The sequence below is a fragment of the Cheilinus undulatus genome, linkage group 20, assembly GCF_018320785.1.
Source record: "Cheilinus undulatus linkage group 20, ASM1832078v1, whole genome shotgun sequence".
Classification (NCBI taxonomy): domain Eukaryota; kingdom Metazoa; phylum Chordata; class Actinopteri; order Labriformes; family Labridae; genus Cheilinus; species Cheilinus undulatus.
Genome location: NC_054884.1, coordinates 2453747 through 2666212, shown reverse-complemented (window position 1 = coordinate 2666212; position 212466 = coordinate 2453747). Strand labels below are relative to the sequence as shown.

General features: G+C 41.5%; 4 protein-coding genes and 1 pseudogene across 9 annotated transcripts; 3 read left to right on the top strand and 2 right to left on the bottom strand.

Moving 5' to 3' along the window:
- Nucleotides 1–15893: 15893 nt before the first annotated feature.
- On the bottom strand, nt 15894–29918 carry si:dkey-94l16.4. Of its 2 annotated transcripts, none has more exons than XM_041815700.1 (6): nt 29738–29918; nt 22923–25522; nt 20549–20642; nt 19991–20040; nt 19754–19825; nt 15894–16288 (listed from the first exon to the last, which is right to left on the bottom strand). In XM_041815700.1, exons 2-5 carry the CDS (start codon nt 25515–25517, stop codon nt 19778–19780), a joined length of 2787 nt encoding a protein of 928 aa, XP_041671634.1. In that variant the 5' UTR covers nt 25518–25522; nt 29738–29918; the 3' UTR covers nt 15894–16288; nt 19754–19777. The 2 variants fall into 2 exon arrangements, with proteins under 2 accessions (XP_041671634.1, XP_041671635.1); XM_041815701.1 differs by lacking the exon at nt 29738–29918 and adding an exon at nt 27375–27616.
- A 4339-nt stretch (nt 29919–34257) lies between these two features.
- LOC121528066 (myosin phosphatase Rho interacting protein) lies at nt 34258–120159 on the bottom strand. Of its 4 annotated transcripts, XM_041815195.1 has the most exons (25): nt 119276–120159; nt 99038–99115; nt 95753–95818; nt 79271–79422; nt 79096–79180; nt 78841–79012; nt 78177–78621; nt 73657–73783; nt 71332–71436; nt 65428–65484; nt 64953–65021; nt 64028–64117; nt 63584–63693; nt 62862–63402; nt 62364–62501; nt 53346–55850; nt 44813–44960; nt 42862–42979; nt 41561–41720; nt 41240–41353; nt 39073–39159; nt 38828–38990; nt 38059–38144; nt 37775–37834; nt 34258–35030 (listed from the first exon to the last, which is right to left on the bottom strand). In XM_041815195.1, the coding sequence occupies exons 1-24, from the start codon at nt 119396–119398 to the stop codon at nt 37799–37801; spliced, it is 5775 nt and encodes a 1924-aa protein (XP_041671129.1). In that variant the 5' UTR covers nt 119399–120159; the 3' UTR covers nt 34258–35030; nt 37775–37798. The 4 variants fall into 4 exon arrangements, with proteins under 4 accessions (XP_041671129.1, XP_041671128.1, XP_041671130.1 ...); XM_041815194.1 differs by lacking the exon at nt 37775–37834 and having other exon boundaries at nt 119276–120158; XM_041815196.1 differs by lacking the exon at nt 37775–37834 and having other exon boundaries at nt 55791–55850; nt 119276–120139.
- Nucleotides 117891–135720, top strand: dhrs7cb (dehydrogenase/reductase (SDR family) member 7Cb). Of its 2 annotated transcripts, XM_041815199.1 has the most exons (9): nt 117891–118002; nt 123107–123376; nt 126781–126810; nt 127016–127172; nt 128617–128729; nt 132359–132569; nt 132941–133033; nt 134949–135110; nt 135215–135720. In XM_041815199.1, exons 4-9 carry the CDS (start codon nt 127019–127021, stop codon nt 135421–135423), a joined length of 942 nt encoding a protein of 313 aa, XP_041671133.1. In that variant the 5' UTR covers nt 117891–118002; nt 123107–123376; nt 126781–126810; nt 127016–127018; the 3' UTR covers nt 135424–135720. The 2 variants fall into 2 exon arrangements, with proteins under 2 accessions (XP_041671133.1, XP_041671132.1); XM_041815198.1 differs by lacking the exon at nt 126781–126810 and having other exon boundaries at nt 117893–118002.
- Nucleotides 135721–163452: 27732 nt separating this feature from the next.
- Nucleotides 163453–167637, top strand: LOC121528530 (annotated as a pseudogene).
- A 13829-nt stretch (nt 167638–181466) lies between these two features.
- hs3st3l (heparan sulfate (glucosamine) 3-O-sulfotransferase 3-like) lies at nt 181467–210916 on the top strand. Its single transcript, XM_041816191.1, has 3 exons — nt 181467–181942; nt 208460–208689; nt 210528–210916. The coding sequence occupies exons 1-3, from the start codon at nt 181494–181496 to the stop codon at nt 210914–210916; spliced, it is 1068 nt and encodes a 355-aa protein (XP_041672125.1). The 5' UTR covers nt 181467–181493.
- The last annotated feature ends 1550 nt before the right edge of the window (nt 210917–212466 follow it).

Here is a 212466-nt window from a genome sequence, read left to right as displayed (position 1 = left end):
ATTATTTTTATTATATTTATTTTATTATTAAAAATTATTTTATTATTATTTTTATTATTATTGTTGTTGTTGTTGTTTTTGTTAGCATTATTTTATCTTTATTTTAATCCTTTTTTAAATTATGATTTTATTATTATCATTACTTTTATTATTATCATTATTATTAATAATATTTTTATTGTTTTATCATTATTTTTATTACTTTTCTAATTATTATTATTATTATTATTATTATTACATCATTTTATTTTATTATTATTATTATATCATTTTATTTCATTATTATATTATTATTATTGTCATCATCATTATTTATTAATATGATTGCTCTTGTTGTCAATATTTTTATTATTTTTAAATTATTTTTTTATTAACATTACTTTTATTATTATCATTATTAGTATTGCTTTTGTTATCAATACTTTTATTATTATTATTATTATTATTATTATTATTATTATTATATTATAAAACACTGGTCGTAGGATCGGTTCCCTCTCCTGGTTCCGTTTGGTACTTATTCTCTCTCTCCCTGTATTTCCTGTCTCTCTTCAGCTATCCTTTCAAAATAAAGGCAAAAATCTCAAAACAAAAAACACAAAAATTATTTCACTGGCTAGTTTGAAAGGAGCATTTTGCTGTTTGTAGCTGTTGAGACTGCAGTTATTAAAATGTAAATACTTTAATCTACTTTAAAACTAACAATTCACTGTAATGACCAACGTTATTTAAATTAAAAGAACTTTAAACTAAATGGGTTTGGGTGCAGCACAGTACCTCTCAGAGAGTTTATACGGGTAATCTAACCCTGACCCCTCTGACCCTCTGCTGACCTTTGAAGCATTTTCATTTCCTTTTTGCCCAGCTGTAGTTAAAACCAGATATTTGTCCAAATAATCCTAGAGAGAGCGATGTAATTCATATTATTGAGGAACACAAATGAGGATCTAAACTAAAGCTTGCTGATGAAGCCGTCTGAGGAAAACCTCTCCAGTGTGAACATGTGAATGAGTTTCTATTAGTGTATTGTATTTGTATTGCTATTAACGTTGTGTACATTTTACCACATGGAGGAGCAGAAAAAAGCCAAGCATGAGGACACTGAATGAGCCGTAGGGATTCAGTTCTGTACTTGTAGAGGAGATTTTTGCTTCAAACTGCCACTCTTAGTGAAGTATTGTGGCCTAGGTGTTTCTTTGAGTTCAGCTAAAGTGATCCGTTCCTTTTTTTAATCTCATCCTGAATCATTTGAAGATAAAAAAGCTTTGGATCATGCACAGGAATGAGCGTTTAGTGACATAAATCTGCATGAACTGTGTGTGCTGAAGCTCTGTTGTGTAAATGTTTCTCCCGTCACCAGCTGTAGTTCTCTGTAGACGGCACCGTCAAGCTGCACACAACACGCCACGTTATCCTCGCACACGCCTGAGCGAGGGCCGTGCCGACACGGCCAACGCTTACATAAAGTGTTGGGATCGTCAGCCGCTCCTGGATCGGGGTGATAATGACCACATCTTGTGACAATCTCTGAGCTCATCAGCAGCTCCTGACTGCAAACAAAGGCCTCAGTCACGGCGGGTCAATGTGGCGCTCTGTCAGACGCCGGGCATGTTTGTGAGCGTGCACAGATGGGGCTTTCACATGATGTTTGTGGAGGAGAATACACGGGCTGTTCTTTACCTTCCACATGTTTCTACACTTTGTCATAATGCCTTATATTTATGAGTAAATGTAGCAGAGATGGAGAAAAAAAACCCTTTTATTTATTATTTTATAGAGATATCCTCACCAGAAATGGTTAAACTCCTCACAGCTGACAGGAAGCCAAAGTAAAGCAAAGAAGGGCTGAGGTGGGTTTGACCTTTGACCTCTTAAATGCATTCTATGTATCCTAGAGTCATAGCAGACATCTGTGAAGAGTTTGAGGACAATCCCTCAGAGCAATCCTGAGATACTGAGTTCAAAGCAATGGATAAACACCACCTTGACCTTTGACCTCCAAAATCTAAGGCTGGTTTTACATCAGGGACCCGAGCCTAAATCTGAGTACACTTGACCCAGAAGTGTAGCCCATCTGATTGGTGTTTGCATGTCTGCTTAATGGACAGGAGCCAAAGTCACCCATCCCTGAACCACAGTGCCGTCTGGTCCCAGACCAGGATAGAAAGTGGTGTCAGGGGCTTCATCAAGTCATCAGAAAAGTACAGGCAGTATCTGGATACAGTGTTCAGGTATTCTCTACTGTTAAACTACTGAACAGGAGAAATAACCTGATTTTAAAGACCTAGGGCAACTGTCTGGCCGTTCATGTGTGCAGGAATCATCATATTCTTCAGTCATAATAACCTTACCGGAGCTGTGGCTCATTTAACCGTCCAAGCTTTTAAAGTAATGGCATGTATGAGAACCAAAGTGGTGTGATATTTTCAGAGTTACTATTTCTAAAGTTTAACAGCCCCGTCCTGTCCCAGCTCTACCGTGGCATGTTGTTGTGCAGCTTCGGCGTCCGCTCGCTCACACGTCTCACAGCCTCATCATGACTTTGGTGGAGTTTTAGTGGGTAGATGATCACAGCACTAGAACTCGTATCCGGTTCTGTCTTTGCAATACGACTGTCTTCCTGTAAACCCAGATTAAATCAATAAAATAACATAAAAATATCATGTTGTCATGTTTTTTTCTCTGCAAAAGTGAGAGCTCGTCGCATCAGCACAGCAACAGAGAGACAAGAAGTAAAGCGGAGACTTTTATATCAGAGAACAGTAGAACTACACCCTGCTGTTTAAAGCCTCCTGAACTACAGGATTATATAAACAATAAAGGAGAAGGCGGAGCTAGTTTCTGTTTCAGATTGAAATATTATTTTGTTTATGGTTTATATGTGTAACAAAATCTAGATTACTGAGCTAATTACGCTAATTAATATAACATGCTTTAACTAATTATTAACTAAAGATATCGCTCCATAGAACCTGCAATATGGTACAAGGTCGCTGCAACCTCACAATATGGAAGACATCATTGACCTTTGACCTCTTAAATGACATCCACTCAACCTTATTACTTCCGCCAAGGAGGTTATGTGATCAGGTGGGTTTGTTTGTTCATTTGTTTGTTTGTTAGCAACGTAATTCAAAAAGTCAAGGACAGATTGTGATGAATTTTTCAGGAAATGTCAGAAATGGCGTAAGGAAGAACTGATTAGATTTTGGGACTGATCCGGATCACCGTCTGGATCCAGGAATTTTTTAAAGGACTCTTTACTATTAGGAGATAGGGCTAATGGTGGAGGTCTGCGCTGTTCCCACTTTACACCAGGAGATGGCGGACATGAGTAACTTCAATCCCAGCAGCATGTTTTTGGTGTGTTTCTATTCAAAGTTTTGGAGTTTATAGAGTTTGAAAGACGCATGCCCGGTTGTGGAGACGAGGAGGCGATGGTTGTAGTCAGAGCGTAACAAGCGTAATACTCACAATGCTGGGAGGAATAGGGGAATATTCACCCTCTGACATGACTTTCAGTCGTCCGGTGAGACCATGGGTGCTTCCGCCATTACAGTCCACCTGTAGTGAAGCCAATGCTTTGCCTCACTATGTATCCACCCCACCAGGGAGGGAGTAATCGGTGAATGCCGTGCTGGGGGGCACATGGAGATGGATCCAGGAATTTTTTAAAAGGATTCTTTATTATTGGGAGATAGGGCTAATGGCGGAGGTCTGCGCTCTCTGAGTGCTTTTCTAGTTTTAAGTATAAGTTTGTGCCAAATGTGGCAAAAATCTCTCGACAGATTCTCTAAATATTGAGCAAAATTTGAAGGAATCTTAGTGTTCTAAAGATACAAAAGCAAGGCATAACCATGAGGCCCAGTGACCTTCACCTTTAACCTTTGACCTTCAAAATCTAAACGTACCAAGTGGGAAGAAAATCCCTCAAAGGGTTCAGAACAGCTCTGACAGACGGCGAGGAAACAAGAAGCCTCTGACCTCAGCTACAGCGGCTAACAGACAATAAAATGTGGATTTAAGGCCTAAAATGCCTCATCTTTTTAATCCTGGGATTATATGCTGCTGTGTTTATGAGATTATTTAAAGGTGAGTCTGCAGCGTAGAACTAACTGGAGTAAAACCATGAGAAGCACTTCAGTCAAAGACGGAGCGAGGATATGAAACAACAACCATCCTGTGGGAGAATGACAGAAGGTTCCGGAGTCACTGTGGGCAAAAAGAAGGCGTGGCTCAGAGGAGATGCAGCAATGTGTGCAGAAATGAAAGGAAGATTACCAGAGCTGCAAACATGTGATCCAACATCTGAACAGTAGAACAGAAAGCATTAGCATCCAGGGCAGGGGAGAGGGTTTAAAAGACCAGAAAGACCCCCCACAGAGCCACAGGTCCAACATTCAATGTTTTTTTTTTTTTTTTTTTTTCCCCAGAAAATAATAAAAGAAATGTTTAAACCATCTAACCTTCATATGAGGCCAAAACCTTTTTATAATGATCCATCAAAATGAAATTAACTCTACAGGATGCATTATCCCTCATTTTCTCTTTTGTTTTGGCTAGCAGACAAAAATGCAGGGTTCTACAATCAACGCTCCAAAAATGTTGGGACGCTCTGCAAAATGTAAATAAAAACAAAAGACAATGATTGTCAAATCTCACAAACCCAGATTTGATCCTCAAAAAAACATATCAGAGACATTTTACCATTTCAGGAAAAATATTAGCTCATTTTGATTTGATGAGCTGCCACCTTAACGTGGTGGAGGGGTTTGCATGTCTCAATGACCCTAGGAGCTATGCTGTCAGGGGCTTTGTGCCCCTGATAGGGTCTCCCAAGGCAAACAGGTCCTAGGTGAGGGACCAGACAAAGTGCAGCTCAAAGACCTCATATGGCGGAGCGGCAAGACAGGAATTGATCTCCCTCGCCCGGAAGTGGGTCACCGGGGCCCCCTCCTGGAGCCAGGACTGGGAGTGGGGCTCGATGGCAAGCGCCTGGTGGCTGGGCCTGTACCCATGGGGCTTGGCCAGGCAAAGCCTGAAGAAGTAACATTGGCCCCCCCTCCAATGGACTCACCACCCATAGGAGGGGCCATAGAAGTCGGTGTGCTGTGTGCCGAGCGGCGGACGAAGGCGCGGACCCTGGCGGTCTGATCCTCGGCTGCAGAAGCTGGCTCTGGGGACGTGGAACGTCACCTCTCTGGTGGGGAAGGAGCCTGAGCTTGTGCGTGAGGCTGAGCGGTACCAGCTAGATATAGTTGGTCTCACCTTGACGCACAGCTTGGGCTCCGGAACCAGTCCTCTTGAGAGGGGTTGGACTCTTTTCCACTCTGGAGTTGCCCTTGGTGAGAGGCGTTAAGCAGGTGTATTGATTGCCCCCGGGCTGGCAGCCTGTACATTGGGGTTTACCCCGGTGGACGAGAGGGTAGCCTCCCTCCGCCTTCAGATGGGGGGACGGGTCCTGACTGTTGTTTGTGCGTATGCACCGAACAGCAGTTCAGAGTACCCACCCTTTTTGGAGTTGCTGGAGGGGGTGCTGGAGAGCGCCTGCTGTGGGGATTCCTTCGTTCTGCTGGGGGACTTCAATGCTCACGTGGGCAATGACAGTGAGACTTGGAAGGGGGTGATTGGGAGGAACGGCCCCCCTGATCTGAACCCGAGTGGTGTTCTGTTGCTGGACTTTTGTGCTCGTCATGGAATGTCTATAACGAACACCATGTTCAGGTATAAGGGTGTCCACATGTGCACTTGGCACCAGGACACCCTAGGTCGCAGTTCGATGATCGATTTTGTAGTCGTATCATCAGACCGCATGTCCTGGACACTCGGGTAAAGAGAGGGGCGGAGCTGTCAACTGATCACCACCTGGATGTGAGTTGGCTCCGCTGGTGGGGGAGGATGCCAGTCAGACCTGGCAGGCCCAAACGTATTGTGAGGGTCTGCTGGGAACGTCTGGCAGAGTCCCCTGTCAGAAGGCTCTTCAACTCTCACCTCCGACAGAGCTTCAACCAAGTTTCGGGGAAGGCGGGGGACATTGAGTCCGAGTGGGCCGTGTTCCGTACCTCTATTGTCGAGGTGGCTGATAGGAGCTGCGGCCGTGAGGTGGTCGGTGCCTGTCGGTGCCTGCCCGAGCCCGCTGGTGGACACCAGCAGTGAGGGATGCCGTCAAGCTGAAGAAGGAGTCTTATCGGGCCTTTTTGGGTTGCAGGACTCCTGAGGCAGCTGACAGGTACCGGCAGGCCAAGCGGTTTGCGGCTTCAGAGGTTGCCAAGGCAAAACCCAGACGTGGGAGGAGTTCGGGGAGGCCATGGAGAACAACTTCCGTACGGCTTCAAGAAGATTCTGGACCACCATCCGGCGTCTCAGGAAGGGGAAGCAGTACGCTGTCAACACCTTGTACGGTGGAGATGGCGCGCTGTTGACCTTAACTCGGGACGTTGTGGGTTGGTGGAAGGACTACTTCGAAGACCTCCTCAATCCCATCGACACGCCTTCCGATGGGGAAGCAGAGCCTGGGGACTCAGGTGTGGGCTCTTCTATCTCTGGGACTGAGGTTGCCGAGGTGGTCAAAAAGCTCCTTGGTGGCAGGGCCCTGGGGGTGGATGAGATCCGCCCTGAGTTCCTCAAGGCTCTGGATGTTGTAGGGCTGTCTTGGTTGACACGCCTTTGCAACATTGCGTGGACATCAGGGACAGTGCCCCCGGACGGGCAGACTGGGTTGGTGGTCCCCCTCTTTAAGAAGGGGGACCGGAGGGTGTGTTCCAATTATAGGGGGATCACACTTCTCAGGTGGTTTTTGTCCTGGTCATGGAACAGTGGACCAGCTCTACACTCTCGGCAGGGTCCTAGAGGGTGCATAGGAGTTTGCCCAACCAGTCTACATGTGTTTTGTGGACCTGGAGAAGGCATTCGACCGTGTCCCTCAGGGAATCCTGTGGAGGGTGCTCCGGGAATATGGGGTACCGGACCCCCTGATAAGGGCAGTTTGGTCCCTGTACGACCGGTGTCAGAGCTTGGTCCGCATTGCCGGAAGTAAGTCAGACTCGATTCCAGTGCAGGTTGGACTCCGCCAGGGCTGCCCTTTATCACCGGTTCTGTTCATAACTTTCATGGACAGAATTTCTAGATTCAGCCAGGGTTGAGGGCATCCGGTTTGGTGGCCTCAGGATTGGGTCTCTGCTTTTTGTGGATGATGTGGTTCTGTTGGCTTCATCAGCCCGTGACCTTCAAGAGGATGGATGGATGGATGGCAGCGATGCATCCTAAAAAAGTTGGGATGGGGCAACAAAAGGCTGGAAAAGTAAGAGGTACTAATGACAAACAGCTGGAGGAGCATTTTGACAATAATTAGGTTGGCAACCAGCCATAAAAGAAGCATTTTAGAGAGTCTCAGAAGTAAAGATGGGCAGAGGTTCAACAATCCGTAAAAAAATTGAGTCTAAAACATTGTGGAGCAATTTCAGAAAAATGTTCCTCAATGTAAAATAGTGAAGACTTTGAATCTCCCTGGAATCTCCCTCCATCTACTGTCTATAATATCATCAAAAGATTCAGAGAATCTAGAGAAATCTCTGTGAGCATGGGACAAGGCTGAAGGGGCCCTCAGGGGCCACTGCATTAAAAACAGGCATGATTCTGTACTGAAATCACTGCATGGGCTCAGGAACGTTCCAGAAATCATCGTCTGTCAACACAGTTAGCCATGCCATCCATAAATGACAGTTAAAGCTGGATCATGGAGAGAAGAAGCCATATGTGAACAGGACCCAGAAAAACCGCCATCTTCTCTGGACCAGAGCTCATTTAACATGAACTGAGGAAACATGGAAAACTGTTCTGTGGTCAGGTGAATCAGATGCTGTTTCCTGTGGACTAAAGAGGATTTAGACCATCCAGCTTGTTCTCCTGGCTCAGTTCTAAAGCCTGCATCTCTGATGCTATGGGGTTGCATTAGTGCCTATGGCTGGGGCAGCTCTAGCATCTGGAAAGGAACTATCAATGCTGGAAAGTAGAGAGAGGTCTAAGAGCAACATATGCTCCCATCCAGACAACATCTCTGTCAGGGAAGACCTTGACTATTTCAGCAAGACGATGCTAAACCACATACCACATCCATCACAACAGCATGGCTTCACAGGAGAAGAGTCCAGGTCCTGAACTGGTCTGCCTGCAGCCCAGACCTTTCACCAACAGAAAACATTTAGAGCATCAGAAAAGGAAGACCTGGGAATGTTGAGCAGCTAGAATCCTACATCAGACAAGAATGGGACAACATTCCTCTGCCATCAACTGGTCCCCTCACTTAGATGTTCACAAACTATTGTTAAAAGAAGAGGGGATGCTATGGCCCTGTCCCAACTTTTTTGAGATGTGTCGCTGCCATCAAATTCAAAATGAGCAATTATTTTTAATGAAATATTATTTTACTATACATCTGATACAGGTGTCACAGATGTTACTAAACATCTGATATGTTTTTATTTACATTTTTCAGTGTCCCAAATTTTTTTTGGAACAGGGATTGCAGAATGACTAATCAAAACCACATTTATTTAAATCACATTAAAAAAAAAAAAAAAAAAAAAAAAAGTATCATTGATGCCTTACTTCAGCTGGAGGCTTATTCAGACCTGTTATTATTATTATTTCTCTGTTATTAATATTCAGATAAAGGATGAGAGTTATTAACATCATGAAAACATGTCCGTGCATCTGACCTCCACCAAAGGTGTTATTTTGGCCATAAATCACCAGATTTCATGAATTTATTCACCCTTTAACCAAAAACACAACTGTTAAACAGAAACCAGGTTGTTGAACAAAATATTTATTTCTGACAGTTACACGACCTCTGCAGCTCAGAGAGGCCACCGAGACGGTACAAAAAGTTTCCTTGAAATAAAAACAGCGTGAAAATGTGACACGTTGGCAGTCCGAGTTAAAGTAAAAACCATCAGAGCACTGACAGAGAGGAAGAGGAGGAATGTGATGAGGAGAAAGCACCAGGATGAGTGAAAAACATCCTGATAACAGCGTCATCCAGTCGACAAAAACAAGAAAAACACAGACAAAATAAAGTTAAATCATCTGAGATTGAGCCCTGAGATACGCACAGACAACAGATCATTAAAAATCAGAACATTTCATAAAAACAGAACCACAAAGATGCTTTTGGTACCATGACAGAAAAACCAGGCACAAACAAACCTGCTGTGTAAATCACTGCAAAACAAATATTAAACTCAGAAAAGATGGCACAGATATCACTGAGGTTTATTCCAGGATAAACTCAAGAGTCAGTGCTGCCTCTGAGGAGTCACACAGCAGCACAGCGCCACCCTCTGGTGGCTGTGAGCAGAACTACACCCTGGTGTTAAAGGGAACCCTGCATCAGACAGTTTTATCTATCAAGACAAGAAATAACACCCAAGATTTCCACATTAAAAATAGACTAACATGTCCGCTGACATGGTGTGCAATGCATTCTGGGTAGGGATGTTAATTTTGGCCTACTGGTATGAGACCAAGCTTTACTGATAGAGCAGAATGTTACTAGTTGGACTAGTACGGCCAAAAATGGCTTCTAGTCCTGCTGGTTAAGCTCTGAATCATCGCTAGTAAAGCAGAGGCGTAGCACAGGGAGGGGAACTGCAATGTAAAACCTGCAATGAAAAGTGTTTTATTTTAAAAAAATTTTAATAATTAGTGTCTCTGTTGAATCAAAAGAAACTAAATGAACTAGTCAACAGACTGAAATTTGTATCAGAGTGAAATAAAATGCTGGGGGTCCCTGCTCCTCCCTCAAAAATGTCCAAAATAATGCAAATAGATTTAATTTAACCACTGTATAAATATTGCTCATAAATCCAGAAAGTATGTAGTTAAAAATTATGCAACATTTGTTGCTTGGCTAGCCGGTTAAGGGGGCCCTGTGTAAAAATCCCTAGCTACGCCCCTGCTGTCAAGTCTAATGGTAGCATGTAGTTTTCTAGTAGATAATTTTTCTTTACAAGTAACATCTGGCTGTTGACTGGTGCAACAAAATCCTTCACTAGACAACATTTCTGCCTTTTAGTGCGTCAAGTAGAGCTGAAGTTGAAGCTAATACAGAACTGGTTACCTCAGGGGGCAGGGCTTGGCAAAGACTCACCTGACAAGGCTTTAAGGAAAAGAGGGAAAAAAAACAATGCAACCGTTTGACTTCACTACCCAGAGTGCACTGCACAGCACTGGCAGCTGACGTGTGAATTTAGGATTTAAATTTTGTAGAAATCTCAAGTTTCTTTGTAAAACATTAACATTAAAGACATGAATGTTAATGGAAAAAAGTAAGCAGGGGTTCTTTAAAACTGATCATATCAAACATGGAGCATCAACCCATTAGAGACACTGACAAAATAAAAGTAAAGATGATCTGTTTACAAGAAAATAAATCTAAATCTTTCAGTTTAAAAGGCCAGTGATGTAAGAGACAAAAGTTTTTTTAAAAATATTTAAAAACTTGTGAATATATGAGAATGTAAACTGATGATTTCGAGGAGGAAAACCTGATGAAGCAGTTTTCCTTGCCATTACTGCAGATGACAGTCAGATCAAATGATCCTTTATACTGGGACCGAAGAAAATCCTCGTTTATGTCAGAAAAATCAGATTTTCAAGTCATGAATTATGACCATTTCACCTCCAAAAGTTATGCTTTTTTCTCTTGTAAATAAACCTAAAAACTCAGAGTTTGGTTTCTTGTAAATTAAAGATATGATCCTCTCAAATATCTTGATTTTTTTTTCTCAAAAATGAACAGATTCTGTTTAATTTTATTCTGAAGAGTGACCCTAACAGCTGCCGTAGGAGTGATGGGTTTTAAAAAGAACAAAAGCTGCAGCAGACATAGTTCACCCGAGCTGTCTTCATCACCAGAAAGGAGACGGTACAACTTTAGAGTGTTTGCATCACAGAGGGAAGAGGAGGAGACACGGTAAGGCTTTTGTTTATTCTGTTTAGGCCCAAAGTCAAGAGATAACTCCTTTAACACTAACACGGCCTGATTTTTGATAAACTAAAGATCTGTAAACATCCTGCTCAAACGTTTAGTGACACTGGTGGTGAAGCTGTAACAGACGTAAACTTTAATTTAATACTTGAACAGAGAGAAAGCAAAAAGCAAGGTTCCCTTCACTTCTATGAGAAGACTGTAATGCTTTATTCTGGTTGGCTGAGCACCAGATGATTTTAGCCACGATTCTGGGCCGATACGCCCAAACTATTATCCATTAATGAAACTCATGTCGACTAAAGACTCTCTGCAGAAACACGGCTGTTTAAAGGCAGGGATGGAATGTTTTATAAGCTTAGAGGATGAAATCATCATCCAAGGCAGATGACACATTGTTGGTGAAGCTGGGGATGTTGGGGGTTTTTCCCTCCATTTTTGCCAAACAGAAGGTCATAGTTGGAAACCAACATGAGGGGAAGATTGTCAGTTTGATCTGTGAATAGTTTGGGACATTTTTTTTCAGTCTGATGATCTCCACAGACGCCACTCAGGCTTTTTTTTAGCTGTCTATGGTCACACCTGTTAATAATCCTCCAGTGTCGGGGAATACCACAGCCAATCAGAGAGCAGAATGAGGGTGCTGCATGATTTAAAACATGGCAGCGAACATAAACACAGTAATGCCCAGAGCCAAATGGAATACTGAAAAAGAAGAGAAGCTTGCAGTTATAAAGCAGCGACATGAGTGCTGAGCCAGCCGAGGATGTCAGTTGTCCGCCATGTTTGTTGTTCCTGTCAATAACAGGAAACCCACGGCTGTCTCGGTCTGTGGCTTAACCATTTTGACTTAATTGGTCCTCAGGATGAATCAATCAGTTAACTGAGGTCTAGTGTGGATTATCGTGTTAAAATCTGAGTATTTTTTAAAAAGATGTCAACACTGTCAGGTTTGTATCACAGAGGAACTCAGACTGAGTAAAGTCTGTCCACGGTTTAAAGTTTTAGTGTTACAGAACCAGAACTGTAGAGGGAGGAGGGTTGATGAGCATTAATACTGCAGCTGGAGCCTCTATAAAGTGCTTCCTTCTAAAACCAGCCTACATGGGACCATGGGGGTCTACATTCAAACCCACCATTCAGTCTGGAGGCGAAGCTTGGCAAATGTTTGATAGTCTAATACCACAGGGTTTAAAATAATATAGTTACTGTTGTTTTAAGGATCAACATAACTCAGGCGTATGTAATAATTCTATAAACCAGTGTTTCTGTACAGTTCAGACCTTGTGGAGGAATTTACCTGCAGCTTTAAAGTTAACGAAGAGGAATATGAGCCGTGTGGAGGCTGGATGGAAATTAGGACTGTCAAAAGGTTACAATTTATGGCAATTAATCTCAGGATTTCTTTAGTTAATCATGATTAATCACACCCCTCCTATTCCATTCTAAAATTCCTCTATTGCACGGGTGTCAAACTCAAGGCCCAGGGGCCAAATCCGGAAAATGAAAATGTAAATTTAACCTCAATGATTCAAAATATCCTTGCTAAGTCATAAAAAAATGGAAAAACGGAAGAGTACAAATTTATCGGAAAAAAAAGTCAGGAATGTGGGGAAAAATTAATTTGTGTTTTTATTTCATACTTTCAATACTGCATCTCATAATCATGACTTGAACCCTAACCCTTTAAATTTATTATTTTAACTTTAATCAACAAGTTTTGACCTTTTGAATTCACAATTTTAAATTTTAAGTCATATTTTGACATTTTTAACTAAATATTTCAAATTTTACCACATTTTTGACCTTCCAATTCCTAACTTTCACTTTAAATCTTAGATTTTTACCAGTTAGACTCAAAATGTATGATTTGGACTCATATTTTGACCTTTTAAACTCATTATTTTTACTTTTATCTCATGTATATATTTATAAAAACATTATTTTGACTTTAAATAATGTGTTTTTACCTTTTAACCCTTTTATTTATTATTTTAATCTCAGAGTTTTAGCTCTTAAACTCACCACTTTAACTTTTTTTTTAAATTTAAAGTTTTTTCCCATAATTTATCACTGGTGAAAATGAGGTTGACAGTTTATGGTTAAATCTTGACCCTGTTAGGCCATCAGGTTAGACCTAAATTCAGAATCCGGCCCCTGCTCTGACTGAGTTGGACACCCCTGTATTGGTGTTGTGTCATTCTAGATTTTGCTACTAAACTAAGAGTTTCCTGATTTTATAGGTGAAGTAAGGATTTAAACCTGAACTTACCCACAGAAGAAGGAACTAAGGAAATACATGAACTTTGAAACAAAAATGTGTGATAACACTGAGGATCAGCGGACTGATTTTACATCACGCTGGCTGCAGAGAGACACTGGCATGGCAGAAGTTTGCCTGTGATTAATCATGATTAAAACATATTAGCGCACTAATTGTGTAATGTGGTTAATTATGATCAATGCAATCAATCTTGACAGCCCTAATAGAAATATTATGTCCAAGTAAACTGGATGTTTGCTAGAACGATGTTGGTAAATGAGACAACATATGCAGGGCTGTGATAATACGAAAATCTTACATTTTGATACAACTCTAGCTAAAATTAAAAAAATATTCAGCAGTAACCGTCTAGAAAGAAGTTCTATACACCCACATTTCTGAGTTTTATTTGCCGATTTATCATGTCACTTTTTCAATGTTTATTTTCATTAAAGGTCACATATTTTACCCCTTCAAGACAAGTTTAATCGGTCTCAGAGGTCTGCAGAACATGCTTGTGAAGTCTGTTGCTGAAAAAAACACTCCAGTATTTGATTTTTGCATGTCTAAAAACCCCTCTGTTTCAGCCCTGTCAGAACGAGCCGTTTCTGTGTCTGTGGCTTTAAATGTGAATGAGCTGTCTGACTCCGCCCCTGACCACGCCCCTCTCAGGAAATGGATGTGGCTCTCCTGACGCTGCCAACTGAGCAGATCAGGAGAGGAGCGAGGGACTTTCATCCAAGCGAGACCAGACCAGAGGCACATACTTTTGTTAAAAAAGCCTGAAAAAGTGCATTTTGTATATGTCACCTTTAATGCATATTATTATTGCTTTCCCTTTTATTATTCTAATAATCAATCTTTCAAATTCATATTTGCATGCAGTCTTTCCTTCACATCTGAACTTTTGCCATCACCTTTTCTGTTCTTTGAAAATAAACTGAAGGTTCCTGAAAGCTGCTGCAGAAATATTGTTTGATAATTTCTGTTAACAAATACGATAAGGAAAACTCCTGCATGAAGGCTTCACTGCACAGAAACACTGGCAGCATGTCTATGGTGGATTTTTTTTTTTTTTCTGCCTGTCTTATAAAATAAATGTAGTTATTCTGTAGCTTTGATAATATTACTGATCACTAAAATAACAGAGACTATGCTGTTCTTAAAAATGTTAAGTAAAAGTATTGACAACTTTATATATTCTACCTGATGTTTGTCCACATGTTCATTCTCTGTCGGCGGTTCAGGAGCATAAAACAACAGACAGATTCTCTATGTGATTCATGAATGTAGAATAAAGCAGCAGATCTTCATCGTTTCATTTAACCTTTCCATCATGAGTAACTTCAGGTGGAGGTGTGAATGTTTAGAGTGCCATAAATGGGCCCAACAATCAGTGCACACATGCCCTACTCTGGTGTTTAGATTTTCCGTTATTGTGATTGGCTGGAGATATTCCTGCTGTTAACTTCCAGTGCACATGATGGCTGCCATGTCTCCAGGGTCAGCTTAGCTCTAGGCTGTGCAAATCCTCAAAAATTAACGCAGAGATGGAGCAAACCCATGGTTCTCCTCATATGTGTATGAAGTCATCGTCACCATAAAGAAACAAATGTCCTTAAAGTCGACGTAGAAAAACCTCTACGGAAACAAGACGGGTACTATGGTTTAACTGGTGACCGTGTAAACTGGTGACATTCAGCCCATAGCTGAGGAGAGGAGCTGGGGTGGAGGATAAATGATGCTGTCCACTTTGAGAATAAAGTCAAAATGTAAACAATACAGTTAAAATACAATTTTGAGAATAAAGTTAAAGTTTTGATAATGAACTTTTCTATGAAAATAATCCAATTACATTTTTTTCCAATATTGCGATTTAAGATATAATTATTCTTAAGCTCCTCATCTCAACAAATCATTCAGTTTTTATACATTATTAGATAAACTAGGGCTGAACAATTCTGTCACCCATTTTTAATAGGAGAACATTTTAATAAGTAAAAGAAGGATTTCTGTAAAATAAATATCACTCCTTTTTCAAAAATATTCATGCGAGTTAATATAAATTTTGATTAATTTCCCAGCCTTACCCCAACATCCCCAGCTTCACCAACACTCCATCCTCTGCCTTTAAAGATGATGTGGTCCTTTAATCCTCTAAAACATTCCATCCTTGCTTTTGCCTGCTGACCAGTCTAGTCCCCGTACTTTCCTTCCCAGTGTTGGTGTGTCGCCGTCACTCTGCCATACTTTATCCAAACGGGATTTTTACGCCAGTTCCTGCTCCGCCTCATTTCCTGCTCCGCCTCATTTCCTGCTTGTTTGTGTACAGGAAACCATAGTGAAGGAGCGTGTTCAGTAGAAGCTGATAAATATTGATTATCGGATGATTATAGTGCAGTTACTGATGAGAAGAAAAGAGAGGAGACGGTGAGTACGGGGGATTTTACAGACGTGGATCCCAGGCGTCAGCGAGTCGATCTGACTAGTCGTATCATGTCAAACAGGAAGTTAAACAGCAGGTTTATCTCCAGCCTTCCGCGTGTTGTTTTGGTTCCTAGTTCTGCAAGTGTCTCTGGGCCTTCCAGAACTTTCTCTGTCCCATCGTTAAATAAAAAGCAGAATCTCATGGACTTCTAATTTCAACATTTTTACCAATAACTTAAAAACACAATCAAACCTCTTTGACATCTGCCGATAAGAGAAAAATCCTTTCAGGAATAAATAAACCAAATAGAATCAAATACTTACAATTTAAAAAATTAAATATCTTTGATTGTAATTCATATCTAATCCTGAAAAAAAAGCTCTGTATAAATAAAACACAAAGTCATCATGTTCCTGTGTTGGCCTGCAGTCTGATCGTCTCCTCACACACTCTCACACACCATCATTAGCGCACACACATTCACGCTGTGTTTGAAGGAACAGTGCAGAGCAGAGAGCGGCGTTAAGGTTTACGGTGTTAGCTGTCTGTCAGGAGAACCCGGTCCACGGCCGGCAGCAAGGAGATCCTGCAGGAGGATGAAGAGCGTCTGAAGAGAGGAACAGGAAGAGAAGGTGTTTTAGAATCATTCATCTTTATGTCAGGATGAAGACGCGCGCTGATAAACATTTTACTGACTCTGCTTTCAAACATCATCAACTATCAGCGATTGGTCCTGGGAGCATACAAACATTTCTCTGTTATTAACCCTTTGTTTACTCTCTGACTGATCAGCTGACCCTTCAACCACCCCAACCATTCCAATTAGACAACCTTTCACCCAGGCCAAGTCTTCAAACTGTGACTCCAGATCTCCTGATCATGATCCAGGAGGATTTTTAATCCTGTTTCCTAAACTAAAGGTTCATGTTGACAAACGTCTTCTTTGGATTTTGACTCTGTGGACGACAAAACGAGCTGGAAGGGAAGATAACACATTTTCCTCCTGACAATATGGGAAGTTCTGATCATGAGGAGCAGTCTTTATTTGTTAGAACCAAGGTTATAATAGTTTGGGGTTTTTCAGTAGTTTTATAGGATGACAGCGCCATCTGTAGTCCGGCTTCTTCAGGACTGTATCCCAGGTGTGAGGGAGTTGGTACGCCCCCTCATCCCAATTTACAGTCTGGTGGGCGCGTTTCCGGATCTCGATGGCCTCCCTGATCCAACAATGGTGTGGTAAGAAGCCGGACTGCAGATGGCGCTGTCATCCTACTGCTCCAAGTAGGAAGACAGCGCCAAAGAAATCTGTATAAATCAGCTGACCAGACATGTCACTTCAACATAATGTGACACTTCTGAGGAAGACAGCAGAGCGCAACCGAAACTGTCAAGGTATGAAGACTACAGAGGTCTGTTTATTAGAAACTTCAGTGTAATCAAATCGGAAGACCTGATGAACCTAATCGGATTAAAACTAAGAATATTTTGTCTCTATTTTTGTTTTATTTTAATTAGTTTACTGAGTGCACAAGTTAGTTTTAGTTAGTTTTCGTTTTTTTGGTAACTCTTAGTTTTTATTTAGTTTCGGTTGACTAAAAAGATTTTTGAATTTTAGTTTTAGTTATTTAGTTTTAGGTTGTTTTCGCACCTGATAGTCCGGTGGACTCTCATCTGTTTCAGAACAGAAATTGCAACATTGTTGCACTTTCCTTTGGTATAATTCGCATTCACACTGCTCTTGGTCAAATGGACCAAATCGTCTGAACACCTACGACCTCTGCCCGTTAGGGGTGCTCTTGTCACAAACGGTGACCAAGAAGAAAAAAAGGCGTAGAAGAAGACCAAACTGGAAATCCATCTCTTTCCACTGGTCGTTTTTTTCCCCAGAAACAATGAGAAAACACTGAATTTATGCTGTCTTGGGGTTTCTGCTTTTGTATTGGGGCATTACGAGCAGCCAGCAAGGCGGTGAGCTGTCCAGCATGTTGTTCTTTATGAGACGAATAAACCAGCACTGACTACGACGTGTCGCTATGGCTACACAGATGCCAAGAGAGGTACTAACATGCATTTGAGTGTATTAAATCACATATAAATCCATATGTCATTACGCTTTATGCCACTTCCTGCCTTTGGTTCACAAGTTGGCCCACTTTGCTTTCACACCTCGAACGAACCGCACCAGGGTTCATTTGGAAGTGGACCGAGACCCCCTGTTTTTAAGCGGACAAGAGTCCGCCTTTTTGGTCCGCACCAGAGTTCTTGTGAGCTTTCACACCGCTCCAAACGAGCCGGACTATCAGGGAAAAACGGACCAGAGCTGGTTTAAAGCGGACCAAACAGCTCTGGTGTGAATGCGCCCTAAAACAACCTTGGTTAGACCTAATGCTCGTCTATCAAGGTAGACCAGGACAGATCTCATACATCACTCTGTCGGTGTGCTGCTGGAGTCATATTTATATGACTTTGACATTGCTATTACTAAACTAGAGCCAAGAGTAAGTCAGTCTGAGATCACAGCTGCTCTTCTATCCATGCATGGCACCTTAACATGTGACGAAGATGTGAGTGTTGTCGTGTTTTTCCTTCATTCAGCGAGAAAACTTTATCAAGGTGGTGCTTAAAGTGAACACATATTACCATGTCTTTATTGAATGCACTGTCTCTTATTCTGTTTATCATGGATTATCAGAATCTGTGCTGGATGTGGACAGGAGTGGACGGCACGCGCTGCGGGGTTGGGCGGTAATGGTCAGAAATCCAGTGGGAGCAGGAAGGTGCGGGGTTAAGAAGAGAGTCCCGTGCAGGGCTCTGCCTCAAACTGAGGCCAGTCTAAGGTTCCCAAACAGCTGAAAAAGTTTGATCCAAATCTACACAGCAGCAGAGACAACAATGCAGGGAAGTTTTACAGACAAACTGATAAATTGAGTCCACAATCCTCCACATCTTTAGGATGTTATTGTCACAGAGACGACATTTCTGCTGGGACACATTGAGTCTGGTTTGGAAGTCGATGTTTATGTCTAGAGAAATAGTGAAAAATCGTTGGGTGTGTTGGTCCAGAAAAAGACCGTGTAAACTGATGAGAGCATCCATGTCTTTGTGTTGGTTTAGTTTTTATTTAACACATATCTGATGAGGAAGGATGCACCATATTGGATTTTTGCCGTTATCTGATATGCCGATAGCTCAGACTCATTCTAGCTGGGACTGAAATAAACACACCAGGTGTTTCCTGTCAAAGAGAGGCTGAGCCAATCAGAGCTGAGAGAGGAGCGGGGGAGTAGACAGGATGATGCTGTGGTCTTCATCAGACATACTAGAGCACGGATGTCAAACTCAATCACAGCAAGGGCTGGATTCTGAATTTAGGTCTAACCTGAGGGCCAAACAGTGTCAAAGTTCAAAGTTCAGTTTAACCACTGAATGTAACCTAAATGATTTTGAGATTAAAGGGTCAACATGATAAGTAAAAACTCAAAATCTGAGATAAAAAGTCAAACTTAGAAGTTTAAAAGGTAAAAACATGACATTTAAAGACAAAATATGTTTTAAAAGGTAAAATATGAGATAGAATACTGAAACCAAGATTTTTAACAGTCAAAATATGATTTAAACGTCAAAATCATGACTTTTAAAAGTCAAAATGATTTTTAAAGGTCAAAATATGAGATAACAGTGGAAGTTAGGAGTTAAAATAATCAGCAAAACTGAGATAAAAGTCAAAATCATAACTTTTAGTCATTATTGTGAGATGCAAAATTGAAAATATAGAGAAAACAAATTTCTTCTACGCTCCTGACTTTTTATCAAACTATTTTTACGGTTTACTTTTTCTAATTTTAATGGCACAACAAGGATTTTAGAAATCATCAAGGTTAAGTTTACATTTTTAAACTGGAGGAAATCTGCAGACCTCATACTGGTGGGCCAGTTCTTATAAAAATATCATATGATCTGGTGGGCCGGGTATAACTGCACCACGGGCCAGATTTGGCCCCGGGCCTTGAGTTTGACACCCGTGTACTAGAGTAAGTTTAAAGGTTAGTATATAACAGGTAAACATCCGTACCTCATCAGGCGTCCTTTATCACTGTCACCTGTCATCACAGCGGGTTCCTGCTGGAGCTTTGAATGTCTTGTTCTGAAGAAGGAACGGGAGTCAAGTTCAAATTCAAAGTCAGAAAAGTTCCCATAATGCCTTTCTAACATCCCCAGCTTGGTCTTGTACCACAGCAGAGCCTCTTGATTAATTTTTCATGTTTACATCTCTGAAACGGGTTTCTAAAGAGCTGCAGTCAGTGCTCACCTTGTGCTTTTTACACTTCATGGAGAAGTTTTCTTCAATGAGGACGCAGTCTGCAGAAAAAGACGAGAACATGAGGTGATTCATCCAGAAGGTTCTACGTCCTACACCAGTTCAGGCTCAGCGGAAGAGAGAAACGCCAGCCACACTTCACAAAAGAGTTATTTAAAGACCAGGAGCACCATCCGGGGGTGTTAGTAGCATAGCAGAGACATCAGGATCCAAAAGCAGACAAATGAGACTAAAACAGGCAGCAAGGAGAGAAGAAGGACTAAAATAAATGAAAAAAAAAAAACTGTTTAAGATTCAAGATGAGCATTTTAGTCCTTCACCCACGCTGCAGCTATAAAAAGAATCCAGAGTCAAACTCACACTGAAACAGCACAGAGCAGGCAGAACCAGAACCAGGATCAATACAAGAGAGTATGGATTATTAGGAATGTAATCAGCAGGCTATATGATTGGTCGGCTCCTTCAGGAGTCAGTCAGGAAGGTGCTTAAGGAAAAAAGGTTGTTAACCAGTGCTCTAGTGTTTATCTGAGTGTATATAGCAGCACTTACCTGACTGCAGAGCACACCTGTAGTGGTATTTATTAGGACAGCCTTTAAAGAAACAGCCCATTGTGGCTCCAGACTCCTGACACGCCGAACACGTCTGAAACAGAGACCAATTATCACTCACGATGGACGATTTCATTTATTTGACCAGCACGTTAGTATCAGAGGATTAAACAGCAGATATGGCAGAGGGAGAGAAGACCACTCCACACAGATCTAAAACCCACCCGGTCACCTCTCAGTCCTCTACAGGAGCTGAAGAACCATCATCAGAGGGTGAACAGTGAGCACATCTAAAATATTAACTCAACTAAATATCAGAATATCACAACCACCAGTCAAAAAAGACTCTTAATACAGAAATGTTAACCTTCTGCTCATTTATCTCTCAGTACTTGGTTTGAGCTTCTTTTTCATTAATTCCTGCATCTCTGCTCGTGTCATGGAGGCAATCAGTCCGTGGTCCTGCTGGGGTGTTATGGGGCCCAGGTTGCTCTGATAGCAGCCTTCAGCTGGTCTGGATTGTTGAGTCTGGTGTCTCTAATCTTCCATAGATTCTCTACAGGGTTCAGGGCAGACCAGTTGGCAGGCCAATTAAACACAGTAAAAGCATGGCCAGGAAACCAGTTTCTGGTGGTTCTGGTTTCACTGTGGGCAGGTGGAAAGGGAACCAGTATGTCCATAAAGCTTCTCAGCAGACGGAAGCCTGAAGGGCTTTAAAATCTCCTGGTAGATGGCTGAGCGTGGACTCTGTACTCGATAGAGACCAGGGGACCAAACATCACAGCAGTCTTCCTCATGATTGTGGTTTTGTGTACTAAACCAGAGAGAGAGATGTAACTAACAAGATACTGATCATCACACAAAATTATAATATTTTGAGTAGGGCTGAACGATTTGCAAAAATAATCTAATTGCGATTTTTTGCCCCAAATATTGCGATTTAATTTGCGATTATTCTTGGGTTACTCTTGTATATTTGAAGACAAATTCACGCAATAAATAATTCCATAAATAAGACTATGTGTACTGAAAACAGTGAGACTTTTTCCAAGCCAATTACTCCAAAGTAGCATGAATCTGAATATGGGGGTGCAACAACCTTTAAGCTATAAAGGAGGTGGATGGGGTGGAGGAGTTAAGGCTGACGAACAGCTGATCACAGCTGGGCTATTACTTTCATGAAGTAACGCTAAGCTTCATCAGTTTTAGATTGAACGAGCTAACTATTTTTGCTTGTATTGCAAATGTGATGTCATTTGCTTTGTTTAAGGTGATTATCATTTTTATGTCCCTTATTTTGATGAAGGAAAACAAACATAAAACACTAAAAGGAGGATTTTGTAAACCATTATAAAAAACTGACACTTGAATATTTGCATAATGTGCATAAAATCTCTGCCACTGGGAAAAAAAAAGATTTATTAAACTGGTATTTTGACACATTTCAAGGTAATGTAATATTCCAACTTCTGTGATTTTAAAATTGCAGCAGGCCATATTGCGATTTGATCTAGTTTGCGATTAATTGCCCAGTCCTAATTTTGAGATGGTGGATTTTTTAAATCTGTAATGATCAGGATTAAAACAAAAAAAGGTCTTCACTGTGCATGAGCTAAATCTAGAATAGATGGACGTTTAACTTTTTGCATTAAACCCCAACTGAATTTTTTGTTTCATGATATTCATATTTTCGGAGATGCCCCTGTAAATGCTTAATAACATCCTTACAGTTCTTAACATGGACTGTAACTCAAACAGAGCTGAGTCCAGCTGATGCACAAGGTAGAACTTTAAGTCAGTCATGAATTCTAACTCTACATCAGCCATGATGCTCTGACCAGGCGGACAACCAGCTGGTGCACTCAGCTCCCAACGTGCAAAGATTCTCTCTCATGTTAGAGAGAGAGAGATTGTGTTTAACTACGAAGCAATTCAGTAAAACTGCTGATTCAGCAGTTAAGTTTGACAGATAGAAGCATGACTTGATTGGACATAACAGATGAACATGCGTTACTTCTAATAAACAGGGTTTGCCAACAGTGCCATTATCAGCTGACATCAGTGTTAAACTGATGCATCTGTGCCTCTCTTTCTAAAACAGAGCTATGACTGGTCTGATTGTGCTATAACAGGCAGAGCTCAGGGAGCAGCTTTAAACAAACACACCAAACCCTCCAGCTTTATAAAATCCATCGTACTGATCCTAAAGTCTCAGAGCTGCTGCACAAACAATTATTGATAACAAACAGACATGAATTAATGACTGCTACTCTGATTGAATAACACGTTTAGACTCTCCTGGATGCCTGAGGATAGCAAACACATTCAATATTTCATCATCATAAATGATCAGCGTCACATCCTCATTATTTACCGTCTCGTGTGACACCTTCACTGCCTCCTCCAGCCCGTACACTCTGCCCTTCACCAGGAACACGCCTGCAGACCAGATCCCACAGTCCTCATGGAGCCAGTACTCGCAGGGCTCTAGGGGCAGCACAGGGGGGCTGTACCAGTCCTCCACGTCTGCTGAACCAACACCAGTCCGAGCACGCTTAGCTGAGGGGCTGCTGGTACCGTCCCCAGACCAACGAGGGCTCTTCAGGTGGGCTCTAAGGGGCCTCGGCATGGTTGAACACTTCCTCCTCTGACGTCTGACACTGCAGGATGAAGAGTCAGAGTCACTAAACTCGTCCTCGCCCTCTTTGACGCTGGCGGGGGTTTTGGCGCTTAGCTGGTATCCTTCAGGGTAGTATGGTCCATGGAGGTCGCCTAAGTCCATGGCGTTGGCGGGGAGTCCACACAGGCAGCAGACAAGCGAGCGGCGGTGCTGTCCATGTGTGGACGCCCGACCAAGCACCAAACAGGACGTGCTGGGGACGGCCGCGGGGACGAAGGAGGTGGCGGGGTGAGCCTGCTGCTTCCTGTGCTGCGGTCTGACCTCTTCGGGGTAGTTGATTACTGAACAGAGAGACGGCGAGGATGGCTGACGCTGCACACGCACAAACGGAGAGAAGGTGTCAGTCCTGAGGTCCCTCCTCTCCTCCCGGTAGTTCACGTACTTCAGCTTGATCTCAGGCTCTTTGGGGGCGAACACGGATGACGACGAGTGGCTCTGCTTCAGTTTCTTCCTCCGTTTCCTGCGAGGAGTCTTTGCTGTCGGAGACGTCTTCTGACCTGCAGGTTTTCGTCGGCTCTTCTTTGGAGACGGGGATGAGGATGATGACGGCGGTGGAGGCTTTGTTGGTGAAGATCTTACTACGTGATTTTCCCCTGAGGGTTCAGCAGGTAAAAGAGGCTCCGCCTCTTTCTTTGAGTGTCTGTGTACGGCTGACCGAGGGCTCTGAGCCTTTTTAGAGTTCTTGATTTCAGAGTCAGAGGTAGAGTTTGTATTTCTACACCTTTTTCTTGGACTAACTGCTTCTGTTTTTGTTTTGACAGACGAAGACGCACTTGCTCTCCGTTTCCTGCCCCCTGGCACGCCGTCTGTCTGCTCAGTCAACTTTGACTCGCTCACAGTTGACTGAGATTTAGTTTTAGTGCGAACACATGCTGACACTTTTGACCGGCTTGAGTTGATGTTCATCACGATGGACTCTAACCTCATCCCCCGGCCAGAGCGTGTGGGCAGTCTCTTCTCGTTTAACACCCTCTTTAGCGTCTTCGTGTTCCCATTAACGTGAACGACAGGTTGCGTTTTATGATCTGAATCGTCCTCCGTTAGGTCAATGAGCGGCTGGAGCTCTGCTCTCGGTGTCTCTCTGTTTTCGTCTCCTGTGGTGTCATTAATGTCAGACGCCCCTGTCCTCTGGCCATCCCACTCGGCGTCCTCTGTCGTCTCCAGGTAAGCATCATCTCCGCTGGGGGAGCAGGAAGCCTGAGGCAAGGTGAACACGTCATCAACACCATCCTGAGATGGAGACACCGGGTCTTCCAGGGGACTCATGTAGTCCCTGCTCATGTCTCTGGTGGCCCTGTTGCCTGGGGCCACAATCTGCTCCCGGTCCTTTGACAGGAGGAAGATGACCTCCGACTCAGAGTCAGAGACAGCACAGACTTCCTGTCCATTCTCTAAACTCGAACCTGTCCTCTGTTCGTCACCGCCACATTCATCTGCGTTCACTTGACACAACTCGTCTCTAACATCGTCACCTCCGCCACATGGCTCGTCTCTGTCATGTTCATCTACATGCACGCCACTCGATTCGTCTCCGACATGTTCATCCACGCCACACGACTCGTCTCCAACATGTTCATCCACGCTACCCGACTCCTCTCCGACATGTCCAACCACGCTACACGACTCGTCCTCGACATGTGCATCCACGCTACACAACTCGTCCTCGACATGTCCATCCACGCTACACAACTCGTCCTCGACATGTCCATCCACGCTACACGACTCGTCCTCGACATGTCCATCCCCGCTACACGACTCGTCTCCGATATCTTCATCTTCATCCACACTACATGACTCGTCTCCTCCGTTAAACTCACGAGACAGAGACTGGAGCAGACTCTGAGCAGAGAGCTCCACCGGCCCCTCCTCCTGCTCCACATAGTGCTGGTTGAGAGCAAAGCCCCGAGTCTCCCCGAGTCCTTTCTCGGAGTCCATGGGGGCATGGAGGGACAGCCTGCTGAGCGGCGGCACGCTGAAGGAGAGCGAGTCATGGGTGGAGAAGACATGAGACCGGCTCACGTAGGACAGGGTGACAGTGGTGTGGGAGAAGGCGTTGTCTGGTTGGATTTGATCCCCGGGTTGGAGCGTGATGCTGGAGGAGGAGGCGGGGCTGCTGGTCGCCGAGTTCTGGTACCAGGCGGGGCTGGTGACCCTTCGCAAGGCATCTAGGGAGGTGGGGCTTAGGACACATTCGTCTGCTCTTCTGGTCAGGTCGATAACGGTGGGGAGGCTGGTGGTGGAGAGGTCCTGAGGCTGTAGATCATCCAAACTCCCCGGTGGCTCCTCCATTACAGCTGAGAGAGAAATGAAGAAAATAACTATTATTAGTTATAATTAATAATCACAATATCAATATTTATATCTGAAAACGTTCTGTGGTTAAAGCAAGTATTTTTAACCCTTTACTACCCACAGTGCACCAGAGCTCCGGTTTAATAATACAGTAGAACTACCTGGAGATCCAGTAAACGACTGTCTTTTTTCCTCTATATTGCAATTTAATATGCATCTTTTAAAAATGTTTTCTTCTTCAATGTTTTTTTCACAAACACAAGTAATAAACCACTCTATATTAAATTAACAAACATGAGACTTTTTAAAACCTGCTGGTGGCCATTAACACATAGTCTATGGCAGTGGTTCTCAAATGGTGAACCAAGGCACACTAGTGTGCCTTAAGGCAAGTCCAGGTGTGCCGTTGGAATTTGTACAATATGTTGTTACTACAACTTTATGGCAAGAACTGTAACCAGACCTGCCAACAGATCTGGCTGGACCCCTGAAAAACCCCAGAGAATGGGACCTCCCCGGTTGATGATATCAGTGCATGTGTGTTGGATCAGTAGCATTGGTGCTAGCATCCTGGCTAACAGTTACCTCACTGAGAGCTGAAAAGCATGGCAAGCTATTATTGGGTTGAAATAGGTGTTGAAATTATAAATTCATGCTACTTTTAACCAAGCTAACCAATTTCTCTACCCATTTTTGCCACTTCTTTTGACAAACAATTCTGCTGCTTTTTTTAAAGCATTTTTGCCACTTCTTATTACTACATTTGACCCATTTTTGGCACTTTTTGCCACATTCAACCCGTTGCTGCCACTTGTGATTTAATTTGCCACCTTTCTGACACTTCAACCCATTTAGGCCACCTTTTTACCAATTTTTGCCCACTTTTGCCTTTACTTGCCCACTCTTTTGCCCTTTTTAATATCACTTTTAACCCATTTTTACCACCTTTTTACAACATATAACCCTTCTTTTGGGCCATTTGAAACCCATTTTTGCCACTATTTTGACACTTTCAACAAGTTTTTCCCAAATTTGACCCATTGTTTGGCCACTTTTTTTTTTTTTTTTACCAAATTTCACCCATTTCTGAGTTTGTTTTGCAACTTTTTGCCATGTTTGTTCATCACTTTTAACCCATTTTTTGCCACCTTTTGCCCACTTTTGCCATCTCCATGATCCCCCAGCTGGCTGGGCCCCAGGAGGCTCTCACCTTCATAGGCCACCTTGACTATAACATTATTTAAAAAGTCTATTTGTATTGATTTAAATATGGTGCGCTTTGAGATTTTGGCTTATCCTTAGGTGTGCCTTGGGCGAAACAAGTTTGAAAACCACTGATCTATAGTTAAAACATGTTCAGTATCATCTGTAAAGTAAAAAAACAGCATGTTAGTTTACATTTTCTTTCTGTTTCACATCAGTCCAAACAGTTTGTATGGATTAAATTAAAAAATACAGATACAAAGGAGGGATAAAGGGCTGCTTAGAGTGGTGAAAGTGGAAGAATTAGAGAACACAGTAGGTAGCTCATGGAAACGGGGCAATTATGACTAATAAGAACCAGGCACTCCAAGAATAAAAAATTTAAAATAGTATGTACCAAGCCTTTAATATAATGACTGGATCATTCAAAAACCAACACATTTAGACCGTGTTGGTCTTCATCTTTTGATCTGGAGGGTTAAATTTGATTGTTCTTAGTTATTTAATCACCAACCGATCAGAGAAAAAACGACGAGCTGCTTAACAGACACGGGAGACCAGGGTGGAACAAGTTTCCCTGAAGTATTCACTAATTTACCTTATTTTTTCTTACATGGGTTCAGTTTATTTAAACTTGAATTAGATACTCACAGCAGAGGGTAAAAGCGCAGCTCTCTATTGTTCAGTTAAAGTCTCAGCGTTGTCATTAGCTTAGAAACTGACGGTTGAATTTAATAAACGGTGGGGAGCATGGCAGCGCTTAATGACAATTAACGCTTCAGCTAATCCCACAGTTATATCAAATAAATCAGTGATAATGGTATAATGTTACTGGGTTCCGTTGATAAAATTAGCGTGGCTCTCTGCTCGGAGGACTTCTCCCCTCTCTCAGTGACAGGTCAGGGTTACTACGGGGAGCTAACTCTAGCTCCGGACAACTTAGCTTAGCCACAGCTAGCATAGCTTAGCCACAGCTAGCAGTAGCCAGCTAGGCCCGGCTAGCTCCCGTCTCCTTCCTGTTCGCAGAACTCCGTTAAAATTCCGACTGGTTCGCATGATTTTCATTAAAGCTTGAACATTTACCGAAACAAGTCGCAACTCTTTACAATTAAACCACTCGATACGGATTCCTCCTTAATTCGGCCACATATTCTGCCACATAAAGCCTTTGTTTTTTAATAAAGTCGTACTTTAAAGAGCCCAGTGGTCCACAATGATCACTAACTTAGCTGTGATAAAAACTAGTCTGAAAATGTAGGGCTGGGAAATAGGACGAGTTTTTAAATATTAACCAAATATTTTAAAAGGAGACATAGACATCTATTGTTACTTAACATACTTCTGTGGACTTTAAAAATCTTAAATTCTCAGGAAAAAGTTTGTTTAAAGTTACAACCACTAAGTTTTGCTTAATGACAACATGCTTGTCCATTTCAAATGTAAAGGCAAAATAGGGGGGGGAAATTATATTTTCTTTTTATATTAATGATATTGTTTTATTTCAATAAACAGTGATATTATTATTATTATTAAAATCAATAGATACGGATACCTGCTTGATAACACACCAACAAAAATAGAAGGCCTGGACATCCAAGATTGGGCAACTAGTTGTTTTTAATTTCCAGGAAAACAACTACACAAATGCAATGACAACTTATGGAAAAGTAGATGAAAATGGTAAGTCTAAGAATTCCCTCCCTCCTCACCAGTTACAACTACATTTTCCAAATGTTGATTTGTGCAGATTTGTGCAACTTATTCTCTCTTTTGGTTAAAAAAAAATGAAATATCATCAACACTCAATCAATCATTGATCAAACAGGAAATTCAGTTGATTTGAAACAGCGTATGTAGCATTTACAGAAATTTGTAGAATTTAGAAAGTTTTCTTTCTTTTCTTTTCACCCAGTCATTTTTCATCATCAATGAACTGGAGATTGGTCAATTTGATTCACATTGTGTATTTTGCAGTAAAAGGATATTTTGACAACCTAAGTAGGCTGGAATGTTGGCAATGTTTTTGTACAATTTCGACAACTTTCTCGTTGTCGTTTTTCTTTTTCATTTATTCATTTCAATCATTTGTAAACCAGAGATTTAGTCCATTTAAAACACATAGTATGTTGAAGTAACAGAAAAAATGACAACTTCAGTATAATGGAATGTTGCCAATGTTTTTGTACAATTTAGATGGTTATTTCTCTCTCCCTCTCTTTCTTTGACAATCTTCATCAATCTGCAATTTTCATTAATTAGTAAACTGGAAAGTGTAGTCACTTGGAGACACATGCTGTACTGCTATAAAGAATATTAGGACAACTTATGTATACTGGAATGTTGCCAATGTTTTTGTACAATTTAGACAAATCTCTCTCTTTAGGACATTTTCTTTTTCAATCAGTCATTTTTGATCAGTAGTAAACTGGACATTTATTCAATTTTAGACACATGGGATGTCACAGAAACTAACATTTTGACAACTAGGTGAATGGGTATGTTGCCAGTGTTTTTGTACAATTTCAGACTGAATGTAGGAGTTTGTTTGCCATTTCTGAAAGCTGAAAAGTGCTTCATATTTGGTATTTACAGGATTTCTGTTGCCCTGATATCTAACAGGTTTCAGTTGTTCATTGTAAGAATCATATAAAAGTCACCGTGGCAGCCATTTGTTCTTTCTTTACAGAATAACTAACCAGGTATTTATCGTGTATTGTCATACCGTTAGAATAATGTGATAATTTTGGTCCATTTTGCCCAGCCCTAATGTAAAAGGTGTTCTTTGATTGATAAAACATTAAACCGAATTTAAGAATGGGTTTAAAATATCAATTCAACTGTGTTTTAATACACTCAGAGCCCGAAAATAATCGATTATCGCGGCTTTTTATTAAATTACGGATAACTTTGATGGAGTTTGGTTCCACGTTTCTTCCATTGAGATGAACGGCAGGCATCAAGGCAAGGCCCGGCTGGATGAACAAAGACAGCGGAGGTAATGCGCCCAAACTTACCGGGAGACCGCGGCGTGTTTACCCGTGCAATGATGACTGTGTCCCGGCCTGCATCTCCTCCAACAGCCCGCTGACTTTAGTAAAGATTACCGACACTACGGGGAGACACCGCGAGCCCCAACATTTAATAAAGATCTATACACTTTCCCGGAACACACTACTCTGATAGCAACAGCGTCACGTTTACTACTGTATAATCTCTGACTTCCGGTGGAGCCCTTCACAATAAAATAAAGCTTGCCGCGTTTATTCTCTCTCCTAAATCTAGAAGTGAACATGTCAAAATAAATATATAGAAAATAGAGATGAAACTTATGATTTTAGATACAAGAACAACATTTCTAAATCTAAGAAATAAATTTACTACATGAAAGCTGTACATTTATAAATTCAATTTAAACATTCCTTTAAGGTAAAGGCCTTTAATAGACCATTAATATGTAGAAGATGAATAAATCGAGATAAAAATGTGAATTTTACAAGTTTAAGTAGCAAATTTTCCTACATAAAAGTGGAAAATATGAAGATTAATTAAAAGACAATAAATAATAGCTGTGAAACCAAACTTTCACAAGGTAAACGTTGTGAATTTTACATGATTAAATCAGCAAATTTTTCTTCATAAAAGTTGTACATTTCCAGCTTAAATTACAGTTTTTAAAGTGAAAGTTGTAAAATTTACTAGATTAAAGTTATAATTGTATGAGTTGAAGTTGTACATTTTGAGATTAGAATCTTTTTTTGGATCGAGCTGTTTATTGTACGAGATTAAAGCCACATCATAAAATCAATGGCTCCCCGCCACTTCCACCCACTGTTTCAAAAATCGCCAACTATGGCCTATATTTGGCAAAAATGGAGGGAAAAGCTCCCAACAGCCCCAGCTTCACCAACATTCCATCCTCTGCCTTTGAAATGATGCCATCTGTTAAAGGTGATGTCATCCCTTGCCTTCTGTATGCGATCCAGTCTAGGCCCCACCCTCTTTCACTGTGAAGCCATGTTATTGTAACTCATGTAGAATGTGGTCTGGTAAAACCATGAAGGTCACTGCTGGCCGCTAACTTCCTGTTCAGTGTAATCTAAGCGTTTGTACCTTGACGGGTCTCACCCAGCAGCAGTGGAGCAGCTGTCACTCAGCTGTGGAGCAGAAAGGCATCATGGGAGATGAGAGGTCGACCCTGCTCTGGTCCAGTTTAGTGACAATCTGAAAACATTTGGGACATTTTCCTCTTTTTTAACCCAAACAATGTGGAATGAATTCTGACCATTTAACATGGTTTCAATCTAATTTTACTTGATTTTAACACATAAGCATAAAGATGAGGATTCATGATGAAATAATTAGAACATCATTAAAATCAGATTTCAAGGTGAGGTCAAAGGTCTTTCTCAACAGTTTAGTTTTCCTCATCCTTTTAAGCTTTATCTATTCCAGACTTTCCTAAACTTAAACACACTGTAGCTCAACTATTTTAATGCCCAACAAACCCGGAGACTCAGGGGATTTAACTCCATATAGAATCCAGGGTGAACCAAGGTTATAATGGTGTGGGTTTTTCCATTAGTTTAAATTTTTATTTAGTTTTCATTCTCACTCTCTCGGTTTACTTTTGTTTTTACTGCTGGTTTCTTTGGTTAGTTTAGACCTCCACAGGAAGGCCCGAACCACCTCAACTGGCCCTTTTTCAACTTGAAGGAGCAGCGGCTCTACTTCGAGATCCTTCTAGATGTCCGAGCTCCTCACCCTATCTCTAAGGCTGAGCCCAGACACCCTCCTGAGGAAACTCATTTCAACTGCTTAAACCCGCAATCTCATTCTTTTGGTCATCACCCAGAGTTCATGACCACAGGTGAGTGCTGGGAGGTAGATCGATCGGCTCAGCTCTCTCTTCACCACGACGGTACGGTACAGCGCCTGCAAAACTGCTGATGCTGCATCAATCCGCCGGACGATATCACGGTCCATTTTACCCTCACTTGTGAGCAAGACTGCGAGATACTTGAACTCCTTCACTTGGGGCAGACTGGTTTATTTAGTTTCAGTTGACTAAAATGATTTTCACATTTTATTTCTAGTTCTTTAGTTAACTATAACAACCTTGGTGTGAACGCTTTAGTATCAGAGACATTAACAGTTCCAGGAAAGAGTTTGTAGAAGAATAATTAAAGAATGTCTCATGTTTAGTTTGTTTCAGTCAGGCATCTGCACAGTCACGTTCTTCTCTAACACTCAACTCTGTTAAAGCAGGTTATGACTTAGAAAAACTCTGTTCAACTAACATTTACGTCTCTGAAGAATACTGATGACCAGGAGGGTCAACAAATAATCCAACACCAGCTGAACCACAACACCAGCACACAAAAAAGATGAAAAAGATGAAAAAGATGAAAAAGTCATGAGAGTTAAATCTCTAGGTTTGTTTTTTTTTTTTTAGTTTTGGGACTTTCAAGACATAAACATATAATCAAAGATAATTCCTTAAACCTCGGGTCTAGACTGGTTGGTTGGGACCCCAAAGAGGGCAAAGCTGTCCTCAGTGGGTCCCAGATGAGTGCCTGAAAAAAAGTGGCAAATGTGTATTGTGTGCTTTTATTTTGAAGTGTCTCCATTTATTAGTTACATCACATCTTTTGTCCCTACTCAAGTCCAGCTGCTGTAGTTTTCTATCAAATATCAGGTTATGTTTCAAAGATGTCAGAAATGTAGTTTGAGGATAAGAAGGTGGTGGCTGAGATAGAGGGTTGGTCCAAGAGGCTTTTTTGTAGATCTCCTTACGCCACATCTACCCACAAAATTTCATGGATCTCCGACAAATTCAAAGAAGCGTCTTAAGTTCTTGAACAGCGTGACATCTGCTATCCTTACCATTTACGCTCAACCACATCCTGGTCAAAATTTAACCTGGAATGTGGAGCATGCTCAGACCACTTAGGCTACGTTCACACTGCAGTCAAAAGTGACCTGAATCTGATTTTTCTGCTCACGTGACTCGTGTCTGATTTTTTTCTGACTGTGTGAACAGCGCAAGTCACATTGAATCTGACCTTTTCGCATCAGATTCAGGCCACTTTCATACGTGGTTCTCAATCAGATATGCATCTGATCTTTTGGAAGTTGACTGCAGTGTGAACAGGCGAACAAAAAATCAGATCTGAGAAAAGATCAGAATTGAGCGTTAAGGCCTGCAGTGTGAACGTAGCCTATGTCCATTTTGGATCTGACTGAAGTGCAAACAGCTCATTTGGGAAGTCCTCGAGACTCCCTTCACTTTTATCAATTTTGTTATGTTACTACAGTTGAAAAAAAGAACATTTTTATTCTAGTTAATCTACACTCAGTACCCCTTAATGACAAACTGAAAACAGAATCTAAGAAACTTTTGCAAATTCATTAACTTAAATATCACAGTGACCCCAGAGCCTTTCCAACAACACTGTAAATGTAGCTAAGGCTCCTCCATGTCTCTGGATCTTTGCTGATATGTTTCCACACCTCGTTCGGAGTCCACCTGTGCTAAATCAAACTGATTGGACATGATTTTAAAGGCCTCACAGCTGATAATGATATCAGAGCAGGAACCAAGCCATGAGGTCAAAGGAGCTGCAGGTAGGATCTGGGGAAGGCTCCAAAAACATTTCTGCTGCTCTGAGGGTTTCCAAGAGCACAGTGGCCTACAGAAATCTCACTTGGAAGAAGTGCTGGACACCATCGGGATAGAAGGGCCTTAATAAGAGAGGAGACCAGGAACCTGATGAACTCCGACTGAGCTCCAGAGATCCTGTGTAGAGATGGGACAAAGTTCCAGAAGGACAACCATCACTGCAGCCCTCCAATGATCTGGGTTTTATGGCAGAGCGGATAGATGAAGACTCTCCTCAGTGGGAAACACGTGAAAGCCTGACTGGAGTTTGTGAAAAAGCCCCTGAAGGACTGTGAGACTGAACTATTTGGCCTCAGTTCTAAACGTTTTGTCAGGAGGAAACCAGGCACCACTCATCACATGCCCAATACAATCCCAACAGTGAAGCATGGTGGCAGCATCATGCTGTGGGGGGGTTTCTCAGCAGCAGGGACCGGGACTAGTAAGGGTTGAGGGAAAGCTGACTGGAGCATAATACAGAGATATCCTCAATGAAAACCTGTTCCACAGCGCTCTGGACCGAAGGTTCACCTGATCTAAACCCTATCAAAATCTCCAAATGTCTGTTTACCGTTTTTTATAAACTTACAAAAATGTCTTCAGTTTTCTCTTTGTCATGGTAGAGCCCTGAGAGAAAATACATCTAAAAAATAACTGTAAAATTAGGTTGAAACTTAAGAAAATGAATACTTCCTGAATATACTGTAAATTTTGAAGATCAAGGGTCAAGGTCATTAGGCAGACAACAACCCACCGCTGCATTTTTTGCTTTTATTTGAAGCTTTGTGGAGGCATATAACCATCAGGTGGTGGTTCTCATAAATGTCACTTAAAAAAACTTATCATTAGAATTTAAAAAGACCGTGACGAGACAAAAAGGGTGCAAAAATATTTATTGCTAATAAACTTGTAGTCAGTTGGTGTATATTTGCTTTATATTTACAATAATAGAGTACAGAGGAATGGGAATGTGAAAGAAAAAAATCCCAACCATTTCAATAAATACAAAGGGACTGCCACTGAACAAACTACGAACAAAACCCGCTCCAACGCTCCTCTACGGCTTCACCCACGACTGCAGCGAGAAAAAAACACACTCTATATAAACTTTCATATATATAAAATTAAATTATAATCAGTGAACGCGTCCATGCCGCTCTCTGATGGGAGAACGTTCTGGATGTTAGTGTTGGAGAGAAGTGATGGACAGACACGGCGGTTTGTTTCTGACGGGCTCATAGCTCTCCCGTCCCGTCCTGTGAAGGCCGCCGCCATCGCTCCCGTGGTGTCAGTATGAAGTTTAATCGTCACATTCCTGCCTTTGGCTAGCAACAGTCTAGAGTTAAAACAGTAGCTTACACAGTTTAGTGTTTAAAATCAGAGTATTTACAGTAAGACATGGCAGCAAAAACAGACAAATGTCACAGTTAACTGAAGTGCATGGAATGCAAACATCTAGACATGAAATTCAAACTTCATACCGAGTTTTTCATAACATACGCGGCGTGTTTGTGACCAGTGTGTAGTGTTTCTAATGAGCTAAAATGCGGCATGCAGGCAGACGTGAAGCGTCGCTGTCAGAACTCCTTAGTGTCTTTGTTGTCAAACAGATGGAGTCTCTGCTCGGCTGTCAGACCCTCCTTCAGGCTCTGTGGACAGAGAGAAAACACGTTAATAATCATGATAATCACAGGTTCCTTCCTGTGCAGATGTTCCTGATGTTTCTGTGTCTGTAAATCTGTTCTCACTGTGAAAACACGGCGCCCTCACCACCACAGACGGCTGATTAAACCCTCCAACACCGTGAGCAGTGGAGCCCCAAACAGACTAGAGGCAGACAGAAGGACCCAGTGAGGCAGAAACATCACTAAATACTAGTACCATATCCTGATGTGTAAAACGCTGTAGTATATATGCCAAGCCTGTTAGTGGCGCTGTAACGCTGGCACAGAAGTGCACCAAAAAGACAACATGGCTGGACCTACGCATGCAGCTTAAGTGGGCTATGCTACGTATGATGTAATCGTTTCAGGAAAGATGTGGTTGGCTGTCAGTAAGAGTTTACAGATTTGTTCACTCTGGGACCCTGTTCCAAAAAAGTCACGTTTATGGCCTCCCAAAACGCCTTTTCCGTGTGGATGAAACGCCGATACAACAAAAAACTTTTGTGTATATTCCTGAATTAATCTCCGTGACGGGGCCTGAGTTTGGATGTCACAGAGGAAGTCTGCAGGTCAGGATGGAAAGAAAACCCTTATGGACCAGGAGACAAGGATGTCTCCTACATCCACAGCTTCACCAACATTCCATCCTCTGTCTCTGGGAAGCTGTCGTCCTTTAAAGATGATAAATCATCCAATCCTCTGCCTTTAAAGATAGTGTCATCCTTTGAAATTATCAAATCATTCCATCCTCTGTCGTTGGGAAGCTGTCATCCTTTAAAGACGATAAATCATCCAATCCTCTGCCTTTAAAGATGGTGTCATCCTTTAAAGTTAACAAATCATTCCATCCTCTGTCGTTGGGAAGGTGTCATCCTTTAAAGAAGATAAATCATTCCAACCTCTGCCTTTAAGATGATGCCATCCTTTAAAAACTATAAACCATTCCATCCTCTGTCGTTGAAGATGGTGTCATCCTTTAAAAACTATAAACCATTCCATCCTCTGTCGTTGAAGATGGTGTCATCCTTTAAAAACTATAAACCATTCCATCCTCTGTCGTTGAAGATGCTGTCATCCTTTAAAAACTATAAACCATTCCATCCTCTGTCATTGAAGATGGTGTCATCCTTTAAAAACTATAAACCATTCCATCCTCTGTCGTTGAAGATGCTGTCATCCTTTAAAAACTATAAACCATTCCATCCTCTGTCATTGAAGATGGTGTCATCCTTTAAAAACTATAAACCATTCCATCCTCTGTCATTGAAGATGGTGTCATCCTTTAAAAACTATAAACCATTCCATCCTCTGTCGTTGAAGATGGTGTCATCCTTTAAAAACTATAAACCATTCCATCCTCTGTCGTTGAAGATGGTGTCATCCTTTAAAAACTATAAACCATTCCATCCTCTGTCGTTGAAGATGCTGTCATCCTTTAAAAACTATAAACCATTCCATCCTCTGTCATTGAAGATGGTGTCATCCTTTAAAAACTATAAACCATTCCATCCTCTGTCGTTGAAGATGGTGTCATCCTTTAAAAACTATAAACCATTCCATCCTCTGTCGTTGAAGATGGTGTCATCCTTTAAAAACTATAAACCATTCCATCCTCTGTCGTTGAAGATGGTGTCATCCTTTAAAAACTATAAACCATTCCATCCTCTGTCATTGAAGATGGTGTCATCCTTTAAAAACTATAAACCATTCCATCCTCTGTCGTTGAAGATGGTGTCATCCTTTAAAAACTATAAACCATTCCATCCTCTGTCATTGAAGATGGTGTCATCCTTTAAAAACTATAAACCATTCCATCCTCTGTCGTTGAAGATGGTGTCATCCTTTAAAAACTATAAACCATTCCATCCTCTGTCGTTGAAGATGCTTTCATCCTTTAAAAACTATAAACCATTCCATCCTCTGTCGTTGAAGATGCTGTCATCCTTTAAAAACTATAAACCATTCCATCCTCTGTCGTTGAAGATGGTGTCATCCTTTAAAAACTATAAACCATTCCATCCCCTGTCGTTGAAGATGGTGTCATCCTTTAAAAACTATAAACCATTCCATCCTCTGTCGTTGAAGATGGTGTCATCCTTTAAAAACTATAAACCATTCCATCCCCTGTCGTTGAAGATGGTGTCATCCTTTAAAAACTATAAACCATTCCATCCTCTGTCGTTGAAGATGGTGTCATCCTTTAAAAACTATAAACCATTCCATCCTCTGTTGTTGAAGATGGTGTCATCCTTAAAAGATCATAAACCATTCCATCCTTCCCTTTTGCATACTGGCCAGTCTAGACCCCAGTAGTCTTCCCAGTCTAACCAGTACCCCTCAAGGTTTATTAACTTAATAATATACCAGTGTGTACTTTGAAAGCAGGTTCATGATAATTCAGCCTCTTAGCTTGTGTCTAATTGGCCCCCATTCATTCTCATCAGCAGCAGCTTCACTGTAAATTTAATATACTAGCAAATTAAAGCGTTTCTAGTCCTTATTGTCTCATCAGATCTCTTCTACTGCCTCCCATTTCTTTTCAGGGCTCCACTGTAAAAATAAAGATGTTTAATGTGAAATGACCAACTGAGGATTAACTCTTTAAACTCCAGGATGTCTCAGTCACCCGTCATTCATCCTCATTCATCATCACCCTGCAGATCGTTGGACGATAATGAGTGACTTAAAAAGATGGACGACGGCGGGAGGAGGAACTCTGGTCAGTTTACCTAAAGGAGGAGGGGGGTTGGGGTCTACAGGTCGTCCCAGGGCATGTCCCGAGTAACAGACTGAGGACAGAAAGACACCAACAACACGCGTGTCTGTTAAACATCATCACATGTGACAGTCGGCGGTGATGGATGTAAAAACACACCGACGCTGACAGTGATGATGCAACAACCAGCATGCTGCATGTAAGTCTGCAGGAGACCAGCAGGGGGCAGCAGAGCCCACTTGCTCTGTCTGTGGTGATGGGAGATATGTGTAGCTTGGCAGCAACGGTCAGACTCACCTTTGACCTCAGGGTTCTCTCTGAGCGTTTGGCTGCAGCGGCCGCCATCTTTAGGATGTCGGGGTTACTCTTAGACTTCATGATGTCTGTGAGGAGGAGAAGGGCAGAGTTAGACACCACCAGAGACGAGAATCAGAGCGTCTGACTGTAGAGTCTCTCTAACATCACTGATCAAACTCAGCAGGTTTCACTCTGAAACTACAGAAAGGCTCCACATCTCTATGAAGGCACTAAGAAAAGGCTTGTTTCTACCAAAGTCTGCTTATTCCAGCTGGTCATCTTTAAGCGTTTAGGCAGGATTTTTCCAGCTGAGATAATTTTACTGCATCCAGCTGACACAAACACAATCTACTGGGATTAATAAACACCAAAACAAAATTGAAAAGATTTTCCTTTAGATAATGAACCCATCGAGGACTAAGCTGCAGACCTGTGGGACAGTGAAGGAGTAGATATTACATGTGAAGGATAATGGTCCTGTGAGACTGGATTTATGTCAGCTACAGCTCCCTGCTGTCACAGTCCTGTCTTTCTTCATCTCTTAAACCTCCCTACAAGCGACTGGATTTATTTGAGAATCCAGAATAAAAGCATTCAAGGCTTTTACTTTGAAAAGCACTGACCAGAAGTGTGACCGTTCTGTGTTTATCGTCCCTCTCATGCGAATATCCACATCTACAAAACAAGGTAAATGTGTCTTCCTCCTGATCGTCCTCCTGTCTGTTTAGCCTGAGAACAGCGCCCTCTAGTGCTCTCTTGTGTTTCGTACCGTATCCTCCTCGTTCCACCTCCTCCAGCGTTGGCTCTCCAAGCGCCTCGTGGGCGAGCTGCAGCTGGTCTTTGAGCCGGCCCAGGTCTCGCTCTGCTTTGGCCTTGACGATGCTCAGCTCGGTGTAGATGTCCTTGTATTTATCTGTGGCGTACTTCTTATCCTGGAAACATGAAGTTTATCACGTCAGACACAGAGGACAGGAGATTTTACTCTGCCAGGAGGATAAATGATCAGAGACATACTCTTTGGGCAGCCTGGAGCTCGTCTTTTAGGGAGTTTATTTCCTGTTTCAGGTACTGAACCTCAGACTCCTTCACACGCAGCATCACCTGGAGGACAGGAGGAAAACATGACATTAAAAAACAGGGGAAAGAAGATTTACACCTACTTTAACTGAATCTGCTGATAGTTTCCCCATCATATTTTCAGCTCACTGATGAATTCAACAGGTAGGTGAATTATATGAATTAACATATGAATGAACAGATTTACACCTGACTCATAAAAAAACAGAACAAAAGAGACTGTCAGCACTGCTGGTGTTACCATGTAACTTGTTACCATGTTATCTGATGTCCAGTAGGATTCTTTCTTTCTTTGGTTAGTGTTGTGTATCTTAGAGTCACTATTTCACACATTTACTGGTCACGTTGTAATGTTAAGTGCAATTAAAGACAAAATCTTTACACCAGTGTTACTCAACCCTGCTCAACCAAAGAGCCAATGTTGAAAAATACTATTGCAAGAGCCACAATCTAAGTGGTGAAAAGTGGGTGAAAAGGGCAATAAAAATAAGTTGAAGCTGGCAAATTAGGTGAAAAACCTGCAAAAAAAGTGGCCAAAGTGGGTGAACAGGGGTAAAAAAGGCAGAAAATGGCAGAGACTGGGTGAAAAGTGAAAAAAAGTGGAGAAAAAAGTGGCAGAAATGGGTGAAATGTGACAAAAACAGAAATGGCTTACAGGTGGCAATAATGGTTAAAAAAAAAAAAAAAAAAAAAAAAGCTGAAAAAATGTGCAAAAAAAAAAAGAGTGGAAAGTGACTAGAATTGGCAAAAAGCAGCAAAAAGGTGGGGGGAATTGGGAAAAGTGACTAAAATTGGCAAAAAGTTGGGGGGACATGAGTGAAAAATCACCAAAATTGGCAAAAAGCAGCAAAAAGGTGGGGGGAAATGAGTGAAAAGTAACTAGGTCAAAGTTCCTTCAAATTTAGACATAAAAGAGCCACACGCTGAGTATCACTGCTTTATACTGATCTTAAATCTACAGATCATAGCTGGATCATGGCAGAGGTCCTAACAGCACACTAGAGTCAGATACGGTTTTATATGGAGCAGTTTCAGACATTTATTTATTGATTTACTTCTCTTCCTGTTCATTTCTGTTTGTCTCTTTAAATAGTTTGACATCTGGGGCTTTTATTTTGAAGGCCAGAAGAACTGCAGTGCCTTGTACTGAAGATACAGATCAGTGGATCCCAACCTTTTTCCTGGGGCAAAGTGATTATAGTTAGCTAAAACTAACTGAATAACTAAAACTAAAATACGATAATCTTCTTAGTTGACTGAAACTAAATAAAAACTAAGCATTGCCAAAAAAACAAAAACTAACTAAAACTGCACAGTGCACTTATAAAACAAACTAAAATAAAATACAAATAGAGACAAAACATCCTTAGTTTTAGTTTTTGACTCAACCATCAAGACTGGCAGCTACACCCAAGTCGGGGACCTGAAAAATGGCCTGATTTGATTGGATAAGACTTAACACGGTAGTTTTACTTCTGGAGTTGTATTCAAACATCATCTGTAAATAAATAAAATGTGAACAAGTGAAGAGTAGCATGTTGGAATATGTTTTCAAATGTATGATGTTCACTCAGCCCTACCCAGTATCCAAAAAAACTTCCCTAACATCAAAACGAATAAAAACTAAACTATAACGAAGCATTTTTGCAAAATAAAAACTAAACTAATAAACCAGCAGTCAAAACTAATAAAAACTAAACTAAAATTAAACACAGAAAGTGAAAACGAAATAAAAATAAAAACTATAAAAAACTATAAACTATAAAAGGTAAGAAGATGGATCCCCAAAGGGGAAATGCTGGACCCCCAACGACCCACGGGAATTAAAAAGTAGTCGATTACTGTCAAAAATCAACATAAATTGGAATTGTTTCATAGACAAAACCCAAAGAAAATATGTCTACATTTTTATTAATTAACATATACCAATCTAATCTTGACAACCTCAGAGCAGACAAAGCCTCACAGCCCCCCTGAGTTCTCTGGTGACCCCAATAGGGGGTCCCAGACCCCAGGTTGGGAACCAGTTATCTAGATAAAATAAAAGCAGCATTATCTCCTTCATCTAAAACAAGTAAATCTCTTGTTCTCTCCTGAAGCTGACCTCTAACTCGTAGAGCTCTTTCCCCTGTATCATGGTGTTTGTGTCTCCCGCTCCGTCCTCAGACGTCATCGATCTCATCTTTGTGATTTCTGCCGCCAGACGGTTGTTCAGCTCCTAAAACATGAAGATCAGAACACTTTAACACCTGAGTTTTAATGAACGTGGTTGTGTGTTGTAACAGGAGTGTATTAATAAGCATACCTGGTTGTGTAGTGTAACAGGTGTGTATTTATGAGCATACCTGGTTGTATATTTTAACAGGTGTGTATTTATGAATGTACCTGGTTGTGTATTGTAACAGGTGTGTATTCATGAGCATACCTGGTTGTGTGCGTTGAGCTCCTGGTTCTCTCTCTGACACTGCCTGAGGGCCTGACGCTCTGCCTCCAGGGCCTGAGCCAGGTGAGCATTTTCCAGACATTTCTGTGAGTACTGCTCTGATAAAACCTCGATCTCCCGCTGGAACGAACACAACTCCTCCCTGAGACGCACAGAAATAACAGTCGGAGAAAATACACAAGAACACAATGAATTTGTTTGAATCAGGGAAGCATGATACTGGATTTTTGCTGTCTATCTCTCAGGGTGATTGATTACCCCCCCCCCCCCAGCCAGTCTGCTCTAACGTCCCATCTCTGTAACGTCTCTGGTTCTTCCTCTACAGCTGAGAGAGTAGAGATCACTTTATCTCTCTTCTGTGATGTTCTTAGTCAAGATAAAGCGTCACCATTATCACACCGTGAAAGCGAGATGAGTGAGCTGAAAGAGAGAGTAAACACAACACCTTTATCCTCCTCTGGAACCAAATACAAACCAGAGCATCAGGCATGGAGAAAAACCAGAGAGATCTTACTGGCTCTCATAAAGCAACTCCTCGTCCCTCGTTCTCTCTGACAGTTTATTAAGAGTCTGTCTGATTTACTGTCTCCACCTGTTCAGGTGTCACAGAGTTCAACATACATTGACTCTGCTGCAGATGGAGAAAAGAGAATGACTCGACACGTCTCATCATGTTCTCAGAGACAGCTGCAGAATCTGAACCTTTAACTCTTTAAATAACACGTTTGATTGGAGAACATTAAAAGTTCTCATTAAGTTCTGCAGCATGACGGCAGTCCTGAGAGCTGATATTTAAACACCGATATGATTCTATCAAAATCAAACCACATAAAATACAGAAATAAATGATCAAGTCCTGGACATTAAATCCTGGGCAGTATGAAGGTCATTCTGGTATCAGCTGATAACGCCTCACTGACAGACACTAGTCCATCTGTGTAGATATTCCTGCTGTTTAAACTTGCCAGCTGCACTGGCAGTCTTATACCTGCAGCATGAAATTGCATTTTTCTACCACTAGGGGGGCTCAGTGAGCTCATGTGCTCATGTAGGTAACAGAAAACTCCTCTCCAGCCAGATGTGGGATGGACTGATGAGAATAGTTCAATGATTATCTGTTTTATTTATAGAAAGCTTTTCTAGTTCTTTTCTATCATACCTCACCAATATCATCATCCCTTCTAAACATGAGAACGCCGGCTCTGACACAGCAGCCTTGTGTTTCTTAAGCCCAAATATAAAAGTCCTCCCTGTTCTTATAGAACCTGAAGAATCAAACTCACTCGTGCTGCCTGCGGATCTCCTCTATATCTGCGTTTTCAGCGTTGCTGTTGGCCTTTCGGGCTTTGTCCAGCTCCTTCTCCAGCTCGCTGCGATGGGCGTTTTTCATTGCTTCAATCGCTAGAGACACAAACAGAACAGTTTTAATATTCAGAGCAGGAGATATTCTTCTTCATAAACCACATTATTATTACTATTAATAAAACACCAGCAGGATTATACATTCTTGGGGAAAATGATCGAGCAGCGGAGACTGGACTTGAGATCTGATCAGAACAAACTTCAGTAAAAGCTGCTCGCTGCACTGACAGATTTATTTGCACAGGACGTGTCGCCCTGTTTTTTATTTCTACATATTAACAGTTATCTAATGAAGGAATTTCTGGACGTAAGTAATTATTTAGCACTGGTATTTATTAAGTAAAGACCGTTTAGCCATCTGTATGTCACATGTAAAAGGTCTAAACACGCCTCAGCCAATAATCCTCAACATACAGTATCTATCCAATCATTAAACTGTCTACAGCAGGGGTGTCAAACTCAAGGCCCGGGGGCCAAATCCGGCCCGTGGTGCAGTTATACCCGGCCCACTAGATCATATTATATTTTTATTAGAACTGTCCCACCAGTATGAGGTCTGCAGATTTCCTCCAGAGTAAAAATGTAAACTTAACCTTGATGATTTATAACATCCTTGCTGAGACATAAAAATTAGAAAAAGTAAACAGTAAAAATAATTTGATTAAAAAGTCAGGAACGTGGGAAAGAAATGAGTGTTTTCTTAATATTTTCAATTTTGCATCTCTCAGTTAAGACCTAAAGTTACGGTTTTGACCATTTACTTTATATTTTAACCTTTACATCTCATTACTTTGAAATTTATCTAATATTTTTACCTTTTAGAGTCATAATTTTACATTTTAAATCCTATTTTGACCTTTAAAAATCATGATTTTGACTTTTCAAACTCATAGATTTGAAATTTAATCTCCTATTTTGACATTTTAAACTCACGATTTCGATGTTTATCTCATATTACAACTGATAAATATCATGATTTTCAAATTTTCCACAGTTTTGATGACAATTTTAACGCTTAACTTTCACTTTATCTCATTTTTCACCTTTGAAACTCATGATTTTGAATTTTATTTAATATTTTGACCTTAAAAACTCATTATTTTGACTTTTAGCTCATATTTTGACTGTTAAAAATCATGGTTTCAGTATTCTACCTCTTATTTACCTTTAAAAAACATTATTTTGACTTTAAATGTCATGTTTTTACCTTTAAAATGTATCAGTTTGACTTTTTTTCTCAGCTTTTGAGTTTTTAACTCATCATGTTGATGTTTTAATCTCCAAATCATTTAGGTTGACAGTCAATGGTTAAATATTGATCCTATTAGGCCCTCAGGTTACACCCAAATTCAGAATGCTGCCCCTGCTGTGATTGAGTTTGACACCCCTGGTCTACAGAATGCAGCAGATACTTTATTAATCAGAACCAGACATCTATCCCTCCCTCATCCCCATACAGATCAGGATTATGTATAAGACCCTTTTAATTATATAGAGAGCATCACATGGCCTCTACAGAACTCTTCACCCCCTCGCTCCACGCCTCGCCTCTCCCATCGTGTGATCTTTTCTATCACTGCTCAAACCAAAAATCTAAAGGTGATAAGATGTCAAATCTGCTGAATCTTTGAGATATTAAAGAAGCTTCTGGAAACTCCCTTTAACCCCATATCCCTGTCTTGAATGTAGAGCTGATATTTGTTTTGCTTACATGCCTCTTTGGTAGAATCTTTTGTGTATTTCTTATATGTGTGCAGGCGTCTTTGTTCATTAGCAGTATTGTAAATAAAGTTTTTCTTCACTACAAACATATTATTCCCTGGATTTTTAAGTGCACAAAACCAGAAAAAAGTAATATTTTCACTGCAGTACCCGCGATGGTAGCAGCAGTCTCCTCTGCCAGCAGCCTCTCCTTCTCCTCCTGCAGGTTCTCCAGCTCTCTCTGGTGCTTCCTCTGCAGCTCGTCGATCACTTTCTGGTGGGACTCCTCCATCGCCGCGAAGCCTCGCTCACACGTGGCCTATCGGAGAGAAACAAGGAGCACCTGTGAGTTCACGGCTCATCTGGACACGCACCAGAAGGCTCTCCTGAGCTGGGAGAACCTCCTGGACTCGGTGCGGTGAAAGTCAGAGCAATCATAATCAGCAAGCTGCAGCCGGTTAGCCACGAGTGGGTCGAGTCTGTGTGAGTAGGAGAAGGTTAGAGGAGAGAAGGAGACACTGAAGGAAACACTGAAGGAAAGGAAATGATGAGAAGAGATGGGAGTCGTTCACGGAGGATGTTTAGAAAAATGATAGTCCAAACCTTTGAGAGCTGAGAAACAAAGCCAACGTTAATGTGGACACGCCTGCAATTCATTGAGTGTCCACTAGAGGCAGTCTCATGCAGTGAGTCAATCCCAATACAGCCCTGTGGTAAAAAATACAACTACAGCAGAAATGCTTATTTATGGCCTAGTTAAAATCATGTTTCTCTAACTCAGCTGGAGTCTGTGGAGGGAATCCTCCCTCTGTACGAATAAAAAACTTTTTCTGAGTGAATAAAAATTCAAAAATCTTAAACATTCAGCTGATTAAACACTCATCTAAAATTTACCTATAAATGTTTGATTTAAAAAAAGTTTGTTCTGCGATATGTTGTTGAGTGAGATATTACACACTGCTCCTTTGAAGCTGATACTAATACTGGGCTGAAGTTTAACTTCCTATGTATGTGTCATTTGTGTACGCGTTGTAGCTATCATGTATGATATCTATTTATCAATAATCAATAGTGACATCAGATCGGCTCAGACTAACGACTAGAGAACTGAACATGCCCCCCAGCACTGTTAGGACATTTACTTTTAATTCACTGAGACTCATTTATGCTCTATTTTTTAAAAACCCATACGGTGTGAACGACCCTTCCTTTTGTCTGTTTTCTAAATGCTTTAAGACCAAACTTTGTGATACCAACAGTAATAGTCCAGGCAATGTTGAGCAGAATAATTCTGAGAAGAGCAGAACTTTAGTAGAACTGTTCTGAGGGAACAGCTGGGTGGATGGAGTTATGGAGGTCCCTCTCTTTCTCCACCTTTCAGAAAATGTGTGCTGAAACAAGATTTTCCCCTCATGATGTCATGTGGGGAGTTAGCGCCGCCCCCAGTTTTAGTTGGCCCTGGAATAAAGCTCTGCCCTCCTCTCCTGACTCTCCTCTCAGCTGCTAACAGAGAGAAGGATCGTGAGACAACATCCATTTCCTGAGAGGGACGTGGTCAGGGGCGGAGTCACACAGCTCATTAACATTTAAAGCCACAGACACAGAAACAGTTCGTTCTGAGCAGGGCTGAAACAGAGGGGTTTTTAGACATGCAAAAATCCAATGCTGGAGTGTTTATTCAGCGACAAACTTCACAGGCATGTCTTGGGGACCTCTGAGACCAATACAAACTTAAATAGAAGGGGTAAAATATGGGACCTTTAAAACACACCGATCTATTTTGATTTTTAGGATTTTAATGATCACATTCACAAAAAAACTGTCACACAGCCGCCATTCTTTGCTGCTGCAGTGGGTCCTTTGGTTCTTCTTCGCTGCTCTAAAAACGATAGCCCATGCATGACATGTTTTCCAGCAGTGGAGAAGAATAGATTTCTGGTTTATAGCACTAACAGTTAGCATGGCTAAGTGAAGCAAAAAAAAAGCTAAACCAAACGGTATTTGATCTGTGCATAAACTTGTGAACTCGCCGATACCAATACCTGCATTTTAAGCAGTATCGGATGTATTTCTGGTACTGCTATTGGAATCAGAACAACCCTAGCTTTGATGTTAGAGGAGGCGAGGATGCACATGACTGCTGTGTATGCCAGCGCTGGTTACCAGCAAGTACATCCATGATCCCGAACCTCTATTTTTGTTGGTGTGCTATCAAACAGGTTCTGATTTATATTGATTTTTATTATATCTAAGTTTAAAGCTGGGTAATGTTGGTTTATTGTACAGGTTTTACACTGATAATAACAGCTGGAGTGTCAAAGCTGCAGACTGCAAACCAACAGGTGATGTTGCTGGGCCTACTTTCATTCCTTAAAACAGAGCACACGTTGTTTAACAGGGGCCTCAGTCTAATCCTAATCTGCCAAATCAGAGCAGGAATGTGGGGTTAAGCTAATAGGCTAATTCAATCATGAAGAAGTGGAAGTCTGAGTACCTGGGGTTAAATATATCCCAGGTGAGGTCCCGTCAGCACCTCAGTGTGGTACAGAGAGGAGATTAATCCTCTCCAGAACACTTTTAGAGATGTTAATGCTCTGCTTTACAGATAAAGAGAATTGTATCATACAGAGGGGTTGTAATGGAGTAATCGAACGCTCCTTCCTGCTGCCCTTGCTCATTCACTTCCACTGATCTGACACCTCAGTGACGGCCGGTTCTCTCCTTGCTCCGACTCCAGCCAGCGATTTTCACAGGGATCAAACCCCCCGAGAACTCAGACCAAGGACCCCTCCCCCAGAGCAAATGTAAACTTCCTGCTGTGACATCAGAGTGGCAAGGCTTTATTTAGAAACATGCCAGACGTGGGTAAATATAACCCGGGTCATGGCTGGGGCATGGGTGCTGATAGTTTTTAGGCAGCTCAGGTCATGTTTACAGAATTTCAGCTGAAAACAGAAACCTCCTGCTGAGTTTTGACTCTCTGTTTCTACGACTGGTGTCTGAAAGGTCTAAAGAGGACTCAAAGGTGCAAACTTATACAACATCTTTGCCTTATTGCAGACTGGAAATATGCAGTTACTCCAAGAGCGGGGACTTCTCACACATGCTAGCTACAGTTCCATGTGGGATAAGGTGGACTACAACAAAGATGGCGGCCTCCTGAGTTCTGTTTGTGCTGCTCATGACTTCTGCACTCTCTAAACAAGCCCGTGATGTGATACTACCTCGTGACTGTGCATGAGATCACTGAACGATGATCCAAGTCAAGTTAAATTGCTACTGAAAACATTTCCTGATATGGCTGTTTCAAAATAAAGGCACTTGAACAACTTAGTAGCTAGGGACTTCTGTTAATCATTGAATTAGCTTAGTGTTAATGGAGCTTCATAAGCAATGAGTACATGGTGATATTTACAGTATTTACAGCTGCTTTGACCATGCTCAGAGCCTCAGAGTGCTTTTTAAAATGACAGTTTTTAACTTTACCTGGTATTAAAAACGTGGGAGACAACAGACAGAAGAAAAGCTTCAACTGATGTTAAAATTAACGTAAATATCTGGTACCCAGTCTGCTCTCTCTCAATGGCTGTTGTGGATGTTCCATAAGAGGCAGCCTCATCTTGTATCACAAATAAAATCGGGTCTCTGACAGGATCAAATGTATTGAAAGAAAATATTTTGCACCACAATACACCACATTATATCATTCTAACTGTTTGTTTTTAGTCTCAGTTTTACTTAGATCTTACTGCTGGTTTGTTAGTTTTTACCTTGTGAAAATGCTCTGTTTTGGCAGCCTTTATTAGTCCCAGTGCTAGTTTTAGTTTTCTTAGTAATATGGGATACTTGTCAGAGATAAGACCAGCAAAAGCCACTAAAAGTAAACATCGTACTATTTAAATAATAAATTTCAATTTACTTTAAAATCACCATTCGTGTTAAATGTTCTTTAATCTAACCAGACCATTCTACCCCCATCAGGCTTTACTGTTCATATCAGTCAATCTACTGCTGTCAAAGATTGAAACTAAAGAGATTTAGGCTCTAATCTTATTCTAGCTGGCTTTGTCAGCATGTAATTAAGTTTTATTACCCACGCCGATGAAATCTGCAGGGGGTTATGTAAAGGGTTCCCTATCTTTGTTTGTATGTGTACAAGATAACTCGAGAACAGAAAGTCAGACCTTCACCAAACTTTCAGGGGATACTGGGATAGTGACAGGGAAGAATTGATTAGATTTTGGTGATGATCCGCGCACCCATTCGGTTTTTCTCGCACATCAAATTTTGAACACCATAGTAATCAATGGGAGCGTGAGTTCCTCGATGGCGCTGCTTAGGTGTGGGTCTGCCGCCTCTGATGGCCATTCTAGTTTATTTCAAGTTTTTGATATCTATGATGAATTTCAATTTAGATCTGAGGGATACCTGGACAAAGGGCACATCTGTGCTTAAACAAGGTTGAACCTAGTCCGGTCTAGTGCTCCTCTAGTCTACAGCTTGTCCTGTCTAGTACTCCTCTAGTCTGGAGCTTGTCTTGTCTAGTACTCCTCTAGTCTACAGCTTGTCCTGTCTAGTACTCCTCTAGTCTAGAGCTTGTCTTTCCTAGCACTCCTCTAGTCTACAGCTTGTCTTGTCTAGTACTCCTCTAGTCTACAGCTTGTCCTGTCTAGTACTCCTCTAGTCTAGAGCTTGTCTTTCCTAGCACTCCTCTAGTCTACAGCTTGTCTTGTCTAGTACTCCTCTAGTCTAGAGTTTGTCTTTTCTAGTACTCCTCTAGTCTAGAGCTTGTCCTGTCTAGTACTCCTCTAGTCTAGAGCTTGTCTTTCCTAGTACTCCTCTAGTCTACAGCTTGTCTTGTCTAGTACTCCTCTAGTCTAGAGTTTGTCTTTTCTAGTACTCCTCTAGTCTAGAGCTTGTCTTGTCTAGTACTCCTCTAGTCTACAGTTTGTCTTTTCTAGTACTCCTCTAGTCTAGAGTTTGTCTTGTCTAGTACTACTCTAGTCTACAGCTTGTCTTTTCTAGTACTCCTCTAGTCTACAGCTTGTCCTGTCTAGTACTCCTCTAGTCTAGAGCTTGTCTTTTCTAGTACTCCTCTAGTCTACAGCTTGTCTTGTCTAGTACTCCTCTAGTCTAGAGTGTGTCTTGTCTAGTACTCCTCTAGTCTACAGCTTGTCCTGTCTAGTACTCCTCTAGTCTACAGCTTGTCCTGTCTAGTACTCCTCTAGTCTAGAGCTTGTCTTTTCTAGTACTCCTCTAGTCTACAGCTTGTCTTGTCTAGTACTCCTCTAGTCTAGAGTTTGTCCTATCTAGTACTCCTCTAGTCTAGAGCTTGTCTTGTCTAGTACTCCTCTAGTCTACAGCTTGTCCTGTCTAGTAGTCCTCTAGTCTAGAGTTTGTCTTGTCTAGTACTCCTCTAGTCTAGAGTGTGTCTTGTCTAGTGCTCCTCTAGTCTACAGCTTGTCTTTTCTAGTACTCCTCTAGTCTAGAGCTTGTCTTGTCTAGTACTCCTCTAGTCTACAGCTTGTCCTGTCTAGTACTCCTCTAGTTTAGAGCTTGTCTTTTCTAGTACTCCTCTAGTGTAGAGCTTGTCTTGTCTAGTACTCCTCTAGTCTAGAGTGTGTCTTGTCTAGTACTCCTCTAGTCTACAGCTTGTCTTGTCTAGTACTCCTCTAGTCTAGAGCTTGTCTTTTCTAGTACTCCTCTAGTCTACAGCTAGTCTTGTCTAGTACTCCTCTAGTCTAGAGTTTGTCCTGTCTAGTACTCCTCTAGTCTAGAGTTTGTCTTGTCTAGTACTCCTCTAGTCCACAGCTTGTCTTTTCTAGTACTCCTCTAGTCTAGAGCTTGTCTTGTCTAATACTCCTCTAGTCTAGAGCTTGTCCTGTCTAGGACTCCTCCAGTCTACAGCTTGTCCTGTCTAGTACTCCTCTAGTCTAGAGTGTGTCTTGTCTAGTACTCCTCTAGTCTAGAGCTTGTCTTTTCTAGTACTCCTCTAGTCTAGCGTTTGTCCTGTCTAGTACTCCTCTAGTCTACAGCTTGTCCTGTCTAGTACTCCTCTAGTCTAGAGCTTGTCTTTTCTAGTACTCCTCTAGTCTACAGCTTGTCTTGTCTAGTACTCCTCTAGTCTAGAGTTTGTCCTGTCTAGTACTCCTCTAGTCTAGAGCTTGTCTTTTCTAGTACTCCTCTAGTCTACAGCTTGTCTTTTCTAGTACTCCTCTAGTCCACAGCTTGTCTTTTCTAGTACTCCTCTAGTCTAGAGCTTGTCTTGTCTAGTACTCCTCTAGTCCACAGCTTGTCTTTTCTAGTACTCCTCTAGTCTACAGCTTGTCTTTTCTAGTACTCCTCTAGTCTAGAGCTTGTCCTGTCTAGTACTCCTCTAGTCTAGAGTTTGTCTTGTCTAGTACTCCTCTAGTCCACAGCTTGTCTTTTCTAGTACTCCTCTAGTCTAGAGCTTGTCTTGTCTAATACTCCTCTAGTCTAGAGCTTTTCCTGTCTAGGACTCCTCTGGTCTAGAGCTTGTCCTGTCTAGTACTCCTCTAGTCTAGAGCGTGTCTTGTCTAGTACTCCTCTAGTCCACAGCTTGTCTTTTCTAGTACTCCTCTAGTCTAGAGTTTGTCTTTTCTAGTACTCCTCTAGTCTAGAGTTTGTCCTGTCTAGTACTCCTCTAGTCTAGAGTTTGTCTTGTCTAGTACTCCTCTAGTCCACAGCTTGTCTTTTCTAGTACTCCTCTAGTCTAGAGCTTGTCTTGTCTAATACTCCTCTAGTCTAGAGCTTGTCCTGTCTAGGACTCCTCTGGTCTAGAGCTTATCCTGTCTAGTACTCCTCTAGTCTAGAGCGTGTCTTGTCTAGTACTACTCTAGTCTACAGCTTGTCCTGTCTAGTACTCCTCTAGTCTAGAGCTTATCTTTTCTAGTACTCCTCTAGTCTAGAGCTTGTCTTGTCTAGTACTCCTTTTGTCTAGAGCGTGTCCTGTCTAGTACTCCTCTAGTCTACAGCTTGTCTTGTCTAGCACTCCTCTAGTCTACAGCTTGTCCTGTCTAGTACTCCTCTAGTCTACAGCTTGTCTTGTCTAGTACTCCTCTAGTCTAGAGCGTGTCTTGTCTAGTACACCTCTAGTCTAGAGCTTGTCTTGTCTAGTACTCCTCTAGTCTACAGCTTGTCTTTTCTAGTACTCCTCTAGTCTGGAGCTTGTCTTGTCTTGCACTCCTCTAGTCTAGAGCGTGTCTTGTCTAGTACTCCCCTAGTCTACAGCTTATCTTTTCTAGTACCCCTCTAGTCTACAGCTTGTCTTTTCTATTACTCCTCTAGTCTACAGCTTGTCTTGTCTAGTACTCCTCTAGTCTAGAGCGTGTCTTGTCTAGTACACCTCTAGTCTAGAGCGTGTCTTGTCTAGTACTCCTCTAGTCTACAGCTTATCTTTTCTAGTACCCCTCTAGTCTACAGCTTGTCTTTTCTATTACTCCTCTAGTCTACAGCTTGTCTTTTCTAGTACACCTCTAGTCTACAGCTTGTCTTGTCTAGTACTCCTCTAGTCTACAGCTTGTCTTGTCTAGTACTCTTCTAGTCTAGAGCTTGTCCTGTCTAGTACTCCTCTAGTCTAGAGCTTGTCTTGTCTAGTGCTCCTCTAGTCTACAGCTTGTCTTTTCTAGTACTCCTCTAGTCTAGAGCTTGTCTTGTCTAGTGCTCCTCTAGTCTACAGCTTGTCTTTTCTAGTACTCCTCTAGTCTAGAGCTTGTCTTGTCTAGTACTCCTCTAGTCTGGAGCTTTTCTTTTCTTGTACTCCTCTAGTCTAGAGCTTGTCTTGTCTAGTACTCCTCTAGTCTAGAGCCTGTCCTGTCTAGTACTTGTCCAGTCAAGATTTTGAAGGAAAATTCCCACTGAATTCAGACCTTTAAGTATAAATGTTGTTGATGCAGTTCTTACAGTCCGCCATGAAAATTAGTCCCCTTTTCCTCCTTCAATGACTGACTGACAACCCCTAACAACACTCAGCCTAACATCTGCTCTAAAACAAATCCAAGTTTGGATTTTCTGCAGAAACAGGACCTCCAGTAGATTTGTGGACATCATTTTTGGTAAAAACGACTCCTTGTTCAAAGACAGGGCTTAGTGTTTGAACTGATCAGGTCTGACTCATCCTAAATACTGAAGAAATTAAAAATGCATTCAAACTAAAGCTCAGGTCTAAGGAAGTAAAACATTATGCTCTGTTTTTAACTGTTATAAGAATATGAAAGGATAAAATTAAACTTTTAGTACAGTCAGAGAGAAGCAGTTAAATCTGGTCAGATTAAGCTTAGACCTTAAATATGATCTGTTTCTAAATAAGCCGAATCAGAGGGTTAGCTTAACAGGCACATACAGCTACAGACAGAGGAACTCATTTCATAGGATGATCACTGATCTGTGAACTGAAGGATCTGATGGTTCTGGTTGGATGTCTTCACTGATTAATGTTTCTTTAATTTCTAGAGATGATGGTGATGAAAATTAAAACAAAATGGGTTCCTCGGTACAAACTACAGCAGCGTCACTACTCACATGAACCTACAGGAGGTTAGTTTTCATGCAACATAGAAGGAAAAAGGTTTAAAGAAGAGCAAAGGTTTGGTGGGCAGAGTTAGGGGTAGAGGAGAGTCGAGGGAGGGGAGGGAGGTCTGGGACATCACAGATGGACGACGGTAAGGACAAGGAGCGCTTCCACCTTCAGGTTGTCCAGGTCTTTCTCGTATTTCTGCCGCAGGGTGGTAATGTCTCCCTGCTCTTCTCGCCGTCTCATCTCCTGGGTCATCACCGACACCTGCGTCACCAGCTCCTGGATCCGCTCCTTCAAAGTGGACGTTTCAGCCGCAGCGTGATGGAGCAGTTGGTCTTCTGTGGAGCTCTTCTCCTGGTTGGTCAGGGTCATCATGCTCCTCAGCTCCTCCATCTCTCGGTCGAACCTCTCTGTGAGGTCCATCCTCTCCATCTGGTGTTTCTTCTTCAGGTTCTCCATGCAGATCATCAGAGAGTCGATCTCTTTCTCATTCTCTTCTGATCTGAGTCGCAGCGTCTCTTTAGTCTCGGTGACCTCATGCTTCAGCTTTTCAACTTCCTGCCCGTAGCAGTCCTTGACTTCTTGAAGTTCCTTCTTGTGTCTGGCAATTAAATCCTGGACTTCACTGCATTTATCCAACGAGTCCATGGGTTTTCCTTGGTTCTGGACTGAAACCTGTGCTTCTGTTGTGGATTTTAAAGACATCTCAGAGAGCTGGCTCTCAAGATCTGACACCTTAGACTTGAGATTTCTTGCAGCTTCTTTCAGTTTGGGACAATTTGGACAATCCAAGCTAGCAGTCTGACCTTCTGTCTGCTTTAGCTCTTTCTCATGTTGGACCTTCATCCTGATGTTCACACAGGAAGTGCAGGCCTCTTTTAGGGCTTCAAGCACGTACTCAGATGGAGGTTTCTGCTCTTGACCAAAGCTTGCTCTGGCTAAAGACAGAAGCTCACCATCCCCTTTTAACTTAATATTAGATGCAATCTGCTGCAGAGCTCTTGACTTTACCTCCAACGTCTCAGTTAGCTCTTTGACAATCAGAGCGGTGGTTTCATTATCGAGCCATCCAGTAAAACCAGCCTCGCTCTCTGCTTGAGGACACATCCTCCTAAAGAAGAGCATCAGTCTGTTCTGTGCCATCATCTGTTCTGCTAAACGTCTAACTGAGTTATGTTTGTCTTCTTCTGGGTTTATTCTCGACATCTGACTCCAGAATTCTCCCTCCATCACTAACATCACGTCTTCAGGATCCAAAATTAGCGTCTCTCTGGTCGTTGAAGTTGATAAAGTGCTTCTTAAATCACTGAACATTTTCTCTACGTTAACATCTACCTTTTCTAACATCTCTAAAACCTGATTGATCGCCTCACACCTCCTCTCAATCTCTTCTACTACTTGCTTTTCTGGTTCTTTACTGTCAACCTGCGTCTCATTCACCTCTACACGCTCACTAACCGTCTCTTCAGCTCTACCTAACTTCTCTCTCAGCATCCTTATTTCATTTTCTGCTTCTCTAAGCTTCTCTTCACTAACCCTCTTTGTTTCTTGGTTCAGTTCCATCAGTTCTCTGTTTCGTGATTCCAGTTCCAGGCATTGCTTCTCCTTAGACTGAAGGTTCGCCTCCATGTCAGATAGCTTTTCCTTTGAGGCGTCTTCTTCATTCTCTGGCTGGATCTCCTCGTCTCCGTAATCTGCCTGGAAGCCCAGACCTTTCAGCGTGGCTTCTCTCAGCTGTAGCTTCTTCTCAGTATCTTTTAAAGTGTTTCCGAGCTCCTCCAGCGTAACCAGAGCTTCATGGAGTCTCAGAGATTTCTCATTCAGCTCCCTCTCGTAGTATTCCCGATCAATAGCGCTGGCTTGGTTCTCGGCAAGTTCAGCCTTCAGGATTTTCAGCTCCTCAAGGACCAGGTGATGCTGTTTGCCTCCCTGCTGGCCGATCAGCTCAGCCTTCAGTCTGTCGATCTCTCTGTCGGCCTCGGTCAGCTGGTTCATGATCTCCTGGCAGCGCTGCTTCAAGGCTCCGTTCTCGCTTGTTAAAAGCTCGATTCTTTGAGAAAGAATCCCAACGTTCATGTCGTTTATCTCGGAGTGGTTTTCGATCCCAGAGAGCGGGCCGTAGGGGCTTCTCAGACTCGCTCTCTGAACTTTCCCCACTAAGTCCTCCATGGTCAGGAGGCGGGCTTCGTATTCGCGGATACTCTCTCCTGCCCGGGCTAAGCTCTTTTTTAATGTCTCATTTTCTACCTCTTGTTGATACCTCCACGTCTCCAGAAGCTTCTGAAGCTGATGCTTCTCTGCCATGTCTTTATTACAGCTGTGGGACTTCAACATTTTCAGCAGCTCCTTAATGCTCACAGGTTTATCAGCTATCAAGTCCTCCAGTTCCTGTATGGACTCGGTGCTGTCCATCAGCAGGAAGCTAAGAGTCTGCTGGACTGGTTCAGGGGGAGGGCCTTCCAGGGGTTCAGAAAAGTAGGGGTCCTTGATGGGGAGGTGAGAAAGCGAGAGGCCAAGCTGTGCCTGCATATTGCGTTTTTTCAGCTCTTGCAGCTTCAGGAGCTCTTTGGTCTCCTGGTACTTCTTTGTTAAACTCTGAGCTTGAGGACTAACCAGTTCAGGCCTCTTCATCTGGGGCGTCACGTCCGCCTCCAGACCCAGAGGGGGCTCCAGCTTGGAAAAGGGGGACCAAACATTTGGTTAACACACAGCAGGGGACACACAAAGCTTCTAATCATTTTACAGCGTTAACTACCAATCACACCCTTTTCATTAACACTAAACATTGAAATTAGCTTCCCCACACGATAATCCCAAATTAAACAAACACATAAATTAACAGTGATTCAAAGCAAACTCAAAGGACCCTGCAGATTTAATAGTGTCAATTCAAAGCAAAGGAAAGAGATGAAATGGCTGGGGTTAGTTAATCACAACAGAGCATGCTCATTAATGGTTAAAAGTTCCTTCATGTGGTCAGTAATGCAATATTAGTGTCAGCTAGTTTCATATTAGTGTCAGGATGGAGGCACAGCCGCTCCTACAAACATTTCACAGTTTCTTTGGTCCAAGCTTGTACACCAAAGTAGGGCTGGGACATAAATCCAGTTTTTAACATGTGGAATCATGATAAAGGATCAGAAAACACCGCTTATATTGATAAAGTGTGAACATTCAATAAATGCCTAATGCTCAGTACGGCTGGGTGGTATGGACCTAAAATCATACTTCCTAACTTAATGGTGATACACAATAGATATATCTGGATATTTTTCTCTGCACAGGAATAAAAATGGACGTCACAATACCAGAATAAAGACCTCTGATATGATTCTGGTAAAAATCGAACCATAGTGAACCCAACACAATGCCTGAATTATTCAAAAATGACAACATTTGGAAAAATGGCTGCTCTGTATCCATTTGAAGGGCATTCAGAGATCAGTTAATTAGGTACTCCTGTTTAACTGCTCATCAACACAAATATCTAATCAGCCAATCACATGGCAGCAACCATGCAGTTTGGTAGGGATGCCGATAACCATACTAAAACTGATATTCAAATGTATTTCTGCCCTGCAACCTGAAATGCATCGTGTACAAAATAGTAACACATTTACCCTTAAAGCCAAAAAGGACACCATTTACTGCCATTATAATTCTTCTATCCTTAAAGCCATTAGAGCATGAAAACATGCACTCCAACATTTTACAATTTTTCTTTTTAATACTTTTGTCAACATTGTAATTTTTTACAATTTTCTTCTAAATGGAGCTATTTTCCCTTGCATCTTTTATTTCATTTAACACAGCGCAAAATCCAATCCTGCATAAAATCAATGTTGCCAAAAATCTGACATATACTACGCTCTGATGACCAGAAAGAGAAAACATCTACTTTGTATGTATTAGGGATGCAACGATTTGGCGCCGTTGTCAACAATAATCAATGACTTCTATCAATGACAAATGTTACTATCAATGATTCGTTTGTTGCGTCATTACTTTTTTTCATGCTGCATGTTGCTAATGTGTGTGAAAAATGTTTTCTCAAGCTGAGATGCTTGGTAGTGAGCCATCTGTCATTCATACTATCTCTGTCTAGAGTTCTGCATGCTCAACAGCGATTGCACAAAAAAGAAAAACAGAGAGAATTGGTGGCACCTGATGCAACATCTGCACATCTAAAAACTTAGAAAGTCTGTGAATATTTCACTCTCGACAGTTCAAAAACAAAGATTGCTAATAAGATGTAAAGCAGATCCTACATAACACAAGAGCACGTCGACAGTGCATTTTTACTTTCTATGCTAGCGAACGTCGGTCATCCCTTGGCGATGTCGTCCTGGCTTTTAACATTAATGTAACACTACAGTCCTGCAGACAGAACCTGACAACTTTCCCTTTTCACTTCTAACTCAAAAGTATAGCATTATGGCAGCATTTCTTTTCCTCATCACATTTTCTACCTCTGATGATAACACGTTACAGAGGGAGTGATGCACGTCATCTCTTTCAACGTTCAAACAGTGGAGCGAACTCTAACAGACGTACAATAATACAGCTTTAAAAGAAAATCATTCAACCTTGCTTCAACACTAATTATATTAAAAGCCAAGACAAAAATACTGTGTTACTGAATACATTTTTGAATGAAAAACCTTGACTTATTGTCTTTATTTTTATTTCATACATATATATAAGTACGTCAAGGTTCTCTGTTTAAGCTGTTAGTAAAAAAAATAAAAATAAAAAGGAAAGACGTCAAAGCCATCAGGGGATCCCACAGCTACACCACCACCCGACCAGTCGACAAATCTTTTCAGTGTTCGGTGACTAGTCGACTATAGGAATAGTCGTTAGTTGCATCCCTAACATGTATTTTACTGAAAATATATATATATATATATTTTCCCCAATCTAAAACACAGGGGGCGTGGTGAACCTGGCATTTAAAGGGTTAATTTCTTTAAATTTTTTTTTTTTTTTTTTTTTTTTTTTTTTTTTTTGAGAAGGGAGGGAATTTGCTAAAAAAAATAATGAAAAAAAACTTTTCAAAAATATAAAATGTATACATATTTTAAAGCCTAATGCATGAAGTGAGCCATTTTGGTCCTTAAGAGCTCTTAAGGGTGCTGAACTTTAAGGGCCTTTAAAGGTTAAATATCATCAGATATATAAATCTGCCATTACCAAAACTATGAAGACACCAACTTGCATCCCTAATTGAGCTAACATTATCCACCAATATTGTCCCTATTAACAAACACTAGCCAAATAGTCTAATCCCACCAGTCATTAAAATAATGGGAGATTTGATCACTTTGAAATGCATGAGATTTAAAGGGGAGGACATTTTGACAGTTTAACTGTCACCAATGTTTTTGTACAAGTCAGCACATCTGGAGTAAACTGTCTGTCAGAAGTTCTATCTTTGTTGTTGTGGTATCAAACAGATTTCACTGTTTGTCATAAACATCCATCCATTCAGGGCCACAGAGGAGCCAACCCCGCTCTCACAGGGCGAGGATTAGGGTCTTACCCTGGACACAGGACTAACAAATCCTTACAGCACGTGAGCGCTGCATCCCACTGCATGCTAACTGTCCTCACTACATCAGTTAATCCAAGCCTCTGGCCTGTGAATTCAAATTCACCTTGTTTAAAATACACAAAGTTGCCCTTTTATTCTGAATTGGTGACTTTATTGATGAGTATCTGTGAACTAATCTAGGTAATGCACAGCTGGATTAGTAATCCACAGCTGTCTCCACTTGGTTAAACAAACTAATACGCTCTGCTGAGTGAGGAACAGTGAAAGTAAATTAGTCCTGGTTCCTTGTCATCTCCCCCTTTCCTTGTTCCAAGAGGAAAACAGGAGCAGAAATAATGGCTCACATGCTGTCAGGATATTATCATAGGAATCAGTATAATCAAGCTAGAGAGAACCCATCCATGCACGGGGAGAACATGCACACAGTCCAAACCAGGAACCTTCTTACTGTGAGGCAAATTCAACCGCTGTACAGCTGTGCCATCATGGCTCCATAACAGCGTCTATTATTCTAGTATGGTGACAATCTCCTGTTTACATATCCAGATATAAAACACCACTCAGCATAAAGATATTTGGTCCATACCACCCAGCTCTTCACCACAGTATCTACCTGACTGTACCTATTATTATGATAATATGTTTAGATGTATCCCATCCTTCATTGCTTCAGAACAACACAGGTAAATCATCACAGCAGTTTGAACAGAAACCATCATCCTCATTCATTCATCAACATAGAAGCAGAGAATTCATCCAGCCTTTCCTCACCTATGTGGGGATCTGTTATAATAAATGGACTAATACATAATAAATGGATGGTTTGAACAGCAGTTATTAGAAGATGAGATTCTGATGTCCATGCAGATCATTAGAAACAAGCTGAGAGGTTATTGTTCAAACATGTTGAGCCAAAAGTTTCAGCAGGAAGAGATCACGTGCTGCTGACCTGGAGGATTATTTCACTCTAAATCAGGTTTATATCAGGGCTGATTGATTTTAAAATCTCCATTAATTAATAAAAACTCAATGGGTGATCAATAGGTGGAAGCTCCAGGAAGATCAATATAATGTAAAAACACTCATATAAATGCATTATCAATACATTCACTGATTTAAAACAAACTGATGTAAATACTGCCATTCCTTCTGTGGTTTTTTTCATCAAAGATCTTTTTTTAGCTTGTCTTAAGTTTGCCTAACTCCTCACGACTTTTCCTTCGATTTTAAATCGCAGACAAAATTCCAAAGTCAAGAGTAAAATCCTGGGAGTCTTGCTAAAGCTGCAGCTCGCTCCCATTGTCTCAGTCGTTAGGTGTAAAGTAGTCATAAGACTAAATTTTAACTGTTTTAAGGTGATCTTTCTTCAGTCTTGGCGTTACGATGATATCAAACGTGTTGATACTATCACAAGTCCTTAGTCTGGTTGTATGCCAACAGTGTTTCTCAGTGACACGACCGTCGTCCATGACCAATGGGAGCCAGTGTTGTTTGTAAGCACATTAAATTACTTCATTCTTCTAAATATGAACGTGAGCGTAGATCATTGTAGAGCCGCTGAATGTCCGCTCAGAACTCAAGAGATTGAAAAACTTTTCTGCTCAGAGCTGCAGTCAGATCTCATTCCAGGCTGACTTGACAGGAACGGCAAACCTCCGCTGGGATTTTCAAAGTTAAAGCCTGATCAGTTTGTTTCTGTGGTGAGACTACTTTCATATGCTACTTTTATTCTGACGTGTTTCCAGGATAGTTCCTCGGTTGTTGCAGTAACATGCAAAGCTGCTTCGGTGTTTAACTTTCCTTTCATTTCTACTCGATGTAAAGGATGTAAAAACTTCAGATTATTAGAGATAATAACTCAAATGTGATCTCCATCTCCTTCTACATCTTGTTCTCTGCTAAAATGTTGTTGTGAATTTCCACCAAATAATCTCAAAAAGGAATTGTAGTGAACCACAGTCTTTGCAAAATCTCAGTCTGACTAAAAACTCAACGGCTTGCCGACAGATTGTCTTTAGATGTAAGAGGGTCTCAGGTGTCAGTCTGTTTAGAGTCTTTTAAGACTTTTAGCAAAGTCCTCTGGTGTAAGGCCGGCATTAGTCTGAAGATTAAGTGTCTTTTAGTTTTTGTCACATTTCAGTCATTTCTACACTTTATAGTTAGGGGTGCACCGATCGATCAGCCAAAATTGGTATCGGCGCCGATTTCCTTAGTTTTAGGAGATTGGCAGTCGGCCGATCCTTGTAAATAAGATCAGTGGATAAGATCGGTTTCATATGCCTCTACCTACTAATATGTGAAAAATGAAAGACTAAAGGAACTGATATAATTTAGTAGTTTGGACAGCAGTGCTTTAACCTTTTCATTTATATTTGAGAGAACTACCTCATGTGCAGTTAAAACAACAAGTTTGTATTGTCTCACGGGTATTGTTATTCACTAAAATACGATTGGAACATTGAAGATGTATGCTGTCAGTTATAAAAAAATCAGTATCAGCCAAACTTGGAATCGACAGGTAAGGCTTTTTAAAGATCGGTGATCGGCCGGAAAATTGCAATCGGTGCACCCCTATTTATAGTTTTAGTTGATGAAAACTAAAAACATTTGAGTCTAGTTTTAGTCCATAAAAAGTCCTCACATTTAAGATTTAACTTTTAGTCCAAGCATTTATTCTCTGTCCCGAGTCTGGTACCAGATCATGGTCATGTTTTCTAGGCACCCTACCAAACCTGGAGTCCCTGCTTTCTACAGCTGAGAGGCAGATACAGATGTTTTTGACAGATTTAACCACAGTGGAAAAATATATCAGGGGTTTCAATGTCCGACAAAAACTATATTAGATTTTCTTAGGGCCTGATATCAGTATGGGCAGATATCAACATTTCTGCTGATATTTACATTGGACATTTTGGCTGTGAATATCAGTATCTATCAACAGTAAAATAAATTAGATAAATAGATAAATTAGCAGAGTTGTAGGCCGGACCAACAGACCTACACTCCCTCCAAAAGTACTTGAAAGTACTGACTCTGTGCTGCTGTCACAGTCAGCAGCAGATGCTGAGAAACCACTGAGCTCAGGATTGCAGCCCTCACAAATCAGTGAAAGTTTATATCTACATGCCTTTCAAACTTTAAAGAAACTCAGGAAGACATATAAACCAAACATAAACGGCAATATAAGAAAATTATGAGATTGTTTTTTAATTAAACAGTAACAAACATTTTTCTATGCACCTTATTTTAATTCTTCTTTAATTTAGAGTGAAATAATCCTTTAAAAGACATCCCGTCAGCAAACACAAACATCTTTAGTCAATAATCAATAATCCTGAGTCACTGCTAGCATGAGTTCAGCTACAGGCCTGTAACAGAGAACAACTAGTGAAGCTGATGTAGTCATTAGAGGTTTTTAAGATTGTTTATTTATCATGCAATGAACTCATGCAGAGGATCAGATCTGCAGCTGGCTGTTTGCTTTCATGTCAGTTTGGTTTGTCTTCAGTTGGAGTAAAAAACATGCAGAGAAGGTTACGACATGGAGGAGAAAACACTGCTCACTTAAAACATCACCGGATCAAACACAGGATCTCCTGGACCCAGACCCGGGTCAGAGCGCGGACACTCACCGGAGAGATGTAGCCCGTCCTGATGTCCTGCTCTCGCTCCAACGCCGTCCTCAGCTGCAGCTCCAGCTCCTGCTTGTGTTTGTTAGAGTCCAGGAGCTGCTGGTGACAGCTCTCCAGCTGGGCCTTTAGCTCCTCCATCTGCACGCCAAAATACAGGAAGAGTTCATCAAGCTTTGGTCTGATACTAACATATTTTTGAAAACAGGTTCTTCTCTGTTTTCAGAGGGATTTAAATGTTTTTGAGAAAGTAGACTATGTGGACAGGATAACTGTTTTAATGCAGAGAAGGAAAACCTCCCTTTCACCCCCCTACATGTGGACGAGGCCTTAAAGCTGCAGCACCAGTGATTGGACTCACTTTCAGCCTGCTTGGCTTGATGCTGTTCCAATCTCAGATGTAAACACCTGGACTGTTTTCACTTTAAACCACAGGTCATTGAAATGAACTGCTACTACAAAGACCTGTTTCTTATTCTCTAAGCTCTAACGTGACCGTACCCCTTGTTTGTAGCTCTCCAGCAGCTGCTCCAGGTCGGCTGCCTCTCTGTTTTGCCCTGTCCCGCGCAGAGGGACCCTCCTCTCCTCCCGTATGGGCGTCTTCTCCACCTGCTGCCAGTGTTGTTCGATGACCTCCTCCACCCTCTGCTGCCTCTCTAAAGGATCCACGGCCGTCTCTCCGCCCTCTGTCCTCCCTCCTTCTCTGCCGGTTGAGTTCTCCACCATGGAGCCGGTCACCGACTCGTACCTCTTCCTCCTCTCCTCCCTCCTCCGGCTCCTCTCCAGCTCTCCCAGCTCCGCCTGCAGGCTCTCTGCCTCCTGAGCTCTCTGCTGGGCCAGAGCCTGAGCGATGGGCCTGAACTCGGCCCAGTCGAACGTCTTAGAGCGGCCTTCTCTCCTGCGCTCCCTCGCCCGGCTCTTTGGGACGCCGGGGGCGGGCTCTCGCTCCACAGACGAGGCCTCGGAGGATGGCGAGTCCTGGGTGACGTCAGGCCGAATGAGACCCTCCAGAGGAGAGAAGGACCCATGGTCCTCGGTGGAGCTGAAGAAAGGTCAGAGTTAGAATGCTGTTTTTGAGTGAAATGAGTGATTTTTAAAGAGTTTCATCCTGTTCTGATCAAAGATCGGCCCTGCATCCAGGCCCTTGTAGACCGTTTAACCTGGTTTAATCTGGTTTATTCTGGGTATAGACCATGTGTAGTACTTAGGCGTGTCAAACAGACCTGGCCACATCAGGAGCAGTGGAGGGTCGAACATTCTTCATCACCGCCTGGATCCAGTTCCTGCGTATTCCTGCCGTCATGGCTGACAGAGTGTGCACACCCTCCTGAGTCTGAGCATCAAAAGGCACAAATAAAGAGGAAATAAAAATATTAGCCTGCAGTAAATACAGCACAATATAAAATAATAATCATAATAATCATAATAATTATAATACATTTTATTATAGAGCACTTTTCAAAAACTCAAAATAAAGCTACAGTTGTTGTATGAACAAGGTCAAGGTTAAATAAATGTTTACTATTGGTTAAAATAATCTGCTGTGAATCCAGGATTCATTCTGATTTTAACTTTTCTGAACCACTAACAGATTTATGAAAAATAATAAATATTGACCCCTAAAAAACACCCAAATACATGAGAAATAGCATCAAGTGCCCTCTTACATGAATCTGGAAGCCGTAATTACGCTGAGCCTGATATTCAGTCACGCTGTAACACGTGGAGAGATCGATCTCGCCGTCTAGATCAGACGCCTGAGGACAAGGGAGGACATGAGCAGAAGAGAGGAGACAAGGACAGGAGATGAAGAGAGGAGACAAGGAGAGGATATACAGAGAGGAAATGAAGAGAGGAGACAAAGAATGAGACAAGGAGAGGAGATACACAGAGGAGACAAGGAGAGAGACAAGGAGAGGAGATATAGTGAGGAGACAAGGAGGGGAGATGACAAGGAGACAAGAAGAGGAGATATAGTTAGGAGACATGGGAGAGTGACAAGGGGAGGAGACCAGAAGAAGAGGCAAGGAGAAGAGAGAAGAAGTGAAGACAAGGAGATATAGTGAGGAGACAAGGAAAGGAGACAAGGAGAGGAGACCAGAAGTAGAGACAAGGAGAGGAGACAAGGAGAGGAGATATAGTGGGGAGACAAAGATGGGAGATAAAGAGATGAGACAAGGAGAGGAGATATAGTTAGGAGACATGGAGAGGAGATATAGTGAGTAGACGAGGAGAGGAGACAAGGAGAGGAGATATAGTGAGTATGCAAGGAGGGGAGATGAAGAGATGAGACAAGGACAGGAGATATAGTTAGGAGAAAGGAGAGGAGACAAGGAGATATAGTGAGTAGACGAGGAGAGGAAACAAGGAGAGGAGACCAGAAGAGGAGACAAGAAGAGAGACAAAGAGAGGAGACAAGGAGAGGAGATATAGAGAGAAGACAAGTTGAGGAGAAAAGCAGAGGAGACAAGGACAGGTCATACATAAAGGGGAAAAGGAAAGCAGTGAAGGAGAGGAGACAGAATGAGTTAACAAGGAGACGAAGATGATAAATAATGTAAAATAATAATAATTGAAATAAATCAAACCGACCTCCTCTGCGATGGAGTCCTTGTAGTATCTCAGGCTGTGATCGGTCAGAACGAACCAGAACTTCTTCCACTAAAATAAACAAACAAACATAAATCCCAGAGAGCATACTCAGGTGATCTGACAGAACATCGGTGTTTAGAGAGTAGATCAATAAAGCTGCTCTGCCAACGCCTTCACTCTGACTTTATTACATGTAACAAAGATTTTAAAGCTTTTAGGCTCCGCCTCCTCGCCCTTTCAGTCCATTGAAGACAGACATCAAAGTCTGACCACAGCTGAAAGGACGGAGAGCTGCAGACGCTCAGGTGAGCTTCAGGTGGACCAATCAGAAGTCGTTTGAACTTTACCACTCACAAAGAAAAGAACCTGCACTAAGATTATTCTCAAGTTTTTAATGTAAATCCCTGCTTCGAGAGAGTCAAACATCAGAAAAATAAGCATTGTTTGTTATTCACTGAGGTGGATCATAAAGTACCTGTCCTTGCTCGTCCAGCTTCACCATCCAGCCTTTCTTAAAGTTTAATAGATCCGGCTAAAAAAAGAAGAAAACAGAGCAGATGATGAGAAACCAGGGTAGAGAAATCCTGTTTAACATGCAAAAAGACCTCAGAGGAAACACACTCTAGAGGGGAGATTACTAAGGATAAAGTTTATTTTGTGACTAAAGTATTAAATTTTCAGTTTATCATGTTCAATATTTTTCCCTCAATCCCCCCAAACCTTCAGTACTTAGGAACAGCTGAGAACCCTTCCTCACAGAAGTCCCCTATTGTTGCAAAAACCTGATATTTATGTAGTTTACTGATCAAACCTGACAGAACAGAGCCAAATGTATTTGTTCTAACCTAATGACCTTTGACCTATTTATTAAGCTGTTACCATTATTGGGGATATAACCAGCCATCTTCGTTTACCTCTTTCTGGCCTGAGGAGACAATTCTAAAGACAGTTTGGAACGATTTTCTATCTTACAATCCTCTGAACCCTCACACTAGACGACTGTGTTATATCTGCAGCAAAGACAAACAGAGGAAATAAGCAGGCTGAAATCCTGGCTGAGATGACGGTGTAGTTGTGAAGTTTGACCAAACTAACTGTTCTTCTCCTCATTGGCTGACATCGGTACTCTGTCATGGCTGCTTGGATATTGGACTTCATAAATTTGATTTTAATAATCTAAGGTCCAGGACTCAATAATCATGCAGGCACTGGAGGATCATTTAGATAAATACTATAATCGTACAGGTATGGATTCAGTGGTGTGGAGCTGCGTTACCAGTATTGGCACCCCTGGAATTTTTCCAGAAAACACACCATTTCTCCCAGAAATTGTTGCAATTACAAATGTTTTGGTATACACATGTTTATTTCCTTTATGTGCATTAGAACAACACAAAAAAATCAGATGAAAAAAGCAAAAAATTGACATAATTTTACACAAAACTCAAAAAAATGGGCTGAACAAAATGATTGTCACCCTTTTAAAACTGTGGGTAAATCATTTTATTTCCAGCATGTGATGCTCATTTAAACTCACCTGTGGCAGTAACAGGTGCTGGCAATCTAGAAATCACACCTGAAGCCAGTTAGAATGTCTAAAAGTTGACTCAGCCTTTGTGTTGTGTGTCTGTGTGTGTCACACCAAGCATAGAGAATAGAAAGAATAGCCCAGAATTGTGGAAAAATATGAACAATCTCAAAACAATCTCCAGAGATCTTGAAATTCCTTTGTCCACTGTGTGCAATATAATCAAGAAGTTTATAACCCATGGAGCTGTGGCTAATCTCCCTGGACGTGGACAGAAGAGAAAAACCAACAAAAGAGTGCAACACAGGATAGTTGGAATGGTGGATAAACATCCTCAGTCAACTTCCACACAAATTCAGGCTGTCCTGCAGACTCAGGGTGCAAAAGTGTCAGCTGGGACCATACGTGGTCATCTGAATGAGATGAAGCGCTATGGCAGGAGACCGAGGAGAACCCCACTGCTGACAAAGAGACATAAAAAAGCCAGACTGGAGTTTGCAGAAATGTATCTGAGTAAGCCTCAATCCTTCTGGGAGAACATTTTGTGGACAGATGAGACTAAGGTAGAGCTTTATGGAAAAGCACGTCATTCTACTGTTTACAGAAAACAGAATGAGGCCTACAAAGAAAAGAACACAGTACCTACAGTCAAACATGGTGGAGCTTCAAGGATGTTTTGGGGTTATTTTGCTGCCTCTGGCACTGGGTGCCTTGACTGTGTGCAAGGAATCGTGAAATCTGGAGACTATCAAAAAATTTTGGGCCGCAATGTAGGGCCCAGTGTCAGTGTCATAGGAAGTGATTGGTTTCAGTTTTATTTTCCCAAGGGTGTGAAACCAAATATCAAATTGAGAGGGACAATACTTTTGTCCGGCCCAATTTTGAGTTTTGTGTAAAATTATGTCAAGTTTGGCTTTTTTCTTCTGTTTTTTTGTGTTGTTCCAATGCACATACAGGAAATAAACGTGTATACCAAACACATTTGTAATTGCAACAATTTCTTGGAGAAAGTGTGTATTTTCTGGAAAAATTCCAGGGGTGCAAATACTTTTGTCCATGACTGTAGTAGATCAATATTCTCATGTTGCCAAGGAAGGATCAGATTTTAGTGTACAACTCCTTTAAAGTCGCTCCATACTTTAAGCAAAACTTAAACTCTGTACTTTTAACTGAGTATATTTATAAAGCAGTAATTTAATTTAAGTATATTTAAATCAAAGTAACTGAGAACAATAGTCTTGTTCTTTTTTAGCTCTTCTAAAACTAAACTCACCTAGCAGGTTAACAGCAGCCAGGTCAAACACGGAGTAATAATCCCACTGAAATCCAACATTATTCATGTTAACTTCCTTTCCTGCTCTACTAAAGTGTAAAAATGTAGTTAGTCTTCCTGAACTCTGTTTGCCCTCAGCGTAGTCCTTCTTCATATCAGAAAATCCTCTGGATCTCAGAGTAAACTTCACACTTTAGAGGATTTAAACACTTTAGTCAGAAAATAAACACCATCTCTCATGTTTGAGCTCTCTGCTGCATTCATTTTTCTTTTTAAGCTTTGGAGCAGATTACATCCACTTACCTTCAGATACTAAACAACAGAAAACACATTACAGACATCTAAGGAGCCGATGATCATCATAGTATAATAAAGACGAGCACAGACGCACATGCTCAGTCAGCCGAGGGGAGAAGTTGACCCGACCGGTGGATCAGAAATATTTAATCTGTTTGAATATGAAACACAGGAAAGGATCAACTTCTGCTGGCGCTCTGTGGATCCAGCTGAACCCAGTGATCAGTACCAAGGTGGAGGAAAACCACACACATGTGCACCGTGACCTCAGGAAGCAGTGGGAAAGAGTGAAACACTCCGACAGAAACGCTGACATTAAACATGGCACAGACGTGGAGCACAGCGGGGAAATCTGCACACAGACGGAGCAGAAGAAGGAGAATAACCTGGAGAGGAGAGGGAGAGGAGGGGGCTGTGCTGCCCCCTGCAGCTCGGAGGTTTATCCTACAACATCCACACCCTCACAACAACACCACAACGTCAAAGAAACATTAGGGAGAGGCATTTTTAGATGGAGAAAAGGCAGGGAGAAAAGCTGTTAAAGGGGCACTGCTAGACTCTTAGCTCAGCATATCTCTCTGTCATTATTATAACATATAAATATCAACAATCTTTCCCTTATTTTAATGTTTAAATATAAAACACACTGAGAAAAGTCTCCCTGTATGTAGGTGAGTAGATTTACAAAATGTCTGGAGAGGTTTCTTGATTTATTGTTTTTCCTGTAGCATGCATTAACGTCATCGGCCTCCACAGGGACGTCTGACGTTTAATTCTGCTGAATCTGTTACCTAACTGAACCGAGGCCGACAACACTCGCTGACCTCTCTAACAGCTGACGGCCCGACCCTGAACCCTGCAGCTCAGCACCACAGAAAAGGCTTTGTCTGCTAAACCCAACCAAACCAGTCTTTTTTTCTGTTTCATAACAATTAGAGCTCATTTTAACCCCGTCCATCTCTTAAGCTGAATCAGCTGCTAAATAATGCCGGTCTCCTCGCCCATCGATCTGTTTGCAGCTCTCATGAAGCTTCAGAAGCTCTGTGGGACAAACCAAACAGTCCGCTGTGACGGTTTAACCCTGGTCTCATGTTATCAGCACATTGATCACATTCTCTAGATTAAAGGGAACGGTTCTAAGATAAATAAAACCCTTCATCAGGTTAAGGATCCATACGTGTTCAGACTAAATGACAAGATTTCTTCATTACCAAATATTACTGCAAAGCTGCAAAATGTAGAACAAATCTATTACAGGCGACCCTTTGCGGTTAATTTCTCTAACTTCATCCTCTTTAATCTAACACAGTATGTTTGCTGCTTTTATAAAAACTGATAAAAAATAGGGGAACACATAATTGTAAAAATGTCAGTCACACTCCTGGGATATCAGCCTGTCCAGTTAGCAGTGCAACTGGGACAGACAACAGGTGGAGAGGAGAGGCAACTAGCAAGACAATCCTATAAACTAGGGGTGTCAAACTCAAGGCCCGGGGGCCAAATCCGGCCCGTGGTACAGTTATACCCGGCCCGCCAGCTTATGTCATATTTTTATTAAAACTGGTCCACTGGTTTGAGGTCTACAGATTTCCTCTGGTTTAAAAATTTAACTCTGACCCCTGTGTGATGAAGGCACTGATGCTATGGACTCGAGCACCTCTGGGACGTCATGTCTCGTGGAAGTCTTACACATTAATGAGCCTCATTCTGATTTGGAGGAACTTGACAGAAGTTGGATCAGCCTGTAATCTGATTTTTCCACTTTCATGTTTAGTATGATTCTGAATCCAGTCCTCCATGGGTTAAGGACTTTGTTTTCCATCGATTGTTCTTATGTTATTTTGTTCTGAGCGCATTCCACTATGTAATAAATCAAGATTTTCAACTGGAATATTTCATTCATCCAGATCTGGGATGTGGTATTTCAGTGTTCCCTTTTTACTTAAGCAGTGTATTTAATCTGGTTCTTGTTTTGTACAAACATTTGTTTTAAGTTTTAATTTACATATTTGACTCATTTCCTACATATTTTTGGTTATTGCCTTCTCCTTGTTATGTTTATCAATCTGTGATGTGTGTAAATGGAACAGCTGGCTCTGAAATCTCCTTCATGATTAAGAAACTCTAATTCATCTACTAATCAATTCATCAGTCTACCCACACATGTACAAATCCATCCATTCATCCAGCTATCATCCATCCATCATCATCCACTGTCCATCCATCCTCCATCATCCATCCATCCTTTATTCATCGATCATCCATCCATCCATCATCCATCCTTCCATCCATCCATGAATATACATCCATCCATCCATCATTCATCCACCCATCCACCATCCATCTATCCATCCTTCCATCCATCCATGAATATCCATTCATCAATCATCCATCCATCATTCATCCACCCACCCATCCATCCATCATCCATCTGTCCATCCATCCATCATCCATCTGTCCATCCATCTATCCATCCATCCATCCATCCATCCATCCATGAATATACATCCATCCTTCCATCATCCATCTGTCCATCCATCCACCCATCCATCCATCATCCATCTGTCCATCCATCTATCCATCCATCCATTCATCCATCCATCCATGAATATACATCCATCCTTCCATCATCCATCTGTCCATCCATCCATTATTCATCCACCCATCCATCATCCATCTATCCATCAATCCATCGATCCATCATCCGTCCATCCATCCATCTATCCATCCATCAATCCATCCATCTATCCATCATTCATTCATCTATCCATCCATCCATCCATCCATCCATCCATCCATCCGTCCATCCATCCATCTATCCATCCATCCATCTATCCATCATTCATTCATCTATCCATCCATCATCCATCCATCCATCCGTCCATCCGTCCATCCATCTATCCATCCATCTATCCATCATTCATTCATCTATCCATCCATCATCCATCCATCCATCCATCCATCCGTCCATCCGTCCATCCATCTATCCATCCATCTATCCATCATTCATTCATCTATCCATCCATCATCCATCCATCATCCATCCATCCATCCATCCATCCGTCCATCCGTCCATCCATCTATCCATCCATCTATCCATCATTCATTCATCTATCCATCCATCATCCATCCATCCATCATCCATCCATCCATCCATCCATCCATCCATCCCTCTGCCTGTTTAAACCTAAAGCTGATTTGACCATTTCTTATAAAAACATGTGGATGACTTGTGTTTAGCAGACAGGTGATGTTGTTGAGGTAAATTTTTTTCTACTCACCGTCATGACAGACTCTGTGGTCCTCCGGTCCAGGGACTTGGCTCTCCTCAGAGGAGGCAGTGTGGAGGGAAAATCCAGACCCTGACCCACATCATGCCGCTGGTCCTGATCAACAGAAAGACAAATGAAATTATATTAAAAGCCAAAATAAAATAAAAACATTAACTCTTTGTGCCTGTGAGAAAGTTCACCGGGGAAACTCACAGATACCAAACCTGACCACACATGGTTTATTATTTCATGAGTTTTGTTTATGGGATTAACATTAGGGCCTTTGTTTATTCCCACTGTGGCAGTGCACATTATCAATCAAACAGATAAAACAGCATTTAGAAATGCCTTTACTTGGGGTCAAGTGTACCAGGATCCAGGCTCAGGTCTCTTATGTGAAACCGCCCTTATTCTACTGATTTAGCAAAGGGATTTCACTTCAGTAGTTTTAACAAACAGGACATGTAACAGAGTTTGGGAGTGTTTTCTACGACAGAGTTCAGTAGATGAGGAGGAGAACTGTCCTGCAGCAGTTAAATTCAGAGTTAGGAGAGCATGCTACCTCCAGTAGATTCTGCTGAAGGCTTCCCCTTTAGGAAACTGTACTTTCACCAGGGATAATATAAAATGATGTTATGTGACAGAAACCGTGAGCAGTATCTAATAGTGTCTTCATTTTCCACAACCCAGACCCTGTTACATGTGGAGTTTTGTTCACCTGCAAGAGAAAGTCTAGTTGCTTTGAGACAATATCTATAAAATCCCTACCCAGCAGTTAATGTGCAAAAAAACGCGGTGTATTAACAAAGTTCTGAGAATAAATATTAGTAGAGACGGGGCTCAGTCTGGCAGACCAATCAGGTTATGTACAACCAGAAAGGGATTTAAGCAGATTATTGTCTGCTAAAAAAATCAGTATGAGGAAAAGAAGGACAAACAGGCATGAAAAATAAATATTTTCTTTAACATGGAATACAGGATAAGCACAGATGTTATTGATAGTAGAACCAGGGTTTGACGACCATCGTTACAGAACCTCAGCTGAAAATAAAACAACTTTTAGAACTCTGTTCATTAGTGTCACTTCTCTCTTATCAACCAATCAAAATCAAGAAGGGGCGGGACTTCTGATATCAGCTGGCTTGTTCTTTAAGGGAATCATTTTTTAAGTCTAATGGTGCCACTTGTTTCAGGCCATGATTCCTTGACATTAAAGCAATGATAAAAAAAGGTTCCTATGTGTTTACAGTATGAAGCACAATGCCAGTCCTCCCCTTTCTATCTGAATATAAACTAAATCTGCAGAGATGACCGAGATCTAAAACCCTGAATGAAGAGCAGCATGTAACTCAGAGTGTCAACATGTCCCTGAAATTGAGCTCAGAGCGTCGGCTGGGAAAGGGAAGTGTATCCATCAGGGGAATCCCACCGCAGAGAGGAAACTGGAAATGAACACAGCACACAGTGCTGACCCCTGACCCCCAACCAAAACAAAGACAGGACAGAAATGAGGGACAAGGGGGGCGAGGAGGGGACAAAGAAAAGAAAAGGCCTGCACTCGCACAGTTCAAATCTGACAGTATAACAATATTCATACGTTTGACACCACGGTAACAAAATAAAAGTCCTCAGCATTTAACACAGGGAATGTTTTTGCCTCCAACGTCCACCAAAACAAAGACAGGAGAAACAGATGACAAGGATGAGGGACGAGAAAGAGAAAAACCTGCACTTTCAGAGCCACATCTGCTAAAATTTAACAGTACTCATATATTTGATAGAGGAGGGACCAAAGTCCTGAGGGTCAAATGTTGGGCAGTTTCTTATTTACAATACACAACCAAAACAAAGACAGGACATAGAAACAAGGAGGGGGAGAAAGAGGAGAACAAAGTCCACATCTGCTAAAATTTAGAAATACTGAAAGGTTTGGAACCACAGCGACAGAAACAGAAGTCCATGGTGCCCAATCTGGGACAGTGTTTTGTCTCAGACCCTGAACCAGAACAAAGACAGAGAAACAAGGAGGGACAGGAGGGGGACAAGAAAGAGAACAATCCCACATCTCTAAAGCTCACTCCTGCCAAAACTTTATCAGGGTATGTTGGAAGCCAAGCAAAAAACAGAAGTCTTTGGTCCTCAAACCCAGGCAGTTTCTTGTTTTAATTTCCAGCATAGCAGGCCAAATCCTGCAGATTAAATAGCACACAAATGGAAACGCTGATGTTTTTGTGCAGTGTTGACAGTTTTCAGGAACTTCTGGTTAAAAAAAACTACCTCAGATCTGCAGCGTTTTTAAACTTTGGTAGTCGTCGGCAGTAAAGGTGGCGTTACCTCTCTGTGGAAGCGTCGGTGCTCGCTGCGGCCCTGTCTGGCCCCGCCCCTTTCTGACTCCTCCACCTCCATCTTCTCCTGATTCTCCAGCTCCAATGCCTCCAACTTCTCAATCACACCGGAGCGACTGAAAACAGAGAGAGAGAGATGTTAGTGAGATCTGTAGCTGCTTACCTATCATCTCTGGTCACTAAAACCTTCTTAAAGCTGAGCTGAGAGTTTGATCTACTAACATGGACTGTACATAAACATGGACGCGGTCTCAGTGAGGTTAAATATGGGTTTGTGGAGAGGATCATCAGTATTAAGAGTTGTCACTGATAAATTCCCACCATGGCAGATCTTCACTCTTTATCTTTACTAAAAGACCTTTGTTTAATCCATCCCATCAGTGCTTTATTATGATTTTATTTAAATGCTAATCTAATTATGACAACCTGACAAAGCTGACCCCCCTGGGATCTTTGGTGCCCCCTACACCAGCAGATCTGTTCAACAGGAAGTCGCCCAGGGTCCAGGATCCCTAGAGATGCTTCTGTATGGACAGCATCTATGGAACGACACAACAGCTAACTAAGAGGCTACGATTTATGGTTCCAGAGTTATCTAACCCTAGAAATGTTGGCCATGAGGCCCAGTTGTCTTGACCTTTGACCTCTAAAATGTAATCAGATCAAAAGCAAGGGATGCACATGAGCCCATGGCCTTCGCCCTTCACTTCTGAGCATCAAAATCTAATCCTGAGGTTTCATGTGTGCAAAGTTTGATGAAAATCCTTCAAAGTATCCTGAGCAGTGATTCTCAACGCGTGGCTCTAGAGCCACATGCGGCTCTTTCGTGATTATTAGTGGCTCTTTTATGTCTTGACTTTAAATATTATTCAGCCAGAAAACCTTAAAAAAGGGAAACTTTTTGCCCTTTTTTTCTGCAACTTTTCACTCATTAAAGCTACCTTATGCATTAAATACCCATTTTTTGCCCATTTTTTCCACTTTTATCCCATTTTTGCACTTTCTCACCATTTATTGCCGATTTCCCCCATCTAAGCTACCTTTTGACATTAAATACCCTTTTTTAAATATTTTTCTACCCATTTTTGCCACTTATAACCCATTTACCCTTTTCACCATTTTTTGCCCATGAAATACCCTTTTTTCTTACTTTTTTGCCCATTTTTGCCACTTTTTCTTGCCACTTTTCTCCATTTTTTGCCACTTTTTGTCCATTTCAGCTACCTCCAGCCATTAAATACCTATTTTTCCTTTTTTTTGGCCAATTTAGTCACATTTTTCCACTTTTATCCTATTTTTGCCCCTTCTCACAATTTCGTTGCCAATTTCCCCTATTTAAGCTGCCTTTAACCATTAAATACCCTTTTTCCCCTATTTTTCTACCCATTTGTGCCACTTTGATCCCATTTTTGCCCTTTTCACCATTTTTTGCCCATTCAAGCTATATTTTGCCATGAAATACCCTGTTCTTCTTACTTTTTTGCCCATTTATTTTATTACATTATTTTATTTACTTATTAATTTATTAAGCTCCCTTTGTCATTAAATACCCATTGTTTCATATTTTTTGGCCAATTTTTGCCACGTTTATCCAATTCTTACAATTTTTTGCCCATTTAAGCTACATTTTGCCACTAAATACCACTTGTTTCCTTTTTTCCCCCATTTTTTGCCACTCTATAATTTTTTTTTGTTCATTTTAGTCATTTTCACTCATTTTGCCACGTTTTTTCCCATTTTGAACCATTTTTTGACACCTGCAACTTATTTCTGTGACTTCTCACCCGTTTTTACTACTTTCAGACCTTTTCCACTTTTCTCCTGATTTTCACCCCTTTTCACCAATTTTTTGTTGCTTTTTGACCATTTTTGTCACCTTTGACTTATTTTTATCGCTTCTTTAACCTGTTTTTGCCACTTTTCTCCACTTAGATTGTGGCTCTTGCAAATGTTTTTTTCAACAGTTTGGTTGAGCAGGTTGAGTAACACTGATCTTGAGGTATGTTGGTGATAAGAACCTGGTCCTTACATACAGATGTATGGATGGACGACCCAGAAGCATGCAGCTGCTGACTCCTGCCGTCCTCAGCTTGAGGGCATAAAAACATTTTCCATATTGAATGAACATGAATGAGACTTCTCACAACCTAAGCAATCAGCCGTTTGACTTCATAGCTGAGGTTTAAAAAAAAAACAGGCAAAGAGCCAGACGGTACAACTGGAGGTATTTTTAAAGACATGTTTTCATGAGAAAGATTCAGCCAGCTCTACTGTCTACATGTAATTAAATTAAATGTCAACTGTATTTAAAGACATTTAATTTATGTGGGACAGCCTGAGGGAAATGAAGCACACTGAACCAGTTCATACGTGCAGGGATGCTCCTGACTTCATCTGTTAAACCAAATAAAAGTCTGGAGACTAAATCTGAAAGAAACAGAATCATCAGAATCATCAGAATAGCTTTAGCTGAACTATATCAAAGATGAATCTGAGCCTCGTCTCTCTGGTCCATTCACAGTGCCAGCTCTGAAACGTTCCCACACAGGAGGAAGACTCTTCATCACAGAGAGGAAGAGGGAATATTAGATTACCCTCTGTATACAGGCTGCCCTTATTTGGGGGCCACTCAGTCCCAGCTGTGGTCCTTAAAAGGGAATAAAAGAGAGAAGAGGAAGGCCGGTGTGAGGCCAAACGCCCACCGTAGGATGTAAAATACTGGACTGATGTCCCAGACAGGCTCCAGTTAAATTATATAGATCTACCAGGGACTCATTACAGACCGGACATTTAATGTCTTCTCCAAACTGACCCCCAGCTACACAAGTCTTTTCAGGAATGAGGAGCAGGGAAAAGTTGGAGCGCTGTACCTTTGTATTTGTATATTTGCTGCTTTTTTGAATTTGTGTTGAATAAAATCAAATTAAATGCATTAACAATAATAACGGCTACAATATTAAGAGGGTCCTCACACCGGTCGGTGCTCGGGCCCTAATTAGAGAGGACTGATATCAGAGGTCCCTGTACCTTCTCTGGTTCCAACAAAAGCTCACACATCATCTCTGTGGCTCCCTAACCATGGCTTGGTATTCTGACATGCCAATAAGAATGAATGGGGAATAATTAGCCGTGTGCTAAGAGGCCAGCAGTACTGCTTTAACAGCTTTTCTCCCTTATTCTGTCCTCTCCCTCATTCTAAACCTGCTTTTAAAGGGCAGATTGATACACTATTTAGACAAGACATCTAGTAGGAATTAAGAAGAATGGAACAAACACTGCAGGGCAAGGATGGCCTAGCCAAAAGCAGAGGATGGAATGTTTTAGAAGCTTTAAAGGATGTTACTTAACAGGCAAGGATGGAATCAAAGGCACAGCCTCTGTATTAGTCTGAGCTGTCAGATATCAAACTGGTTTTCAGGTGCGCCCACTGAAAGCATCAAGGAGTACCGCCTGTACGGATCAGAATGACCAAACTGGAAATAAATTCATGTCAATGCATTGTCTCAACAGTGTGTAAATACTACGGGGTCTACAGGGAGGCCAAACGTGACAAAAAGCCTTCTACTGAAATAAAAGGAAGCATTAAAGTGCTCCAGTATACAGAGGGAGGGTCTCTACAATGTTCATAAGGTCATTCATGGACACTCCTCTTCCTCTCACGCCCGTCATAGAGGGAGGCCTTGAACCAGCAGGAAACTGGCTGTGGGAGGAAAACGATGACCCCCCACACCCTCCACCTTACCAATTCTGTGTGTATGACCTTTGACCTTTTCCCTTACAGCAGCAGATCACATAATGGAAAATTTAAAGGCCGTGTGTTTATCCAGTGTGAGCTTACAGAGAGAGGGAGAGAGCTGATAAAGAAGAGATGTGACGGGAGGAGAGGAGGGGATTCTCAGAAAATCACGTCAGATGGATAAATTTATCTCGATCCACCAAACACAGACGTTCCTCCTCCCTTCTTTTGAAACCACAGAGTAACAAGAGCGTAAATGTGGACATCAAAGATCTGAAAATGTGTGCGTCACTGCACTCTGTGGGTGTAGATGTCTTTAAAAGGAGAGGCTAGAAGCTCAACACATTCACAATATTCAGGAAAAACACTGGCACAGATCAGATCAGAAAGGGCGTTCTCCCATCAGGGACCCAGGCGTGACCAGGGTATAGCTGACACTGAAGTCCAGATTGTTTAAAGACCATAGAGTACCATACTGAGGCTCTATGTCTGGGCAGAGAGCAGAAGGGAGAGACTGATGTCTCCTTGTCCCTAAAATTTTTCTCTTTATGTCTCATGTGGTCTTATTTTCCTCTTTTGTGCCCACTGACCTGCCATGACTGTAAAGCGGTTTATATAACTAACCATAGAGGAAATTCACAGCAGTTGTCATAAAACCCGGGATGGTTTAACCACAAAACTCCTTGGAGAGATCATATATCTCACCTGGTCTGAGGCTGAACACCTGAGGACCACCAGTAGGGGCAATATGAAAAAACAGGACTCAGACTGACCTCCTCTCGGGGCTGAGCACCGCCTCCCTCTCCGTCCTGTCGGGGCTCCTGTATCGGCTCCTCTTCTCTGCCTTTCTGGCCTCGGCCTCCAGCCTCCTGGACCGCGGCGTGTCGTGGTGGCTGTGAGAGTGCCCTGCCCTCTGGTGGGTGGGGTGGCTGTCCGTGCTGGTCACCGTGCTGCCGCTGGCATCCGAGTCCAGAGAGCTGACCGAACCGCTGATGTGGGAGCCGTTGGAGAGCAGGGAGCTGCCTGAGGGGAAGGGGTCGCTGGGAGCCGGGGAGAGGCAGCGGGGTACACCCCCCAGGCTGGAGCAGGAGCCCGTTGGGGAGAGAGGGTCGTTGGGGGGCTGAGGGGCGGAGCCATGCAGCACCAGGCTGCCTCGGTCCACCTCATCACCATTGACTGAGCCAGCATCAGAACCTGGAGCTGCAGACGCTCCGTCACCTATAACGACAGGAGGATGTTGACACCTTTACATCGTTGAACAGATAAATTAATAAATAAACATTTCTGGAAAGCCCCTTTTTTTAACAATAACTTAAAAATTAACCTTAAAAATCTGAATGAAAAAAAAAACATGGTGATAAAATCAGGCTTAAAGTGCACACTTTAGAAGCCCCCACAACCGGATAACCCCCTGGTTCCTGTGGCAGTCCTCCTCACCTGCAGGGGGCAGCGGTGATCCAGGGGGAAGGTCTGCAGCAACCCACACGGCGGCCCCCTCGGCCTCCCTCTGGTTCAGCTCCTCCTGCCAGATGATGGAGCTGGAGTCTGGAACCTTCTCAGCCTCTGGGATACCTGAACCTGTCACCGCCACCTTTGCTGGACCGGGCTCCTGAAAGAGGTCACATGATCCGTCAGAGCGAATGAGAAGACGAACATTAAACCTGAAGGTGTGGTATGTGACACAGGGGTTACCTGGGAGGTGGTGGGCTCCACCTTACGTTTCTTCTTCTGGTTCTGTTTGTTGGTGCGGGGGTACACCACCAGCTGGTCGCTCCACCTGCAGACACAGGCGGTTTCATTTGAACGTCTTTAACCCGTGGTTTACGTTAACCTCCATCATGATGAACCAATGAGAGGACAGACTCACCCATTGATGATCTCCTTGTTCTCTCCTCTGATGAAGTACTCCTGATCAGGCGTGATGATGCACAGAGAGTTCTTCTGACCCGTCTTCGGCTCTGCGTCGATGACATCCGTGCAGAGGTTCATGTTCACCGTGCCCTGAGGGAGCGTACTAGGCTAAAGGAGACACAAGACATGAGTCAGCATCTGAGACATGAACCCGCATCTGAATCACGAGTCAGCATCTGAATCACGAGTCAGCATCTGAATGACGAGTCAGCATCTGAGACATGAAACCACATCTGAATCACGAGTCAGCATCTGAGACATGAACCCGCATCTGAATCATGAGTCAGCTTCTGAGACATGAACCCGCTTCTGAATCACGAGTCAGCATCTGAGACATGAACCCGCATCTGAATCCCAAGTCAGCATCTGAATAACGAGTCAGCATATGAACCACGAGTCAGCATCTGAATCATCAGTCAGCATCTGCATGATGAGTCAGCATCTGAATCGCGAGTCAGCATCTGAATCGCGAGTCAGCATCTGAATCGCGAGTCAGCATCTGAATCACGAGTCAGCATCTGATCGTGAGTCAGCATCTGAATCTTGAGTCAGCATCTGAATCGTGAGTCAGCATCTGATCGTGAGTCAGCATCTGATCGTGAGTCAGCATCTGAATCGTGAGTCAGCATCTGATCGTGAGTCAGCATATGAATCGTGAGTCAGCATATGAATCGTGAGTCAGCATATGAATCGTGAGTCAGCATCTGAATCGTGAGTCAGCATCTGATCGTGAGTCAGCCTCTGAATCGTGAGCCAGCATCTGAATCACGGGTCACTTTAGTGATTTATATTCTGTCTACTTTTGTACACCTTTACTGATAAAACAGAGCAAACCTTGTTCAGCATGGGTTGTTTATCAGCTGAGTTTGTTTATGTAGCAGGAAAAATTAAACTCATTAACTGTGTGAAAAAACCTATTGTTTTGTTTGAGGCCTGGTTGCCCAGCCATACTAACACCTGTAAATCAACAGAAACCTGCTCATGTGTCTGATGTGAGATAGTTAACAGTCAGACAGAAACCCCCTAAACTTCCTCCTCTGGATCCCTCTGCTATCAGACTCGGCTGGACTCCAGTGCCTGGCTCTGGATCCTTTTCTCCGTTATCAGGTCTGACTCAGCTGAACTCAGTTCGGCTTGGCTCGGCTGGACTCGGCGATGCAGGCCTCAGATGTGAAGCAGGTGCTGGCTCTGCGTCCAGCTCCTTTTAAGGCCAATGAGCACAGATCCAGCTTTATTAAGATCGGCCTGTAAACCCCCGCAGGCTGCCAAATAAGGCAATTACAGCACGCCGCACTTCAGGACTCAGACGCTGTGCAAGAATTTCCTCCAGTACAAAGAAAGAAACAATCAGGGCTGAGAGAAAGGAGCTAGGAGGCTGCTTCAACGGGACAAAAGGAAAATACCGGATCAAATCTACACTTCTAAAGACTCAAATTCACTGATTTCTCTGATGTGTTTAAAAACATGTCTTTTAAATTCATTTAGTAATATTTCCCATTGTTGTTAGTCAGTACGGTTCGCCATGATACCAGGATAGAAAACTTCAGTTTGATAGAAGAAAGACTCAATGTCAATGTCTGACGCCATAGCTGGCAAAAAGAAGTCAATACTGGGTAATTTATTTATTTTAAAACATTGTATTTGGGGCTTTCTGCTTTTATTCTGAAAGGACAGCTGAAGAGAGACAGGAAACATGGCGACTCTAAGCCTGAATCAGTCAGTCCGTGTACTTTCAGACAGTTCCTGGTTGGAATGAGCCTCAAAAATCTAAAGACGCTCTTTTCACGCTCAATTATTATCTGTTCTTCCTTTACAATCACAAAAAAACTGAAAAATGGGTGTAAGTTTTTTGTTTTCTTGTCTGGATGAAGACTTGAAGAACAGGAAAACATGTGACCCAATGGGAAAGGGAAACATTTCAAATTAAAAGTCTCCATGTCAAAATAAAAGCCAACACATTTTCCTCTATACAATGTATCACAAATGTAAATGCACTGGTGAATTAATACTCTGTATTATTATTAGTTTATTTGTTTGTTTGTTGGTACATGTAATTACAAATAAACCTTTCCACCAAACAACAAAATCATGAATTGACTCGTGCTGCATATAAGAAAATAAACCTGCAGTAGTTTGGGCGTATTTTGTGATATAAATTTATTTCTTCTGTTAACACGATTTTCCATTTATTCATGTTCCACTGAGATCATTTAAAATGCATTTTTTTATGTTTTACTGCATTATCAAATAGGCTGAATTTTAATACTATGTAGGCTTTTATTATGACATGGCTTTTATTTTGAAATTTCCCACATTGCACATTTTTCTGTTCCCCCCCAGAAACCCCAAGTCTGGAAAATGGCTGTTTTTCCTTTCGTTTGAATAAACAGAACAATAAGAGTTTCTCCAGATTACTGAGGCTCGTTTAGACCAGAAAATGGACCACAATCTGCTGAGGACTGAGGTCTCTGTGTGTGGGTGTCTGCTCTACCAACTGAGCTATACCGGCATCCAATTTATTATTTTACTCAACAAAAACTGCACGAAAGCATTGGCAATGTTTTTCCCCAACTGACTCAGTGAGTAGGAGCTGTTGGGTTTAAAAATAAGACTGTAGATGTGCAGTTCTTTAAAGCGTCAGTTCTTTTTGGTTCCATCAACCACAGAAATGAAAGAGATTGGTTCCTTGGCAGCTGTGTTCATCAAATCATGATGTCCAAACTGGAGAAGTCTAGGCTGAATACAAACTATTACAAAAATCATCACTGATAAATTTATTTAGTTTTGTTTCAACTGAATAATTTTCCTGAAACATATCAACAGTAAAGGACTAATCATTTTCCTCTTAAACATTAACTGTCCAGAAGTGCTTTATGATTTCAGCTAGCTTGAAGGACTTCAGCCTCCACACATCAGCTGTGATCTCACCTCTGGGTCACCTGCTTCAACCCACAGCGCTCTGTAAAGCCTATTTCAGACTTGAAGCATGTTGACAACGACGCGGCTTATTTTCAGTTTTCAGTGTTAACAAGTAAGGCCTTTCAGACCGCCTGCATGTACGCCACGTCTCATCTGCCTGATAGGCTCAGGCGCTAGAGAGTCCAGGTCTCTTAATTTCCCTGGCAGTTATGGACCAGACAGGAAGATGGTAAATGGAAAGTTATATTTACCCTTGTGTAGCACACGCACATCCATGTAGGTGTAATATGTTTATAATGAGCTTCTTCATGACCCTGATGAAGACTACAGGCTTAGATGTGCCTGTTTAATGAACCTTTACTTTGGTGAAGCTTCTGTCTCAGCATCAGTAGAAGAGAAGAATTTTAAACCGATCGGTGTGTTCAAACCTGAAAAATATTGGTTCTGAACCTGAAAAGTTGGTTCTCAGCTGGAACCAAAAATAGCTGGTTCTTTCTTGGGAACCATGACATCATCAGTGGGCGTGTCTCATTCTAGGTTGTGAAGATGAGCAGAAAACGGAGTAAAAGTGGTCTGCTGGGGAGATAAAAGTGTTTGGTTGTAATCTGACAGAATTCCAGGTGAAGCTGGAGAGTAGAACAAGGAAGAGCAAGTTAAATGGCGAACTTGTGGAAGAGATGGCGAAGGCTGGGTTCACCTGGACACCACACTAAATAACTAATAACTTAAGAAACTGAAGAGGGAGTCCCGGGACAGCTTGGGCGAAAGTGGAGCTGGACGTGGAGATACACGTCCGTCATTTCCGCCACTTTAGTTCCTCTTAGACTGGTGTGAACGCGGGCTGGTTTACTAGAAAGCACCAAGGTTCTGAGACTCAAGAACCAGAACCGGAACCAGAACCATGTCTGCCTGAACTGTCAAACCATGGTTCTGTTTTCATTCATGAGTTTAAACCTTAACTATACAGTTCTCTGTTCACCATTTCACTGTGAAACATGGTGGTGATGTGATATATTAAGTTCAGGGTAGAGCTGCGCTTAATTAACCAGACTAATTAAGACGTGGAGAGCGGCTGTGCTTCAGTAATGAGGCCTTCAGGGCTGAGCTGTTCTCTGGACACACAAACGTCTCAGAGAGGACAGCGCTCAGCTGGAGTCATGCTTCTTTTACTGCCCAGGACAAACATTTCATCGTAGCAGCTTCCTGCTCCAGAATAGAGAAACAGAGAGTTTACTGATGTGAAAATGATTAACATTTTCATGGTAGGAAAATCAGAGCCAAGTATGCCATGAGAACACATGTGTAGTTTTATTTCCCTTTAAATGAGCGCTTTCTAAAGGAGGTCCTGAAGTGATGACAGGGGGCTCAGAGAGGCCCACATCCTCCCTGTGTGAGAGCGGTTTTCTGTGTGTGTTCATGTGTTGATTAGGGCTCAACAGCCTGGAAATCATTGAGGCTGATTCTAAGCATTTGGCTAATTGCCTGCAGCTCATTTTACTAATAATGTATTAATCAAAACGAGCCATGTGCCATTTCTTGTGTCAGAAGAGCCCCAGATGAACTGGTTTAGTCCACATCTCCTGAGAGACGCCCAAATCCACATGACTCCCACTTCAGATGCACCCCTTTCTCGACACCAATCAAACCAACCAGACTCTGGGCTCAGGTTCAATCTGATCCAACCTCCGGTCCCTGATGTCAAAATAAAAAAAGAAGAGCCAAAGACGCCAACATCATCATGATTTACTCTCTCTAGTAAGAGCTAAAGCCTTGAGAGGTGCAAACTTCCTCAAAACCTTTCCCCGTCACAGCGATCACCCTCTCGCAGTGAGTTTAGCGTCTGTTTGTTGCTAGGTGGAGTCCAGCTGATCCTGTACCCGTCCTCAGAGAATAAAAGCCTCTTGTTGCTGAGAAACGTTCCTGCTGCTGGCACCAACACAAAGGAGAACGTTCTGCCAAGGCTGCCATTCAAACGACCAGGATTGTTGTGGGTTTGATTTCTACACCACTGGGCCAGTTCCATATCCTCCTATTGTCCGTGCCCTCTGAGGGTCGCTTATTTTTAGCTCTGCAGAGAGATATTATTAAAACCAAGCCCTTTCTCATACACTGTCACTGCAGCAAAAACACAGCCAAACAACAACTAGACATCCTCCAGGAGGGGCAGAACGTTTAGACCCCAACACAGGGATGTGTCTCGGAGGTCATTAAAGTCTGGATGTTCTCCTCGGAGCCTGTGCCCCGTGGTTAAACCAGTAAAGACAGCGTGAAGGACTAACAGAGTGAAGCAGAGCCACTCCATAAAGAATCATAAATCCTGCAGGAGTCTTTAACAGGCCGAGCCAACGAGAGCCCGCCCTGCAGCTCTGCAGAGGAGAGACCGCTGTTTTATACGCTGCACGTTCCTCCTCACGGCTCGGCCCCACTACTCTGACTCCAAGCAGCACAGAGACTCGGCTCTGCCCACGTCTGAGGAGTCCTTCCACTAACAAACTCCAGAAGGTCTATTCACAAAAACAAAAAGTCACCGTTGTCTTAAATGCAGGATCATGATACAATGAAGGAGAGGTGCTGAGCTATCCCAGAATCCTTCACAAGTAGCAGAGAAAACTAGGGACTCAGAGGGGTCATTATATTTCATTTAAGTCTGTTTTATCCAAAACAGTGGATCGAACTTTACCCTCCTCAAATTTACTACCCTCAGGACCCTTTAACAATCTCAGACCTGCTCAACTCTACCAAACATTCAATCATTTTCAGAATGTAACCCTTTAAATGCCAGTTTGATTATTTGAAATATTTTATTTTTTACTAAAACACAGAAAAAGTGAATTATTTTCCATACAATAAATAGTAGAAAGATGGGGCTTTGGTGCTGATGAGAGTCAAAGATCAGCAACAAGACTGATTTCATTGCATTTGTATTTTTCATGTTGTGCCAGCTGTAACATTAGGGCACCCTCTGGACACCTTGGAGGAAAAAATGTACATGTACAAAAAAAAACTGCTATTAAATCAGCATACAGCAGTATTTTTTTCTACTTTTTTTTTCATAAATCTCTTAAACAACTCCAGACTTTTCAAGATTTTAACCCTTTTAATGCCATTTTGATTATTTGAAATACTTCATTTTTTACAGCAAAAAAGTGCAAAAAGTGAATTATTTTCCATATAATAAATAACAGGAAGATGGGGCTTTGGGGGTGATAAGAGTCTTGGATGGGTCAAAGATTAGCGACAAGATTGATTTCACTGCATCAATATTTTTACATTAATGCCAGAAATACCCTCCTGACATCTTTGAAGCAAAAATGCCCCCATTTAAATCAGGTTTTTTAATCTCACTGTCATTGCAGGATAAAATCATACATTCTCTAATGTCAGCATTTCAATGTGAAGAAGTCTAGTGAAATTTGACATTTTTACCGTATTCCACCAGATTCAACCGTTTACTCATTGTAGGACCATTCCTGAAATTCTTGCATTTTTGCCCGTTATATTATGGAGAGTTTTGTGTAAGTTTAAAAGGGTTAAAATTCTGAGAATTATTGAATATTTGGTCGTTTTGAGCAACTCTGGAGTTGTTAAAGAGATTTATGAAAAAAAGTAGAAACAATATTGATGTATGCTGATTTAAAAGCAGTTTTTTATACATGAACATTTTTGGCCTCAAAGGTGTCCAGCGGGTACAAAATACATTGAAAGAGTATGAATGACATTTAAGAGTAAAACATGTTGGGTTTCAAAAATTTAACTGGAAAGAAAAGTTCCTGTAAAAATTCATGCCACAAGCTGTAAAATTGACAAAATGATCACAAATTTAAAAAAGAAAACTTGAGAAAAATGGCCAAAAATGCCCAAGGAGGGCACAAGGGTTAAACTTGACACACTCATGGTCAGAAAGTAGGCAAGAAAGCGAGACAACACACAAAAATGACATTAAAATTGTAGAAGAACCATGAGATATATACAAGTTTGTGCTTTACATCAATGCCATGTGAAATTTGACTTATTCACATGAACAACTAAAGGAACCAGTGTTCCCATCACTAAGAGTGAGACTGGAGAGAAATAAATGTGAAAAACAGAGCCATGCTCTCTTCTTACTGGAAATACTACACTGTTGGTTTACAGGGCAGTCTTCATCGTGTGCCAGGGTGTGTTGTGTCTACACCAGTGGTTTTCAAACTTTTTCGGCCCAAGGCACACCAAAAATCAGGCCAAAGTCTCGAGGCACACTTTTTCCACGCCCCTGCAAATTAGCCTCTCTAGCACGTTACATTGTCTCCTGACAGCATAAAACACAGGTGACCGTCAGTGACAAAATCAGGTCTGTTACACTGATTCCTAGCATGCAGCACAACGGCATTTAGTGTTTCCCCAGTCACTCTGTTCATCCCCTGTTGCCCTGTTCATATTTTCCTCTCTGATGCTCTTCTGACATGGGTCAGAGACAAGAAAGGGAGATGACAAGATACCAGCAGTGTCCTACAGAAGGATTTTCTTCCACTTTCCTCACACACAGAGCTTATTGGCTTATTTTGCAAAGTGGAGATGGTGGTGCATGAACAATATCCTTGTCCATTTAAGAAATGTTGTGGTCTGATTTGTGTTTAAACAAAGACAGCAGCTCTTAAGCATCATAGTGCACATCACTGTACTTTCACAGTAAAAGCACTAGATGTCCTATTTTTACATGTGGAAAATGGAAAATTACCATGGCAAGAGAGTTCAATATTTAACAGATAACAGATTTAACAGATGGACAGCAAGCATTCAATGCTGCACAATGCAGTGTTAATTTTGGCAGCTATTTTTAATTTTAGTCTTAGTTTTAGTCTTTAAATGAAATGCATTTTAGTCTTAGTCACATTTTAGTCATTTCTTCCTTTTTTCGTTTTAATCCATAGAAAGTCCTCACATTTTAGTCTTTACTTTTAGTCCAAGCATTTATTTTCTTGCCTATGGCTGGCCACACAATAGACGATTTTTAAATCTGCAACGATTTTAAAACTATGGGAGACCACAGACTTCAGGACAATTTCCAAAGATTTTTCTTCTTTAATCCTCTGAACGCACACACTAGACGACTCAGCCAGACTGTCAGATCACTGGAGACCACACACCTGCTGACCTGCCTACGACCTCGTGTGATCACATGATGTCAGAAAAAAAAAAAAAAAAACATGGATGTCTGTCGATACCGCCTTGCTGTCTCTCCACAACAGGCTGTCCTGGCATGTGTTACAGGTGAAGCAAAAATCATAATACAAGGGAAAGACTCGGGATGAAATCATGGCTGAAATTAAGTTAAAGTTCATGGTTGTGAGTGGTGAAAGTACGTATGATCTGGCTGTGACGCTACCCCGTCAGCTCGCTCTCACTGGTTGTTGTGGGTACTCTGTCAAACATATCAAACATGTCTGATATTTACGATTCAGGGTCTGGGAGGCTACGACCCGATTTGGAGCAGTAAAACAATCGTGTCGACACCACACATGCAGTCTACTCAGACAAACAGTCATTTGCGACGAGGCTCCTCTCGATAGTCGGGGGAAGCAAGTCTTGCCCCAAATTGGGCTTAAAATCCTGTAGTGTGTGGCCGGCCTAAATCTGGTACCAAATCATGGTAGTGTGTTCTCTGCTAAACCTGGGGTCCCTGCTTTCTACAGCTGAGAGGAAGAATAGATACAGATGTTTTTTTTTTGACAGATTTATCCACAGTGGAAAAATTCACTGATTTTGAATGTCCAACAAAAACTTCATTACATTTTAGTCTAGTTTTAGTCATCTTGACAAAAGCTAAATGTAGTTTTTGTCCGTTTAAGTCATCACAGATCTATTTTTGTTAGTCTTAGTCTAGTTTTTGTCATGGAAAAAAGGCTGTTGACGAACACTTTTAGTCATAGTTATAGCCGACAAAATTAACACTGGCATGATGCAATGCTGCGAAATTCAGCACTGATGCCTGAATTTAGCTCAGATATGGGGAATTATCTATTTAGTTGTTGTGTAGCTGAAATTTGTAAATTTCCACAGCACACCTTGGCTTGCCTCAAAGCACACAAGTGTTGCCACACCACTTGAGAACCGCTGGTCTACACAACCAAACCAGTTTGGACGAAGGCATCCCAAAACATCTGCCAATCCTTGTTAGGAGCAGGGCTGAACGATCTGGGAAAATAATCTAAAAGCAATTTTTTACCCAATATTTCAATTGCGATCAACAGTTCCTCATCTCATGCATTTTCCAAGAAAAACAAGCAATAATTCATTCTATATTATGACCAACACAATATTAAGATTGAACTAGAGCTGAACAATTTTGAAAAAATAACTTTTTGTGACCATTTTGACTCATTTTGCAAATTTGATATGTGCTGTTGTATTAAAAGGAGTCATATTTGTTACATAATTCTGATATTTAATAAGAAAAACATTAAAAAAATTAAGAAAACAGGGTTTTTTTGTACAATATTCTTAAAATATGGCACTGGAATGATTACATTATATGTAATGCATAAACTGGTATTTTGACACAAATTTCAGGTCAAAGAAGTATTGCACCTCCTGCGATTTGAAGATTGCAGCAGGGCACACTGTGATTTAATCTAATTTGCGATTAATTACCCAGCTTTAGTCATAATTCATAAAGAGGGTGTCTGAACACTCTAATCTGTCCTGGGGATTTAAATCATTGCTAATGCAACCTATAAACAGGTTCTCAAAGACAGCCCATCCTATATTTTCAGGCTTTAACTGAAGTTTTCTGATTGTGGTTTCAGTATCAGAATAAATGTGTAAATCAGAGTGAATGATGAGTGTCAAAGCTATATTTACTCCAAACTCTCCTAATATGTGGTACAGCAGCAGCTCTGAAATCACTGCTTCCCTCCTGAACCTCCTCCTCCTCATCCTTCTCCTCTCCAGGCGTGTTCTCATGGTCATTGACCTCTGACCTTGGAAACTTTCATGGTGGTCTCCTTCCTCCTCCGTCCCTGTGGAAGAATCTGTTTCCCTGACAGTCTGGGTATGTATCTCTTTATCTAAATTTGATTACTCCTTCATGTAACAGTGGCGTCCTCCTCTGCGCTGCATTAGCAGCATCAGCAGAGCGGGGTGCAGGAATGTCTGGGTCTGGGGCATATCTGACGTTTCCTCTGTGGTTTTTAGACGCTGCAGCTCGCTCACTTTCTCTCAGAGCTCGCTGCAGTTCACCAAATAAGGGCATCAGAGGAGGAATGCAGCTTTACATGGGAGAGCATCTTTGCCTCTGCTCCTGGGGAAAATAGTTCAGCTTTTAGAGGCCGTGGCTTCAGATAGCACCCTGCTGTCTGCTGGGGGAAAATAGACCATGATGTCATGGCTCTCTGGACCGTTTTCACCAAGAATCAGATGTTTGGAGCATCAATAAGACAGGAAACCAGCCACTTTTAGCTCAGTAATCCTTAACACAGAGTACAGATAGGAGCAGGCAGATACTACAGTTAATCCTCCTAACTTCTGGTTCTGAGACTCACTACACAAAAACGATCAATGAGTACATTCAAACAGAATAACATGTTATTGCATAATGGATCTACTACAGTTTTACTTGGCAGAGAAGGCTCTGCTTAAAAGATGCTCCCTGGGTTAGTCATGCAGCATGCTTTGACTTTCAGGGCTCATATAGACAGATGCATTCATGACAGTGGACACTGAAAAGAACGAAATTATTTCAGAAGCAATTCATCCATACTAGCATGAATCTGAATTAGGGCTGGGAAATTAATCGCAAATTAGATTAAATCGCAATATGGCCTGCTGCAATTTACAAACCGCAGAGGTTGCAATATTTCTTAAACTTGAAATATGTCAAAACAGTAGTTTAATGCATTCATGTGTTTTTTGCAGCAGCTTTACAAGCTTTACCTCCTCCACCCCAGCTGCCTCCTTTATAGCTTAAAGCTTGTTGCATCCTCATATTCAGATTCATGCTGCTATGGATTAAATGTTTCGAAATAGTTTCATTATTTTCAATACACACTGTCATTTATGTGTCGATCCATACGGGGGTTTTCTAGCCATGCACTCTTTGCAAAGTCAAAGCAGCTGCTTGATAAACTCAGGTCACGGCAACGTTTTCAAAACGATATCCGTTCATATGAGACTGCGGAAACACCAAAAACGTGGTTTACATGCCAGGCCAATAGATGGCGGTGTGATTTTCGTGCCTGCACTAGATTCTGACTCAACCTATATGCCATCGAAGGGCGTATGGGTCGAGTCAAAAGGCATGAAATACATCTCCGCCGATCCAAGTGATGGTGAGGTAAATCAACACCAAGTTCAGTTAAATTCAACAGAGTGAGGAGCACGAACAGTACGCTGGTGTTGGCCATCTTTGTTTTGGGCTTCCCGTCCGTGCATGTGTTATAAGCCTACTCGCTTGTGGATGTTTACTACAGCCGCAGTGTGCATGTTCGTTTTCAGAAAGTGCCGTTTTCCCTGTTTACACGGGGACGTTTTAAAAACTTCCACTCTGGAGCCTGTTTCCAAAAAGTTCCATTTTCAGGCACCAAAACGCCGCCGCCGTGTAAACGAACAGCCAAAACACTACAAAACTTTTGTGTTTTCACTCGAAAACGTTGTCGTGTAAATGGGACATAAGAAAAAACATACATAAAACACAAAAAGAAAAATTTCTGTAAACCATTCTAAGAAATTTACACTTGAATGTTTTCATATTATGCATAAAATCTTTGCTGCTGCAAAAATGAATATATTAAACTGGTATTTTGACACATTTAAGTTAAAGCAATATTGCACCTCCTGCAATTCTTAAATTGCAGCAGGCTATATTGTGATTTTATATCATCTGCGATTAATTGCCCGGCTCTAACAGGGGTAAGTACTCGAGCATTCGAATCCTGAAATTACTGTCAAATCATCCCAAGTGCATGCAAGAGTGAATTAATCTACAGCCACATTATCTAGGTGTGATAATCAGAATACAAACAAAGCAACCATGCTGGTTTTGACTCCAATTCCTCTCTTTTGGCCTACAGAGTAAGACTCCTAAGAATGGGGCTCTAAGGGAAAACATTTCTCTCCACTTCTGGAACTTTGCTTCAAACATCCTGAATAATCTGGACGGTTGTGGACCGCAGCAAATTGAAAATAATTGTTTGACTTTCACTCAGAGGAGAAACATGAACACAAGACCCAGTTTCTCTTCGACCTTGGTTTAAACCTGCAGGGTTTATAACTTTTAAGACTTTCATATCCATGCTGTATTTGTTCCAGGTCTCCTCTGTGAGCGTGATGATGATGATGATGAAGAGCAGCAGAGACAATGGGCTCAAACACTCTAAAAACAAAGAGACTGAGGGTGTGGTTCCTCTGAATCTCCACATGAAAGAAGTAAATAAAGTGGAGTAAACCTCTAACTAGTCACATCTCCAGTGTGTGAGGAACAATGATGATCCCGATGAGATCAACGACACCACTGTCCTTATCAGCTGCACAGTTCCTCTCCTCAGGCTCTCGGCACAAAGCAGCCATTTCCCTGACCCACTTTCCTGCCCGCTGGAGCAGATGAAACGAGCCCAGGACAATGAGGCAGACAGTTTTGGAATCAGCGTTACAATGAGAGGAAAACACGGCAGGCTGGGTGTCACTGGAAACACATTACACAGTGGAAAACACGCACACGCTCACACACAAACCCTGCAATGTTTCCTCCCATTGTCATCACTGGAAACACAAAGAGATCCACCACATGTGACTTCAAACGGCGGCTGGATTCACGGAGGGAGAGGGCGAGGAAGAGAGCGACTGTTACAGCATCTGATCGTTAAAAAACACAGACAGGCCCACACAGAGGGAAACACCTGCGTAAGGATGCCTCAGATCCAGATTTCATATTAGAACCAGGAGTCAAAACCATCACTGACCTGGAGCCTCAAACACACCCTGAATTACTGACTGTGACTATTATTCATTAGCCTGAGAAAACAAACAAAAATAACACCTGGAGAAAGAACAGATGGAAGAAGAAAGGAGTGTGATCACACGGTTCATGGACAGCAGTATCTTTACGTGGTCAGTGCTTAAGCAAATCATTTCATATCCAGTCAATCACTGATAACTGTTATGAAACCCTCAGGAAACAGTCACAATTAAGCATTATTTCTCTCAGACAGAATTGCACTAGCAGCTATAAGCTAATGTTAGCAGTCCTTCTATTCTGTTTGCAGGTTGACGTCCTCATACCTGTGCTGACTCTACTAACTATAACTTCAGTTGTATGTGAGTTTAACCTCACATAGTCAGTGCACATCTTTATCTCCATTTCCTGGATCAAAACAGATCTAAAACATGTTGTTCCATTGTTATCGGTGCTATCAGTTCTCCACTGTTTACACCAGATTAAAGAGCGTTACAAAGGCCTGGCTCTGTTCCTCACAGACGATACTCAGGTGTAGGGCAGTTAAAGATCCTGTAAAGTGAAAATAAATCTGTATTTAGCTTTGTTGTATGAAAGGTCAAAGGTTATGAACCTTCAGGTCAAATTTCAGTCAGATGAAACGTCTCTAAGTTTGCAAAATCAAACTTTAAAATCATGAAAAATGAGGCAGTAAAATTAAAAATTAAAAAAACGGCCTCAGAGAGGAAGTGTGCACAGGTATGATCTTCATGGTCACGGCACAGTAACTCCTTAAACTCATACAGCCTATAGAATATCCTAAGATCATTGCTTTTGTATTAATTTACAATGATAACTTTTTGTTACCATGGTAATGAGCACGTACCGGTAGTCTGACTTTTACACGAACGATATGAAAGCGTAAAATCCTGGTATCATATCAGCCCCTTCTCATCACATGCTGATGTGTCTGTGTGCTGTAGACAGCCCTCAGTGTTTACACACAAACACAGTAATCTCAGCCCGATCAGCCAGTTTGGGTTTGGTCACCCGTGTCACATTCCCCCAGAGACGCAGACCAAAACACAGACCAGAGCTCACAGCGGCCAGGGAGAGGAGACGTCACACAGACCCATACTTCACAAAACTGATCAGGGAAGACCACTAACAATCAATCAGTCTGTCAATCAAAAAGAAGAGGGTTAATGGATCAACATTTCATCAGCCTGTTAGCTGAAGAGAAATAAAAACCCTCGATGTTCATCAATGAGCTGCTCCCTGTGCGTTACTGCAGTCTGTGATGTACCGGCCCTTTAAGGACGGTGGCCTTGTGGGTAATGTATGCATGTGTGAAGTGATTTTGTATTTAGTTATGTTAGTGAGAAAATGCGCTCATCTAAAACTTTAAGGTTAACTCAAGTTTAAAGAGCCCAGTGATGTGTTCACTGACATCAGGAAATTTAACCCTCAATATTATCGGCCAGGCAGATATCAGATTTTCTGCCTGAGACTGGCTAGACCTGACCAGCAAACCCAGTGGGTCAGACAAGAAGCTCCTCCCCTCCTAGGATTAGGGCTTAATGATTTGCAAAAATAATCTAACTGCATTTTTTTTCCCCCCAAATATTGCGATTGAATATCTGATTATTCTTGGGTTAATATTATGTGTTTTTTGACAAATCCAAGCAATGAATACTTCCATAAATAAGACCATGTGTGTTGAAAACAATGAAATTATTTCCAAAGCAATTACTTCAAAGTAGCATGAATCTGAATATAGGGTGCAACAAGCTTTAAGCTATAAAGGAGGCGGCTGGGGTGGAGGAGGTGAGGCTGGCTAACGGCTGATCACAGCTAGGGTCTGACTCTCATGACGTAACGCTAGGCTCCATCAGTTTTAGATACAATGAGCTAACTATTTTTGCTCATATTGTAAATGTGATGTCATCTGCTTCGTTTAAGGGCACTATGATTTTTATGTCACTCATTTGATTAAGAAAAACATACATAAAACACAAAAGGGAGGATTTTTGTAAACCATTATAAAAAATTGACACTTGAATGTTTGCATAATGTGCATAAAATCTCTGCTGCAAAAAAAAATTGATTTATCAAACTGGTATTTTGACACATTTCAAGTTAAAAAAAACATTGCAACTTCTGCAATTTGAAAATCACAGTTCACATTTGCTATACAGATGAGACCTGGAGTTAAGGACCAAAAGTTTTTAAAAAGTTTTTTCTTTCATATTTAATATTTCTGAATATATCTAATGTCCTAAAAGGGCTTTAAGAGGGAGAGTGTGATTTCTATTGTATTTTTTTTTATTACACCAAACTTAATAGTAAGTCAAAATCAGTGTTGCTGCTATTCAATGACATATCCAAGACTGATAATCCCTGCACCAAGAAAATCTGCTTTGCATTTTTCAAATAGAAAATAATTCATTTTTTGTGTCAGAAAATGTGACATTATGTAAATAAACTGGCATTTATAGGGTTAAAATTATGAAAAATAATTCACACCTGCTATACATGACGAGGACTGGGGTTGAGGACCAAAAAAAAAAAAGGGGGGGGAGTTTTTATTCATATTTAATACTTTTAAATATATCCAATGTCCTAAAAGGGCTTTAAGAGGGACAGTGTGATTTTTTTTACAAGAGGGCCTGAGGGTTAATCTCTGCTTGTTTGTGGCACCATCCTCTCAAACAAACAGCTCAGAAAAAGAGAAGAAGATGATGAAAACATCTTATCTACCAGAAGAGAAACCAGAAATCCATCTCCTTCGGTCGGCTTTTCACCACATAAACAATGACAGACTTGTATTTGAGTCTATTACATCACCGTTATAATACACTCAAATCAGGCTCAGGCCCATAAATATAGTTAGATGGGCTTGAGGAGGGGAGGAAGGGCTTTGGGCAGGGTCTAGATGAATTCAGAGGAGCTGGTCTCAGCTCTAGATTCAGGTTCTGAGTTCATAGATGAAATGCTCCAGTAAAAAGCACAGAGGGAAAAACACCGAGACAGTGAACATGGGTATTTTATAGAGAAGGGAATGTACTCAACATGTCTGTAAGTCCTAAAGAACAAGCACACATGGGGCTAGACGAAGACAGGGTATTTACACAACATCTGACATCAAATCTAATGCTCTTCAAGAACTTCTTCACTCTGTTACTGATGTTGTGTTTGCATACAAAAAACTCAACAAACATGGTAACATGAACTCCCCAGACACAGCCATCCAACATGGGAAGCATCAACCACTCATGTTCTAATAATATAAAACCTTTAAATATCACATCCTCTCACGCTGCTCCATCACAACATCTACAAACATAGACGTTTCAGGATTCTTCCTTAATGATATCAATGCTGTTTCTAGTGCCAATCCTGACTGTGTAACAATGCTGTCAGCATCAGAAAATTTCCTTCACAACCTCTCAACACTAAGAGGCAACAGTGGCAGCCTAAAGTGGAGTGAACAGGTAGGGTTATACCTGGAAAGGTAACCATTAACAGAAGGTCCTACAGATAACCACAGCTTTAGGTTCAGTTTCTACATAAAGCTCCTTCAAGGAGACGGAATAAAAGTGTGTTTCTTACCGACTCGTCCAGAGCGAAACGTAGACAGCCGTGTTCGTACAGCACGAAGAATCTCCTCTGCCATTTCTGTCAGGAGAAACACAAACAGTCAGTACAGTCTGCATTTAATGTCATGTCTACCAAAGCTACTAAAACAACTCCAGAGAAATGTATTTAATCTATCAGGGACAGTACATAGGGCCTGTTGTATTTAATCACAGAAGCCATGACTAATTCACAGTCCTCGTCCCTGGTCAGGCTTTGAAGGAAAAAGACTTAGTTTGTCTGTAAGAATTAGATCAGTGTGCACATGGATGTGTCTTAAAAAACACGACTGTATTTACAATTGTTAACATTTATTTAGATTTTATCAGTAAATTTGACCTTAAGACACTCAAACACCATTTATACTGTGCCTTTAAACTATGATAAGAGAAACAGTGATAGACTTGAATTAAAGACCTCCATCTAGAGGGCCGGAGTCACACAGTGCTCACATATGGTCTGTTTCAACCAAGCAGTCCCTGTTTGGCTCAGTCCAGTTTGTCAGATAAATCCTGATCGTTCTTTGTTTCCACAGACGATGACTGTCTATCTCAGTCCTTGTGATGGGAAATCATCTCTTTGTAGGGATCTGGATCACTTAGCTCAGCTTATAAATAAAAGCAGGTCTTGTTTTCCCAATTTGGCTCCTCGTTTGGTACCAGTCTGGCTTTTGAAATGTGGATTAAAAACGATAAAGGATGGAAGAAAGGAAACTGGTTCTTAAACAGGAGCCAGCTCCTGTCCTTCAAATAAAAGAGACAGCTCCTAAAAACAACACGTTCATGAATGATGCATCATTACTGAGGCTGATACTCAGATATACCAACCCTCTATCACTCATGTTGACTCTTTCTGCACACAACCTGTGGAAAAGTGGGTGGGACTGGAGAGGAGCGAGGGAAAACCCTCCAAAAAAAGCTTCAACAGCCCCAGCTTCATCAACATTCAGTCCCTGGCCTTTACAGATGATGTCATCCTTAATGGTTATAAAACAACCCATTCTTGCCAATAAATATAATGTCTCCTTTAATGGCTATCAAACATCCCATCCTTGCCTATGAAGATGATGTCATTCTTAAAGGTCTATCAAACATCCCACCCTTGCCTATGAAGATGATGTCATTCTTAACGGTCTATAAAACATCCCACCCTTGCCTATGAAGATGACGTCATTCTTAAAGGTCTATAAAACATTCCATCCTTGCCTATGAAGATGATGTCATTCTTAAAGGTCTATAAAACATTCCATCCTTGCCTATGAAGATGATGTCATTCTTAAAGGTCTATAAAACATTCCATCCTTGCCTATGAAGATGATGTCATTCTTAAAGGTCTATAAAACATTCCATCCTTGCCTATGAAGACGATGTCATTCTTAACGGTCTATAAAAAATTCCATCCTTGTTTATTGAGATGATGTCATTCTTAACAGTCTATAAAACATTCAATACTTGTCTATTAAGATGATTTCATTCTTAACGGTCTATAAAACATTCCATCCTTGCCTATGAAGATGATGTCATTCTTAAAGGTCTATAAAACATTCCATCCTTGCCTATGAAGATGATGTCATTCTTAAAGTTCTATAAAACATTCCATCCTTGTTTATTGAGATGATGTCATTCTTAACAGTCTATAAAACATTCAATACTTGTCTATGAAGATGATGTCATTCTTAACGGTCTATAAAACATTCCATCCTTGCCTATGAAGATGATGTCATTCTTAACGGTCTATAAAACATCCCACCCTTGCCTATGAAGATGACGTCATTCTTAAAGGTCTAAAAAACATTCCATCCTTGCCTATGAAGATGATGTCATTCTTAAAGGTCTATAAAACATTCCATCCTTGCCTATGAAGATGATGTCATTCTTAACGGTCTATAACCCATTCCATCCTTGTTTATTGAGATGATGTCATTCTTAACAGTCTATAAAACATTCAATACTTGTCTATGAAGATGATGTCATTCTTTACGCTCTATAAAACATTCCATCCTTGCCTATGAAGATGATGTCATTCTTAACGGTCTATAAAACATCCCACCTTTGCCTATGAAGATGACGTCATTCTTAAAGGTCTAAAAAACATTCCATCCTTGCCCATGAAGATGATGTCATTCTTAAAGGTCTATAAAACATTCCATCCTTGCCTATGTAGATGATGTCATTCTTAAAGGTCTATAAAACATCCCACCCTTGCCTATGAAGATGATGTCATTCTTAAAGGTCTATCAAACATCCCACCCTTGCCTATGAAGATGATGTCATTCTTAAAGGTCTATAAAACATTCCATCCTTGCCTATGAAGATGATGTCATTCTTAACGGTCTATAAAACATCCCACCCTTGCCTATGAAGATGACGTCATTCTTAAAGGTCTATAAAACATTCCATCCTTGCCTATGAAGATGATGTCATTCTTAAAGGTCTATAAAACATTCCATCCTTGCCTATGAAGATGATGTCATTCTTAACGGTCTATAAAACATTCCATCCTTGTTTATTGAGATGATTTCATTCTTAACAGTCTATAAAACTTTCAATACTTGTCTATGAAGATGATGTCATTCCTCACGGTCTATAAAACATTCAATCCTTGCCTATGAAGATGATGTCATTCCTCACAGTCTATAAAACATTCCATCCTTTTTTATTAAGATGATGTCATTCTTTACGGTCTATAAAACATTCCATCCTTGCTAGCATGCTGCAGTTATCTGATGAAAACTGAAGCTTGCAGGTTCACCTCGAGCTTTGAAGGACTAACTTTACAACATTCACATTTTCTTTTATAACTGCTGTTCTACACTTCCTGCTATCATCTGACCCTGACATATCATTGGGAAAGTGTGAGTGTAAAACAACCTCTAAACTAGACTTATGGGTGGATGATGTGTTGTTTTTTAGTTGTGATTGTGATGAGTGAGTCTGAGAGTAACTGATATTATAATGAAAATGAACAGGAATGTCCAGATGCAGAGGAGAGTACAATGTCTGTCCAACATGAAGACTGAAAATTTACAATCACAAAGAGATTAAGGGAGAAGAAAATATCATGTGAACCAGACGGCTTGGTAGAAACTTAAGGTGCTTGACCAGTGAGACTGTCCCTTGTGATTTACACCATATCTTTCAGTTTTAAAAGCTGATTATTGCTTGGTTTGCTTGGTGTTGTAAACGTGTTGTTGTATTGATCCCAACATCGTGTACATGCATCCATTAAACAAATGTTCAGGCTGGTAATGCACGCTCTTACCCGAGATCTCTGCATAGGATTGTCAAAATCGGTTCCCTCAGGGGCCAAACACAGCCATCCACCATAAATAGGCTTAGCCTGTAAAAGAGAGAGGCAGAAAAAAAGAGCAATTTAGGTAATCATTAAAACTGGGGGAGCGTGTGAGTCGAGGGGGAGGGGAATGAGGGACGGTGGCGTCTTTAGGGGTCCAGATGTTGTTGCCTCTGTTCTCATTTTGCAGCCACAGAGAAACCAGCCAGTGAGTTAGTGAGCGGCGTGCTGTAATCAGCGCCGTTTGATGACTGACTGCATCTCTGTCCTGGTTACCCACAGCACAGGAGACGCACAAAACACACACCCACATCTACACACCAGTCCTGGTTCACATTGTGGGCCACTGTGACCACAAACCACCTCAGACCGCAGAGGCAGAGCATTCTATAGGCGTGGAAACACAGCAACACAGAGCAGCATGTCGACTCTTTAAACTCCTCTAAAGGAGATTATAATGTGCATTATTATGTTTTTGATTGTTGTGATGACATTTCTGCAGTATCTCTGGATGCTTCTAAGCCCTTAAATATATAAATCATTCACTTTAAACCTTTAGAAGTGATTAAAACATGAGAATTTATAACAATTTCGCACTTTTTTTAAACTAATCTGAAGAAAAACAAAAATACAAGGTTGTCAAATTTTGAATATTCTGCATTACCATGTTTTTAAACCATACAACCCTTGAAATGTAAGGATGACCAGTATCAAAAACAACCAAAGCTTTATAAAAAGTTGGATATTCAGTCTGTATTCTAAGCAAAGCTGTGTAGAGAGAAAGAGTAAGCTGCAGCAGTTCATTCAAACTGCCACAAACGGATGTTTCTGGACTTCTTTAGTGTCTCATTAAGATGCTAAATTCATATTTCTGTCTCTTAAAGAACTGTCTGTGGGTTACTTATTCACAACAACCTAGAAATTAATATTGTATTAAAAGGCTAACAACTTATTTGTGCAATTTAGAAAGTCTACTTGCAGTTTCTAATGGATTAAATCGCTGATTTGATAATGAACAACTAAATATTAGTCCTAGGCACCCAGCACTGAATGTGACAGCCTTTTTAATCATCCGAAACTGCAGGAAAACTTCTGCACATCATCAGAATTGCTCTAAAACATTGGCAATCTTTTGGCACTGAAGCATACTTGATGTCTTTATACAGCATGGAGCAGTTTGGATGGCATACTGACTGATTGATTCCTACAGGCTCGTCATTGGCATGAGATGCTGTTAATAAGTATTTTGTACAGCAGCTGCAGTTTTATTTAGGGGTGAACAGAGTACCATCATCTGTTACCAACCGGACTGTTGAAAGACTTAAAGACAACAAAAGAGGGGACAATCTCTCAACTAGAAGCCATCTCTCATTGCTCACACAAGTACCGAGCTCTTAGAACCAGCTCATCCACCAAAAACATTCGGGAATACCTCCAAACTTCATCTGGAATTGAGTTTTCATTTCTAACCACACTGGAAAAAGCAACATCCATTTTACTCATAAACATTGAGTTGAAATTACTCAGTTCTTCTTAATCTGTTCTAAATACTTATTATAAACAAGTTAATTGTACTTCTTGGCCATAACAGCAAAAGGGCTTGATTTACTTAAGTTTACTTAGTTTAAAAAAATTAAGTAAAAGGGGGTATAATTAAGTTGTGTTAACTTAAAAATCCAAAACAGCGATTTGAACTCTATTTTTATGAGCTGATAGAACTTATTTCAGTTTTAAGTGAACAGTACTCAAACAATTTAAGTATTTTTTGTTATAACTCATATTATTTGAGTTGTGGCAAATCTGCAGTTTTCCCAGAATGCCTTTGGGCACTAAACCTTTATGCACTCTGTTTGCTGCAGCTGTCTTTGCCAGGACATTTTTGAAAAAGAGATTTTTAATCTCAATGAGGTTTTCTCCTGGTTAAAAAAAGGTGAAATAAGATAAATAAATAAAATGCACCACGAGTGAAGTTACTGTCTCAATTAAAGATGTCCCGCCCATAGGGGGCATTGACACTGTTGTCAGCATCAGTGAAAGCTGTTTGGCACACTGTCATTGATGAACTGGGTTGACAACAGCCATTGTTGCAAGTGGTGGCACAAGATAGTCCACCTGTGGTGAAATGATGACTTACAAAACTTTTGTACTAAGGTGTTCTAAGGTAATCAGTTATGTAAGATACTGTAAGTACTATTAACTTATCAGTGTTTACAATGCACTAAAAATATTAAGTATTACACACTCAAAGTAGATGATCTAGGCTAAGTCCTGCAAACTTAAATTAACATTTGAATCTCAGTTGTGAAAACTTAAAATAATTGATTTTAAACTAGTAGTGAATACTTAAATAGTTCAAGTAGAACAAGTACTGCACACTACTAACAAACAAGATTTTTTAACTCACAAAAGTCAAGTGTAGTTTACTTGTTATTTTTGAGGCAACGACTTTCCGTAATTTTTTTAAGTAAGCTCAACTAATTTTTTCTTACAGTGCAGAACTCCACGAGATCTATGAGCTAAACAGTACATCAGCGTGTCCTTCAAAAGCATGTTTCTGACAACATGAGAGAGTAAAGCTGTTAGAGAGTTAGCCTCTTGCCTGCTACAAGAGGTGGAGCAGTGAGACCCGCTGCCCTGTTGTCAGTGTTCCTATCTCCAGCCTGTTTTTAAAAAGCCTCATGATGTGAAAGCAGAGAGGGTAGAAGATATTACTGCTGCTAACGAGTAGTCACAGTCCATAGACAGACAACAAATGTATTATTAATAGGGCAGAGCCATTTGGGAAAATAATGTAATGACGTTTTTTTTTCACCCAATATTGCAAATCCTTAAGTTCCTCATCCTCTGTATTTTCCAACAAACACAAACAATAAATCATTCTATATCACAACCAACACATTATTAGACTAAACAAGGGCTGAACAATTTTACAAAATACCAAACTGGGACCATTTTAAATTGTATTGCAAACTGGATATGAATTGTTTTGTCATTCTCATATTTAATAGGAAAAAAGTATAAAAATGAAGACAGTTGGATTTTTTGACTATTCTAAAAAAGAGGCACTTGAATGATCGCATAATTATGTACTGCATAACATCCCTGCTGCACAAAAGTTTTAAACTGGTATTTTGACATCAATTTCAGATCAAAGAAATGTTGCACCTTCAGCGATTTGAAAACTGCTGCGATTTAATCTTGTTTTCGATTGATTGCCAAGCCCTTGTTATTAAGCGCCCTGCTCAGACTCCTCTGCAGCATCTCTTCCTGTGTCGACATGAGCCGATCTGTGATCCTTCACTGACCAACACGAGTATCCACCGTACCGGCTTTTTATTAAAAACAGTGTGGCGGCACACTTTATAATCATTAAGTTCATACGTTGCTCTAAATTGCACACATTTTAATTTGCATGTTTATGTTGTTTATTTTACTTTTTCAGATCGGGAGATATCAGATTGTTTTCTATGTTGTCTTCCATTTTGCATGTTTAACCTATCACAGGCTGTAGCAACTACCACTGATAGATTTGAATAACACTAGATGGTAAATAGGATTGATTGATTCTAATTTCAAACATGTAAAAAAAGGTATGCACTAATGCAGTGGTTCTCAACTGGTGCCCTTTTCAGTGGGTTGCAGATGTGTGCCTGGGGAAAAAAATTGCACCACATTGTCGGAGACTCTATAAAAAATGTATGTTTTGTCCTGTTTCATTGTTTTGTTACACTTTTTGTACTGTCTTAGACCCGTGCTCCACCTCTGTGAACCGTTACGCCCCTATGTATGTGGAAGAAACTCCTCACTAATGTAAAAGGTCCTCAGCTTTCACTGCAAATCAATGACAGCTCTAGTGATTGGCCTGTTCATTTTGCACTGATTCTGACAGGATTATGTACACATTACTCTGCTGTATTTACCTGCTGGTCGTCTGTTTTTTCAGGATTAATCAGCTGTTCTTTGCTAACACTTCATTCTGCTCTAAGTGTTAAAGATTACCCAGCAGCTCTCCCTTCTGCTCACGCTCCTACACTTGAACACAAACCTGACATATCTCCTCTCTGAGGAAGGATGTGATTATTACTCTGAGCTTCTTAAACTGCTCCATGTCACTGCATGCCCTCCATAAATCTATATGTGCCGGGCTAAGACGTGTGAGAACGTGTCTGTGAAGGCAGTGTGGACGAGCTGGAAGCTTTTAAAAGATTATTTTGGAGAAGGAACATTTTGTGACCCAGATAAATCAAACAAGTCTGTTAATTAGGCAGGAGATGATAAATGGTTTCCCCCTCGTTCTGCTGTCCTGCAGAGAGATGTTGAAGCAGTAAGAGGACAAAACATCCGATTATAAGAGGAAATCCAGAGCAGCTGCTGCAGAAAGACCATGAGCAGAAGCACATCTTCAGTCCTGATGAATGTAAAGTAAAGAACACGCTGTTCAGCACACGCTACACCTAAGGAAACCGCTCACACGTCTCACATCCCAGCTGCTGTCCTATTTAGATTCAACACATTCAACATTACTCCTCATTTCATCTTTAGTGAACAGGTGCATTTAACTCTGGTAGAAGTAGAAAGCTAAAATCATGGTGAAGTTTCCCTCTGCTACCAGCTCGGTCATCGTAAAACCCTGCAGGATCCCGAGGTTTCTGGGTCAACAGGAGTGAGAATGTTGTTCTTTGTGATGTTGCAAAGTGGGCTGATGCTGTCAGCTGTAGCTTGCATTGTTAGTAATTGGACATATCAGATAGTTCACATCCATCTTGGAAACACCCAATATGTCACACCCACGGGGAAGACCCAGGACACACTGGAGAGACTATGTCTCTGGGCTGGCCTTGGACCGCCTAGGGATCCCCCAGGAAGAGCTGGACAAAGTGGCCAGGGACAGGGAAGTCCGGGCTTCCCTGCTTAGGCTGCGCCTGCTACCTGACCTCAGATAAGTGGAAGAAGATGGATGGATGGATGGATGGTTTCATTGCCCACAGGAAATAGGGACTTATCTCTCTGTTAAAGCTATTTTGAAAGAAAATACAAAAACTGACACAAAAATATGTTGCTTGGACCAAAATATTCAAATTTCATTTTTTGACTGTCACCAAACTGTGGCCTTTGTATGAACGTAGTTGATGACCCCTACCATAGACGGTGGTTGGCATGGGCAGAACCTTTCAAAATAAAACTCTGAGCATGAATTTCCTTCTGTCACATCAGTGCAGGACAATCAGAGGAACTAAACATATGATGTAGTAGGCATGCGCCACCACAAAGGAGAAAACTACTTAACACGACCTCTCGGATCGTTCACTATCAGTGGAGCCAGTAAGTGAAGGAAACTCCTACTAAAACCGGCCAGGGGAAGAGCAAAAACATCTTTAACATCAAGAATATCTTCCAGTGTGGTTCTCTGCTCTCCTTTAATAAAGAAATGTCCCGTTCAGATCAAACTGCTGCTATAGCCGCTGATGCTTGAAGTTTTAAGATGGATTAGTCTGATGACAGACATGAAATCTGGACAATCCATCGGCTTTGCATAGTTAGTATGTTTCTGATTTAGACTAGGAATGCTACAACTGACACTGACATACTCAACGGTTCAGTTTGGTGTCCAAGATATTACGATGTTATCAGTCTGGTATCAGCAGATATAAAAATTTCTGCTGATATTTACATCCGATGTTTTGCCTGTGTATTTCAGCACATATCGACTGTAAATTTTGTCCTTATATCCTAATAAATTAGTCGAATTTTAGGCTGAACCAACGAACCTACAGTATGTCAGTTAAGGTCTTTTTCTTCATTTTTCCTCATTCTTTAAAACGTTAAAGTGTTTTAAGGACTAAAGTTTGTTTCCTCAGTCATCTTCAAACCTTTAAGTGTCCAAAAGGACTGAAATTTCTTGTCTAAAACGCATACTTAAATATTTGTATTGGCTAAAATGAATTGGTAAATATAAGCACATAAGATATCTGCAAAAATTCCAATATCGGGCCTCCCTAGTCCAAGAGTCATTGTGTACATATGAATGGCTTTTTTTCCTCCAGCATGGACTACCTTTCATGTATCACACATTTTTCTGAATTGAGTCTGTATGCGACTTCCTGTGAGTCACTGTTGAGGGATAAGGAAGCTCACTGCAGCAAGTAAACACTCAATCCAGGGACTGAAATTAATTCCAGCCAGGTTACAGTTCTGATCTGAAGTCAGTGTCATGTAAACAGCCACCAAATGTGTCCTAAAAGTCACATATTTCGGCCCTTTAAGAGAAGTTTTGGTCTCATAGGTCCCCAAAACATGCCTGTGATGTTAATGAGCTGTCTGACTCCGCCCCTTTGGACAAGAGGAGGAGCTGAGAGAGAAGGACGGAACTTCCTCCTAAGCGGGGAGGACCGACCAAACATGGGGGCGGTTCCAACTCCCCATATGACATCATGAGGGGAAAATCTGAGAACTTGTGATTCTTGGGGGATAGTGGAAAGGTCAGGGGTCACATATTTTTGTTAGATAAGCCTGAAAAAGTGTGTTTTCATAATATGAGGCCTTTAATAGTAGTCAGATATACGACATTACAGCGTCCATCACTGAGTGATGCAAACATCTGCGTTCCCATTCTTAAGTCAGTATCTGTGTGGGAACACTGCTAACATGTTAAAGTTACATCCTCAGTGTAAACTCTGACTCCACAGTGCATCATTAAAACCTCACATGGTGGGAAACAGGACCCCTCACTTCCTCTCTGCTCATGCTCCCACTCCTCCAATCCCATCATGCCTCTCTCTGCCTCTCTCCCACGTATGATTAAACCTAATCCTGCCTCCTTCCTCCTCCTCCTTCTCCTCCTCTCTCTGGTTCTCCGCTCGAACTCCTCACCTCTCTTAGGACAAACTGTTCATGTGACCCAGTGAAAACCGTGACAACAGACCTGGAACTTGTAGGGGAATAAAAACTCTGGTGGAGCACATTGATTGAAATAAATGAATGTTCTTTGGCTCCAGCAGCAGCGGCCCCTCCCCCCGGCCCACCTTTTATTCCAGCGCTGTTGAACAAAGACTTTGTTTATATTGGATACTGTCCGTCTGACATCCAGCTCTCTTCTCTTTGCATAACTTTTCCATGTGGGCTATCTGTTTCTAAGAGGAGCTCTCTCTACAACTTTGATTTAGGGCTCAGATTCACTCAGCTAAACGGCCTATTCATGGCGTTTTTACAGCATTACGCAGCTTTACAGGAGCTTTCTCTGCACGGGGTAACTGAGTTTATCTGCTCTAAGTCGCCACTACCACTTTCTCTACACTGGAACATTTTACAAAGCTGTACCCTCTCCTAGGGCCTGGCAAATACAACAAAATGTGCATCTTCATTTCTCCTTTAAAAATTATTTTGGGCTTTCAGTCTTCATTTTCAGAATAGCTGAAGAGAGACAGAAAATCAGGGAGGAGAGAGAGGACCAATGTTGTGTTCAAATCCATGTACTTTAATGTGGAGTTGGTCTCCTTCTGCAGCTATAAAAGCCTGTTTCTGTGGGAATGTGTGTCCATTCATTCTGTAGAGCACTGATCATCAACTGGCGTCCCGAGGGCCAAATCAGGCCCCTCAAAGCTTAATATCCGGCTTCCAGAAGATCATTAAATTTAAAAAAGGAAGAAAAGAAAATGTTTTGGTTTTAAGGAATGACTTCAAATGTCTGCAGCTGTTAAATCCACCCCAAAAACAAGTAATACTGAAACTTTTTTTGAATGGCTTAACATTTGATCTTTTTTTTTTAACAAAAACTCACTTGTCAGCCGTTATAAGTAAATATTCAAAAAATATATACCGTATGTTTAAAAAATGGGTTAAGACTGGTGCAAATGCTGCAAAAATGGACAGAAAAAATATATATACTGTATGTTTAAAAAAAATGGGTTAAGACTGGTACAAATGCTGCAAAAATGGACAGAAATGGGTTTGAGAGTGGCACAAAGGGAGAAAATAATGGCAGGAAAAGTGGTAAGAAGAGGTTAAAATGTGACCATATGAGTTAAGGAGGAAAAAAGGGGCAAAAAGTTTCAAAAATTGGTTAAAAATGACAAAAATGGTGCAAAAAAAGTAATGAAAAGGGGTTAAACAGTGGCAACAATGGATAAAAGTGGCACAAAGGGGATAAAACATGCAGGAAAAGTGGTTAAAGAATGGCAAAGTATCAAGAATGGTTTCAAAGTGGCAAAAATATAGCAAAAAATAGCCAGGCAGTGTAGTTAAAATGGGTTGGAAGGAGCAATAAGTGGCAGGGAAGTGGCAAAATGGGCAAGCAGTGGCCAAAAAAAAATTAAAAGTAGAAAAAAAATGGCCAAAAAAGGGTTAAGAGTGGCAAAAATCTTGCAGAAATGTCCAAATGAACGAGTGAAAAGAGGTTAAAGAGTGTCTTAAAAGAGTGCTCCACAGTCCAGTGTCGGTGTGCTCTGATGCTTGGCTTTAGACTTGGTGATTTGAGACTTGGATGCAGCAGTTACCATGGAAACCCATTTATGAAGCTCCTGCTGCAGTTTAAGTATTTACACTAATGCCACAAGAAGTTCAAAACTCTTCAGCTACGGAATCAGCAGTGTTGGGCATCACTGAGAGTTGACTGTGGAATATCCAGCAGGGATGAAGCTTCACTAAAGGTGTCATCCATTGCAGTACCTGCTGGAAGTCACTGATCTCTTCAGGATGGCCCATTTAGGATCACACGTCTGAGACTGCATGGCTAGCTGATGATTTAATCAGCTGTGGGTCTGACTGAAACACCTGAATGCAATAATGAGCAGGCATGGACACACACTTTTGTCCTGATAATGCCCTCTCTCAGCCAGTTACTATGGATCTTACAAACGTATGACCAGCAGCTAGAATACATCAACACATCTAAAAACGGGATAAGTTGCCCATCCCTACCTCCACCTCACAGTTAACCGTGTTTATGTGCAGTTATGTAACCCAGCTTTAGGCCAGTAATGGCTCGGTGAGAGGAGCTAACTGGTCCGAGCAGCGTCCACATCGAGTCCTTACAAAACCTGCTTGTGCAACGAGCTCCCCGCTGCCTGTTTGGATAGCTGACAGAGTGGAGACGCTCTCAAACAGCCTGCAGGCTGCTGGATGAGCCAGGACGGATGGAGTATCATCAGTAAGCCTCTCTGGTTCCGTCAGAGCAGGGAGCGAGGGCCGGGTCACGGGGAGATTAGAGGAAGTGATGTAACCATAAGCCATGTGTGTGCAGCCAGGAGTCTGAGGGGTTAACGCAGAGCTGAACGCACTTTAGAAACAGAAACAAAGTGAGTAACTCCCCCCTCGCTCAAACACACATACACAGGAGGAGAGGATGCTGACGTTGCTGTTTGGCTCTAAAGCTGCGTTCAAGAGCCCATCTGGGCCTCAAGTCTGGGATCAATTACAGGACACAACAGAGACTAAACTAATGATCTAAGAGAGAAACAAGCACTGAGAGAACACGCTCACGGTAGGATCTGCTCTGTACCTCACTCATCTTTCCTCTTCTAATAAAAACCCTGGACACTTCTTTAGAAGCTCTTCAGCTTAAGATGGAACTGTCCACAGGGACTAGGAACCTTTGGAGGACCTAGTTTCCTTACTTTCTCTCCCTGCCTGAGCAAACTCGTGAACATTCTCTAGACAGTACAGTAGGTGGAGGTATGACTGTAGGAGAAGAGAGAACCACAGCAACCATCCGATGGTTCATGGGTCATGAACTTGGGGAAATCTGATTCTGTACCATGCAGGCAATGGAGTCCATCCTGCTCCTGTGGATGTCTTTATTAATCCTGAGACTCCATCAGCAACACTATTCCTGCTTCTACGCCTACTGTGCGGCTCAGAGGATGAAATGAGCCAATGCTGCACAGATATAACGGGTTTTGAAGAGACAGGAAACGTTTAGAGTTGACTTTACTACTCTACTCTCTGATGGGTACGCCATACACGAGTGTTGTTATGTCCACTATGACTTTTGGCCATCCTGAGCCAAACCAAGCCGTGCTGATCTTCTCTTCCATCACCAGTTGGGCCACGCCTAGCTGTGCCGTACTGCGTCATACTCTAGAGCAGGGCCAGAGCATGCCCGTCCCGCCTCCACACATGCTGCGTTGATGTCAAAGCAGCGATGTTGGCCCTGTACTTCTTCAGCTTTGTGCTGGTCATGGTCCAGACATGGTCCAGGCCCGTACCCTACCCATCCAGGTATCCTCCCCGCTGACTGCAGATATGCGAGAGTCCTGTAGGGAAGTCCCGTTCCAGGAAGTGACTTGAAACGACAGCCTCAGGTTGACTGGGAACAGTTGAGAGTCAGATGTGACAACTCAGCACCACCAGCGACACTCAGCGTACGCTTGCCTGAGGGCGCTGCCCACAGCTTTCATACACGTAGCTCATCTAACAGCTGCAGCATCAGTACTCCTCTGCTCAGGGCTGTCAGTGAAGGTGTCTACAGGTGATGTAGTTGAAGAGGGTGGGGGTGCAAACCCACGCTCAGAGCTCCAAAGGCAATGGTGGCCAACCCCCTTTCAGCTGGGTTAAAACTGCAGTCCCCACGAGTCAGGGTCAGGGTTAGGTTTTCCTCACTGATCAAAGGAATCTGACTTTGAGCTCAAGTGTCCTTGGGTCTGGGCCTGGGTCCCTGATCTGAAAGTCACCTAAAATGCCTAAATATGGAATAAAAACATCATTTGGACTGGTCAGGACAATCAGAACCAAAAGGACCAAAGAACTGAGGAATGCACTGAACCATGGGTTAACAGTATTCTTGCATCCTTCTAGAACAAATCTGTTCAATCCAGCAGAAGACAACCAAACCTGCCGTATCTGGGTCTAAAGACCGAGGTTAACATCAACAACAGCTGCTTAGGGGAACCATTCAGGTCCTTGCTAAGTTCAGTATATTCATGACAAAAGGTTCCTGTTAGTTTTGGTGGAAACGTGACAGTAGTGCTCTCTGGCCTTCCTGAGGTACACATGAAAAACCAACAACAGCAGATAAACAACAGCTGGAGGTTACACAATCTAAGACAACAAACAGGAGGCTGAATGTAGCTTCAGTAGTGAGAGGAAATCAAAAGGAATTCACTCTGAACAGCTAGAAAAAGAGAAATAAATTCACTTTAACCAGCTAGAAAAGGAGAAATAAAAACACTTAAACCAGCTAGAAAAGGAGAAATGAATTCACTTTAACCAGCTACAAAAAGGAGAAATAAAAACACTTAAACCAGCAAGAAAAAGAGAAATAAATTCACTTTAACCAGCCAGAAAAAGAGAAATAAATTCACTTTAACCAGCTACAAAAAGGAGACATAAAAACACTTTAACCAGCTAGAAAAAAGAAATAAATTCACTTTAACCAGCTACAAAAAGGAGAAATAAAAACACTTAAACCAGCTAGAAAAAAAAAATAAATTCACTTTAACCAGCTACAAAAAGGAGAAATAAAAACACTTTAACCAGCTAGAAAAAAAGAAATAAATTCACTTTAACCAGCTACAAAAAGGAGAAATAAAAACACTTTAACCAGCTAGAAAAAGAGAAATAAATTCACTTTAACCAGCTAGAAAAAGAGAAATAAATTCACTTTAACCAGCTAGAAAAAGAGAAATAAATTCACTTTAACCAGCTACAAAAAGGAGAAATAAAAACACTTAAACCAGCTAGAAAAAAAGAAATAAATTCACTTTAACCAGCCAGAAAAAGAGAAATAAATTCACTTTAACCAGCTAGAAAAAGAGAAATAAATTCACTTTAACCAGCTAGAAAAAGAGAAATAAATTCACTTTAACCAGCTACAAAAAGGAGAAATAAAAACACTTAAACCAGCTAGAAAAAAAAAATAAATTCACTTTAACCAGCTACAAAAAGGAGAAATAAAAACACTTAAACCAGCTAGAAAAAAAAAATAAATTCACTTTAACCAGCTAGAAAAAGGTTAAAAAAATAACCTTAAACCAGCTAGAAAAAAAAAATAAATTCACTTTAACCAGCTACAAAAAGGAGAAATAAAAACACTTAAACCAGCTAGAAAAAAAAAATAAATTCACTTTAACCAGCTACAAAAAGGAGAAATAAAAACACTTTAACCAGCTAGAAAAAGAGAAATAAATTCACTTGAACCAGCTAGAAAAAGAGAAATAAATTCACTTTAACCAGCTACAAAAAGGAGAAATAAAAACACTTTAACCAGCTAGAAAAAGAGAAATAAATTCACTTTAACCAGCTAGAAAAAGGAGAAATAAAAACACTTAAACCAGCTAGAAAAAAAGAAATAAATTCACTTTAACCAGCTAGAAAAAGAGAAATAAATTCACTTTAACCAGCTAGAAAAAGAGAAATAAATTCACTTTAACCAGCTAGAAAAAGAGAAATAAATTCACTTTAACCAGCTAGAAAAAGAGAAATAAATTCACTTTAACCAGCTAGAAAAAGAGAAATAAATTCACTTTAACCAGCTAGAAAAAGAGAAATAAATTCACTTTAACCAGCTAGGAAAAGAGAAATAAATTCACTTTAACCAGCTAGAAAAAGAGAAATAAATTCACTTTAACCAGCCAGAAAAAAAAAAAAAAAATTCACTTTAACCAGCCAGAAAAAAAGAAATAAATTCACTTTAACCAGCTAGAAAAAGAGGAATAAATTCACTTTAACCAGCTAGAAAAAGAGAAATAAATTCACTTTAACCAGCTAGAAAAAGAGAAATAAATTCACTTTAACCAGCTAGAAAAAGAGAAATAAATTCACTTTAACCAGCTAGAAAAAGAGAAATAAATTCACTTTAACCAGCTAGAAAAAGAGAAATAAATTCACTTTAACCAGCTAGAAAAAGAGAAATAAATTCACTTTAAGCAGCTAGAAAAAGAGAAATAAATTCACTTTAACCAGCTAGAAAAAAAGAAATAAATTCACTTTAAGCAGCTAGAAAAAGAGAAATAAATTCACTTTAACCAGCTAGAAAAAGAGAAATAAATTCACTTTAAGCAGCTAGAAAAAGAGAAATAAATTCACTTTAACCAGCCAGAAAAAAAGAAATAAATTCACTTTAAGCAGCTAGAAAAAGAGAAATAAATTCACTTTAACCAGCCAGAAAAAAAGAAATAAATTCACTTTAAGCAGCTAGAAAAAGAGAAATAAATTCACTTTAACCAGCTAGAAAAAGAGAAATAAATTCACTTTAACCAGCCAGAAAAAAAGAAATAAATTCACTTTAACCAGCTAGAAAAAGAGAAGTAAATTCACTTTAACCAGCCAGAAAAAGAGAAATAAAAACACTTTAACCAGCTAGAAAAAGAGAAATAAATTCACTTTAACCAGCCAGAAAAAAAGAAATAAATTCACTTTAACCAGCCAGAAAAAAAGAAATAAATTCACTTTAACCAGCCAGAAAAAGAGAAATAAATTCACTTTAACCAGCCAGAAAAAGAGAAATAAATTCACTTTAACCAGCTAGAAAAAGAGAAATAAATTCACTTTAACCAGCCAGAAAAAAAGAAATAAATTCACTTTAACCAGCTAGAAAAAGAGAAATAAATTCACTTTAACCAGCTAGAAAAAGAGAAATAAATTCACTTTAACCAGCCAGAAAAAGAGAAATAAATTCACTTTAACCAGCTAGAAAAAGAGAAATAAATTCACTTTAACCAGCCAGAAAAAAAGAAATAAATTCACTTAAACCAGCCAGAAAAAGAGAAATAAATTCACTTTAACCAGCTAGAAAAAGAGAAATAAATTCACTTTAACCAGCCAGAAAAAAAGAAATAAATTCACTTAAACCAGCCAGAAAAACAGAAATAAATACACTATAACCAGCTAGAAAAAGAGAAATAAATTCACTTTAACCAGCCAGAAAAAAAGAAATAAATTCACTTTAACCAGCTAGAAAAAGAGAAATAAATTCACTTTAACCAGCCAGAAAAAGAGAAATAAATTCACTTTAACCAGCCAGAAAAAGAGAAATAAATTCACTTTAACCAGCCAGAAAAAGAGAAATAAATTCACTTTAACCAGCCAGAAAAAGAGAAATAAATTCACTTTAACCAGCTAGAAAAAGAGAAATAAATTCACTTAAACCAGCCAGAAAAAGAGAAATAAATTCACTTTAACCAGCTAGAAAAAGAGAAATAAATTCACTTTAACCAGCCAGAAAAAAAGAAATAAATTCACTTTAACCAGCTAGAAAAAGAGAAATAAATTCACTTTAACCAGCCAGAAAAAGAGAAATAAATTCACTTTAACCAGCCAGAAAAAGAGAAATAAATTCACTTTAACCAGCCAGAAAAAGAGAAATAAATTCACTTTAACCAGCTAGAAAAAGAGAAATAAATTCACTTTAACCAGCTAGAAAAAGAGAAATAAATTCACTTTAACCAGCTAGAAAAAGAGAAATAAATTCACTTTAACCAGCTACAAAAAGGAGAAATAAAAACACTTTAACCAGCTAGAAAAAAAGAAATAAATTCACTTTAACCAGCTAGAAAAAGAGAAATAAATTCACTTTAACCAGCCAGAAAAAGAGAAATAAATTCACTTTAAGCAGCTAGAAAAAGAGAAATAAATTCACTTTAACCAGCCAGAAAAAGAGAAATAAATTCACTTTAACCAGCTAGAAAAAGAGAAATAAATTCACTTTAACCAGCTAGAAAAAGAGAAATAAATTCACTTTAACCAGCTAGAAAAAGAGAAATGAATCCATTTGGTAAAAACAGAAGTGAAGTAGGCCTAAATGTAATTGAATCTTTCTCTCCACTGCAGTAAAACTGCTCCATGTTTAGTTCTTTACTACTGATTTCGTCACCTACAGATAAGACAGCCTTCTTTACTCCATCTACATACCTGTCACATGAAAAAAAAACATCACAAATATTTAAACATGTCAGGTATTTTGAAGCCACAGGGATCGTGTGGCTGTCTAGCCTACATTCTCATGAGCCTGATGAGCTGGTTCCTGCGTCAATAATCATTTTAAACTCTGCAAACACTGGCAGCAGCAACACGAAAAGATTTTCTCATTTGGCAATCGATCAATCGAGACACCTTAAACCAGGTGTGTGAGGGAAAGATCTACATTCTAACTATGACAGCATCACAACTAAACATTCACAAGTGTTCCTGCAAAGACCCGAGCTTTACTGTCGGTTGTTTTAGGCTGACTGTGTTCAAATCTAGTGAGTGGGGATGTTTAAAACACTTAAAGATTGGGATCAATAAAAATACATTTTCTCATACATCAACAGCACTACTGAAATCAGAACCAAAAATAAAACCTGACATAATACAAGTGAAAATCTAACAATATAGAAGCTCGTTTCTACAGAACACTGAGAAGTTGATTTCTTTGTGTTACTCCCTTAGAAATGGGATTTTCTTCGCAATAACAATGAATGACATGTCGGCATCATTTTGGTATTCTAAGGGCTGCTATTTGGTAGGGGTGGGAGAAAAAATCAATATACTATAGTATCGCAATATTTCCACTGGTGATCTATTGTATCGTCTCGTCCACCAAGTACTGATTTTTTAAAATTAAATCTAATATGAACTGAAGTCTATGACAATGTCTATAAAAAATGTTTGTCCAGTGAGGTCGGCAGAGGTGACGTAGAGCAGGAGAAAGTTTGTCCGACAGACATGGCAGCACCAGGGGAAGGACATCAGGAATGCAAGCAGGGCACGAATGAGATGCAGATGACACATGAGGTTTACTAGTGCGACAGGAAAATAAAATACTGCAGAAATACAACAAACATGAGGGCAAGGCTGAATCAGCTAAACAGTTCAAAGAATGTTAAAGATCACAATATGTGGTACTACAATACTCACTGTATAGTAAAATGTTTAGAATCACAATAACATGGAAATGTGACCAAAGTATCGTGATAATATCGTATTGTGGAGCCACTAGTGATTCCCACCCCTACTATCTGGCTTCCTGTTTTCTAAGGACTGGAGTTTACAGTCTGAACTACAGCTAGTTTCATTCCTTTGGGATCAGAAATCTGTGTTTTTGTAGTTATTTTAAGCTCTTTGTCAGGAAGGACTGTCTTAGAGGATCACTCACCAAACCTGCTGTTAAATTAGGAGTACTAATCCCAATCACAGGTCAGGTCTACGACAGCAAAGACCCGGCGTTTTTCTTACCATATAAAAGCTGTCTGTATCAGTATCTGCTAAAATTAGTGTGGAAATATCAGCAAATATTGGCTACAATCCAACATCCTTATCACTACAGAGCATAGAAACGTGTGTAGAGTTTTAGGGAGGACTCAGACTGAACTCAGCTCGAGTTTTTAGTCTTATTTTTCATTCTTTAAACTTGATTGTGTCTTCTTCAGCTGGTTTCATTCTTTGCACTTGTGTTGAGTTGAGCACTCTGTCAGGACTGTTCTTTACAAAAACAAAGGGATAAATAAATGTAAAAACAGCTTTATGTATCGGTATTTATTTTAGTGTGAGCTAAATCAGCAAGAAAACATCAACATATCTGCATAAATCCAACAATGTGCATCCCTACTTTTCTCTGCCTCATGCTAGGACGAGCTCTGTTCTAGATGACTGAGAGCTTTACTGTTAAAACATTAGTTTATTTGTTAGCTTGTCTTAGTTGCTTGTTTTCAGATGTTTATGCAGTGAAACAGTGAGAATGCTTAAATTCAACAAATGCGTGTGATGCAGATGTTTTAAAATCAGTGAATTATAACCATGATCTCAGTGTTGATCCTGATTATGACTCAGAATCAGAATCAGCTTTACTGCATGCTAATGCAGAAATTCAACTTGAATATGAAATCAAAAAAACTGGGGAAAGAATAAAAAAGTAAGATAGTCAGGTATTTTAACTAGTAAGTCTGTGTGCATTGTTAGTATGGTTGAAAGGGGCAAGAAATGCTGACTAGACATTATCAGAAGTAAAAAATATGCAATGATTCGGCAGATTTACATGAGGTAGATAAGCTAGTTTACAATAATTAGAGCAAATGTCCACAGGGAGTTTTCTTTCAGGATTTGAGTTTCAGTGATTCGATTATTACAGTGAATATTAATGAAGTACAGACGAACTGATGTGGATCAGCTGACCCATCTTAACATCAACGTACCGGTCCATGGAGCCCTGGATCGGAAAAAAAGAGGCATGAACCGGTCTATGGATTGTGTTAACACTTGAGATCGGCTGACTGAGGCTCTGCTGCTTGCCCGCCCCGCCATGCTCTGGGTCCGCGTCTGTAATCTCGCAGTGAGGTGCTCTCTCGCCAAAACGTCTTCCAGTTAAAGTTCTGCACCTCAGAAATCAAATCATGTGGACTTAATATGAAAAAGGGCCAACTTTGACAATGTCTGCCCGTCTGCATGCTTTAGGGAAAGGCGACTGAAGACAACAGCAGCTCATGAATCTCACCTGTAGAGACGGCAGAGCTAAAGTTTAGCTAGGATGCTAATGCTAAACGTTACTGTTATCAGGAATAATAATGCCAATGAAAGTAGAGAAGGACAAAAATGTATGTTACCAGTAAAAACTAGGGCTGAACGATTTGCAAAAATAATCTCATTTTGATTTTTTTTTCTCAATATTGCAATTTAAAATGTGATTATTCTTAGGTTCCTCGTGTATTTCTTAACAAATTCAAGCAACAAATCATTCCATATTATCGCCGACATTCTGCCAGGAAACTCATCATACTAGCAACCATTTTAGTGCAGAATGTACTACAGTTTTACTTGGCAGAGAAGGCTCTGCTGAAAAGATGCTCTCTAGGTTGGTCAGCAGCTGCTTTGGCTTTGCAGGGAGCACATCAGTTCAGAAATAACTAATCCAAAGTAAAATGAATCTGAATATGATGGTGCAACATGCTTTATACTATAAAGGAGGTGGCTGGGGTGGAGGAGGGGAAGCTGGCTATCAGCTGATCGTAACTTGTATGACTTGGTGAACTAACGCTAAGCTCCATCAGTTTGAGATAGAATGAGATAGTTATTTTTTCTCATATTGCAAATTTGATGTCATTTGCTTTATTAAAGGGCATTGTCATTTTTACGTCCTTCATTTTGACAAAGGAAAACACAGATAAAACACAAAAGGAGGATTTTTGTAAACCATTATGAAAACATCTGACACTTGAATGTTTGCATAATGTGCATACAATCTCTGCCGCTGCAATAAATTATGCTTTATTGAACTGCTGTTTTGGCACACTTCAAGTCAAAGAAATATTGCAACTTGAGCGATTTGGAAATTGCAGCAGCCCATACTGCGATTTAATCTGATACCCCTTTCCCACTGGCTGAAAAAACAGTTTAAACACGCTAACAATCTGCTCCTGTCGGCAGCGGGAAAGGCTCTAATCGGCATTCAGACCCGCGTCAACTGACCCTGCAATGGACCGGACACGGTTTTGGTCACAGCTCCGATGAACGGTCGCTTGGTGCAACGTGGCTATGTCATAATATCGCGCCCGTAACTTGGGGCAACAAAAGGACGCCGGCAGCAGAGGGACGAGCATTGTTGTCTCCTCTGTCTGTAACTTCTGCGTCTCTTTGCCATCTCAGCAACAAATTCCATCCGCCTTCATATCATCAGCGCTCGAATGTCGTTCAGTCTGCACTGAGTTTGGATGTTTTGAAAGAGGGACAAAAGTACAAAATACAGAAAACGGTTGACAACCATGTCCATGGCTTCCATGCTCCTTCCCATTGTTTACCTAGCTGTGTTTCAGCACACTGATGACGCACCAGAGGGAAAAAAAAAGCCTTGCAGCTCGCCTGCTGCCGTTCAGACCGGGTCTGCTGGTAATGGGAAAGTTAGCGGGTTTACCCACGTTTAAAAAAAATGGGCTCACGCTGCACAGATACAGTGGTTTTTGGGGTGACAGGAGACTTTTTACTGCCTTTGCTCCTCCTCTCACTGACTCCAGCCTGTGTTCATCTGTAAGGTGAGTCACAACAGACCGTTTACTGACTGGATTCTGATGATTTCCGCCCTTATTGAGGGAAAACGTGAACAAACTGCCGTGCTGTTTAAAGAAGTTTAGCTTTTACGATGATGTCATAAAGCTGATCCGACGCTCCGTCCCGTATCATAGCGCGGTTACATTCACATCTCATCAGAACCGTGCCAGAGTCCACTTGAATCGCACCCAAGACCACCTCCCCAAGTGGGCCCAGGCCCAGTGCCCGGGCGCGGTTCATTTGCATTCACACTACCCAAACGAACCAGAGTTTGGCCTCAAGAGCACTCTGATCCGGGACGGGGCCCCTATTGTAAAAAAAACCCTTAGACTATTATGAAATTATCCTGCTGGCCTCCTTTTCAAAGTTTTTGTTAAAGCAAAAATGTTATTTTGATTCCATTATCAGTTTGTACCAATCCGAATCGGATCAGACCGAATCATTCTTTATTTTAACGAGTCGTCGGTGAATCGAATCGCAGCCTGTGAGTCAAGATTCGAATCGAATCGTCCTTAGAAGGAGAGATACACACCCCTAGTGAATATGTGCACACACTGTCAGAATTAAGCAGCTAATGGAAACTATCTAAACGCCTGAGAGACAGAGAGAGAGCCAGACGATACTTTATTAATCCTGAGGAAGGTTGTGTTCAATTTTTACATAGTGCAGGAGTTTTATGCCATTTCTGGCAGCTGACAACAAGAAAATATTTAATATGAGTGTCTCTGTTTTCTATGTTTGCTGCCAAAGTATCAAAATAGACCTCAAAACCATAAATGTAGGGATGCACAATGTTAGATGTTTGCAGCTACTCCATACACTGACATTTAGAGATTAACTTTAGCCAGTACCAACATTTAAGTGAAGTTCAGACATAAACCTTCAGCCCTTAAAACACACCAGGATGAATAAATCAACACATTTCAGTCCTTTGGGCAGACTTTCAGGGGTCTGAACCAAAGCAGACATCAATAACATCTGATTTTACCCTGGTATCACACTGCAGTTTAAGATTCTGGTGCAGTGGCACCCCAAGTTTCCAAAAACCAAAACCAGCAGCTGTTTCTGTGTTCAAGGTTCTCTCTCTTTATAAAGCCTGTTAAGTCTTTTTCACTGGAATCTCAGGGATTTTATTAAATATTTGGTTCTTACACAGCCAGACTTTAACTTTTTAACACACAGGAACTTCTCTTAAAGCCACTAAACCAAATAAATCTCCAACATTAGCAGTATGAAGTGTGTTTAATGTGGTTTTACCTGGGTCAGGTCCTGGTCTGTCAGCAGATGCAGCTCTCTGGGTTTAAAGCAGTTCTGACATTTGCTCTTATTGAAGAAGTTTGCCTGGAATTTCCTGCAGGGATTTTCTTTAGCAGTAGACATCCTTCACGTCTTTTAATCTAATTTTATCCCTAATAAAGAGTGAAGCTGGAATCCTCTGCAGACCTTTATCCAAACTTGTTAAAAGCTCCTGAACTCCAGCGCATTTCCATGAAGACTACTGAGGAATTAAAGGGATTCAAATTAAAGTCTTCTTTTGTCTGTTTTTCCAATGGAGAATAATTAGCTGCCATTAAGCCAGCCTGCCATCCCTCTGATGCTCAGTCCATGGCCTGCTCCCACAAAGCGAGGAGGCTAATATCCTGTTAGCTTCCAGTGGATTTACACATCAATAATGTGCTGGCCACGGAAACAACACATGCGCACAGCTCTCCTCTTTAATCTGTGCGGTAACAGTGTCCAGCAGGTAACATCAGACTCCCATGTGAAGATAAAGAAAGCCCTCAGAGAGACAGCAGCAGACTATCCCAGCAGCAGCTCTCAGTCCATGCGAACTTCATCCAGCTAGCCTCGGGTTAGCCGTGTTAGCTCGGCGATAGCAAAAGGAGCTCCTGCTGCTTCTTCTCTTTAACTTTAAATTCCCTCGCGGACAGATTTCCCGCGCTGAGCCCGTGCTGTGGTCCGTGCTAGACCCGCTGCATGCAGAGGGAGCCGCTCTGACCCGGTTCATTCAGAGTTCGGGTCCATACCGAGCTCTGTTAGCAGACAGTCGTTTATTTTCTTCTTTCCCAGCGGAGCGAGGGGGAGCGGATTCACTACACACTACAGTACACAGGCTGAGGGAAATCCAGGGAAGTATCGCGATAACTGCTCACTGACGCCGTCTGGCGACAGGATACCGAGTTTCTTTTTACTGTTTATGGTTCCTTTGAGAGTTCGAGTAGAATCTAAAATCAAAAAGAAACAAAAGAAAAAAAATGAATATATTAACACAATAAATACATTTATAAAGCAAATAAATACACAAATAAAAACGACAGAAAAGTAAGTTAAAACAGAAAGGAAATGATGCATTTGTATTTCAGATATTTGAGGGGTTTTTATTTTATTTTTTTGTTAAATATTTCTCATTTCGGTGTCTTTCGATTGAGCATCTGTAATGACCATATTTATCCCGATGGGGATCCATAAAACTTTGTCTTAAGTTATCTTATCTTATCTAATCTTATCTTATCTTATCTAATCTTATCTTATCTAATCTTATCTTATCTAATCTTATCTAATCTTATCTAATCTCAAATTCTGTAATACAGAAAAATATGTAGATTTATTTAAATACAGATGTTAAATGTTATAAATAATTATAATATTTTCTGTGAAATTAATCATCATAGTGTTAATATCTATGTTTTCATATTATCTACATAATTTTTTTGATGATTTTGTTATGTTAATATTATCCAAATGTTATTATTCTTTTTTATGCATTTACTTTAATTTTAAACAAATATTGTTTTATGATAAGATTGACATAAAATCAAGATTCTTTTTTATATTTCACCTTTATTTTTTCACTATGAAATTTTATGTTCTTTAATAGCACTGTCTACCTACCTACCTACCTACCTACCCATCTATCTATCTATCTATCTATCTATCTATCTATCTATCTATCTATCTATCTATCTATCTATCTATCTATACAGAGCTTAACAAATGTATTAGACCACCCTAACCCTAACCAAAGTAAGGTTTATGCCACAGCTGCCCTAAATTAACAGCATTGGTAATTACCAAAATCATTGTTTATGTTTCTGCAATGGTTAATAAACCAATATGTAGAAGCTCTTTAACCCAAATGATATTTGTAATGCTAAAATGGAATTATTATTGTTATCCATGAATTTTACAATTTACTGATTTATGAAGAAACTGAAAAAAAATAGAAAAGCACATGAATATTTCTTGATTAATATGTCAAATTATAGTTATTTACTGTCATTCCTGAACAGAAAAATGAGTTTTAGTGGTTGAATGTTATGCTTGATTCATTTCTGACTTCTCAGAGAAGCCCAGTGAGCCGGCTCAAATTTGGGTGAATTCAGTTGGAAATTCCTCATTCCTGTTCAAAATGGTAAAATGTGGAGAGCTGACTGAAAATGAAAGAGTCCGCATTAAAGCGCTTCATGATGCTGGATGGTCTCTGAGACAGATATGACAGGTGCTCTAATACATTTGTTAAGCACTGTATGTATACATAATTTTAGGGATGTCAAAAGATCAAACATTTTAATTGCAGTTAATCACAGCATTTCTGTTGTTAATCTTAGATTTTGTCTCAGACTAAGGGTAGTTGACTACTGCCCTTTTTAAAGGTAAACTGGAGATTTAAACATGAACTTGCCCACAGAAAAAGGAAATTGTTATGGATTGAAAATTAAATAAGAGAACCTTAAAAAGGTGCAGATCTTTGACATGTTCACTAAGCTGTCTGTAGTGTTATAGATGAAATGAGACACTGAAAAAGACAATAAAGCATGTGTTTAATCGTGATTAAAAAAATTGTCCACTATTTATGGACCTTAATTGATTGCGAGCCCAAATAATGTTGTATAATTTTTTTTCCCTTGTTGTTTAGTTTGCATGACCATTAGCATTTCATTATGTACATTACTATGCTTTAGATGATTTTCATCCCTGTTTTTATTTGTTTTTTAACATAACCTTTGTTTTATTTAAAAATGCCAAAAGGACAAACTGATAAGCACCAGTGGCTGCACTTTTGAAACAAGAGTCATTTATAAATAATAAAAACTGATGAACATTGTTTATTCATTTGTATTATTTAATTATCATCTTATGATTTTTATTTTGCAACAAAATAAACCAGTGCTATTCAATGACTAATTTAACTGGGCCAAATTTTGAAATCAAGACATGTAGCCGGGCCAGACATGTTTGGCGCCCAGTAAGCAGCTGGTAATGTCAAAACTGGAACCAAAGCAGATCAATTTGATGAAAAATATGCACTCCATTAGTCTCCCTTTTGACTTTGGCAATGTGACAAAAGCACGTCAAAACGTGCATAAAAACAACAGCAGAGCTGTATGTGAGCATAACCTGAGGTAGTAGAAATGTTTTTTTTTTTAACTTGAATAAAAACTCAATGTATAGAATGAAAAAATAAAATGATATTCCGTAAATGATCATTTTTGGTCACATCTTACTAGGGGTGGGAATCACTAGTGGCTCCACGACACAATATTATCACAATACTTGAGTCACGATTCCATATTATTGTGATTTTAAACATTTTGCTGTACAGTGAGTATTGTGATACCACATATTGTGATCTTTAACATTCTTTGAACTGTTTAGCTGATTTAGCATTAGCCTTGCCCTCATGTTTGTTGTATTTCTGCAGTATTTTATTTTCCTGTAGCACTAGTAAACCTCATGTCAGGTCCACCTCAGAGCCCTGCTTGCATTCCTGATGTCCTTCTCCTGGTGCTGCCATGTCTGTTGAACTAACTTTCTCCTGCTCTACCATCACCTCTGTCGACCTCACTGGACAAACAATTGCCTAAACAGTTTATTTATTCCATTGTCATAGACTTCAGTTCATATTAGAATTCTAAAAGTAAAGTATTTTTGATTGACTTCAGGGTTGTTCTGGGTTTATCCGAGTCTCTCTCTGTGTCTCAGTCTTTGATTATAATGATTATAATTGCATTAATAATTACAGGTAAAGTATTTTTGATTGACTTCAGGGTTGTTCTGGGTTTATCTGAGTCTCTCTCTGTGTCTCAGTCCTTCCCTGCATGTGTTGTAAAGGCTGACTGAAGCAGAGGCTATTATAAGCAGCACGTTCCTGTGGAGACACTCTCACATATATACACAGAGACACAAAGAGAGAGAGAGAGCGACAGAGAGCGGTGTGAATGGACGAGGGACACAGAGGGAGGAGAAGAGACGCTGTTACTTAACTACCGCCACAAAAACCAACAACAAGAGGCCGTCCTGGTGAGGGATTAACGCCGTGATCGAGCTGTGAGTGACCAAGAATAACACGGATTACAGGTGTGTATCTGTGAGTGTGTTATAAATGTGACCTCACTAACCTGCTGGGATCCAATCAGATCTGATCTCTGTCATTAACACATGTCATCAGTGTGGGTTAGCCTTTATCTTCATGTGTTAATCAAAGTTAAACCGGGCCGTCTAAGGTCAGTCTTTGCTTATAAATGTGAGCCAGCCTCCTCAGCTGACCCCCCCTCACCCCAGCTCCCCCCTAGAGTATCTAATGACAGCATCCCGGAGGTGACCCAGTGAAAGGTATCTGTGCCAACACATGGGCCGAGTATATTTAGCTGTTCTTCTTAAACTCTCTTTACAAGGTAAGAGTGGAATCAAGGCCGACAAAGACACAGCAGAACAACAGGAGATTAACCCTCAAATAGATAAGAATTACAAAGGAAAACCTAAATCAAACCAAGTGTTTTAATTCAAAACATGCAGAAGTCAAATGTGTTAGCGTGTTCAAATATAAACTACAAAGTAGGCTACGTCTGCTGTTGAGTTTGGATGGAGACTTAAAGAATGACAGCACAGATACATATGACTGGACTGAGACTCCTCTGCAGGGCGCCTGAGCTCAGCCAGGAAGAAAGGCTTGGATTGAAAGGAGGGGAGCTCAGGGTCACACCCCTGCTCCTTCACACTAAAAGAAGCCAGCTGATCAGGATGCCTCCTGGTCCTCTCTCTTTGGAGGTATACCAGGCACATCCAACTGGGAGGAGACCCCAGGGCCTGACCAGGGAAAGTCTGGGGATCCCACAGGAGGACCCAGGGTCAGATTAACTTGACATCATGCCCCTGAGCATGCAAAGTGCCCCTCTAGGTAGACAGGGCAGACAGCAGCAAAGGGCCGGTCAGTGCTTTGATATCCTCGAGCAGTGCTATATGCACACACTGGTGTGTTTAAGGCAAGTCTAGGTGTGCCATGGGAATCTGTGTAACCCTACATTATTACTACAACTACACAACTGAAGGTGCTTCATCATTAACAAGGAGCTGAACATCAACGCCCCCTCATGACAAAAAAACCAACAGAGGATATACTTCCTGCAGCTGCATAAAAACCTGCCAAAGATGGTGATGGTGGACTTCTACAACACCATCATTAAGTCCACCCTCCCTTCATCGATAACCGCCTGTATGCTACAGCAACAGCAACAGACAGGAACAGGCTTCAGCCGCAGCGAGGGACAGGAACAGGGGCCTGCAAGGGACTCTGAGGAGACATGTGCATCTCCAGGACTCTGAGGAGACCTGTACATCTCAAGGACTTTGAGGAGACCTGTACATCTCCAGGATTTTGAGGAGACCTGTACATCTCAAGGACTTTGAGGAGACATGTACATCTTCAGGACTCTGAGACGTGCAGGTAAATTGTGGCTCAATGCTCTCACCCTGGGCACGGACTTTATGAGAGCTTCCCCTCTGACAGGAGGCTGAGGTCCATCAGGACCAACAGCAGCTTCCCATCTGCTGTCAGCATGATGAACAGTACTCTGGCCCTCTCTCTACAGACTCTCATGGAACCCCAGAAGCAGTAGAAACAGAATATTGTAGGACATATTTCTTCTGTTTATAAATGAAAACAGTGTGTTTTAATTCCTTCAGAAAAAAACGGCACTATAACCTCTTCATTAGTAAACCTGCATGTCTGTACAGTCTGTCCTCTTTTGCACCTTCATACATTCCTCTGAGATGTTTATATTGTATTTTTTTTAAATTTCATTTTGATATATTTTTTCAAAAATAATCCTCCTTAAGTTTTTAGCCTCTTAATATTTTCATTATCCTCTAGATTTCTTTCTTTTTCACCAAACATTGCACAGAAAATCAAGTCAGATTCTTTGTAGGTGAAAATTCTTGGCAACCAAACTCAACTCTGATCCTGATTCTGGTTACAGCAGATATTTTGCTTGGATATGAGGATGGTGAAGATGGTGTGCCTGGGGCAAAATAACTGTGAAAACCTCTGTCCTAGAGTCCCGTCTGCATGACCAATCTGTCTTTTTGAAGTTATGTAAATCCTGTTGTGAAATCTACACTGTAATACATGAGATTATGAAAACACATCAGTATCAGCAGGCTATCTCCAGTGGTGAGGTCTAGAGACTGTTCAAAGTCCCATACAACCATGACCTTTAGTGGTCTCATTACAGGAGGAGCAGGGGCTGGTCCTCTGCTGGAGGACTCTCTCTACCCTGGTCTTTAACATCAGCAGAGCTAGCAGAAGCTGTTCCACCTGCAGGTTGAGAAATACTTTAGCCAGCTGAGCGATCAGTTTTGGCCTTTGTTCATTGATCTAAACAGCTGGGAACAGGAGTGAAAGAAATGCTTATTTTTCAGTTTATATTGCAAGTATTTGGCACCTGTCCCTGTACTTTGTCACTTTCTGTTTCGAGCTCCCTGCCATCCAAATTTCACTATGGATGGATGGATGGATGGATGGATGGATGGAGTCATGAATGGATGGATGGATGGATGGATGGAGTCATGAATGGATGGATGGATGGATGGATGGAGTCATGAATGGATGGATGGATGGATGGATGGATGGATGGATGGATGGATGGATGGATGCATGCAGGCATGCATGGATGGATGATGGATGGATGGATTCATGAATGGATGGAAGGATGGATGGATGGATGGATGGATGGATGGATGGACAGACGGATGGATGGATGGATGGATGGATGGATGGATCTAGGATGGATGCTAAGAGTGTCAGAATCAGCAGAAGAAGCTGTTCCTTCCTGTTATATTTGATGTTAATATTCTCTGACATGTGAGGAGCTGATCTCTGATCAGTGTTAACTATTGGCTATATATAGTCAGCCTGTATCTTTAGCAGAGCAGAGACTAAATGACTGCATGTGCTGTTGAATTACAAAGACTGACCAGAGAGAGAGGGATCTGATTCAGTCCTTAGTAATGCTGTGTATGTGCAGAGTATGTGGAACATGGGAGTGGAGGATCACTGGTTTCTATCTGAATACCCAGCATGAATGTTAAAGGTCACATATTTTACCCCTTTAAGACAAGTTTATATCGGTCTCAGAGGTCTCCAAAACATGCCTGTGAAGTCTGTTGCTGACAAAACACTCCAGTATTGGATTGTTACATGTCTAAAATCTACTCTGTTTCAGCCCTGCTCAGAACGAGCTGTTTCTATGACTATGGCTTTAAATGTTAATGAGCAGTCTGACTCAGCCCATGACCACGCCCCTCTCAGGAAAGGGATGTGGCTTAATGGATGTGGCTCTCCTGATCCTCCTCTCAGCTGGCAGCTTAGAAATGTTGAATGTTTTCATGAAATGTACATGCACCAGTTACTGCAACTCTAAATCACAGTAGCTGAACGTTGGGCTCTGATGGTGAAATTTGGCTTTTTTGTCTCTTTTCAACAGTCAACAGGAAGAGACAGATGATACAGAGAGGTAAAGATCCCCTGTAGTTCTGTTTAAACACATTTAGAGTATGACACTTTTATAATTCACACAGAAAATGACCAAAACAATAGAAACACTTGGAGCTCACTGTTCTCCTGATGAAAACTAATCATCCGTTATGGTTTTTGGTTTAAACAGAGCAGATAAAATGATGAGTCCTGGTTCTGATCCTGTTCCCTCCTCTCCTCCTCAGATCATGGCGTTGCCCTCGGTGATGGTGCTCCCCATGCTGGTGGTGATGGCGGCGGGGATTTACTACATCTACAACGAGGTCATTCAGTTTATGTCCAAGTCTTTAGTGAAGAACAAAGTGGTGGTGATCACCGACGCCGTGTCCGGGGTCGGAACCGGTAGATGATCTACTCTTTTTAAAATTAAGCTTCACTTGAAACTGGGACATTTCACCATTTCATGAAAAAAATATTTGTTCATTTTGAATTTTATGACAACATATCTCAAAAAAGTAGGGACAGATTTTTTTTAGAATGGATGTCATCTGGAGCACATTATCATGACTCGGTTTTAATAATTAATTCCTGTTTTGGCATCTTAATGCCAGTTTTTAATGTATTTTGTGGATTGTGTCTTAAATTATTATTCTTTGTTGTTGTTTTTGTCTCTTGGGTGCTGAACTCCTGTCTGCAAAACAAATTTACCCTTTTGGGTACTAATAAAGAACCTTGAAAAGGCTGGAGAAGTGGTACTATGAAAAACAGCTGCATTTTGACACTAATCAGGTTAATTATCAACAGGTCAGTAACATGACTGGGTATAAAAGGAGCATGTTCGAGAGGACAGAGTCTTTTAGGTATAAAGATGGGCAGAGGTTCACCAATCTGTGAAAACTGAGTCTACAATGATGGAACATTTTCAGAAAAATGTTTCTCAACGAAAAATAATGAAGGCTTTGAATCTCCCTCCATCTACAGTCCATAATATCATCAAAATCTCTGTGAGCAAGGGACAAGGCTGAAGGGGCCCTCAGGGGCCACTGCTTTAAAAACAGGCATGATTCTGTACTGGAATCACTGCATGGGCTCAGGAACATATCAGAAATCATCGTCTGTCAACACAGTTGGCCGTGCCATCCACAAATGACAGTTAAAGCTGGATCATGGAGAGAAGAAGCCATATGTGAACAGGATCCAGAAACACCCCCGTCTTCTCTGGACCAGAGCACATTTAACATGGACTGGGGGAACATGGAAAACTGTTCTGTGGTCAGAGGCTCATTAAGGCCTTGCACACATGGAAACAAAAACAATCTATTTTGGTTTCAGTTTGGAAAAGTTTTCTATAAACACAGGATCATTTCAAGAAATATCTGATTAATATAAAACCATCCAAAGCGACTGAAAACAACTTATAGTAAATATTCCAGGCATGTTATTGGCACTGTAACGGTGCCATGGAAATGCACCAAAAACAAAGAAGAAGCAAGCACACCTACAACATTTCTCTCACCCAAAACTTTCCCAGGAAAGTCATGTGATTAGCCCATTATTGTTGTTGTTTGCTGGGCTTGCACATGCAGGATAAGTGTGGTATTCTTCTCCCAAAATACCATCAACCGTTGTTAAAAGAAAAGGGGATGCTACACAATAGTATAGAAATGGCCCTGTCCCTACTTTTTTGAGATGTGTTGCTGCCTTCAAATTCAAACTGAGCTGATATTTTCCTGAAATGGTAAAATGTCTCAGTTCAACATCTGCTATGTTTTTATTTTCATTTTACAGCATCCCAACTGTTTTGGAATTGGGGCTATAATTGACCATGTTTTCATGTTTATTTCAGAGTGTGCCCATCTCTTCCATAAGGGTGGGGCCAGGCTGGTCCTGGGCGGGACGAGCTGGGACAAACTGGAGTCTCTGTACGACTCTCTGACGAACGATGCCGACCCCAGAGAGGTGATGAAATCACAGACATAAATTAGACAAACACATCCATTAGTTTCACTTTGAAGCTTCATAAATAAACCACAGTGAGAGTGAAATGTTCCAGAGCCAAACCATTGCTCTTTATTGTGGTGCTGAGTCAGCTTTGTTGGAAAATATCCCAGCCAAGGAACTTATTTTTCACTGGGTCTGCTTCAGTGAACAACAACCAGCTCATGTCCACAAATACATACAGGAATCTGAGACAGAGGAAGGCCTGCACCATGGCATAAATACGCTACAGAGAGGTGATCCTGACACAGTTCAGAGTAGGAGAATCTCTGTTTTTGTCCTGGTGTTTTATCCTCATCCTCTGCTCCACCCATCTGATCTCCATTTCCTCCTTCAGTCAACACAATAGCAGGATTTCCTCTCTGACAGCACACTATCCTCCAGGTATACACAAACCACCAAACACATGCTTTAGTTCTCTGCACGGTTGGTTCCAGTCATGTGGAGACCTCAGACAGGGACCAATACGAGGAACCTTCTCTGTCCATCTAAAATCAATCAGAACGAGTGACTAAATATTCTGAATCATCTCCTTTCAAGCCAGAGAAGTACGGGACTGACCCATGGTAAATCTAAACACTCCCCTAATGATGTAGGACTGGTATCCTTCTTCAAACCAAAATAGAAGAATTATGAATAAATTCAGCATCCCTCACCTCTCTATCATTATATACACCAACAATCTTTCCCTGATGTTTACTGTTCTTTGTTGGTAACTTTTGGAAAAGTGGGAGGCACATGTTTTTACAAAAGTTGCCAACTTTAGACTTTTCTATTTGACAGAAATGGAGGGAAGAAGGCCTCAACATCCCCAGCTTCACCAACATCATCCTTTAAAGTTTTAATAGGCTTTAGAAAGGTGGTTATCAAACATTTCATCCTTGCCTTTGGCTCAAAACTTAAAAAATATGCGCTACATGCTAAGCTAAAGGTTAGCATGGCAAGACAACACAACAGGTTGCAACACAATGGGGCATAACATTATGTACTACAACATAAAGTTACTAAACATCCCCTAACATAATATAATGTAATCTAATGTAACATAACCCAAGGTATAGTTTTGTTGTGTGATCTAACATTACATATTCTAACCTGTTTTAACATAATCCAACTAAAGATACCAGACATACCTCAACATAACATGATCTAACGTAACCCTAATGTAACATAACACTGCATAAGGTACAGTACTGAAGCATAATCTTCTAGCGTGATCTAAGTGAAGATATCAAAAATTAGTAACAAAGCATAATCTTACAGAACCTAGTGTGATGTAACCTTAAGTACAGTATCGCAGCATGACCTAACATAACGTTTTCTGAACTATTCTAACATTATCTAATGTACAGATACCAATCATAACATAATCTCACGTAACCTAATGTCACATAACCTAAGATATAGTACCGCGATCAAAGGGGATGTATTCTCACCTATTCTAATGAAATCGTATCTAGCCTAGAGTAATCCAATGTAACAGAACATACAGTATCATAACGCAGCCTATACATATTATAGCATATCATATTTTATAATGAATTTTAATGTTATTCTGTGTAACATAAGATAATCTAATGAAACATAACATATCCTAAGGTTAAGTATCCTGTTGTAATTAAATGTAACAGTGTTAGCTAATGTGACGTAATGTACCATAATGCAACATAACACGATGAAACATAATGTTAAATAATGTGCCCTCATGTATGGTACTCAAAAGTAATGCGATGTAATGTAATGTAGTGTAATATGTTCTAATGTATTAAACATAATGTAAAATAAGGTAACAAGATGTAACACAATCCACTGTAATGTACTCTAATGTTACATCATGTAAAGTAGCCTAATATAACAGAATGTTATGTAACTTAACTAAGTTAACATGACATAACATAACTTAACCTTACATAACATACCTTAATTGAACATAACATGACATAACGTAACATGACATAACGTAACATGACATAACGTAACGTAACGTAACATAACATAACGTAACGTAACGTAACATAACATAATGTAACATAACATAATGTAACATAACTTAATGTAACATAACTTAATGTAATGTAACTAAATGTAACTTAACTAACGTTACATAATGTTACATAACGCTACATAAATTAATGTAATGTCACTAAGTTAACATAACATAACGCAACATAACTTAACCTTACATAACATACCACAATTGAATGTAACATAACATAACATAGCATCACATAACATAAGGTAACATCACATAACATAACGTAACATAACATAAGTAAACATAACCCATCATAACGTAACGCAACAAAATCTAATGCAATGTAACTTAATGTATTGTAATATTACTTAATGTTACATAACAGCTTAACGTAACGCAACATAATATGCAACATAACTTTCACTTTACATAACATAACTTAATGTAGCTTAATGTAACATAATGTAACGTAACGTGACTTTACTTAACGTGACATAACGTAACATTACATAATGTAACATAACATACCTCAAAATAAGGTAACTTAACGTAATGTTGTGTGACGTAACATTAAGTACCATAATGGAATGAAACTATCTAATGTACTGAATGAAACGTAGTGGCTGCTTCAATCAGGATAATTTCATTTAAAGACAACTTCCTTTTAACCTTGCAAAGCAGATGGATACGCCTGTTTTCGTGTTTCTCACTGGTGAATCCATCTTGCAAAGCTCTCGTCTGAACTGTTTGGGCCCGGTTAGAAAGTGACAGGACCAATCAGGGATGAGGGGCAGTACTTGCTGGTGCAGCGGAGTCGTGACCTAAGCAAGCAGCAACAAGAGGCCGGTGCAGATATGGAGGAAGAGATTAGCGTGGATGCTGCTAAAGCGCCAGTTTTATCAGAGCTTGAGGACATTTCTTCATTAAAAGAGCAAAGAACAGCAGTGAGTTGTTTTCTTTTCAAAAATGACAAAAGTCATGTACTGACATGTCTATAGTCGCCATGATTTGCATTATGCAGCTCTCTATGGAGTTTACTCCTCGGTAGCGGCTACATCACGTGTTTTGTTGCTCTAAATGGCCCGTAAAGATGTGACAGACAGAACGTTCATCCAATCACACTCCAAGGATTTTTTTCAAAGCTCTGCCCTTTTCCAAATGCTGTCTATGAGAGGTTTACCAGATGGATGTGTGAAACACATCCATCTAGCGTGTCAGGTTAATTCCTTCATTCCTTTTGAGAAAAGCTGTCAGAGTTGGGACAATAGAAATGAATGTTTTTAGGATATTTTGACATTTATCTACATTTATTCACAAAGCCAGCTGTGATGTGATTAGGATTAGACACAGTGAGAATATGATGTATATATTTTTCACTTTTAATTTGAAAGGATGAATTCTTCTGGAAAGACCTCGACATTAGAGAAGTATCGGTTAGCACCATTTTCCCCTAAATGTTGAGGTCTTCCTCTAAAGTGATGTAGAGATACTCAGAAAAACATTTCCTCACAGTGATGAATATTCTCACTCTAACATCCTGGACTAATATTTTCATCCTGATGGCAGACACCCACGAGTCTGGATCCTGGTTTAACTCACCATGCTGTGCCCACAGACGTTTGCTCCAAAGCTGGTGATCCTGGACTTCAGTGACATGGACAGTATGGAGGACGTGGTGTCGGAGGTGGTCGACTGTTACGGCTGCGTGGACGTGTTGATCTGTAACAGCAGCGTGAAGCTGAAGGCCCCGGTGCACAGCATTTCCCTGGAGATGGACAGGAACATCATGGACGTGAACTACTTTGGACCCAGCTGTCTGGCTAAAGGTGAACTTTACTGTTAAACTCATACAAACATAGGCCACACTTCTACATGTTGATCTTCGTAATATGGATCACCGATAATAAATGATCGTTGATCTTCATGCCTGTTCTTATTTGAGGATGGGGATTCTCCTGATGTCACTCCTGAGGGAGGAAGCTCAAATGCCAATCTAATCAATAAAGACTGATCTGAAAATAAGGCCCGATGTCTTCTGGATCTACGCTACCTTTATTTTGACACTTCCTGATCTATCTTTTTCCCTCAAACAAAGGGGCTGGACACTCTTATTTTTACAGGCCTTTGAGCTTCTGACCTTAAGCGTGACATCAGAGTAAATGTGGCGTGTTCTAAACGTGTCTAACTGATGTCACAGGTGTTCTTCCAACCATGATGTCCAGGAGATCAGGACACATCGTTCTGGTTAACAGCATCCATGGGAGACTGGCGGTTCCCTTCAGGAGCTCCTGTGAGTCTCTATCACAGTGGTTCTCAACCTTGGGGTCGGGACCCCCTTGTAGGTCACTAGACACTGAGATGGGGTCTCCAGATGCCCTAAAAAACTAAGAATATTTCTTAAATTACACTGTTGCCACTTTACACATATTTTGCCAAATTTTAACCCCTCTTCATTATATTTCCCACCAATTTTAACAAATTTTTGCCATTTACCAGCTATGTTTGTCAGTTTCAAACCCTTTCCACCACTTTTTTTCTGCCTGTTTTTGCCACTTCTAAACCATTCTCGCCACTTAAGCTTAATGTTGCCTCTGTTGACCCATTATTGCCACTATTAACCACTTTTTAAGCCCATTTTTTCCCCATTTTAACCCCATGTCACCATTTGATATGCCCATTTTTGCTAGTTTAACCAATTTCTGTCAATATCTGCTTATTTCTTGTTGCTCAGTAAACCCTTTTTGCAAGATATTTAACTATTTTTCATCCCATTTCACCAAATTTCCACCCATTTTTGCCAATTTAAAGCCATTTCAGCCAGTTTTTAAGTCCATGTTACCACTATTTATGCCCATTTTTGCTGTTTTTGTCTAATTCTGCCCCTTCTAACCCATTTGAACTACTTTAAATATCCAATTTCACAACCTTTTCCACCATTTATGTAAGATAAGGTAAAAAGATGTAACATAAAACACTGTAATGTACTCTGTTACATCATGTAAAGTAACCTAATATAGCAGAATGTTATGTAACGTAACTAAGTTAACTAACGTAACGTACCTTAACCTTAAATAACATATCATAATTGCACATAACATAATGTAACATAACATACCATTATTGAACATAACATAACATAACTAAATGCAACATAACTTACGTTATATAATGTTACATAACGTTACAAAATGTTACATAAATTAATTTAATGTAACATAACTTAACGTAACATACCTTCATATTACATAACTCAATGTTACATAACTTAACGCTACATTACATAACCTAACGTTGCTTAACATAAGGTGACGTAACGCAACATAACGTAACGCAACATAACGTAACGCAACAAAAGTGAATGCAACATAACATAACTTAACGTATTTAGGCTACTTTTGAAATCCAATTTCACCCCCTTTTCCACCATTTTTGGCCATTATTAATCCATTATAGCAAATTTTAAACCAATTTCGATTTTTTTTTTTAACAAAAGGGATGTACATTTTGAAGGCTATTTACTACACAAATGATTAAAAAAAAGTTATTTTTTCTTTGATAAGAAAAGTTTTTGCAGGTTAAATATGAAATATGGATATCACGTCCTAACTTTACAATGGACCATGGTTTTGTGTACCTCCATGGACCCCCAGTTTGGCTGGTTCCCAGAAGGCTCTCCCATTTGTCCCCCTTTATGGACAGCCTTGTCTCCACATGACTAGTCTAGAATGTGCATGGCTGTTTTCAACCAGATCCAGTGGGGGTCCTCGGTCTCTGGCACCTTTATTTTGGGGGTCGCCGGCTGAAAAGGTTGAGAAGCCCTGCTCTGACAGAAGTCTAAAGCCTCATTTGCAAACTTACATTGGCCCCATGCCTTGGCCTACATCAGAGGTCATCAGCTACAGTTAAACAAGGGCTTTTATTTCTGGCAGACACTGTGGGGGTAGAACTTTTACTTTAACCAAAATATCATCAAATCACACCAGAGATGAGGCTGGATTAATGGCTTAGCATGAAAGATGGGTGAAATGAACTTCTGGAATGTGCACAGCTTCCTTTGGCGTTGAGAGAAAAGTAAACCCTGCAGTCGTCTGATCGCTGGCAGAGGTCCAGACATTCTGACAGCTCAGACAGGAAACAGTCCGACTAGTGTCATCTGAAATGTTTGGAATGACGCCGTGGCGGCTGACTCACGCCTCTTTTTTCAGACACGGCCTCCAAACATGCGGCGCAGGCTTTCTTCGACTGTCTGCGAGCTGAGGTGGAGGAGTTGGGGATTGTGGTGAGCACCGTCAGTCACACCTTTATCAACGCCTCTGAGCCGGCACCTGTGGAAGAGCCCGCCCCCAAAACCAACATGCTGTCTGAATGTGAGTGACAGAACCTGTACAGCGACTCATGAAAAACCATTACACCTGTTTCAGCTTGAGATCACGGTAACAAGAAGATGTTTGAAATGCTTCTTTTCCTCCAGTCATCGCCAGCCAGCTCACCCACGGCGTGCGTCCCTCCGTCCTGGCCAATGAGATCATGCAGACAGTGAACAGGAAGAAGAAGGAGGTGATCCTTTCCCACCCCATCCCCCGGGTGGCCATGCTCCTGCGCTCCATCGTCCCCTCCTTCCTCTTTGCTGTGCTCGCTGCAGGAGTGAAGGACTCGGTGCTGAATGAGCAGCTGCAGTGAAAGAGGAAGTCTGAGACGGCACAGAGAGAGTAGAAGTGTTTGGATATCCCTGCCAACATGCTGAGCTCGTCCAGTCGTCTGAGCAGAGCTGGGGATCATGTTTTATCTTTCAGAATGATATGGATCAGATTTGAGGTGATGCACTTGCAGAAGTGGCAGAAAAAGTATGTTTACTTCCAGGATCTCTAACTTTTGCTGACTTTACAAAGAATTTCAGATGTTAGAGAATAATGTAATGGATCATATTTACATTTCTAAATGATGTACAAATTAAAATTATCATTGCCTGTTCCTCCATCCATTCAGTTTCTTCACTTCTTTCAACACTTTGTACCCCAAATAGCCCAACATATTTAAGGAATTACTGAACACAGCATAATAGCTCTGTCTAGAGCTCAATTTACATTTAAAATACGTACAAACATATTGAAATTAAATTTCTGCTTGTATTAAACTCAATGTTCACATTTCTAGCCAGGAGCTGCCACACTAAGCTGAAAAACATCTGTTTTCTATCAAATTTAACAGTACTTTCCTCTAAAACAATGAGAAACAGCATAAGAAATTGTCAAACAGTGGCACCTAGTGGCCAAAATAAATAAGCACACATGGCCATTCTGTGAGCAGAAGATTAGAACATTTATGACATTTCTCAAAGAAAACATACCCACAGGAGACAATCAAACACTAAAACTGCCTTCTGGTCTCTGGTTTCTGCAGCTCTGCTCCTAAACACACAAGATGGAGAGGGACCTGGATGCATCCGAGCACCTCCACTTCACACCGGAAGTCAGCCACCATATCTGGTCCTCTAATACCGGAAGTCACTGGAACTGACCCTTTTCTTCGTTGTTTTCTTTGTGCGTCGACGCCATGTTAATAGAGGCAAGTTTGTCACATAAGGAAATACAAGTAGATGAAAAATGTGTGACTTTTCAGACTAACAAACACAGCGATTACATAACATTAATTTACTAAATCGATTTATGATCCAAATTCAAGTGTCACTTTGCACAGACATAATATGCGACGGGAGTTTGGCTGGCCGGACACTGACGTCGCCGCCATGTTGCCAGAGGCAAGTCCACTGCGTCATTTAATACAGTAGACAAGGACTGTGCACGGTTTCAGAATGAAAAGCTCAAACGATGAAATTGCATGGATTTCAATGAATCATTTAATAAATCATCCATATAATAACTGATAGTCAACTATAAATAAGTCGTTCATTGTTTTTCGGCCAATTTCGGCGGAAGTGATCCTGCACAGTAAACGCTGAACCAGAATTACTTCGTATACGTGTGAAAAGGCCTTGTCGTGCAAGTTATCAGAATAAAAAGGTCAAACGATCAGATTAATATATAAATATGTATATATAGATTCAAAATACAAATATATATGCCTATATGAAACTATATTATATATAAACTATTGTATTTTAAATCATGGAGTACATCTTTTCATCTTTCATCTTCATTGTAGCGAGAATACTCACAATGCTGGGAGGAATAGAGGAATATTCACCCTCTGCCATGACTTCCAGTCGTCCAGTGAGACCATGAGTGAGACTGGGCATCTGTTGGCACCGGCAGGCAGTGCTTCCACCATGACAGTCTGCCCATAGCAAAGCCAATGCTTTGTCACACTGTATTTCCACCCTACCAGGGAGGGAGTAACTGGTAAATCCCATGGTGGGGGGCACATGGGAACAGCTCCGGGAATTTGTTAAAGGATTCTTCACTATTGGGAGATAGGGCTAATGGCGGAGGTCTGCGATCTCCGAGTGCTTTTCTAGTTTTAATATGGATCACTGATTATAAATGATTCATTAAAATTCATGTAATCTCGTTGGTTGAGCTTTTTATTCTGAAAACTTTCACGATCCTTGTATACTGTATTGAATGACGTAGCGACTTGCCTCTGGCAAAATGGTGGCGACGCCGATGTCCGGCCAGTCAAACTCCTGTCATGTATTATGTCTGTGCTCAGTGATACGTGAATTTGGATCATAAATCGATTCATTAAAAAATAAATGTAATACTATTGTTGTGCTTGTTAACCCAAAAACTTGCAAATTTTTCTCTTACTTGTATTTCCTTACTTGGTGGACTTGTCTCTGTTAACATGGCGGTGACACTCCGAGTAAACAACAATGAAGACGTTCAGTTCATTTGACTTCCGGTATTAGAAGACGAGATATGGCGGTGAATTTCCGACTTCCGGTGTGAAGTGGAGGTCCTCAGATGCATTCAGGTACTGTTGGGTTTCTATAGCGCCAAAAACGCTACGTTAAAATAGTTTTTAAAGTCATATTTTGCCATCAAAAACAAATCCAGTTGACTGGAGAAGGTCATTAACCTGACACGCCAGATGGATGTGTTTCACACATCCATCTGGGAAAGCTTCAATAGGAAACATTTGAGAAAAGGCAGAGGATTTGAAAAAAACGATTGGATGAATGTTCTGTCTGTCACATCTCTACGGGCCAATCAGAGCAACAGAACACGCGATGTAGCAGCTATCGAGCTGTGTGTGCGCAGCTACTGAGGAAAAACGCAAAACATGGCGACTGTAGACATGTCAGTACTTGACTTTGTCGTTTTTAAAAAGAAAACAACTCACTGCTGTTCTTTGTTCTTCTTTTAATGAAGAAATGTCGTCAAGTTCTGATAAAACTGGCGCTTTAGCAGCATCCACGCTAATCTCTTCCTCCATAACTGCACCAGCTCTTGCTGCTGCTTGTTTACGTCACGACTCTGCTGCACCTGAAAGCGCTGCCCCTCGTTGCTGATTGGTCCTGTCACTTTCTAACCGGGCCCACACGGTTCAGATGGGAGCCTAACAAGATGGATTCACCAGTGAGAAACAAGGAAACGGGCGAATCCATCTGCTTTGCAAGGTTAGAAGGTCATAAGGTGAGCATGAGACAATATACACTAAAAAATTTAACTGAAATAGTGCATTTTTCACAGTTAACAACTGAATAACACAGCAGCATTTTTCCATACAACTTACCCTCAGCACAGCAACAAGAGGAGCTACGGTAAGCCAGGAGGTACAGAAGCGACAAAGGGCAAAAAGGGTTAGTTCATTAATTTTAAAATATCAGTCAATAAAAATGACACATTACGTAAAAATTCACAAACACTTAACAGAATTAAATAAAATTGAATAAAATCCTAAAATATTTCTGTTAAAAGTAAAGAGTTGTGTGCATGTTTAACTCTGTTTTATACTAGTATGCAGACTCATCACTGTCATGGATGAAACAGCGGTGTTGTCTGCACACTTCATGCTCCCCAGCCTGACCCTCTGCCTCCTGTAGCTCCACTGACAGGTGGAGGCTGGCTCTGTGATGGAGGAGGATAAATCCTCCTAATGACTTCTATTAAAGAAAGAAAGAAAGCTTGATATCTAAGGAGATAAACACTGATATCTTAATCCAGTATTCTCCATGATCTCACACTCATTGGTTCAGTATTAAACAGCTCATCTGTGAGTGTACTATCCTGCTTGTCCTCTAGGTGGCAGCAGCTCACAGCTCTTAAAGATGCTGTATGAGTTCAGGCCTAGTTAAGCTTTGATTTTCACCTTCTGTCTGTGTGCAGTGAAGAGTCTCAGTAGTTATTCTTGTCGTTTATCAATCATTTCTTATTGATCAGTTATCAGAATGAACCATGAACAGGAAGACAAAAGAGAAGAAGCACTGCTCGGTATTTCTGTTCCACATGCAGGTGGAAACTCTGGATGATGAGTGAAACACAGGGTTTAATAATAAAAAACTATCAAGTCTTTTATTCTCAATTTTCTCAAACTGATTTTTTTCCTGAACTTTCCTGAAACCCCCGATCACCACCTGTGCACCACTATGATATAAAGCTTTTATTATGGCTGTAATTTCTCTGCTGTAGAGCAGGATTGTCTCCAGGCAGCAGCCTAATGAAGTGAACACAGCTGAATCCTGTCCAATTAAAACATCACTCCTAGATTTATGACTCTCATCTCTTCAGCTGCTTTAGACCAGGATTACAGCGGGGGATCAATGCAGCTCTGAGCGCCACAAATAATCGGTTTGGAGATTAAAAATGGTTAAAATATCAGATTTATGCTGCTTTATATCAGAAAGAACATGCAAAGCAGTGAAAATCCCTTTTTTTCTCATGGTAATGAGTAGGAGAGCCGGGCTGGTTCACGGTGTGACGTGTTGGCGTGAAGTCCAGCTGGTGAGCGTGCGCCTGTCCTCCAGGTCACCCTCCTCAGGGGAGTTCAGCATCTTTTGTCTCCGTGGTGACGGGCAGGAATGTGGGATGAATAGAAGCGGCCCGGTGACATTTCAGCGTGTCAAACAGGAAAGACTTCTCTCAGCTGGACGCTCCAAATTGGCGTTTTGATCGAACACATTTCCATGTGTGACACGGCGCTGACACATCATGTATGATTCAGTGAATCAAACGGAGGTCAGACGTGAGGGAATAACGGGTCAGAGAGAGGCTGAATCTGAAAGAAGTTTGTGTTGTCTTTTATCAGAGGGTCCAGACTCAGGACCACCTCCTCCTTTATGAGGACCCGGATTTACAAATACAGTTTTTACTGCTCTAATCTGTTTTAATGTGGACCTTCAACACTAACTAAGCCTGCAGTTTAAACTGAGGTTCATCTACACCAAGAAATACCATTAGACTGTGAGGGAGAGGGGGTTAGACACGCCCACTTCCTTCTGTCCCTCATCAGCCACATCATTCAGTCTTAGGTTAGATTATTAGCCATAATGTTAGAGCCATGTAAGGCAGACTTACCAGGAGCTACACTATATTGCCAAAAGTATTCGCTCACCTGCCTTGACTCTCATATGAACTTAAGTGACATCCCATTCTTAATCCATAGGGTTTAATATGATGTAGGTCCACCCTTTGCAGCTAGAACAGCTTCAACTCTTCTGGGAAGGCTTTCCACAAGGTTTAGGAGTGTGTTTATGGGAATTTTTGACCATTCTTCCAGAAGCACATTTGTGAGGTCACACACTGATGTTGGACCAGAAGGCCTGGCTCTCAGTCTCCGCTCTAATTCATCCCAAAGGTGTTCTATGGGGTTGAGGTCAGGACTCTGTGCAGGCCAGTCAAGTTGATCCACACCAAACTCTCTCATCCATGTCTTTATGGAGCTTGCTTTGTGCACTGGTGCACAGTCATGTTGGAACAGGAAGGGGCCATCCCCAAACTGTTCCCACAAAGTTGGGAGCATGGAATTGTCCAAAATCTCTTGGTATGCTGAAGCATTCAGAGTTCCTTTGACTGGAAATAAGGGGCCAAGCCCAGCTCCTGAAGAACAAGCCCACACCATAATCCCCCCTCCACCAAACTTTACACTTGGCACAATGCAGTCAGACAAGTACCGTTCTCCTGGAAACCACCAAACCCAGACTTGTCCATCAGATTGCCAGATGGAGAAGCGTGAGTTGTCACTCCAGAGAAGACGTCTCCACTGCTCTAGAGTCCAGTGGCGGCGTGCTTTACACCACTGCATCCCATGCTTTGTATTACACTTGGTGATGTATGGCTTGGATGCAGCTGTTACCATGGAAACCCATTCATGACGCTCTCTACCACTGTTCTTGAGCTAATCTGAAGGCCACATGAAGTTTGGAGGTCTGTAGAGATTGTCTCTGTAGAAAGTTGGCCACCTCTGCACACTATGACCTCAGCATCCTCTGACCCCACTCCGTCATTTTACATGGCCTACCACTTGGTGGCTGAGTTGCTGTTGTTCCCAGTGGCTTCCACTTTGTTCTAATACCACTGACAGTTGACTGTGGAATATTTAGAAGCCAGGAAATTTCACCACTGGACTTGTTGCACAGGTGGCATCCTATCACAGTACCACACTAGAATTCACTGAGCTCCTGAGAGCGAGCCATTCTTTCACAGATGTTTGTAGAAACAGTCTGCATGCCTAGGTGATGATTTTATACACCTGTGGACATGGAAGTGACTGAAACACCTGATTTACATTATTTGGATGGGTGAGTGAATATTTTTGGCAATATAATGTATTTGGTGATGTAGTGGCACTAGCCTCAGTGAGCATTCTCAAACAGGATGCTAAACAGCGTAGCAGACAGATACAGCTACTTCATGTAATTTAGCAAGTTTAAATGTCACCTATTATGCAAAAATCACTTTTCAGGCTTTTCTAACAAAAATATGTGTCCCTGGCCTGTCTACAAAGCGAGGCTTTGTCTGCTCTGAGGCTGCAAAAATGAGATTTGCAAATATTAACTAAAACCATGATAAAGTTATTAAATAGTTTATACAAAGGTCTTCTGATAAGAATAGCATGCTTAGGCCTTTTTTAGGGTTTTATCAGAGAAAAAATTAAAATCTATGTTGATTTTTGGTGGCAGTGTGTCACTTTTTCTTTTCTCCTGGGTCCTCGGGGAGCGCCCCCTAACTTAGGGGGATGGATTTAACACTGCTCTAAAGGGATGGATTTCACAGGGAGTCGACAAGAATTGTGTCAGAGATCACCTCCTTAAAGGGGATGTAATATGCAAAATACACTTTTTCAGGCTTTTCTAACAAAACATGTACCCCTGGCCGGTCCACAATCCCCTCAAGTACCAAAAAAATCCATTCCCTTCCACCCTCTCTTTCTCCACCAGAAAATGTGTGCTAAAACAAGCTGTTCTCAGATTTTCCCCTCATGATGTCATGTGGAGAGTTAGCTCCGCCCCCAGGTTCAGTCGGCCCCTTCCTGCTTGGAAGACAGTTCCACCCTCCTCTACTGATCCTCCTTTTAGCTGCCAGTTGAGAGGAGGATCAGGAAAGCCACATCCATTAAATCCCATCCATTGATTTAAGAGTGGGGCGGAGTCAGGGGCGGGGTCAGACAGCTAATTAACACAGACACAGAAACAGCTCGTTCTGAGCAGGGCTGAAACAGAGGGTATTTTTAGACATGCAAAAATTAAATACTGGAGTGTTTTTTCTGCAACAAACTTCACAGGCATGTTTTGGGGACCTCTGAGACCGATATAAACTTGTCATAAAGGGGTCAAATATGTGACCTTTAAGTGGATTTAGGCACAGTGCCTGAGTATGGTACGCTTATGTTCACACCGGCCAAATGGAACAGAACTTTGGGTTCAAATGTACTCGTCTCTGGGCCCAGGACCATGATGGATAAGCATTAGAATAAATGAGTTGTTGTTGTGTAAAAGGAGGAAGACGGACCACTTCACATGACAATGGAAATGGTGTCATTTTTAAAAGTTGACATTTTCAGGACCTTTAGAATCCTGCTGTAGTGAGAATGAACATCCACAATACCAGAATCGTGCTGCCTCTGGCCTCTGTTTGCTGCTGAAACATAACAAGTGTAGAATTAAAGTAAAGGATTTAAATCCCTCATTATCATGCTAAATGGGGTAAATAAAAGTATGGACTCACGTCTGCTCTGGGCTTCTACAAATGTGCAGTAATAAGTGAGACCATCAGGATGTAGATCGGCTGATGGAGGAGCAGAAATATTCAGAGTGATACCGCTTGATTTATAAATGAGAACCAGCTAACGGGGTGCTGTGCCGCTCTCAGCCGTTCTCTCTCTGTGAGTGAGGTGATCACCCTTATCAATTTTTAACGCTCAGGTTATTGACACAGCGCTGACTGATGGAGGTTATGCAGAGGCCGTGGTAATGATTCCCTCAGCCTTCACACAGCAGCAGAGGGAGACGACCACGAGGATGATGACGATGATGTAATGGAGGTGATGGGATGATGGTGTTATGGCTCAGATGAGTATTAAAATAATGTCTACACAGCAGGATCTCTTTGTCCATCTGTGCTCAGAGGATGTTTCTGATCCTCCCCGTGGTTAAAGATGAAGAGAAGAGACATGAAGACGTTTGTCAGGAAGTAAGAAGGTATGACAATCTTTTATTTAATTATAAATGAGTGATCTGATCCCCTCCTCTCCAGGTAAATCAGTTCACCTGTGGGAAAAAATCTCTTTGCTGTAAAGTGGAGAGATCATGGATGTGGAAATGCTCTAATAACTGCAGCGTGCAGCGCCACCTAGAGCTTCAGTGGTCTACCATATCTGCTATTATTCTAACCTGACCTCCATCTGGCCTTTGGGTGTCATCTGGATCACATGACTGTAAACATCCAATAATCCAACCATGCAGGCCCTTTAAAAGCACCTCAGCCCATTATTTAGTTGTTTTTCATCAGAATATCAGCTCCTGTCATCGCTGTTGTCAAAGAGGAAAAAAAATATGTTATTTATCAAATTATGAAAGAGAGAGAGAGACAGAGAGAAGGAGAGAGAGAGAGAGAGAGAGAGAGAGAGAGAGAAGGAGTGGAAAAGAGTGCTGAAAAGAAGAGAGAGAGACTGGAAGAACCTTAATATATTAAATAAAACAATGGATGGATGGATGGATGGTTGGATGGATGGATGATGGATGGATGGATGGATGGATGGATGGATGGATGGATGAATGGATGATGCATGGATGGATGGATGATGGATGGATGGATGGATGGATGGATGGATGGATAATGGATAGATGGATGATGATGGATGGTTGGATGGATGGATGATGGATGGATGGATGGATGGATGGATGAACGGATGGATGGATGGATGGATGGATGGATGGATGGATGAATGGATGATGCAGGGATGGATGGATGGATGGATGGATGGATAATGGATAGATGGATGATGATGGATGGTTGGATGGATGGATGGATGGATGGATGGATGGATGATGGATGGATGGATGGATGGATGGATGGATGGATGGATGATGGATGGATGGATAATGGAAGGATTGAAGGATGGATGATGGATGGATGGATGGATGGATGGATGGATGGATGGATGATGGATGGATGGATGGATGGATGATGGATGGATGGATAATGGATAGATGGATGGATGGATGGATGATGGATGGATGAATGGATGGATGGATGGATGATGGATGGATGGATGGATGGATGGATGGATGGATGGATGGATGGATGATGGATGGATGGATGGATGGATGGATGGATGGATGATGGATGGATGGATGGATGGATGGATGATGGATGGATGGATGGATGGATGATGGATGGATGGATAATGGATGGATGGATGGATGGATGATGGATGGATGGATGGATGGATGATGGATGGATGGATGGATGGATGATGGATGGATGGATAATGGATGGATGGATGGATGGATGATGGATGGATGGATAATGGATGGATGGATGGATGGATGATGGATAATGGATGGATGGTGGATGATGATGAATAGTTGGATAAATAAATTGTTGGATGGATGATGGATGGATGGATGAAGGATGAAAAAGAAGACTGATACATCCATGGCTGACAGGGGCTTTTTCATGGTCTCTGTCCTCAGTAGAGAAGGAGACTGGTCTGCATGGCCGGCCTCTCTGAAGGAGCTTTTTCATGGTCTCTGCCCTCAGTAGAGAAGCAGACTGGTCTGCATGGCCGGCCTCTCTGCAGGAGCTTTTTCATGGTCTCTGCCCTCAGTAGAGAAGCAGACTGGTCCGCATGGCCGGCCTCTCTGCAGGAACATTTTCATGGTCTCTGTCCTCAGTAGAGAAGCAGACTGGTCTGCATGGCCGGCCTCTCTGCAGGAGCTTTTTCATGGTCTCTGCCCTCAGTAGAGAAGCAGACTGGTCTGCATGGCCGGCCTCTCTGCAGGAGCTTTTTCATGGTCTCTGCCCTCAGTAGAGAAGCAGACTGGTCTGCATGGCCGGCCTCTCTGCAGGAGCTTTTTCATGGTCTCTGCCCTCAGTAGAGAAGGAGACTGGTCTGCATGGCCGGCCTCTCTGCAGGAACATTTTCATGGTCTCTGTCCTCAGTAGAGAAGGAGACTGGTCTGCATGGCCGGCCTCTCTGCAGGAGCTTTTTTCATGGTCTCTGCCCTCAGTAGAGAAGCAGACTGGTCTGCATGGCCGGCCTCTCTGCAGGAGCTTTTTCATGGTCTCTGTCCTCAGTAGAGAAGCAGACTGGTCTGCATGGCCGGCCTCTCTGCAGGAGCTTTTTCATGGTCTCTGCCCTCAGTAGAGAAGGAGACTGGTCTGCATGGCCGGCCTCTCTGCAGGAACATTTTCATGGTCTCTGTCCTCAGTAGAGAAGCAGACTGGTCTACATGGCCGGCCTCTCTGCAGGAGCTTTTTCATGGTCTCTGCCCTCAGTAGAGAAGGAGACTGGTCTGCATGGCCGGCCTCTCTGCAGGAACATTTTCATGGTCTCTGTCCTCAGTAGAGAAGCAGACTGGTCTGCATGGCCGGCCTCTCTGCAGGATTAAAGTTTTCTTCAAAGGTATAATCTGAGCATGAAGGGATTTCTTTACTCATAGAAGTCCTCCTAATCCCTCAGTCTTGTTTGGTTTAAAGATTACACATATTTAATCTTAAAGGGAAAATTTGCCCTAATCTCTGATAAATCCCAGCATGCACTGCTCCTCTACTTTCTCACAGATGAGGGGAAGACTCTGCTGTAGATTACAGAGTTTAATGTTGGTTATAATCCCTCAGTTTCCTCTCTTTTGGACACGGAGCATGATGATGTTTCTCATGACCGCCACATCAGCGGGGACGCTCTCATAATTATGTTAGAGAGAGATTTAAACTTCAGGGAATAAGCCGTGCAGTTGGCCGGATTAAATCCTTTATGTGAAAAAGCAACAAAAGCAGAAGCACGAACGTCCGAGCTGAAAATAGATCAGAGCTGATCCTGTCTTTAGCGGCAGCTCCATGTCACCTTATTGATCTGCCTGTGTCTAACTGGAGGTGTTAATAAAGTTGGAGTCTTTGTATTGATCGTCTGCTCGTTATCAGTCGATGTATTGGAGCTAACGGCGTTCTGAGCCGGCTGCAGGCTGAGCTCTGGGCTTTATGGCTGCTGGTGTAAATAACACAGTGGGACTTTTATTACACTCGCTGTGAACTTTACGTGTAATTTTAACGTCCGCTGACTAAAAGTCGATTATCTGAGCTGTTAGGGTGAAACAGAGAACGCCCTGGTTTATTAATGATTATTGATCTGTACAGTAGCTTTTAATGTGCATGTGTGACCTGAGGGAAGGATGGGGGTTACTTTTAGAGGGAGATTTTTATCTTTCCACACCTGCTGTCTTTATCAGAGGACTGAGGCAGAGACATTTACTGTGTCCTTATAGGATGAGAGGAAGAAAAGGACCTTTGCCGATCTAACAGGACAGTTTTTAAAAAGACAGGAGACCTCAGAACTGCCTTTAAAACTCCACTCTCTGATGAGTTCCCTGCACGGTTGTGTTCACGCCTGCAGCCTACCCTGCCCAAGTACACAGCAATCATGCCTGAGGGTGCACTCACACTAGGCCAACCATACTGTGCCAGAGTGTATTTGATTCTACAGTCCAGTACGTTTGACTAGTGATGGATAGACAGATCAATAGATAGATCTATAGTTTATTGTCATTGCATAGTAAAACACAACGAAATTTCAACTGTCAGTCTTCTCTGTAGCAGCAACCACAGTCGTCTAAGTGATGATTGGAAATCCGCAGCCCCATGTCGTCCATCCTGCTGGCTAGGGAGTGAACACGGCAGGTTTTAGTGGGTGATGGTGAATAGACGGTGTCCAGGATGCGAGGGGTCCACCTTTAGAGGTGGGAGGGGCGCTAGAGAGGGGACTGTGGTTCCTACAGGTGGCGGTAAAGTGCTGCCTGATTATGACACAGCGCTGAGGTCTGGGAGCGGCAGGTTGAGGTTGGGCAGGTTAGGGAGTGGCGGTAAACCTGGAGGCCCACTTGTGGAGACGACTCTGGTAGATGTCTTTAAGGGGAGGGAGGGGAGAGCCGACATCACCCTCTAATCTTACCCTCAATTTCCATATACAGTGTGCCTGCTGTGGAACGCTGGCGAATCGTACTGCGGAGCACTTCACTCCCTCTCTAGTCTATCAGAGCATTGCCATAGCCAGCGCTCCAGACCGGCAGCGGCATGTGCCTGGAGCGGCACTTTGCTCCTCTTGGTTTCAGATACGCTGCAGGTCTATTTCAGCGCCGGCTGCTGCCAAACCTCCTAAATTCACTGTCATTCAGAAAGCACCAACCATGGAAGTCACAAGCGTAGAACATCCGGTTCTTTCAAAATAAAACAATGCACAGACTCCCGATTGTAAATCATCTCTATGTCAACATTATGTCTCATCCTGCAGCGAGAGGAAAGGGTCACCAAGAGGTCAGTGGGTCACAGAGATACAACGGCGCCATTGACGAGGAAAAGTTAACTTTTGGGGAAATTTAGCCAAAGAATTTTGCATAAAACCACAGATCCTTTAAGCAAACATTAACCTTTTTACTTCCTAATGTACTCACTCAGTGGAGGAAGCAATAATATCATGGACTTATACTGGAAAAGATGATAAATGAACCCCAAAAGGTAAAATAGTCCGATGTTGACATGCTATTCCTGCATGAACTCGCAGTTCTCCCATGATCTCTTCCTGCTGATCAGGGCTGTGCGCTGCGGTGCAAGGGTCTAGACTCGCTTCCAGTGGGCGAGGTCGCTCGCCTTTCAGTCGGAGCAAACTCGCGGCGCTTCGGTGCGCATGCTGTATATGGAAATTTGGGGTTACCAGAGTCAGGTCTCCGGTCTGCTCTGTAAATGTTGCAGCCTACTTGCTCCACGGCTGGTCCAGAATGTTTCATACAGCCAGGTCTTTGTCATTAGACTCAGGCCTCCAAGTGGAGGTTGGAATTCCACAGCTTCATGTCGTCCATCTTGTTGGCGAGGGAGCAGGCATTTGCGTGAAAGATTCCCTGTACAGCAGGTTTTGTGTGGGGCCGCTCTTAGCCTTCCCTGCAGCCTGGTTGTTTGCCCCGCTTCCACCTCCTCCTCTACCTCCTTCCCATTTGGCTGCAGATGTCGTCTCCAAGCGCCCTGTTCTCCGGACAGTCTCCATCTGAAAAGATGCAAATTCTGCGGGCACGCTTCCTTTACAGTAGTCAAAGAAGCAGTCTCTTATACACAGAATGTGAGATCTGGTTTGAGTGTAGGGCTTTGTTTTGCTGCTTGCACCAGGCTGCTGCATCAGCCCACCATGCTACTTCAATGCTACCTCAGCAGGTAGCATTCAAGAGTCTCCTGTTGATCAGGCAGTGTTCTGTGGCAGGTTTTAAGCTAGCCAGGAGTTGTAGTTGAGACTGAGGTCTTCTTTTTCATCTTTTTGGGGTTTTTCTTGATGGAAATCTCCATTCCTTCTTTCTCTCAAAGGTGTCCTTGACTATCCATCTTCTTTGTTGTCATAGGTGCTCTATTGCATGCTTGAACGTGGTACGCTTCCCTGACCCCGGCACAGAAGGATGAGGTGGGCCAAAGACCTAACCTGACACGCCAGATGGATTTGCTTCACACATCCATCTGGGAAAGCTTCAATAGGAAATGTTTGAGAAAAGGCAGAGGCTTTGAAAAAACTTGCAGTGGGATTGGATGAACGTTCTGTCTGTCAGATCTGTACGGGCCAATCAGAGCAACAAACGTGACGTAGCCGCTATCGAGCTGCACGTGTGCAGCTACTAAGGAATAACACAAAACATGGCGACTGTAGACATGTCAGTACTTGACTTTTGTCGTTTTTGAAAAGAAAACAACTCACTGCTGTTCTTTGTTCTTCTTTTAACAAATAATTGTTGTCAAATTCTGATAAAACTGGCGCTTTAGCAGCATCCACGCTAATCTCTTCCTCCATAACTGCACCAGCTCTTGCTGCTGCTTGTTTACGTCACGACTCTGCTGCGCCTGAAAGTACTGCCCCTCGTTGCTGATTGGTCCTGTCACTTTCTAACCGGGCCCAAATGGTTCAGATGGGAGCTTAGCAAGATGGATTCACCAGTGAAAAACAAGGAAACGGGCGCATCCATCTGCTTTGCAAGGTTACCAAAGACCGGCACGAATGCAAATGAAGGAACAAGAGCGCTGGAGCGTGACGTAACCTGACGTAATGTGACGTTAAAAGTACCCGCTTCAGAGCACGCCAGGCAGCAGCTGTATGCTCAGCAGACACACCGTCCTCAGAGAGAGGAGAATAGAGACGGCAGGAATTTTCTAGAGCAGGGGTGTCAAACTCAAGGCCCGGGGGCCAAAACCGGCCTGTGGTGCAGTTCTACCCGGCCCACCAGATCATAAATTATCTTTATTAGAACTGGCCCACCAGTATGAGGTCTGCAGATTTCCTCCAGTATAAAAATGAGAACTTAACCTTGATGATTTGTTGAGTCATAAGAATTAGAAAAAGTAAACAGTAAAAATAAAAGTTTGTGTTTTTTCCCTCTATTTTAAATTTTGCATCTCACGGTTAGACTAAAGGTTATGGTGACTGTTTGTTACCTCCGCCAAGGAGGTCATGTGATCAGCAGGGTTTGTTAGTTAGTTTGTTAGCAACATAACTCAAAAAGTCCTGTCCGGATTTTGATGAAATTTTCAGGAAATGTCAGAAGTGGAATAAGGAAGAACTGATTATTAGATTTTGGGAGTGATCTGGATCACCGCCTGGATCCAGGAGTTTGTAAAACTTTTCTTTCCTATTAGGAGATAGGGCTGATGGCGGAGGATTGCGCTCTCTGAGTGCTTTTCTAGTTTCATATTTTAACCTTTAAATCTCAGAACTTTGAGTTTTTATCTCATATTTTTACCTTTTAGATTGATAATTTTAAGTTTTAAACTCATGATTTTGACATTTTAAAGTCATGATTTTGACTTTTATCCAACTTTTTACCTCTAAAACTCATAATTTTAAATTTATTTCATATTTTGACATTTAAACTCACAAATTTGATGTTTATCTCATATTTTGATTGTTGAATATCACGATTTTGAATTTTATCTCAGTTTTTCTGACCATTTCAACTCCTGACCTTCACTTTTATCTCATATTTTAATCTTTAAAACTCATGATTTTGACTTGTATCTCGTGTTTCGACCATTTTCAACTCCTAATTTTGACTATTATCTCGTTTTATTTCCTTTAAAACTCATAATTTTAAATTTCATTTCATATTTTGACTTTTAAAACTCATGAATTTGAAATTTAACTCATATTTTGACAGTTTGAACTCATGGTTTTGATGTTTATCTCATATTTGGACTGTTAAATATCAGGATTTTGAATTTTATCTCAGTTTTGCTGACCATTTCAACTCCTAACTTTCACTTTAATCTCATTTTTTAACCTTTAAAGCTCATGATTTTTAGTTTATTTCATATTTTGACTGTTAAAAATCATGGTTTCAGTATTCTATTTCATATTTTGCATTTTAAAAACATTATTTTGACTCGAGATGTCATTTCTTTTTACCTTAAAACTTAAAAGTTTGACTTTTTATCTTAGATTTTGAGTTTTTAACTGATCATGTTGACCTTTTAATCTCATATTCATTTAGGTTGGCAGTCAATGTTTAAATCTTGACCCTGTTAGACCCTCAGCTTAGACCAAAGTTCAGACTCTGGCCCCTCCTGGGACTGAGTTTGACCCTGATCTAGAGGGATGGAGACAGCTGTCTATTTTTTCTAACAAGCTCCAAAGATCTGATCAGAGCTGAAGAATTTAACTGACTTTGCACAGCTCCACCATGACCTGTCCTCCTAATGGATCCCAGTCCACTTCATATTTCTGGGTTTCTTCAAAGTCAGGCTTTGACGGATGTGAGAGGTTTCTGTCATCACAGAGAGATCTCTCCTTTCTTTAAATACAGAGACCATGACTCCAGGGATTAGGTGTGATCTCCTCTGTGTGACTGAACGCCACATATGTAAATTAAAGTGAGAGTGTGTGTGACTAAGTGTGTTTTTTCCTCGTAGCAGAGCGTCTGTGGAGTCACTGAGGGTCATCGCAGGTCGCCAAAGATCTTCTCTTCAAGCTCTTCATCACTCTGAAGCTCTCTGTTGCTGTGAGGAGAGGAGCTCTCCACACTGATGATGATTTTCTTCTTTCATTGAAAAAAAATCCAATCAGATTGTTTGAAAAGCTCCTGGAGCCTCTAAAAGGTCAGAGTACGGCAGCCTGAGGGGGCCAAGAAGGCGAGGAGCTGAGCCGAGGTCAAGGCATCCGGAGAGGTCCATCTTTAGAAAGCAGCTCTCTGTGCCCCTTCTGTTTCATTAGCCCCCTCCTCCCAGCAGCCCTCCCCCCCCTAATTACCAGGAGGCTCGCTGAGGGCCGGGGGGGGGGGGGCTGTGTTATATTTGGACTGTATTTGTCTGAGAGTATGGCAGCCTTCCAGTGATGTAACTCTTGTTTTTCTTTGACCAGCTGCAGACCCCATGACTGGCTCTGACTGTCCTTTAGCTGTCTGGTCCCAGATGAAATCCAGTAAAAGGATGGATCATCAGTTTTATATTGTGCTGAGATCATCATAAATATTAAATATCCCGCTACACGCCGTCACCATCAGCTTTATTCTCAGATCTATGACACAGATCACATTTCTTAACCTGGAGGGGAATCTCTGTGTTTGAAGCTGTTGTTCTGGTGATGTTCTTCTTTTTTCTGCTTTCAAAGATCTCGGCACGGTCTTTATACCAAAATAACCACAAAATCAACAATTTTCCCTGGAGACTTTGGCTCAGTCCCATCTCTAACTTTACTGCTTCCTCATACATCTTCAGTCAGCAGCGTTTATGGGAACAGACAGCAGAGGGATCTTCTCCTTCTACCACGGGTGAGTGCTTTAGGAGGTGAAAAGGACGTGTAGTTCCACGCAGGCCTGTCCACACAGTTGACTGATATTCCAGAGAATATCTCAGCTCAGCAGCATTGGTGCTAGCATCCCAGCTAACAGCTACTTCATCTTAGAGCTGCAGAGCAAAATTACTTTTCTTTGGTGCTGCTTTACGCCCCCACCATGTTTACAGATAAGCAGAGGCAAAAGGATGGACTGATAAATCATTTGCTCACTTTTTGACCGATCACACCAATTTCCCACTCATTTTAGCCTCATTTATTCCCCTTTGGACACTTTTGACTGCTTTTTGACATTTTCCTGTCAGTTCCCCCCTTTTTCTCTTACTTAACCTATTGTTGCTGCTTTTATCCCATTTTTTGCTCCTTTCAACCCATTTTTGCCACTTTTTCACAGCTTTTTTTCCCCTCTGCCGTTTTTAACCTCTCTTTGCCAGATTTAACACACTTTTCTCACTTTTTAACCACTTTTCACCAATTTCCCGCCCATTTTAGCCCCATTTAGCCTCTTTTTGCAGCTTTATCCCATTTTGACCACTTTTTAAAATTCTTCTTAACCCTTTCCTATCCAATTTCCCCTTTTTCTCTTTCTTAACATATTATTGCTGCTTTTATCCCATTTTTGCCCCTTCAAACCCCTTTTTTTGCCACTTTTTAACAGCTTTTCACCATTTTCTCACCCAGTGTTGTTCCTATTTGGCTCTCTTTACCCAGATTTTGCCACTTTCATCCCATAATTGCCAGGTTTATAGTTTTTTTCCAATTGCTAACACACTAAAATGACTAAAATATGCTCCCTAGCAAACCGAAGCCTTTATTTCCAGTTAGCCTTACTGATTAGTGGTTTTCTTAAGGCTACACAGCTGTTCAGTCCCAATCCCTTGAGTTCCCTTCGCATTGTGGGTGTGGAAATGCTCTAACTTTCACTATTAAACATAGCCCTGAGTTCTACTGTTGTTTTTCTTCGATTTGATTTGGCCAAACGTTTAAGTGATCGCCTATCACGATCATTCAGGATTGTTTTCCGACCACATTTCTTCCTGGAAGACGATGGTTCCCCACTATCCTTCCAGTTTTTAATGATGTGTCATCTGAGTGTGTGTTATCTGAGTGTGTGATAGTGTGTGTCATCTGAGTGTGTGTTATCTGAGTGTGTGATAGTGTATCTCCTCTGAGTGTGTGTTATCTGAGTGTGTGTTATCTGAGTGTGTGATAGTGTGTGTCATCTGAGTGTGTGTTATCTGAGTGTGTGATAGTGTGTGTCATCTGAGTGTGTGTTATCTGAGTGTGTGATAGTGTGTGTCATCTGAGTGTGTGTTATCTGAGTGTGTGATAGTGTGTGTCATCTGAGTGTGTGTTATCTGAGTGTGTGATAGTGTATCTCCTCTGAGTGTGTGTTATCTGAGTGTGTGTTATCTGAGTGTGTGATAGTGTATCTCCTCTGAGTGTGTGTTATCTGAGTGTGTGTTATCTGAGTGTGTGATAGTGTGTGTCATCTGAGTGTGTGTTATCTGAGTGTGTGATAGTGTGTGTCATCTGAGTGTGTGTTATCTGAGTGTGTGATAGTGTATCTCCTCTGAGTGTGTGTTATCTGAGTGTGTGTTATCTGAGTGTGTGATAGTGTATCTCCTCTGAGTGTGTGTTATCTGAGTGTGTGTTATCTGAGTGTGTGATAGTGTGTGTCATCTGAGTGTGTGTTATCTGAGTGTGTGATAGTGTGTGTCATCTGAGTGTGTGTTATCTGAGTGTGTGATAGTGTGTGTCATCTGAGTGTGTGTTATCTGAGTGTGTGATAGTGTGTGTCATCTGAGTGTGTGTTATCTGAGTGTGTGATAGTGTATCTCCTCTGAGTGTGTGTTATCTGAGTGTGTGTTATCTGAGTGTGTGATAGTGTATCTCCTCTGAGTGTGTGTTATCTGAGTGTGTGTTATCTGAGTGTGTGATAGTGTATCTCCTCTGCGTGTGTGTTATCTGAGTGTGTGTTATCTGAGTGTGTGTTATCTGAGTGTGTGATAGTGTGTGTTATCTGAGTGTGTGTTATCTGAGTGTGTTTTTCCTACCAGGTCTCGGATCAGTGCTTCTGAAAGGAGCGGCTGCTAACCGTTGTGTTTGTGCTGGTGGATCCCTGGCCTCTGATTGGCCGGCTGAGCGGTGGTTCTGGATTTATGAATGGAGGCCGTGTGGGCTGATGGGTAATCTGTGAGTCCAGTAAGAGGGACCAGACCGGGTAATGGAGAAGAGAATGTGACTTTAGTTTTGTACATGTGCTGCTCTGAGCTGAGCTGGTCCAGTTTCAGAGACATTAAAGGGACATTTCAACATTTTTACAAACAGCTGAGTGAGTAAACAGAGCTCCTGCATGGGTTTGTCTTCATGTTTACTAAAGATGGCTGAATGTATGAAATAGAAACTCCAGGGACACTCCTCCATGATGGTCTTTCTTCTTCTTGGTCAGTGTTTAAAGCAGCTTTGTGCATGCTTCCGCCTGCTGTATCAGACTGTACTGTTATGCTCAGGCATGGAACAAGGCGATGACTGAGCTCCAACATAAATATGCCTTCCTTCTTCACCACAGAAGAGTTGTCCACCTTATCCATACCAGGGCCGAGGAAGAGCTCCATGTTTGGATTTAGGGTTCTATCATGCTCGGGCCTGGGACAGACTTCCTGGTGCTCCCATAGAGCCGGGGTTCTGCTCCTGATCAAATAAAGATGCCTCAGCGTGGTCCAAATGTGTCACTCTGTGTGCGCGTGCACTTTTGTTTCTCCATATGTGCCTGTCCCATTAAGGGCCAATGAGATGAGGACCCTGGGGAGCGGCTAAATGAAGAGGGTCATCAGTCTGAGGCTGCTTCTGCTGTCAGAGGGGGGAGGGGAGGCAGAGGGGGAGGTGGGGGAGGTGGGCGATGTGACTTCATGAGATAATAACATTAGAGTGACAGAAATCATCTCAAACTGCTGAAAAACAGCAGAAACATGATCCAGATTTTTGTCTTAATCCTCCAAAATGAATCTTTCTGCGGCGACCTGAGTGGATTACAGCTAGGTGAGATATTCCCTCATCAGCACCTGTAGTCCCCCTGCCAAAAAACACCCCATTTTAAAGACATTAAGGGGCGTAATCCAGTTTGAGATTAGGGGTCAGAGGGGGGCTTAATCTGGTGTAGGAGGGAAAGTTTAATCCATGTTCATCCGTGCATGATGGGTTTTGATTAAAGCGACCCTTCTGCCGTGATGTGACACATGAATATGGGCTAATATCAAACATGTCTGCATTGTTCTGATGAAAAACACGGTCAGACGGCGCCGACGGGTCACGCAGTGCACAGAGATGAATGTTAATGAGAGGGAATAACAGAGGTATTGTTTCAGGACGGCTCAGACCATTTTAGCTCTGATCCTGGGACTGATCTACCCCCCAATGACTGGGGGGGGGGGGTCATAGCATGTTTATTTGTCCAAATGATCCACAAGTGTGGTGTCAATAAAGGTATTTGAACAGTTCCATAGTTAGTCAGATCCTCCCCAGTCTTTGGTGCTGTAGGTCCAGATCAGGCTGTCTGGAGGAATGTCCAATGAGAGTGAGCAGAAACATCAACCAGACTTTAACTAGAAAACCCCAGCCATGCTGCAGGACTCCAGATCCTTTAAAGTAGTGATGCTGCTCAGCTCAGTGATTCACACTGTTGTTATTGTATATTTCACACAGCAAAGGTGCTGAACCACAGCCTCAAACTCAGCCACAGCAGGGGTCAGGTCCTGAATTTAGGTCAGGGTCAGGGGCGTAGCTAGGGATCTACGGCCCCCAGAAAGAATATTACACAAGGCCCCCCTCAACCGGCTAACTAAGAAACAAACTGTGGTGATTGCACGTTTTCTAGTTTTATTTTGATAAGTTCCTGTGGACTGTTTCTGCTAGGAGTGTTTTCTGTTCTCTTCACAGAGGTTGGGCGTTCACTGGCACTGATTGTCCCTGGCACCTACGCACCTGCACCCAATCACTGCAATCACCGCGCACTCTTATATGACGGAGTATTAGGGCCACACGAAGAGAGAAAAAAAAAAGATTTTTTTTTGACATTACGAGTATAAAGTGATAATATTAATAAAAATAAAATATTACAAGAAAGACAGTCTGCCACGGATCTACGATGGAGTATTGTCCTGATTCTGATAATAATTTGATGCTGATGTGCCAAAAGATGAAGTATTTCCTTATTAGTGAAACTGATACTAAAGTATAGCTTCACAAGATGATCAACACTGCTCATTTAAATGGCAGACTTTCTTTCTTGTAATATTTTATTCTCGTAATATTGCGACTTTTTTGTCTAATATTATGACTTTATTCTCATAATATTGTGACTTCTCTTGTAATGTCAAAAACAGTTTATTCTTTTATTTTTTCTCTTCGTGTGGCCCTAATACTCCATCATACTCCACCTACGTGGTATCTTGGCTCTCTAGCGACTCTGCTAACACTGTTCGAAGTATTTTTTGTAAGATTTCTCTTCTTCCAGTGCCTCCATCAGTGCTCTGCCCAGCCTCTCACACGGCCTCCACCGCCTCTCCTCTCGTCTACAGCCCTCACGTCTCACTGGATCCCTCTCACACTCCCTGGACCCTGGATTCCCCCTCCCTTACTCCTGTGTTTCCCCAGTAAAACCTTTAAACTGCTGCTACTGTCTCCGGCTCTGCTCCTGGACTTTTTCATGCATTTTTATTGTATTGTTTTTTACATATCAGTTTAGTTTTAATTAGTTTTTTCTTCTGGATTGGTAATTTATTTTTTTTATTGGTTTAATTTTATTTTTGCAAAACTACTTTATTTTAGTTTAAATATTATTAGTTTTAGTGTTATTTTGATTTTTTTCTGTAATATCATTTATCTCTCAGTGGTGACACCCAAAAGGGCTTTCCATTTAATTTAATTTATTCAGTTTTGATGTTTTTATACAACTTAAGACTAAAAATGACCACTGTGTGAAGTGAAATGTGATTCTCTCCAGGCTTGGTCATACATGTCGGTCAGTGTGCTGCTGTCAAAGACTGAAACTAAGGAGGATTAGTCCCTAGAGAGTTTAGTTTTAGTTCACTTTAATAACGTTGATAAAAGTCAAAATCCAGAGTCATAAAGGTCATATTATGGGATTCAAAGTCAAATAAAGATACAAATCAAAACCATGAGCTACTGCTCGTCCTGACTGTAACCCCACTGCACACTACTGGTTAGAAGCCATCCATTTTCAATGCTGCTTATCCCGATGGGGGTCACGGGGGACTGGGGTATATCCCAGCTGTCAGTGGGTGAAAGGTGTGGCCACCCTGGACTGGTCACCAGTCAATCACACAGCTGACATATAGAGAGACAACCAGACACGCTCACACTCACACCTACAGGCAGTTTAGAGTCACCCATTAACCAAACGAGCACGTGTTTGGAGGAAACAGCGCTGCCTGCAGCCCCACCAGCAGAGGTGTCAAGTAACTAAGTACAAATACTTTGTTACCTTACTTAAGTAGAAGTTTGAGGTATCTATACTTTACTGGAGTAATTATTTTTCAGCCAACTTTTTACCTCTACTCCTTACGTTTTCACACAATTATCTGTACTTTCTACTCCTTACATTTTAAAAATAGCCTCGTGACTCCTATTTCATTTCACCTATCCAGATAAATCTCGCCATCCTGATAGAGGGAGTTTGATTGTGGTTGGATGAGAAGTATTAACATAATACCATTCCAACACCCTATTGGCCTGTACGCGATCCATCGCACCTGCGCACGACACAAATCACGTCACACTCCAGCAAGGAAATAGCAGACGTATGTAGCCTAGTACGAAGATGTCCGTGGCAGAGACTCAAGAGAACTGGAGCGAAATGTCCCAGCCAATCACCAGTGAGGAGGCTGGTAGCCAGGAAGACCAATACTAACAGGCACTAGTCATCATATCTTCATGAAACTCATGTTAATGCTCAGTGGTACACATATATGGTTCTTGAATGTATTTGCATTGTACTAAAATGCGTTCATTTTCAATGGGCATAAATGCGGCTGAAACAGGTGCATCCCAAATGTTTAACGCTAACATTTTAATAGAACATTATAGTCTTTATGGCCTTTAGGGAAATGTTTTTGGGGAGGTTAGGTAGTGAACTATAGGCCCTGTGGTGCAGCCTAAGCTTTTGTCCTTAATGGCATTTTTCCTCCTTTCATTACTTTTACTTTTATACTTTAAGAAGTTTTGAAACCAGAACTTTAACACTTTTACCTGAGTAAAAAGCTTGAGTTGATGCTTCAACTTCTACAGAGGTCTTTTTAAACCCTAGTATCTATACTTCTACCTGAGGAATGAATGTGAACACTTTTGACTCCTCTGCTCACTAGTTTTGATAAAGAAAATTAAATGATTTTGTGGAATGGAATAACGGAGGAGGATCAGGAGAGAAAGACAGAACTTTCTCCTGGGAGGGCCAACCAATCCTGGGGGCGGGGCTAACTCCCTACATGACATCATGAGGGGAGAATCTGAGAACGGCTTGTTTCAGCACACATTCTCTGAAAGGTGGAGAAAGGGAGGGGGTGGTTTCTGATTCTTGGGGGGACTGTTGACAGGCCAGGGGCACTTATTTCTGTTAGAAAAGCCTGAAAAAGTGATTTTTGCATAAAATGTGACCTTAAAGAAAGGATGTTTAGAGCCTGACTGTTCATCACTGGGCTGATGTTTTACAGCCTTTGTAAGACAAACAGTCCAGGAGAGACACAAAGGTTAAGAGTAGACCTTTGTCTCTGTGGAGGTTTACCTTCATCCAGGTCATCGAAATCCAAATCCTGATCTGAGGGGGCAAGTGGACTTAAACCATGAATACTAGATGTGTGGCTTTGGAGCCACATGTGGCTCTTTGATGTCTTCATTTAAATATTATTACCCCCCAAAAACTTAATGGAGACCTTTTTGCCCATTAAAGGTACCTTTTGCCATTAAATACCCCTTGTTTCCTATTCTTTGTCCATTATTGCCACTTCTTTTTGCAACTTTTTTTCCCATTTTTTCCCATTTTTTTTTGCATCTTTTTGTCCATCAGAGCTATTTTTTTTATCATTAAATAGCCCTTGTTTCCTATTTTTTGCCCATTTTTGCCACTTCTTTTTGCCATTTTTATCCCATTTTTGCCCTTTTTCACCACTTTTCACCCATTTGAGCTACCTTTTGCCATTAAATACAACTTGTTTCTAATTTTTTTTGCCCATCATTTTCACTTCTTTTTATAACTTTTCCCCCCAATATTCACCTCCGCCAAGGAGGTCATGTGATCGGCAGGGTTTGTTTGTTTGTTTGTTAGCAACATAACTCAAAAAGTTGTGGACGGATTTTGATGAAATTTTCAGGAAATGTCAGAAATGGCATAAGGAAGAACTGATTAGATTTTGGGAATGATCCGGATCACCGTCTGGATCCAGTAAAGTATTCTGTACTATTGGGAGATAGTGCTTTTTTAGTTGCCACTTTTATCCCATTTTTTCCCATTTCTTGCCACTATTCACCCATTTAAGCTTCCTTTTGCCATTAAATACCACTTGTTTCCTATTTTTGGCCCAATTTTGCCACTCTTGAGTGCTTTTTGCCCGTTTGAGTCAATTTTCACTCATTTTTTTTGCCACGTTATTCTCCTTTTAGATCATTTTTGCCATCTATATCTGATTTTTTTTGTGACTTCTCACCCATTTTTGCAATTTTCTGTCCCTTCTCCCACTATCTTCCCATTTTCTCCCATTTCACACATTTTTGCTGGTTTTTGACCATTTTTGCCACCTTTAATTTATTACTACTGCCAAGGAGGTTATGTGATCAGCTGGGTTTGTTAGTTAGTTTTTTAGCAACATAACTCAAAAAGTCAAGGACAGATTTTGATGAAATTTTCAGGAAATGTCAGAAATGGCATAAGGAAGAACTGATTAGATTTTGGGACTGATCCAGATCACCGTCTGGATCCAGGAATTTTTTAAAGGATTCTGTACTATTGGGAGATAGGGCTAACGGCAGAGATCTGCCCTGTTATCACTGTACACCAGGAGATGGCGGACATGAGTAACTTCAATCCCAGCAGCATTTGTTGGTGTGTTTCTATTCAAAGTTTTGGAGTTTATAGAGTTTGAAAGACACACGCCCGGTTGAGGAGACGAGTCGGAGTGTAACAGAGAGAAAGACAGTGAACTGTAGAGAGAATACTCACAATGCTGGGAGGAACAGAGGAATATTCACCCTCTGACATGACTTCCAGTCGTCCAGTGTGACCATGGCTGAGACTGTCAGTGCATCTGTTGGCACCGGCTGGCAGTGCTTCCACCATGACAGTCCACACATAGTGAAGCTGATGCTTTGCCTCACCATGCCTCCACCCCACCAGGGAGGGAGTAATCAGTGAATGCTGTGGTGGGGGGCACATGGGGATGAACCAAGAATTTTTTAAAGGATTCTTCACTGTTGAAGGGTTTTTGCCACTTTAAACCACTTAGATTGTGGCTCTTGTGAAGGTATTTTTCAATAGTTTGACTATTTGGTTGAGCAGGGTTCAGTAACACAGACTTAGATGATTGATTGCTCCTCCAGAGGACTTCTTCAGGTCTCAGAGAAACCGGGCCAGGGTTTAGGCTCTGCTGATTTTCTTTCTTCTCAGTTTTCTCCATGCATGTCTGGATTGTTGGGTTTTTATCATTCTAGTTTGGGCATCCAACAAATTTTAATAGTATGAGAAAAACTCCAATGTCTGGCCCTCAGCCTCCTGTCCATGAAGAGATTTGGCCCTTGGAAATAATAATTGGGGATTCCTGGTCTAAGGGGTCCTGGGCATGATAAAGCCCTTGTATGAGCATTCAGAGGACTGTGATATAAAAACCAGTTGAAACTGTCCTTTAGTGTGGTCTTCAGTGTAAAATCCTGACATTAAAATGTTTAATCTCTCCCTGACTGTTTTATTGTCTTGAAATTAAAGCCTGAGACAAACAGAGCAGATTATTATCCTGACAAATCCACTGGTTAGGATTTATTTCTCTTCAGAGATGAAATAACAGGGTTAGATTTGTCCTAAAACCTTTAAAAACCCTCACAGAGTTCACCGAGGACCCGTCCCCTCGCCCACAGAGGGTTTTTTTTCCTAAAAGGTGAAACAGGAAGCTGGATGGGATTATTTCCATATTGCCGTCCTCTCTGTGTCTTTAATCCCCTTGTGGAGAGTATCCCTGCACAAACCCAGGATAACAGATTTATCCTGGATCAGGTTGCTGTTGTTACATGGTCTCTGCTCTCACAGGCCAAAGGACCAATAATCCACGTCTCTGTGGAGCCGCCATGTTTAACAATGCCAGCAGATGTGTCTGTGAGGCTGCGGAAACCAGGACAGGCTTCCAGCAGGTAGCCCTAATCTCTCCTTGACTAGGCACGCACTCAGATAGACAGGATGCTGGGACTCGGACCTGCTGGCTCCTGTGGACACTTTAATACAACAGTCTTAGAAACAGGGATGCCACCTCAGGGTTTGAACGTTTATTTGGAGCAGCAGCATCATCAGTCGGGGACTGGAAAAACCAGGATCGTCCTGTAGTTAGAAGCTCCAGCACAGCTGCTGTCTGCACATTTACATCTGCTAACATTCACCTGTGTATACACACACACACTGGTACAGTATATGAACATTCACCTGTGTATGCACACACACACTGGTACAGTATATGAACATTCACCTGTGTATGCACACACACACTGGTACAGTATATGAACATTCACCTGTGTATGCACACACACACTGGTACAGTATATGAACATTCACCTGTGTATGCACACACACTCTGATACAGTATATGAACATTCACCTGTGTATGCACACACACTCTGATACAGTATATGAACATTCACCTGTGTATGCACACACACTCTGATACAGTATATGAACATTCACCTGTGTATGCACACACACTCTGATACAGTATATGAACATTCACCTGTGTATGCACACACACTCTGATACAGTATATGAACATTCACCTGTGTATGCACACACACACTGATACAGTTTATGAACATTCACCTGTGTATGCACACACACTCTGATACAGTATATGAACATTCACCTGTGTATGCACACACACACTGATACAGTATATGAGCCATCTGAATCTTCATCATGAGTTGTTGAAGTTGAGGATGTCTTCATCGGCTAGTCTGAGCTAAAGAGAGCAGCGGTGGGTCCAGGAAGTTAGAATAAAATCCCCAAAGCATTCTAGAGATATCTTTTTTGAGAATAGAGACCAACAACCTGACCTCAGTGAGAATAAAAGCATAAAGCAGGTGTATACTGAATCATGTTCCATGTAACTAGAAAAATAAGCAATGCAATAATGCAGAAGAAGAAAATATCAGATATTAAAGCACCAGTCAAAAAGTAAATACTACAGGAGAATAAAAAGTCTACAGTATAAACTATACATGCAGACATTTATTCTACAATGTATTAGAGCAATGAAGAAATGTAAACTCAGGCATGAAATTCAATCCTCACATTTACTCACATGACCATCACTGAGAAGCTTTTTATTTCTTATTTGATTTTTAACATCAGTAATTTTACTTTTGCTCTAGTAATTTCTTGGGGAAAATGTATTTACTTATATTTTACAAGCAAATGAGTTAAAAAAAAAAGATAAAACAAAAATATATAAAATAAAATAAAATGAAATAAGATAAAATCAAACAAGAAATAGTAAAATAAAATAAAATAAAATTAGAAAAGAAGTAGTAAAACTGAATTAAATTAAAAAATAGTAAAATAAAATGAAATCTAATTAAATTAAATTAGAAAAGAAGTAGTAAAACTAAATCGAATAAAAAATAGTAAAATAAAATAAAATAAGATAAAATTAAATTAAATAAGAAATAGATAATAAAATAAAATAAAATAAAATTCAAGAAAACGAAATAAAATTAAATAAGAAATAGTTAAATAAAATAAAATAAAATAAGATAAAATAAGATAAAATTAAATTAGATAAGAAATGGTAAAATAAAATAAAATAAAATAAGAAATAATCAAATAAAATTAAACTAAAGAAAATGAAATAAAATGAAATAAGAAATAGTTAAATAAAATAAAATAAAGTGAAATAAATAAAATAAAATTCATAATCTTCATAGCAAGAGAAAGCTGAACAGGATTTCTCTGTGAACCCGAGCTTTTATTTATGATGCCTAAATCTGGCGGGAATGGGAGTTGTCAGAAGCACAAACATGACGGTGGGTAAGAGCAGTAAGATGCTACAGCACATCGACTTCAGGATGAGGTGCATCCCGCAGGAATCTTCATCAGTGTCTTCAAGGCCTTTGACAAACACATGAACCTGATCCTGTGTGACTGCCACGAGGTCAGGAAGAGCCGGAGCAGCCACAGCGAGAGGAGAAGAGAGTTCTGGGTTTGGTTCTGCTGAAGGGGAAGAACCTGGTTTCTATGACTGTGGAGGGCCCGCCCCCTAAAGATACCAGTATATCTCTGGTCCCATTGGCAGGCATGGCTGGCGGTCCAGGTGTGGGTCGAGCAGCAGGTTGTGGCGTGGAGCGCCTATGCCCCAGGCACAGAGGAGGAGTGGGGAGTGTGAGCAATGCTCACTCCTGAGCATCGCTGGAACACTGACACAGTATCCAACAGTTGAAACAGTTCTTGTGTTTCAAATACATGGGCCAGACGTGGCCATCGAACAGGCCGGGTGGATCTGGCACTGTGTAGTTCCTAGAGCACCTCCTCTTTTTGCATTCTTCATATGGGATGGAAATAAAGTAATGTGGTTCAGCACATCGATCAAAGGTTCGTAGGTGTAAAGCAGAAAGCCTTCCACAATAAGGATGTGAGTCTCCTCCTCCTTGGTGTCAGACTTTGGGACGATCTCAGTGTCCAGGGTGTTATTAACGCCATGAGATTTCTCGAACTTCACTGGGTTATCCAACCATGCGTAGATCGTACTCATCATGGCGTCCATGTCCAGAGCATTGATGACATCGTACTGCTTAAAGCCATCTTCACCAACTTCAATCTGATTGTGGGGCTTGAAGAAGTCATCCTGATGGACCACACAACAGTTGGGCAGGTTTTTGATCAGTCTGTGGAGCCCCGCCTCCAGGTATGATGGTCCATCCTCTGGTATGAGACCCCCCCCCGGTCCTCCAATGGGAATGCCTCCTGGTACGAGAGGACCACCATCTCCTGGGATAACACCACCTCGCTGGCCCTGGATCCTAACATATTTAATCTGAGAAATTTAAACGTCATGTTTTGGGGATTCCTCTGAACATTTTGGGAATTTGTAAATGTGCCAGAAGGGTTTTGTATGAGTAGAAATATAACAGTGTATTGCATTAGTAGGGCATGTAGAGTTCATCAGTCATACATGAGCTCAGGTTGCTCCTCTGTTTTCATAAATCGGTTAACTAAGTGTTTTTATCAGCAGCTGATTTTTTACTGCACATAGAAAAATGTGAGAAGAATGATAAACTAGGCTAAAAAACTCTGAACTTCATTAAACAGACAGTTTTTCTGCACTAACGGGTCTAAGAACACAGACGTAGTCAAACATCTAAAACTAAACCATGCATCACATCTCCATCTGATTGGTGCTCACTCCAGCTCTCAGTGAGCATGCTCAGTGTCACATCTTCACTCTGACTTCATGGTGCATGTGTTCATGCCTCTGATGGCAGCATCCCGAGCGTTTAATATGTTTTTAATGTTAGAAAAGCGACCTGGCCTCTGATCGATGCGGGGCGCGTGGCGTTCATGCCTCAGCTGTCTGCAGACCGGTCAATACCCACAATGCATGGAGGCGCTCTGCAATTCCACTTCATTATTATTCCATTAAGACCCAGAGAAAGGCTGCAGCAGCTCCGGGTCAGCCCGTGAACTCAGTAACGTGTTAATCTCAAACTTTAAGAGCTTTCAGGGTGACGCTCACATGATCAGCTCCGAGGTGTGGCGTGCTAATTGTAGCGTTAGCAGCAGGGCATTAGGACGGATTAAGGTTGGCCTACAGACACCTTCCAGCCCCCCTGCTGTTCTTTAAAAATAAAAATCCTGGAGAGGGGGCCATGAGGAGTTAAACGGGTCAGCACATGAGCTGATGTGTGCATCGCATGAGTGAGGATGAGAAAAGTGTCGTCCTGCAAACATTCATGACAGGACGAGATGAAACCTGCAGCTGCTTCCACGACTCTGTGCTTCTGTTTCCACTTCCTGTCTCATAGCTGTAGAGAACTGTAGAGTAAGTCATATGTTAGGACAGGAAGGGCGTCTTAAGAGCAAGGCCCAGTCATATCCTGCTCATAAAGACACAAACCAGCCCTGATCTGATGTGAACTGGAGAAAAGAGGACTGGTTGTCATGGGTAACCTGTCATACATGCTGGTCTGTTCACTCTAGACTAGTGATACTCAACGCGTGGCTCTGGAGGCTCATGTGGATCTTTCATGTCTTATTTTGAAAGTTTATTCCCTTAGAAAGGAGAATTTGACCTCAGAAATTATCTATTGCAGGTAACATTAATCAGTTTCCTACACTTACACAGTAAGCATTCGTTGTAAACCTCTAGTTTTTGTTCGTATATCTCCATTACCCTTATTTGCAGTTTTTTGCTACTTTTATTCCATTTTTATTGCTTTTAGCCCATTTTTACCTCCGCCAAGGAGGTTATGTGATCGGGTGGGTTTGTTTGTTTGTTTGTTTGTTTGTTTGTTAGCAACATAACTCAAAAAGTCATGGAAAGATTTTGATGACATTTTCAGGAAATGTCAGAAATGGCGTAAGGAAGAACTGATTAGATTTTGGGACTGATCCGGATCACCGTCTGGATCCAGGAATTTTTCTAAAGGATTCTGTACTATTGGGTTAGGGCTAATGGCGGAGGTCTGCGCTGTTACCACTTTACACCAGGAGATGGCGGACGTGAGTAACTTCAATCCCAGCAGCATGTTTTTGGGTGTGTTTCTATTCAAAGTTTTGGAGTTTATAGAGTTTGAAAGACGCACGCCCGGTCCAGGAGACGAGTCGGAGCGTAACAGAGAGAAAGACAGCCAACTGTAGCGAGAATAGTCACAATGCTGGGAGGAACAGAGGAATATTCACCCTCTGACATGACTGCCATTCGTCCAGTGAGACCATGGGTGCTTCCACCATGACAGTCCACACGTAGTGAAGCCAATGCTTTGCCTCACTGTGTCTCCACCCCACCAGGGAGGGAGTAATCCGCAAATTAGATTTTGGGAGTGAGCCGGATCATGCCGCTCTCTGAGTGTTGTTCTAGTTTCATTTTTATTGCTTTTAGCCCATTTTTGACACTTTTTTGATACTTTTATCCTGTTTTTTTGCAATTTTTTCCCCCTTTTTTGCTTCTCTGCCCATTTAAGCTGTCCTTGATGCTTTTTGCCCATTTTAGTCACTTTTCACTCATTTTTTGCCCTGGTTTTGCCACTTTTGGACCATTTTTGCCACCTGTAACCCATTTTTATTCCACTTCTAACCCATTTTTGTCTCTTTTTCCTCCGTGTTTGTCTATTTTTGCTACTAAGCTGCCTTTTGCAGTCAAATGCCACTTTTTGCCCATTTTTCCACCTTTTCGTCTGATTTTTTGCCACATTTTTCCTGATTTTTGCCACCTTTAACTTATTTTTTGGTCTCTTCTCACCCATTTTTGCCTCTTTTTCCCCAAATGTGTGCCCCTTTTTGCCTATTTTTGCTACTTCTCGCTCATTTATGCTGCCTTTTGCAATTAAATTCCACTTTTTTCCACCATTTCCTGATTTTTTCCACCTTTAACTTATTTTTTGGTCTCTTCTCACCCATATTTGCCACTTTTCACCACTTAGATTGTATTTTTCAACAGTTTGGCTCTTTGGTTCTGCAGGGTTGAGTAATGCTGCTCTAGATGATGGTGTGAGTGGTGATCCTGGCCTCATATATGAGCTGAACTAAACAACCTTAGTGAGTTTCATTCAGCTTATTATGGTCCAGTCGTCTCACCCTCTGCAGGGCAGCTGTTCACCTGGGTCATGTGACTTCGTTTAAAGGCTGCTTTACATGCACCTCAGGAGTGGTGTCTTTAAGATGATATCAAACTTTGATTTCCATGATTTGAGATTCAGAATCTCTGACTTGGTCAGCAGGATTTGGACAATAATTGGGCTGCAACAACCCTCATATGGGGCCACACCCAGCAGGGTCAAATCTTCTGTCTTAAATCATCCAGAGTGTAGCCGACCTTTCCTACGGGATAAATGTAATCATGAACTTCCTGTATAACGTGAGTCTGACCTGATTTACTATAAGCACAGACACGCCTCCCTCATGGACTCTCGCTCTGATCCCTTCACCCTGTGGTCATTCAGGCTGTTCTTCACTGTGTCTGTGTTTCTGTGTGACAGGTGGAGAGGTGAGCAGAGGGAGCAGGAGGTCTCTGATCTAAGAGGGACCCTGCAGGACCCAGAGACTCAAGATGGACACCAAGAAACAGAGAGAGAGAGAGAGATGTACCTGATAATGTGTCTCTGTTCCTCTGGAGGAATAAAACTTTATGTTTGTTTATCAGAATAAGCTGGGTTTGAATTTTTATTTAAAGCTGTTAACTTAAGAAGACTAAAATGGTTCATTTGGGGCAAAAGCACCAATACTCTTGAAGACAGTCTAAAGAGAAAACCAGAAATTCTTTGAAATTGAATAAAGGAACAGAAATTTTGAGTGATCAGTCAGATTTCTGCAGTCGGTCTGTGCCGTGTTTTATCTGCACCACATGATCCTGATCAAACCTGTCCGTGGTTTTCATTCCTGCTGTGTGACAAAATGACAATGACCAGTACTTGTTTTGGGTTTCCATGCTGCATGCCTTGTGACACCTGGCTGCCTATCACATGACTGCACAGCCTGTAGTTTATTTCTAAGGAGGTGGTGCATTAATAGAGAAAATTACAAGGGAAAAAACTGAAATAATTGACATTGCGAGTTTTCATCGGTTTAGGCTCTAAACGTCAGTTTTGATTATTTTTCAATGAATTGCCCAGCTGTAGGACAGAGCCTTCTCCATAGCTGCCCCTCCCTCTGGAACCCACTCCCTGAACATATTCAGAACTGCATGGACTGACCCACTTTCAAATCACTGCTCAAAACTCACCTTTCAGACAGGCATTTAAATCATGATTCTGATGTTTTTCTGTCATTTTTGACTGTCTCTGTGTTTTTATTGGCTTAATCTACTTCAGTTTTTGTATATTTTCCTGCATTGTGCGTGTCTTTGAGTGTCTATTAAGCAGACACAGTTGCAGTGGGTCCAGAAATACATGAAGACTCATTTTCTAACAGTCTTGTTCACTGATGAGTGCCGTGCAACCCTGGATGGTCCAGATGGAGGAGTAGTGGATGGTTGGTGGATGGCCACCATGTCCCAACAAGGCTGTGACATCAGCACGGAGGGGGCGGAGTCACGTTTTGGGCCAGAATCATGGGGAGAGAGCTGGTAGGCCCCTTTAGGGTCCCTGAAGGTGTGAAAATGACCTCGGCAAAGTATCCAGAGTTTCTGACTGACCACTTTCTTCCATGGTACAAAAAGAAGAACAGTGCCCTCTGTAGCAAAATGATCTTCATGCATGACAATGAACCATCTCATGCTGCAAAGAATCCCTCTGTGTCATTGGCTGCTATGGGCATAAAAGGAGAGAAACTCATGGTGTGGCCCCCATCCTCCCCTGACCTTTAACCCTGTTGAGAACCTTTGGAGCAGTGGTACTCAATGTGTGGCTCTTTTGTGATTATTTGTGGCTCTTTTGTGTCTTAATTTTAAATATTATTACCCCAGAAAACCTAAAAAAGGGAAACGTTTGCCATTTTCAGCATTTTTGCCATTTCCACCCATTTAAGCTATCCTTTGCCATTAATTAAAAACCCCTTTTTTCCTTTTTATTTGGGCCATTTTGGAGCTTCTTTTTGCCACCTATTCCCATTTTGTCCAATTTTATTCCATTTTTGCCCTTTTTCACAATTTTTAGGCACCTTTTGCCATTAAAAATCAATTTTTCCCTATTTTTTGTCCATTTTTGAAAGTTCTTTTTGACTCTTTTCCCCATTTTTGCCACTTTTCCTCCAAATGAGCTACCCTTTGGCATTAAATATCACTTGTTTCCTTTTGTCCCAAATTTTTGCCTCTTCTTTTTGCCACTTTCGCCCATTTTTGCCCTAGTTCACCATTTTTTGCCAATTTTGCCCATTTGAGCTACCTCTTGCCATTTAAAACCCATTTTCCCCCAATTTTTGCCCATTTTTGAAATCTCTTTTTCCTTTTTTTTTTCCATGTGTTTGCCACTTTTATCCCATTTTTGCCCCCTTTTTGCCATTTTTTGTCCAAATAAGCTACCCTTTGCCATTACATACCACTTGTTTCCTTTTTTCCAAATTTTTTGCCCATTCTATTCGCCACTTTTTGCCCACTTTTCCTTTTTTTTGGCATTTTTTGCCACATTTTGCCCATTTAAGGTACTTTTTGCCATTACATAACACTTGTTTCCTTTTGTTGCCCATTTTTGTCAATTTTCACTCATTTTTTTGTCACGTTTTTGCCACTTTTTGACCATTTTTGACACCTGTAACTTATTTTTTGTCACTTCTGACCCATTTTTGCTGCATTCTGACCATTTTTGCCACCTTTAACTTATTTTCATTGCTACTGTAAGTCGTTTTTGCCACTTTTCACTCAGACTGTGGCTCTTGCAAAGGTATTTTTCAACAGTTTGGCTCTTTGGTTGAGCAGGGTTGAGTAACTCTGGTTTGGAGCATCCTCAAGCTAAAGATCTATGAGGCTGGGAGGCAGTTCATGTCAAAACGGCAGCTCTGGGAGGATATTCTGACTGACTGTCATTTGCATCGACTATTTGTGAAAATCCAGGAAAAATATCATTTGCAAAATAATTTGGAATGTGTTGTTTTGTCTGTATTGCTTGTAAATGGTTAAAATAAATGTTGAGGAATGTGAGGTCATTGCTGTGGCTTCATTAAATTAGAATCTAATAATGCAGCGGCTCCACCAGAGCAGGAACATTTGCTGTGTCAGAAAAGTTTGAACACCACATGATGGATGATCAGCTGTGGGAGGGCAGGATGTTGGTCGAGGATTTTCACTGAGTTTAAAAGTTTTCTAAGGGTTCTAAAGCTGCTCTTCTTTTACAACATCCAGCTCAGAGAACGGCTGATCCTGTTAGCTGCCATGTTGCTCTGCTCTCATTGGCTGGTACGGGTTTTTCATCAGAGGCAGACTGATCTGGATTTAAGAATAAAAGTACAACTATAAAGTTATCAAACGGTGTTATGTGCCTCTGTATTTCTCAATACTACCTGTATTTCTGTGCTTAAGTCACTGTGCTGCAGCGTGGCCACATCATAGTGGGCTTTATAAATAAAGTAGATAAAACGTGTTTCAGCAGAAATGTCTGTTCTCAGAGCCTCAGGATGAAGGCTGAAGGTTCAGGCCTACAGAGAAAAAGGTCAAACCAGGAGCTGATGTTTTATTAGTGAGCTAGCGTGTCTCTGAGCCCTCACTGAGTGACTTATGGTCGTCATTTAGCCGTGATTACAAACACCATTACTTTACGTCTAATTAGCCTGTCAGTCAGAGGATGAGGGATGCAGACTCCGTCTCTAATGTGTTCACTCAGGCAGCTCCAGTCAGTATCGATACCTTTAAATTAGCTCTGTTTTACCCTGTTAACCAGGAGAGACCGTATCAACGCCCTCACTTATGGAGATGTTTCTCTGAAAGCTCTGAGCTCTTATGCTTAGACCCTCAGACTGATACTAACACACACACACGATGAATAAACTCTAAACATCAACAGAAGGATCAAACATACATGTCTGACGTGTGTGAGGACGTTTAGGGAACAGTGGACTTCAGTTTCCAGGTTTGTCACCTTTGTCATCTGGTCTCCAGTGTGTCACTAAAACCTGCCTGTGCTGCAGCACATCTGTGTAGTCAGGCCTGCTGCTCTCTGAAATGATCATGTGCCATGCATATGACCTCTTCATATGTGGGGGCGTCACCACGGGACAATCAGAACAACAGAACGTATGACGTCTTCAGGCGGTAAAATCCTGGGAGTCTTGCTAAAGTTGCAGCTCGCTCCCGTTGTCTCAGTCGTTAGCTGTAAGGTGGTCATAAGACTCGATTTTAGCATTTTATGGCGGTCTTTCCTCAGTCTTGGCGTTACGATAACATCAACCGTGTTTGATACTGTAGTAAGTCAGTTTGTTTCTGTGGTGAGACGACTCGTTTTTCATACGGTACTTTTATTCTGAAGTGTTTCCAGGACAGTTCCTCCGTTGTTGCAGTAACATGCAAAGTTGCTTCAGTGTTTAACTTTCCTTTCCTTTCTGCTCGATGTAAATGATGTAAAAACATCAGATTGTTAGACATATTAACTCAGATGTGATCTCCATCTCCTTCTACATCTTGTTCTCTGCTCTAAAAATGTTGTTGTGAATTTCTTCCAGATGCATGATGGGAAATAATCTCAAAAGGAATCATATTCTAGACTTAATCCGAGACTAAGAACTAAGAACTAAGAACTTGTCTTTAGATCTGAGACGGTCTCAGATGTCAGTCTGTCTAGAGTCTTTAAAGAGTTTTAGCGAAATCCTCGGGTGTAAGGCCGCCTTTAGACGTAAACGCCATCAGCTGATCTCTACAGTCAGCTGTTGTCGGTCCTGGATCGTTCACTATCAGTGGAGTTAGGAGAAGAGAGAACATTTTCCAGTGTGGTCCAAATTCTGATCAAACTGCAGCTACAGCTGCATCCATGCTGATCTCTTTACCACTTTACCTAAACCACACCTGTAGCCCCGCCTCTTCCTCCTCTTATGATGCTGATTGGTCAGGTCCTTCTCTGACCAGGAACAAGAGCTTTAAGACTGATCAGTCTGATGGCAGACATGGATCTGGTCAGTCCCTCAGCTGTAAGGTTAGTGCTCGGTGATGAAACACAAAAAAATAAGAGAATATTATCGTTTCTATAGAGACAGGAAGAAAGAGCGGATGCTTCAGAGTTCATGTTGCCTAGCAACCCTGTTCCCAGGTAGTTACAGGCTCAATGCAAAGCTTTTCTTGTGCACAACTCTGATATTTTACCAATCAAAACTTTTTATTTTTATAAAAAGATGGAATGTCAGAATGCAAACCTCTTTAGGTTATTGAGAACACTAAATTGCCCGTTAATGTGTGTCTGGGAGTTCTGGTTTTGTAGCCGTGTTATAGGTACTGTCTGATCAGATAAAAATTCTGCTATTTTTGTGATAATTTGATGGCATCACATTTAAACTCTTTCTATCACACTAACACGGAGGTGCAGCGGCGTGTTCGTCAGCCCACTCTGCTCCACGCGTGTCACATAATGAATGACTGCCCGCCCTCGGCCCTGACCTCCAGGTCACGCTTTTATAGACGACCACTTCATCACGAAGCAATCTGCACGGAGACACGGCGAGCACAGACAAAAGAGCGGAGCTCACCTGATGACCTCGAGCCCTGAACCGAGGAGAAAGGCTTAGAAACAACATAAAACAGAAATAAAGACTCATAACTGCTTTATTTGTCATGTCTGTGTGTGTTAATGAAGATTATTGATCATGGTAGGGGGATTAAGTATTAGGTAGTGTTAGTGAGTCATTCTTTTCAAAGTAAAAGCCTGTTTTAGCAGAAACTCTTTGGTTTGTACAGGATGCATTCACTCTGAATATTTCCAGCTCAGATCTAGAATGAATCAGAGTCTAATGAGGAGGTCACTGAGGTAAAACTGATGAAGAATGACGGCACAGACAGATCAGCTAACTTGCAGCACACAGGCCTGGTACGAACGCCATCATGGTGCCAGCACACGTGCAGCTGCATGCAGCAAAACATGCAGCCAAGTAGCAGAGACCTGAACACTGTAAGACCAAAACCCAGAGAAACACCTCCCTTTCTAAGAGACCTGCCTGCATGAGAACCTCGGCGCTGACTCTGACTCCTGCAGAATATAAGATAATAAATATAACAGAATATAAACGCTGGCTTTAGAGTCATTTTCAGATTTAAAATGTAACTGTGAGCTGTGACGCTTTAGTAAAGGGTCCTCAAGTTTTAATTATTCATGCATGAATCCATCAGAGAATATCATGACTGCTCCTTTTAACAGTTTGAATTAATGCACCGGTGTCAAACTCAAGGCCCGGGGGCCAAACCCGGCCCGTGGTACAGTTATCAGAGGTCATATCCTGTTCTTATTATAACTGGCCCTAAATATGAGGTCTGCAGATTTCCTCCAGTATGAAAATGTAAACTTAGCCATGATGATATCAAATATCCTGAAGTCATAAAAATGTGAAAAAAAAAGAATAAAAATAATTAGAAAAAAAAGAAATGTGGGAAAAGAAATTAATTTTTGATTTCATTTCATATTTTCACTTTTGCATCTTACAATTATGACTTCAGTCTGTTATTTAGACTTTTATTTAATATTTTTACCTTTTACATTTATTTTTGACTTTTTGTTTCATATTTTGATTTTTTCAATCTATAATTTTCATTTATCTAATAATTTCTGCTTTTTCAATTTGAAATTTTGACTTTAAAACTCATATTTTGAGTTTGTCAGTTTACAATTTTGACTTTTTATCTAATCGTTTGACCTTTTCAACTCATTATTTCAACTTTTATCTCAAATTTTGACATCTTAGGTGCACCATTTTAAATTTTAAATCATATTTTTGCCTTAAAAACATGATTGTGACTTTCTTTTTATATATTTTCTTTTAAAAGCATTATTTTAACATTTAATTTTGTGTTTTGACCTTTTGAACTAATAAATTTGACTTTTTATCTCAGATTATGAGCCTTTTAACTAATCTTGACTTTTGAAATTTTAAAATCATTTATCATCAGTGCTAGTTTCTTTTATTTATTACTGGTGGGAATGAGGTTCACAGTTTGGTTTAATGTGGACTCTGTTAGGCCCTCAGGTTAGACCTTAATTCAGAACCCGGCCCCTGCTGTGACTGAGTGTGACACCCCTGAATGAATGCATTAATAAGTGCATTAATGAGAGCGTTTATTCATCATAAATCATGAGTTATCACTGATCCTCTCTAAAGGAATATCTGCACTAAAGGCGTTTTCTCTTCTGTTTTTTTACTGTCAGTGAAGCACAGATTTATGTCTCTGAAATCAGCTGATCTGACAGTTAGCATCATAACTGACAACAGAGGAGTCTGAGCTTGGTGTTAGTCTGCTTGCTTTAAACTGAGCGTTTGTGTTTTATTTGACCCTTTTTCTCAGCCTGAAGCTCTCTGCAGTCATAACCGTTATTTCCGTATCTGCCCTTTTCTCTGGTTTCACAGCAGACAGCACGATGGTAAAAAAAGACTTCAAGTTTGATGTCAAAAAAGGATAACAGCTCAGTTTAGCCCCTCTGCAGGACAAAGCAGCAGTTTTATGGCTGGGGTCACATCTGCTGCGGGATAATGACGGGGGTAAGCCAAATGGAACATCAGTGCGAGCGTGTGGATGTGAGGTTAGAGGGGGAACTAATGAGTCTCCTATGAGCCATTATCCCTACCTTAGCTCGGCACTCTGCAATAATAAAAGCTCCACATAGCAGAGCTCCCTAACAGCAAACAACACATGGAGCAGGAAGCATCCAGAACGTCCCATCAGACAGGAGGAATCAGCTCAGTGGATTATTTTAAAGTCTGAATCAGGAATAACCGTCTATCTTTGTTAGTCCAATGTCAGAAATTCATTTATGTCAGTGAATCTTCTGGAAAGCTCCTGTGTGTTAGGAAGCAGACGATGATGACGTCTCTGTCTACGCTGATAAACCAAACCTGGGTTTATTCTGAGCTTGTGTTCATGTAGCTGGTATTACAGCGATGTTTGTAGACGGTGATCCTCACTGATGAAATCTACTCCGTGCTCTTCAACTAGAACTTTCTACCCTGCCCTTCACTTTCAGTTTACACTGATCTAGTGATCGTGTGTTTGCTTTCTCTAGTGAGGCTGTTCTACAGACGTAAACACACCGCTGTCCACATTATTAAGAAAACGACACTTTTCTCTAATTTTCCTAAATATGAATGCAAATGACAGTCAGAGTATTTTTCAAGTCATCAGCTGTTAGAGCATAATTCAACTGTTTTTGAACAAACTTCATAATGATAACAATTATTTTCTTAAAAATAAAAACCTCAAAAATGCACTGTTCCACAATATTCTGCACAACAGAGTTTAAAACATTTTATTGGTTGTAAAGAACTGAAAATGTTCATTTGTTGAATCTGCAGCATTAGGAGGTCATATTTACTTAAATCAAAGCTATTTCAATCAAAAACATCTTAACAGGACAAGTTCATGTTAACATAGGAGCCCTTCTCTGATATCACCTTCTCTAAACCAAAACATTTCCCAGAAAAACTCCCTCAAATATCCTAATGTTTCCATTGTAAATTTCTAAAATATAACTGGAGAAGATGGCTAAACGTTTCCCTTGTTCCATGCGAAATACTCTCAGATTCAGAGGAAAAGTTCCCTGGACGAGTATCAGAGCTTTCAGAGAAGATGCCCACAGAAAACTTTTAAAAATCCAGGAAAAACTCCCTGACCTTTCTGAGGAATTATCCTGTTTCACAATTATCCTGTTATTGAAAACTTAAACAATGGAACAAAAGCACCTGTAAGACACTTGTGCAACCCACTGAAAACAGCTCTGCGGCCCACTTTTGGGTCCTGACCCACCAGTTGAGAACCACTGGCCTAGACGACACCTGCAGAAGACTTGAACAAACTCTACTGTCCTGATGAGATTTACTATCAAGAGTCCATGCACTGGGTTGGATTTTGAGACTTTGTGTTCTGGTTCTGGATCTCCTGTTCGTGGTTTTTCTCACAGAGCAGGGTGGCGCTCCTGGGACGTCCCGGAGACGGACCAGAGTTCATGCTGAGGAGGTGCAAAGATTGATTTTCTCAGCATGGCCACAGAGCTGTGCAGACTGAGGATGATGAACTAGGTTAGGACACAGACTACATTCACAGTCAGGATAAATAAATCTGCATCTTTGCTGCATCAGAGTTAAAATAAAATACACCACTGATGGTATTTAAGGTTAAAAGACTCTAAATTTCCTTATTTTCCTCACTTTTATGCCATGTTTCATTCCTGTACATGGAGAGCAAAGCTAACTGGAGTCACACTTAAGCTTACATGGCCAATGAAGCTGGTTCTGGTTCCTGTTTCCCTCCTCATAGACAGACTTAGACTCACAGAGACATCCGGGTCCACATCAGTCTAAGGGATGTAGGAAGACTTTCCTTCATCCTCCTGTGGAGCATGCTCTAAACAATAAACCTTTTTCCCTCCCTGTGAAAGTAGAAGTCTGTATTCACTCTTAAATTTTCATCTTTTTACAGGGTGTTTATATATTTTTTTGCTAACCCTGCGTCTTAATGAATGAAAGGTGTATTCCTGGTGACGGTTCTGCTCACAGACGGTCCTCTGAGGTTAAACCAGCAGCCTGCTGATCTCTTCAGTCTAATTCTGTGTTAGTGTTAAGCCAATAATGAGCCAGCCCAGTGATAAACCCACCTCCACACGGCACCACTGACCCACAACTTGTTGATAATCTGTTAGACCAATCACTGATCAGCAGGTTTTAGAGCACCTTTATCACAGGAGGACGGCTGCAGCGTCGGGGCAATTACCCATCATTCATTTCAACGCGACTGCAAATAAGAGACTTTATTCTAATGTTAATGCCGTCTACATGTGACCTCAAATTTACACCTGAATCTGCAGACGATTGAAGTAAAGTCACAATACATTCACACACAGAGGATCAGCAGATTCACTCTAAAACAGAAGGAAACGCTCTTTCTGCCTCCAAACAGAGGTTTTCTAGGCAGTAGTCTGCTGTTTAATTGATCTGCATGCTTTTCAACTGGAATTTCATTCCTGTAAACTGAACGTGAAACCTTCCTCCTGTGGCTGCACGCTCTCCTCTGCTCCAGACGGAGAAACGGCGTCCGACTGGAAGAGGAGCGTTGTTCTTATCTGTAAAAGGGAAGGACGATGCAGAGAGTCTAACAGGGGTGTTACACTTCTCTCAGTGCCGGCTCAGGTCCTAGCACTGACCCTTTAGGCCTGTGAGGGACATAAATAGGGCGTAGATGTGGTACGTAAGCCAGCATGAGGGCACCATCAGGTGGGAGGGAGGATTGATGCAACCCCAGCATACTCTGGATGTCCTTGGGAAAATAATCTGTTGAAAAAATATCAAAGGCCACATCTTAAGGGGGGAGTCAGGGGTGGGTGTAGCAAGAAAGCAAGGTCTAAGTGATCACCTATGGCGTCCTGGGGGCCACATCAGGCCCGCCACAGGTCCCATCCGGCCCCCGGAAGATTCTTAAAATCAGTAAATGTGCAGAGGATAAATATGTTGTGGTATTCAGAGTATGGTGTTTCAAAAAATCCCAACAGGCTTAAATTTCAGCTTGATGTTTGATCCATTTTACAGAAATCCACCAGAAAGACATACTCATGAATTCGTTATTGATTAAAGCGGCTGTTTTCCATGTCAGCGTTCCACTTTAGTCACTTGATCAGGTTCCCAACCTGGGGTCAGGGACCCCCTAAGGGGGGCGCCAGAGATCTTAGGGGGGGCGCAAGGTTTTGTCTGCTCTGCCAAAATTAGATTTGCAAATATTGACAAAAACCATGATGAAGCAGTTATTAAGTCGTTTATACAAAGGTCTGTTGATAAGAAAAGCATGCATAGGCCTTTTTAGGGTTTTATCAGTGAAACAATTAAAATGTTTGGCACTTTTTCTTCTTTCTCTTCTCTCTTGGGTCCTGGGGGGGGCTCTGCTTTTCTTAGGTCCGTGAAGGGGGGTCTCCAAGGAAACATGGTTGGGAAAGACTGGCCTAGGGTACCATCCTGGCCGGTGGTATGGTTTCCATGAGCATCTGAGGCCTGTGTGACGAAGCTGGATTAACGAGTCCGGGATATCTCTCCGTTAGCTTGATTGACTTATCAAGACATTCACAATCTGGATCGGCTGTACGACGAAGCTGGCTATCAACTCGCTAACTGCAGCCAGGGTTTTCCAATCTGGATCAGTGCGCGCTCACATTAAAGGGGTGGTGTTTGCAGCGTCTGACCAACCGCAAACATGGAGAAAGCCTGCAGAGCAGTGTATTTTTTTTTTCAATGGAGGGACAGACAATCATTCTTCAAAAATAAGAGGAATTAAATCAATAATCCAGACCAGAAGCAACACTGTGGCCACAGCAAAAGCCAGGAATGAATGCTGGCAGAAAACTACTGACTCTGTTAATGCGTAAGTTCGTCAGATTATACGATATTAATTCATGGGACAATATAAACGGACGGCCCTCTGATCACTCAGTTTCACTTTATTACGGCACAGATGTTTGGGGCGGAGCTTCCTCAGTGAATTTTGTGTTGTAGTATTCATTCCTCACTGTGATTAGTACCACAAAATACAGTTTATGAACATGATGAGGATATTAAATGTACAGTTGTCATACCCTGCTCAAGTTTCTGTGACAGTGCCGACTCCCTGAAGATCCAGGAGTCATGAACGGACCCTGGCCACTGAGCCACAAGGCTGGTGGCCATCATTTGATGGTCGCATGTCATCTGCAGAAGCATCTGGGGTTCACATTAGTCAATGCGCACTTGAAAGACTTGAATAAAGTTCAACTGTGACACCAGTGTTGTGTGGGCCTCTTTGTATATGTGGACTGTTTATGATTTAAAATGATTATGACATAAATGATGGAAATTGAGACACACATTGATAATGGACTAACTGAATGTGAAATGTTTCTGTTTTATCTGATCTACCTGAATGTTGAGGCTGTGAAAGTTTTTTTCTACAAAAATCACTACAAAAAATACGTTTGCAAGAGCCACAATCTAAGTGGTGAAAAGTGTCAATTAAAATAAGTTAAAGGTGGCAAAAATCAGTAAAAGGGTGGGAAAAATGGGCAAAAAGTGGCAAAAACGGGGGAATAAAAGGCATTTAATGGCAAAATGCAGCTTACATGAGTGAAATATGGGTGAAAAAAAAGGGGTAAACATTTGCAAAAAGCAGGATAAAATAGGCAAAAACTGATGAAAAATTGGCAACAACAGGATGAAAGTGGCAAAAGGAAGTGTTTAAAGTGGGCTTAAAGCAGTAAAAATAGATTACAAGTGGCAAAAAAGGGGGTGAATTGGTTGACAATTAAAGCAAACTGTATAATTGTGGGAAAAAGATTAATGTGACTTGCAATGGATAATTTCTGAGGTCAAAGTTTCTCTTTTTTATGGTTTTCGGGGGGATTTTATTTGTAATTAAGACATAAGAGAGCCACAGATCATCACTAAAGAGCCACATGTGGCCCCAGAGCCACAGGTTGAGTATCACTGGTCTATACCTTTCGCAAAGGATGTGATCGGGTAAACTGAAAGGATTGCATCTATCCCTAAATATTCTTTCTCTCCTAGGCGCTCTTCTGTGCACCAATCAGGATCTTCTAAGAGTGTGCAGGCCATTTTCCAAGAGAGCTGATTGGTCAGGAGGCGGGGCTTTTATACTCGCTGATCTTGTATCAGAACATAACCCGCTCCGGAGCAGGTTAGCCGTTCAGCATAAGTTACCACGGTGATTTATCCCGGTAAGAAGTGATCGTACAGAAAATCCAGGGTTAATCCTGAAGTTATCTGGATAAGAGAAAATCCAGCTTTGTTGTACAGGCCTCTGGTCATGCTTGAGATGTCCAGAGGACCCAGAATCCACTGGTGGTCTCTGGGTGTATCACCAGGAGTGAAAAGGCCTGAACATTAGAAATGCTTGAGGCCGCTCTGTTCAATACAAAACAAAAGAAATACAAAAACACTGTCGACAGGACTCTGTGGAACAGCGCTCTATTCCTCAGCATCACTTTTCCCTCACTGACCAATCATAGTCAAGAAGGGGCGGGACTTATGATACCAGCTCTGTTGACAGTGGAGAAAACAGAGAATGTGTCGATCCCAGGTCTCCACACACGTTTGGTTGTGACTCTTCTCCATTGTTCTCATGTTGATCTCTCTTTGAATGAAGGAAAACGTGAAGAGCCCGGCGATGACTGGAACAGCCGTAAAGAGACTGCAGAAGAAAGCAGGAGTTGACTGGAACAGAGGTGTTCATGCAACAACCTCCAGTCCTGAAAAATACTGCAATACCGCGAGTGTCCACATGGGGCTGGCTGCAGGAACGCCGAGAGTCCGGTACACCTGTTAAAAGATTAAATATCATCCCCCCAGGAAACCTTCAAAAAAGAAACTTTCTAGCCCTTTTTCACCATTTTTGGCCCTTTTCACCCATTTAAGCTACTTTTTTCATAAAAAACACTTTTTACCATTTTTTTTTGCCCATTTTGACACTTGTTTTCTGATATTTTCTGCGTGTGGCCCTCAGTGAGAAGACATGGACTCCTCTGATCTGGATCAAGCATCTTCATCAATCTGGCAGATAAGAAAAGGAATCACAACATGTGGGACGTTCAGGATCCTGATGACTAAAGGACTCAAACTTGCCTCAGGACACCTCCAACAGGAGGATTTTGACATTTCTTAAATGTTTATTCAACATTTTTTATCACAGGTTATTTGTGCGTTAATGTTTATAACTCAGGAGTAAAATTTCAAATTTAAATTTGTATTTTTCAAGTTTTTTTTCTGCATATTTGTGTTTTTAAGCCATAATCCTGCACAGCTCTGTCTCCTTTAAACCAATATTTAAGTCTCTGATTTCTTTTACTGAATTTAGTCTTGTTTGCAAACTTCCTTCTGTGATGTAAACATGTGACATCCACGCCAAGAGAGAGAGAGAGAGAGAGAGAGCCCTGAGCGCATAACCCCCCCTCTCCAGGCTGAGCGCGCGCTAATCCCATGGAGAGAGAGAGAGAGAGAGAGAGCTATCAGACCTTCTCCCCCCTCGGTGCATGCTGGGAGAGTAAGTGGGCTCACTCTCTAGCTGTCACGCGAACGCTCCGCTTCTCCGGTTGAGTGACGTGTGGGTGTTTTTTTTTTGTTTTGGGGGGGTTCGGTGCGCTCCACGCGCGCCTTGAGGAGGGGGAGAGCCGCGCGCGCCGAGGGTCTGTGTGATTTCTCGCGCCGTGTCGGAGCATGAAGAAGGAACCTGTGGAAGGATGGCAGCTCACCTGACCCGTGAGGGATGGCCGCTCTTCATCTCCATCTTCCTCCTCTCCATCACCAGCAGCCCGCGGAGCTGCGCCGCCTCTTCCACCGCCTCACGCTGGCGTCCTCTGTGAGCCTGCTCTGCTTCTCTCTGCTCTACCTGCTCACGGGCTGCTGCGACTCTCACTTCACCGACTCACCTGACCTGCAGCAGCCCGCGCGAGACTTCCAGGCGTCGGGGTCGGGATGGCCCTACGACAGGAACGGGAGCAGCGCGTGGAGCGGCTCTCCCGGGCTCGAGGGAAACAGCTCCGGGAAGGAGTGGACAGCCACGCGCAGGTTACCGCAGGCGCTCATCATAGGGGTTAAAAAGGGAGGCACGCGAGCCCTGCTGGAGTTTCTGAGGCTCCATCCGGATATCCGGGCTCTCGGGTCAGAGCCACACTTCTTCGACCGGCATTACGCACGAGGACTGGACTGGTACAGGTACGCACACTTTACGCACGGAGCCAATAGGAGTAGAGCTGCTGAGTTTTCAGACTTTACTGACATCAACTTCATAAAGTTCACGTTCATACAGGAAGTTTACATTTCAATCTGAAGTTTAGACTCCTCCCCTCCACTCATTTCCACTCTGCTCCACGTAAAAACGTCCCCGTGGACCTAAACAGGAGGTGTGTGTGTGTGTGTGTGTGTGTTTAGAGCTGAGCTCTAAGGCTCTACCTATGTTTATAGTAACAGTTTCACAACATTGAACAGACACGTTTGAGCTCGTGAGCCTCTGTCATCCCTGAAACAACACTGAGCTCATGACCAAGCAGGAGATACAGAAAGATGATCTAGAAGGCCTGATCCACATGAAGGTGCAGGGGCGGACTCAGAGGGGGGGCAGAGACCCCCCCCCCCATCCTAATGTTTGGAAAACGCTGAACAACATTTGAGGAGGCGCCCTCTTAGTGGGCAAACTGGACCAAATCCTCTGGTGCCCAACATCAGACAGCAGGTTTATTTTATTATTTATTTATTTTATTACTGAGTCTGCCGCTGCACTGATGTGTGTGATAAACATCAGACATGTTCACATTTATCATTTATTTCTGCTGTGGTGCACAAGTTTGGCTTCAGACTCCCTCACAGCAGCGGTCTGATCAAAGTCTGACCTGAGGGCCTAACAGGGTCAACATTTAACCTCAAACTAGCAAACTCACCTTTTAACCAGTGATAGATAACGGAAGACAAACCTGATGACAGAGGATGTTGAGTTGATGTTTTTATAAGGAAAATATATGAGATAAAAGGTCAAAACTGTGAGTTTAAAAGGTCAAAATTTGAAATGAAATTTAAATTTGTGAACCTAAATATTTAAGGTATGAGATAAAATTTCAAATAGAGAGTTTAAAAAGTCAAAATATGAAATAAAATTTAAATTTGTGAACCTAAATATTTAAAATATGAAATAAAATTTAAAATAATGAGTTTAAAAAGTAAAAATATGAGATAAAAAGTAAAATAATGAGTTTTAAAGGTCAGAATATGTGATAAAATTTAAGTTTGTGAACCTAAATGTTATAAATATGAGATAAAATTGAAAGTTATGAGTTTAAAAGGTCAAAACACGAAATAAAATGTGAAATTGTATATTTAAAAGGTCAAAATATGAAATAAAATTTAAATTTGTGAACCTAAATGGTATAAATATGAGACAAAAATTTTAAATCATGAGTTTAAAAGACTAAAATCTGGGTTTAAAAGTCAAAGTTAGGAGTTGAAAAAGTCAAAATATGAAATGAAATTTAAAATCAGGAGTTAAAGAGGTAAAAATGTGACCTAAATTTAAAACTGTCAATCTTAATGGTCAAATATCAGTTAAAAAATCTACATTATGAGTTAAAAAAGTCAAATATGAAATAAAAACATTTTTATTCTTTACTTTTTAGAATTCTGCGACTTAATCAGAACATTTTAAATCATCAAGGTTAAGTTTAGATTTCTATACTGGAGGAAATCTGCAGACCTCATACTGGTGGGCCAGTTAGAATTAAATTATGTTATGATCTTGCGGGCTGAGTGTAACTATCACGGGCCGGATTTGGCCCCCGGGCCTCCAGTTTGACACCTCTGGGCTACCGCTGCTGTTGAAACAAAAGTAAAAACGCTAGTGACCTCAAGCAGGGGAGAAACTGGTGCAGCGTGTCATTTCAAGCCCTAAACGCCGTTTTCTCCATCTACGGGGTGGCCGTCTAAGGCCAAAACAAAAATACCTGTCCCTGTGTGGACTCGGGTCCAGGATCTGTGTAGCCAGTCCTCACGTAGTTTTTATTCTTTCTCTCCTGCTGAGTTTTGTCAAGCTGCTTCAGGGAACAACACATTTTCTGGTATGGCTGTTTCAGAATAGAAAGGTTTGAACAACATAATGAGTGGGGCTTTTCTGCTATAAGAACTTTCTGGAGATGATGTGTGTGATAGAATCAGTGCAGCTTTAGCAGAGACAGCAGAGAGTGTGTGTGTTAAAGTATTTACAGTGTGTTTGACCAGGATCAGAGCCACAGCCCGCTTCCTTGAACCATTATGGACTAATAAGCAGGTCAGGGGTTGAGACGCACCGTTAATTTTTGTTACCTGCTGCTCTGCTGAACTTCAGACAAACCGAGTTGATCCGTTCATAGATGAGGCGTGCTGCTGTTACTGGCATATGTGGACTTGGAGATAAAAGAATGTTGCTGTGCTGTCATTAATACAGTCAGACCTCTGTGATGCTGGAGGAGGCGGTGGTGTCTGGTCAGTGACAGACTGGAACCTGCTGAAGATGGGCCTCAGTAGAAGCTGCTGTCTGGTGTAAATCCCTCTGTTACGCTTCTTTTATTTACCAGCCATCATGGCTGCGAGGCTGAGCTACAGTGGTATTAACTCTGTGTGCACAACAACCAGATGCAGTTTAAACCAGTGATGATGCTACTGGAGAAATCCATGATATGGTGGAAGTAACACCACTGACGGTGTTGATATCCATCCTCCACTGTGTGTGTGTGTGTGTGTGTATCTGTGCAGCAGGAAGTTTGTGTATCAGTTTAATCAGTCACAGAGCCAAATCTGAAGAAATGAATCTCTTTGTGCTGTTTGCATACCCCAACATATCAGCAGCTCTCCCGCCGAGGTTTAGGTGACAGTCAAAGAGACTTTGCCATCTGGCTACGCCAATCTGTGCACGAGTGTGTGCATGTGTGTATCTGTGTGTACAGTAGGGTTCTTGCAGGATGAGTTCTCACAGAGCAGCAGAGTAATCATCTCTGGAGCTGCAGCCAGATGTTACTGTTGTCATGTGGCTTTGTTCGCAGCCTGCTGGTGAAAACTTGGAAATACTCAGAGCTCAACCACGCATCAGGGAGACACAAGTCACTCAAACTGCTCCAGGATCATCCCGGGAAATTAAGAGGAAGAAAGAAAGAAAAAAAAGAAAGAAAGAAAGAAAGAAAGAAAGAACAAATAAAGAAAAAGGAAAGAAAGAAAGGAGAAAGAAAGAAAGAAAGAAAGAAAGAAAAAAGAAAGAAAGAAAGAACAAATAAAGAAAAAGGAAAGAAAGAAAGAAAGAAAGAAAAAAAGAACAAATAAAGAAAAAGGAAAGAAAGAAAGAGAGAAAGAAAGAAAGAAAGAAAGAAAGAAAAAAAAGAAAGAACAAATAAAGAAAAAGGAAAGAAAGAAAGAAAGAAAAAAGAAAGAAAGAAAGAAAGAACAAATAGAGAAAAAAGAAAGAAAAAAGAAAGAGAGAAAGAATAAATAAAGAAAAAGGAAAGAAAGAAAGAAACAGAAAGAAAGAAAGAAAGAAAGAAAGAAAGAGAAAGAAAGAAAGAAAAAAAGAAAGAAAGAACAAATAAAGAAAAAGGAAAGAAAGAAAGAAAAAAGAAAGAAAGAACAAATAAAGAAAAAGGAAAGAAAGACAGAAACAGAAAGAAAGAAAGAAAGAAACACAGACAGAAAGAAAAAAGAAAGAAAGAACAAATAAAGAAAAAGGAAAGAAAGAAAGAAAAAAGAAAGAAAGAACAAATAAAGAAAAAGGAAAGAAAGAAAGAAAGAAAGAAAGAAAAAAGAAAGAAAGAACAAATAAAGAAAAAGGAAAGAAAGAAAGAAAGAAAGAAAGAAAAAAGAAAGAAAGAAAGAACAAATAAAGAAAAAGGAAAGAAAGAAAGAGAGAAAGAAAGAAAAAAGAAAGAGAGAAAGAGAATAAAGAAAGAATGAAGAAAGAAAGATAGAAAGAAAGATAGAAAGAAGGAAAGAATGAAGAAAGCAAGAAAGAGAGAAAGAAAGATAGAAAGAAAGAAAGAATGAAGAAAGAAAGAAAGAAGGGGTTTCCACAGAAAGAAATTCAAATTTCTGCTGCAAGCTGCAACAAGGCACACATGCACCTATAGACCAAACTGCTCCATCCATCCATCCATCCATCCATCCATCCATCCATCCTTCCATCCATCCATCCATCCATCCATCCATCCATCCATTCAACCATCTACACCCCTTGTCCCTTTTGGGGTCTCGCTGGCTGGAGCTAATCCCAGCTCCTGTTGGTGGAGAGGCAGGGTCACCCTAACCCTGGACTGGACTGCTCCAAATATTCCAGATTAAGTGAATCCAAATCTGCTCTGTGTGGCGTGCAGGCGTGCAGTTAGCCAGCTTATACTTTATGATGGGGCTCAGTAGAGGCATTGGTTTGGCTCAGGGAGATATCACTGGTGGAATTCCAATTAAGTTCACATGCCTGAGCTGTAGAAATAAACTAACATATATATATATATATATATGACAATTATAGGAAAACTGGACCACATTACATTACCACTACATAACCACTACATATACATTACATTACATTACCACAACATATACATTGCATCACCACTACATATACATTACATTACCACTAAATATACATTACATTACCACAACATATACATTACATTACATTACCAGTACATATACATTACAGTACCACTACATATACATTACATTACATCACCACTACATATACATTACATTACATCACCACTACATATACATTACATTACATTACCACTACATATACATTACATTACATCACCACTACATATACATTACATTACATCACCACTACATATACATTACATTACATTACCACTACATATACATTACATTACATTACCACTACATATACATTACATCACATTACCACTACATATACATTACATTACATTGCATTACCACCCCAACAGGGATGCACAGGTGCATCACTTCATCATCAGCATTGGCTGATTTGTTAACAGACACTGACCATGTTGCATGAACAAATATCAATTATCAAAGTTTGTCAGGAGTTAATCAGGTTTGTCCAATCATATCACACTGATATCAGGTTTATCTGCTGAGTCAAGGAAGAAATTTTTATTGGGCACAAACTTGAACCGTTGGATCAAACTCTGGAGTAGAAAGCAGTAAATTATTCTCAACAGTCTGGCTGCAGACTGCCACTGTCTGACAGAAACACGTGAAAAATCTTCTAAAAGTAAAATGGGTTTCGACTTCTGATTAGTTTGGGGTCAAAGTAAAGCACTCCTGTGAGACCACTGTAAGGCTCTCTGGGGCTGTGAGTGTTAAGAAAACACTAAAAAACATCTTCATTAAAATCAAACATGTTTTTAAGAGCCCCATTACACTGATGCTAAAATATGGACTGTCAAAGACAACAGGGATAGTTAGGCCATTGAACAGGTGAGTCAACAGGAACTAGATCTGCTGTGATTGGCCACATGGGATTTAAACTGTTTATAAGTATAATATTTACCAGTATTTCTAAGTGTTTAAAGATAGTTGGGGTTTTTAAAAGATCCTAAAAGTGCTCTGCATTGAATACAGACTGTTTTTTCAGTTGACTGGTGTTTGTGTGTCGTGTGTCAGAGTGTGTGTAACACCAGGTGATGTGTATTTGACACCAGACTGTCACACTACTTGCCCCAAGAGACCAGATGGGACTCGCTGCTCGTCGGGTCACTTGACGTGGCTGTCAGTGCTGTCAGTGACCTCTGACTGAGGGTCAGTGTTCACTAGGAGTTAATGATGTGTTCACATACTTCATAACAAACAGCACAACTAACACACACACACTAAACACACACACACACACACAGACGAGTGTGTCTTTGTTTGGCTGCTCAAACAGGAAACACAATGAAGCTACAAGTGTACAAACTCTGTCAGTGTTGATTCTATAGACTCTTTAATCACTGCGACAGGAGCACACAGATTTATTCATTGAATATTTTCACGTTTCTACAGGATATGGTGGAAAATTCTACAGATACAGCCGTCTACTGGCTGATAAAGATTCCTTACTTTAAGGATTGCTTCATGGAATAAAATAAGATTGGATGTTGCTGATAAATCACTTTAAATGTTAGTTTTTATGGACTCTTTTAGAAAGGTTATCAACCTACTTTACACAGATTAACACCTAGAAATGCTTGATATCACTGAGATGATATGGGTCTCTGCAGATGTGAGCTCAGAAAGAGATGATGGTTGTCGACTGATATCAACATTTCTGCAGATATGAGCAGCCAATACAAAATCTATGTGAATATTAAAGCAGAACCAACAGACTTACCTCAGCTCAGGTTTCATGTCAGTGTTTCATCCTCAGCCCTGACACTTAGGGGTTACATGCCAGCACACTCACACCTATGGGCAATTTAGACGAGCATGTGTTTGGACCGTGGGAGGAAGCTGGAGGGACCGGTCATCACCAGTGCAGATAGGAGCGTTGTGTTTAGGTTCACAGGCGAGGTAAACCGGAGGCCCCCTCTAGAGTCCAGTCATCAGAGCAGCCAGGTAACAGACTAAACGTCACCCACTCATGCTGCTGTTCTTAACTATGTCTGCTCTGCAGAGCGTCTTGGTCTGTCTTTGGCTTTAACACGAGTCGGGTTGGTTTGCTTTCAGCCCAGCGCTGCAGTGATTCGGCTTAAACAGTTTAAAGGTGAGTCTAAACTCCTGATCCCCTCGCTGTAGAAGAAGAAGAAGCACCACACAGAGTCAGAGATTCAGTTACAGCAGACATCAAGCTTTACCTGTTTCCTTTTCTGCACATGAAGTAACAGCATGAGTGGGTGATGTTCAGCCTGATCATGTCCCATGTTTTGTGTAAAGAGAGAAAAGATGGCTGAAGGCCTGACCAGCTGCTCCTGATAGGTCAGATAAATCATTAGGGATGTTACGATACCATTTTTTCCTCCTGATACCAAGGTATTGGGTATCAGCAGATACTGAGTCCTAATCCAATACCAGTGTGAACTTTCTGGACTGACTGTGCAGACTAGCAAATTATTATAGACCTACAGTATATTTGACTCTACAAATCATAATGTTCAGCATCTCTGTGAGCCTAAAGTTGTTTTTCTGCTGATTATTGAGTTTTACTGCTAAATACTAAAAGGATTATACAGGGGGCTGCAGCACAGACTCTCTCTCTCTCTCCTTTATGCTCTATTCAGGCAGCCTGCCATTGGCTGACTGACCCTCACAAAGGGTAAATAATATGGTGGTTAGCATCCGAGATAGCATTCGAGCTATAAATAAATGATTGTTATTCCATTAAAATGGATAAAAAGACGTTCAGTGTGGTGTTTACTGGTGTGGATTTTATCATTAAGGTCCCCAAAAGTCGCACGAGTTCCAGGTTCCCTGAAAATGCTGCTGCAAGAGATTCAAAGGCATCAATAGCATCAATGTGAAAGCACAACGGCTAGCTTCAAGAGGAAAAAACAGTAAGAGGCAACAATACTGTTACGTATTTGTATTAACTTATGTAGAAGAACCACCAGACAGAGGACCACGTTCTCATCTTTTTCTTTACTTGGTGCTTCTCTCAAAAAAACATAACAGGTTTTATTTGCAGCAGGGCATTTTGCGGAGTTTGCAAGATGCTTGTCAGAGTCGCATCTGTAACATTTACGTGTATGCTCAGTCTTTGTTTCACATTTTTTGTAGTTACCTGCTTTGTGAGAACGGGGTTGTTCCCTCTTTGGCAGTGTATTCACCTCCTGCACTGGTATTTCACTGTGTGAGAACGCGCTGGCATTGCGCGCCGCTGACTCCACTTGGACGGCAATCTGAATAGCTTTATCCAGTGTTAGCTTACAAACGTTCACGTATGCGTCCACTGTAGGCTTTTTCCACAATCTGATCACGAAGCATATCTTGTTCTGCAGCTCCAAAGTCACACAACACGAGCATTTCACGTAACGAGATCACACTGTGCAATGCTTTCATCATGTCTCTGTGCTCGTTGACGAAACTTATGTCTCTCAGCAATGACGTTTACCTTCTGTACAAAATACGCTCGCAGAGCCGCCACGGCATGGTCATAAGTAGTTCCTGTGTCAGTTAACGTGTAAAAAATCCTCTGGGCCTCGGTTCCAATGCTGTGCAGAAGAACAGCTCGCTTACAGGCGTCAGGCCACTTAGCTCCTTCCACATCGATTACAAGCATATAGTTCTCGAACATCTTTAGCCATGTTTCAAAAGGCATTGCAGGTTCTTCCGGACATTGTAGTAATGCGGGAGGCAAAGGAGTAGTAGCCACAGCCATCCTCGTCGCCAAATTGTTATGTATTTGTATTAACTTATGTAGAAGAACCACCGGACAGAGGACCACGTTCTCATCTTTTTCTTTATTCGGTGCTTCTCTCAAAAAAACATAACACTTCTTCACTTGGGTAACGTCAGTGACACACAGTAGCTCAGCGCCACCTACTGACCTGGGAAGGAATAGATCTCAGAACACAACAAATACGTTTCAAAACTTCTTTTCCTTTTGATAAACTGTCACTTCAGGTACGACAGCGCCGGTCTGAAAGACATTTTAACGATGTCACACTGTCACACTGCTGCTGCAGCGGCTCCTTTGGTTCTTCTTCACTGCTCTAAAAACGGTAGCCCATGCATGACGTGTTTTCTGTCAGTGAACAAGAATTGATTTCTGGTTTATAGCGCTAACACTTAGCATGGCTAATGAAGCAAAATATAAAGCTAAACTAAACGGTATCAGATCAGTACATAAACTCGAGTACTTGCTGATACCAGTACCCTCACTTTAAGCAGCATCAGACATATTTCTGATTCTGGTATCAGAACGACCCGATAGATTATGTTTGAATGACTGAACTCACAGTGAGAGCAGAGCAGCAGAATCCCCAACTATGTGGAATTCTTAAAATTTCTTAACTGTCTTCAATCTCCATGGAAACTGCAGGAACGCCTCTCTGATATAAAAACAACAGTCACTCAAACAGTGGAAGTGCTGACATTACACCACGACTGTTGAAGAGATGGCTGAAAATCACAGATAATACAGTACCACTGTTTATCAACTCAGTCTGAAATTGATCAAACCTGGAAGACTCCCTAAGGTCTGCCGTCAGTGAAATGAAGTTCTGACTGGTGCATCACTGATGATGAGCTGGAGTCTGAACTGCATGGATGGATCTTAGCTGATATTTTAGTGAGCATCATGTTCTACAGCTGACCAGGATTTAACATTCACTCTCTAAACTTTATGAGCTCCATTCTGTTCCAGTAGATCTATCAGCTGTGGGCCTGAACTGACCCTGCTGCTGTATAAATCCATCCAAACCAAAGGTTTCCACTCTGACCGATGCAGCCGTGCGTTTCTCTGCAGATGCTCTCTTGAACAACAAAGAGGAAGAGCTCCATCCTCTTCCTCCTGGTCTCTCGGTGACATTTAGCTCCAGCAGGCTGATGGAGCTCAGACCGACCCGGAGCACTAATGGTGTTTGGAGATTGGATGTGAAGGAGCACTGGGATGGGGTGGACTGAAAGTTTCCTCCTCGCCCTGCCTCTGTGTGCGATCGATAGCTCTATCTCCTGGCGCTGACCTTGGGTTGACTCCAGCATTAGAGCGGTTAGCGTTGGTCAGCTCTGCTTCTGTAACAATTAGCAGGAAGCTTTATCCTGCGTCGGTATAATCCCTTAGCTCGGGCTCGCAGGGCTCGGGTTACACGCTGCTCCCTCTCTCTCTCTCTGGAGGAATCCATTAAAACTCGCCCCTCAGAGCGGTGATGGTTTCCTGTTGAAAGATGACGTGACGCGGGGAGAAGAGGGGGAGAAATAAAGGAGATAAGGCTGGAGGTTAAAAGGTGACGCAGTGTTAGCACAACCTCACACATCTCCGCTGACCTCGGCTTCAACCTTAGGGGACCCCCCACCCCCCCCCCCCCCGACCCTGCAGACTCTCAGGCTGGTTGTGTTTGGTTCTTAGAGTAAAAGGAGATTCATTGATATTTATTATTGACTCTGACTTACTGGAAAGCTCTAACCTGATCACTCTGCATCACCGGTGTTTGCTGCAAACGTTCACTTCCAAGAAATCACATGCATTTATATTTCAGACAAAAAAACAAAAAACCACAGGGACGTGTGCTGCTTTTAGGCTGACAGTGTCCTCATCCTTAGTGCTTCACACCAGCCTGTATTTTGCTCAGTGGAGTTTCTTAGGTTTAGAGAAGACCAGAGCGCCATGCCGGGCGTTGGCGTGTTGATGTCCGGTGTACATGTGCATGTTTGTTCACCCAATTAGATTAACATTGTTAACACATCTTCACACAGGCAGTGGTGCTGCTGCTGGAAAAGGACATGCTCTTAAAGACCCTGTAAAATGAAAATAATTCTGTATTTAGGTTTTTTTGTATAACAGGTCACTAAGGCTGAACGATTTGGGAAAATAATCTAATTGTGATTTTCCCCTCCAACATTGCGATTGCAATTTAACATGTGACTATTCTTCAGGTTCCTCATCTTATAAACCATTCTATATATAACACACAAAGCTTTTTCCCCCAGAATCAACCAAAATGTACAAATACATTTTCCAAATTCTAAGAAAATAACTAAGAATTATAAAACTGCCCCCACCCAAAACATAAAATCAAATTCCCCCAAATTTGAAATTCCTTAAATTTTAATTAAAAAAAAAAGTCAAAGCAACCCCCACCCAAAAAAATCAAATCAACTTCTTAAAGATTTACAGACATTTCTCAAATTTCATGAAATTACCTAAAAGTTTCAAAGCTAATTCCCCCAGAAATGTGAATCAAATTCCCCAAAATTTACAAATGTTAAAATTTCCTTAAAATACCTACAATTTTCAAAAAAAAAAAAAAAAAAAAAAAAAATCAAAAGAAATTCAAATCAAATTCCCAAAAATTTACAAATAAATTTATCAAATGTTCAAGAACATACTTTACATCAGATCCCCCAAAATTCAAATCAAATGCCTAAAAATGTTAAAATACATTTCTCAAATTTCTGCAAAAATATCTAAACTTTTCTCAACAAATTTCCCCCCAAAATTCAAATTAATCTAACAAAAATTTTTTATTGCAATTATTTTGTCCTTTATTGCAGATTTGATATGAATTGTATTGAATGGATTGATGATTTTATGTATTTATTTTAAAGGCAAAAAAAAACAAAAACAAAAACAAGGAAAGCAGGAACTTTGTTATTCTAGAAAATATTGGCACTTGAATGTTTGCATGTTGTGTAGAGTGAAACACCTCTGCTTAAAAAATCTATAAAACCAGTACAAAACACATTTATGGTCAAAGAAATATTGCACCCTCTGCGATTTAATCTTTGGATTAACTGCCCAGCCTCATAGGTCACTGAGTTATGAACCTCCAGGTTAAATTTCAGTTGAATAAAACATCTCCAGATTTATGAAAATAAACTTCAAAAACATGAAAAATGAGGCAGTAATTCTGCTCCAGGATGGTGTGGGCGTGTCTGTTGAGTGAGCTGAAGCCACGCCCACTCAAATCTCTGTTATGAAGCTTTAAATGATCCATAGACCACTGTGGCTGATAGGTTTGGTAAATTTACCTCACAGTAAACAGAAAAACAGCATTTAACTGACAGTTAACTTTCAATAAAGGCAGAGACATCAGCTCACGTGAAACCCAGCCAGGAAAGAGCTGAAAACCTTTCTGCAAATCTAAATCCAGAATTCAGTCTCATGTAGATCTCAGTGTTTTCACATGTTTGCAGCAACCAGATTCCAACATATCTGGAGTGTTAAGACCGAATTTTGGATTTCACTTTACAGAGTCTTTATGGAATTTATTACAAACATTCACTCATCACACAGCACCGTCGTCATGACGATAATTCACCCTAGCTGCCTGAGCGTGTCTAACAGCATGCATCAGACATGACTCTGCATCTCACAGCTTTGCTGCTCTCTGTATTCATTGCATCTGTTCATTATTGAAGTCTCTGCTCTGTGTAATTCTGTAAAAAGATGAAAGACTTCCAGTGATTTTATTATGACTATGGAGGAATGGGAGTGTGGTGCAGATCACAATAATTCTGATATAATACATTCTTAAAGCACCACTATCTCCTCTTTGTAAAGCAGGCTGACAACTCTGTGAAGGAGTCGTCCTGGTGCCTCATCATCTCCCTCTTTCCTTGTTCCTCATTCATGTGAATGGGACTGAAGAGAGGAAAACAGGAGCAGGGTGACGTGGGGACACTGTCAGGGTGATTTTGCACTGAAAAAGGTCAAAATAAATAAATAAGTAAATAACAGCTGCACCTCTAATCACCTATCACATTTTTAAAATTAAGTAAAGAAGTTTTCCTACAGAGTTTGATGTTAAAAGTAAATAAATCCCAATATTGTGTGTATGAATTCTACTTTCGTTGCCATGCCAACAAACAGGTGTTGGATTTTGGATTTTTTAAATCCCTAGGTGGATAAGATGGATCTGTATTAGCAACGCTGGTATCAGAAGCCCCGCCCCTTATGGATTGTGATTGGTCAGTAAGGGTTAGGTGACATTGTTGAGCAGGTCACAGTTCAAACAGCTGACCTGATTCACCTTTACCAGCAGCGGACGCTGAGGGTGTTTTTGTGCTCAGGATTCTGGACTACATCAGCTCTGAGTCTAGAATCGACGCTGCCTGTCTGAGCTTGTGCACACAGACTTATGGCTTGGTTTTGGCTGGTGAAACCGTACAACTGTCCTTCCCTCTTCCCTGCACTGTAAGTCAGCCATGTTGGATTCTCAGTCAGTTCTTTTCAGTGATGCACCAATGGAGGATGGTGGAACTCTGAACCCTCATCGGCACATGGGCAAAACTCTGATTACAGGTGTTGACGTTTGTCAAACATGGAAAAATAGACAAATGCAGCTGTGAGAGAAAATGCTATGATATGGCAAAAGCAATGACTGACAGAGGTCTGAAAAGTTTTTGCTCCAGCTGACGGTCCAGATCAGCTGAGAGTGCAGCGCTCAGCGTCTCTACTGTGGTTTAAATTAGCCAAAAATAATGGGACACTGGAAACATTCTCACATTGTCAACTTTAACTGTACAGCTGCTGAAGTCAGCCTGCTGGATTCATCATCACCATTAACCCCGAAACGTCTTCTTAAACACAGAGGAAAACTCTGATCAAAGTGTAAAATCTACACTAACTACTACTAAAGACTACTTTATTAGAGTCCACTTTTCTGCACAGCCACCGGTTTACATCCCGGTACAGGGGCTGCAATTTTAATGAGGAAGTTAAAGTGCACAAGAGCACCTTTATGCACGACTGAGAGGCATACCAGCCGCCGCTGCTCCTCACATTCTGGATGAGAGGAGAAACAGAGTGAGCTGAAACAAGGCAGAGATCATGGGTGCAGCAAGGGGGGTGGGGGGTACTGACTAACCAGGCCCACAGTAGGCAACGGCCCAGAGGAAACCGGGATTTTTTTTCTTAGTAATAAATGTCCTTATTGAATTAACAGTGATTAAAGGAATTGTTCAACAGACTGATTTTTTTTTTTACCAACTAGAATAAAATCAAATACTGAGATGCCCCTTCTGTTCCCTTTAAAAATGTACAAATTGTATAATCCACTCTTATTTCTGCACAGGAGAGCCTGGAGGAAAGGAAAATAGTAGGATGATAAAGGAGAAGAAAGCAGGGATAAAACGGGCTGAGGATAACAGAGGAGAGAAAAGCGGGGACAGAGAGCAAGATGAGGATGATGAAGGAGAATAAAGCAGGAACACAGAGCAAGAAAGAGGAAGGAGAGTGAAGAGAATAAAGCCAGGTTAGAGAGCAAGATCAGAGTGAAACAGAAGAAGAAAGCAGGGACAGAGAGCAAGATGAGTCTTATAAACACAAACTGAAGTGAAGGAAATAATATAAGTAAACATAATTTAACCATAGTAAAAATGTTCTCGTCAGTGTAGGGAAAGTAGAATCAAAAATAAATTAAATTGCATAGTTTTTTTTCAAAACATTGAGACATTTCTGATTGGCTGGCAGGCTAAGGTCAACCTTCCTGAAACCCCGACTATGTGTCTGTCAGAGATGATTATCTGGGTTAGAAACAAAAACATGCATCTAACAAAAATTAGACTCACAGGTAGGGCTGGGCAATATATCAATTAAATATAGCACTATATTTTAAATGAGATATAGGATTAAACATGATTGTTTATAACAATAGAGTATGTGTTTGGTTTGAAAAAAAGAAAGTAGTGATCTGTTTCAGGCTAATGAGGCTATGTTGTAGTGGTTTTTAAATTCAAAGGCTGGAGGTTTATTCACACTCCAGTGCAGTAGGGGGCAGTAGTAATCCTGAGACCTGCCATTGAGGGACTTCAGAAGCTGCTGCTGATGAAGAGTTAACTTTTGCAGGAACCACCTTATTCACATGAATTATCAAAGTGTTCTGATGTTTTTGGAGCAGCCAATCAGCAGAAAGAAAGTTAGAACAACTCATTATTTTGGGATCACAGGGTCAAAGGTCAGCAGGTGAACATGAACATGGCCTTAAATCATCATTTATGCTTCTTTCCAATCTTCTTGGTGGATTCTGAGGTTAAATGCTGCTGTTTCTTTATTCTATTCCCTTGTTTATAAAAGTAATAGTAAGTAACTTGTGGAGGTAAACACAGAAATGCCTCCTGTCAGTGAACGCTCACTTAGTGTGAATATTAACGAGCCAAAGCGAGAATCTTAAACCTTTAACAACTCCGTCTTCTAGCCTCATCTGCTCTGATGGCATCGCTTCATTTGCAAGTCAAAGCGTCCTCGTTAAGGGAGCGTTTTAAATTCATACCCATACATGGGAGCCTTTGTGCCGCCATGACACAGCACATGGTGCTACTTGTGTTTTTGTGTTTGTACAATGGAACATAATTGCCATGCAAATCGCAGAAGAATGGCTGCCAAAACATTTGATGTTGAGCAGGATTCAGTGGGCGGGAATTAGCAGCCAACACGCAGAGGCAGATCTCTGATGGATCAGGTTGGTTAATCTGCAGGAGGGGATTTAAATATTTTATATTTTTAGGGTTTGGAGGTTTTACAATAGAGAACATCCTGCAGAAGTGTGGATTAATTAAAGCTACAAGAACAGATTAGTTGTGTGTGCATGGGGTTCATGTTTCCTCCAGCTTTTCCCATTAGATTCTGGAAGAAAGAAACTGAAGCTGAATTATGAAAAAACTGTTCTCTAGACGACCACACTGGAAATCAACCCATCCACAATCACAAAGTTTACTCAGGCTCAGCCCCACTTTAAACTTTTACACCATTCATTGTTTATTTCCTAATCATTACCGTACTTTAGCAGCCTTCTCTTCTCCTCTACTGATGGAGTCAACCATGTTTTTCTAAAGTCATGTCTCTGCAGGATCTTAGCATCCATGGGCAACAACACTAAATCAGTCAGAGACAGAAAAGTGGCAGCAAGAAGTCTGCAGCAAAAAATAAAGAAAAACAAGACTTATATCTGAAATAAAAACTTAGTTGCTGCTTTATCTTCTTTACAAGTTGATGAATATGAAGCTTAAGACAGCGACTCATCACCAAAGAAACCAAGATGTCTATTTGAAGTTACAGATTCAATCACATCACTCTGAGACGTGGTGAAGGAAGGATGTTTCATTTCCATCTTCTCTGAGTTTGAAAACCGTGAGCAAATGCATGCCTCCATGGGCGTGTGCACGTCTCAGTTAGCATGTGCACGTCTCATGAGTGTGTGCACGTCTACATGAGTGTGTGCACGTCTACATGAGTGTGTGCATGTCTCCACAAGCGTGTGCACATATCCATAAGCGTGTGCACGTCACCGTGAGAATGTACACGTCTCATGAGCGTGTGCATCTCTCAGTTAGCATGTGCATGTCTCCTGTAGCGTGTGCACGTCTCTGTGAGCATGTGCACGTCTCCGTGAGCGTGCAGGGGTTCAGGTGTGGTCTCTCCTTTAGTCCTGTTGTGGAGGTGATCACCATACGGCTCAGACGGGCGGGGCGATCTGGCCCTCATTAAGGCCCTCCCCTGGGGCGTGGGAGGGGGAGGAGAAGGAGGAGACGGCCTCTATGATGGATGTCTCCTGGAAGTGGACAGAGCACCACTACAATACATGGGCCCCTTAATGGCCCCCCAAAAACACACAACAACACCTCCTTCCTGCAGACATTCGGCTGTTTGATGAAGTCGGAGGATTTTTGTCTCTTCTCTGGATCAGACTTCAAACATTTCACAGCTTTGATCAAATCCTCCTCATCTGAATATCTTCAGTTGTTTCACATTTAAAACACAAAGATGAGATGACACAGCAGGCTCCTGATGGGGCTCCTGATGGGGCTCCTGATGGGGCCTCTGAGGCTCCTGGCTCTGTCAGTCTCCACCTGCCACTCTTCCCCCAGCTGAGGCTCAGAACTGTGCCACCATCCTGTGTCCCTGACAGCAAACACTGCTTCATTCTCTCTGACCCCGTTTATACCTCACAGTAACATCCGTTTTAGGCATTCAGAAGCCAAGTATGAACAGGCAGTAATACTGTAATACTGCATACAGGAGAATTGAAACTATACATGTAGACAGTGATGCGTATTAGTGAATATTTAGAATCAGAGCTGTTTCATCACCTACTGAGGGTGAATCAGTGGTGGGAAATGATCTCAGGTTTGTTATTAATAACCATAAATGCTGCAGCATGGTGCCTGGGTACCATACCCAGAGATCAGAGATGATTCAGACATCCTCAGTCAGACCAGTAACCATGGGAATGATGGCTGGGCTGATGTTTTATCAGCAGTGAGCAGCGTGTTCAGATTAGTGTTAATGAAAATGTAAACACGTGCACTACAGTGCTGTTTATTTAGTATCTGATTACTGAGCATGGATGTTAATGCTGAGTGTAAACGGGGTCTCTGCCTCATCCCCACACATGCCCAGTCCCCTTCCCCTCGCCCCCTCTGGATCAATAGCCCGTGGCCCTGTCTGGCCGGCGTTAATCCACGGGGGAGGATGGCTGAATTCAGGGGAAATGTTTGACAAAAGGAGCTTCCTCAGAGGAAACGGAGGCTTATTATAATCTGTGATAATCCGTGTTGGTCTCTCTTCATGTTTGATCCCACTCTCAGCAGTGAACGAGCAGAGGAAGGATGTTGGCGAAACCAGGTTTAAAACGCCAATTAATAGAGGCGTCTATGAGGAGGGGGTGTACTGTGAAACACATGGTGACACCAGCCGGCTCTGTTCACCTGCCAAGGATCAGACCCCCCCCCCATCTACTCCCCCCGTGGAGCAGACATGGAGGCCAAGAAGGAGGAGCTGTAACAGTATCAAGATCCATCACTGACGGCCTCATGGATGGATCAACGAACGGGTCAGGGGCCCTCAGAGAGAGGGGGGGACCCCTGGACTGGAGCCTCTGCTTTTAGATAAAAAGAACACCAAAAAAAAAAAATTTTAAAAATGACTTTAAGCAATACAAATATGACAAAATATGCATGAAAGAAAAAAAATGACAATAAGATTTAGAAAAGTGGAAAAATATGCAAAGGAGGCAAAAATTACTCATGAGATACAAAAATGACTTCTGCTTTTTATGCTCTTTTTGCAAATTAAAAGAATGTAGTAATAAAAAATAACCTTGAAATTTGTCAAAAATATTTTACACCCCTAAACCCTCCTCTTAGTTTTCTAGCTGTAGGTCAGGTATGGGAGCACATGCCAAACCAGCGCTTTGCTGCATCCTCCAGGCCTCCAGGCCCTATCCCTCTAGGTTCCATCCCAGCTGACTGCAGGTACACTATATTGACAAAAGTATTCGCTCGCCTGCCTTGACTCTCATATGAACTTCAGTGACATCCCATTCTTAATCCATAGGATTTAATATGATGTAGGTCCACCCTTTGCAGCTACAACAGCTTCAACTCTTCTGGGAAGGCTTTCCACAAGGTTTAGGAGTGTGTTTATGGGAATTTTTCACCATTCTTCCAGAAGTGCATTTGTGAGCTCACACACTGATGTTGGACCAGAAGGCCTGGCTCTCAGTCTCCGCTCTAATTCATCACAAAGGTGTTCTATGGAGTTGAGGTCAGGACTCTGTGCAGGCCAGTCAAGTTGATCCACACCAAACTCTCTCCTCCATGTTTTTATGGACCTTGCTTTGTGCGCTGGTGCACAGTCATGTTGGAACAGGAAGGGGCCATCCCCAAACTGTTCCACAAAGTTGGGAGCATGGAATTGTCCAGACTCTCTTGGTATGCTGAAGCATTCAGAGTTCCTTCGACTGGAACTAAGGGGCCAAGCCCAGCTCCTGAAAAACAAGCCCACACCATAATCCCCCCTCCACCAAACTTTACACTTGGCACAATGCAGTCAGACAAGTACCGTTCTCCTGGCAACCACCAAACCCAGACTGGTCCATCAGATTGCCAGATGGAGAAGTGCGATTGGTCACTCCAGAGAACACGTCTCCACTGCTCTAGAGTCCAGTGGTGACGTCCTTTACACCACTGCATCCCACACTTTGCATTGCACTTGGTGATGTATGGCTTGGATGCAGCTGTTACCATGGAAACCCATTCATGAAGCTCTCTACCACTGTTCTTGAGCTAATCTGAAGGCCACATGAAGTTTGGAGGTCTGTAGCCATTGACTCTGCAGAAAGTTGGCCACCTCTGCGCACTATGACCTCAGCATCCTCTGACCCCGCTCCGTCATTTTACGTGGCCTACCACTTGGTGGCTGAGTTGCTGTGGTTCCCAATGGCTTCCACTTTGTTATAATACCACTGACAGTTGACTGTAGAATATTTAGGAGCAGGAAATTTCACCACTGGACTTGTTGCACAGGTGGCATCCTATCACAGTACCACACTGGAATTCACTGAGCTCCTGAGAGCAAGCCATTCTTTCACTAATGTTTGTAGAAACAGTCTGCATGCCTAGGTGATGATTTTATACACCTGTGGACATGGAAGTGATTTGGATGGGTGGGTGAATACTTTTGTCAAGATAGTGAATGTGAGAGTCCTGAAAAGAAATAATATTCCAGGAGATAACTCAGTACTGACCCCAAAATTCCACCAGATATGTGTTTGGTCGTTCTCAGTCTAGCATGGCCAAGGAGCAGACAGGTTTCAGTTTTAGTCAGTGAGTGCTTCCACCAGCTCCGCTGCACTGCATCACTGCTCCGGCAGAGCTCCGGTAGTCTGTAGCCCTCCGCAGCAAATACGCTTGACTTCTTTTTCTGCCGGAGACCTCCACATAAATTCACCAAGGAGCAGATGGAATGGGGCAGGAAGTGCCGCCGAAACCAAATAAAATATCCGGTCAAGCTTCAGAATAAAGCAGTCCAGTGGTGCTGCTTCATGCTGCACTGCAAAGTCAGTCAGTGAGTGTTGACGGACTGTGGGGAACCAAGTCAAACTGCAGCGCAGTCGTGATGGAGCAGAGACGGACCCAGTTGAAGTTTGGGTCAGGTTGAGCCAAAACGGTTGAGAAATGGCTGTCGGTACCTTCACCACCCCCAATGTTCAGCTTACGTTAGCTGCTCAGGGATTTCCTCCTAGTCTGGTGATGACTCCTGAGAGATTTGCCTTCATATTCCTCATAGCTCATCCAACAGCTGTGTAAGGGCGGGCCTTTCAGTCATAAGTGTCTACTGACACAACCAAGATTCAGCAGATATCAACTTTGATGAAATGAGCACTGAGCCCTCCTCTCCTGCTGTGTTCTCTTTTCTCATGAGTAGCGCCCCCTGCTGCTCAACCTCTTGGCTCCTAAAAGTTGTGTTGAAGCAGTTGATGAGATCCACCTAGAAGCAAACCTCAATACTGACAGGCAATGAGACAATAAAGAGACACAGAATGTCTGAGATAGGCATAAAAGAAACATACAGGTGGATAAATAATTGATTCTGAAACCACTCTGACTCCATGTCATCTACATCGTGTTCCCAATCATTATGAAAACGATAATTTTCTCTTAGATTTTCCTAAATAGTCAATGCAAATGAAGACAATCTTGCTACAGAAGGCACTGTTCTTCTTTTTGTACCATGGAAGAAAGTGGTCAGTCAGACACTCTAGATACTTTGGCGAGGTCATTTTCACACCTTCAGGGACCCTAAAGGGGCCTACCAGCTCTCTCCCCATGACTCTGGCTCAAACATGGCTCCACCCCCTCCTTGCTGACGTCACAGCCTTGTTGGGACATGGTGGCCATCCACCAACCATCCACTACTCCTCCATCTGGACCATCCAGGGTTGCAAGGCACTCATCAGTGAACAAGACTGTTTGAAAATGAGTCTTCATGTATTTCTGGGCCCTCTGCAACCATTTCTGCTTGTAAGCATTGGTTAGGGGGGGCTGAATAGTAGGTTTATGCACGACTGCAAGCCTCTGGAGGATCCTACACCTTCAGGTTGGTGGGACTCCAGAGACACCAGCAGCTTCAAATACCTGTTTGCTGCTGTGTGATGATATTTTAGCAGCTGCTCTCTTAATCCCATGAATTTGCATGATAATTTGGAACATGGTGTATTCCATTCAAAGACTGATATAAAGCATCTTTAGTCAGTAAGATCGCTAAAATCTCATTGGTCCCCCTGTTAGTGTTCCAGTTGGATGTTTCGTTAGTTATCAGTGATCTGGTCTGTAGTGACGGTTGTCAGACAGGACCAACGCCTGTATCCCATCACTCCTTCATCCGCCGCCCTCTTTCACTAAACTCAGAAACAAAGAGCAGCAGGGTCGGCTTTAAAGGGTCTGATGAACCAGACCACGCCCACTCCTGTTCGCCCATGCTGGGATTGTTTGTCTACCCTCCTGTTTGAGTCTGCTGTAGCGTGAGTGATGGCTCTATTGAGAGGATGAAAAAGTTTGTCTAATGAGAGAACAATCGCTGTTTGTGTGTTTCTGCAGCCTCGCTCTCTGACGATGACCTCATGTGCACGTGTGTGTGTGTTTCTGTGTGTATTTCAGTGTATTTGAGTGTGTATGTGAGTGTATCAGACATGGCGGCTCCTGGTCCTCGGGGGTTTTGGAGTTAAAGACTTGATGCTGAGTGGTGGAGAGCTCGGCCTCACACATCAGATCAGATGAAGCTCTCTCACTGTGAGTGTGTGTTTTTGTGTGTTGACAGGAAGTTGTATAGCAGCAGAGAGTGTAATGTGATCTAATGGAGAACGCTCAGAGCTTCCTGTCTCTCTCTGTCAGCCCAGTTTATTATCGTCTCATTAAGAACTCTTCTCAGAAGACTGATGGACTCTGTGCATGAATCCTAAAATGATCATAGAAAGGCTCTGCATGTTTGTTGAAACCTCCCTTTGTCATGTAGAGCCAGATTCATGTGTCTGTGCTCAGTCTGTTCTATAAATGTAGTAGGTCTAACCAGAGGACCATGACTCTACAGTATGCAGACTCTTGCCCTGAGACATCTATTTCAGTTTAAATATGACTACTCAATAAATATTTTGAGTTATGTCAGAGCAACAGACCGTCTGCAGGAAGTTGCCGTTCTGTTGCTGTATCTCCTTCATGTTCTGAACCGCTGACTGTGACAGATCACCATTATTCCTGGACACTGGTTGGAAATTCCTTCCCCCACTACTGTGACACTGACCCCCTTGTCCCTGTGACTTTGTGACCCCACTGACCTGGTAGAGTCCAGATCAGGGGTTTTCAAAGTGTGGAAGAGTGAGCCAAGAAGAAATTATTCATTCGGTGGACCCCCACCCACAAAAAGGATTCAAAATAAAATAAAAATTAAACAACATTTCAAACATTTATGTCTAATCTTTAAGCATTTTTAACATTAATATATTTTAGATATTTTGGTTTGCAAATGTCCTTAAACATCTCCCTTTCCCTCTTATTCAGTTATAATGCCATTAAATACCCCTTTTTCATATTTTTGGGCCAATTTACAACTTCTTTTGGCCTCTTTTCCCCCATTTTTTCCCCTTTTATCCCATTTTTGCCCTTTTTCACCTTTTTGTCCATTTAAGCTACCTTTCATCATTAGACTTCTCTTTTTCCCATTTTTTTGCTCATTTTTGCGATGTCTTTTTTCCACTTTTATCCCATTTTGCCACTTTTTCCTATTTTTTGCCACTTTTATCCCATTTTTTGCCCTTTTTTGAATCATTTTGCCACTTTTCATCCATTTAAACTACCTTTTGCCATTAAATACTACTTCTTTTTCCCCAATTTTTGCCTCTTCTCTTTGCCATTTTCTCCCATTTTTGCCCTTTTTCACAATTTTTTGCCACTTTTTGCCCATGTTAACTACCCTTTGCCATTACTTACCACTTGTTTCCCCTTTTTTTTGCCCATTTTTGCCACTCCTGACTGCTTTTTGCCCATTTAAATCACTTTCCACTCTTTTTTTGTCACTTTGCACCCATTTCTGCTACTTTCTAACCATTTCCCCACTTTTTCTCCCCATTTTTGCCCATTTTTTGCCGCTTTTTGACCATTTTGCCACCTTTAGCCTATTTTTATTACTACTTGAAGCTGTTTTTGCCTCTTTTTTTCCTCTTAGATTGAGGCTCTTGCAAAGGTATTTTCAATAATTTGGCTCTTTGGTTGAGTAACACTGCTCTATATCGTAGTCCCTATAGTAACTATAAATTTATCCATTTTGCTTCATGCACAGCAGAGGTTAGCAAAGCAAATCACCTTTTTTCAGGTTTATGGTTCTGCGCCTCCCCTGAAGCTCTGTGGCGCCCCCCAGGGGAGGCCCGCCTCACACTTTGAAAACCACTGGTCCAGATGCACAGCTCAGCTCTGCTGTTTTAATTCAAAGGCTCCTCATTAAAACCATGACTCCCTTTTGGTCTCATGGCTGAATTTCTCATCAATAAGGAGAAAAGCTGTTAAAAGTGTCCCTCCCTATGTGCCAGGTTGGCCTACTTGGAAGGCCTACTTGGTCTGCTTATGGAGCAGGCTTCCATACTGGTTCCATGCAGTCATGTGACTCTGATGATGCATGAATGTCTGCTGTGAGTCAGGAAGTAGGGGACAGCTGGTACACATCTATAACACTCACCTTCTCCAACACCGTAAAACACAGACCTGACCCACACAAGCCACTGGATGGTTAAAGTGCTAATCACTGTTATGGATTCTTGGCTGATTTAAAAGTCAAGTGGCCCCTTCTAGACTCATAAGACGGAAAGCACCAGGTCAGGACTGGAGTCCAGAATTAAAGTTATCCAAGTTAGCACTGGCCATCATCTCAACCAATCAGCTGAGGACGGTGCACAGACGGTAACACACAGAAACAAAGTTGTTGGGTTTGGGAACGTCAGGTCTATGCACATGAAGGGAGACCAGAGTCTACAGGAGTCTTGGACTGAGCTAAGAGGCTAGCTGAGCCCCTCTAACATCTAAAACCCCTCATCTAGTCTCAGACATGCTTTAATGTCGATGCTGATGCACTATCAGCAGAATAAACCTTGTGGAGTGACAGAGGAATGATGAGCCGTTCATGGACGAGTCTGTTCTACTAAATGACTCTTTCATGTGAGCTACTGTAGCTAGCCCCTGTTTGAGTGCCGGTTTCCTTTCCTCCATCCTCTGTCCTCATTTAATCCACATTTAAAAGGACAAACTGGAACCAAATGAAGAGAAAGCAGCTCTACTGAGCTGAACCACATGATCTGGATCTCTGAAAAGAGATGGATTTCCCGTCACAGCGAGAGAGACTGGACTGACATCAGCTTAGGAAACACAGGATGGATCAGAGTTTAATGAGCTAGACCAGGACAAAACTGGACTGGACCAAACCAGAGTGAACCAAACAGACCATGCAGGAGTGTTGGTAACACTGCTCACCCAGGTTTACATCAGGGGTCATCAAGTACATTCCTACAAGGGCCAGATTTAGTCTTGTCAGATTTTTAACCCCTTTTGAACCACTTTTCCTGCATATTTTATCTCCTTTGTGCCACTCTAATCCACTTTTGCCACTTTTTATCCCCTTTTCATTACATTTTTCTCAACAAATGTTTCAACTTTAGAATGATTTTTTTTTTCCACTTTTAACCCATTTTTGATACTTTTTGCTTCTTTAACCCCATTTTTGCCATTCTTTACCCCTTCAAACCATCTTTCCTGCAGGTTTTATCCACTTTGTGCCACTCTTTTATCAATTTTCTTCCATTTTTGTCACTTTTTAACCCCTTTCATTACTTTTTTGCACCATTTTTTACATTTGTAACCAGTTTTTGATAATTTCTGCCTCTTTTTATCATCTTTTACCAGTTTTTGCCACACTCTAACCTCTTTTTACCACCTTTTCTGCCAATTTCTGTCCCTTTTGCCACTCCACAACCCATTTTACACTTATCACCCATTTTTGCTACTCTCTAACCCTTTTCACCACTTTATCTGGTCTTGTTTGCAGCACTTCTGTCAACCTTAACCCTTTTTTAAATATCTGCTAATTATGACAGTAAATTTCAGTAAAACAGATCAAATGTTCAGTCATTCTGAAACTATTTTAATGTTAATTGTTGGTGGGATGGATTTAACAGCTGCAGGCATTTAAAGCCAAAGGATACTCTTAAAACCACAACATCTTTTTTTCCTCCTTTTCTCAATTTAATGATCTTCTGGGGGCCGGAGAGGAAGCTTTGAGGGGCCTGATATGGCCCCCGGGCCGCCAGTTGATGATCGGTGCTTTAGATGGAGGCTTTTTAATGTTTGCTGCTGTTTTACTGAGTTTTTTTGTTTTTGTTTTTTACATTTTTTGCCTGAATATTTCACTACTTTCAGGACACAAAAGCAGTTTAAGAATCAATAATGTTTTTATTTCAAAGCACGACCCTTTGGTCAAGTTTGTCTATGCAGGAATCACTACCTGCCCCCCAGCAGGAGTTCTCCGCGGCTGCATCATCTGTAAAGATGAACCTGTACTGTTAGCAGGTCCTGGTGCTGTTTGCTTCATGTCTTCCCCCTCTCTCTTTCTCCGTATTTCTTCTCTTTCTTCAGCTTTCCTATAAAGTCAAAGTCTCAGTGCAAGAAGTCCCAGAATGTGAACCACTTTTAACAGCTTTTCTCCCTCATGGTGTGAAACCAGAGTCCTTTATTCAGAAAAGAAAGGAAGAGAGGAGGTGGGCAGAGCTGAGCCATGCATCATTGCTATTGTTTTGATTGAGTGCCCCCTGGTGGTGGAATTAAACACAATGCATTTAAAAGCTGTGCTCTCTCTTTCTCTCTCTCTTTATTTGCGGCAGCTTTGGGGTGAATATATGACAGTGTCTGTTTTTGCTTCATAACTTTACTACTTTAAGTTCTTTCATCGTCAGAGGCTTTGAAGCATGGAAGAAAATCGACTTTAACTGTCTAAAACATGATAGAAATATAGATATGTTAGCTCTGCACAAAACCCCCAAATACATCCCATCTTCTTAATCTAGCAGCGTGGATCCAGAACAGTTTTAAACATGAACGCTCATGTGGAAGAGGTTTATCTCTCCAAGCTTCCTTGAAGCCATCCGGGCTGCTGGTTCAGGTGTGTGTGTGTGTTTGTGTTGGGACGGTCAGGTGAGTCAGTGGCAGGTGTGCTGGCAGATGTCCCTGATTCTCCGTCTCTCCTCTGGGACTCATTTATCTAAACGAGTCCAATCTGCTGCGTCTGTGAGAGGCAGGTGGAGGTGAGAGTGTCTGTGTCAGCTGATCACTGGAGATGGACTGTGTGTCTATTCTCTGATATATAATATTAGCATCTAGATTTACAGAGATGGGAACGGTCATGATGAAGCCTGATGAGGATAGAGTCTGGGGGGATACTGACCATGGAGAGTCAAATTTAGTCTGTAGGACTGACATACTGATGATTATAGGTGTCCATGTTCACACTGGTTCCTGGATTCAACTGAGAGGAGGAGGCGTGAAGAGACTGTGAGAGGACATCTTCTCTGACATGAGCTGTGCTGCTTTAAAGGTCACATATTTTACCCCTTTAAGACGAGTTTATATCATCTCAGAGGTGCCCAAAACATGCCTGTGAAGTTTGTTGCTGGAAAAACACTCCAGTATTGGATTCTTGCATGTCTAAAAAACCCCTCCTGCTCAGAACGAGCTGTTTCAGTGTCTGTGGCTTTAAATGTCAATAAGCTGTCTGACTCCGCCCCTGACCACGCCCCTGCCAGGAAATGGATGTGGATCTTCTGATCCTCCTCTCAGCTGGCAGCTGGGAGGAGGACCAGGAGAGGAGGGCGGAACATTTTTCCAAGCAAGGAGGGCAAAATGAACCTGGGGGCGGGGCTAACTCCCTACATGACATCATGAGGGGAAAATTTGAGAACAGCTTGTTTCAGCACACATTTTCTGAACAGTGGAGAAGGAGAGGGGGGAGGGAATGGATTTTTGGACAGGCAGGGGAACATATTTTGTTGGAAAAGCCTCTAAAAGTGTGTTTTTGCATAACATGTGACATTTCAGCATGTTCTCATGTCTTCTGCTGCTTCTTCTTCATCTTCTTTTGTGGTGGTAGAAACCAACATGAAGAACCACAGCTGCGTTCTGATAAGAACCAGTTAGTCCCAGTGTCAGCCCATGTTTATTTTTATTGTCAGTATTGGTAAACGACATTTTCTAACACTTGTTTCACTCAAACCCTAACCTCCTCTTTTCTCCTCTTTCCAGGAGCATGATGCCCAAGGCTCTGGATGGTCAGATCGTCATGGAGAAGACTCCTCGCTACTTTGTTACCGTGGAAACGCCTGCTCGAGTCCACGCCATGTCTCAGGACGTGAAGCTGATCGTGGTTGTCCGCGATCCTGTGACCAGAGCGATATCTGACTACACCCAGATCATCTCAAAGACACCCGACATCCCGCCGTTTGAGAGCCTGGCCTTCAAGAACAAAACCACGGGTACGGTCCAATCACAGCTCCACAGAGAGCTCTATTATAAACTGAATCAAACATTTGAACATCTTTTAAAACCGTGATCCTTCATTTCTGGAAATCAAGAAAAGAAAACAGTGAGCAGGAAACAGAACAAGTCACAGTAAGATTTACAGTCAGGAAACACAACTGAAGTCTAGAAAGGACAAAAAACAGGGTTTATATTGAAAAAACAACTTTTTAAACAGTTTTATTTTATTTTTTCGCTGCTTAATCATACAGTGCCATGAAAAAGTGTTTTTTTTTTTTGTATATTTATCACACTTAAATATTTTGGATCATCAAACCAATTTTTATATCTCACAAAGATAACCCAAGTAAGTAGAAGAGGCAGTTTCTAAATGATGATTTTATTTATTAAGGGGAAAAATCCAAACCTGTCTGACCCTGTGAGAAAAAGTAATTGCCCCTCTTGTTAAATCATGAGTTAACTGTGATGAACCACAGTTCTTGGAAAGCTGAGTTCAGTCTCACTGGCCACACCCAGGCCTGATTACCTCCAGATTTACAAGCTGTCAGACAAAGAAACGCATCACGCCACCATCAAAAGAAATTCAAGAACAAATGAGAAACAACATGACTGAAGTCTATCAGACTGGAAAAAGGTTACAAAGACATTTCCAAGGCTTTGGGACTCCAGAGAACCACGGTCAGAGCCATTATCCACAAATGGAGAAAACTGGGAACAGTGGTGAACCTTCCCAGGAGTGGTCGGCCAACCAAAATGACTCCAAGAGTGCAACAACTCATCCAGAGGTCACAAAAGAACCTAGAACCACATCCAAAGACCTGCAGGCCTCACTGGCCTCAGTTAAGGTCAGAGTTCATGACTCAACCATCAGAAAGACACTGGGCAACAATGGCATCATGGGAGAGTTCCAAGGCCAAAACCACTGCTGACAAAAAAGAGCACAAAAGGCTCGTCTCACATTTGATTAAAAACATCCTGATGATCCCCAAGACTTCTGGGAAATATTCTGTGGACTGACCAGACAGAAGTAGAACTTTCTGGAAGGTGTGTGTCCCGTTACATCGGGCCTAAAAATAACACAGCATTTGGTAAAAAGAACATCAGACCAACAGTCAGACATGGTGGTGGCAGTGTGATGGTCTGGGGCTGCTTTGCTGCTTCAGGACCTGGACCACTTGCTGTGATTGATGGAACCATGAATTCTGCTGTCTACCAGAAAATCCTGAAGGCCAACGTCCAGCCATCAGTTCATGACCTCAAGATCAAGAGCTCTTGGGTTATGCAGCAGGACAATGACCTGAAATATACCAGCAAGTCCACCTCTGAATGGATCAGAATAAACTAAATGAGGGTTTTGGAGTGGCCAAGTCAAAGTCTGGAATTGTGAAAAAGTGGGATAAATATGCAAAAAAAAATCAGGAATCAGAAAGGGGACAAACACTTTTTCATGGCACTGTATTCTGTTATTAGTCTTAATACTTAAACTTTGATATCCGGTTATTTTTACATTGGCCTTGTGTTTTTTGTTTTTTGTTTTCTTGTAGCGCACTTTGGTCAGCTTTTGATTATTATAAATGAGCTTTATGAATGAATTTAGACAGGATAAAAACATGCAATACATTAAGAAATTCTTAAAATGAAAAAGCACATCTGAAACAAATGCAATGACTGAAACGTGCTGCAGCGTGCATCAACAAGCAGGTGCAGCAGCTCAGGATAGTAAACCCTAGTCTGGATCAGATACTAAATATTAGACCAGAGCAGGTTTGATAAAGGTTAGAGGTTGATTCTGATCTGAATAAAGGGTTTTTGTTTCCCTCCATGTTGTCTGCAGGTCAGATCGACTCCCTCTGGAGCCCTCTGTGGATCGGCCTCTACGCTCAGCACCTGGAGCGCTGGCTGGCCTGGTTCCCCAGGACTCAGATCCACCTGGTGAGCGGGGAGCGGCTCATCTCAGACCCGGCTGGAGAGCTGGGCCGGGTGCAGGACTTCCTGGGTCTGCAGAGGATCGTGACGGACAAACATTTCTACTTCAACAAGACTAAAGGATTCCCCTGTTTGAAGAAACCCGAGGGCAGCAGCAAACCTCACTGTCTGGGGAAAACCAAGGGCCGGACCCACGCCTCCATCGACCCCGGCGTGCTGCAGAGACTCAGAGACTTCTACAAACCGCACAACCAGCGCTTCTACCAGCTGGCTGGGCAGGACTTCGGCTGGCAGTGACACTAAAAATGTGCAGAAACAGATTCTGCTTGTGCAAACCTTTGCAAAGACTCAGAGAATGGAGCTGGTGCTCTGCTCCAGCAGGGGGCGCCTCAGAGACTTCATAAAGAAAGTCCAGTGTCCGTACGTCCTCCTCTGTCAATCACTCAGCCTGTGTTTGTTGTTTTTAAAGTCAGCTGTTTCATTTTATCACCATGTTTAGTTTGATAGACGGATCTGTCTGCTCCTGCAGTCGAGGTCAGGTTTAAAGGATCTAGCTGTTAAAGGTTAAACAAACTCAGAGTAGCTTTAGTGTCTCTGTACTTCAGTCCTGACCTACAGTTTCCACAGGAACTCTTCACAGCGTTCTGTCCCTGCCTGTTTAGTCTGTGTTTGTCTTCATAGACAGACTCTGCTCACATCCAGGAGAGTTTTACTGATGGCTACAAACAGAGGACTATCAGGACCAGGACATCTGTGCCCTTCCAGGCTGTGATGGTTCAGAAATGCAGCCATGGATGGATGAGGGCTTTGGTCGGCATGGATGGAGCGCTGCAGATGAATTTGTGGTTGAAGCTGTCATCTGAACCCAGAACACTCCTCTCACACTCCTGGCCATTTCCATATTTGTCTTTTCTTCCACATATTTGTTCGTCTGGTTAACTATTGAAGGGCAATCAGCGCAGACGTACTGAGAGCAGTGGAGGGAGGAGGATGAATGTTTAATGAGAGGACGTGTGTTTGAGCTCAGGTCTGCCTCAGAGCTTTTTGTATTCCTGAATAATGAATGTGGAGAAATGGAGGAGCTCAGCTTTAGCCTGCAGATTTCATCCAACAGGACCAGGACGAGGACCAAGACCAGACCGAGGGAGACCAGGCTGACCAATCAGAGACCGCTTCTCTGAGCGTCCTGTTTGAGTTTGCATGTATTTGCACTAGTTTGAACGTAAAATTAAACTATTTTTAAGTAAACTGCATCTTTGTTCTCTTTTGTTGTTTGATTTTTTAAATGAAAAATACCATCAACAACATCGATCACCTGTTTTATATCCACCTCTGCAAAAAAGGCAGACAGGAAGTAAAGCGAGGGGTCAAGACAGGTCGGGTTATCTTTCTAATTAGGTCTGACTCTGAGGCCCATGACCTTTTTATTAAAAAAGATCAAATGTGAATATTGCACAAAGACTTAAAGCAGATTTAGAACACTGGTTGGTGTATGTAGATATAATAAAGCTCTATAGATTAAGATTATTGTCCTTAACGCTGATTGTGATTACAGAAACATTACTGTGATTGCTGTGGGAGCAAAAAGCTGTTTATGTCAGAGATAGAAAGGCTGACACACTAAAACAGCACTGTAATATTTCAATAACAAGAGTTTTACAATAATTTAGGGGTGACCTGGAATAGTCAGCGATTCGACGATTCGCTTCAGAGCCTATGAGCCTCATAGTCGAATCAGACTCCACCCACTATCCTGCGTTGCTGGGGTTGTTTATCACCTCAGACGGCAAGCACAGGGCTAATTATGTATGCACGATGACTTCAAAGCAAGCCTATCTCTCTGTGCA

What these genes read in the sequence shown, in the direction of transcription:
- hs3st3l (XM_041816191.1), top strand. Translation starts at nt 181,494, where the DNA reads ATGGCCGCTCTTCATCTCCATCTTCCTCCTCTCCATCACCAGCAGCCC. An exon ending in CGAGGACTGGACTGGTACAG is followed by an intron (nt 181,943 to 208,459) that starts GTACGCACACTT and finishes TCCTCTTTCCAG; the next exon opens with GAGCATGATGCCCAAGGCTC. An exon ending in CTTCAAGAACAAAACCACGG is followed by an intron (nt 208,690 to 210,527) that starts GTACGGTCCAAT and finishes TGTTGTCTGCAG; the next exon opens with GTCAGATCGACTCCCTCTGG.
- LOC121528066 (XM_041815194.1), bottom strand. Translation starts at nt 119,398, where the DNA reads ATGTCTACTGCTAAAGAAAATCCCTGCAGGAAATTCCAGGCAAACTTC. An exon ending in CAGACCAGGACCTGACCCAG is followed by an intron (nt 99,116 to 119,275) that starts GTAAAACCACAT and finishes TCTCTTTTACAG; the next exon opens with GCTAAGCCTATTTATGGTGG. An exon ending in ACCGACGCTTCCACAGAGAG is followed by an intron (nt 71,437 to 73,656) that starts GTAACGCCACCT and finishes TCTGTTGATCAG; the next exon opens with GACCAGCGGCATGATGTGGG.
- dhrs7cb (XM_041815199.1), top strand. Translation starts at nt 127,019, where the DNA reads ATGGCGTTGCCCTCGGTGATGGTGCTCCCCATGCTGGTGGTGATGGCG. An exon ending in CGTGTCCGGGGTCGGAACCG is followed by an intron (nt 127,173 to 128,616) that starts GTAGATGATCTA and finishes TGTTTATTTCAG; the next exon opens with AGTGTGCCCATCTCTTCCAT. An exon ending in GGTTCCCTTCAGGAGCTCCT is followed by an intron (nt 133,034 to 134,948) that starts GTGAGTCTCTAT and finishes CTCTTTTTTCAG; the next exon opens with ACACGGCCTCCAAACATGCG.
- si:dkey-94l16.4 (XM_041815700.1), bottom strand. Translation starts at nt 25,517, where the DNA reads ATGGAGGAGCCACCGGGGAGTTTGGATGATCTACAGCCTCAGGACCTC. An exon ending in TGAAGGTGTCACACGAGACG is followed by an intron (nt 20,643 to 22,922) that starts GTAAATAATGAG and finishes TCTCTGTTTCAG; the next exon opens with ACGTGTTCGGCGTGTCAGGA. An exon ending in TGAAGTGTAAAAAGCACAAG is followed by an intron (nt 19,826 to 19,990) that starts GTGAGCACTGAC and finishes TTCCTTCTTCAG; the next exon opens with AACAAGACATTCAAAGCTCC.